We start from the raw sequence: 247,565 nt of genomic DNA, 5'->3' as shown, positions 1-247,565 counted from the left end.
AAGATGGCAATTTCCATGGCCACAATGATCCTAGGAGATGTTGATTTTTTTTTCAAGAGCCTATTACCAAATGAAATATGGAACTCAATTAGAACGAACACACAATTATGTAAGGGAAAACACGGGACTAATTCATTCAGTTAGACAAAGATAGACCAGCTGGTGGCAGCCCCTGAGTGCATGACGCCGGTAGAGCCTACCTCCAGCTTGTCGAGGCTCCCCTAAGGCGTGTTGGTTGTCTTCCACGACTGAGGGGCGGCCGGGCTTTGCTCCGCCGCTGAAGCGTTCCACCCTGCACTTCCGGCTGGCCGGGCTTGGCTCCGCCGGTCGGGTGCTCGCCAGACTACAGCCCCCAGCAGCCCTGTGGCCAGGTCACCTCCCACATCGTCAGCACGCAGCGCCAGGAGGTGCATAAGGCAGCAACTCCTCCCTCATCCCGCGAGGACGCCCGCGGGACGCGCCAGGCTAAGCCCGGGCAAAGGGCGGGCCCTCTGAGGCCCTCAGAGACCGCAAGAGACCGGGCCGGGCTACCCCCCTGACATCTGTTATTCCCCGCACAACCAAGGTAATTGACATCGCGGGTTCTGCAAGATAACTGTCTGTAACAGGCCTGATGGAGGTCAAAAATTAAAGTAGAGCGGTGGTCAGAAAAACACCTATGCATACACGCTCAACCACAAGGAAACAAACATTGGCGCCAACCCCTCTACCTACTCTAACTGCAATTGATAGAATGTTGCAACAAACAATTGGAGTTGTTGTTAACGCTATCGAAAATACAGAAAGGAGACTCTCTCTACCGGCGAGTATGTGTTTAATAAGTCAAACGCCACAAATTATTAATACACATGTTAGCGTTACAAATGAAACAACAATGTCACATGATTCACTTTTGTTGGAATCATTTGCCGGTCTGCCAAGGTATGACCTAACCCAACCTGATGTTCCACAACCTTTAGAACCTACTGCTTCTTGTACTAGGGAGAGTAGATTGTCTATAACACCTGACTTGTCAGCTAGCATACTGCCACAGCCCCTAACACAGAGTGATATGCCTGCAGACACTGGGGAATTGAATGGTTATGATACTAATGCTGTTACTACAACTGTACAAATTAGTGACATTAGTCTGTTAAGTAGTGAAACTGACTGTGAGCCTGTACCTTCTAAAAGGAAATCTACACAAAGTCGAAAAAGGTTAATAATTAATAAACAGGTTAAATCATATAGAAGAAAAAAGAAGAGGGCTATACAAATTTTAGAAACTAATGAAAGAGAGGGTGAGATACAGCAGAACAGTGGAGGGACGTACGTAAAGGACACACAATTGGTGGCACTTACAGCATGCCTCGAGAAAATGGTAAAAACTTATATTGCACCAATGATGGTATCCCTAGAAACTCTAAGTAAAAAAATAGAGAACCTAGAGAAATTGGGCATAGCCAATTTGGATGTCCTAGAACATCTGGGCACGCAAGCTAGATCCTACACAACTAATGCAGATCCTGGGAACCAGAGCAAAAACAAATTAAGAACAATAAACCGTATTCCAAGTGTGCCCACTGTGGCGGCAAACCCGGTACCCTCCACAAGTGGAATGCAGAGGCCAACAACTATCACTCCAAAGATAGTAGGTGGGCAAAAAGTAGTTGGGGGACAAAGAAACATCAGCGACCCCGTCTACAATAATAAGAGCCTACCTGTACCGAGGCGCCATATTAATAACTTCATTCCAGCCACTATTAATTTGCCACCTGATTGTAGACCATTTGTAGCGATACTCGCTAATGTCCCCAAGTTGTTGCCCACCCAATTCGAAAATCAAGAAACCCTAAAAAATAAAACCCTGCATTGGTTGGTGAAAAACTGTGGTTTCCCAATACGAGGGGCAGGAGAGATTATAACTACACAGAGGGTAGGTTGGGTGGGACCAAATAAAAAGGAGATAGATGGGGACTGTATAGTCATAAATTTTAGGACTACAGAATGGGAGAGAGATTCGATTCTACATGCACCTAAGCCATCGAACCATGAATACAACATCACGCTGTTCCCACTTGACTACTTTTATAGGAACCAGTCAAGAAGACAAATCACTACACATAACTTCCAGCATCCAAGAGCGGCCTTTATCAAGTATCCTAATGTTGTTCCCATCTGTCCCCCTTTACTCCCTAATGTATATGACAACTTTTTGGTCCCAACTTCTAATAGATTTCAGTTGTTCAACTCACTTGAGGAGAATGACTGACTGAATGCTTTATCCTTGACCCCGCATTCTGAAAGCATTGTAATAGGTGAGACACAAACTTTGGAAAAAGAGTTGGGTGACGAAAGCTGCGTAAAAGCAATAATTGAGCCACAGTTAACCTTGCTAAATAATGTGCTATGTACAGACAATGTTAAAGACAATGATACAGATATTAATATAACTGTAACAAATGTTAATGATAACGTTATTTCGATTGTAAGTCCAGAAGCTTCACTCTTGTCTAACCATCCTGAAAGTACAGGAACCAGTTATGCTGATTCCCTTATAATTTGTACCTGGAATATAGCGGGAATTGCTTCGAAATTGTGTATCCCGTTCTGGGATAATTTCATCACATGTGGTTATGATATTATATGTTTACAAGAGACATGGCATACTGAACAAATAGAAGTTGAAGGTTATACCTCCTATAGCGTGGCAGCAGTAGCTTCCAAAGCTGGTAGAGCTAAGGGAGGCCTATTGACTTTGGTTTCAACCAAATTAACGGAATTTAAAGTTGGGGGACATACAGTAGTATGCCAGCATGCGTCTGTATTGCGACTAGCACACAGTCATGGCAGGGACTTAATCATTGTAAACTTTTATAATAATATTGTGGGCCCTAAACGAGATAAGATTGTCCCCGATGTTGAATGTGCTATTGATGCTGCAATTGTCCATTCAAAGAACAATTTTGCAATATTGTGGACAGGCGATTTTAACATTCAAGCCTATAGACATGCTCGGAAGGGGATTTGTGGTCACCACGAAGATCATGTAGGGGGCGACAGCGTTTACGTTAATCATTTCCCGCATAGTAATTACGGCAGCGCACTGAATAACCTAATAGCCAAATTTAATCTGGAACTGCTTGAATGTACAAAAAACTAAAATAATGAATTGTGCCCAACATTTAGGGGGAGAGATGCCCATTCTAATATTGACCATATTTTGGTGTCTAATGGTTTGGTTTTCTCCAATGTTTGGGTAATAGAGCAGCCTGTGAGTGATCACAACAGTATTTCAGTGGAGTTAATGGGTTGGGGCCCAAAAACTGTTGTGCACGGTAGATCTGTCCACGGGATTACTGCTGTGAGACCAAATGGTACGAGAATTAAATGGACTAAAATTGACCCTAACAAAGTAACGAAGGATATTATTTGTAAATGTACCAGAGAGGTTGAATACTGCCTTGCACCTAATGTGATAGCGTCCGCCGTTCTCTCTAATTTTATGAAAATTACATGCACAGTTGAAAATTCTTTGTTAAAAAGAAATAGAAGGACTAAAAGAATTAAAACTGTGTGGTTTGACAAACATTGTGCCAAGACTCTGAAAAGGTTAAAAAGTGTACTTGATGTTAAACCCAGAGATAAAGAAAAAGTTAGAGAAGAACGTATTAATTATAAATTGGCCCTGTCAACTAGGAAAAGGGAGTTACAGAATGATGCCTGGAATAAACTTGATATGGCCGTTGCAAATAAAAACCATAAACTCTTTTGGGAAACTATAAATGGCCCATTCCTAAAGAATGATAATATTCCTGAGGTCAGTTCCCACATTAGCTGTCTTGCATGGATTGCACATTTCTCTGAGATTTTTAACTCTGATTATAACCCAGATGGGTCTACTTTATGTTTTAAATGGCAGAAAATGCAGTTGTTTTTAACTTTAAATGAAGTGACAGAGGCAATTAAAAACAGTAAGGGGGGTAAAGCACCTGGGCCCGATGGGGTACCCATGGACTTTTATAAACATGAAATATTACTATGGGCCCCAATTTTAACTCGTTATTTTAATGCAGCGGTGGAAGATAATTTACCACTGACATGGGGTCAATCAATCATTATACCCCTCTACAAAAAAGGATCCAGGTCAGAGGCACGGAATTACCGTCCAATCTCGCTTTTGGACTCGACAGTTAAAATCCTTAGTCGAGCCCTATTGGTGAGACTGGAAGCCTGGGCCGAGGAGAAAAACATCTTGTCGCCGGTGCAGTATGGGTTCCGTAGGGGAATAGGTACAATGGAGCAGTGCGTGAACCTGGAACTCATAGTCGGCAAGTATACTAAAGCTAAACCTGGTAATCTTTACCTGTGTTTTGCCGACTTGAGTTCCGCGTTTGATCTGGTGGAACACCACTACTCTGGCCCACATTACTGGCAATGGGTGCCCCCACTGAAATTATCCATCTGCTTGCCCGTTTGTATAATAACTTATCAAGCAAAGTAAGGTTTGGAACAGATGGTGAGTGCACCCTTTTTTTTAAAGTTAAGAGAGGCATCCGTCAAGGATGCGTACTCGCCCCCCTACTATTCTCTCTTTTTATTAATCATGTTGATACAACTTTAAGAAAGATTAATGCAGATGCACCAACTATAAACGGTAACCCTATCCCAGTCCTTTTATACGCGGACGACGCGGTCTTCCTTTCTAGGACCCACAATGGACTGCAACATTTAATTAATCAATTCCACGTATTTATTGAAAACAGGAAATTAAAAATTAATAAAGGGAAGACGGTTACCATGGTGTGTGGTAAGAAACCAAGAAAATATAAACCCTTTTTTTTAGAAGGGGGGAGATTAGAATCTGTTAACAGTTTCTGTTATCTAGGCATCACCTTCTCAGGAGATGGGAAATGGATAAATGAACAAAAAAGTGTTCTTTTTAAAATGGCCAGGAATACAAATTGTATTTTTAGATTTGCTGCTAAATTAGGGGATCGCAGAATTTATGAAATGCTAACCCTTTTTAACGCCAGATGAATTTCTTCAGCTATATATGGGGCCGGAGTTTGGAGGTACGATGCACAGAGTGCCAAATCTGTTCAGGGGAAGGAAAATGTGTTTTTAAAAAGATTAATCAGTGCCCCAGCTACGGCTTCAACGGAGTTAATACATAAGGAACTAGATTTGTATTATGTTAATGACCTAATTGCCCTCCGTCCCCTGTCTTTATGGCGTTCAATTTGGGCAAAGGAGGAGACAAAGTTTGCGCAGGACGTAATAACTGATTGTATTAAACTCGATCGCCGATCAAATATCCCTTGGCTGAACCATATACATCATTGGTATAAAACATTGTATGGTTTGGATATTTTTAATGATTTAATAATGGATCCCATACTATCAAAGCGGGAATTGAAGGTCTTGTTTTTGAACTATACAGCAGAGACTAGAATGGAAAAATATAATAAACAGTGCACATTCAATTTCTATCAACAATATAACATCAATGCAGGTTTCCACTTACCTTGTAACAGTTAGTATTCCCTCCCATCGATTTGTGTTAACCCGTCTCCGCCTAGGAATTGTGCATCACCTTGTGGCCTTTCCTGTGCCTAAAAAACCTGGAACTTGTTTGTGCTCATGTGATGGCAAATCAAAACAGAGCACGTGTCACTTTATGTTATCTTGTACTTTTTATACCTCTTTTAGGAAATATTATTTGAAACCCATCTTTTTAAAGTATAATACGCATCATTTACAAACAGCAATGAAACTAGTGTTTAATCTAGAGTCCCCAGATGCATGTTTTTATGTGGCCACTTATATTTTAAAATGCATTTCTGCAAGAAAATCAATTATTATATGAATTTTTCTAGCTGCTAAAGTTACTATGCACTTTAAAAACAAGATGTTGTTAACATCATGTATTTTATTATGCTATTTTGCACACATATGTTTGTCGGACTAATTGCTGCTACTGTATAATATTCACTGTTGGAATGGCTTAGCACTTGCACTTTGTTCCACTTATCATCATTCTCTGTGAATAGCTAGTCTAGGTGCTGCTAATTGCATGTTGCACTTTAGGAAGGATGCTGTCGAATTTTCCTCTTGAATTGCCAATTTGCACATATACTAATATAGAGACGATACTTAGCACTTTAACTGCATATTTGCACATAACTAAGGTCGTATAATTGTCAATATTACAGTTAAATGCATTTTTCGAATGGCCTAATGATTATGTTCTATAGATGCTGCTAAATGTATATTAAGATACAGAATTATCTGTATAGGGTTTTTCGTTTTAAGCCCTATTTTGCTACATTGTGTTTTATGGTAGCTTGCTTTAGTATTGTGTACATTTTTATGTCTGTTGCTATATGGTTGTATTTTCTTTACAAACCGAATAAAGCATCTTTGACTTGACTTGACTTGACCAGCTGGTGCAGATACTGCTTACTTACCAGAGCGTATTTTGACAACCTTACAGACCATCATACCTCCACAGACTATTAATTGAGATAAGTTAGCGATTTGTGAACAATAGCCCAATGAAGATGTGTCTGACTATTTTACCAGATTAGAAAACGCTTTCACTGACTTTAGTGGCCAAGACGTAGCGACAGAAGCTGGGAAACATCTGTTCATGGATAGGTTTGTTGGAGGCTTGTTAAAGGAGATACATGATAAAGTAGTTCAGTCGGAAAGTTCATCGGCCATTAAGACACCTGCAGAGATCCTGCATGTGGCCCAGTATTATGAGAGGTGGAAAAAGGATGAGATGAGAGAGCAGAGAAAAAGACAAAAGATCTGAAGACAAAGGTACTCTTGTAACAAGCATTTCCAGATAGGGGGCGCGGTATGGCAAGAGGCAGGGGAAGTGGGTGGGGCTATTCAGCCCCACCGACTGGTCGAACACTAGGACCTAACCAATGTGCCTACTGTAAACAGAAGGGCCATTGGAGGTCCGAGTGTCCTCAATTGGTCGAAGGAAAAGGTAGGTCAGTGCAGAGAGGAAGAGAGTGTGGTCAGCAGAGGTATTCAGGAAATATGGGTCTAGACAACAGAAATGCAAACATTTTTGACAATAAGCAATACTACCATGAGGACTAATTCGAAGACGATTACTGTTACGATTGCCACAGGAAGAGTACTGCTCAGATTAAAATACCTGTTGACCAGTTGGGACCATATCTAGATTAAAAAAAATTTTTTAAGAACTTTATTTTTCATTTTGCATATGAAAAGAACAAAAACAAAAACATGGCATGGGTACAGTGTATAAGGCATACCATCGGATCAACAGTGGTACATAGAACAGACAGCAGCATCCAGGAAGAAACGCATAACGGGAAACAAATGCCCTTCTAGACATAATTCAATGAATAAGGGGGCTGAGACATGTGCCCAACACACACAAGATATCCTAATGTTATTCGTCATCACTCCTTTGTGGAGGGAGAGGTTCCTCGTCCTCATCTGAGCTGCTCCCCCCGCTAGAACCCGTACGCTGCGAAAAGGTCTCCCCCTCCACCAACCCAGTAGTGCACAGTTCGCGCCAGGCTGTGAGGTCATCCTGCATCCCCTCATCCCTTCGGGCGAGTTTCATATGGGCTTCTTATGCTAGGGACCACTCTCTGACATCTTTAAGCCAGGTGCACACTTCTGGGCTTTGCTGGCCAATCCAAGTTATAGCTACCCTGCACCTAGCGAGCACTAGCATTAATTGTAGGAGTTTATACAGGAGCTTCTTTTTCCTGGGCTTCCAGACAGCTGCCAATAAGCAATACAAGGGCTCCAGCTGCAATCGAATGCCCGTGGCCGTGACAACCCTGCACACCACCTCCATCCAGAACTGTCTAACCATTGGGCAATTCCACGCCAGATGTATAAAGCCAGCCTTCTCCTCACTGCATCTGGGGCATCTATCAGCCCTGCCCCTGTCACTCGAAATGCGTTTAAGGGTTACCGGTGTTAGATAGGTGCAGTATAGGAAGTTGAAATGTGTTAATTTAAACCTGACATTGCAGTTGACCATACGTGTGAGGGAGCCTATGCATGCCCATTGTTTCTCCTCTAACTGGATAGCGAGATCTTTCTCCCAAGCCGGTCGTGCTGGCGGTACCGGAGGAGAGGAATCCTGTTTCATTGCTTTGTAGAGTAGAGAAATCAGTTTGCGGCCTGTGCCACATGTTAACAGGATATCTAAAGTGTGCGTAGGGGGTGGAATGTCTGGGTACTGTGGCCACATGACCTTTACCACATCCTGAATTCCCCGATAGTGTAGGAATTGGCCTTGTCCGAGGTTGAATGTCTCTTCCGCTTGTTCATACGTGATGAAGGTCTCGTTAGGAAATAGGTTGGCAAGAATTTCACACCCCCTCCCTCCAGGTTTAAAGGCATATATCTACCCATATCCCTAAAGGGGGCAAGTATCCAGATCGGCAGCTCCCTATGAAAGGGGGCCTTCTGCAAAACCTTCTCAACAAACCGCTGCCCTACACTGGCCGTGTTCCTCACTATGTAAGTGTACAATGTGTCCACCCCTCTGCCCTGCATCAGTGCTTCCTGGAGTTCCTGAGTATCTATCCTTTCAGCAAGAAAATGTTTCTCCCAGCTGTCCGCGTCCGTCTGCCAACGTGCCGCCGGTTGTAATTGGGCCGCATAGTAATACAAACCGAATCGTGGAGCTTCGATACCTTCCTCGTCATAGCTACGTACAACAGTATGCAGAGCTACCCTACTGTGTCGTCCCGCCCAGAGCAGGGAAGTGAGTAGCATGTTCACTGTTATAAAGACTCGTGAAGGGATCAGGCATATTGAGTTCTGGAGGACGTATAACGTCCTAGGTAGCATCACCATCTTTGAGATGGCCAGCCGACCCATCAGCGAGAGCGAAAATGTATTCCAAAACATTACCGACTGCCGCAAGGACGTAACTCTGCGGCCCACATTTTGGTCTAGTACCTGTGTGTCGTTAGATCCACCCGCATTCCGAGATAACGAAAACCCCCCTTCTCCCATCGCAGCCCCAGCTCTGGAAAATCCCCCAGTGGCACTGCCACCAGTCCCGCCAGTGGGAAGATCTGGGATTTAGTTTGGTTAAGACGTAACCCAGAGACCTCACCAAACCTCTCTAGCTGGTGGAGCAATAACGGCAGTGCATGCCGGGGAGAAGCTAAATAGAACAAAGAGAGAAATAAGTGGATTCGTATCCCCGAGTCTAATCCCCCACCGCTCCATTTTGGTACAAATTCGGACCGCAAAGGGCTCAATGGCCAGGGTGAACAATAAAGACGAAAGAGGACAACCTTGGCGAGTGCCCCTTCCCAGTTGCCAATCTTCCGACCGCGCACCCCCCAGTTTTACCCGATCTCGGAGTGCTGTGTATAGAATGCGAATCCAATGACAGAACTTAGGTCCCAGCCCCACAGAGCGCAAGACCTCGAGGAGATAGCCCCAATCTACCGTGTCAAACGCCTTGGCGAAGTCAATGGATACCAAGACCATCTGCTGATCCCGGTCACGTACCTCATGAATGACGTGATTAAGTCGGCACATGTTCATAGCTGTGTTTCGTCCTGGTATAAACCCACATTGGTCCTCATGGACCAAACGTGGCATGTATCGCGCCAAACGTGTGGCCAAAAGCTTGCACAGAATCTTTACATCTGTATTAAGCATAGTGATCGACCGATATGCCGAGGGGTCATGAGCATCCCCTCCGGGTTTCAGAAGCATGCATATTTCCCCCTGCGTCATGCTTGGTGGGAGAGTTCCGCGATCAAATGCCTCGAGATTAATCTGCATCAGGAGTCGGGGGAGAATACCCGCAAACGCTTGATAAAATTCTGGCGGGAACCCATCGCTACCCGGGGTCTTGGCTCGTGGTAAATGCTGTAGAGCGGATAGCGCCTCCCCGATTGTGAGAGGTTCATCGATCTCCCTCTGCACTGTTTCAGGGATGGAAGGTAGGGTCAGGTCCTGTAGATAGAGGAGATATGTTGCCTTACTAATCATGGGGTCTGCACTATAGACAGTCTGAAGATGGGACTTTAGGACCCGCAGTATCCCCACTTCGGAGTGATCCAAGCCACCTGCTGGCTCCCTAAAAGAAAAAATCGTGGGAGTTGCATATTCCCTCCGGAGAATTCAGGCCAAGAGATGGCTCGATTTATCCCCTTCCCGATGGAGGCATTGCCTATAATGTGTGAGGGTATATTTGCCAAGCCTGTCCCAAATGTCATGTATGCATTCTCTAATGCCATGTTCCCTATTGCTGCTCTCTATGTCTGGTGTTTCGCAAGATTGTGTTTCCAAGAGGTGTCGTTTCTCCTCCTGTAGCTCTCGCTGGAGCTGTTTCCGGACCCCACATGTCAGTCCCACACAGGCCCCTCTAACCACTGCCTTCATGGCCTCCCACTGCGTGGCCAGTGTCAATCCCGGTACGTCCCAGTTTAAGTCAATGTAGTCAGTCATGGCTACTTCTAATTGCTGTCTCCCTACCGGGTCTTCAAGTACCGCAGCCGAGAACCTCCAGGTCCGTGGACGACATCACAGGTCCCCCCATTCAACCGCACATGCCACTGGGGAGTGATCAGATTGGAATCTAGTTTGATGAGTCACCTCAAAGGACATATCCGAGTCTGGGTTAGCGATTAAGAGTCTATCTAAATAACTATAAGTGTTATGAGTGGGTGAGAAATAGGCATAAACTTTCTGAGTTGGGTGTCTCTGGCGCCATATGTCCTGGGCTCCTATATTCCCCATAACCTCTTTGAGTTTCATTGTCATCCTCGGTTTAGTACCAGTGCGGGCGGGAATCTGTCATGGTGGAGATCTAGGACACAGTTATAATCCCCCATCCAGAGCAGTGGTACTTCTAATTCCGATACCAACATCTCTTGGAGGGATTGGTAAAAGTCGGGGTTGTCGATGTTTGAGGCATACATGTTCATGATTGCTATATCCCTTCCGTCTATCTTTGCTCTTAGGAGCAAATATCTCCCCTGTATGTCAGCTTCTACATACTGAATGGCGATCAGTGTCCTCAGGGCCACCCATACCAGGACTCCCCTAGCATAGTTAGAGAAGGACGAGTGAAAAACCTGTCCACTCCATTTCTCTGTTAATTTCTGAGCCCCCTCGTCAGTAAGATGAGTTTCTTGCAGGCATGCTATGGAGACCCGATGTCTGCGGAGATAGGACAGGACCCTGTATCTCTTGGAGCATGTTCCCAACCCCCCCACATTCCTGCTTAACACTTTAAACCCCATAGATTGTTGAGGAACCGCTCTCCCTGTGTTCCACGCCCCACGCTGCTTCACTGATACCGTGGGTCTAATCCTGCACATGTCAAAAATAACAACAACCTTAAACAATCCCCACCCCCCTCCCACGATGCAGGAAAAAATCCTTTACAACACAACTTTTAAAACGCACTACCATTACGACGCAACTTTTACAACGCAAGTCATTACAACGAATTGCGCTGGAGGGCGCTCTAGGATAGAGAATAGTTTAATTACTGTCCAACACCTTCCCTACTATCCACAGGGACTGGAGTTGGAATAGTAAATTAAACTATTCACTATCCAGCGCCCCCCAACGGAAGTCGTTGTAACAACTTGCGTTGTAAAAGTTGCGTCGTAATGGCATGCGTTGTAAAAGCATGCGTTGAAACGTCATACAACCATATATGCAGGAATGCCCTTCCCATGCTGGTGCCAGGACGTGAACAGCTGTCCCATGGACCCAACGGGGGCCAGAACTACTCTAGAACAATAGGGAAAACCCCCCTAGGACTAGCTCCCAACTCAGTCCAGCCGCCTCAAAGCGTATATCACTGTCTCAAATTACCCAGGAGTATACACTCAGGGCATTGCATTGAGGATTGTTCACCCCCGACTTGGGACTTCAGCACAACTCCCCCTTTTGTTTTTTTCCGTTTGTTATTTGTGTTGATTTGACTACTCCGAGCCCCGCTGCAGGATAACAAACCCCAGCCCTTAAATGGCAGTCCCACCATACCACAGCAGTATGAATAAGGAAAAAAGAAGGATATCAGCCTCAAGGCAGGACCGAGGAGGTTGTAAGTGAGTCCATGACGGTTTCAGGAACCGTATTGGTGGTCGGCTAGAGAGTTTCCGGTACCAGTTCCTCGTCCGGAGTAGCTGTCACATAGAGTGTGGGGTGTCAACAGCCTCTAAAGACTCCATGTGGAGGGCGCCTTCATCCCCCATCGTGATTTGCTGTCTCTCCCCTGGGAGGCTCCGCTGATCGATTCCTGCACCTGTTACCTCGTCTCCTCGGCGGTCTGGACCCCCATGTACTCTGCCCCCCCCCCCCCCACGTTCACTCTGCGGGAGGGCATCTCCCCTAATTTCAAGCCACTCCCATACTTCCTCCAGGGTATCAAAGAAATGCGCCTTACCTTGGGATATGACCTTAAGTTTGGTGGGATACAGTAACATGTACTGCATGCTGAGTTCCCGGAGTTTCTGCTTGACGGCAAGAAAGGATTTCCTCGGCTCCTGCACCTGGCGGGTATAGTCCGGGTAGATAGATACTTTGGCATTGTCAAAGGCGAGGTTTGCCGCTTCTCTCGCCGCTTTCAGGATACAGGGCCAGATGTGGGTGCGTAAATTATACAGAATCATTAAATTTACCGATTCTGTAAATATACCGATTCTGTAAAATACAGAATCTGTAAATTTACTGATTCGGTAAATCTATATGTAGGTGGCACTGCAAACAGTGCCACAGGCCCCTAAGAATTCGTTATTTACCATGTAATACTATTGCATGGTAAATAACGAATTCCTGTGTGCATGCACATCTGTGCATGTACACCTGTGCCATGTGGCACACAGACATGCCCTAAGGGCATGTATGTGTGTCACATGGCACACAAGCCAGACACAGGGGTGCAACAGGGTGTCAAAGTGACACCCTGTCCCCCTTGGCAATTCGGTAATTTTACCGATTCTGTAATTACCGAATCGGTAAAAACCGAGTCCTACTGATTCGGTATTTGTTACCGAATAATTACCTACATCAGATTGGTAAAATTCGGTATTTATGAATCGGTAAATCTGATTTACCTACATCTAGCCCACAGTCTCTATCCCGATAATTCAGGATTTTAGCGATAAAGGCCCTCAGAGGAGCACCCGGCAGCACCAGCGGGACCAGCGGTCTGTGGGCTCTTTCTATCACGAAGACCTCTCACAGACCTGTGGGGCAGAGTTTTGTGCATATCCAGTTCTCCAAGAATCGTTCCGCATTACCCATTTCCGAGCGCTCTGGAATACCCAGGACCCTAATTTTGCTGCGGGGTGCCCTCCCTTCCGCCTCTTCAGCTCTGCACTTCAGCACTCCTGTTGTGGTGGTGAGCTGAGAGACTTGTTTCTTCAGGGAAGCTACTTCTCCCTGCAACTGGACGATATCCGCCTCCGCAGTAGAGACCTTATCCGCCACTTTCCTCAGAACTGCCCTCAACAGGTTTACATCAATGGAGACTGTCTGTATTTGCTGCTCCATGGCGGTGTGGGACCCCTGCAGGAGCTCTGCCCAAGAGGGCTTGTCGGGTGCATCGCCCTCCCATCCAGGGCCGTCTGAAGCGTGATTCGCTGTGAGTGGAGGCATTGTGTGGTATATTGCGTTATGGTGTTGGGTTGAGAGGCACGGAGCAGCCTGTCCTTACCCATCGTGTTGGCTTGTGAGGATCACTCCGGGGTCCGCAAGAGCTGGCCAGTTCAGAAGCATACCAGGGCCACTCCCCACAATACGTCCGCCCCGCTGGAGAACCAGAGGAAGCACTGCAGCAGTCCCACGCCCGAGCCCGACCACAGTTTGTCGCCTTCGCTCCCCTCCGTCCTCATTCCCTACAGTATAGGGGAGAACACATTCGCTGTGGGGCCTCCGCTGCAGGTCACAGTCTCCCAGGTACACGTGGTGTCGCTCCCACCAGGAAACCCCTGATCACAGACGCAGCCTTCTCTTGGGGACAGCATCGCAGACCCTCAGGTGCACCTCCACCGTGCACCGAGTGCCATGTAACAGTCCCTGGAGACTCAGGGCAAAGCAGAAGTCAGCAGGAGTCAGCACCCCTCAGGGAGACCCCCGATGACAGTGGGGGCCAGAGGCGTTGTAGACATTCAGCCCTCTGCGGGAGGCTCCCGATGACAGTGGGTACCTCCCCCGCAACAGCTAGGTGCCCAGCTCAGTCCGCCGGGTGTGCGGCGGCCTCGATCTGATACAGACTGTATCCCTGGTCTTGCACAGCTCCGGCCCACCAGTCTAATGGGCATGGAGTTGCGATGTCCGGTCCCAGGCCGCCGATCAAGCTCGCTCCCCGACAGAGTGTTCCCCCCGCTTGCAGGGACCAAGACACACTCACAGGTCAGGTCCGAGCATTTTAAAAAGGATTTTTGCAGGATTTATGCGGCTGGCTGGCCGGGAGCTGAAGGAGCTCACGTCCTGTTGGCCATGCTGCTTGGCCACAAGTAGATTTAGCAACATACGGACAGCCGTAGAAGTTCCTATTGGATACTGGGCCGCTAGAACGTCAGTAGCTCACCACTTGGTCCCGGGGGCTCCTCCTTCTGGGCATACAAATGTTTCTCTGGGATTCTATGGGGTTCCTGTAAAAAGCCAAATTTCTGCAGCCATTGGTCCCTTTACTGTAAATACTCCTTTTGTGTTAACCACAGATTGCGGTGACAATTTACTTGGATTAGACATCTTGAAAAGGTTACATGCTACTATCTATTGCACTCCAGATGAACTTTATATCACCATGGGTGTTACTGATTATACCAAATGTATGTTTTCAAAAACGGACTCCTTGCCTCCTGAATTACGTGCCATGAATACAGACCTCTAGGTAAAAGGTGGCAAATGGATATAGACCCTGTTCATATAAAAATAAAGGAAAATTTTAAATTACCATGTACACCTCAATATAAAATTTCCAAAGAAGGAGAGGAGGGCCTAAAACAGGTGGTGTCGGATTTAGTCAATGCAGGCATAGTTAAAGAAAAAACAAGTAGCCCCTGTAATAGTCCTATACTGCCTGTGCTTAAAAAAGGACAACTGGGAACAGTGGTGTAACGAAAGTTGAGGGGGCCCCCCTGCCACAGAGGGGCCCCTGCTCTGTATTTAATCCGGGGCCATTGGGCTTGTGTACTGTGCAGAGGGGGCCCCCTGCACCTCGGTGCGCACCTACACCGCGGGAGTTGCGCGGGCCTGTGTAACACCACTGACTGGGAAATAAGAATACATATCGCCTTGTAGTTGATTTGCAGGCCATTAATAAAATAGTTGTTCCCCAGTTCCCCGTTGTTCCAGACATGAACACTATATTCACCATGATCCCTCCCACTGAGCAGTATTTCACAGTTATTGATCTTAAGAATGCCTTCTTCAGTATTAATATTGCCAAAGAGATTATGGGCCCGATGTAGGTGAATCTACGTTTACCACTTCATAAATACCGAATCATACCGAATCGGTATTTATGAAGTGGTAAATTAGAGGGGGGAGATGTAGGTATTTCAGATTCGGTGGTCTTTGCACTTATGTGTTAAATAAACAACCCTCTTCTTTTGTAAATCTTAGGACTCCTAGTATTTACTATCAAATTGTCAGTATTGACTTTTCTGTATCACTCAAACTGATTTTAGTTCATTTTTTATAATAATGCTTGTGAGAAGTTGGCCTGATATATGATGTTCACTAGTTCTAGTGACCACCTTGTATCAGTCCAAACAACCCTTATGGTGTTTGGCTGTAAGTCAACCATATAGACCAGCTATCCTAGTTGTAGCGTGGAGAAAGCAGTCTTCGGCTAAACTCTTTTGGCATGTGAAGCCAGCTGTATTACCATATGTAACCCATTGAACACCAAGTGAAAGGACACCCCACAGGATATATATTCAAAATATATATGTATTTTATTACTACAAATAGTCCCCTGAACTCTTTATGAGCACAGAAGCAAAAACGTTAAAACAATACAATTGATAAGTATATAACAAGTTGCAGGACCAGGGTCAGCGGACTGATAATTCTCGCCTCGGTGCCCACTTTGGGCAGTGATCACACTCGGTAACTCTGGGCATTAAGCTTGCCTCATCTCTACAACGGCCCCCCACAGACGCCGGGGATGCCTGGCTTCACCTTGGAGATACCCAGCATGGGACCATCTCACAGGGAAAGCCAGGACGGGTTCCCCAGCGGTCATTCGCGCCAGGATACTCCGGTAGTAATTGAGCGCGCTACAAAACACCTTACATTTACATTTACATTTACATTTACAAATATGGATAGGCCCGGGTGGCCCCTAAAACCATATACTAAAGAAGTGGTATAAGTTCCACGAATCGAAAGGAAGGAAGGCCTAGGGACTTGGGAATCGCTCGGGCTATGCTGTACTAATGCAAGTTAGGAACTAGGAGGCCCACGGGATCTGGTTTGTAGTGCGCAAAGTTAGGAGCAGTTCACATTGGAATCAATGGATGCGTAAAAGTTAAAAAGGTAAAGGTAGGAAGTCTTCCGGTCAGTCTAGAACTTAACCCTTTGGAATCTGGACACTAGGAGAGTTAAACTACTCGGGGGCACCGGAGTGCCAGCGTTACCTCACCCACAGGAAGTGGGTGCAGTGGAGTCAAAGTGTGTCGGGATTCTGCGGGAGATCAGATGGAGCCTTGGAGTGTTGATGCTGCAGGCGACCTGATGTGAAGAGTTCCGGTGGATCCAAGGCTGGATATGAAGTGGTGAAGACCTTAAAGCAGAGGGGACAATGTTCACAGTCACTAGCCAGTGACCGGCGTGGAACCAGGAAGGAACCAGGCGTTGTCGGGTGCCAACAGAAGATGTCGTGAAGCTTGTCTCTTCAGCAGCGTGGACTAGGCGACCATGACGACAACCAGGAGTCACTCACGAGCTGTCCCACGTAGGCTCTAGTTGATGGCGGAGTCGGCTTCTTGATCGGAGCAAACAGGCCTTGGCTAATGCAAGCCACGCAGGAAACAGAGAAGGCTTCTCACTCTAACCAGCAAGGTCAGAGGGGTTGCTGCTTTTAGGAGCAGCAAGGGCCAGTCTGGAGCAACCAGACCAGCAGTGGAAAGTTGTCGTTTGGTCGCCAAATTGGCCACTAGCCAACGGACTAGTAACCGGGAAGGCGCGTCGAGTGGAACAAAGCAAAAGGGCCCCACGCAGATCTCATGAGAGCTGGAGGGCTGGTCCTTGGTGCAAATATAACTAGGTGGTGGGGCTTCTTAAGACCCCAAGCACAGCGATGAGGGTGCCTCAGGTGCTGCGCAGTCAGCTTCTCGTGGACTTTTCAAGAGGTCCGGTCCCACGTCTCAGGTCGCCTCCACTCGTCTCAGCTTTGTAGGGACTGTGGATCAGGCTGTTAGATGTCTCGGAGTCTGGTTCTTGTCAGGCTCTGGGCTCGGGCTCTGGCGGGAGGCGGCGGCAAAGCAGTCGTCGATTGATGGATGGTGCCTGTATTCACAGGGTGGCCACTCCTTGGCCACAAGGGTGATTCTATAGTCTTCTGAGCAGCAGAACGTCGAAGGTCCAGAGTTTCTTCTTATGTAGTCGAATTTCAGGGTAATCTGCAGTCATGGGACTCAGCTCCTACTTTTAAACTAATTCTAGGGGAGGGACTACCTACTAGGTCCCTCCTATGGGAGGGACCAGGAAGGGGGGTGGTTACACCCCCTTTCCTTTGTCCAGTTTCGCACCAGAGCTGGGGCTGGAGTGCCCTAGCACCGGTTTGAACTGGCCTATGCACGGGGATACCTTGTGTGCCCCGGGCATGTCTGAGTCCAAGCCTCCCTCGCTGGAAGGACTCCCAGCAGCAGGAGGTCAGACTTGTGTCTGTGGTGGCAGCATCCATTTTGTGATGCTGAGGCTCTGTTTAACTTTAACCGGGGTTCAGGTTCTGTACATGTCGTGTCCCTCTACAAGGGTGTAATGCTACCCCCGTCACCAGAATTGGTGAGGGGGTAGTATTCCAATTCGTATGACACCTTACTCGACATGTTTTGATAATGTCAAACCAGAGTTAGCATTTAACCGCAAGGTTCATAATGCACTTAAGAGTATATGGTATGACGCTATCAGAAAACAGCTAAAGGACATGGTTCCGAAAGCTGCAGACTGGATCAGCTCATGCTAGAGCACCATCTCACACATAACCAAGCACTCTGCCTCCAGGATTGATAAGGCCTGCCATAGGAGTGACTTATAGGTTACTGTGTGTCCTTGTATGTGTTAGAAATAGAGATACTATACCTAAAGCAAAGGGTGATTACACCACCTTGCCCCAGCCGAGTGTTCAGCCAGTTGTGTCAAATAGTAAGGCCAGGCCAGGGGTGGCACAATACGTGCTGCAGCCTCTGGTAGGCCTTGGATGCACCTATGCCCTGGGTACCTAGGGTACTCTGTACAGGGGCTCACAAGGTGATCCATGTTCCAATTGGTAAGGCACCTAAAGTGCCTTGGCATAAATTTAGAGAGAGAACCGCAGGCTGTGGGTCTGATTGGCAGGCCCACAGCCACATTAAGTCAAAAACCAGTGAAGCAAAAAGCAAAAATCTGGGGTGACCATAGGATAGCAGCCCTACTCTCCTACACAACCAGTTGTGTCTTCTTGTTCTAAGTGGAAGTACCTGGAGAGACCATCTACATTTCCATGGTCAGTCCCTGGGCGGTGCTCCACTGTAAAGTCCATCCCCCGTAGGGAAATAGACCACCTGAGCAGTTTGGGGTTTTCACCCTTCATCTGATTTAGCTACAAGAGGGGCTTATGGTCGGTCTGAATCTTGAAGTGAGTTCCAAACAAGTATGGTCTCAACTTCTTCAGGGCCCACACCACAGCAAATGCCTCCCTCTCAATGGCTGATCAACGTTTCTCTCTAGGGATCAGCCTTCTGCTAATGAAAGCAATGGGCTGGTCTTGACCATCTACATTAAGTTGTGAAAGCACAGCTCCCACCCCCAACTCAGAAGCATCTGTTTGGACAATGAACTCTGTGGAGTAGTCAGGACTCTTCAAGATAGGTGCAGAGCACATGGCCTACTTCAGGTCATCAAATGCCTTTTGACAGTTTCCTGTCCACTGAACCTTTTTGGGCATCTTCTTGGATGTCAAGTCATTAAGAGGAGTCATAATGGACCCATAGTTCTTAACAAGCTTTCTGTAGTACCCAGTCAGGCCCAAGAAAGCTCTGACCTGAGTCTAGGTAGTTGGAGGAGCCCAGTCCTTGATGGTCTGGATCTTACTCTCCAGTGGTTGAACCTGTCCTCCACCTACAAGGTGGCCCAGGTATACAACTTTACTCTGCCCTATCTGGTACTTAGTAGCCTTGATAGTGAGGCCTGCCTTTTGCAGAGCCTCAAGTACTTTCCTCAGGTGGATCAGGTGATCCTCCCAGGTGGAGCTAAAGACAGCAATATCATCTAGATATGCTGCACAAAAGTCATCCAACCCAGTAAGGACTTGGTTCACCAACCTTTGAAAAGTGACAGGTGGCGGGGGCGTGGCCAGGCGCCGTCGAAAATGGCCGCCTAAAGCCCGAGCTCCGCCGGGACCGTTGCTGTCCCCACCAAATCCGGCCTAATATCCTAGCTGGAAGGCACTGCCATCGACGCCCCAGCTCCCTCAGGCAAGGTGCTACATCGAGGCGCTGGAACGGAGCCCGGGGGACCACGGGGAGCGCCGCACCGAGATCGGAGTTCTCGGCGGCTGGCTGGGAGTCGAGACCCGGAGCTCCGGAGCCGCCAACCGCTCAACTCGAGGCCCAGGTCTGCGGCCTACAACGCCAACGAGGCCAGGGTGGCGCGAAGTCGGCGGAGGGCGTGGCCACACCCACAACGCTGTGAGAGGGCCGCGGCCTGGCTGCAGTAGTAGCGGTGCTAGCCACAGGCGCGGGAAGCAGCGGGGAGCCTGAAGACCCAATTGGAGGGCTGTGGTCCGACGCCGTCCCTGCGGGACTGATAGAGTTAGTGACTACTACCCCAAGCGACCTCCACGCTAGCGCGAAGGGAGGACGGGCCGCGCAGCGGCGTGCCCTGGGATGGAGCCTGCTGCAGCGGCCTGATATCGAACCCTTAGACGCCCAGCCCGGTAAACGGCACCCAGGCACGGCGGCGGTCAGAGACTCAGAGGACCTGCTGGTGGAGCGGGGCATGAACGGCTATAGTAAGTGGCGGTCGAGGGCCCAATACACTGCTACATATGGCTGGTCATCTACGGTGAGGAGTACGGGCGAGAGTACCGCAGGAATCCTTTGGCAGGCCTCGGCCTTGAGAGGTACCCTGGGAGAGGCAATTGGCGGCGACGGCTGCGGGCCGGACGTCAGGGTGGGGCCTGAGTCAGCGCGGACCCACAGACTGTCACAGATTCGTACGGGCGGCGCTACCTATGGACTCGGGAGCGCTCGATCGACCATGCGGCCCAAAGGGGGAACAGTGACCCAAACTAACAAACTGGACAACTACGCGGTGCCGAGAACGCAGCCGCAGCCTGGTGGGGCGGCAAAGGACGGCAAAGACCAAGTAGAACCCTCCCTGACCTCCATAATGATGGCGATTCAGACCCTCGGCACCAACCTTGAGACAAAAATTGACAAAATAATGATCAAGGTGAATCTGCTGCGCGCAGACCTGGGGAAAACCACAGAAAGATCCAAGACCAACTAAGTGGACATCAAAGCATTACAGGTCTCTGAAAAACGGCTGGAGGGCAGGGTAAACAAGCTAGTCCACCAACACCGGCAGATGGCCTTGAGGCTTGAGGACCAGGAAGGGAGGGCCCGGAGAAGCAACATACGCGTGGTAGGTGTATCAGAAGGACTGGAAGGGGATAGTATGGAGCTCTTCCTTGAAGATCTGATCCTCCTCCATCTAAAGCCGAAGAGACTATCCAAGATCTTCACCATTGAACGGGCTCACCGAGCTCCGATCCCGAAACCCAAACCAGGGGCCCCACCCAGAACAATTATCGTGCAAGTGCTCAACTATCGGGATCGGGATGCAATCCTCCAGGTCGCTAGACAGCAAGGTGATCTACAATATGAGGGGGCTACAGTTCGCTTTTTCCCGGACTTCACGCTTCTGGTCCAGCAGGAGAGACGTTCATTCCAAGGGGTTACGGCTGCGCTCCGAGAACGCGGAATAAAGTATATGATGTTTTTCCCAGCAAAACTGAAAATTATCTCTGGAGGTAAATCCCTCTTCTTCACTTCGCCAGCAGGGTAGGATTGGGCGACAGGCGGTCTGCTAGTTGGGGTGGTGGGTAGTTTGAGACCCACAGAGCAGGGAGCAGGGTGGGGGTCTTTTTCAACAGAGGGGGGGAGGGATGCGGCGCAAAGTTGAAGGGGGCAGAGGGGGGGCCACATGTTTGCGACAACGATAAACACTTGCATTGAATGTAACTGCTGGGTGGGGACCAGGGGCGGATGGGGAGTTGGGAAGTTTTTACAGTCAAGTAGAGCACGTAATCACAGAGTCGATAGTGGTTCCGGGGTGCAGAGACAGATAGCCTCACACAGCAACGGATATGGCTAAGAGATGGGAGAAAAGTCTAAAAGTTCTGAGTTGGAATGTTAACGGGTTAGGGGACAGACTCAAATGCACCATAGTCCTGCAGTTCATTAAACTGTACCAGCCGGACGTAGTACTGCTGCAAGAAACGCATCTTATGGGAAATGCATGCCAAGCCCTCAATAGATGGGACTACACTCTTGCAGCTCACTCCGGCTTCACCTCCGGCTCGAGGGGTGTGGGGATCCTGTTGCGTCGCTCACTGCCCCTACACATAGATCGTACTGAATCTGATCCGCAGGGCCGCTTTGCAGCAGTGTCCGGAAGATGGGAGGGTTACACACTGAACCTACTTACTGTATATATTCTGCCGGGCATCCAAAATCAGGCCTTCACAGACCTAGGCAAAATGTTACTCTCCCTTCCCGACGGTAAGTTGGTTATGGGAGGAGACTATAATGCTGTGTTGTCAGGGACCCTGGACAGACGACCCCCCAGAGATCTACCTCCGGGGCAGAAATGGCTGGCTGATCTCCTTGAGGCCTTCGGGCTCACAGACGTATGGCGCTTGCTTCACCCCACAGATAGCCACTTTACCTTTTTCTCTGGGCCACATCATTCATTCTCCCGCCTTGACTACATCCTCACCTTACTACAACACAACACTACAGTACAAGAAGCAACACACCTAACCCGTGGCATATCGGACCACTCACCGGTCTATACGCACATAACATTCGGGACCAGACGTGAGGGCTGCTTTGCGCCAATAAACGCCTGGCATTTAAAGAACGAGGACACTAGGAGGAAGATATCCAAGTCCAGTACCCAGTACTTCGACAATAACATTGGATCGGTGGACTCCCCTGCCACCTTATGGGAGGCCTTTAAGACAGTGATTAGGGGGGAGGCGCTATCGGTCATCTCAGGCAAGCGAAAAGAAAAACAAAAACAGGTCGCCTCAGTTGAGGCAGATCTCGAAGAACTGGAGAGGGAGGCACGAGATAACGGGGCCACTGGGGTACGACATAGACTGCAGCTTAAAACAGCAGAGTATAAAGACCTGGTTACTCAGGAAGCCCAAACGGTAGCGAGGCACAAGATGGGTAGGCTATACGATCAGGGCGACAAAGCCAGGAAACTTATAGCGTGGCTCGATAAAAAGCAGCAGGCCAGGAAGGTAGTGCCGAAATACACACGGCATCAGGGACTATAGTAACTGAGCCCCGAGAGATAGTGGAGGAATTTGCGAGACACTACAAACAGGTCTACAGTCGAGAGTCGGACCGTCCAGAGGAGGACTTGATAGCCCTCCTGACGGATATCCGAATGCCTTACCTAACGGATGAGGATCGGGAAGCCCTTGACAGCCTGCTTACTGACGCCGAAATCCAGCGTGCTATAGCAGACCTTCGACCGGGCAAAGCCCTAGGACCCAATGGCCTCCCAATAGAGCTCTACAAGCTCAAACCAGACGCCAACAGTAAACACCTTAAACTCATGTTCGAAAGAAGCAAGGAGGCTGGACAGTTGCCACGAGATCAACGCATAGCGACCATAGTGGCGATACCTAAAGAGGGAAAACCCAAAGAATTCTGCGCCTCATATAGACCAATTTCGCTGCTCAATGCGGAGCCAAAAATACTAGCCAAAACACTCGCTAATCGGCACCAATCGGTACTGACTACCCTAGTCCACCCGGACCAATCAGGGTTCATGCCCCATCGCAATACCGCACTTAACATTCGACGACTCAATAGAGTACTGGGGCAACGCCATAGGTTGCAGGAAGACGCTCGTGGTGGTCTCACTCAATGCCACCATGGCATTTGACACCTTAGAATGGCCCTATATGATAGCAGTCCTACGTAAATTGGGCTTAGGACCTCACTTTATATCTTGGGTCCGTCTCCTATACACTGAACCGTTGGCACAGGTACTGGTAAACAGCAAGGTCTCTGAGGTTTTCACCTTGGAGAGAGGGACCAGACAAGGCTGCCCCCTCTCTCCCCTTCTATTCGCGCTTTCCCTTGAACTGCTCGCTGCCTGGATACGACAGGATGTTTACCTGAAGGGGATAGCCTGGGCGGAAGGATGGGAAGACAAAATCTCCCTCTACGCCGACGACATACTTCTGTACCTCTCCAAGCGGCGAAGGTCAATAATGACGGCACTTGATATCTTCACAAGTTTCGGACGTAACTCCGGCTTTCGTATCAATTGGAGCAAATCACACCTCTACGTCCTCCATGGCGACCCCCCTAGGCTCCCCGACACGTGCCCCATAACAGTGGCAGAGGGCGGTTTCAAATACCTAGGAGTCTTCTGTACCACAGATAAGGCTCTGCTGTATGAAAGAAACCTAAAACCACCTCTCAGCCAGCTTCAACGCGAGGCCAAATCCTGGCAGCACCTTCCATTATCACTGCGGGGCCGAGCAGCCTTATTTAAAATGTTGGCATTGCCACGATTTCTTTATGCCTTACAGAATTATCCAGACCTGGTACCCAACACGTTCTTTGCAGCAATTGAGGCGGAGCAGCGCGACCTCCTCTGGGCCGGAGCGCCGAGAATCGCACTGCGAAAGCTCACACTGGGGTGGTATGACGGCGGAATAGCCCTCCCAGACATCCGCAAATACTATTGGGCAGCCCACCTCTCAGCAATCAACCAGGGGACGTACAGTGACGGAAATTATCCCGGTTACGGGATGGACAGATGGTTGCTCCCTGGGGGGAACTATGAGGTTGCACTCTCCTCTAAGCCAGGCACACACCGACTCACTGGACCAACACAACACTCGGTACATATATTATGCATATTGCACAGAAAAAACTCAGTTGGTTGGACGTCCTCGCAATGGCCACACCACTCTGGGCCTCTGAAAAATTGGGTAACTTGGGGCACACTAAGGGGTTCTGTAACTGGGACCTGATTGGAATCTCCCAGATCAAAGACATCTGGAGCCCTCAAGGGATCCACACGTTCGCCCACTTACATGACACATATGAATTGGCACAAACCGAATTCTTTAGATACATGCAAGTGCGACACTCCCTGCAGGCAAACATTCCACCTGAGACTAAATTACCACAAATCTCCCCACTCGAAGACAGATTACTTGATGGACACATGACAGAACACGACATCTCTCTCACTTACAAAAAATTAATTAGCAACCCCCCTGACATGCTCCTTCCCCTAAAAGAAAAATGGGTCGCTGACGGGTTGGAGATAGATGAAGAAGAATGGTCGTATGCTCTTGCCTCCCCATGGGAGGTGCGATTTCAGCCCGATTACGACTAATTCAACTGAAAATAGTGCACAGAATATATATTTCATGTACGAGATTGCAAATGATGGGGAGGGGAGGTGAAGGACTCTGCAGGAGGGGGGGTGGCGGAACGGGCACCTTTTTACATATACTATGGGACTGCCCAAAGGTGCAAAGGTACTGGAGACGGGTGGTGCAATGTATGCAGGAGGTGTGGGAGGTGGAGGTTCGTCCAGAGGCCAAGAGGTGTCTCCTGAACATCTGGGAGCTCACAGACCTGTCTCCAAAAGGGAAAATGTGGGTGACGCTTGGACAGATGGTGGCAAAAGGGAACATTGCCAGATTGTGGGGTAACCCTAATCCACCAAAATTGATAGACTGGCAAAGCGACATGGACTGGTGTATGTTGCAAGAAAAGACTGTGTACGAAGCAAGAGGGTGCCCTCGGAAATGGGTAGAAATATGGACACGCTGGAATGACTTTAGGGGAACATCTGCGAGCCCCCGCACACCCCACAGACTAGCTCAGAAGACATTGAATGAAGTCGACTACTCAATGGCTTTGTACGCAAGGAACACGCTGTACTGTCAATGTATCATTGGTGCTGCAACAGACTCGATTGTGATGTAACTTGATGACCGTGTTTGTGTTTTTTTTGGTTTTACTAATAAAGTGAAAAGATTTAGAAAAGGACGATACTGTTTAAAGTTATCAAATATAAAACCGGACCTACACTAATCTGCTTTCTAACACGAACCTCATACACACGCTGATTTACGACGACGACGTACCCCCGGGTTGACGGCACAGGGGTTGTGTACTCTAGTAACTACTGCATAACATGAAGAAGTGTTGCGGCCGGCCCGAGGGGTTGTAGGCTTAAAGCTGTGTAATGATTAATGGTATAATAAAGGTCTTGGGAAAAAAAAAAAAAGAAAAGTGACAGGTGCATTCTTCAGACCACAGGGCATCACTGGGGTTGAGAATGCTGTTTTGGCCTTAGAATCCTCAGCTAACCTGATTTGCCAATAGCCAGCTGTCAAATCAAATGTGCTCAAAAACTTATCAGAAGCCAGTCTATCAATGAGCTCATCTGCCCTTGGAATTGGGTGTGCATCTGTCCTGGTGACAACATTGAGTCCTCTGTAATCCACACAGAACCTCATCTCTCTCTTGCCATCTTGTGTGTGAGGTTTGGGGACCAGAACCACCAGGCTAGCCCAGGGGCTCTCTGAAGGCTCAATGACACCTAACTCCAGCATTTTCCTCACCTCAGTCTTTATACAGTCCCTGACGTGGTCAAGTTGCCTGTAAATCTTGCTTTTCACTGGAAGACTGTCACCAGTGTCCACCACATGGGTACACCAGTTAGTCTGACTGGGTGTCAATGAGAACATATGTCTGAATGACTATAAGACTTGTCTGCAGTCATTTTGCTTATGGTCAGTGAGGCTGCCACCTAGGGCCACACCATCAACTGACCCATCTTCAGGGTTCTGAGACAACAGGTCTGGGAGAGGGTCACTCTCTTCCTCCTGCCCCTCATCTGTAGCCATGAGCAAGCCCATGTCTGCCCTGTCGACATATGCCTTTAGTCTGTTGACATGGAGCACCCTGTGGGGGCTCCTGGGAGTGCCTAGGTCCACCAAGTAGGTAACCTCTCCCTTCTTTTTAACAATTGTGTGGGGTCCAGACCATTTGTCTTGGAGTGCTGCTGGGGCCACTGGCTCCAGCACCCACACCATCCGTCCTGGCTGATACTCAATCAAGACAGCCTTTTGGAGTTCCTGGCTAGCCTCAAGGTTTTTAGTGGACTTCTTCATGTACTCAGCCATCCTGGAGCGGAGACCAAGTACATAGTCCACTATATCTTGTTTAGTTTGTTTGAGAGGTAACTCCCATCCTTCCTTCACCAAACATAGTGGTCCCCTTACAGGATGCCCAAACAGAAGCTCAAAAGGGCTGTAGCCAACCCCCTTCTGTGGAACCTCTCTGTAAGCAAACAGAAGGCAGGGTAGAAGGATGTCCCATCTTCGCCTAAGCTTCTCAGGTAACCCTTTAATCATACCCTTCATGGTCTTGTTAAACCTTTCAACAAGGCCATTACATTGTGGATGATAGGGAGTGGTGAACTTGTAGTTAACACCACACTCCTTCCACATTGCTGTTAAGTATCCTGACATGAAGTTTGCATCCCTGTCAGATACTACCTCCTTTGGAAAGCCCACTCTTGAGAATACTCCCAGGAGGGCTCTTGCCACAACAGGTGCTGTTGTGGTCCTTAGGGGAATAGCCTCTGGATACCTGGTGGCATGATCCACTACCACCAGTATAAATCTGTACCCAGATGCTGTGGGAGGATCCATTGGTCCAACAATATCAATTCCCACTCTTTCAAAGGGTACCCCCACCACAGGTAGTGGTATCAGGAGAGCCTTTGTTGTGCCACCTGCTTTGCCACTGGCTTGGCAGGTCACACAGGAGCGACAAAACTCCTTGATATCTTCAGACATGTGATGCCAGTGAACGTGAGGGACAAGCCTGTCCCAAGTCTTGTTCTGGCCTAGGTGTCCTGCTAAAGGAATATAATGGGCCAAGGTTAGAAGGAAGCCCCTAAATGTCAGAGGTATCACCAACCTCCTGGCTGTACCAAGCTTGGGGTGTCTACCCTCTGAATAAAGGAGCCCATCATCCCAATATACTTTATGGGTACCTTGAGCATTCCCAGCAGCCTCGGCAGCAGCTTGCTGTCTGAGGGGTTCAAGAGAGGGGCAGTCTAACTGTGCCTGCCTCAAGTCTGCCCTTGAAGGTCCCCCTGCCCCAAGAAACTCAACCTGGTCCGGTTTAAACTCTTCTGGGACAGATCCTTCAGGGGTATCACAACCAGCTTCCTGTGAAGGCTGATCATCACTTGTAGGTAGGAGGGAAGGCACTGCCTTAACCCTACTGCTCTTTCTCTTGGTAGGTGCTTGGTCCATTGTTCCAGGATCCAAGACCTGAGGTTCAGTGAGGCACTTTTTGGCCTGTGACCTGGTCACAGCAAGGACATGTGATGAAATCCCTAACATCTCATCATGAGTCCTGTACTCCACTTCTGACCATAGTGAGGATTCTAGGTCATTGCCCAACAAACATTCAACTGGGAGGTCTGCACTTACCACAACCCTTTTTAGGCCAGTTACCCCTCCCCAGGAGAAATTAACAACAGCCACACTATGTGTAGTAGTGACATTGCTAGCGTTGTTCACTAGGTAATTATCACTTAGTACAATCTGTCCAGGGTCCACAAATGCAGGTGTCACCATGGTGACACTGGCACAGGTGTCCCTATAGGCTTGAGCAACTTTATCATTTATTAAAGGTATCTGCCTGTACTTGCCCAGGTTACTGGGACTCACAGTAGTGGTCATGGCTATGTCCACATCACAGATCAAGACAGCCTGTGTGGGGATCCTGACTAGGTCAGAACCCACCTCAGTACCCAGGGTTAACCCTACTACACCCTTGGCTTGGGAACTACCACTGCTTACTGTACTAAGGGGTGCAGGTGCCTTAGGGGCTGCAGTGGTAGGGGCTCCAGTGTTTCTACAGTCACTGGTCCAGTGACTAGTGTTCTTACATGTAGAACACCATGGTTTCCTTTGGCCATCATTCTTCTTCTTCTTTTTGGAAGTTTGGGACCCCCCCTCTGTGGTTTGTTGGGGCCCTGTAGAAGACTTCTGGTCTTTTGGTTTCTGCTCCCCAACCGTTCTGGTCTGCTTTCTTCTGATCACCCCCTTGGCCCTGGTTTTTCTGCTTAACCCTGGTTCTAACCCATTTGTCTGCCTTCTTTCCCAATTCTTGGGGAGAGGTCAGATCTGAGTCAATCAGGTGTTGATGCAACTGCTGGTTCTGACAATTATTTAGAATCTGTTCTCTCTCATCCTGTATAGTCAGTGACTTTACTTCCCAGAAACCAGCCCTCCAGAGTCTTAGGGGCACAATCAACAAAATCAGTCCAGTCCTGTGTCTTCTGGGTATCTCTGAACAACAACCTATATTGTTCAGTGGTTAAGCCAAACCCATAAATCAGTGCACTCTTCAGGACAGAGTACTTGTTAGCATCCCCATCACTAACTGTGAGGAGCTTATCTCTACCTTTTTCTGAAAAGGAGAACCAAAAGATTGCTGCCCACTGACTTTGGGGTACCTGCTGTAATTTGCAGGCCCCCTCCAAAGCAGTTATCCACTTGTGGTTGTCATCCCCTTCTTTGTAGGGGGCACAATCTTGCTTAGGTTTCTATTATCATAGGACCTATATTTATCCTTAGGGATATTGCTGCCACCAGTGGGTTCTAACCCACCCTCTCAATGCTCTCTAGCACGAGCAAGCTTCTCTTTGGCCAGAGCAACCTCAAGTTCCTGTCTTTGAATCATAAGAGCAGCTTCTTTAATTTTGACCTCGTGTTCTCTCCTCTGAGGGGAAGTCATCCCTCTCTAAGTAGGGACTCTAGGGCCATTAGAGGCATTGGGGTGCTGGGAGTCACTTGAGTGATTCCTGTTCCTCCTATGCCCCTGGTTAAGTCTACTTGGAGGCCTGAATGGGACTGGCCCATTCTCAGCTCCAAGGTGACTTAAGTTAGCCTGGCTAAGCCTCTTGACTGTGACCTGGCTATACCTTCCTCCATCAGACTCGTCCCCTACCTGATCTGAATCATTATTATCATCATCATGGTTACTACTGTCATCATCCTCAATGAGGACAAGGGGATCCCTAGCATCTTCTGTTGGAGTCAGGACCTCTTAATCATCCCCTGTAGGGGCTGGCTCAGAGGCTTTTAGAGACTCAGACTTTCCAAGAGCTCTAGGAGTTGCTGAGTGGTAGGGCTGGACCCTTGTTTCAGCTTCCTTGTTGAACACAAATTTCTCAACTCCTGAAAGGTGAGAAAAGCAAATATGGATGGTGCCTGGGGTTGGTCACCCTCCACAGTTGGAATCCCACTGGTTCCTTCGGTGCCAGCCATTTGCTCTAGTGAGGTAGATATGTTGCAATCTACCTTCTCTGTTTTCTCCTACTAAACCCTCTCTAGTAGTTGTAGTCAGGGTGTGCTAAGCCCTATCCTCTACAACACTAAGTTCAGTAGAACTTAAATATACTATCTTGTTTTTTATATGTACCTATAGGTACCTGTATGATCTTTCACAAGGTATTGCAAAGATTACAATGGTAAAACAACAGCAAGCTCAAATCCCAACCGCTGCCCACCAATGTGAGAAGTTGGCCTGATATATAATGTTCACTAGTTCTAGTGACCACCTTGTATCAGTCCAAACAACCCTTATGGTGATTGGTTGTAAGTCAACCTTATAGACCAGCTATCCTAGTGGTAGCATGGACAAAGCAGTCTTAGGCTAAACTCTTTTGGCATGTGAAGCCAGCTGTATTACCATATGTAACTCCTTGAACACCAAGTGAAAGGACACCACACAGGATATATATTCAAAATATATATGTATTTTATTACTACAAATAGTCCCATGAACTCTTTATGAGCGCAGAAGCAAACACGTTAAAACAATACAATTGATAAGTATATAAAAGTTGCACAAATATGGATAGGCCCGGGTGGCCCCTAAAACCATATACTAAAGAAGTGGTATAAGTTCCACGAATCGAAAGGAAGGAAGGCCTAGGGACTTGGGAATCGCTCGGGCTATGCTGTACTAATGCAAGTTAGGAACTAGGAGGCCCACGGGATCTGGTTTGTAGTGCGCAAAGTTAGGAGCAGTTCACATTGGAATCAATGGATGCGTAAAAGTTAAACAGGTAAAGGTAGGAAGTCTTCCGGTCAGTCTAGAACTTAACCCTTTGGAATCTGGACACTAGGAGAGTTAAACTACTCGGGGGCACCGGAGTGCCAGCGTTACCTCACCCACAGGAAGTGGGTGCAGTGGGGTCAAAGTGTGTCGGGATTCTGCGGGAGATCAGATGGAGCCTTGGAGTGTTGATGCTGCAGGCGACCTGATGTGAAGAGTTCCGGTGGATCCAAGGCTGGATCTGAAGTGGTGAAGACCTTAAAGCAGAGGGGACAATGTTCACAGTCACTAGCCAGTGACCGGCGTGGAACCAGGAAGGAACCAGGCGTTGTCGGGTGCCAACAGGAGATGTCGTGAAGCTTGTCTCTTCAGCAGCGTGGACTAGGCGACGATGACGACGACCAGGAGTCACTCACGAGCTGTCACACGCAGGCTCTAGTTCATGGCGGAGTCGGCTTCTTGATTGGAGCAAACAGGCCTTGGCTAATGCAAGCCACGCAGGAAACAGAGAAGGATTCTCACTCTAACCAGCAAGGTCAGAGGGTTGCAGCTTTTAGGAGCAGCAAGGGCCTGTCTGGAGCAACCAGACCAGCAGTGGAAAGTTGTTGTTTGGTCGCCAAAATGGCCACTAGCCAACGGACTAGTAACCGGGAAGGCGCGTCGAGTGGAACAAAGCAAAAGGGCCCCACGCAGATCTCGTGAGAGCTGGAGGGCTGGTCCTTGGTGCAAATGTAACTCGGTGGTGGGGCTTCTTAAGACCCCAAGCACAGCAATGAGGGTGCCTCAGATGCTGCGCAGTCAGCTTCTCGTGGACTTTTCAAGAGGTCTGGTCCCACGTCTCAGGTCGCCTCCACTCGTCTCAGCTTTGTAGGGACTGTGGATCGGGCTGTTAGATGTCTGGGAGTCTGGTTCTTGTCAGGCTCTGGGCTTGGGCTCCAGCGGGAGGCGGCAGCAAAGCAGTCGTTGATTGCTGGATGGTGCCTGTAGTCACATGGTGGCCACTCCTTGGCCACAAGGGTGATTCTTCAGTCTTCTGAGCAGCAGAACGTCGAAGGTCCAGAGTTTCTTCTTATGTAGTCGAATTTCAGGGTAATCTGCAGTCTTGGGACTCAGCTCCTACTTTTAAACTAATTCTAGGGGCTGGACTACCTACTAGGTCCCTCCTATGGGTGGGAGCAGGAAGGGGGGTGGTCACACCCCCTTTCCTTTGTCCAGTTTCGCGCCAGAGCTGGGGCTGGAGTGCCCCAGCACCGGTTTGAACTGGCCTATGCACGGGGACACCTTGTGTGCCCCGGGCATGTCTGATTCTATTCAGCCCTACCTAACCAGATACACAATATCCTGTCTGGGGTGGTGCTAGCACCTCCCAAGGCAGGAAACCCTTTGTCCAAGCCTCCCTCGCTGGAAGGACTCCCAGCAGCAGGAGGTCAGACTTGTGTCTGTGGTGGCAGCATCCATTTTGTGATGCTGAGGCTCTGTTTAACTTTAACAGGGGTTCAGGTTCTGTACATGTCGTGTCCCTCTACAAGGGTGTAATGCTACCCCCGTCGCCAGAATTGGCGAGGGGATAGTATTCCAATTCGTATGACACCTTACTCGACATGTTTTGATAATGTCAAACTAGAGTTAGCATTTAACCGCGAGGTTCATAATGCACTTAAGAGTATATGGTATGAAGCTATTATGAAACAGCTAAAGGATGTGGTTCCGAAAGCTGCAGACAGGCTCAGCTCATGCTAGAGCACCATCTCGCACATAACCAAGCACTCTGCCTCCAGGATTGATAAGCCCTGCCATAGGAGTGACTTATAGGTTACTGTGTGTCCTTGTATGTGTTAGATATAGAGATACTATACCTAAAGCAAAGGGTGATTACACCACCTTGCCCCAGCTGAGTGATCAGCCAGTTGTGTCAAATAGTAAGGCCAGGCCAGGGGTGGCACAATACGTGCTGCAGCCCCTGGTAGGCCTTGGATGCACCTATGCCCTGGTTACCTAGGGTACGCTGTACAGGGGCTCACAAGGTGATCCATGTTCCAATTGGTAAGGCACCTAAAGTGCCTTGGCATAAATTTAGAGAGAGAACAGCAGGCTGTGGGTCTGATTGACCGGCCCACAGCCACATTAAGTCAAAAACCAGTGAAGCAAAAGGGAAAAATCTGGGGTGACCATAGGATAGCAGACCCTACTCTCCTACAATGCTTGCCATTCAGAAACACTGGCCATATTGACTTACTCAACAATGATCTGGAAACCATTCTTTCGAAGAGGAATGGGTACAAAATTATACTCTGGGTGGGGGATTTTAACACTCAACTATGTAAACTGCCCTCAAAACGTATCTGTGGTAGGATTTCTAAAAAAAGAATGAGGACTCCACCCATTTTTTACATGCAAATTATGGCGGGAAGCTCAACACGCTTATTTTTAAATATGATCTATGCTTCAGCAACAAGTTTGGTAACAGTCAAACTGATGTATCCTGTACCTTTGACGGCATCATGGGCAAATGTGCTATAGATTTTCTACTCTTTCCGAATCGTTACTCAACTCTTATCACCAACCTTACATTACATGACTGTGCATTGAGTGACCACTAACCCCAGAGCTTAGTGTTAAATTCTGGGTCATTAAAATATCAGAGGGACCATCGCCACACCTTAGCCGTGAACAATTTAGAGATCTCTCGAATGAATGGGTACACCCTACATTGGTCCATGATCGACCCAACTGACTTTTTAGAGAAATGAATCCAGCAGCAAAAGAGTGCCTTCAATGTTTGCTTGGATACTTCAGAGGAGGCCTCTGCTATTGCACAGTCTTTCGGACAAATAACCAGTGCTATTAAAGTGCGGCTAACATTCAGGCAGAAGGCAGGAACAGCAAAGAGGTAATGTTGGTTTGACCATGCATGCAGTGAGACCCATTAAAAACGTATAGGAGCTCTGAAAAATAACCCAGAAACAATGAGGAGGTTCAGCACTGGAGGCGGGAATATAGGCTTACTTTAATAAATCATAAAAAACATTAAAAGAGGCGATTTGGGAGAAACTGTATGAGACTAGTCGAAGTAATGACACCACTGCATTTTGCAGTGTGGTCAACCCCCCTTTCCTGCGTGAAGATGACAAACCAAAAATAGAGGCTGAAGTGACTGAAGAGGATTGGGTAACACATGTCTCCACCTTATATTTGTTTACTGCAGACTGTGCTATTCACCATCCAGTTTTTATCCCTGCGGTAGCTCCCCTGGCACTTACTCCTGCACCTGACTGATCTGCCCTAAATTTTACTGTCTAAGAGAGCTCCCTTGCTATCAGCTCAAGTAAGGGAAATAAAGCACCTGGGCTAGACGGGGTCCCAATTAATTTATTTAAAGCAAACATCGACCTTTGGGGTCCCCGCCTCGCCCACGTTTTTAGATCCTACCAGAGCACGGGGTTCCTGACTTGGGCAGAGTCTCAAATTGTACATATATTTAGAAAAGGTGATCAAAACTATCCATCGCAATACAGACCTATTTTTCTACTAGATTCATTAGTAAAGGTGGTATGCCATATATTTCTAGCTAGATTACAAAGTTGGGCTGACTGCAACAACAAGATCTCTGACTTACAATATGGATTCTGTCAGGGAATTGGCACCACGGAGCAAGCTATCAACTTGAATCTACTACTGGGCAAATATGCACATATTAAAAGCGGCAACCTATGTACGGTATTTGTTGACTTATCGTCAGCTTTCGATTGTGTAATGATAAACTGTGGTCAGAGATGAGTTCAATGGTTATTGACTGTACAATTAATAGTTTTTTAAGACACTCGTATTCAAATAGCTACGGTTTGGTTACGTTTTGGTATAAAAGGAGAGTGCACCCGCCCCTTCAGAATAGAAAAAAGGGTTCGCCAGGGGTGCGTACTTGCCCTTTTTTTATTTTATTTATATTTTAATAACCTGGGTAACACACTGGCTAGTTCATGCGTGGATCTTCCACAAGCAAAGCATTGGTACTCGTGGCGCGCACTCCTTTGGACTTGCAACGCCTCCTTGATAGTTTTGCCCTATTTATGGATAATCTTGGGCTACGTATCAACATAAGCAAGACATTTGTTATGAAACTGGGCCGTAATGCTGCTAAGTGTGGTAACATTTACATAGGAAAAGAGATTTTACCTCAAACCTTGACTTTTTCATATTTGGGTATTTTATTTGATTGTGAAGGGACCTGGAAAACTCCAGAAGATTGCAGTTTGTAAGATCAATCACGGCCCTTCGCAATCTTTCCAGGAAATTCGGGACTATCCAATAAAAAGAAATGTTAACCATATATTATGCAAAATGCAGAATTATTGCAATGTATGGTTCTGAAATATGAGGATACGCAAATGTTGAATCCTTATAGGCAGTGGAAAATGCCTTTTTAAAAATCTTTTAGCACTTCCTTCCAGTTTTTCAAATCATGTATGTCACTCAGAATAGGGTAAACTATCTAATAGACATGGTTAGGATTCAACCACTGCTGCTCTTGCACAAAATTTGGACTTCAGAATACATAGACTTGAATCTTGTCATAGTTAAGGATTGTTGTGATTCAGAACTGGCCCTATAGATTCCTAGGTTAAAGTTTATTGAAGAATTTTATGTTAGATATTGGTCGCCTGGAATTTTACGACCAACCTCAGTCTCTGTCAAACATTTTAAGGAAAGCACTTAAATCAGAGTCCCTAAACCATCTGGAGGGCTCGAGATTATGTGTGGCACTGGCCAAACCAACTGTGCAATACAATCAAATGGTCATGACCATCTTTTAATGCAACTGTACATTTTTAATGTTCTTAACGCTCAACACAGATTTGTTTTAACATGTTTCAGGCTACATATATTCCACCGCCTGATAGGTTTTCCAACTCTCAACAACTGAGGAGACACCCTGCTTCTCAGGGCTGCAGCTACCATTATTGCTGCAGTTCCATTAGGACCCAGACTCAAAAACCCAAATTATGGGGCATTGTGTTTTTTGGTCAATTTCTGTTTTTGTGTGATATACTTGTACTTTTATTATTCTTACATTTAGTCTGGCTATGAGTTACAGAAACATATCCCTGAAATGATCTCATAAAATCTGTCTCCTGCACTCAAGCCTGCTCCTCCCCCATTTTGCTTTAGGGGTCTCAGCTCAAAAAAGTTTGAAGGCCTCTGCTTAAGAAGCTGTTTTTAAGTAGTCAAATAACTAATTCTCCTTTTTTTTATAACTCTTTTTATTGAAACTTTTCCATGATTAGCAAGACACATCAATTTCTCAAATTGTACAAATATGATCAACAGGCACCACATGTTTCTCAAGCAGGTACAGTAAATGCATCTTTCTCGTCGACTCAATACAGTATTACTATGGACACAGCCTTGGACTACAACTAGAGTCTACTCCCCTCCCATCTCGGGGCAACTGTACATCTGGACCTCTCCTCTCCAAGAGTGTCGCTACACTATTGCCCCCTCCTGTGTGTCTTGAAGTTCAAGCCCATAGTACCGAAGCCAGGGGTGCCAAATCTTACAGCGGACACTCTCTCATTTTGCGAGGGAGGTATGGGTCAGTTCTGCTTCTATCAGCGAGCTGTTCTCTGATGAGTGAGTCACAAGAAATCCCGCCGATGGTCTGTTGCAGCTGCCTTTACATCACAGCCAGTGGGGGTGTAGCCTGCAGGGAGAGCTGCCCAGGTGGATTGAATGAGGGCGGGCGGGTGGGCGCTCCTGGGACAGGTAGTCCTGCGCCTCCGCCTGCTCGCAGCCCTGCACGGATGATTTCCAGTTAACCCCTCCGGTTCCAAAGTGCTTTTGTGGTTGCTTCCCCCACGAAGCGGGACCCGCGCAGCGGGTACCGCGAGTTATTGGTGAAAAGCGAGGGAGGTATGGGTCAGTTCTGCTTCTATCAGCGAGCTGTTCTCTGATGAGTGAGTCACAAGAAATCCCCAGAATAGGGTAAACTATCTAATAGACATGGTTAGGATTCAACCACTGCTGCTCTTGCACAAAATATGGACTTCAGAATACATTTTAAGGAAAGCACTTAAATCAGAGTGCCTAAACCATCTGGAGGGCTCGAGATTATGTGTGGCACTGACTGGCCAAACCAACTGTGCAATACAATAAAATGGTCTTGACCACCTTTTAATGCAACTGTACCTTTTTAATGTTCTTAACGCTCAACACAGATTTGTTTTAACATGTTTCAGGCTACATATATTCCACCGCCTGATAAGTTTTCCAACTCTCAACAACTGAGGAGACACCCTGCTTCTCAGGGCTGCAGCTACCATTATTGCTGCAGTTCCATTAGGACCCAGACTCAAAAACCCAAATTATGGGGCATTGTGTTTTTTGGTCAATTTCTGTTTTTGTTTCATATACTTGCACTTTTATTATTCTCACATTTAGTGTGGCTATGAGTTACAGAAACATATCCCTGAAATGATCTCATAAAATCTGCTCCCTGCACTCAAGCCTGCTCCTCCCCCATTTTGCTTTAGGGGTCTCAGCGCAAAAAAGTTTGAAGGCCTCAGCTTAAGAAGCTGTTTTTAAGTAGTCAAATAACTAATTCTCCTTTTTTTTATAACTCTTTTTATTGAAACTTTTCCATGATTAGCAAGACACATCAATTTCTCAAATTGTACTAATATGATCAACAGGCACCACATGTTTCTCAAGCAGGTACAGGAAATGCATCTTTCTCGTTGACTCAATACAGTATTACTATGGACACAGCCTTGGACTACCACTAGAATCTACTCCCCTCCCTTCTCGGGGCAACTGTACATCGGGACCTCTCCTCTCCAAGAGTGTCGCTACACTATTGCCCCCTCCTGTGTATCTTGAAGTTCAAGCCCATAGTACCGAAGCCAGGGGTGCCTAATCTTACAGCGGATACCCTCTCATTTTGTAAGTCACCTGCTCCGCACCCATATACGTGTCGATCCCTGTTTTCCACTCACTAAGAGTCGGAATTTCTGGTGCTCCCCCTTTCTTGGCTATATTCCTTTTGGCCTCAATCATGCCTAGATTACACAGGCTAAGACTCCGTCTGGGTAAGTCTTAGTCGGAAGGTATCCCCAGCAGCACATATGTAGCATCCATTGGTAACTGAGCCCCTAGGACTTCACTTAGTTCCTTCACAATTACAGTCCAGTAACCTTGTATTCATGTGCATTTCCATAACGTGTGTATAAATGTGCCTCTCGCAGTCGGACAATGGAGACTCAATGGGGATTGAGCCATTCCCATTCTGTGTAGTCGGGACCTAGTTATATAGGTTCTGTGCAGTATTTTAAGTTGAATTAACCGCTACTGTGAGCTCCTTCCCTCTAGTGCTAGAGCCTTGATTTGATTTTAAACCTGCCCTTTGCTGTTTGTTTTATTTTTTGTGTGCTTGAGGGAATTTGGGGGGGAGCGCTTGAAAGGGAATTTGGGGGGGAGTGCCTGAATTTTGCTCTTATTTTCCTTTGCGGCTTTGTGAGGGCTATTATTGTATAGACTGTACTGCATTTATCTTTCACTGCTTGATTCTGCTCGGGGCTCGTCTCCCTTTTGCCTCGCACCACTCCGGACACCAATTCCGTCCGGGTAGCGGCCATCGTGGACCTGACTCGCGCTTTCTGCGGTCAGTGGTCCAGTAGTTGCTCGATTCTCCCGGCACTGGCCACTCCCTATTTTAATGTGCCTTGGCCGCACACGCAGCGGGCATGCGCAGCGGGCGCGCCTAAGGCAAACCCGTCTGCGCCTGTCAGCGCTAAGGCTGGTCTCAGGGCGAGCCATGCTGCCGGCTGGGGTTCCCATTCACCACATTGGTTTGCGTATCCGGTATTCCAGCTCGGTACTAAGGTCCCTGCGAGGCCCATGCTGCGCTACCTACCCCACGTTCACCGCGGACCCGGTGGGTGTGTTCTGGCTTGTCCTGACTGTGACTTCGTTCCTTCCACCCAGCTCCGGTCGGAGGCACGGTGCATCGACCCTCGCCTTCCGGCCAGTTTCAAAGCCTGCCTCATTAATTCCAGATCCCTCAAACGGCATCATGCTGATATTTTCGATTTGTTCCTGGATATTGACCTTGATCTCCTATTTGTTACGGAGACCTGGTTAGACGCATTCCCTAATCCTATAGTTACCCTGGCCACCCCCTCTGGGTACAAAATACATCGGCTTGACCGCCGAGAGGGGGGGTGTCGCCATATTGTATAGAGAATGTTGGGTCCTTCAGGGGGAAGCATCCAATAACTGGGTAGGTTGTGAGGCTTTGGACTTCAGCCTGCAACTGCCGCCCCATTTCACCTTGGGTGGCTCATTATTATACCGCCCTACGGGTCCTGCAGGGGTCTTTTTGGACACTTGCGGTGACATTATAGCGGAGAGAGCCCTAAGGTTTTCTAACTTCCTTCTGCTGGGCGACCTTAATTTACATCTAGACTCGGCAGAGTCGCCGGACGCCGCCAATTTCCGGGATAATCTCCAGTTAGCTATGCTCTCCCAATGGGTGAGTGATCCAACCCATAAGGGGGGCCACACTTTGGACCTCATTTGTTCCAATTTCCCGGTTTTGGTCCGAAAAGCCCTCCCGGTCACATGGTCAGACCAATTCCCAGTATTCTTTTCGTGGACGGCCCAGCGAGAACGCCAACCACCTCCCTGCCACCGCACCCCTAAGGCCAGGAAGATTGATGCTGCGCTTCTGAGTGCTAAGCTGGTGGCCTCGCGCCAGACCTTTGGGAGTACTTTAACGGACAATGTTACCACATTTTCGAGCTGGTTTAGTGATGCCGTCATGAGCCTTTCGGCCTCTGGCCCCTGTAAGTTGGGGAGAGAAACCCCCTCCAAGCCTTGGTTTACCGCAGAGTTGAGGGATCTCAAACACTCTTGCAAGGTTCTGGAGAGAATATGGAGGGCCAGCGGCTACTGCCATATGGCCAAACAGGCTCTTAGGGACAAACAGAAATTGTATTATACAGCCATCTCCTCGGCAAAAAGCACCCATTTTGCCGCGCGCATTGACAGGGCGAACAATAATGCGAAGGAAATCTTTGCCATTGTGCAGAGTTTTGTGGCACCTTGTGCACAGGAAGTAGTTGATACCCCCTCAGTCATCTGGGCGAACACCTTGTCCAACCACTTCAGGGAGAAAAACAGGGATATTCAAGATTCCTTCCCAAAAAACCTGATGCCTTCCCGGCCTCTGTGGGGGTTTAGTGCGGCGGAGGACCCAGATAATTCCTTCTCTGCTTTTAGCCCCATCGACCTTTTGGCCTCCCGCAAAATCCTTGGGGCGTTGAAATCTGGCTCCACCAACGATCCTTGCGCGGCTTGGTTGCTGGCTGATCTAGCCGACACGGTCAATCCGGAAGTTAATAATCTGATTAACCAGTCGCTTCGCGAGGCGCATGTTCCGCTCGCTTGGAAGCAGGCCCTCTTACTCCCCTTACTTAATTAAGAAGCCCACCCTCGACCCCTCACTTCCCGGGAACTATAGACCCATTTATCTCCTGCCTAGTTTGGCCAAGGTTTGCGAAAAGGCTGTCACTTCGCAGTTAACCAACTATGTGGCGAAGTCGGGCGCGCTACATCCTGCGCCATCGGGGTTCCGGGCCGCCCATAGCACAGAGTCGGCCCTGCTGGAGGTGGTTGAGGCTTTTAGGGACTGTTTGGATGCCGGCGGGAGAGCAGCTTTGGTGATGCTGGATCTCTCGGCGGCATTCGCTACGGTTCCCCACTCTCTCCTCCTCGAGTGACTTGCCGACATCGGCATTGCGGGCACAGCGTGGAGCTGGTTGCAATCCTTTTTGGAGGATAGGTCACAGCAAGTCTGGCAGCCCCCGTTTGCCTCGTCACCCTCCCCTCTCTCCACTGGTGTCTTGCAGGGCTCTTCCCTTAGCCCCCTTTTGTTTAACATCTTTGTGACTCCCCTGGTTTACCTGGCCGAGTCATTGGGGGCTAATGTGATGGCCTATGCGGACGACACGCAGTTAATGTTCACCTGGAGAAAGGGCGAGGACTTGATCAACACGGCTCAGCGCTGTCTTTCTGCTGTGTTTCGCTGGCTGGCCAATGCACAACTTAAGTGCAACGAGGAGAAATCGGAGGAGCTCCTGTTTGGAGCGTTTCCTGCGGGTTTTAGAGCCAGACTGTGGCCTCCAGACTTTCCGCCCCCTCAATCAGATAAGGGCCTTGCGAAAAATTTGGGGGGTTGGTTCAAGGAAAATTTGACTTTTGCGACGCATGTTTAAAAACTTACAGGGACTTGTTTTGGCATACTTAAAACCCTGCGAAAATTCCTCCCCCTTCTGCCTGTGGAGGCCAAAGAAACAGTAGTCCGGGCATTGATCCTTTCTCGGTTGGATTATTCCAACGCGCTTTTAGTTGGATGTCCAGGCTATCTGATAAAAAAGCTACAGGTAGTCCAAAACGCGGCTGCCCGGCTCCTTCTGGGTCTCTCTTCCAGGCAGAGTGTGCGGTTCCATCTCCGCCACCTTCATTGGCTCCCAGTTGAGGCCCGTTTGAAATTCAAAATGCTGGCTATTGTCCAAGGGGCCTTGTATGGATTGGGCCCACTCTATCTGCAGAAGCGCTTTGCTTTTTATATCCCTACTAGGATTCTGCGGTCTTCGAGCCAACTCCTCATCCAGAACCCACGCTTTTTGCGCCAGAGGTTAGGTGGCTGCTCCTTCACCCGTAAAGCAGGCCTTGCCTGGAATGAGCTTCCTCTTGCTCTCAGGAGGGTTTCTGATCCGGCTGTCTTCAAAAAGAACTTGAAAACACTATTGTTCTGAGCCCTTTCTTTTAGAGGCTCTTCCTGCTTAGCTGGCTGGTGGGGGTCTCAGGGTAGCAGCGTCGGGACACTCTGAGTAGCTGTGCGCTTTAGAAATGCAGTATAACATAGCATAACCTCAGTTTTATTGCCACCTCCCTAGGATGCATCAGGGCCGCCTTCCAGTCTATATCTTCCAACTCTCCCAGGACCTATTCCCAAGCCCCTCTCAAGGCCACTAAGTTTACTGGGACATTGTTGATGAGAGTCTTATAGGTCCAAGATATGGGTTTCTCTGATATCTTATCTTGCAGGAGTCTGCCCTCCAGCAGCGCAAATTCAAAGATGTCACCCACCTCTAGTCTCTCAGCTGCCCACGCGTGCTGCAGTTGTATATACTTGTACCTTTGTCTCTCACCCACCTGCTATTCCTGCTGCAGGGCTGCAAATGAAATCAGAGAGCCTTCTTTGATTAGATACCCTATTGTGGGGATTCCTATCAGCTCCCAATCCCTGAAGCCCTTGAATGTCCCCAATTCTGGTAGTCGCCCACCCTCCCATAGTGGGGTTTGCCTCGTAACTCTCTTGTGCCAACACATTTGTTTCTCTGTGACCTTCCAGCCTCCAGGGCCCTTTGGGTCGCTGGCAGCAGCTGTTTGACCCCTTTTCCCCCAAAAATGTAATGGAGATGGGATCGGACTGCAAACTGGTCCTGTTTCAGCGTGTAAGCTGGATGGGATCTCAACATATGACCCCACTCAATAACTGCTATCAAGTGTGTCGCCCTATAATAAAACCTGATATCGGGGAGGGCTATCCCTCCATTATATTGGTTACATTGTAGCATTGTGAGCGCAATCCGAGGCTGCCTCCAGTTCCACCAGAGAATACCGACCTCCCCATCGATGGTGTCTTCCGGAATCTTATGGTATGTGTTTTGCAGGCTGTACAATAGCTTAGGGAGTGTAACCATTTTGTACATTGCCGCTCTTCCCAGAAGTGTGAGGGGCAGCCTTCTCCATCTATCCACGTCAGTCTGAAAGTCAGTCAAAACTCTTTGATTGCTTTGCAAGTGGCTGTGTGTGCTGTCCATGGATATAAATATATATACCCAGGTGTTTAAACCCATCCGAAGTAACTTGAAGTTCTCTGGGAGATCCTGCGTGTCAAGTGGCTCGCTCACTGGGTAAAGGATCGACTTACCCCAATTGATCTTATAACCTGCATGTTTCCCAAATGCGTCCAGTTCTCGAAAAAGATCGGGATTGTAGATGGGGGATCAGTGACATACAAGAGGTCATCATCAGCATAAAGCGAGATGTGTTCATCCCTTCCACCTGTTCTGAATCCCTTTACTTGTGGGTGTGCTCTGATAAGACAGGCTAGCAGCTCCAGAGTCAATGCAAAAATGCATAGGGGACAACGGACAACGAAAAGCCCTGTCTCGTGTCTCTTGATATCTCAAATTCCTCTGACGTTGCCCCATTCACCCTCACCCTGGCAGTCGGGGACCAGTAAAGCAGCTGAATCCTATCTATAAATTTGGGGACAAACCCAAATTTCCTTAGTGTCTGCCACATAAAAGGCCAGTGGACCTCATCGAAGGCCTTTTCCGCTTCCAGTGATAGTAACATATGCAGCTTTGCTCTGCCTTGGATCGTACTCATCCAGTTCACTGATCATCTTAGATTAAATCGTGGCGCTCTCCCAGGCATGAATCCTAACTGATCAGCATGTACTGAGGAAGTGATCCCCCCGGCTAGTCTGTTTGCCAAGATAGAAGCTAGCAACTTGACTTCCACATTCAGGAGAAAAAATTATCGGTAGCACCCACAATCCATTAACTGCTTCCCAGGCTTGTGGATCACCACCACAGTGGCCCTCCACAAATCAGGTGGAAGTGCACCCTCCTCCCTAGCCGCTTTGAACATACCCAACAAGTGTGGTCCCAGTAATGTGGAGTTAGCCTTGAAAAACTCCGCAGGCAGGGCATTAGGACTTGGGAACTTCCCCGATTTTTATCCATTCGCGGCTCCCGTCACCTCCTCGAACGTCAACTCCTCCTCTAAAGCTCCTCGGTCCTCTGAAGACAGGGCCAGGTGATCTATACTCTCGAGATATTCCCGGATCTGTGCATCACCCACCACGGTCTGTTGTTTGTATAAGGCAGAGTAGTAGTCCACAAAGGCTTTCGCTATGTCCTGTACCCTGATAAGGACCTTTCCTTTACTCCCATCCATCTGGACGCTATCTCTTCTTACCCAACCAGGCTAAGAGTTTCCCAGCCCTGTCCCCGGTTTCGTATAGCCGATGCCTGAAAGCCAAGTATTGCTGTTTCACTTCCTTACGTGCAAGTGATTGGTATTCCGCTCGGGTGACTTCGAGTTGTCTAAGGACGGACGGACTCGGGCCCTCTCCCACTTGTCGTTCCAGATCCAAGAGTTTGCCCTACTGCTGCACCATCTCTTGCACCTCTTCCTTGTTCTTATGTGCAATAGCATCTTGGGCTCTACCGCGCAGCACTGCATTAAAGGCTTCCCAATGAACCACGGCGGAGGCCACTGACACCTTGTTGTCTTGGAAATAGAGCTCTGCTTCCACTCTTAGCTCTTTAGTTATCCCAGGATCCTTAAGATCCCAGGTGTTTAGCCTCCATTCGCCCATTCTGCCTCGGATCTCCCCTCCTACCTTGAGCCAAAGGAGGGAGTGATCCGACGAACCGACAATCCTCTTGCTAGGTAATCTACCGATAAGACCGTGCCTAGTTCTCCTGCTGGGACCAAGAAATAATCAAGCCTGGGGAATACTCGATATGCTCTCGAAAAATATAAGTACATCCGGTTGGTAGGGTGATGTCGTCTCCAGACATCTTGCAGACCCAGGGTGTGGGCAAAGTCAGCTAACTTTGTGGTGCCCCTAAGATTGCCTGCCTGCATTGACCTGTCAATGGCAGGGTCAATCACATCATTGAAATCCCCACCCACCAAGTGTATGGGGGAATCTGCCACCAGCAGAACATCTGCCACCGTCTGCCGCTGTAATCGGGAGCGTAAACACTGACTAGCATGATCTCTGTGTGTCCCCAGACACCTTGTACCGCCACATAGGTGCCACTGGGGTCAGCCCATGTCTTATTAATACAAAAGGGAGTAGCCTTCCGAGCCAGAATCGTCACTGCGAGAGCAAGAGGTGAATCCCGCGTGTACATGCCTCCTCCCAAAAAAGTGCAGTGTGACCCCCTATGATGGGTCTCCTGTAGGAGCACCATGTCAGGGTTCAGTCTTTTAAGGTATTTGGTTACAAGGCCCCTCTTAATTTGATGTCCCAGCCCGTTTACATTCCAGGTCATGACCGTGTAGCCCTTGTCAGTCATATCTTCTAAGAGTATCTCTGCCCTGCCTACCCCCGATGTGGAATCTTAAAATACTGCCTGTGTTCCGATGTGTAAGGTTGTGTGCCTCAAAGTCTTCATGGTAATTCAGAAACCTCCCTTTATGCCCCCCCTCTGACCTTCCCCCTCCAACTCCCCCCACCCAACTCTCTCCCACTTCCCCCACACTTGCCCCAATGTATCAACATGACAACTGTGTGGTAGGCACAGTTTGAGAGGTCTGTTTACCCCAACCCTATCCCAACAATAAGATTAGGTTAGCAAATGAGAGCCTAAGGCCCGTGGCACACCAAATCTAAGAATCACTTCAACCCCACCTGGGCTAAATTAGGTCTCGGTACACAACTAGTGCTTTCCTAATGTCCCCTAGGCATCTGACATGCCCAGGATCTTCATTCTTTCTCACTTTCCTCTGGCGTAGTTGTACATGGTGTCTCTTTCATTTACTTCAGTGACCTCGATTCTTCTAGTAGGTTGATGTTCTTTAGTAACGGGTGGTCACTATCAGAGTCCCTTGAGTGTACCTCTTCCTGGGGATCCGGTATCTCCTGCCTCCGAGGTCTACCTCCAGAGTGTGGTAGATCCGTTGGCATTCAGTTTGAGTCGTCCTCCAAGTCGCATTCTCGCCTTGTTCTTTCCGTCGTCAGTTTGCACCGCCTCGGGGTGCCACTGTGGGAGTCTGACCCGAGTCGTAGTTGTCATTTGATTTTGGCTCTCATGGTTGTGGGTCTCACCACTGTGTCTGACTCGCTGAGCCACCTTGCTCTGCATTTGGAGCTATGATGGCCCTCTCTTCTACCCATAATCATGCCTCTTCCGGAGTCTGGATGTGAACGTGGGGTGACGGCGGGCTGGAAAAGCAGGCAAGGAGGATGGATATGGTGGGCAATATCGGTTCTTTTATTGGAAGATAAAGTAGGTTTTCAGGGAAGCAGGTAAACAAAAGCGTGGCTCCAAGGTAAGACGTCTGGATCCTCTCGAGGTGGGGTTGGGTCTTGGGTCCTCGGGAAGTCGTTTGTCCGGATAAAGGGGAAGGTCCTCGGAGGTCAGGAAGAGAAAAGAAATAAGGAGCCGTTAGTCCTGCTGGGTTGTTATAATCACAACTGTTACCAACACCAGGGCTCTAGTGAGGGGCGCGGAAGAAGACCGTGAGGGTAGGGAGTTGGGGAGGAGGCTTTTAGGGAGATAGGAAGATTAGTGTCCGGTGGAAGGTCGTGAAGGAAAGGGAATATTGCTGTACAGGGTGCCGGGTGCTTTACAGGAAATTACAGTGTTCTCAGATCCGTGCTTACAAGAGGGGCACTAAATATATATACAGGGCACCTAATGTGATAACTATGTACAGAGCACCTAATGTGCTTCAAGAAGGGGGTGGTTTGTTGGTACTCACACGCTCCGCCGCAACTCTCCGATGAGTTGCGGCCGCTCTTCAGCCACCTCCTGGGGACTCCACCAGACTTCCGTCCACACGTCCGCTTCTTCGTTCACCTGTTCCTCCTCCGCTGTGGTCCGAGTCTCCTGCCACGAGATCGCTGCTCCGACAACATCTCTCTCTCCGCTTCCGTCTTTTCCCTGCTCTGGCGCTGTAGGCGAGGCGGGATTTCCGGGGTCAGCGTGATGTGCTTCCGGTACATGGCCTCCTCCGATTGGTTCCTGCAAAAAAGAGAGGGGGGGTTCTTGTTGTCAGGGTTGCTTCCAAGGACGCCTTGGGATATGTTTCTGAGAAGGGCAGTCGTCCGAGGGGAGGATGTCCTGTTGGGGTAAGTAGCGGGGTCGCATCACACTGGAAAATACGTCTTGTCCTCGAATATGACTTTAAGCTTTGCCAGGAAGAGGAGCATATATTGAATGCTGAGGTTTCTCAGCTTTTCCTTAATGGAGTCAAAGGGTCTCTGTTGATTCTGTACCTCCTAGAATAGTCCGGGAACACCATTTTTTTCATGGTATGCATCCAGACGTCTCCCAGGCGACGCATCTCTCTGAGGATTAGGTCCCTGTCTTGATAGTTAAGGAACCGGGCAATCACTGGTCTGGGTGGCGATCCTGGCTGCGGATCCTAGAGGAAGGCATCCTGTGCGCTCGCTCTATCACGAAACAAGAGGAGAATGAGGCAGCCATGAGGGTGCCTGTCAACCATTTGAGGAGGTATGCTCCCATGTCCATTGCCTCGATTCCCTCCAGAAAATCAACAAATCTCAAGTTGTTCCGCCTGGCCCTGTTTTCGGCATCGTCCACCTTCCACATCGTCTCTTTCAGGGCCGCTGTCAATTTGGTGATCTCCCCCTCAGGTTAGCTGTTACATCGTCTGTTCCAGAGATACGCTGCTCGTCATGCGTTACTCTTTTGGCTACTTTGCCGAGATTTTGACTCAACAGGGTCACATCGGTACGCACTTCAGCTATCCTGCCCTCCAACGCTTCTCTTGAGATTTGTATTGCTCGCAGGATTGTGGCAGTGTCTGGCGCTGAGCCGATGTCCACCATCATTTCAGGGTAGGGGTGGCACCACCTTCGCAAATTTATCCAGCTTCCCTGGCCACTGGGGCTTGGGCTCCCTGTCCTTGGCGATACTGCGTCCTTTTGTCCATAGCTACAGCAGAGTCTCGGAAAGCCCGCATCTTTTGGCCAATAGGGTACTGGCGCCAGCAGGGTACCCGCTACTCACGCCAAAGGCGGCCGAGCGTCTCAGTCAGGACAGGTCCCCTCAAGGCAGCACCAGTTAGGACCTCTGCACTCTCTGTCTGGTGTTCTATTGCTCTCTTCTGGTGCTGACACCACCTCAACAGTGCTGCCCAGGTGTCACTCCTCCAGGTTGCTACCAGCAGGGGAACCCAACCCCAGTGCAGGACCCCCAAACCCTGTCTCCAATAGCCGCTTCCTCTCTCAGCTGGTCTCCGCAATTGGCAGTAGCTTATGGGCTCATGATCAGGGTCAGCAGCCCCCATCTGTATTGCACAGCCAATGGCTTCTCACAAGGCTGGGGAGTCAGCAGTCTACGTTCAGACACGAAGAGTCCCAGCCTTCCCTCCCCCAGGGCCTCAGGGTCACAGTTGTCCCTCTCAGGTGGAATTCTTCACCTCCCAACACAGGCGTCACCCTCTGGATGCAGGACTAAAACCCGGTGTGGGGGGCTCCACTGCCTGGTCCCCAAACAGTCTGGATATCCCACCGTGTTCAGTGTGGTCCCCCGGCCCAGCCCCGGTCTGTCAGCAGGACCACAGTTCTCTTCCCTTCAGTGGGTCAGCCTCTGTCACGTTCACAGCACCCCGCCGGAGCCCTGTCTCACCGGCCCCAGCCGGCATCGCTTTAGACTGGTGTCTTCCTGTAGGCCTCCACTCTGGTGCAGCTTGCCATATTATCAGCTGCAAGCTTGGTGAGCCCCGCACCCACTCACCGTCCCGTTCCCTGCTGTGGTTTGTATTCCTTAAAGCCTCTGTAATGATCACCAGGCCTGTGCCCCAGCTTCACTGAAACCCACCAGGATATATTAGCAGCCTTGCTTGGTAAGCTTTGTCTGAACAGTGAGTGCCGAGGCCTTCAAAGTCATTTCAACACAGTGGTTGTTGTTCGGACTGATCAGCGCACGTTCTAGACATAATATATATGCAGCTGTGGCCACCTCTGTTTTTGGCGCGTTTAATAATGCACTGTGTAGGCATGATCACACACACTTGGAGAACATTTGCATGCAGAGAGCTGGTGCAGAAACTGATGTGATCCATTTCTGCTAGGACCAGAGGTATGGGGCCACTCTTGTAATCCCAAGAGACCTTCTGTAGATATAAAATACCCTACTAGCAAGGGAGGGTGAGATAGAGGTGTATTCTAACCTGTTTTCCATTTAGCATTGTAACATGCTTTCTCCCTTTGTATTTTATGGAATAGTAACTATGCTGATAATCTTCTTGATTATAATTAGGGCTCCCGGTTTCCCGTTTAAACTGATTTTTACATATAAATACAGACGGAAAACAAGTTTTCCTTTATCTGTATTTATATATAAAAACGGGAAAATACTAGTATATTTAGTCATTGACTTCAATAGAATCACTCCCCCAACCATCTGGTGTCTCCCCCTCCTTAGAGGGTTAAGTGGTGTCAGCACAGCTGAGACAGCTTCCGAGTGCGCACACGGCCGCACCCGAGTACTTCACAGGTCTTTGAAAGATCATTTACATGTTAATGAGGCTTTGCTGTTAACCCCTCAGTCCCTGTCTCTTCACTCTACCAATTGCTCCAGCACTCGTCTTTTTCCTCGCAGACTGGACAATGCAACAGTGCTTCTTGAGTCCGAGGCGGGGCTCGCTGCCGAGGTGGGTGGCGAGGGGTAAGAGCAGCCCTACGGAATGCAGTGACCAGGCCCTTGCCTGCACCCTTGATTATAAACTCACAGCAGTCAGGCAGTGCATAGTTGTAGGAGTGAATGCATTTAGAGGGACCTGCTGCTTTCCAAACCCACATTCATGGCCATGTAGAGTTTTTTTGCTGGACACATGGGGGTGCTGTAATCGGAGTGCCCGAGACAACGTGATGAGGGAGGGGACACCCCCTTGGAGGACAGTAGTACAGGACCTGGGCCGGCAAGGACCCAAATGACATATTACATTTCATGTATCCTTGATCTAAATGTGCTAGTAAATCACAGATAAGATTTATAAACTTGACTTAGTGTGTATGTGGAAGGAATCTAATTTAGAGTTCAAGAGCAACAGCAGAGAGATACCAATAAAGATAAGAATGCACTGTCCTGGACTAAAAACTAAATTTTCCTAGGCTAATCTTTATCTTCAAGGAATTACAAGGTCATCATAAGAGCTAAATATATTGTGAGCATGTCTTTAAGAAAGTAGTCCAAATGCTGGCATCGGTGAGTCACTGGCTACTGAAATCAAGACAGAAAATAAACGTTAGTAATGCTTTAGTCTCTGGTGCAAGAGGTGCCAAGTGAGTGATGATATGTTGTGACGAGCATTCTCTACAACACTACCATGGCACATGGACAATTGACTATATCAGTAGATACAGTGAAGATGAAGTTAATGAGTAAGTCTAAATAGTGAATTGTGCATTTAGTACTATATTTGGGATCATGTAGAACATGTTGTGAAGTTATTGCACTCTGAATGTATGGTTGGTGGAAAATTGTGACACTTATCGTTTTGTGCATGTTTTTTATTTTCCTTTCAGCTTGTTAATTGCACTTTGGCATAGTTGCAATTAAAGCAAAACTCTGTGATGAAGAACATTCTTCCATAATGCATAGGTGATTGGGGACTGAGTGAAAATAATTATATGAACACTGTTCAGAGAGTTTTCATTAAGAATGAGGGTACTTTTTTGCAACAGCTAGCGTTAACAGTCATAAATGCTCATATTTTCGAATAGTGTGCTGCCAGATAGCACGGCAGGTGGTTTAATGCTAACATTTATGTTTTGTCAGTAAATGTAATTTTCAGTATGTCATTTTCAGTATGGTTACTCTACATAATGTTGGAATAAAGAGTCATTGGTGACCTTGCAACTGAGCCTGCTCCTGTGTTGTCTTATTCTGTATAGTGATACAAAAGGGGATGATGGACGGAGCGTTTGAGCCAATCAAACACTCACCCCCAGTCAACTGATCTGGGTTTAATCCATCACCATTCTTTAGCTCACTCAGCCACCCCAGTTCAGACATGGCCATATGCAAATCAGTCTGACCCTGTGCCTCATGGGAACAGTCCAGCCCGAACTGCCAAGCCATGTCTTCCCTGGACCGGAAGCAAGCATCCTGGGAGCTGTTTCAGATTCATAATCCTCATCAACCAGGCTATCTTGAATCCAGTGGCCAAGTGAGCAAGGAACTCACGTCTGAGCATACCCTGCCAACTTAGGGCGAACAAAGCGATACAAAAGGGGATGATGGACGGAGCGTTTGAGCCAATCAAACACTCACCCCCAGTCAACTGATATGGGTTTAATCCATCACCATTCTTGTATAGTGTCATATAATGTCTGGCCATTGCAGATTAAACTAGTTTCTGATGGGTAAAGAATTCTTATCTTACATTTAGAATAGGCATTTGGATTGGCAGTAAAGTCACAGACAACACATACACTACATTTGAATTCACCCCTGTTGGTAGAAAATCCCTATTTGGTCCTAATCGAGCAGGGTTTGTTGAGAAATTAACTGGCTGTAGGAGAGTAGGGTCTGCTATCCTATGGTCACCCCAATTTTTGCTTTTTGCTTCACTGGTTTTCGACTTACTGAGGCTGTGGGCCTGCTAATCAGACCCCCAGCCTGCTGTTCTCTCTCTAAATTCACATACATGTACTATAGGTACATAACCCAATTGGAAATGGACTCCTTGTCAGCCCCTGTACCATGCACTATACGTGCTCAGGGCATAGGTGCCACCAAGGCCTACCAGGGGCTGAAGCATTGCTTTTGCCACCCCTGGCTGGTTCTTAAATTGACACAACTGGCTGATCACTCAGCTGGGGCAAGTGGATGTACTCACCCCTTGCTTAGATATAGTATACCTATACAGTGGCGGTGCGTCCATTGGGGGCGTTGGGGCGTTGCCCCACTCGCCATGGACGACCGCATTGCCTGCCAACACTGTCACATGCATTAAAAAAAAAACAAATCTGATGATTAAAAATCGGAGCGCACTGCGCGCTACCGGCTCCGGGAGAAGCCCGACGGTACCGGGCATCACATAGGAAGTGGGTCATGGGGGGCGGGGCTTCGGCAAAGAGTGGCAGCAGGCAGAGCAGAATAGCGGAGTACTGCACAATGCGCAGGTGGAATCCAGGAGTAGTCAACAATTTGACGGGCCCGCGCATGCGCACAGTGGGGTAGACATCCCCCCCCCTCCCTCCATAGCACTCAGAGAACAGGCAGAGACCCGGGGCCCCGGCCTCATAATGGGCAGAATAGTATCCGGCCTGGAGCCAATCCTGGCGCAGTGTTGCTGTTAACGCTGCGCCAGGATTGGCTGCTGCAGCAGGATGGTGCTGTGCGTGGGTGATGGCTGGCTGCTGAGGGATGGCCAATCACCATATGGCTATATCCAGCCATGTTGCGGTGATTGGCCATTTCCTAGGCTGTCGGGACGTCACCACGCATGGCGCACTGCTGGCACTGGGCACAACAAGTAAAGTGAAAGTGGAATTAGTAGTCAGAGAAAGGGAGAGTCACGAAGAGTAGACGTGTGGCCAGTTCGTCCTTGTGTGTGTCTTAAACCAAGATTCCGGAGTCAGTGATTCACGCAACTCATCCTAGCAGATGTACTCCTCACTCGGTGCCTCCCGGATTCAGTCTACCTGTAAGTAACTTAACTTTTCTGTACAGTCTTTGGAGGTGGCAAGTTATCCTGACAACACGTGGCTAAGCTAACCTGCATCCTTGGAACAGTTAGCAATGATGACATCACTGAGCTACCGGCAGATCCAATGAGCAAGCTAAATTGCAGGATTCATTTGTAGAAACTAAAAATGTGTCTTCTCCTTAGAGATTCATTAGATTTAAGTTCAAACAAGTTATATGTCATATTTTGTTTCAATAATTCACAGTTGTCTACCTCATGTATGCCAGTTCAGTCAGTCTTTGTTTTTTTTAACCCACAGCACTTTGCATTCTGGAACTTGACATTTTCTGCGAAAAGAATGACCTAAAGTCGAAGCATGGAAAGCGTTATTGTTTTAAAAGCCAGCACTCTTTCGGGGTGACATTTGTTTACTCCATGATGCGCGTTTTTTTAGAAGTGTATTTATTATTGGTGGCAAGAATGCAATGCTAATTGTAAATAACACAGCACATCACAACCGCCGGCTCCGGAAATGGCTTTGTGCGCAGAGCGCTGTGTTTTCTGAATGTGTTGGCTTGGTCAGCGCCAGAGGTGGGCTGTGTGGGCACACATAATGTGTTGCCTCCGTCTCACATTGTGTGCCTCATCTGTAACGCGATCAGAGCTTTATGTCTGCGGCTGTTATTACTTGCCGACTTTGGTACTGGGGAACCAGGTTGGATGGAGTTTTGGGCGTGGGCTCAACATTCTGTGATTCTGGGCAAATGACAATCTTCCCGTGCCTACCAAAAAATTACTTTATACCAATGTAACGTTACTAGTGCTTATTGAAAGCGCTTCAATGCCTTTGAGTCGAGCTTTTTGCTATATAAAACTGCAAAAAACAAATGGGACACTTTAAAGTAACACCTTCAGGAATTGCCCTTTTAGTGAAATGTAATTCGGAATCATCAATGTGCCCTTCCTTGCCAGTCTATCTCTGGTGGAGCAGTTCTAGTACAGGAACTGTATTTACAATGAGGACTTCCAGTGTTCGTCAGGAATATAGAAAAATTCACCTTCATGAATCTTCGGTTTGTAGGGCGAGCGCTTTAAAATAATGATCTACTTGGAAACATTTGTACAGAAGAGCTTCTGCTGCCCCTATAATGAACTAGCCTCTAAGTTATAGACTCTGGTGGCAGGAAGGGGATATCCCGCCTCCATTTCCTTATTTGCCTAAATGTGTGATCCTGAGTAAATGGCTTTGAACATCTCGTGGTTTTAATTCACAAATCTACTGTGGGTAACCTAGTCCCCTACAGTCCCTGCGGCGGACCCCATCAACATAAGCCCATATCTGTGAGATATCGGGAGACTCCGTGGGAGGGGGGATCGTCACATTCTGCAAGGACTCCCGCATCATTTTGTGTTACTCCACTGCATATCCACCAAAACTGTTAGCTAACTCAGAGTGGTTCTGGTCACAGTGTAATCTGTATAAAAATCGGCTGAGTTATTCAACAGGGGAATACAAATCGAGTTTCATATCAGCTAGGAGCAGCGCTGCGCACTCACACAAGGAAAGATGGTTTGCAGCTGAACCTGAAGGAAGGCCACTATGGTAACAAAAGCGAGGTAAGTGGGGTACTCCTGGCGACCGGTTATAGGACTCGCATTCTTTCTGCATTTAGTGGATTTCATTCCTCCATGGGTGTGAATCTTTATTTTAATCATTCCACACATCAGCGAACTCTGGCCTCAGAGAACAGCATGCTGCATTTTGGAGCAGGGGCTAATAATACAAAACCTTTTGATCGGACCGGGCGGGCATCATTGCAATATAAAATGCTCCTTGGGCCTGAAAGTCTACAAAGATTCATCGGTATACACAGAGTAAGAACCCGGCAAACAGCAACTGAATCGTCAAGAGCAGCATTATACAGGGCCACTGCTATCATGTAATTATGCGGCCGCGTGTTTTTTTCCGCTTAAGTATGCATTTGCCACATCTGCCACATAATCCATCGTCTTCTGCATAATCTTCTGATTGTAATAAAAAAAAGGTTCATTTCTATCTCAAAGGGTTCAAAAGTTACTAAAGACGCAGCAACACGTGCTGCCCCTCAGTGGAAGGCCCTCTGTAAAGCTTGATTGGTCACCATTCTGTTGCTTATTGCTATAGTTTTGTGTTAAACCGGGGCTAATGAGGGTCAAGCAATGCCCAGGAAGTGTTAACAAGTGCAAAGATGACAAAAACATGCAGTAATACGATCGTAAAATGTGCCACATTAAACCACATCATTTGCGTTTTCTTGCCGCAAAATGTGGTCCTTCCCTGCCGCATAATTCCAGTGGCCCTTATTATACATTGCATCACAGGCTTTTTAGGGGGACCATGGGCATAGCTGCCTTTGGTGTAGTGACAGGGGTGCCCATGGGCTTGAGCGGCCTATGCCCTGATAGTTCTTCACTTTTACTGCCCACTTGCAGCCAAATGGGTAGTTTCCCTTGCTTGCACCAGGACCATTGGCAGCATTACTGATGGCGTCATGCAGCTCGTCTCTATTTTTTAGACACCACATACATATTTGTTGCTGTCCTCTCCGCTGTCTTGACGGAGTAGGGTCCTCAGACATGCCCCCTCCTTGTGTGCTGCTTTTGCGTCCACGTAAGTTTTTCGCACTTAAGTTGCTTGCTTCTGGTTCCAAGCAGCTTCACCTAAAAGCGGCTTTGGAATTTGTAAGTGAACTTCCTGACTGTGAGTGCGTACAGAGGTGGATATTTAGGTTTAGCGTTGGGCCTGGGACCGGTTGGTTAACTGTTCTGCATTAAATGGTTCTAAAAATCGTAATGAGCTCTTGAAGGCAGTAAGGAATGGCATGGCCGAGGGGGCCGCCGTGTCTACAGTCTACGCACTTAGGGACAGAGGTGGGCTGATCTATTTCCAAATGCATCGTGCGTCACGTACATCGACTGGGCTATAGGCGTTTTGGGGCTGGCCCGAGTCCGAGTCAAGCATATATGTCAGGCATGACTCCCTACTTTGGTTTCCTATGCGGTCTGAGACTGAGGTCTGGGGACAGAAGTGAGTCCGAGGGTGGCACGGGGTCGGGGAGCACTAGAATGGATAGATTAGGTCCTGGGTGTGTCTGGCAGGTCGGTCGGCAGTCCGAGAATGGATTTGAGGCTGTGGTTACCATGGATGGACTGGAGGTCAGAGTTCAGATCCTCTCAGATCAGGGCAGGGGCAGGGCATATTTGAGAACATCACAGACATGCATTGCAGATTCTGGGAGCATCTCTCCCACACGGTGTTTTGGAAGACCTCGCCTGCAGGTAGTGGCCCGAATGTTCTCCTTTCGTATTCCACCAGTCCCACGTACATGGATGAGAACAGGTTATAATGTACGGCAGGTTCCTATGAAGCTCTGTTTGATAATGGCCTCCATTTATGTGCAACCCGGCTCTATTAAAGTTATTTTTAAACACACGTAAAGGGCGGAGCTCGGTGACCCGCAGCATCAACAAACATACATCATTGTGACGTTGACAGTTTTCCTAAATACACAGGAGAAAATAAAGGGCATTGCAGTTGAATTAAAACAGAAAGAAAATTATATACACCCCTACCCCCATTGTACAGTCTACCTACCATACAAGGGCTCTATTAAAGTTTGCCGTGATGAATTCTGTGGTGAGATGGTGGTGCTCTCCTTATTGGTCTTTTTGAGGGTCTCTTCGTTCACGAAGACTCTCACATGCCTGTTTCTTCGCTTTCTCAAAGGACATTTCACTCACTGGTGATACGTGCGGCTTCCAGTATCTACAGCTCTTTCATCTTCAACTCAACATGCGAACGTGGAAGTGGAAGTGGATGTGTTTGTCTTGGTTTTGAAATAGGGTTAGGGAGACTAGATTTCTCTGGTTGTTTGTGGGGGTGAGGGTGCTGGTTATCATTGAGTTCAAAGGATTTTTCCAATCTTAAAAAGGCAACTTGTAGCACTTGTAGGTAGCACTGGGCAATGTTGAGGTCTGCACTAAAACTGGTTTCACTTCAGGAAGACTGATTTTTACACTTAGAAGGTTGCAGATTTATCTGCCCAGCTCCTCCTTTTCCCCTTGCCCATCCTGGCTAGATTTAAGTCTGGAAGGGACTGTTAACGTGTTAATATGCAGAGTTGGTATTAAGATTTGTTTCTTTGCTTATCCGAGTCTTTAGAAATGTTTTTTGAACGGTTTACAAGAGCTCGCCTTTAATCTCTGTATCTTGTCCATCTATACTAGACGGGACAGGAAATCTTGCAAACAGTTTCGTTCCTGCGCTTTAGGTTGGGAATTTTCTGAGTAGTGTGCCTACTTGAAAACACTACCTATGTAATAGGGCTCCCGGTTTTGCGTTTTTACGGATTTTTACATATAAATACAGACGGAAAACAAGTTTTCCTTTATCTGTATTTATATGTAAAAAAACGGGAAAATACTAGTATATTTTGCTGTGCTGCCGTCTGGTGTCTCACCTTCCTTAGAGGCTTAAGAGGTGACAGCTTCCCCAGCTTCCCGTGTGCACACAGAGCTGCCAGCCGCACCCAAGTACTTCACAGGTCTTTGAAAGACCATTTATTTGTTAATGAGGCTGCTTGGTTATTTCACCCCTTTTAGAGCCCCTGCCAGAGTCAGATTAGGACGGACTTCATAGCTGCCAAGGTTTCAGATTGCTATGTAAATAAGAGTGACATTTCAACTACCATGACTGATACTTTCACAAGCAAAATAAAGCAACGCATAATAGGGAGACAGGATATAAGTATCAGAATTTACATCCATTTAAGCAACTAGAAAAAGAAGATTTTAAAATTGCAGCAGAGCACCAGAAATTGAAGGGCACTTCCCTTGTAACCTTACCGTACTGTTAAGGTCGGCGGGACGGCCCGGTTCCTCTAGAACACGGGTACTCATAGTACGGCCTGGCAAGCCTTCCCTGGCGGCCCGGGGACCTTCCAGTCATCGCACCAGTGTTTAAAAAAAAATAAATTAAAGACTGACATATGAATATGGAGTTAACTGCATTTGGGATTGGTTAAAAGGGATTGTTCTATATACAGCCATGCGTTGATTTCTCGAACAGAAGTTTTCAAATACATTTTCCACATTGCTTTGCAGAGACCTCTAACCTGTCCCCATAGCCATTGATCAACATCGACATCGCAGTTTCATAACGAGCCCACAAGAACTGTCTAACTGTGAAAACAGTTTATGAATTGCAACGTTTAGTCAACCATACACTGTCAGCTAAAATAATTCACCATCATCTTGTGCATAAGGCAACTTTATGTCTACCTTACACCTTACAAATAAGATCGGGTGTCACACAGAACATTTTGCCCTGTCAAAGGTTATTAATGGATTCTAACAATGTCAGGATGGAGCTGAACATTTTTTTTTAAAGACTGTCTGCAACCAGAGCGGAGCGCGACTCTGGGAGACTCTGCTGCTCTGTGGGGGCCAAAGAAGAGGTGTAATACAAAAGCCCCATTAACATGCAAATGGTCTTTTAAAGACCTGTGAAGTGCTCGGGCGGCTGTGTGTGCATGCTGGGAAGCAGCCTGGGCTGACACACAGGCAGGGTGAGATAACAGAGGGAGGTAGAGGGAGGGAGACAGAGGGAAAGGGAGTGAGGGGAGGGGAGTGAGGGAAGGGGAGTGAGGGAAGGAGTGAGGCAAGGTGAGGGAGGGAGTGAGAGAAGGGGAGTGACGGAGGGAGTGAGGGAAGGGGAGTGAGGGGAGGGGAGGGAGAGAAGGGGAGTGAGGGAGGGGAGTGAGTGAATGGGAGGAAGGGAAGCTTACAGAAGCTGGTACTTACTTGGGCCGGGGCCGGAAGCAGAGTCCCAACTTGTAGTGTGGCGAGGACGGCTCCATTAATTACTAAAGCAGCATCTCTCTGCAAGGCAGTGGCTGCAAGCTCATGAATTCAGCTGCGAGCCACCGTAGGCTACCATAATTCGGGGGTTTGTCAAGGCGTATCAGTGATAGGATCCCTCTAGGCTTGCGTCAGTCCAGTGAGTAGTCCCAGGCGCAGCACGGCCGTCCAGTGACACACAGACCCAGGGCTAATGAACGCGCGCTGGGTCTGCATCAATCTCAACGGACGCTGTGGTTATTCACTGAACTCAGCTCTGCACGTTTGTATCATGGGAATTCAAGCCAATAGGCTTAAATCTTTTAAACAGAAACAAAGAGTGGGGGTTAAGTTCTACCCAAAAGCAATCTTCCTTTCTCCCCAAGCAGGAATCTAATGACCCAACATGACCTGTGTTGTGCCTGCCTCCAGGCCTTCGACAGAGATCACAGATTGGGGTTTATTTACAAGCTCCTCGCGTTGCATTGTCAATTTAAATAAATGTGGAAAAATACTAGCTGTAGCGTCATCTTTTGCTTGTGGCAAAAATAAATGTGGATAAATACAGAAAAAATCGCCGAAAAATAAATATGGATAAATACAGACGGAAATGGCAAAAAAATAAATACCATAAAACCGGGAGCCCTACTATGTAACAACCTGCATGTCTGTTGCTTTTCGCTAGGCTACAAGTCTGCAGTGCATTGAGTGTTGGCTAGATATTTATTTGTGCCTATGCCAGTGCTGCCAACTGGGGATTCTCCTGAACCTTGGATGAATAATTAATAGTTAAAATATTTTGTTACTTTTTACTGCACAGCCTTTTAACTGCAGGGCATCGACAGGAAGGAAGGTTACCGTTAAACCTGTAGAAAAGCAATCAGCCTCATTAAGAGACCTGCATTGTATTCTCAGTTTCCCACTAACTGTTCAGGCAGTTGGTGCAAATTAACATTCTGCCACGAACTAGGAATAGTTCTCAACATCTATTGGCCCTTAGTTGCATTGCCCTGATCCCTTCAGAACAGCCCTGGTCTTGGGGTGTAGGGCGGGTTCATGCTGTCTCATATACTGTATGGGTTCATGCTGTCTCATATATATAGTCCCGGGGCAGGAGACATGCTCTCACATATTTCACCCATGCATTCGCACCCTCTTCTTGCCTGATGGTCCTTCTTCCTGAAGGACTGCGAGTGCGCACCCCCCTTCTCACGAGTGTGTCTCAAGCCCCGGGCCCGCACCCTCCCTGATTCGGTCACAGACCAGCGCCCCGGGATGTTTTTCTCCTAAGCGCTGCAGGAGTCTGTTATGAAGCTCTGTGGTTATACTGAATAAGCAGCTACCTATGTTATATGACAGCTCTTTAATAAATACCTGCACTTTCACAATTGCTTTATTAACCTTCCTGCTTTCTCAAATTTGCTTGAAAATGCTCCATTTTTCCACTATTTTTTCAAAATTTTCTCGGGGGGAAATCCCCCCGAACCCTCCTTAAGGGGTTCAGGCTCGCTCGCTACGCTCGCTCGCTACGGTGCAGTATGATTATCACTTTCCGCCCCACCACTTTCAAATGTCACCAGCCGCCACTGTACCTATATCTAAACCTATATCTGGACACATATAAACCTGTGAGCCACTCCTATGGAAGGCCTTATCAATCCTGGAGGCAGAGTGCGTGGTTTAATGTGAGATGGAGCTCTAGCATGAGCTGAGCCTGTCTGCAGCTGTCGGGAACAACTCCCTAAGCTGTTCCGGGATAATGCCATACCATACTATTAAGTGCATTATAATCCTCGCGGTTATATAGCAACTTTGGTTTGGCTTTATCAAAACATGTCGTGTAAGGTGTCATACGATTTGGAATACTATCCCCTCGACAGTTCTGTCGACGAGGATAGCATTCCACCCCTGTAGAGGGAGAAGACATGTTACTTTACTGAAACGCGGTTGATTTTTAAAAGAGCCTCAGATCCACGAAATGGATGCTTCTGCCACAGACACGAGTCTGACCTCCTGCTGCTGACCGAAACTCAGGAGAGGAGGCCTGGACAAAGGCTTTCCTGTCGCAGGGAGGTGTTACACCACCCGAGACAGGAGATAGTGGATTGTAGCAGGGAGGTTTGAAAGAAACCAGACACTGCCTGGGGCGCACAAGGCTGCCCCATGCATAATCCGGTCAAACCGGTTCTGGGGCACACTAGCCCCTGTCCCAGCGCGGCCTGGATCAAAGGGAAAGGGGTGCATCCACCCCCTTCCTGGGTCCCACCCATAGGAGGGGACCTAGCAGGTAATCCAGCCCCCTAGATTGGTATAAGAATGGGAGCAGTGCCAACGCACTCAGATTATCCTGATGAAACATTTGAAACGAAACTCTGGACCCTTCGACATCCTACTCAACGTAGAAGACTGAAGAATCTCCCTTGTGGTCAAGGAGTGACCACCCTGTGCAAACAGGCACCATCCAGCACCTCGACGTCTGCTTTGTTGCAGTTCCCGCCGGAACTCGAGCGACAGAGATCGGCGAGATCAAGCTTGTCTGCTTTCTTACAGCCCGATCCGCAGTCCCTGCAGAGCTGAGATCCGTGGAGGCGACCGGAAGCGTGGGGCACGCCATCTTGAAAAGACCACGAGGCGCTGACTGCGCAGCCCACGAGTGACCCTCAAAGCTGTACACCGGGGTTTGAGAAGCCCCAACCCTGAGCCACTCTTGCACCGAAGCTCACTCCTCTACACTCGACGAGAGCTGCGTGGGGCCCTTCTGCTTTCTTTGGCTCGACGCGTTGGCCCGGTCACTTGCCAGCTGCATTGTGGCCCTTGTGCCGGCGAAAACCTAAATACGATACGACTTGCGATTGTGGTTGCTCCAGACTTGCACCAGCTCCTCTGAAAAGGAGCACCCGCTCTGACCCTCCTGGTCCGAGTGAGAAGCAATCTCCCAGTCCTGCGTGGATTGCTCTTGCCAAGTGTTGTTTGCTCGGATCTTGAAGCCGACAGCCCCGACGGTGAGAGCCTGTGTGGGACAGCTCGTGACCCGCTCCTGGACGTCACAGATGCCTCAGAGCCCACGTGGCAGCGGAGAGAAGCTCCTCGACAACCACCTGATTGCGCCCGACATTGCCTGGTTCCGTCCTGGTTCCACCCTGGTCACTGCTCAGTGACCCAGACTCTGTCCCCTCTGCTTTCAGGTACTTTTCTACTCTGATCCACCCTTGGATCATACCGGACACTTCTCCTTCACATCGCCTGCAGCATCTTCAGCTTCAAGCACCAAGAACCTGCGTGACGAAACCCTACGCCACTTCGACCCTATGCACCCGCTTCCTGTGGGTGAGGTAACTCAGCAACGCCGGTGTTCCCACACTGGTACACACCTCTAGGGCCTGTGTCTAAAGGTTTGTCCTTCTAGGTTCAGCGGAAGTATCCTTAAACTCTATTTGTGTAACTTTTACGCACAATTGACTTAACATTGGTGCATGCGTGTGCTTTAAGCGCTGCACCCGAATCCCGCGGGCTTTTCCCGACTTCAGCATTGCGCGCCCCGACTTCTCCCAGCGATTCCCTAGGCCCTAGGCCTAACCACTGTTCGATTGGTATCTCTTATACCACTTTCTTAATATATGGTTTGAGTGGCCACCCGCCCTCATCCATAATTGTGCAACTTTCATATTTTATACTGTGCTTTTGATTTAACGCTTGTGCCCCTTTGCTCATAAAGAGTTCCTGGGGATTATTTTAGAAATAAACACATACATTTTTATAATATATACTTGTGTGGTGTCCTTTCATTTGATATTACAGGATTGTGATTGGTAAAACAGCTTGCTTAACACGACCTCTTGAGTTTAGCTTTTAAGGCTGCTTAGTCTATGCTACCATTAAGATAGCTTGTCTATAAGGTTGACTTACAACCAGACACCATAAGGGATTATTTGGACTGATACAAGGTGGTTCCAGAATTGTAAACATCATATATCAGGCTAACTTATCACACTGGCGTACACCAGTTTCTCTTCAATTTTTCTGCCTTGTTTGAAAGAAAATAATGCCCGCCCTGCTTAAGGTTGACAACCCATAGTATATCCCAGTGCCTCTTACTTATTCTCGCAATTGTATCTGCGTGTGGCAGTGATTCTGTTGTTGCATTGGTAACGTTTGGGCATCTGCAGTTCTTCCTTTGGGTAATACCAAGCTCTTTTCATGGACTGTCTTAACAATTTTGCAAGGTTTGCTTGTAGTTTCAAACTATTGAATAAATAAACCAACAAGGGACCCTATCTATTTTCTCACAATAAAGAGATTTATTTATCCAAAATATTAATAAAAAAAGGCAAACTCATGTTTGGCAACGTTTATTGCTTCATCAGAGCCATCTAGTGGATTGTACATGATTCACTTTTAGTTTTCAAGTAGGCAGGTGATTCTGTGATAAATCAAGCTGTGGTCCTTTGGCTCTAGAGTCGTAACTGGTGTAGTGTCTTTCCCACTTCTGTTTGCCATGCTCGTAGTTTGGCACATATCTCTTTATAGAAGGGACGGGTGCTGGTTGTGGACTGCTATATAAACCTGACTACTGGTGATGGGTGATGGCATGGGGTGCAGCGGCAGAGGTACGGGAGACCCACCTTTAGGCCAGACATTCTGTAAAGCACCCAAAACTGAACAGGTCCTCCCATGCACACATCGATAGGGAGCACTACCTGTGCCAATAACGGACTCATTGCTCTCAACATTACTCCAATTCTTCTGTGCTGCTCTCAATGGGCTGCAACGTCCGTCCGCAGAGCAACAATAATAATTTAGGTCACAACTCCACCTCTAGCCCTGAACTTTTGAATAGAGGCGCAGAGGGTACGTAGGCAAAGGGGAAGGGAGAGTTTCTCTACAAAACACCTAGGCATTGTATGTTCAGCGGCCAGTGCAAAGTGCCTAGTCACCAGACACCATTTGGGTTCATCTCAACTGTTACACTTTAATTTAAAGGTTAAATACTTCAAGGCATAAAAAAAGAAAGGGAGGTAGGATCTCGAATTTACCACCACATTAACAGATTCCTGCGGACAGGAATGGAGGAGTGCATAATTTGAATTGAATTGCTTCCAATTGGGTTGCAGCTGAAGGCAGTGTGAGTTTCTCTCAGTGGGGCAGTAAGGTGTTCAGTGGGGGAGAGGAATTGGCACTATTTTTTTTTAAACCATTTTTATTGCAGAACCAGATATACAGCATACATTCATAAAGACCCTGCACTGCCAACGCTAGTGCGTATTTCTTATTCAAATGATATTCGTACACGGCCTGTAAGCCCACAACCCGGAGGTCGTGCGGCGTCAAGCGATGGATCACCATTCTCAGCAACCTTTAAACATTAGCATTCTTCATGCAAGGATTTCTTCAGTCTGCTTTTACTTTTTTGTCCCCCAACCCGAACCCCATCACCCCCCCAACTTCTTAACTCCCTAACTCCCTCCCCCGCCCTCCCACAAGTGCCCCCACCTATGCCTGAGCTCGCTGTTAGTGTGCGTGTATGAGTACTATCAGGAGTAACTGATTAACTATGGAGAAAGTGCACCTGGTGGGTTTATGGGAGCTTCAGCCCCTAAGTCAGAGAGTCCCTCCTCCTCCTCCAACGTGCTGTTTTGCAAGGCCTGCACCAACGTCTCCCACGCCGTTGCCGCCTGCAGTGCCTTGTCGTTGGACTTGCGGCGAGCCAGCTGATACCGGAGTGTACTTTCACTTGTCGCACATTTAAGAAACGGATTAACCCACCGCCTGTGCGTGGGACCCTTCTTCGATTTCCAATTTCTTGTTATTTCCCTCTTGGCCAGGATCAGACCCATATCTATAAATTTACTTGTGATCCTATTCTTGGGTGTGTGCGGAAACCAGTGCAACACGCTAATAGCCTTGTTATACTGTAAACCCCTGTCCGTTACTTCGTTTAATGTCTCGCCAATCTCCCGCCAATAGTCACGTAGGTGTGAGCAGTCCCATAGCATATGACCCAGGTCCGCCCCTGCAGTATTACATCTGGGGCATGCCGCGTTCTCCGCTCCAAAATACTTCCTGATTTTCCCTGGTGTGAGTTAGGCTCTATGAAGGATATAAAAATGTACCAGTTGGAAACGTGCGTTTCGCGTGCTCTTCCTAGCTCGCCTCACTATTTGCGCCCAAGTGGTGTCAGGGATCACTATCTGGAGATCTAATTCCCATTTAGCTTTCAGTGCTGTTTAAGGTTGCAAAGTTTCATGCAGCATTCTAGAATAAAGGTAATAAAGGCATGTTACCGCTTTATAGGTACCAGCTGCCATCATAGTATATTGTCAAGCCATGGACGTAGCGGGCTCCAGGAGCCCTTCCCCCCAGTGCGCTTGCATAGATCTGGTCGCAGCAGCGTGCATCAGAAAGTCCCCCCTTGGGAGGTCAAATCGATCTTGCAAGGTTTGGTATGGGATTAACGCCCCATCTTCGTATAGGTCCCTTAGCATTTGCAGCCCCGCGTCCTCCCAAACCTGTAATCGCGACCAATCGCCGCCGTGGGGGAGCGCCGTCACCATACCCAGCGGTATCTCAGGTGCGTACATACGCCGCACCCCCGCTCGTCGTTGCGATCGATTCCAGCAGAGCCTAAACGTCTGCTCCTCTAGAGACAAATCTCTGAGGGCGAGCCTCTGCTGCAAGGTGATGTACGCCAGAACATGGCGGGGGGTGCCTCCGTCCCTCTCGTGCTCCGGCCCTCGATACACCCTCGCCACTTCCTGCGTGAAAATCTGCAACTGAGCCGCCAGATAATAGAGCTCAAAATCCGGGACCGCCAGGCCTCCCTCATCCTTCGGCCGGAGCAGCGTGGCTAAAGCTATCCTACGCCTGCCCGTGCCCCAAAGAAACGATATCAGTATCGATCTCAGCTGTTGAAAGACAGAACTAGGTATCCACACAGGCAGTGTGCGAAAGTAGTAAAGAAGGCGTGGCAAAGCTATCATTTTCACTAATGAAATGCGTCCCGTTACCGGAAGCGGGAGGATGGTCCAAAAGGACATGCTGCCCTTCAGTGCCCTGATACAGCGGCCCACATTGCCCTCCAGCATATCCGCAGCCTTGTGGTACACATGTAATCCCAAATATTTCAGGCAATTAGGCTCCCAATTGAGCAGCGGGCGGGTGGTAGGTCGCATCTCCCCCTGTCGCAGTGGAAATAAACAGGATTTAGACCAGTTGACTTTTAGACCAGACAGCCTACCAAAGAGTGCAAGAAGTCTCTCTGTGCCCTCCAGCGCATTGCTTGCGTCCTCTAGAAATAACAGGAGGTCGTCCGCGTACAGAGAAATAACCTGTGGGCTTCCCCTGTAGACCAGGCCATTGTAATAATGTCCCGTCCTGGCTTCCGCTGCAAAGGGCTCTATCGCTAATGCAAACAACAGGGGGGAGAGTGAGCACCCCTGCCTAGTGCCACGGCACACCCGATACTGGTGCGATATGAGAGAGCCCACCCGCACTCGTGCCATCGCTGATGCATACAACACTCTCGTCCAGCCTATGTAACCATCTCCAAGGCCAAAGCGCTTCATGACCCTGTACAGATATTCCCACTCTAAGCTATCAAACGCCTTTTCAATATCGATTGATAGTACTAAAGGCCTTCGCGCACTCGGCATTGGGTCTCCCAGCAGACGTATCAGTCGACGTATATTGATAGTAGTGTTTCGCGTGGGAATAAATCCGGATTGGTCACTATGGATCAGCCCCGACATGTGCTGTAACCGTCTGGTCGCCAATATGGTACTCAGGATTTTGTAGTCCATTGTTAGAATGGACAACGGCCGGTAGGATGCTGGTCTGCAGCTCTCCCTCCCTGGCTTCAGCAACGGGATCATCAGAGCTTCACACATGGACTGAGGTAACCTGCCTCTAACCTTGGCTTCATTATATACCGTTTGGAGCCGCAGAGCAAGTTGCCCCAGGTATTTACTGTAAAATTCTATGGGCAAACCGTCCAAGCCCGGGGTTTTATTACGAGCCATCCGCTTCACAGTACTCCCAATCTCCCCTAGTTCAATATCCCTGCCCAGGGTCTCTGCCTGCTCTTGGTCTAGCTGCGGTAATTGCAGCCCCTCCAGGAAGGTGTCAATTTCACATTCCTGTCCTTCCAACGCACTCTCATAAAGCGTTCCATAGTACGATTGGAAGCTGTCCAATATTCCCATTTGGGTGTTGTATATACGGCCTCCTTCCCCTCTATGGCCAAGATCGGGAGGCTAGCCGGGTCTGGTGGCTCAGTGGACTAATGCGTCTACTGCAGGGGCCTGTGTTCGACCTCATGGTCACAGGTTCAAATCCCGGCGGGTCCACTCAGCCTTTCATCCATTTGGGGTCGATAAAATGAGTACCATTGAGTTGGGTAACAACAAACATCTGTTATTTCAGCGCCAAGAGGCCCGTAGTGGTGAACGTGCGCTTTACAAATACTCATGTTATGTTGTTACGTCTAGTGGGGTTAGCCAACCAAGCGAGCAAGGTTCCAGCCTTGTCCCCCTCAACGTGTGCCCTCATCAAATAGGTCTTATGGTCGAAGCTACGAAGCCCTTCCATTTTGACCGCCACTGCTTCCTTGGCCTCACAGACAGCATCCTGCAGCTCAGGATGATTAGGTCGTGCCATCTCGGCCTCCCGCAGTGTCCTCTCTGCCTTATCTAAATCATCTAGTAAAGCCTTGCGCACTCCTGCATATTTCCCTATGCAATGGCCTCTGACAACAACCTTGAAGGCGTTCCACTCCATTGCTCTGGATGCCGTGATGCCGTTGTTTTCCTCAAAATAATGTGTAATCCTCTCTCCCAACGCCTCCCAAAACAGTCGGTCGTCCAGTGTGTCAGGCCGCAGCTGCCACGTCAGAACTCGCGAGGTCTCAGTCATCCAAGGGGTTATGATCGGACAGCGTGCGGGTTAAGTACTCAGTACTCGCCACAGCAGAGATCACGAGTGGGGAGCACAAAAAAGCGTCAAGGCGGACATGGAGGTCATGCAGGCTAGAATAACACGAGTAGTCCCTTACAGTTGGGTGTTGCGCTCGCCAAGCGTCCTCCAACTCCCATCTCTCTTGCCACTCAAGCCTACGCTTCGCCAGTCGGTGCACCGGGGATGTTCCTAGAGGTGGATGGGACCTATCCAGTGTAGTGCCACTGAATTAAAGTCTCCGCCCACAACGACGGGGCCCGCTAAGTAGCTCGCTAGCGGTCCAGAGAGCCTCATTAAGAAAGACGATTGGTCGACATTGGGTGCATACACGCTACAAAGAACTATATCCCGGTCCTTAAGTTTCCCCTCTACGGCCACAAACCTACCCTCTGGATCTATTGTATGCCTAACCACTTGAAAAGGAGTCCCCGCCCGTATCCAGATCAACGCGCCCCTTGCAAATGCAGAATATGTGGTGTTGAACAGTTGCCCTCTCCCCCTTCGCTGCAGCGCAACACCTTCTTGCTTTGTCAGATGTGTTTCCTGCAATAGCGCAATCTGAACCCCTCTACGAACTAAATAAGCGTGAACCTTATGCCTCCTTGCCATAGTATGTAGCCCCCTCACGTTCCAGGTTACACATTTCACTGTTCCAGAATTAGCCATAGTCCCATATTAACCGACATGAGGTAGCATAAGTCTGCATACAGGCGCAGGAGGTGGCACCCTCCCAAACCAACCCCAAAGCAACAGTTCCCCCCTCCCCATGTCCCCCGCCTCGAGCCCCCCCAACTACTCTCGGCTCCCTCCCCCCCCAGAACAGGACCTAACTTCGCAAAAGCAGCTCCCATCCAAACTTAGAAAGGGCAAGATAACCCCCCTCAACTACCCATCTATTCCGCAGTCTACACTTCGGTGGCCTTATGGGCCAATAGGGCGTAACTTGGCTCCGAAGGTGGTTACCACAGTCCCATCCCCCCCGCCCCGCAATCCCCCATAAACACTCACGAAAATCCAATCTGCTTTGTCATATGCTTGAGCATCGGTAAGCACAGCCCCCGCCAGGCATCATATACAGTTAGCATTGTTCGTCTCCTTCTTCAAGCTTCGAGCTTCGATAATTTCCTCCGATGTCTGCGGCATTACCACTGGGCCCTTGGTGCCATTAAGTTCCGATAGGTCCGTTTCCGAGCCCGTAGCATGGCCCTCTGAGTCCGAGCCCCTGCGTGAACGGGTTCTCACAGTCCCCGATAAATCCACCCCTGCTTGCAGCGCTGCTCTTCTCTCCTCCTCCGTTTGAGACTCCGTGGGTTTTCTAGATCTCTGCCGATGCCTCCGGAGCCTCTGCGATTTGCGCACCAGTTGTTGACACTGCTCCTCTTCGGCTCTGAATTTTGCCCCGTCCGTCCTGGCCTTGTAAGTGGCCCACCACGCCCAGGCATCCGCTGACGTAGGAAAGAAGAGCGTCTTGTTATCCACCACTACTCTGAGCTTGGCTGGGAATAGGAGCGAGTATTTTATGCCCTCTGCTCGCAGTTCCCGCTTGATTGATAAAAAGGAGGCACGCAGTTTCTGAGTTTCAAACTTGTAGTCAGGGAACAGTGTTACGTTGCTGTTGTCCACTTGGAATTGGCCCACGTCTCTGGCCCTTTGCAACAGCCAGTCTCTGTCTTTATAGTGCAACAGTTTTATCACCACTGGATGGGGTGGCTGGCCCGGCCTAGGAGGCCTAACTGGGACCCGGTGCGCTCGTTCTAACGTGAAGAAAGGTGAAAGGCCCTCCGGCGCCACTTCTGACCATAACCAATTGTCAAGGTATCCCACCATGTCATCACCTTCCTTTTTCTCCAGCAGACCCACCAAGCGCACATTGTTGCGCCAGCTGCGGTTTTCAGCGTTCTCCGCCCGCCTTTCCAGCGCCTGTATACGATCAAGAGCATCCACCAACCGCCCCTCCATGGATTTATACTCCGGTACTATCTCTTGCAGGGTATCTTCCGTGCTTTTGACCCTGTCTTTCAGTTTGTCGTGATCCGCTCGCAGAAGCCCCAACCCCGTTGCCACCTGAGCTATATCCTGCTGCAGAGCGTCTTTCGTGGCCGTAATGGCTTTCAGGATACGATCTTGCAGCTGCTGTAAATCCCGCAGCTCCCTCCACTCTCCCCTTGGGTTTCCCCATCTTGTCCTTTTCGCCAGCCGTCAGCACCCTCTCCGCAAATCCAGAGGGGGGTTCTCTCCGGTCCCCTCCAGGCAGTGGAATCTCAGCAGGCGCACACTCCGGGCCAACAGATTTGCTAGCCGGGGATCTCGAACCGTTTCTAACACACTTTGTACGTTAGTTCATAGGTGCCGGTCAGTGCCAATGTCCCAGCAGCTGCTCAATGTCTTGTCGTATCAGCTTCCAGCTCTGAGGGGTCGCTCCCGTGCCAGGCACACGCAGCTTTCCACTTCTGGGTCCGGCAGGCCCCGGTGCAACAATCAGCTCTCCAAACTTTTTCCAGGCAGGCACTCCACCAGGGTCCAGAGGATCCCCCAATATCGCGTACTCTCCGCTCACCTCACCTCATACGTGGATTCAGGCTATCACAGTGCCCTATCTCTCGTCACTGTCCCGTTCTTAGAGCCCGCTGCCTCCTGGGCGCTCAAGCGCTATCTCGGTCTGGGTCTCAGTGGCAATCAGCATTAGGCCACCCTGTTGCAGCCCCAAGGTCCTCCAGTAATCAATGCTGCCTCCGGTTTCGCTTGCTCAGGGTGGGTCCTCGCAGGGAGCGTTCTGCCTGCTAACCCCACCTCAGGCAGCACGGATGCCGTCAGAGCCGCCGGGGACAGGGCCCCAAATCAGTCTTGGCTCAGGCCCCTTTGCGGGGCTCTCCACGCCTCCAGGCCGGTCAGCGCGCTTAACTCCAATGCCCCCGGAAGCGTAGGCAGACTCAGTGCGGACCAAATCTTGTGCCCCCTCAATCCTGGTACGCCAGCGGGAGTTGCCTCTCATCCGACTATTGCCGGCAGCTTCCCATCCGCTCATAGCCTTGTCAGGCCCGTCTTACTCCGACCTCCGGTCGTCGGAAAATCCTCCCCCCATTGGGCGGGTGTGCCGTCTTTCCCGCAGTTAGGCCCAGGGTAGGGTTTCCGCCGTCCGCTGTGCTCCCGGCTCTTCTGCTCTGCCTCAACTCACGACGGCTCACTCAGCCGCCGATTCTCGGGGCGGCCGCCATCTTACCGGCCTTCTTGATGGTCGGCCAGCGGCCGAGTCTGCCCCCGCCCGCAGGGTCCGAAGTCATGGCCTCCGTCGCTGACGATGCTCGGGTGGACTCGAGTGGCGCCGCCTCCCTTCCCGGTTCGTCCGAGGAGGCCGCTGTGCACCATCGGTTCTCAGCTGCGCCGGCTCTGAGTGCCATCCGCCATTTTGGGCCAGATCGCCCCGATGTCCCTTTGTCCTTGCTAACGGAGCGTTTTACCGCCGAAGTGGCGTTGTGTCCGGTTCCTGGGTGTCCGCTGCCGTTCCGATGCCCTGTGCTGCCAGGATAGCTCTGTGCATGCCGGATTTTGTGCCGTTTTCAGGATATTATCGGGCGCGGAGCTCCAGGCTCACACTGCCAGTCCCCTCGGCATCCAAGCCACGCCCTCAGAGGAATTGGCACTATGCTGATGGCAGAAACTGCAAGGCTCTGAGACAAATGGCTTGTGATAGCACTTTTAAGCATATTTGGGACATTCTGCAAATGGCAACGTTTTCAGATGAATGTATAGTGTTGACCAATAACAACCGAGCGCATGTGTGCATTCACAATTTAAATAAATGTGGAAAAATACTAGCTGTAGCGTCGTCTTTTCCTTGTAACAAAAATAAATGTGGATAAATACAGAAAAAATACCCAAAAAATAAATATGGATAAATACAGACGGAAATGCAAAAAAATAAATACCATAAAACCGGGAGCCCTAATTATAATATGTCTGCTTGTATTAGCTAAAATACTGCGCATGAGAACACTGCATTAGAAATAAATATTTCAAACTTGCACGTGTCTCCATTTACTCCCTGTTTTGGACTGGTATTAGAGTATAACGAAAGAGTGTTCATGTGTTCCACATTGCCTGAGGTGTTCTAAGTTCCATGTTCTGGGTTGTCTAATCATGGGGTTATGGAAGAACCAATTAGACACTGATTGCTAGTCTGGTAGGCGATTTTGGCTACTAAGGTGAGTTTTGGCACACCCTAATTCACTGAGGTTACAAGTCTCTATGCACAGTTCTGTGTAGGAGCAGAATCCCTGCTACAACCTTTTTTGTGTACGGCCAGGTGGCCCACTTTGTACCAGGGGTTTCCCATTAGGTTGCTAGAAGGCGGTGTGACATTGTGGGGGGTCTGCCTATGTGCACAAGTGTGGTTTTGTGGCTATGTCTGGCTGTGCGGCAACAGGAGTTTGCCTGGCCACTACGGTACAGGAAGCACTCAGTGAATCCTGCGCACTGATGTTCTGTCCAACAGTTTAAGCAAAACATTTGCAAGCTTTGTTGCAGCACGGCTGCCAGAGAGCCTCCGAACCGTTGCTGTCTTGTAGTTCACATGCAGAACACATATTTGTGGGAAGATATTGTGTCTTGCCTGACTGTTCTTGGGGCAACATTGGGGGACAAGGGGCAGCTGTGTGCAGCCTGCGTGAGCTGCTGGCGGGTTGGGTGCAGGAGCTGCGCATGAAAGTCCGACCCTGTAAGAGGACATAGGCTAACCGCTGGTTGTAGACTGCTTTCCCTCCCGTGCTAGCGCCTGCAGCCCCGCAACTAACTAATGACAAACATCATTCATGTGGAGTGTGCATGAAGGTGCGGGAACATTCCAGAGAAAACAAGACTGCTGTACTTCCAATGTTTAATGTTCATTCTTAGGCACTTCGGTATTGAGAAATCCAGAACTAATACAGGAAATTTCCTTGGTAGTCTGGTTAGATTATTTATATGGCACTGCGAGATTTATGCAGTAGGGAACGGCTAAATTATCCGCTAGGTTTGAGTAAATTATACGGCAAGCAAAGCCAAATTATACGGCATAAGGCAATTACACAAGTTGAAAAAGTTCAGGAACACATAGGCTTCTACTAAATACATTGTTTCAACTTCCTGGCCACCTTTTTTTAGGCGTTAACATTAGCAGAAGTGAGGCAGGATACTGGCATACTTAAGGTTCATTCAGTTAAGCGCTGTAGCCCATGTCCGGTGTGACCATCTGTTCCTATACCTGGCATGTCACGCAGTTTGGTGCTTCCTTTCCCTCCATGTTAAAAGAATAGTATATGTTTCAGCACCCATGCTAATGTGCTGCATAGTTAAATACATATAAGATCCAAATGCCGAGACCGATTGGCACTGCCAATGCTTGTTAAAGAGTACTGTCAAATGTATTAAAACTTTTGTTGTAATCAGTGCTTTAAATGGGCCGGTACTCACAGGTACTGAGTACTGGCACTTCTTATTTTAATCCCTTCAAGTACCGGCACTTCTCCTCCCGCCAAGGAGAGTACCAGTACTATAGTCTGATGCATTGCTCATTGCTAATTCTGTTGAGGCAGGGTGGCGCCTGCCTCTGATATTCTGACAGCCAAAGTGCCCCTGTAGCCCTGTGCTGAGCCGCTGCGGAATCGAAACAGCAGCTCAGTTGCATCTTTGACTTGTAGGTGTCGATAATTTCACCTTCACGCTGAGCTTGGCAGAGCAGTGTCCATACCATTCAGACACTGCTCTGTCAATCACATTTACACTTTGATGTGCATTGTGCCCACCCTGGAATCCAGGTGACCCACTGAGAGCGGCAATTAAGGAAGCCACAGGAGGTGAGGAGGTAAAAGGGTCCTTTATCCTGTGAGCCTTTTGTGCGAGTATGTGACGGATTGTTAGTGTTTAACGGCATGTGTGTGCCTTCAGGTGTATTGGAAAGAGGGAGATTTAGAATCTGGTTAGTCCAAGGTGTTTTAAAGAATGTGTGTGGACTGCTTTGTACATGCATGTGTGCTCAGGCCTTTGTGAGTGTGTGCTCGGGCCTGTGTGAGTGTGTAAGCACACGAGAATGTGAGTACTAAGCACAATGCAAATAAATAATAATCAGACCCACTGTAATTATGCATCAGGTTTGATTCATTTATGCAGCAAGAAAAGGCAACTTATGCTGTGTAATGCAGAATAGTTCCTGATCATATTACATCATTGTGAGAAGTTGGCCTGATATGTAGTGTTTCCAATTCTGGAACCACTGGGTATCAGTCCAAACAAACCCCAAAGATGTCAGGTTGTAAGTCAACCTTGTAGACAAGCTATCCTAGTGGTAGCATGGACTAAGCAGCCTTAAAGGCTTAACTTAAGAGGTCGTGTTAAGCGAGCTGTTTTACCACATACAATCCTGTAATCAAATGAAAGGACACCACACAAGTATATATTATAAAAATATATGTATTTATTTCTAAATTACTCCCCAGTACTCTTTATGAGGAAAGGGGCACAAGCGTTAAATCAAAAGCACTGTTACACATATAAAGTTGCACGTTTATGGATGAGGGCGGGTGGCCACTCAGACCATATATCAAAAAAGTGGTATAAGTAACACTTATCGAACAATGGTTAGGCCTAGGGCCTAGAGATTCGCTGGGAGCAGTCAGGACTAACAATGATGAAGTCGGGAGTAGCCCACAGGAGACGGGTGCAGCACGGAAAGTGCGGCGCGCACCAATGCACTGTCAATGGTGCGTAAAAGTCAGTTAAAATGAATTAAAAGATACTTCCGCTGAACCTAGGAACACAAAACTTTAGACACAGACCCTAGAGGTGTGTACCAGTGTATGGACACCGGCGTTGCAAAGTTACCTCACCCACAGGCCGTGGGTGCACAGGGTCGAAGTGGCGTCGGGTTCTGTCACGCAGGTTCTTGGTGCTTGAAGCTGTTGCAGCTGCAGGCGCTGTGAAGCAGAAGTGTCCGGTGCGATCCAAGGGTGGATCGAAGTAGAAAAGTACCTGAAAGCAGAGGGGACAGAGTCTGGGTCACTCAGCAGTGACCAGGGTGGAACCAGGACGGAACCAGGCAATGTCGGGCGCAATCAGGCGGTTGTCGATAGGCTTCTCTCCGCTGTCACGTGGGCTCTGGGGCATCTGCGACGTCCAGGAGCAGGTCACGATCTGTCCCACGTAGGCTCTCGCCGTCAGCACCGTCGGCTTCAAGATTGCAGCAAACAGCACTTGGCAAAAGCAATCCACGCGGAACCGGGAGATTGCTTATCACTCGAACCAGGAGGGTCAGAGTGGGGGCTCCTTTTCACAGGAGCTGGTGCAGATCTGGAGCAACCAGAAAAGCGAGTCGTATTTCAAGTTTCGTCGGCACAGGGGCCACAAGCCAGCTGGCAAGTGACCGGGCCAACGCGTCGAGCGCACACAAGCAGAAGGGCCCCACGCAGCACTCGTCGAGTGTGGAGGGGTGAGCTTTGGTGCAAGTGGAGCTCGGGGCTGGGGCTTCTCAAACCCCGGTGTACAGCTTCGAGGGTCACTCGTGGGCTGCACGGTCAGCGTCTCGTGGCCTTTTCAAGATGGCGTGCCCCACGCTTCCGGTCGCCTCCACGGGTCTCAGCTCTGCAGGGACTGTGGATCGGGCAGGTAGAAGGCAGGCAAGCTTGATCTCGTCGATCTCTGTCGCTCGAGTTCCGGCGGGAACTGCAACAAAGCAAGGGTCGAGGGCTGGATGGTACCTGTTTGCACAGGGTGGTCACTCCTTGACCACAAGGGAGATTCTTCAGTCTTCTCACGTCGTGTAGAAAGTCGAAGGGTCCAGATTTCGTTTCTTATGTTTCTTCAGGATGATCTGAGGTCCGTTGGGACTGCTCCCCCTCTTATTCGAATCTGGGGGGTTGGACATCCTGCTAGGTCCCCTCCTATGGGTGGGACCCAGGAAGGGGGTGGTTACACCCCTCTCCTTTGATCCTGGCCGCGCTGGGACAGGGGCTGGGAGGCCCCAGAACCGGTTTGGCCGGATCCTGCAAGGGGCAGCCTTGTGCTCCCCAGGCAGTGTCTGGTTTCTTTGAAACCTCCCTACTCCAATCCACTATCTCCTGTCTGGGGTGGTTTGACACCGCCCTGTGACAGGAAACTCTTTGTCCAGGCCTCCTCTGCCGGGTTTCGGTCAGCAGCAGGAGGCCAGACCCGTGTCTGTGGCAGGGGCATCCATTTTGTGGATCTGAGGCTCATTTTAAATCAACCGCGTTTCAGTAGAGTAACATGTCTTCTCCCTCTAGAAGGGTGGAATGCTACCCCCGTCGCCAGAACTGGCGAGGGGGTAGTATTCCAATTCGTATGACACCTTACACGACATGTTTTGATAAAGCCAAACCAAAGTTGCTATATAACCGCGAGGATTATAAGGCGCTTAAGAGTATATGGTATGGCATTATCCCGGATCAGCTTAGGGAGTTGTTCCCGACAGCTGCAGACAGGCTCAGCTCATGCCAGAGCACCATCTCACATAAAACCACGCACTCTGCCTCCAGGATTGATGAGGCCTTCCATAGGAGTGGCTTACAGGCTATATATGTGTCCAGATATAGGTTTAGATATAGGTATACTATATCTAAGCAAGGGGCGATTACACCCACTTGCCCCAGCTGAGTGATCAGCCAGTTGTGTCAATTTAAGAACCAGCCTGGGGTGGCAAAAGCTATGCTTCAGCCCCTGGTAGGCCTTGGTGGCACCTATGCCCTGGGCACCTATAGTGCATGGTACAGGGGCTGACAAGGAGTCCATTTCCAATTGTGGTATGTACCTATAGCACATGTATTATAAATTTAGAGAGAGAACAGCAGGCTGGGGGTCTGATTAGCAGGCCCACAGCCTCAGTAAGTCGAAAACCAGTGAAGCAAAAAGCAAAAATTGGGGTGACCATAGGATAGCAGACCCTACTCTCCTACATAACCCCCCCCCAAACGCAGGGACATTAAACTTAACCTTGACCAGATAAGTCTTCATGTTCTAAGTGGAAGTACCTGGAGAGACCATCTGCATTACCATGGTCAGTCCCTGGGCGGTGCTCCACTGTAAAGTCCATCCCCTGTAGGGAAATGGACCACCTGAGCAGTTTGGGATTTTCACCCTTCATCTGATTTAGCCACAAGAGGGGCTTATGGTCTGTCTGAATTAGGAAGTGAGTACCAAACAAGTATGGCCTCAACTTCTTCAGGGCCCAAACCACAGCAAAGGCCTCCCTCTCAATAGCTGACCAACGTTTCTCCCTGGGGGTCAGCCTTCTGCTAATAAAAGCAATGGGCTGGTCTTGACCATCTTGATTAAGTTGTGAAAGCACAGCTCCCACCCCCAACTCAGAAGCATCTGTCTGTACAATGAACTGTTTGGAGTAGTCAGGACTCTTCAGGATAGGTGCAGAGCACATGGCCTTCTTCAGGTCATCAAATGCCTTTTGACAGCTAACTGTCCACTGAACCTTTTTGGGCATCTTCTTGGATGTCAAGTCATTCAATGGTGTCACAATGGACCCATAGTTCTTTACAAATTGTCTGTAATACCCAGTCAGGCCCAAGAAGGCTCTGACTTGTGTCTGGGTAGTTGGAGGAGCCCAGTCCTGTATGGTCTGGATCTTGCTCTCCAGTGGTTGAACTTGACCCCCACCTACTAGGTGGCCCAAGTACACAACCTTGCTCTGCCCTATCTGGCACTTAGTAGCCTTGATAGTCAGGCCTGCCTTTTGCAGGGCCTCCAGAACCTTCTTCAGGTGGATCAGGTGATCCTCCCAGGTGGAGCTAAAGACAGCAATATCATCTAGATATGCTGCACAAAAGTCATCCAGCCCAGCAAGGACTTGATTCACCAACCTTTGGAAGGTGGCAGGTGCATTCTTCAAACCAAAGGGCATCACCACAAACTGATAATGTCCACTAGGGGTAGAGAATGCTGTTTTGGCTTTTGACTCTTCAGCTAGTCTGATTTGCCAGTAGCCAGCTGTCAAATCAAATGTGCTCAGAAACTTGGCAGAAGCCAATTTATCAATGAGCTCATCTGCTCTTGGAATGGGATGAGCATCTGTCCTAGTGACAGCATTGAGACCTCTGTAGTCCACACAAAACCTCATTTCTCTCTTCCCATCTTTGGTATGAGGTTTTGGCACAAGGACCACTGGGCTAGCCCATGGGCTCTCTGATGGCTCAATCACTCCAAGCTCCAACATCTTTTGCACCTCAGCCTTTATACAATCCCTGACATGGTCAGGTTGCCTGTAGATCTTATTCTTCACAGGCAGATTGTCACCAGTATCCACCTCATGGGTGCACCAGTTAGTCTGACTGGGTGTGAGTGAAAACAAGTGTCTGTGGGCCTGCAACACCTGTCTGCAGTCCACCTGTTGCTGCTCAGTGAGGCTGCCTGCCAAGGCTACTCCATCAACTGAACCATCATCAGGGTTCTGGGAAAGCAGGTCTGGGAGAGGGTCACTCTCTTCCTCCTGTTCCCCATCTGTGGCCATGAGGAGACTCATGTCCTCCCTGTCAACAAATGTTTTCAAACGATTGACATGGAGCACCCTGTGGGGGCTCCTAGGGGTGCCAAAGTCAACCACATAGGTGACTTCTCCCTTTTTCTCAATGATAGGGTAGGGTCCAGTCCATTTGTCCTGGAGAGCTGCTGGCCCCACTGGGTCCAACACCCACACCTTCTGCCCTGGCTGGTACTCAACCAGAACAGCCTTTTGGTCATGCCAGGCTTTCTGTAATTCCTGACTTGCCTCAAGGTTTTTGGATGCTCTCTCCATGTATTCAGCCATCCTGGAGCGGAGACCAAGTACATAGTCCACAATGTCTAGTTTAGGCTTTTTGAGAGGTAACTCCCATCCTTCCTTCACTAAACTCAGTGGACCCCTTACAGGGTGGCCAAACAAAAGTTCAAAAGGGCTGTAGCCAACCCCCTTCTGTGGGACCTCTCTGTAAGCAAAGAGCAAGCAGGGTAAAAGGATGTCCCATTTCCGCCTAAGCTTCTCTGGTAAACCTTTTATCATTCCCTTTAGGGTCTTGTTGAACCTTTCCACAAGCCCATTGCACTGTGGATGGTAGGGTGTGGTAAACTTATAGTTTACTCCACACTCTTTCCACATTGCTTTTAAGTATCCAGACATAAAGTTGGCACCTCTGTCTGAAAGAACCTCCTTTGGAAAGCCCACTCTTGAGAAAACTGCAATGAGGGCTTTTGCCACCACAGGAGCTGTGGTGGTCCTCAGGGGAATTGCTTCTGGGTACCTGGTGGCATGATCCACTACCACCAGTATAAATCTGTGCCCAGATGCTGTTTGAGGATCCATGGGACCCACAATGTCTATTCCAACTCTTTCAAAGGGTACCCCCACCACAGGTAGTGGTATCAGGGGGGCCTTTGTTGTGCCACCTGACTTACCACTGGCTTGGCAAGTGACACAGGAGCGACAAAACTCCTTGACATTTTCTGACATGTGAGGCCAGTGAAAGTGTGGAACAAGCCTGTCCCAAGTCTTATTCTGGCCTAAGTGTCCTGCAAGGGGAATATCATGGGCCAAGGTAAGAAGGAAGCCCCTAAACTTCAAAGGTATAACCAACCTCCTGGTTGTGCCAGGCTTGGGGTCTCTAGCCTCTGAATAAAGGAGCCCTTCATCCCAATACACTTTATGGGTACCTTGAGCATTCCCTGCAGCCTCAGCAGCAGCTTGCTGTCTGAGGGGTTCAAGTGAAGGGCAATCTAATTGGGCCTGCCCCAAGTCTGCCCTTGAGGGTCCCCCTGTCCCCAGAAACTCAACCTGATCAGGTTCAAGCTCCTCAGAGACAGTCTCCTCTTGGACTGCAGAATCAGTTTCCTGTGAAACCTGATCCTCAACCTGGGGCAAGTGGGAAGGCACAGCCTTAACCCTCTTGCTCCTTCTCTTGGGTTGTGGTTGGTCTATTGTTTCAAGATCCACCACTGGTTCAGGAAGGCACTTCTTAGCCTGAGACCTTGTCACTGCAAGGACATGAGCTGAAATCCCTAGCATTTCTGCATGAGTCCTGTACTCCACTTCTGACCAAACTGAGCTTTCAAGATCATTGCCTAACAGACAGTCTACTGGGAGGTCTGCACTCACAACAACTTTCTTTAGGCCATCTACCCCTCCCCAGGAGAAGTTCACAACAGCCACACTATGGGAAGTAGTGGAGTTGCTTGCATTGGTCACTAGGTAACTTTCACCTAGTACAATCTGTCCAGGGTCCACAAAGCCAGGTGTCACCATTGTGACACTGGCACAAGTGTCCCTGTAGGCCTGAGCCAGTTTCTCATTAATTAAGGGAGTCTGCCTATATTTGCCCAGGTTACTGGGGCTTACTGCAGTGGGCAAAGATAAGTCCACATCATATAGGAGAACTGCCTGTGTGGGGATTCTGACTAGGCCAGATTCCACCTCAGTACCCAGGGTCAACCCTACTAAACCCTTTGGCTGTGTACCACCACTGCTGACTGTACTAGGGGGTGCAGTTGCTTTAGGAGCTGCAGTGGTGGGGACTGGATTTTTCTTAGTGCATTCACTGCCCCAGTGTGAAACTGATTTGCAGGTATTACACCAAGGTTTCTTTGGGCCATCATTCTTCTTTTTCTTGTTTCCATTTTGGGAACCCCCCTCCTTATTGCTAGTTTGGGGGCCTGAAGACTTCTGGTCCTTTTCTTTATCTTTCTGATTCCCACCCTTCTGGTCTGTTTTCTTCTGGTCACCTTGGTTCTGGTTTTTCTGCTTAATCCTTGTTCTGACCCATTTGTCTGCCTTCTTTCCCAATTCTTGGGGAGAGGTCAAATCAGAGTCAACAAGGTATTGATGCAACAGCTGGTTCTGACAGTTATTAAGGATCTGTTCTCTCATCATAAGATTGTACAATCCTGTATAGTCTGAAACTTTACTTCCCTGCAGCCAACCCTCCAGAGCCTTAGTGGCACAATCTACAAAATCAGTCCAGTCCTGAGTCTGTGCTTTTTGGGTGTCTCTGAACAACAACCTGTATTGCTCAGTGGTTAGGCCAAACCCTTCAATAAGAGCACTCTTCAGAACAGAGTAGTTTTTGGCATCCTCAGGTCTAACAGTGAGGAGCCTGTCCCTCCCTTTCTCAGAAAAGGAGTACCATAAAATTGCTGCCCACTGATCCTCAGGGACCTGCTGTACCATGCAGGCCCTCTCAAGAGCAGTCATCCATTTGTGGATATCATCCCCTTCCTTGTAGGGGGGCACAATTTTTGTCAGGTTTCTATTGTCATAGGCCCTGTCTTTCTCTTTAGGAACTTTGCTGCCACCAGTGGCATCTAAGCCACTTAATTTCTGTTCCCTAGCCAAGGTAAGTTTAGCTTGAGCCAAGGTCAGTTTAGCTTGAGCCAGAGCTACCTCCTCCCTCTCTATCTGGAGTTGGACAGCCCTCATTCTGGCCCTATGCTCTTTTCTCTGGGAGGAAGTCATTCCTCTTTGAGATTCTCTTGAGGCACTAGAAAGATGAGAATCCCCTGATAGAGATCTCACCCTCCTGTTACCTGGGAGAATGTGGTTATGAGATCTGGAGTGGTGCTGGCCCTCTCCATTCCCATGTAGGTCCAAGTTGGCCTGGTTAAGCCTGGCAACCTGTACCTGGTTTCCCCCCTGATCCTGATCTTCAGGCTCTTCTAAATCAGAGCCTTCCTCTGGGTCTTCCTCCTCCTCCTCTACTTCTTCTTGAAGATCCTCATTCTCAGGGGAGTTTATCCCTTCCTCTGTTTCTAAGGGAGTCTGACTCACCTTATCTAGGTCATCATTTTCTAGGAGAGCTACTAGGGAAGGAATGGTAGGGCCTCTGCCCTTTTTTTAGCCCCCTGGCTGTGCACAAGGCACTCAGGTCTTTGTGGCTAAGGTTGTCATATCTGGATGTTGTCCCTATAGGATCAACTATTACAGGAGAAGAGCCTGAAGCTCTACCTGTATCAGACATGACTGCTAGTGAGGTGTAAGTGGTGCACTTACCTACACTAAGTGGTTTCCTACTGTACCTTGCTAGTGAGTTGTAGTCAGGGTGTACTAATCCCTTTAATCTACAACTACTAAGTTCAGTAGAACTTAATATGCTAAGCTTTTGATTTATATGTACCTAGAGGTACTTGATGTGATCTTTCAATTTGATAAAGATTGCAATGGTAAAACAAACAGCAAGCTCAAATCCGCACCGCTGCACACCAATGTGAGAAGTTGGCCTGATATGTAGTGTTTCCAATTCTGGAACCACTGGGTATCAGTCCAAACAAACCCCAAAGATGTCAGGTTGTAAGTCAACCTTGTAGACAAGCTATCCTAGTGGTAGCATGGACTAAGCAGCCTTAAAGGCTTAACTTAAGAGGTCGTGTTAAGCGAGCTGTTTTACCACATACAATCCTGTAATCAAATGAAAGGACACCACACAAGTATATATTATAAAAATATATGTATTTATTTCTAAATTACTCCCCAGTACTCTTTATGAGGAAAGGGGCACAAGCGTTAAATCAAAAGCACTGTTACACATATAAAGTTGCACGTTTATGGATGAGGGCGGGTGGCCACTCAGACCATATATCAAAAAAGTGGTATAAGTAACACTTATCGAACAATGGTTAGGCCTAGGGCCTAGAGATTCGCTGGGAGCAGTCAGGACTAACAATGATGAAGTCGGGAGTAGCCCACAGGAGACGGGTGCAGCACGGAAAGTGCGGCGCGCACCAATGCACTGTCAATGGTGCGTAAAAGTCAGTTAAAATGAATTAAAAGATACTTCCGCTGAACCTAGGAACACAAAACTTTAGACACAGACCCTAGAGGTGTGTACCAGTGTATGGACACCGGCGTTGCAAAGTTACCTCACCCACAGGCCGTGGGTGCACAGGGTCGAAGTGGCGTCGGGTTCTGTCACGCAGGTTCTTGGTGCTTGAAGCTGTTGCAGCTGCAGGCGCTGTGAAGCAGAAGTGTCCGGTGCGATCCAAGGGTGGATCGAAGTAGAAAAGTACCTGAAAGCAGAGGGGACAGAGTCTGGGTCACTCAGCAGTGACCAGGGTGGAACCAGGACGGAACCAGGCAATGTCGGGCGCAATCAGGCGGTTGTCGATAGGCTTCTCTCCGCTGTCACGTGGGCTCTGGGGCATCTGCGACGTCCAGGAGCAGGTCACGATCTGTCCCACGTAGGCTCTCGCCGTCAGCACCGTCGGCTTCAAGATTGCAGCAAACAGCACTTGGCAAAAGCAATCCACGCGGAACCGGGAGATTGCTTATCACTCGAACCAGGAGGGTCAGAGTGGGGGCTCCTTTTCACAGGAGCTGGTGCAGATCTGGAGCAACCAGAAAAGCGAGTCGTATTTCAAGTTTCGTCGGCACAGGGGCCACAAGCCAGCTGGCAAGTGACCGGGCCAACGCGTCGAGCGCACACAAGCAGAAGGGCCCCACGCAGCACTCGTCGAGTGTGGAGGGGTGAGCTTTGGTGCAAGTGGAGCTCGGGGCTGGGGCTTCTCAAACCCCGGTGTACAGCTTCGAGGGTCACTCGTGGGCTGCACGGTCAGCGTCTCGTGGCCTTTTCAAGATGGCGTGCCCCACGCTTCCGGTCGCCTCCACGGGTCTCAGCTCTGCAGGGACTGTGGATCGGGCAGGTAGAAGGCAGGCAAGCTTGATCTCGTCGATCTCTGTCGCTCGAGTTCCGGCGGGAACTGCAACAAAGCAAGGTTCGAGGGCTGGATGGTACCTGTTTGCACAGGGTGGTCACTCCTTGACCACAAGGGAGATTCTTCAGTCTTCTCACGTCGTGTAGAAAGTCGAAGGGTCCAGATTTCGTTTCTTATGTTTCTTCAGGATGATCTGAGGTCCGTTGGGACTGCTCCCCCTCTTATTCGAATCTGGGGGGTTGGACATCCTGCTAGGTCCCCTCCTATGGGTGGGACCCAGGAAGGGGGTGGTTACACCCCTCTCCTTTGATACTGGCCGCGCTGGGACAGGGGCTGGGAGGCCCCAGAACCGGTTTGGCCGGATCCTGCAAGGGGCAGCCTTGTGCTCCCCAGGCAGTGTCTGGTTTCTTTGAAACCTCCCTACTCCAATCCACTATCTCCTGTCTGGGGTGGTTTGACACCGCCCTGTGACAGGAAACTCTTTGTCCAGGCCTCCTCTGCCGGGTTTCGGTCAGCAGCAGGAGGCCAGACCCGTGTCTGTGGCAGGGGCATCCATTTTGTGGATCTGACGCTCATTTTAAATCAACCGCGTTTCAGTAGAGTAACATGTCTTCTCCCTCTAGAAGGGTGGAATGCTACCCCCGTCGCCAGAACTGGCGAGGGGGTAGTATTCCAATTCGTATGACACCTTACACGACATGTTTTGATAAAGCCAAACCAAAGTTGCTATATAACCGCGAGGATTATAAGGCGCTTAAGAGTATATGGTATGGCATTATCCCGGATCAGCTTAGGGAGTTGTTCCCGACAGCTGCAGACAGGCTCAGCTCATGCCAGAGCACCATCTCACATAAAACCACGCACTCTGCCTCCATGATTGATGAGGCCTTCCATAGGAGTGGCTTACAGGCTATATATGTGTCCAGATATAGGTTTAGATATAGGTATACTATATCTAAGCAAGGGGCGATTACACCCACTTGCCCCAGCTGAGTGATCAGCCAGTTGTGTCAATTTAAGAACCAGCCAGGGGTGGCAAAAGCTATGCTTCAGCCCCTGGTAGGCCTTGGTGGCACCTATGCCCTGGGCACCTATAGTGCATGGTACAGGGGCTGACAAGGAGTCCATTTCCAATTGTGGTATGTACCTATAGCACATGTATTATAAATTTAGAGAGAGAACAGCAGGCTGGGGGTCTGATTAGCAGGCCCACAGCCTCAGTAAGTCGAAAACCAGTGAAGCAAAAAGCAAAAATTGGGGTGACCATAGGATAGCAGACCCTACTCTCCTACAATCATTATTTTGTAATTTGTATACTTGTTAACACTGTCTGGGCATAGGTTGCACTTCAGCCCCGCCCCGCCCCCTAGCCCCGCCCACTAGCCACACCCCTAACTCAATTTGATGAGTACCTGTACTTATTTTTTTCCATTTAAAGCACTGGTTGTAATTTTATCAGTTTAACCCCTATGAAATGCACAATTTCACAATAGGGAGCTTATTTACAAGCCTCTTACGCCACTTTTGCGTCATTTTTAACAGTGACCAAAGGGTGGCAGTGGCACAAGGGGCTTGTAAATAAGCCCCGATATGTGTATTTATTGTGTTGATTCTACCTATAGCTCCGCCCATTGAAGTGTTAGCTCCGCCTCCATTGGTGACGTTAGGCACACTACTATTACGTTCCCATTATTCACCAACGACTTTATTCCCTTTTAAAGTTACACCCCCACGCTTTCATTTTCCATCCAACCCCTCTGTCGCTTCCTCCCGAATGCCTTCATCTTCTCCTCTTCCCCGTTTCATACTTCCATTACCCCTATCATGTTTCTTCCTGCCCATGTTTCCATCCGTTTCCATTCTTTAGTGGGCGTGGCTTGTATAGGGCCTGTTTCTTTTGCTCGTTGTGCTGTTTCCAACAGGCTTCTGAAGTTGGTATTTTATCTATAACGGACTCCGCACTTACGGCTGCAAGTTGGGGGAGGCGGAAACACGTCACGGTACTATGCCGGTGCGCGTCCGCAGGAAGCAGTGGAGCCGGAGTTTGTAGCCCGGAGCCTGGGAGAGGCCGAGGCGGCTGCAGGTAGGGGAAAGCAGGAAGGTGGGAGAATGGTGGCAAGAGGAAATGGCCCCCCTAGTTGCCTTGGTTGTAAACACTGGCAGGGACTCCTGAGCTTTTAGTTTATTTTCACCCTGAATCTCCTACCTATAAAACACTTCTCTACTTCCTATTTGATCCCAACCCGTTCTGCCCGAATCACTCTCCAGGGCAGCTCCCCAACGAATACTCAGCGCTTCCTAGTTTACTCCCACGTTCACATGACAGCCAGATCCATTCATGTCTGACACCTTTGTGTAGCTTCTTAAGTCACAGCCTCAGACGGTACACCACCCATACTTCAGATATAAATTTCAGATGCTTCTTTATACTTTGCTTCGTTCAGCCGGATTTACACTTTTCACCTTCCAGAATACTTCTGACTTTAACCTTCCTAACTCCTACATAACTCGAACCGCGGGTGCTTCAGTCTCATCACTATTCGTGACAATTTTCAGATTGCGCCATACCGGACACCTCCCATGCTGGCTGCTCCGCACCTGACACCCGCAGGCTGCTCCGCACCTGACACCCGCAGGCTGCCCCGTACTTTCACCCCCAGGCTGCCCCGTACTTTCACCCCGTAGGCTGCTCCAGACTGCATCCCTCGCACCTAGGCTGCACCGGACCTGGTACCCCCAATGCTGCTTCAGAAGTGGCAACACCACAACTTCTCCAAACTTCACAAGACGACTTGGTAACCTTCCCTTCAGGCTGCTTCAGGCTTGGCCTCCTTCCCTCCGGGCTATTCCATACTAGGCACCCCCACCAGGCACCTTCGATTTGGTACCTCCAATCCCCTCGTTCTTAGTTGCTCCATGTTTGTACCCAATATATTCTGCTCCAGACTTGGCGCTACATCCCCCCGGCTGCGCCAGATTTGGCCCGTCACCCACAGGCTGTTGTATTGTTTTGTAATGCAGCATTCCGTTAGAACGCAAGTCTTTACAACAACTTGCCTTAGGGAAGCACTGGACTTTGAATAATATCGTTTACTATTCCAACTTCAGTCTGCGCAACATAGGGAAGGTGTTGTACTTAAACGTCAACCCCACACCACTAATGCGCTCCCCTAAAGCAAGTCGTTGTAACAACTTGCGTTCTAAAATAATGCATTGTAATGACACGTTTGGTCTATTGCCAGCCCTGTAAAGGCACTCCATGATTCCGGGTTCACTTTAAAGGATGTTCCCCGGGTAGCACCCTACACATTGTAGGATGTATGGTTGGAAGGATGTGGTCTTTGTTTTGATCTTATGTGGGAAGTGTTTCCATGTTGTGTGCGAGGACAACCAAGATGCGGTTATCATGTATTGGGATGCAGCGAGATAAATGAAGTGTGAGAGACAGATGCACATATTTAAGACTTTCAGTATGCAGGTAGCTTTGAACAGCTCTTCATGCCCCCTTTATATAATTTTTTAATGATATAGTCTGATTAGCTGGTTAGTGTACTGGTTAGTGCACCGAGTTGTCAAGTCAGAGTTTGTGTGTATTGTTGTGGTCCTGAGATGGCATGGTTAGAAGGAAAGAGAAGTGGAGAAATATGTTGGAATGGGCATTTTTATAACAATCTCTTATCAGAGTGCCTTTGTGAGATCTAAAGAAGGGGTCAGATTGTATAGGTACGTAGGGGCCTGCAGTGGTGGACTATATTAAAGACCTCCAAAGTGTCCAGCAATGTGTCAAAGATCTTTCAGTTGTTCAATGTCTGTTCATTTAGTGACTTTTTTGGGGGGGCTGTACCGTGCTGGTCATGGTCAACCCCCATTACAGATATGTTGACCGCAGCGTATGATTGTCTTCTTCTTATTTATTGTAAGCCATTCCTGTTATGTATGCAAGTACATAACTATATAATGCCATAGCTAACCATTGGGCAGCCCTTCTTAACTTACCTGCTTATTGAAAGCAGTATGCTAGTTGAGAATTCCCAATTTGTGGGTTGTAAGCTGAGAGTTGTGCTTGAGGATGCAACTGTTTTCTGGGCTCCGTTGCTGCGATCTGGGTGGTGCAGTTATCAAGTGAATAGTCTTGTTTTCAACAGGCTTTTTTAGTGTATATGCTCATGGGTGCTTCTAATGTTGGCTGGTAGTAAGTTCCAGAGATTGGTGGCTTGTACTGAGAAAGCAGTGCCTCCTACTGATTTCTCATGGTAAAATGGTATGATGTAAATGTAAATGTAGAGGTACTTGTATAGCGCACGACTACCCGGAGGCATCTCAGCGCTTGTACGAATACCGCTGTGGAACCCTTCCTGGCCTTTCCCTGTGAAGTGCCCACTCCTGGGCACCCCCAAGGTGAAGCCAGGCATCCTAGCGTTGTTGGGGCCGTTGTGGAGATTAAGCAAGCTATTGCCCAGAGTGCAGAGTGGGACCCATGATTGGAATAGGCACCGAGGCGAGAATTAACAGGTCCGAGGAAATTGAGCCCAAGACCTTCCGAGGCGGGAATTGAACCCTGGTCCCGGGCCAGACTTCTGCATCAGGGTCTTCCTCTCTAACCATTGAGCCACACTTTTCCATGATAAGTTTGGTTTGTATTACTAGAATTTAACTTGTGGGTATGGCGATCCTTTTCGTAGGAGGCTCTATGTACAGTGTAGAGTACCTAGAACATTGACCTTCTAGCTGTTCTAGACTTGACACGTTTCCCCTAAGCTGCTTCATACTTGGCACACCGTACCTTCCTCGACGCTGCTCCAGATTCGGAAACCCCCTGGCACCACCCCTCACACTGGCTGCTCAAGACTTGCATCTGAATAGGCTTGCCCACTTTGTGGGATCTCCCCTCCAAGCTGCTCCAAACGTGGCACTGCCTCTCCTGACTGCTTGACACCTCCCTTCCAAGCTGCCCCAAACATGGCAACTCCCCTCCAGACTACCCCAATCGTGGCACCTTCCCTCCAGGCAGCTCCACGTCAGACCCCCAACCCTGTGGATTCTCCACACCTGGTTATCCCTCCCCACCACCCTTTCCTCCAAACATGGCATTCTATATATGTATTTGAGCTTATATGTATTTGAGCTTATATGTATTTGAGCTTATATAGCGCACAGCTACCCGCAGTGGGTGTCCCGGCGCTTGCTTAGGGAACCCGTCCTGATATTCCCTTGTGTGATAGCCCCAGCAGGGTATCCACAAGGTGAAAGTCAGGCATCCCGCCGCGAGGGGCCGTTGTGGAGATTAAGCAAGCTATTGCCCAGAGTCGCAGAGTGTGAACCCGTGGGTCGAGAAGGCACCGGAGCGAGAATTATCGAGTCCGTGGAATTTTTAGCCCAAGACCCGCCGAGGTGGGGAATTGAACCCTGGTCCAGGACCGATCTCAGCTTCCGGGTCTGCCGCCTCTAACCCCTGAGCCACACTCTCCTGGCTGCACTTCCCCTCGAGGGTGTTCCAAACATTCCAGGTGGTTCCAAGTCAGACCCCTCAACCCCATGGCTCCTCAAAAGCTAATAATGCCCCCCACCACCAACCCCCTGTTCCTACAAACATGACATCCTCCTGGCTGCTCAAGGTATGGCACTTTCCAGACTGCTTCATATCTCTAATACCCTACAGTGATTCACATCTGCCATCATGCACGGACTCATGTCTAATACCACCATATTTCTTCATATGGATTAGCTTGCAGACAGCTACAGATATCTGCAGGCTCTAGACTGCTTTAGGTAACTACCCACCCCACTGACTCACGCTGACTGCTTAAGGTATAGTACATCAACTTTCCTGCTTCATATATGGAGAATGCCTACAACACCTTCATAATGCTTTAGATGCGAGACACTCCTCGACTTCGTCAAATAAGGAACTCTTCCCATTTACTTCAGCTGAGGGAAGCTTTTCCCAATCATAGTATACTATCATGTTTTACTGAACGTAACATTTTATCATCACTGTAGCTAAAGCAGAAAGAGATGTTAAATTGTATATACTTATACAAATATACTTGGCCAAATCGTTAACTAGTCACACTATTTGGCTCATATCCCTCTGCATGGAACTGGTCCAGGATATCTAAAAAAATCAATTGCACTTTGCTTTTCCTCTTGGACTTTATACTGCACCAGTGCCCATCTACTTCTGGTTTCTCGAATACGTCGCTGTGAAATCTGTCGATACTTATGCAGATAAACTTGGCCAAATGATTAATAGGTCACTCAGTCGCTCTGTCTGGCTTTTAGGTCCCTGCATGGGATTAGCCCAAGACATTTAAAGACATCCATTCTACTTTACTGCCCCTCTTGTATTTATACTCCACCAGTGCCCAACTGTTTGCCGTTACTGAAATACATGATGGAAGGGCTAGTGGCGTTATATTTATTTCCTTGTACTAAGAGGGTAGAAAGCTCTCCCAATTTCTATTAGATAAGAATCCTCATTAAAAGACAACCTAGGATCGCGCTGTTTGAATAGATTTTTTTTTTTTTTTTTTTTTTGGTTAGGTCGGTGTAATTTTACCCTTCAGCTCCAGGACACTATGATTAAGGGTATACATATCAACTTACAGAATGATTGATTTTTGAAATAGATAATCAGTATGCAGCAATATATATTTTTAAGACACCCAATCGAAACCAATAGTAATCACGGACACTCTATTAGGCAAAAATTTTTTTTTTAAAGTAGCTATCAATGCAAAATATTAAAATCATTGATGATTGTACTCTTTTAACAAGATTATGAGCAATTTTTCATTTTGACGTTCTTAAACTTTAAAGGCTGGCTGCCTGTCCTTTGCAGAAGCGGTCGCTCCCCTCACCGCCTCCTCACCCGGTATCGTAGCGTAGCGCTTTTACTCTACAAAGTGCTCCTTCTACCGCTAGCCTCTGTTGCTCATTTGCGCATTGTATTGCTAGCCTCTGTTGCTCATTTGCGCATTGTATTGCTCTGTGTATTATTGATTGCTTAGTGCAGCTGAGTGCATTTACATTTGCTGAGTGATCATTGACTGCTGACTGACTGATAGTGCTATGACTCTACCAAGCACCCTTCGTACCGCTAGCCTCTGTAGCTCATTTGCGCACTGCTGGGCTTCGCATTGCTTCGTAAAATATTGACTGTTAAGTGCATTTTATTCTATCTGCTGCCAAATTTCGTAGCGCTCCTTAGCTTACTATTGCGCTTTGAACCGCCTGCCACTGCTGCATTATTCTCCCCCCTAGCGCTCCATTGTTGATACTACTTTTGCCCTATCTCGCCCTGCAGCTTTTGTTATTGTTGCTGCCATTTTGTTTACGGGGCCGTCCCACACCGCCCCTCCACCTCGCTCCCGCCTCCCAGCTGCCCCTCCCACGCTCCGCCCCCTCCACTCTCCATTTAAGACATATATGGACCTACGCGCCGATGGTGCGCCGAAGGTAAGCCCGTCTACGCCCGTCCGCGCCTGGACAGCGCCCAGCGCCAGACCCCCTGCCCCCGCCGTACCCAGCCCACTAAATTCACATATGATGCCGCAACTCTCCTTGCCCTCAACCCCGGACGCACACCACAATGCTGCGAAGCCACCCCAGGACGGACCCACGGCCCATTCGCCTGTCACACCTGCAAGTTCACCTGCTCCAGGACCCTCACCAAATCCACTTCCTCCAAACATAGCTCTGACTCTAACCACCTGAAGTGCATCCTGCTAAACACCCGCTCGATCCACAGACACGCCACTGAACTCTGGGACCTACTCGACACTGCGTCACCGGACATCGCCTTCCTTACAGAAACTTGGATGAACACATCATCAGCACCCCACATCGCTATAGCCATACCGGACGCTTACAAGATCATCCGAAAAGACCGCACCAACCAAACAGGAGGAGGCATCGCCATCATCCACAGGAACACCATCAAAATCACGACCAGCATCGACGATAATCTTGCAACCGCCGATCATCTCCACTTCCAGATCCACACCGACCCTAGGACCACACTTAGAGGCACCCTCATCTACAGGCCTCCAGGAACCCGCACTCAATTCAGCGATGACATCACTGACTTCGTCAGCCCTCATGCCCTCGCCTCCGAGAACTACATTCTATTAGGAGACCTCAACTTCCACCTTGAAAACAAACACAACAGCAACACCAACTCCCTTCTGGACAACCTGGCCAATCTCGGACTCAAACAACTTGTGGACACACCCACCCATGTAGCCGGGCACACGCTCGACCCTATCTTCACCTCCAGCAAGCACATTTCCTTCGACCGCACCACAGCTCTCCATTGGACGGACCACAGCTGTGTTCACTTCAGCTACAAAACCACCTTGACCCACAACTGCCCACAACCTATTCCTCGTAGAAACTGGAACAAAATCACCTCCGATCAACTCCTCACATCACTCAACCAAAACCCTCCCACCCTCTCATTGGACCCAAACCAAGCGGCCACCAACCTCAAGCAATGTATCACCCACAGCGCTGACGAATTAGCACCCCTGAAAAAGCACCAGATCAATTAAGGCAGCAAAAAGGCCCCCTGGTTCAATGATGACCTTAAAAAATCCAAGAAGCTATGCCGCACCCTAGAGAAAACATGGAGAAAAAACCCAACCACCGACAACATGGCCACCCTCAAGGCGGCCACACGCAAACACCACCAACTGATTCGATCCACCAAGAAATCAGCTTTCAAGGATCGTCTCGACAACCACGCCCACAACAGCAAGGAACTTTTCAACATTGTCAAAGAATTCACCAACCCCGCCGCAGCATCGAAACGACATCACTCCCTCCCAAGACCTCTGCGATGCGTTATCCTCCTTCTTCTATAACAAAATAGCCGAAATTCACAACAGCTTCGAGAACACTCCCTGCCAACAACCCTCCCCACCCCCCTCAGATCCTACACCACTAACTAACAACCTTAGCGCCTGGAACCCAATCACCACCGAAGACACCATCCACCTAATGAACTCAATCCACTCTGGCTCGCCAACCGACCCCTGCTCCCACCACATCTTCAACAAAGCTCACTCCAAAGCTACTCTCTACCCCCTGCACTGCGCTCACAAAAATCTAAACTTTGTTTCAGAAAAGCACTGAAAACCTGGCTCTTTTCCTCTTATTAAGACTGGCTCACACTGCTCTCTAATCACTCAGCGCCAAGACGCCGCGGCATTCGAGCGCTTTACAAGTACTTCAGTCAGTCAGTCAGTCCATCATCGCACCCCATCTCCGTGATGTCATCAACTGCTCGTTCAACTCTGCCACCTTCCCAGAAAGCTGGAAACACGCCGAACTCAGCGCCCTCTTGAAGAAACCCACAGCAGACCCCTCTGAACTTAACCACATGGCTGCTCGGCGTTTTCCCGTCCTGCGCTAAAGAAACATAAAGTCCATAAATCATGACGAGCTGGCCTTGTCATCCGCGCACGGCAGGTAAGCGCCATGACGAGCCCAGCTCGTCATTAGCTTCGAAGGGGTTAAAAACTACCGACCCATATCCCTCCTCCCCTTCCCCCGCCAAAGTCATTGAGAAAGCCGTTAACAGCCAGCTCGCCGCCTTCCTTGAATCCAACAACTCCCTCGACCCCTCACAGTCCGGCTTCCGAGCCAAACACAGTTACAAAACCGCCCTCATCGCAGCTACAGACGACATCCGAACGCTACTGGACAACGGAGAAACAGTGGCCCTCATCCTACTTGACCTCTCCGCCGCCTTCGACACAGTCTGCCACAACACCCTTATACAACGCCTCAGCAACATCGGCATACAAGGAAAAGCCTTGGACTGGATCATCTCATTCCTCGCCGGGAGAACTCAAAGAGTCCGACTTCCCCCATTCAACTCAGAGGCCACTGAAGTCATCTGTGGAGTACCACAAGGATCATCACTCAGTCCCACTCTCTTCAACGTTTACATGAGTCCACTCGCCTCCATCGCGCGTCAACACAACCTTAACATCATCTCTTAAGCCGACGACACCCAGTTAATCCTTTCCCTCCCCAAAGACCCTAACACCGCCAAAACCAATCTTCACGAAGGCATGAAAGAAGTAGCCGAATGGATGAAACACAGCCGCCTAAAACTCAACTCAGACAAAACGGAGGTGCTCATCCTAGGATCCTCCCCCTCTGCCTGGGACGACTCTTGGTGGCCTTCCGCTCTGGGCACAGCACCCACACCCACAGACCACGCACGCAACCTGGGTTTCATCCTAGACTCCTCTCTCTCGATGTCCAGACAATTCAACGCAGTCTCATCCTCCTGCTTCAACGTACTTTGTATTTTCAAAAAGGTCTTCCGCTGGATCCCCCTCGAAACAAGAAAGGCTGTCACCCACGCACTGGTCACGAGTCGACTGGATTACGGTAACACACTATACGCCGGAATCACAGCAAAATTACAGAAAAAACTCCAACGCATCAGCGAGACTCATATTGGACATCCCTCGCCAAGATCACATCACCGGACACCTAAAAGACCTCCACTGGCTTCCCGTCAACAAGAAAATTACATTCCGTCTTCTCACCCACGCACACAAGGCCCTCTACAAACTAGGACCCGAATGCCTCAACACTCGACTGTCCTTCTACACACCCACCCGCCAACTTAGATCGTCCAATCAAGCCCTCTCAGCAGTCCCGCGCATCCGAAAATCCACCATGGGTGGCAGATCCTTCTCCTTCCTGGCTGCCAAGACCTGGAACTCACTCCCCACTCACCTCCGCCTTACCAAAAACCACATCTCCTTCAGAAAAGAACTTAAAACCTGGCTATTCGACAAAAATTGAACCCCCTTCCCCAAGCGCCTTGAGACCCTCTGGGTGAGTAGTGCGCTATATAAATCCCTGAACTTGAACTTGAGCTAGAAAACATTGCATTTTAGCTTAAATTTATCAATACCTGTGCAAAATAAACTCTAAGATGGGGGGAAACAGGAGCTTCTGTGTCTGGCACCAGTCGGGGCAGTCATATATTGCACTATGCACAGTTAACAGATAAACCTAGAAAATCATGCCATTACTTTAAAACAAGGTGATGGTTTCTTTTTTTTTTTTAAATGTTTATTAAAGAGTAGCAAGACATCACATTTCGGCATATAAACAGAAGATAAAACAGAACATATACAATACATAGTGCATTACATCTGTGTCATTGCTACCCATTTTTGTATTATACCCCAGAACCCCACCCTAACCCACCCACCCAGGGATCGCTACAAGGGGAGAGAATAAAGAAAAGTAAAGAAAAAGAAAATATGATAAACTCATATTATGAAACAGGTGGATCCCATTATGTTTCATTATATACAATGAAGAATTGTTTTTTTTTTTTTTCCTAGTTTAAATTATCCAGCCAATTAAATACCGGCTCCCAAACTGATTCGCCCTCTCTTCGAGCCCGTATGCCTCTCCTCTTGAAAACCAACAGCTCCCACTTCCCTACATTCAAAAACTTATTAAACCACTCATGTTCTGAGGGGGGGGAAGGATCTAACCACACTGTTGCTCGACATAATCTAAATGTAGCCATAGCTATATAAAATAGCTTCCGTTCTGGCAGCGTCATACTTATATCTGCCACCCCCAATATAATGGCTTGCGAAGACAGTTGTATCAAATAACCGAACACTTGCTCCAACCGTTGTTCTATTTTAATTATCAGTGGAGTTAAACTAGAGCAAGAAGAGAACATATGGATACTGTCAGCTGCTATCTCCCCATACCTAGGACAATTAACTCCCGTGATCCCGCCCCATTGTTGTATACGGCGTGGAGTTATATACAAATTAAACCATGTTTTAAAACATTGTACCTGGAGGTTAGCAGATATAGTGGCAGTATAACTAAAACATAAAGAATTTTCACAAACCTCCAGCCCAGCTTGTAAACTAATCTGCCATCGGTTAAAGTGTTTAGGTAGATCATCACTCCGCCTTTCATTCAACATTTTATAGATTATAGAGATATTAGAGTGCCCCCCTCTGATAGCCTCAACTAGTGGGATAGGGGTCCAACTAACATATTTCCGGGAGAGAAAGTCGCGAATCTGTAAGAACTTAAAGAAATGCTGGTTACTAATACCAAATTTATGTTTTATGTATTCAAATGTCCGCACCCCCTGAGCAGAGACCAAATCCCCCAACATTATAACTCCATGTATAGTCCATTCTCTGAAATACCCGTCTGCAAATATTTCAGGCAGGAGGGTATTACCCATTACCGGAGTATACACATGTATCCTTCCTATATTAAATAGTTTCCGCACAGGGGTCCAGACTTTAAAGGCTGCCAGTAAGACTTTAAACCTCACACGTTTGAAATACGCAAAATCGATATGCCTGAATAGTAACCCCTTGACCTCTTCCCCATAAATTAAACAATACGTAGAAAGCTCAGAGACCTCTAAGTCCACAGAGTCCATTAATACAGCAATGTGTCTTAATGTAATTGCCCAATAATAAAGCTGAAAGTTTGGTAAAGACCAACCCCCCCTCTCCCTGGGTAACGTCATATATTTATGGGCTCGTCTAGGTCTTTTACCTGCCCATACAAACCATGAGATTAGATGCTCTAGCTTCCTAAACCATACTTGCTCAAACAAAACAGGAATCGCCCTGAAAAGATACAATATTTTTGGTAGGAAAATCATTTTAACAACATTGCAGCGACCCATCAGTGTTAATTGAAGATTGTTAAACTTTCTAGTATCTTTTTCTATCTTTCCTATCAGTGGTTTGAGGTTGATCTCGACAATTTCCTCGGGATTAGAGCTTATTACAATTCCTAGGTATTTGGCCCTGCCAATAACCCGAGGATCCACCAACATGGTTTTATCATTGCATATAATAATAATAATAATAATAAAGCGTTTTATAAAGCGCATGGCTGCACAACTGTGTATCCCCGCGCTAATTGCTGAACAAAACTCCCTACAGCCTCCCGGAACAGAGTACAGAAAAGTATTAATGGGGGAAGAGATGGGTTTTTAGTTTAGCTCTAAAAAGGGTTTCTGACGGCTCCATTCTCAGATGAACTGGGAGGGCATTCCAGTGTTTTGCTCCAAGAAAACGAAAGGAGCGGCCACCCAGTTTTGCTCTATAGATCCGGGGAAGTTTAAATTGGGACATACCCGAGGATCTGAGGTTTCTGGTAGGACGATGGATAGTGAGAAGATTTCTTAAATAGGTAGGACTTTTGTTGTGTGCAATTTTATGGGCATAGCAAAGACTCTTGAATCTGATTCTTTCTCTCACTGGGAGCCAGTGCAGCTTAGACAAGGCCGCTATGGAGGATGTTCTTTTTGGTAAACCCAGTACCATGCGGGCGGCAGCATTTTGAATGCATTGAAGCTGGTGCAATAGTTTTTGGTTCACACCTAATAGGAGAACGTTGCCGTAATCCAGGTGAGGTGTTATTAGTGCGTGCACCAGAGTTTTCCTTGCTTCAATGGGAATAAGATCAATAGTTTTTCTCAGGATTTTTAGCGTGCCCATACATTTGCCTATTGTTTTATTGACTTGTGATTTTCCCGACAAATCTGAGTCAATCATGATTCCTAGGTTTTTGACTTTTTCGACTGGGCGGGGGCACTCACCCAGTGTAGTAGGCCACCAAGCCTGGGACCAGATAGAGGTTTTGTTCCCTACCACTAGCACCTCCGTTTTGTCGCCATTTAAACGGAGGCAGTTATTATCCATCCAGGTGGCGACCGCAGCCATGCAGCTAGAGAAATTGATGGCAAATTTCTCGCTATCTGGAGTGAGCTTGAACATGAGCTGGGTGTCGTCAGCATAGCTGACAATCCCCACCCCAAAGTTCTCTACGACTCGAGCCAGGGGTTCCATATAGATGTTGAACAAAGTAGGGCTCAAGCTCGAGCCCTGTGGAACCCCATAGCTGACGTCGCGAGAAGATGACTTGAAGGGTGGGCAATATATCTGGAATGATCTTTTGGAGAGGAAAGATTTAAACCAAGCAAGAGCATGATCCCTCACTCCGATGTCCGAGAGTCGGGTCAGCAGAGTGTCATGTAGCACAGTATCGAAAGCTGCACTTAAGTCTAGCATGACAAGTGCAGCTGTCTCCCCCTCATCTACCATCTTGCGAATACACTCTGTGGAGTAAAGAACCGCAGACTCCGTGGAGTAACCACGTCTGAAACCTGATTGTGTGGAATGAAGTATGTTTCCTTCTTCTAAAAAAGCCATTAGTTGTTTGTTGACTATTTTTTCTATAATTTTAGCGCATTGCGGCAAGAGGGAGATGGGTCTAAGATTTTGATATTGGGTCACCGGAATATTAGGTTTTTTTTTTGAGAGGGATAACTTGTGCTGTCTTCCAAGCCTCAGGAACATAGCATTCTTGGAAGGACAGAGTGATCAAGTGTCTAATTTGATCAATAAGAACATTGTTCATGATGTCTTTACATTTAGCTAAAGGGCACACATCATTAGGGGATCCTGAGTGGATACTTTTGATAATGCTGAGCAAATTTTCTTTGTCAGGAGTAGTAAAGCAGGTAAGAATGCTCTTTTGGGTAAGGGGAGGTTTATTTCCTTCTGAAACAGATTTTGGAAAAGTGGCGTGTATTCTCTCAACTTTATTGACAAAGAAATCCGCTATCTGTTCGCATATGTCATTAGAATATGTGTCCTGCATATCTAAAGTGGTGGTATCTGTTAGTTCCTTGTAAATGCTGAACAGTTCTTTCGTAGGGTTGGTTGCCTCTTCAATTCTTGTCTGATAGAAGGAGCTTTTTTCCTCTCTAACCATTTTCTGGTATGATTTTAACTCCAGTTTGTATAATTCCTTAAGTTCAGGAGAATAGTTTTTCCTCCACTTGCGTTCTGTCGCTTTACAGTGTGTTTTTGCAAGTTTTAATTTTTCCGTGTACCAAGGTTCAGATTTAGTTCTTCTGACTGGGGGCTTGGAGGTCCACGGTGCAATTGTATCTAGTGCCTTACTCAGCCATGTTTCATATTTATTCCAAGTAATTTGAGTCTTGCAATTATTTAAATGGTATCCAGACAACTTGCCAAACTGTGAAGTTAAGTTTGAGATCTCTGACAGTGCTGCCTGAGGAGTGTCTGTCAGAATGGCTAGATCGTCTGCATACCCCAGTCTTTTCGTGTTACCACCCCTGGATCTCACTGGACAAATCAAATCATTCAAAAGACTTTTTTTAATAAGTGGGTCTATATAAATTGCAAATAATAAAGGGGAGCAGGGGCAACCCTGGCGTGTACCTCTTAAAATATTAATTGAACCCGTCTGGATCCCCATAACTGAAATATGGGCCGTCGGCTGTTTGTACATGCTCTGGATAGCCCTTATGATTCCTTCTCCTAGGCCATAATATCTCAATACGGCCCATAAAAAAGGCCAGAAGACCCTATCAAAGGCCTTCTCTGCATCTAACAGAATTAGGGCCATAGGGTCTCCTGAAACCTTAGTAAAATCAAACAGCGAAATAACACGGTGTATATGGTCTATAGTTTCTCGCCCGGGCACAAAACCATGTTGTTGGACAGAAACAAGTTTCTTAATTACCCCAGAAATTCTATTGGCAAATATCTTGGCATAAATTTTAATATCACTATTGATGAGCGTGATAGGGCGGTATGATCCCAATTCTGATGGATCTTTATCCTTTTTTTAAAAAGTTATAATTCGGGCACCTCGCCAGGACTCCGGAGGAGCCTCCCCACCCTGAACTCTACGAAATAGTTCTAACATGACCGGGGTGAGCTGAGGTCGAAATATCTTATAAAATTCTCCCGGCAGAAAGTCTGGGCCAACAGCTTTGCCCCTCGGGAGAGAATCTATAGCCTGCCAAAGCTCCTCAATACTAATTTCTGCGTCTAGTGATTCTCGTTCTTCTGAGGTTAGTGGATCCACCCCGATCCCCTTTAGATATTCCTGAATTTCCACCTGAAGGGCATCGTTATCACAAATATCATCATAATATAATTTTTGATAAAACTTCTGAAATGCAAGAGCAATGGTTTTCTCCTCAGACACAGGCCCCAAATCAGGATCCTGAATCGTCTTGATACGTGTAGTTGCTTCTCTGTCTTTAGTTCTTGCGACTAACAAATGCCCTGCTCTCTCACTACTCTCAAACATTTTAGATCTCCAAGCAATAAATTTGCTAGCAGCTTTCGCCTGTGAACGTTCTGTAATTGCAGATTTTGCTATAGCAATCCGTGTTAGGGCTAAATCGCTATCCCCACCTGTCTGTATCGAGCGAGACAGATTCACTTCTGCTTTTTCCAATTCTTTATACAGCCTCTGTAAATTAGCCTTCTCTTTTTTTTGAGCATCCCAGCCATATCTTGTAGTTTCACCCCTGATCGCAGCCTTAAGAGTATCCCAAATATTCTGAATACCTGTGCTACCCTTATTTTCCTCTAAAAACTGTAAAATCCAGGGGGACATAGTATCCACAAATTCCTTTTCACTAAGCAGGCCACGATTAAACGTCCAGACATCACTTTTGCTCTTACATGCCTGTATATTCATCACCAGTACGAGCGGATTATGATCCGACATCACTTGAGGATATCTAATGATACTAGAGCCTTGACTAAGAGCTGGTGATATAAAAAAATATTATAACAACAATTTGTACCTAGGAGTCATACAGAGTCAGTCAATCAAATGGATCACAAAACCAATACTACGCAGACAACACCCGTGAGAACACCGTGCATGCTGGTTTATGCAGGCCAAGTCAAGGCTCAAGAGCATATGGAGAATATAGTTCCCATCAGAAGCCACACTGTACCGCCCTCTTTCTCATCATTTGGGTTCTCCTTACCCAGGAGACAAAACGGCCGGTCTGATGTTACCGTGACCGATAAATGTGACAAGTGGGTAGTATGTATTATACAAAAATTAAACTGGCTACTGAAAAAAGCAGTGTATAGTGGTAGGAGTGAAAAAGTGAGGGGTTTTAATAAAATTAGGTGAATCGGGTAGAAAAACAAATTTTATTAGTATCTCCCAATCCCTAAGGTTAAAAAGCAAGTGCGGGTTTGAAATAATAACCGTACTTGATGGTGGTCAACATGTTTCTGCATCATTAGAACAAATTTTCAAATGCATTCTTCAGGACCTTGTTATACAACACTACTGCTTAAAATAAATGAAAAAATATCACCTGAGAGTCCCAGGTTGTGTACTCAACCGTATACCATGTCTGACCGCCCCCCCCAGACAGTTCGGATGACTGCCAGGAGACACCGACGGACAGAGCGGTGCTCCTCATACCTGAGCCGCAGCCAGGTGGGGTGAAGCCTCTCAACCATCACACATGGTATACGGTTGAGTACACAACCTGGGACTCTCAGGTGATATTTTTTCATTTATTTTAAGCAGTAGTGTTGTATAACAAGGTCCTGAAGAATGCATTTGAAAATTTGTTCTAATGATGCAGAAACATGTTGACCACCATCAAGTACGGTTATTATTTCAAACCCGCACTTGCTTTTTAACCTTAGGGATTGGGAGATACTAATAAAATTTGTTTTACTACCCGATTCACCTAATTTTATTAAAACCCCTCACTTTTTCACTCCTACCACTATACACTGCTTTTTTCAGTAGCCACTTTAATTTTTGTATAATACATACTACCTACTTGTCACATTTATCGGTCACGGTAACATCAGACCGGACGTTTTGTCTCCTGGGTAAGGAGAACCCAAATGATGAGAAAGAGGGCGGTACAGTGTGGCTTCTGATGGGAACTATTTTCTCCATATGCTCTTGAGCCTTGACTTGGCCTGCATAAACCAGCATGCACGGTGTTCTCACGGGTGTTGTCTGCGTAGTATTGGTTTTGTGATCCATTTGATTGACTGACTCTGTATGACTCCCAGGTACAAATTGTTGTTATAATATTGTGTTTGGGGCATGTACCTGGTCGGTCGTGAAACCTGCCCTCAGACCCTCCTCTCATTGCTTGTTGTGTATGTGATATAAAAAAATAATCAAGCCTGGAACAGATTTTATGTGGTGCTGAAAAAAAAGTGAAACCCGGATCACCCCGATTAAAAAACGCCCAAGCATCAATTAGCCCATGAATCTCTATCAGATAGCGTAGAGCCTTATATACTTTAGGTTTTCTCCCAGTGTATGCGCTCTCTGGTTGATTCAATAATCCACAGTCCATATTGATATTTAGGTCCCCACAAATTATAAGAGGGGATGGCCATCCTATCAGCTCCAGGCTAAGCCATTTATACAATTCTGGGTCGTCCAAAACTGGGCCATATAAAACACAGAGCGTGATATTTTTGCCCTGAAAATCACCATATACAATTACCCAGCGACCCAAACTATCTGCCAGAGATCGAGTTATATTCACCTTCCCTCGTCTTACTAGGATTGCAACTCCATTAGTCTTAGCCTCAAGTTTAGTCCAAGATACTAATCGAAATCCCTCAAATTCCAGCAATTTATGACGACTAGCTTCTATATGCGTTTCCTGCAGGCAGAGAACATCTGCCTGCAAGAATCGCAGATCTTCCCTCACTCTTCGCCGTTTGATTGGATTATTAAGCCCACATATATTTATGGATACAATTCTAATATTAGCCATCTCTTAAAAAAGATATTCCAGAAAACATGTATAACCAGCACTTCATTCGCCGTTTGATTGGATTATTAAGCCCACATATATTTATGGATACAATTCTAATATTAGCCATCTCTTAAAAAAGATATTCCAGAAAACATGTATAACCAGCACTTCATAATAATATTCAATATGGAGAGTTTATCAAAAGACAACGTTTCAAATCCTACCATTTGTGCCCCTCGTCGCAGATCCCCCTCCCCCTACCCCCCCCACCCCCCTTGACCCCTCCCCTCCAAACACAGGCAAAATAGGTCCTCAGACCCGTGTGATGCCTCCCACTTCCCGAGTGTGCCCTGGTCACTCCCTGTCTATATACATACAAAAGTGAGCGAACATTCCCAAATAGAATAGAATTGAATCCCATGTAGATCTACCCAGGGGAAAATCAATCAAATCAAGAGATCAAAAACCACTGCATGTTAAATCTACAAATATACTGATAGACTTAGTCATTTAGCCCACAGGTATTTCTTTTAAATAGTCCCCGGCCTGTATCTCAGAAGTGAAAACCCGGATTTTGCCACGAAAAATAACTTTAAGCCGTGCGGGGTTCATTAAGAACACCTCGCACCCTTTCTTTTGGAAAGGGGTGATCAATGAACGGAGCCGCCACCTCCGTTCCACTGTTGCGTGGCAAAAATCCGGACGCACAAAGAAAGTATGACCTTCAGCAGTTCTTTTGGTATCAGGACGTGCTTTTTCAAAAATGGCTTGCCTTAGTAAAAAATTACCAAAAAAAATTAGGATGGCCCTAGGTTTTGCTCCTGGATCAGGATCCTTTTTTTGCGCAAGGGGAAATCGATGGGCTCTTTGAATCTCAGTGTCCCATGACCAATGAGAGAGCTCCGGAAAAGCAGCTTGAAACAATTTTATCACGAAACCTCTAATATCTTGACCCTCTTTTTTCTCTTCAATTCCTAGAAGTCTGAGGTTATTCCTTCGCAGCCTATTTTCGGAGTCTTCCAACTTCCACATTATATCTGTCAGTCTATCGTTATTGGCCGTTGTTTGAGTCTCGGTCTTCTGTAGCCCTGTCTCTAGCTCCACAATCCTTTCCTCGAGTGCAGCCGTCCTAGCAATAACTTCAGAACATGCTTTGGTGTTTTTCCGGATAGCACCCTGAATCTTCATTGTAGCCAGCTGAGCCCTCTTGTGTTCCTGGCGTGCTTCGCTTTGTATCGATTTTAACATTGCATAGATCAGAGTATTGGATGGAGGGGAGTTAGTTTCATCACAATCTTTTTCTTTCTCATGGGCCTTAGACCCCCCTAATCCTGTAAGACTAGTGGTAGCCGGGGCGTAGTCCCATTAGAGGTTGTGGCTCATTTCGGACCCTTCACTATCTACCTCCTCTGAAACCTGGATGGGTGTGAGCTTTGTCTTACTGTGACGAGGTGTGGCCCTTTTGAGTGTGTCCGCTGTATTTGGTGGACTAGCACTGTCCTCGTCTGATGACAGATCCCTACTTACGGAACCCCCAGTGGACTCCCCCTCAGACTCCTCAGCCACTGAGAAGAAGCTATCCGCAAACAAGGTGATGGTTTCATGTAAAGGTAGGAGAAAGAATACTCCCTTGTCGGCTCCTGACATCACCAAAGCAGTCAGCAGCTGAAAAGTGTTTTACTCTTACTAAGGCCCCTTTAGTTGACAAACAACCTCAAATTGTTTTACGGCTTTCATCGACGACTTGGGGAAGTTGATACTTTTTTTCTGGTAAACATTTAATTTTCTTCTGCTGTTGAAGTTTGCAACTAGTGGTAATATGAGTGGACAGAACAATGTGAGCCTCTGATATTCACATGAAATGTAATACCTCTAGGTGCCCTTGCAACTGGATCGTGCAAGCTGAAGATATTTGAGATGGGCCTGTTGAGTTTTTCATTTACAGCTGCAAATGCTCTTTTTTTCAATTGGTGCAAAGTTAACAAATGAATTATAAACTGGGTGCTCTGGAGTGTATTGAAGGGGTTTGGCGTAAACATTGTCCTCTGTAGAAAAAGCTATTTGTCTTGTATGGACTGTTGTTACATTTGAACCAGTGTTTTAGCACCAGCCTCATGTTTTTTGAAAATTCACAATAAAAATATACATTCAAAGTGGGGCTTTCAGTCAGCTCTCTTCATCTGGTCATTTAATGCTGCCTGTCACGGCATAAAGCATGAGGCAGTTTGTCAATCATTGCACTTCGGGTGATGCCATTTTGCCTGATCACTGCTGATCATGTGTTTATATCTGCATAAAAGGATAAAAAAAATGCTGGCATTCGCACCAAGAATTTTCTATTCTATAAGAGACATGGAGGCGACGATTATGCTTTCTCTACTGTAAAAATTCGACAGCCATTGAAAACGTTCAATACACACACAAAAAAGACATTTCTTAGAATGCCATGGTGCATATCCACCAATCAGTGTCTCTGTCCCCATAAGTAGGACCTTCCTTATGATCACATCCTCTTTCTTTGTCTCAAACGAGTATTGTCTTTAACATCCGCAACCGTCCAATGCCGGCAGCAGGGCATAAAAAACTCCAAACTGACTTTAACAGAAGTCTCAATAGAAACCAAGACATGCATTGCCAACTGGAATCCCCAATAAAGTGCAGAATCACTCCCATTTCTGTTTTGCTCCTGAAACAGAACATTAATCCGTAATAACTGTGGAAGATACCTCAAATCAGAGTGGGTAATAAATTACAATAATATTGGTAGTGATACCTTGGACGGGATAATCCTCGCCGTTGTGTCCTTAATAGAATTGAAAATTCTTGCGGCGAATGCTAGCAATTGTTTGCCTATTACAGGATTAATGCTTCGGATTATGCTAGTTTAACGCTTCTCAAGGACCACCGAAGAAATACCCACAGGTTTGTAGTAAAACTGTTTAAATGTAGAAGCAGAAGAACAATCAGCTGATTTCATTATGTCCTGCACGCTTGAACCTAACATATACGATTTTGATGACCTAGCACCCCTCACTGAATGAGCGCCAAACAGCTGCTTATCAATGCCAGTCACTGTCATAACATATCTAAGCCATCTTGCAATAGTAGCAGGGGTAACTGGTTTGAAAGGCTTTTGTAACGCTATTAAGTCTTGACCAACTCTCGGGCCGTAGTGGTCGGGTACATTCTTCATATACATTTAGGCACTTACCACACACAATTTTTCATTGGAAGGAAATGCATTATATTCAATGGAACGTGAAAGCGTCTTTTTTCTAGCAGAAATCGCAGAGGAAACCCCCTCAGAGGAGACTACTCAACCTGTTGGGTCAAGAACTCTAATGTCAGAGACTCGTCAACAAGCAGATAAACAAGTATAGGAAGTTTGGTAGATAACTGTTTTCTAGACAATTATACATGTTCTGGCCAACTTTTGAACACGTTTAACACTGTTCAAATATCCCATAAAACAGAGTACTTAGCCTTAGGCGGCTTTTCCACCCGTATTCCTTTGAGCAGTTTGCACATCAAGGAATGCATACCTACCAGTCTACTGTCTATTTGAGCATGCCCCGCCGAAATGGCAGATCGGAAGTTGTTTACCGATCTGTAAGATACATTTTCTTTCGCAAAAGGCCTCAGAAAGGTTATCACTTGAGGAAGTTCTGCCTCCACGGGATCCATGTGTTTCTCCAAGCACCAACCTAACCATCCATGCCAATCTAGAGAATATCACTTCCTTGTGGAAGGTGCCCAGGCCTGCTGGATGAAGACTGAAGCTGTTTCTGAAATTCCTGGGAATATCCATTGTTGCCAGAAAGTCTCCTGGCCATCATGGACAACTGCTTTGAAAACACTAGTGGATGCAGTTCCCCCTGAGAACCCTGGAGCATTGTCTGAGGCCATGGAAGGAAGAGAGGGCAATCGCACACCAACTCCAGAAGCATGGGGAGCCATGGTCTGGCTTTCCAAAGCAGAGTGACCATCAGAATCTCAGCCTTCTGTCGAGAGATGTGGCTTGCCACCCTGTGAATAAGCACGATTGGGGGGAAAAGCATAATATGTCACCGGGTGGTGTGTTCGGTACAACGGGCCTGCTTCTCACATTGGATTAGCATGGGGGGAATATAGGGAAAGGCTATTGAGCAGTATTATGTGGGCATTCCTTACAGAAGGCCATAAACATGCGACTCAAGGAAAACTGTGGACTCTGAGGGGCCTTTCTGGAATGGCCACGTCAGGGTGGAATTGGCACCTGCATTCCAAGGGGAATGGTCTTGTCCCCACTAAAGATTGTGATCAAACATCCTGGGGTAAGATGGAAGACTGAACACATTTTAGAGAGGGCGTGTACATTTCATAGGTGGCCTTTTGAACTGATTATATCTTCAAAAGCCATTGTTTGTGTAACTGTTGGGAATCTGGGCTCAACAGCTAGAGACTCTTTTGGATTTGGAACCATACTATGCTGTTGGGCACTGCGACATCAACACAAGGCTTCATTAGGACAGAAGGGACTGCAACTGGACTATCTGCAGACTTGTGGGGGGCTGGAGCTTATTGTGCTCCAGGAAGGGGACTGTCACTTGGTGGATTTTACCTGGACGTTGCTCTCCAGCAGCTAAGTGCCAACTGTCGTGGCCTGGGTCCTGAAGTACTCTCCAAGGGCAGGTGAGCTGGCCTCCTGTATACGAGATCACAGACACACAAAGGATCTCACTGTCTCCACAAGATAGTAAGGACTGCACTGGGTGCAGCTGAGACAGGTGGAAGTGATCGTGGTTGGGATAAGGACTGTCCTGAGATACACTATCATCATGTTGTGCAAAGGAGTGCACACGTAAAGATCAGAAGCCCTCTGCAGTGCCTGGACGTGAGAAGTCTGGGGGAAGCTTGCATAGTCTGTGGGACCCATGCTTTCAACCAGAAGAACTGCGCAATCCAGAGCGCGTGATGTCAGAGGGGTGTTGGGGCAGACTGAGACTGTTTTCGGCCTCCAGACTGTGAGAACAGTGTAATACAAAGACAACTGTTTTATGCATATGTTGTGGATTCTGTGTGGTGTAAGCATTGTGTTGCTAGGGTAGTGTTGCACTAATATTTAACACTCGAGCCCTGAGGATAAGCCTGACTGCTTGGTGTCAAGCTACCAGAGGGTGAGCACACGTTATCAGACAAGTGAATCATGGGGGCGTGGCTTAGCACGCGAAGTGAATGGCCGCCTGTGGGTGAAGCTCCGTGCCGAGCTCCCCTTCCCGGCGCTTTTATCCGGGACTATCCTCGGCGAAGCCAGCCGAAAACCACAGGTCGGCTGCTCCGGTGGTCCCGACGCGGCGCCTGTCCGACTTTGGCGCAGATCGGACCCACAACACTGCACCGGGAAACACTGGCCGCCCGCGGCCGGGAACGCTGCCTTTGGACCCGGCGTGAGCCCAGGAAACACCGGGGATCCGGACGAGGCGGAGGGCCCGAAAACGCGGCCCACCTTCAACACATGCGGCCTGCATATCGGCGCACCGGAGGTCGCCCACCACCTAGGCCAGGACAGCACTGGGGCTAGACGACCACATCAGCCCAGCCGGAATCCTCCTGCGATATCGGAAGAGTGCTGACGGGCGAACCCCGGAGTTGGAGGCAGCAGCCAGGACTGGACACGACCTTCCCGCGACGGCCATCGCACGCATCCGCCATACAGCGGAACACAGAGGTGAGCGGTCCGGCCTTGGATCCCTGGGGGTGACGCACAGCGCGGCGACCACAGGCAGGAGGCGGCGGACGAGCAGGCTGCAAAGCACCACATGCGCAACCCTGGTGTGGACCCTGCTTCTCTTCACCTGGTCAACAGCAATGCCAACACAGAGCCGCACACCCGCAACCAAACGCAGATCCCCACCTCCCCGCGGCGCTACAACCCCCAGCTCACAGGCGGCAATAACACCGGAAACCTGCAGAAGGAGCGGCGGACTCCAGACACATAGGCCCGGACCGAGAGAACCGGCGGCGGTCGCCGCCCACAGCCACGAGCGGTGCCCCCAGCCCCGGCGTGAACGCAGGGAGCGCCGGAGATCTGGACGGGTCGGTGGGCCCAAAAGCGCGGCCCGCAACAGCCTCGCAGAACCCACGCGCCAGTGCACCAGAGATCGCCCGCACCGCGCGCCGGAGGGACATCAAGGAGACTCGACTGCAACGACGCGGCCGGAAATCCCACGCACTCACCGGAGCTGATCGCAGGACGCGCTCCGTGGCTGGGAGCGACCGCTTGGCCTGAACGCAACTCCCCAGCAACGGACATCGTGCAGACCCACAACGCACGGAGGAGAGGAAAAGGGTGCGACTGGACTCTCAGCACCTTGGGAACAGATGGGTAGCGGCGGCTGGGTCACACACTAAGACAACTACCAGCCGACAGCAGTGGACATTCAGGCTGCACCACGCCGGCGCAACACACGGCCCATATGGATGCACACAGAGCCTTAGCCCCTTGCCACAAACAAGCTAGTGACTAACCGGGGGCACAACGTGGAACCACGCCGTAAGCTCAGCGACGCCCAGACACACCGCGCTGTACCGGGGAGAACGGCGCCCAATAATTGCCTACTCCTCCAGGAGTGAACAAGTGCCACGCAATCACCACACAAGCAGAATCTACCGACATCAGTTGCCAAGCCCCCACCGGAAGCCGACGACCCACAACCACCCACCCGCCATTGGCCAGGCTGGACAGGACCAAGCCGTGACAAGAAAAGCGGACTCCCCATCGGACACCGATGTCTGGCGGGACCAGGGCGCGGACCGGCACTGGGGGCGCGAAATCTAAAGGCAAAATGGACAAAACCAGCAAAACCGCAGATCAGGACCAAACGGCAGCGAAACTCGATACCATGCTAGCAGCCATGGAGCGACTGGAAGAATCAATTCAACTCACGCGCACCTCCCTGGCCACTAAGATCGGCAGTGTAGCCATAGACCTCACGCACCTCCGCGCAGACCACAAAAAACTTGCTGACCGCACCTCGACGCTGGAGGGGACTGTGAAGGAGCTCCAACCCCAAGCCCGTCAGACACACACCCACATACAGGACTTGCTGAACCGAGTGGAGTTCCTAGAAGACCGGGCCGAGGATGCAGAAGGCAGGGCGCGAAGGAATAATGTACGCTTAGTCGGCGTTCCGGAGAAATGGGAAGGGAGAAAGCCGGAGGAACACATGGAAAGATGGCTGGCAACCATCCTGCCTGAGGGCTCACTCTCGCCTCAATTCGTGGTGGAGCGCGCCCATAGAGTCCCGACCACACCCCTGGCGACAGGCTCTAACCCAAGACCCATGCTTCTCCGTATCCTGAATTACAGAGACAGGGACTCCATACTGAGAGAAGCGCGCAAACTTGATGAGGTGAGAATCGAAAACACCAAGGTAATGTTCTTCCCGGACTACACCATACAAGTACAGAGGCAGAGACAATCCTTCCTAGCGGCGAAAAAACGTCTGCGCCAGCAGGGCCTACAGTTCTCCTTGCTATTCCCCGCGAAACTCAGAGTGATAGCCGGAGAGAGAACCTATTTCTTTACAGACCCAGATGAAGTGGAGGCATGGCTGGACAGCGGCACAGACACAGCCCCCAGGACTCCGGCAGACCGCACAAATGGACGCCAACCTGGCGGGAATAGGAGACGACGCCGCCCGAAGCAACGGGCGCAGGGGCACGTGAGCGGGCCACGGAAGATGCCTCCCCCTGCGGACGCTGCGCAGCAAGAAAAGGAAGAAGCCCTCCGACTTGTGCGGGAAGTCAGCCACTCCCCAGTGCCCAGCGAACCAACTGGCAGCGGCACACAAGACCTCCCAAGCGACGACGAAGCAATATACGGAATGTCGGACTCTCCTGTGACGGATCCTGGACCAGATGTCACCCCCCAAACATCAGACTACATCGGCTAACTGACTCCCAGAACATATCCACCGGGATTCTCACACGAGCACTCGGAAGACCATCCGCGAGGAGATCGCAGACTCAGACTGATTAAACCTGGCTCGACGAGACCCCTGGAAAGCTGTGAGCTACGATTTGCCCTGATGATGCCCCAACGGACACTGAACGGCCGGCCCCCTACTCCTGCGGCCAGCCATCCTGCTGCACGCTAATCAAGACACGTAATGTATGGCATTAAATGTTTGCTTTGTACCTATAACTCTTAAGATTGTGGCTGGCTTAGGCTTCCATACACCCCCCGGGAAGGGGAGCAACCCCTATACGATGACTCTACAAACACTTAACCAGCTGCTACTGCTAGCACTGCACAGCCGCCCCCAGAACTGAACTAAACTTTGTTACTCTCCTTGAGAGCATGGACGGGAGCACGTTTGCCCACCGACCTTTTGGTATTTCGCATGTTTGCGATGTTCATTGGCTAACTGTTTTATTGGCCATGTTAACTGCCTGTTTTCCCCCTTCACAATACTGCAATGGCGTGCGGGACAGACAATACTCCTTACGAACAGCGGGCGGGCGGGAGATGGGGCGGGGAGGCCACTCTGGGGAGACCGTTAATATAATGCAATGTCTGTGATCAATATATGCACATGGAATGTGAGAGGGATGCACACACCGTCCAGACGGTATCAAATATTCTCATACCTCAAACGCCACAACGTGCAGATTGCTCTCCTACAAGAGACGCACCTCTGTGCAACGGAAGTCACCACCTTACGCCGCAGATGGCGTGGCCACCTATATGCCACACACCACTCTTCCTATGCTAAGGGGGCACTGGTGTGGATACGCCCGGGCACCCCATGGATAGTGCAGGACACCTTGGTGGACCCCGGGGGGAGACATGTAGCAGTCAAGGGCAGGATAGACGGGAACCCGATAGTGTTAGCCTCGATCTATGCACCCAACACAGGGACACAGGATTTCTTAACACAACTATCCAACATCCTGGCGCCATGGCATGGCATACAGTGGGTACTGGGCGGGGACTACAACTGTACACTGGACCCTTCCCTGGACCGCTCCCGTCCTCCACTCCCTAATTCCCCAGCTCATCACGCAGCGCGAGCCCTCCTAGACTGGTCCGTGCAATGGGACCTACAAGACGCATGGCGCAGCCACAACCCAGACACCAGGGCCTACTCCTTCCACTCAGGGGCACACAACCTGCATGTGCGCCTAGATAGGTACATGGTATCTAGAGACCTACTGCCGGCGATCAGAAACACACAATACATGGGCCGCACACATTCGGATCATAATCCACACCTCCTGACACTCGCCTGGGAACAGCCGAGACCGCCAATCCCCACCTGGAGACTACAACCAGACCTCTTACTTGACGGCGCATTCAGAACCTCGATAGGGGCACAAACAGCACAGTACTTCGAAGATAACAACAATACTGCCTCCACACCCCAGCTAGAGTGGGACGCGTTCAAAGTGGTCCTGAGAGGGCTATGCCTAGGCACCCAGGCACACACCCGCCGACAGCTGGAAGCAGACCTGAAACAGCTGGAAAGGGATTTGCTACAAAAAGAACAAGAGGCGACAGGAGGGGACGGTACAGAGCTGCTTGAGGCTAAGGCGGAACATGACAGACTGATAGGCAGACTGAAACAGGTCAACTTCACTGCACACTCGGCACGCACACACCGTTACGGCGACAAGCCAGGCAAATTACTGGCCTGGCTGATAAGGCGAGAAGACCGCTCCGCCCCAGTAACGGCCATAAGCCCTACCGCGGACACCGTGGTGTACACCCAGGCGGGCATACATGCTGCCTTCGTGGCACATTACAAGACATTATACCGGTCACAAATGGGCAATCCGCAACCAGACATCCAGGCATACCTGGAGGAACTCACACTTCCCGCCCCAACTGACAACCAACGAGATGATCTCGGAGCGCCGTTGGTAGCAGAGGAACTACGCGAGGCCATATTTGCCCTCTCTAACGGGAAGACCCCTGGCCCGGACGGACTGCCTGCAGAATATTACAAAGCATATTCAGACATCCTCATTCCTGAACTGCTCAGAACATATTCGGCAGCCCTAGACGACTCATCCTTACCAGCATCCATGAACGAAGCAATATTGGTATCGCTTCTCAAACCAAACCGGGAGGAGACGCTCCTTGGGTCATATAGGCCGTTAGCCCTGCTCAATACGGACTACAAAATCCTGGCATCAACATTGGCCCGTAGACTAGCGGCCCTAGTACCGGCCCTGGTACACAAAGACCAAAATGGGTTCGTCCCAACAAGATGCACATCCCAGAATATTCGGAGGCTGTTCCGGGTGCAGGAGTATGCAGTCCAGACGTGGCCAAGATCGGGTTGCCTGGTGCTGGACCTGGAGAAGGCGTTCGACTCTGTCGAATGGCCCTATTTATCGGCAGTGCTGCGTGAGTTCGACCTGGGTGAGGACTTTATAGAACTGGTGGGCCTGCTGTATGGGAAACCTGAGGTGAGAGTACGCACTGGGAAACTGATCTCAGAGTCCATCAATGTCAGAAGAGGCACCAGGCAAGGTTGCCCACTTTCCCCATTATTATTTTCCCTGGCGATCGAACCCCTGGCTGAACGGCTGCGCGCCAGCGGAGCACGATGGGGCATCCCGCTAGCCGACGGCATACATGTCGTGTCACTATACGCAGACGATTTACTATTGTATATCAAAGACCTTGATAATGTGCCGCCGGAACTGTCAGACATATTCCGCACGTTCGAATTAATGTCAGGCCTCAAAGTCAACTGGGCCAAATCGGGGGCATATTCGTTCACCCCTGACGCCCCGGACCCTGTACTCCACATCAATAATGAAAGACTGCCATGGTATCAAACCACGTTCAAGTACCTGGGCATTCATATATATAGGACCCCCCCAGACATTCTAGACGGCAACCTGACACGGGCCATAACGTCTGTTCGAACACAGGTCGCCTTCTGGAAAACTCTTCCCATCAATGTGCCGAGCAGGGTGACCTTAACGAAAATGATAATACTCCCCAGGCTCCTGTACTATTTTGCCAACCTCCCGCTCTATATCCCTGTCTGTATATTCAGGGAGCTGGAGTCCATGCTCAGAGACCTGATCTGGAACACAGGCAGGCCAAGAGTAGCACTGACGAAACTCTACAACCCGGTCACTGAAGGCGGCATGGCGGTCCCGAACCTGGAGCTCTATTATCTATCTAGCAGGCGGTGGCCTGGATTTCAGGCAGGAACCTCGAGGACACGGCTACGACCACAGACATCCTCTCCCCACTGCAGATACACACCCTATTCCACCCACTGACGAGCCCTAGGAAACACCCGCAATTACATGTAGCTGTAGCCATGAAATGTTATGACAGATGCTTACGTCTCACTAGAACCACCATACCATACGCGCCAGCGTTGCCACTCCTGGGTACCCCCAAGGCCACGTCAGTCGTGACAGAGGCGGCACTGGAACAGTGGACACGCGCAGGCATAGAAACAATGACAGATTTGTACGCGGATGGCGCTCTGCTTTCCTTCGAGACACTGACTGCTGATACGGGACTGCCCGCGGGACAATTCCTGCAACATGCCTCAATACTGCGGACACTCACGCAGAAGTGGGGGAACATTGCTGACGAACCGCCCACACACCAGCTAGTTCAGTGCATGCACGTGATGGGCAACGGGACGCATGTGGTGCACTGGCTAACACAGGCGCTGCTCTCGCACACTCAAAACACATTGCAACCTCTCCAGGACAAATGGGCGGTGGACAGAGGGAAGGCATGGACGGACAAGGAGTGGGCGGTGATACTCTCAGGCCCCCGCAACATTCCCCGTAATGCACGCTTCAAACAGATCCAATTTTATGTCCTACACCGCGCATATCTATCCCCGGACAAGAAACTCCTATTTCCCGGGCACGGGAGCCACATGCCCGAGATGTGACACGGAGGGAGCAGACCTCCTCCACATGCTGTGGCGATGTCCCCGACTTCAGGCATACTGGCAATCGATACTAACGCTGTTGAAGCGCTGCACGGCGATGCCGATCCCATTCTCGTGGGAGGCATGCCTGCTGGGCCTCTTCCATAGGACCAAACTAAACAGGGTGCCTTCCCGCTTCTGGGATCTTGGCCTCATCACGGCCAAAAGACTCATCACAAAGCACTGGACACGGGCGGCACCACCAGCGATGGAACACTGGCACGCTTCGCTAGATAACTGGGCGAAAGCGGAGAGTATATCTTTACATAATGGCGGGATTGCGTAAATACCCCATAGCGGCACTCTGGGACGACATGATCCGCTCCTTCCACAATGGACCCCAGACACCAGAGACTCCAGAGAGACAGACGCCCCCAGACGGGGAACACAGAGATGGCCACCACACTCCAGGCGCCGCAGACAACAGCCGTAACGCCCACACTCCAGACCCCTAGACACCCCCTCTTCCCCCCCCCCCCCACCCCCCCGGCCCCGTTGACACACCAAGATTGCTGCCACCCTCCCGCATCGCCAACATAGCTCCCGAACTTGCAAGAACAGACACGAATCGACTGAAACATTACTACCGGACCCTCCCCTCTCTCTCCTTGACCCCCCCCCCTTCCGCAGATCCCGCCAACTGTTACACCACACGCCGCAGGACCCCAAGTTTGATATCCTTTTCCCGTTACGCTTTTATTGAATTTGCTCCATTAACAAGATACAATAACAGAGACGGCATGATCACGCAATGTTTGAACGTTAACTTTCTCAGCGAACTGTTGTAATATACTTTGCGATCCACTCCATGATCTATGTATTCATTTCTTTAACTACTGAATCCTCATACATCAAGACTCTGTATGGCATATGCTTGTTTTGTTTTTCTCCTTTGCACCGAATAAAAGATATATTTAAAAAAAAAAAAAAAATCCGACAAGTGAATCATACTCCTCCTTTTTGGAACAGTGGATACTGACTGGCTACGATTCGTCCCTGCCAGCTCGAAATCGCTGGATATAACAGTAATGTCTTCTTTTCTTTGCCAGTTTGGAAAGTGTGTCAAATTGACTTTTGGAATTGGTTTCCTTAAGTCGCTAAGAGATATGTAGTGATTCTCACAACATAATGTTCCTGACTAGCTGTATGCTAAGAAGAATGTGGCTGCAGCTTGTGAAATACACCAAACATCACAGTTTAAACAGCAGCTCTGTAATCCACATGAAGGTCCTCGTTTTGGAGGAAACACACCCTATCATTCTAGAAATAGGACCACATTGATACAAGGTACCTGTGACCAAACCAGGAGCAAACGGGGCCGACGTAGAGCAACCATTGAGTGCGTAGCTATTTCATATAACACAGTCAGAATCATTCTCAAAAAGTGTTATTTCTTGCAAAGCCATCTTTTTAATTTAACTCTGGTGGTGGTTTATAGTGTAAATGTAAATGTAAATGTATTGGGATTTATATAGCGCACTACTTACCCGTAGGGTCCCAAGGCGCTTCGACCGCTGCGAAACCCTTCCTGGCTTCCCTGAGAGATGGTCCCTTAATGGGTATCTCCAGGGTGAGACCAGGCATCCCCGGCGGTCTGGTGGGGCCGTTAGTGAAGATGAGGCAAGCTAATGCCCAGAGTTGCCGAGTGTGATCGCTGATCAGAGTGGGCACCGAGGCGAGAGAATTATCGAGTCCGCTGACCCTGGTCCAGAAACCTGCCGCTCCGGGAATCGAACCCTGGTCCCGGGCCGTCCTCTGCTCTCGGGTCTGCCACCTCTAACCAGTGAGCCACACTACTTCACTTAGTAAACCATAGCAGTAATTCAAACTGTTGGAATTGTTAAAATTGCAGCATCGGGCTCTTGCGCAAAAGCTGTCACTTGGTGTAAAGCCGGGGACCTAGTTCCTGGATTTGGGCTCAAGATTTCAATGTGGCTGTTCTCCTTTATGGGTAGTTCTTCAGAATACGGAAAGGCTGTAAGGTCTACTCTGAAGGTGCTTCGTGGTTAAGGAGAGTCTGCTGAACAGAATTTGATGCATAATGCTCTATAATTGATGGGCAGCTTCCTGTTTTCTCTAAACCAGGCAACGGAGGCAGGATTACACTCTGTGTGCCTTCTACCACAAGAACTGGATGGAATGGGTGTTCTTTAAGATGGTCAAAATACTTGTTTATCTTGAATCATTTCTTGAATCAACTAGTCAAATTTTGAGAGCCACGTGTCTGCAGCTTATGAACATTATCTTCACTGGTTGGCGGAGTCTGAATGCTTCAAATTAGTTAGCTTGTCTCTGGCTTTTTTGATTCTCTGCAAAATATTCGAATGTTGGCCCAGATCAAACTCTTTATTTTAGTTTTTGTTGTGTCACCTTTCTAAAAGTGTCTAGATCGGGCACATATATAGAAGAGCATCTCATGTGCAGTGTCACTGCCTAATACTCTTCTTAGTAATTGATTAAACATGTTGTCCCCTTGATTACGCCATCTGATATGTCTGTTTCAGACAGTGGCCAAAAAATTGATCTGACCATACAGCTAGCAGATGGTGAACTGCACTGGAGCTGGAACACTTTTAGGAGTAAGCCTACCTTTTCTCAAGTCTCCGGTCTATCCTGACATGGGTAAGAACTTCTCCTTAATTCCATTATGGCTGTATAATCTGGCTAATTTGTACATGGCTCAGTACCCTCATATTCTGACTGGGGCATGGACTTCATGGTTGATTTTACTGTCTGTGTGTAAGTAAACTGAGATCTAAAGTTTCCTTATCTGCCTTCAGGTGTAACTTGAAAAACATGTATGCTTTGGTGCCGGGGCCTCGGCATACCTTTGATTAGGACTGCAGCTCTTACCTGACAGTCATTTATTTTAACTAATTTCCTTCATTCGTGTCCACTGGAACCAAAGGAAATGAATGAGGAGTGTAACATGTTAGGAGGAAAAGAATGGTTGGAAAAAAGTCAACATTTCCATAGGGAAGCAATCACCCCATCCATATGTCTTCATCAGTGCTTTATCTTCCAATGTTATTCTTTGGATACAAGCCTTTCTGGTACTTTCATAGTCTGTCTTCCCTTCTGAAATTCCTGGTAGTAACCTGCCCCTAAAAGTATTTGTTCGAGCAAGACTGGCTGTGTCTTCCCCCCCCTTTCAAGCACCTGGCATAAATGTAGTTACCTAAGGCCACACAAATAAATACATTCTCTTTCCAATCAACACCAGAAGAGCACAGCACACAGATTTTGCTATTTCGTAGAAAATAAAGTGGAATTCCTATTTTTTCTTTTTTTTTTAATAATCAATTTTATTGATTTTTAAATGAGATAACCAGAAAATACCAGCTATAGTCAAGTGCAGTGTACTACAGCAGTCATAAGACATCTCCAGATCACATGTACAAGGGGGATGAATTTGCAATATGTGATCCCATAGAAACCCACATAGTGCACACAGTTCCTAAAACTAGAAGCATTTATTCTATCTGCCCCAGCCATTTCCCCCAAACCCTGCGGTGTTTAGCAGGATACCCTCTGGCCTCAAACATTGGTTTTTCTTGTGCTGCGCACCAGTCCACACCTCTGTGCCATTTCGCTATACCAGGAGGTACAGGGTTTATCCAACTAGCAACAATGTCTCTTTTGGCCACCATCATGGCAGTATTAAGGAATTTTGTCAGCCTGGAATCCATCTAAACCATGTGTAATTTCCAAGAGCATGTTTAATGGGCTGTGTGGAACCTCCCAGCCCAGGACCTCCGTGAGCTCTTTTTCTATGGAGTCCCAATATCGTGCAATGACAGGACAGGCCCATACCATGTGAAAGAAGTCTGCTTGGTCGTGATCGCAGTGTGTGCATGTTGCAGTAGATTTCAGACCTGCGCTATAAATTAGCTTGGGTGTTGGGTAGGCAGTATGCAGGTAGTACATTTGGACCAGACGGAGTCCGGCTGAGGTGGTTATTGTTTTGGGTGCCATCAATGCGCCTCTCCAATCTATTGCTTCCATTGACTTCTTAACCGGTCTAATGTGTTTGGAGTGTTGTTGGTAATTAAGCGGTAGATACGAGAGATTCCTCCCTTTCCCAGATTGCCTTTCGTAGTTTGTGTCTCAGGGGGACTGCATTCTGGTGCGATATGGCATGAATCCACACTGGTCAGGGTGGACCAGTTTGGTGAGATAAGGCCTCAGTTGGTAGGCTAGAAACGAGGCAAATATTTTAACCTCCGTGTTTATGAGGGAAATTGGGCGATATTCCGTGCAGTTTACTGAGGGAGGTTGTGTTTAGGGGATCACCACAATGGTGGCAGCATCCGTTTGAGGTGGAAACAAGCCGTTTTCGACCGCTTCGGAGTATACGTCCATTAGGTGCAGAGCAAGTATCTCTCGGTATGCAGCATAGTATTCCTGCGGGAGACCATTGGGGCATTGGGTTTTCCTTGTGCGATGCGTGGTATGACGTCATTGATTTCTTCCTGGATGATAGGATGATCAAGATCTGCAGTTTCAGTTTGACTAAGAATGAGGAGATGGAGGTGTTCCTGGCTGATTAGGTTTGAGTGGGAGACTTCGGGGCTTTGTTTTGAATTGAGTTTAGAATATTAATCGGCGAAGGTCTGGGCCATCACAGAGGGTTGCGATGGATGGTATCCTCCGGGTCTGTAATCCCCTGGATTATACGGTTAGCCATCAGGTATGTGGCCAAACGGTGTAGGAGTTTCCCATTCTTGTCTCCCCACCCATGGCTACAGAGGATCTCCACAGTAGCTTAGCGGCTTTCAAGGAGATTTGCCTGATTTCATCACACAGATGCACGATTTGCCTCCTTTGTATTTCTTCCAGTTGTTCAGCTGTTCGGTTCTCAAGGAGAGTCGCTTGGGCCTCCAAGAGGGTGATTTGAGTGTCCTGGGGCAGGCGCTTGATTTTGATTCGACTCTTGGCGAAGTCGCGAATCGTGGCTTTGGCTGCTTCTCATAAGATGCCCGGGAGGTGACCGAGTCAAGGTTGGCAAGAAAGTATTGTTGAAGCTCCGCTCACACCGCTTTCTTTTTTTAAAATATTTCTTTTTATTAAAACAAGGCATCAATAAAAACACAGGTGCATAGTACAGAGGCGGATCGGTCCCATATTTCAATATATCATACAATAAATATTAGCGAGGGGGGGGGGGGGAGCATAGAGGCCAAACATTTCCACCTGTACGGGTGATGGGGAAAGTGGAACATCAAAGGCAACAGTTGTAGGTGGTACACAGATATTCCCTCTGTAGTGAATCCATGGACCACAGACATTATTCCACTTCCGAGGACGACCCCTTGCCAGATAAGTAGTTTTTTCACAGAACATGCACCAATCCATACTTTCTTTCCATTCCTCCATCGTAGGTGGCCTCTCCGACACCCACTGCTGTGCTATATTTCGCTCTACTATCATGGCCCCTAGAGTGACCCATTGAGTTTGTGCAGTGTTCAAATCTGTATCTCCCAAATATTTAGTAGACATATCCTAGTCTCTGGCAAGAGAGCCACACCCAGTACTTCCTGCGTAACATCATGTACAGCGCCCCAGTAGTCCACCACATATCGACACTCCCACAGGATATGAAGAAACGTCCCCAATTGACCACACCCACGCTTACACAGACCTTCCTCCGTTAGACCCATCCTAATCAGGCGTCGACGCGTGACATATACCCTATGCATTATTTTCAACTGGACAAGCCTCAGTCTTGCCGGAATCGCAACTTCCTTAGGGGAAGATATCGCAGACTGCCAATCTTCGTCGTCTATCTCAATACCCTCTCTTGTCCACTTGTCCCTTAGATCTGCTAAAAGATCCACTCTATGGTTTATCAGTTTTTTGTAAATGAGAGAAATGGTGCTATCAGGCAGATGCCCATCTAGTATTCTGTCTTCCAGTGGGGATGCCTCCGGTATCTCTTCCCTTCAGGGAATACCGACCTCCGTGCATGACTCACTTGCTCATAGCGAAAGTACGCCGTCCCATTTAGATCGTATTCAATTTGTAGTTCGGCAAACAACTTAATCCTCCCCTTTGCGCAGATATCGCCCACAGTGGTTATCCCTATCCAGTCCCATTTGTCGAAACCCTTCGTATTCCAAAGCCTGCCCAGCCTATCCGATCCAAATAGTGGGTTAGCCAAGGTCAGACGGTTCTTCCACCACAATGAACTAGTAACATCGTGCCATATCCGTACCGCAACTCTGGTAGGACCCGTCAAACTTTTCTCTACAGACCTGGTATACAAGGCTCTATTATAATTACCACCAGGGAGCAGCCACCTGTCCATTGCGTATCCCGGATCAGTGCTGGACCCGTAGGTACCATGGTTTATAGCTCTCAACTGCGAGGCCCAATAGTATCTCTTGATATCAGGGAGGGGTATACCTCCGTCGTACCATGCAAGTGTTAACATAGCTAATGCTATACCTGGCCTGCCTTCCCATAGTAGACTACGCTGCATTTCTTCCACTTCCCGAAAGTAGCCAGCTGGTACCACATCTAACGTATTCTGGAGGGCGTAAAGAAAACGGGGGAGGGACATCATTTTAAAAAGGGACGCCCGTCCCAACAGTGAAAGCGGAAGTTTCTTCCAGCCGGCAACATCGCTTTTAAACCGAGCCAGCAGAGGGAGAAGGTTTTTATCATATCTAACTGTGGGATCCATTGAAATATAAATCCCGAGATATTTGAACCCTTCCTTAGCGATCTGAATACGACAATTCCGAGGCGGGATGGGGGCGTCGCCACATAGGACGTAAAGATAAGATTTCGCCCAGTTTATTATCAGTCCAGAGTTTCTACCGTAAGAAGCCAACTCATCACAGACTACAATAAGGGATTTCCTGGGTGAGGTCAAATAAAGTAAGATATCGTCGGCATATAAAGAGATCCGATCCTCAAACTGTGGAGACCAACGAATACCCCGAATCGAGGGCTCCCAACGAATCCAGGCAGCCAGAGGCTCGAGAGCCAGCGAAAACAAAAGGGGAGAGAGTGGGCAACCCTGCCTAGTGCCCCGCCCAAGACAAAATGGCGCTGAGACACGATTGTTCACAACAACCTGCGCAAGAGACTCTGTATACAAAAGACGCACCCAGCTAATGAATTTCGGACCAAAACCGAATTTAGCCAAGACAGCCCATAGATATGGCCATACCACCGTGTCGAAGGCCATCATTGCGTCTAATGACGCTATTATGGCCGGCTCTCGCAAGGTATGTACTCTAGCCAAAACTCCATGCAGCCTCCGTAAGTTCAAAGCCGTATTCCTGTGCAGAATAAATCCATATTGGTCGGGATGTATCAGCTCACTAATGACCTTGATTAACCTATTTGACAACAATTTAGCCAATATCTTAGGTTCCGCATTTAACAATGAGATCGGCCTGTACGAAGCACAGTTGGATCTCGGCTTCCCCTCCTTATGCATCACCACTATCGAGGCCACTCTCTGATCATAGGGCAATACCCCACGCTCTCGGGCTTCCAAATATATTTATAACAACAAGGGGCCCCTATTGAGTCAACAAGGGACCTCGGGGAACTTGAATCTTTCAAACAGCGGTCCAATGCATTCAAAAAATAAAAGAAAAAGCAATAAATATAGAGAGAATCCATTCTATATTTTGAGTGACATGTCCAGCCGGACAGCGGTCTATAATTTTACTTAAATACACAATTCAAATCCAACAAAATACCTTCTACTGATCACCTGTGTGGTACACAAGCCTGTGCCCAACACTAACAGGTATTAATGCAGAAGGTAGGTTCACAAACAGGGAAAGGCTTTTAAGGCAAACAAACGTTTTCTGTGTAGTAATTGCAGTTATACAGAAAAATCAGAGGAACACCATTACATCACATAACAATCACGTTTTGTATAGAGTGTCACAGGAGTCGACGGCGTTTCGGTCCCCCTGTTAGTTATAGGGACCATCATCAGGACATTGGAATAATGCCTTAATTTTGTTAGCCTCTAATTACCCGGGCAATCGAATTGTGCCGGCAAGGAGGTACCCGGATAAAGGTACCGCAACCCGGATGAGTTGCTCTGCGCGTTGCGGTAATTTACCAATATCAACGGCGCCAGGATACTGCCGGATGAGTCGGAGTACAGGATCTGCCTTTCCACAGGAGAAGTGTGGCTCAGGGGTTAGAGGCGGCAGACCCGGAAGCTGAGATCGGCCCTGGACCAGGGTTCAATTCCCCACCTCGACGGGGGTTGGGCTCAATAATTCCACGGACTTGATAATTCTCACTCCGGTGCCTACTCGACTCATGGGTTCACACTCTGCGACTCTGGGCAATAGCTTGCTTAATCTCCACAACGGCCCCTCGCGGCGGGATGCCTGGCTTTCACCTTGTGGATACCCTGCCGGGGTATCTCACAGGGGAATACCAGGACGGGTTCCCTAAGCAAGCGCATAGATGCCTGCGATGTGGGCGATTTGCGCTATATAAATACATGTACATTTACATTTACATTTACAGTAAAGAAATTTCCAAGGCCCTTTGGTTGTAGATGGTTGGTTATGAGGTCCTCCACGAAGAGATCCGCCGCTTGCCCTTCTGCCCTTTCCGGTACTCCGATAATGCGTACGTTATTCCTTCGGGCCCTACCTTCAAAATCGTCCAGCTTACGGCTGACCAGTTCGTTCGTGGCCTGTATGGTCCGAACTTCTATTTGCAACTGCGACACATCGTCTGTGAGACTGGCCGTCTTAATATCCAGGGATTTTACCTTCTCGCTGGTTTTTGTGAGGTCTGCTCGGATCAAGTTGACCTCGATAGAGACAGTTTCCAGTTTATGGGCCAAAGTTTCCATCTTTTGACTGAGGGAGGTCTGCACTCCGTCAATGGCAGCCATTACATCCTGCAACGTCGGCTCAGTCTCCAAGGCCTCCGTTGCCGCCTCTCACAATTTTCCTGCGCCACCAGGTGATCCCTTGGATTGCGCATATCGATCCATGTTATTAAATTGAGTATATCTTGTCCCCCTGGCGTTTTTAGATTGTCGCTTCTCCCCCTCAGGCCTGGTCGCCATCTTGGGATTTGCTAATGAACAGGATACCCGTTCCCCGTATCAAGCGGAATAGTTAGTCTATATATAACCGGGGAGTTGCGAGGCCACTCAAACTTGTCTCTCAGCGGGTACACCATTCACATTCTGTAGTTGCGTTGTGCCCGATCCCGGGCAAGACACAGACCCGAGCTCCTCAACCTGCTCGACCGCAAGACAGTAGCATTCGACTCCCCCAGCCAGGCCTTCAATTCTTTGCCAGATCTTCGCAAGGTTACCCGTTGGTCACTCTAGGAACCTAATTTCTGTTGCGATCTGATGCACACCCTGGCATAGTCATGAGGGTTTACTTTGCTCACTCAGGAACAAAACAAAGTCCAGACGCAAAGTCAAGCCGGCAGCTTCCGGTCTGCAAACCCCGTTGTTGTTGCACTACTGCCCGGGTACGGTGCCAACTCAAGTTCCCTGGCATCAAGTCTGTGTAGGCCGCAAGTTTCCCGACTCCCTAACTTCGAAGTCCGGGGCTTGATCAGAATACGAGTTGGAGCATCCGATACTCCTTCGATTCCACGACGATAATCTCGGTATTGTAAACAGGATAAACGGCAGGATATATCCGGGGGCTACGGGGATCTTGGGAGCCTTAAGCTCATGCGGCCATCTTGGACGTGCACGAAGCTCCTCCCTCCCACCGCTTTCTTGAATTCTTTATTCTGGAGGAACCATGCATTCCTCCTCAATATTGGACGAAGTATATCGGGCGGAGGGGGTGGGGGGTCTCCCACCCTCAGGACTATGGGTGAGTGATCGGATATGCCTCTAGGAAGGATGGCAATGTGTCTGATTTTCTGGCAATCTAGTGCATGCATAAAGATGTGGTTGATTCACGCATGCGTGTAGTGTGCTGCAGAGGTGTGGGTGTACGGTTTGTTCTGGGGGTGCCAGATTTTCCACGCGTCGCAGATAGCAAGTGTGCTTGCCCAGTTAGTGAGGAGTCTAGCCTGGGTGGATCTCGTGCTGGATGGAGGGCTTGTGGTGTTGAAGTCCAGGCGCATGACGGCGATAAAGTCTCCACCAATTACTGTCAGTCCTGAGGGTAATGAGGCGATAAGGTATGTGGTGTGCTTTAGCGTCGAAGTGAGCAGTGATTGGGGGGGGGAGGTAGATGGAGAGTAGGTTGAGGGCGTTTCCTCCTATAGACCCTCTAAGGTCTCTGAAGCATCCCTGGGATCATTAGTAGCTGATGTGAGTATAAAGGGGAGTTTTTCTTCGCATGAGAATTGCCACACCCCGTAAACCCTGGGTGAACCCTGAGTGCCAGGCCCTATCGTAGCCATAGCGTGCCATAAAGGGGCAATTATTGCCCATGAGGTGAGTTTCTTGAAATAATATTATGTCTGCTGCCTGGCGTTGAGCATAATGTAGGAGTACTGTTGGTTTAATTCGGTCTAGCAACCCGTTGACATTCCATGACAGTATGCAGAGTGTATCTCCGCCATTACATCTGCTTGTCATGGTGGGTAGGGGTGTAGCTGGAGGTCTGTAAGGCATGCGCTGGGCATGGAGCCTTCTATGCTGTGTGCAAATGGCGGAATCTTGAGTACCTTCACCAGTGAGTGAGATTGACCTGCTGCTGAGTGGAGCTGCTGGTATGGTGAGCATAAAGCAGTAACTGAAGTTTGGGACAATGGTCCCCCTCCCCAACCCTATCCCTTCCCCCGCCCTATACTTCGAGAAAAGAAGCATCTGTTGTCCCAAATAAACAAAAGAGAGAAACGAAACTAGAATACTTGGATGAGGAGTTGCATGGAGGACCCCTCCTTACATAAGGATATTTATCGATGCAATGTGTGATGACTATAGTTTGCGATCAGAAACATCTATCTGAAGATATCCCATGTATAGTGTCGCCAGGGGGCCCGCACTCTGCCGAGTTGTTTAAACCAGGAGCGCCGGGCTTCAAAAAAGGTCTGAATCACCCGAGTCCAGGGGGGGAGTTTTGGGCGAGGCGTTGCCAGGTTCTGTTCGGCTCGCTGAACCGGATCTCGGTGGAGAGTGGGAGCGGTTCAATGGTGCATAGTCCTTGAGATGCAGTTCAGAGCTTGCAGGTAAGTCTGATCTGGCTTGGCACGATACCCGTTCCCTTCGGGAACGTGGGTGTCTTCACTTGGTTTGAGAGATCCCACCTGGGTGCCCCTGGCCTGGACCCCAGTGGATGGAGCCAGAGCATTCGCTATTAGAGGCCATTCCTCAGTCAGCCAAAGAAAAGGGTTTTGCTTTGGAACACCACAAGAAGGCGAGCCGAAAAAGCAGCCGGTATTGTAGGTCCAGTGCATGCAGTTTCTGTTTTACCTCAACGAACGACCACCTCAGTCTGAACTTCCTGTGTATAATCTGGGAAAATCATTAATGGTTGCCCTTGGTATGGTTGCGTGCTTCATTAAGGATCGAGTCCCTATCTTTAAAATTGAGGATCCTGGCGATGATGGGCCTGTGCGGTGCTCCTGGTGGGGGTCTCGGAGCCAGAGACCGCTGGGCCCGTTCGATCACAAACCAAGTGGAGAAGGAGTCTTTAGGCATCCAGGCTTTTATCCAACGTTCGATAAAATTGCTCATCTGGCCTTTCTCTGATACCTCCGGAAATCCTACTAGGCGGAGATTATTCCGTCTCTATTTTCAGCATCTTCTGCTATCTTGTGCAGTTCCTTTGTGTGCGTCTGCAGACGTGTGACCTGTTCCTTTATCATCCTCGTATATGGAGATGCGCGATTAAGTCTCCTTAAAGCCGAGCTGTCGTGTTGCGGAGTTCTTGCCGGATGAGAGCCATATCAACCCAGACTTCGCCAATTTTGTTTTCTACGGAGGTTTGTGAAGCGCTGATTGCTTGTAGGATTGTTTGTCTGTGGCTCTGGACAGCGGGAGAGGAGAGTGTCAGGTGAGTCCGCCAGGAGGCCGTCTCGCTGCGTTTCGTTGTTAGCTGTGCAAGATAAGGTGGTATATGAGCTGCGGGGTCCCCAGCAGTCTTCTAGTTGCCTGCTTGACTGACCACGTTGTCACTGGACTCTGGGGAATGGTGGAACTCTGTTCAGCACGGGGTCTTGCTCCACCGAGGGCCTCCCAGACCCACCTCTGTTCAGTCGGGCCACTGGGTTAGGTACCGCGCATTGGTGGCACAGGGTCAGCGAGGGCAGAGTGTCGAGACTGAGTCCACAGTGGCGACCTATGTGGGCGTGTAGTAAGGCGTCTAGTCAGTATTCCTGAACCGTAACTGTCCACTGCGGCTGCTCCTCCAACTGCTAGACCTCCCAGTAGAGAGCAATCAACGGGAAGGGGGGCCCCACAGGCGGCGTCCTCAGCCCCATTGGTCTGGAAAAGTTCAGAAGATGCGTTTTTGCAAAGCCTCACAGGTGAGCAGTCGGGCCGATGAGAACCACGGGAGGGGGAAGGTTGCTATTCTCCCTGGGGACCAACCCTCACCCGACAGTTTACCAGATTATTGAGGGGATGAAGGGAGATAAGTCACTAACTGCCGGACGCCACCACAGCCACTTCTCTTGGTTGGCCCTCATTTCTTCAGTCTCTCCCAGCCTTCAATAGGCCCGCTGCAGTCTTCCTCTGGGCCTCCTGTTTATGTACTTTCTGACAGAGCTTTCAGAACCAACCGAAGCGTCACAGGATGCATCCCTCCCCCCTCCCTTCCCCGGCCGTCGCAGCCCGTTGTACCTTTCTGTTCTTATCTTGGATAAAGCGATTTCTGCGGGGCGCCCCGGAGCATCCCACGCCGCCTGCTGCAAGTCGGGCCCCTGCCTGTAATCAAAGTTCCTTTGGCTGCCGATGTGGCTTATGCGCCTTCATGAAGCAAGCAGCAGGTCCCGTCAGGTCGCCAGTAGCAGTTTCGATCTCTCGCGCCTCAGGGTTCGGGACGACTTCCTGTCTGCCTCGTACACTCTTCAGTGCTGCGCCTCGACGCGCAGTAGGGTAGTCTCGGTGGGCAGCAGTACTTCGCATAGGCTGTGCCAGGCCAGGATCCGTCCCCGTGTCCAGGACACCTCTGCATGGGTCCTCAGGTTCTGGCTGCCACTGCAGGGAGGTTGCCACGGATTCAGCGGCTCCAGCTCCGTCGCAGTCAGCCACTTTCCTTCTGCTGGCCAGTCTTCAGGACTTCAGTCCGAGGGCCTCCCGGCCATCTTGTACAGGCAGCCGTCCCAAGTCCCGGTAAGCGGCTCCCTCGTTCTCACAGCGGTCCCGTAGCTCGTCGGGTCACCCGGTGCCGGTTCAGGAGGCCGTTCTCCGGCTCGCAGAATTCGCATTGAACGGTTAAGGATGGCTGGGCGGATCTACAATTTTTTTCAAACCTATTTTTAAATGTTTTTTTATGTGGAAAAAGTTTGTTTTTGGTTTTACGATCAAAGTAACATTTCAACCAACCTCCCCACAAACAATGCATTGGACTACATTTTGTGTTTCTATACAGATAAAGGCCAAATTCGTTACTATAGACATAAATGGATTTTGGGCATTTTAGCATCACCTCACAAAGTTCGCAAATCACTTTCTGCTTCCTTAGTGAGTGGTAGAAGTGTCCCTTTTTATGTGGGTTGCCAATGTTTGCTTTTAGGTGGTTTATGTGCTTTGGCAATTTAGGCTACCCTCTGCTCTTCCCTTTAGAGGTATAGTATGATGTGGCGTTAGGCATTAATGGCCCCTGTGGTGTATCAAGGACTCTGGTCTTGAGAGTGGACTCTGGCATGTCTGGCATTAGCAGGTAGTATCGCATTGGGTCCTCTATGTCCCTGGGTCTGCTATTTGTAAATAATCTACTCGACCAAACTTTAACGTACTTGACCCATGAACTGGTCTCAAATTGAGTGACCCTAGGAAAATATTTTGTCTTATGGGGCCGCATTTTTTCTTCATTATCACATGAGTGCTTTCAAATATGCATGTTCACTATTTCTGCTGTACAAAAACTCCTTTTATTTACTAGACTAAACGTTTGCTCAATGTAGAATGAGATTCGAGCCCACATATAGGGTACACATAATTCCAGGCTTGCCTTAGGTCACTAATAGCATTGTCATCTGCACAGGAATATTTCCCAGCTAAAGTTTTTTATTCTAGCTTTTCATAAATATATCACTAAAGTACGATGTGGTAGTGCACTGTCATTAACAGATAGCACATTGTCCATTGATATGGCCACAGAACTTTCCCACTAATGTAGTTTTACTGATAAAACGATCTAGCCCATAACAATGTCTGGAAATTGGGTTTGGGCAAAAATATTTAAAATTTGCATATAACCAAGTAAGTGTTATGATTTGTCTTGATACTATAAAATAATTTTTTCACCACAGAATTGCAAAAATGTGTCCTCATAACTAGTGAAATATATTGGAAATGTTTGAAAAAATCACTTATTAGCTATTTTCTTTATTTTGTTGGGGAAAAACCCTGAAATCTTACAGCCTTTCGTTTCACATGCTTTGCACAGCACGATTGTCGCACACCTCACTTTACAAAATCCTCTAACTTTAGTCACCAAAAGAAAAGTAAATGTAGAAAACCAAACTGACTTTTGACCTCTTTCTGAAAGCCAAGCAAATGTAATAAGATAACTAGATGGCATCTTTATTGCTCATTCACTTTGTGAGCAAGCAGAACACCTGTTGTCAGCTTGCCAGAATGGGCTAGAAAGTGCTAAAAAATAGCTTTTTCTGATTAAATCTGGCTCGCCATAGCGAGTGGGTGAGTGGATTTCTTAAGCCTGCTACACACCTCGCATGGTATGGATGTTGCACCATCAGGAACAGTTTTATGGGGTTGACAGTACTGTTAGGTCAATCACTTCAGATATGATCTCAAATCTTTGGGTCGAATAGCCAGATAGTTGCAGATACAACCTTCCAACATGTATTAAGTACATATTGAGTGCACAGCAATGGCACATCGAGAGTCCTCCCTAAGCTTCCAAATATAGAGCATGAGAGCATATGTGGTGTAGAAACTTAAAATGTATAAGATAAAGACTGCCATTGGAAGCAGTGGCTTTATTTGGAGTACAACAGTATGTCCATTCCTTGTCAGTCACCATATCTCCTATTTCTGACTCCCTATCCCTACCGGACTATTGGGGCCTCAGACTGCATCACAGTGTATAATCTGGTAACCAGTTGTTTGCCAGAATGTGCAGTTAGAAATGTGTCAGTGTTTTGCATTCATGGGGTTCCTTCGGGAAGAATTTGCAATGTTCTTTGCAGAGTGCTCACACACATAAATATAGGTAATTATCAAGGACGCAGGCCCCCCTTCCTTTAGCCACCTGTGCAGTTTCTTAGAAGTAATCATTTGAATGGAGGTCGCCCACTGCTTCTACTCCCCTTGCTTTCAGACTTGGCAGGGTCTTTAACCCACATATGATTAGAGATGGGGTTAGTGTGGGAGGGCTGGTGTCGTAAATATAGAATGATGCTGCTGTGGCTTTTTCTCAATTCCTCCCATGCCGTCAGTATACTCGCCACTGTGTTGACCTCGGCTCTTCTACATGTTGGTGTCTACCCTATCATGACTTTAAGGGAAGGTGGGTGAGCGACGTATTCTGAGGCCCGGTGCGCCATATGTGATGGAGGAGGCAACCAGTAAAAAGCAAATTGGGCCGTGGCGCAGTTTCAGTGGAGCTTGAAGTCTGGTGCTGTCTGTACTCTCACTCATACAGTAAAGTGTGAGCCTCCCAATTGACGCGGAATTGCTTGCATGTCCATGCCAGAGTGATTATTAGGGACTTGAGTGTGTTGAAGAAAGCAGCGGTAGAGAGATCGGTATAGTGTAGAATAGATAGAATGGTTTCAGCTGGAGGACCATCTTCAGTAGAACTATTCTGTTGTGCAAAGATAGAGAGTTTGACCCATTTTGCAATCCGGCCTTCGATCTTCACTATCGCAATGTCCTCATTTTCTGTGGTTGAATTCAGATACCAAGGCATTTAACCTATATATGGCACCATGGCCGCTAAAAGTCAAGTTGTTGGATTGTTGTTGCTGTGTGAGATGAAAAATAGTGGTGTTATAATTTATCGTTATGCCTGAGAGTTCATTGAACAGTGTGAATTGGTGTATGACCAGAGTGAGAGTCCGGCTGGGGTAGCGTGACATGGTCCTCCTAAAGGGACACTATTCATTTGCGGTGGAGGGTGTGATGCCCCTATGACCATGCAGTTGCCGGATGGTGCATGCCAGAGGTATGAAGTCCTGGTAGTCGGGCAGTACCAAGTTGGGGAGAAGCAATAGGATCCAGTTTGTCAGTATGTTGGTGAAGAACTTCGAAATCTGTGTTTGAATGAAAGCTGTCTGTATTAGTCAGTGTTCTGTGGCTGTTTACCAAGTTTTATCAGAGCAATCAAGATTGCCTCTTGGAAGGAGTGGGGAAGAGTGTCCTTCTCCAGCTACATCAAATCGTTTCTCAAGCCTGGGTACTAGTATGAGGAGATATTCTTCATAAAATTAAGCCAGAAACCTATCACTGACAGGCGTTTTTGCATTGTGAAAGGCTAGTGATAGCAGCAGTAATCTAATCAGGCATGTTGGGCGACTCCAATATTTGGCAGCTGATTTGTATAGGGTGGTGGCGTGCTCTACCATCAGTTGTGGATTGTAGCCATCCTCCGACTCTAGAGCACCTATAGTGCTAGGGCTGAGCTCAGTCAGTCAGTCTTGCCATACACTGTAGCCGTGATGAACCTGTGCATATGTTTCACTTCCCAGTCTGCCTTTTCTTTAAACTTGTTTAATTTGGTCTGTATATTTACCAGTATATTGGTGAAGGGCTCAGTTTGTTACTGCTGCCCCAGAACTTGGAGCTCACGCTCCAGTGCGTTGAGCCTGTCCTGAATTGCTCTGCATACCTCCTGTTGCTTCACGATACATATGTCCCCTATATACACCTTAAATGTGTCCCGCAGTAAGCTAGGGGATGCAACTGATACTTTGTTGTCCTTGATAAAGGTTAATACTTCTGTGTTTATCTCTTCTACAAACTCTGTGTCTGTGATGGCCAGTGGGGAAAGCCGAATTTTAAATGTGCAATATTTGGAGACTTGTATGTTAATGATCAATTTAACAGAAGAGTGATCTGAGTGTGCGTATGGACGGGGCTCGATGCGTGTTATCCAATCACAGATATCTCTTGAGCCCACACAGTAGTCCAGTTGGGCTCAGAAATCATGGGCAGTTGACACATAAATGCCCTCCAACTTGCCTGAATATCTATGTCTCCATATGTCAGTAAGGTCCTGCATTTCTAGGAGTTTTTTTAAGGGCCTAGTCTGTGGCTTTGTGCGTGTGGGTCTCTGCGTTGGAACTGTCCAGGTGTAGGTTTTGTACCCAATTAATGTCAAGCACACAGCACTGTGTCGGACACCAGGGTTGCACATCACCTCCACTACTAGAGATTAAAATTGGAGTCGTCCGTATTGGGGCAGTATGTGTTAATGAATGTAAGATTCTGTCCAGCTATGTGAGTCTGTATAAGATTGTACAGTTCTTTCAGATCATTTTCCTCATGTGTAAGAGTAAAAGACAGTCTATGGTGAACCAAGATGGCCGTCCTCCTACATAAGAAGAGCAGTTGGCTAGCCCTCTATGACCGCACCACCTTGCTGCACATGTGGGAAAATTTTGTTTGCCTATGTGTGTCTCTATTAAGATTACTATGTCTCAATTGTGTCGGTCTATGTTGGCAAGTATTAGCTCAAAGGGGGTTGTTTAGGCAACGAACATTCAACATTATTAAGCTATTAGGTGCTCCAGGCACGTGGTGTGATGTGTGTATGCCTTTCACATGTTTTATAGCTGACGAATGACTTGTACTACTGATAATCATATAAGGAGTCCCGTATCCAAAACTGCATTATACTTTGTTTAGCGTGCGATTGCATGTGTCCCCCCAACCACACTAGCTTTCCCATCCTGCCAGGGAAGTTGACCCTCCCCAAAAATTTCAATAATATATCCGTGTTAATTGTCATATCCATTTAACTATTATCTAAGGTTTATCCTTTGGAAGAGTCCAGAGTGCTGACGTTCAGCACCTCCTCTACAAAGAGGTGCCTGCTGAGCATATAGTCTAGAGTTTATAGTTTTCACTGGTCTCGCCGTCCGGAACGCAGCTTCCTCTTTCGGATTCTATTACAGGACGGGAGGCTTCAGATTATGCTTCTCAATCTTTACTGCAATAAACACAGCAGCCAATGAAAATGGATATTTTCATAAATAACAGTTAAACAAACTACATTTCCCATGAGTACACATGAGTATAGTCACGCCCCCATAGTCCATAAGAACCCCTTGCGTGCTCCCATCATCCTCTTTCTTTGCTGCTCACAGCAAGAGTTTAGTGTACCTATTTACTAGTCCCCTCACTCTGCTGTAGCAGGGGGTAATTTATGATGGAATGTTATGATGTGATTCTGCGCTTTATTGCCTGATTAACTGATTATTTGTAATAGTAGCGCTGTTTGTAGCTTACTTTGTGAGATTAAATTGTTCAGTTGTGGCACTCTCACGGAGCCTGTGATCACTCTCCGAAACGATCAAGAACTTCATTCATATTCGCTGGCCTTTTCGCCGGTTTTTCAACACTGTTCCCACTCGCGCTGCTTGCGCGTCTATTCACGGTCTCTGACCGGCAGGGAGCCGGTCGCATTTAATAGAAGAGCCCGTTCTCCGGTAGCGCTTCGGCGCGAGTTGGGCATCCCTAATACGCCCTTCACGTTGTGACCGGGAGGCTCACGGTCGACGCACGTGCCCAAAACACGACCGAATTGGGCTGGTTTTTGGTCTCGTTTGGGCTGCGCTCCTCAGCACAATCCCCAGGCAGACTAGAAACGCATTTGCTTAGCGTTTACACACCAGCAGGCTCTCTGTGTGATCGCCTTTCATCACACGAGTGTAGAGGTCGTAAAATACGAGGCCACTGAGTGTGCACACGCTCCTGAGATAATTTGGCCAAGGTCTCTGACAATATTGACTACAGCTTTGCTGAGGGGGTTTGGGTAACGTTAGCAGGATTATGTGCTGTGGGCTGACTTCCCCCCTCCCCCTCCGCCCCATCCCCTCACCCCCCTCTTACCCCTCCTTTTTGTGGACAGTAGGGGACTGTCCCAGTGTATCTATACTCCATGCTTTATCACTATGGAAGAGTGGGCCCAGGACCCTGAGGAGTATTATGGAGGAGAGGAGGAAGTTGGAGATGGACAGCAGGAGGCTGTGTTAGAGGACAACATTGTTAAGGCTATAGATGCTTCAGTCCAGGCTTCGGTGAACAAAGCCATGGAGTCTAAGGTTCCTCAAACTGTGCAGCAGGCACTAGCTGTGGCCCTCCGCCCTATTAGAAAGCAACTTGAAGGGTTTGCTAAACGTCATGGGTATGACAAACCGAAGAAACAGAAGGAGTAGGCCCCTTCCCCCACCACTACCTCAAACTCTCAAGATCAGTGGCTGCATTTTCAAACACTTGCATCTCTGCCAGCGTCAAGTACAGCGGAACACGCTTACGCAGGAGGGAAGGCGAAAGCTAAGCGCCCGGCTCGGGTAGATACAGACACTACTACCACCAATACAGACACAGACACGGATACTTCGGAGGAGCCTCCTCCCACGAAAAAGGCCAAAGTGGCCCCTAAGGCTGCGGCGGACAAGGTCAACACTCCCTTCACCTTTGACCCATCAGACATTATGCATCCCCGGTCCTCGGACTGGATCCCGCCAGCGGCGGTGTCTGAATATCTTCATGATAACCTGCGGAAGAGCTTCTCTAGAGAAGTCCGCAATCGTTTGAAATCAGAGTGTACTCGTCCGGAACTGCCTGACAACGTGGCAGAAACTCCAGAGATTGATGCCAGCATGCTGACCTTCCTGAAAAAGTTCTCGAGGGACCCCAAACGTGGACTCGACCGGGCTTGGCGGGGTTGCCAAGATAAGATGCTCGACGTCGTGCGCCCCCTAGCAAAAAAACTAGAGATGGCTCTCGTGGCCAAAGAAGGCGCAACACCAGTTGATCCGGACATTTTGGCAGGCTGGACTCAGCGTGCGATATGCCTCATAGGCAATGCTAACTTGCGATCTCCGTGGAGAGACGCAAGTCATTGCTCCTTAGAATGGACAGCAACCCGGCAGAACTGGCGGAGGCGGAACCAGGCCCCCTGGCTGATGGTCACTTGTTCGGAGATCGTTTTGTCAAGGATGTGTCCAAATATGTGGGGACATTCACTGCTTTGGACAAAGCTCAGAGCGGTATTGAACGAGCCCTTACCCAGGGTGTTTTCAACAGGGCTGGGGCCGCTCGTCAGGCCGGGGCTATCAACAAGGCTCCAAGAGAGGAGACTATGGCCGCGGAAGAGGAGCGTGGGATTCCACCCACGGTGGTACCTTTTACCCTTCCCGCAGAGGCTTCAAGAGGGGCCGTTTCCAATCGGGAAACAACAGGGCGAATTTCAAGTCCCAGCAAAAGACAGGTGAGTGCAATAGATCTCTCTCTGCTTCCACTGGGGGGTCGCACACGTCACGGTCTCCCACAGTGGCAGACATTAACACAGGACGCTTGGGTCCTTCAGACTGTACAAGGTTTTCAGTTGGAATTTTATTCTCATCAGACACAAGTGTCCCCTCCCCCATCTCTCCATTTTTCCCAACAAGATCGCAGTTTCATAGGGGAGGAAATTGCAGACTTGCTGCAGAAGCACATGATTTGTACAATGCCAAGGCGGACCTCGCGGTTTCTGCAGCAACGTCTTTATTGTTCAGAAGAAAGGAGGTGGCAACAGGTTTGTGCTCAACCTCAGGGATTTCAACTAGTACCTAACTTACAACCATTTCAAAATGGAAGGTATTCACCTGTTGGCGAATCTGTTACAGGAAAGGGATTGGTTGGCCCGGCTGGACCTCAAGGACGCTTATCTGTCCATACCAATTTTCCCACCACACCGCAGGTTTCTGCAGTTTCTCTGGAACGGCCAGTACTACGAATATTCGGTTCTTCCTTTCGGGCTCTCCTCAGCTCCTTGGTGCTTCACCAAGGTGTTGAAGCCATTGGTAGCTCACCTCAGGGAGAGAGGAGTCAGGCTCATAATTTATCTAGACGACATACTGATTCTGGCACAAAGCCAGTCCACGCTCAAGCAGCAATTGGCCCTAACGATGTCGCTGCTTCAGAGCTTAGGGTTTGTTATCAATCAGAAGTCAGTGATAGTACCGACTCAGGTAATAGACTTCCTAGGGTTCACAATAGATTCCCAGGCGGCACAGCTGTGTCTCCCTCAGGCAAAATTGAGGGACTTGAAGAAGGAAATTCTGAAGTTGCTGGACAGCCATACGGTTACACTCAGGGCGATTGCCAAAGTAGTGAGGATATTGGCCTCATCCATTCAAGCAATATTCCCGGGTCCCCTTCATTACAGGGCACTTCAGCGCCTGAAGATCAAACATCTTCAGAGAGGTCTATCGTACACGGACTCCATTCCATTGTCGGAGGAGGTCCGTACCGAGTTGCAGTGGTGGCTAGGTCATGTAGAGGCCTGGAACGGCAGGGCTATCTTCGGATCACAACCAGAGGTGGTGATAGTCAGACGCCAGCAGATGGGGTTGGGGCGCGCGTTGCGGAGATATCTCCATAGGAGGCAGATAGTCAACGCAAGAACTCTCACTACACATACATTGCTTAGAACTGCTCGCAGTGTCGTTTGCGATTCGCACATTATCCCCGAGGCAGACATCTTGTTGTATCCTTCTGCGGTTGGACAATGTGTCCGCAGTGAGGTATATCAACAAATTGGGCGGCACAAGGTCGTCACTTCCCCAGGTTTTCCAGTGGTTACAGACAATTTGGGGCCCGTTTTAGACGGACCTATTTGCCTCCAGGCTGACCTATCAGATTCCCATGTTTTTCAGCTGGAGGACGGATCCAATGGCGAATGCGACCGATGCCTTCCTTCAAGATTGGTCGCAGGGGATTCAGTATGCCTTTCCCCCGTTCTTGCTGATCCCCAGGGTAATGACTCAGGTGATCAGACAACGGGCGGAAGTGGTCATGGTGACACCGTGGTGGACGTCACAAGCTTGGTTTCCCAAGTTGTTACAGTGGAGCTGCGATCGGCTTCTGCCGGACTCGGAGTGGCTGTTGCAGGGCCCTCGTCAGGAGCAGCATCCGTTATTACTAGAGGGCATGCTAACGCTGATGGCATGGAGGCTTTCAGGGAACAGTGGCAGCTGCCAGGAGTTTCGAGCCAGACTTCCGAATTTATCAAACAAGCATGGGCTCCATCCACCAGGAAGCGATATTCCGCAGCCTGGAAGAACTGGATGGATTGGTGTGTGGGAAGACAACTGGATCCCGTGGGGGCAGAGTTACCCCACGTGTTCAACTTTTTGGCGGATAAGGCGGGTGGTGGCCTGGCTTATCGCTCGGTAAACAATTTCCGTTCAGCCATTTCTGCGGGGCATGCTCAGATAGACGGGAAACCGGTAGGCATGCACCCGATGGTTTGTAAACTGCTGAAGGGGATTAGGGTAGCTAATCCTCCCAAACCCAAATATACGGGTTTGTGGGACGTTTCGCTAGTCATCTTTGTTCAACAGATGGCCGTACAATGCACTCTTGTCTAGGAAGCAATTATCGGCAAAATTATCCATGTTACTTTGCCTATCAGCATGCAGACGGTCTTCGGATGTAAGAACACTCGACGTTACAGGTAGAGTGTTTACCCCGGAAGGGGTTTCTTTTACTATTACAGGTCGTACCAAAACTATGTCAATACACATAGATTATAATGCATTTCCAGACAATGAAAAAGTATGTGTAGTCAAATGTTTAAAAGCATATGAGGAATGTACTAAGGCCTTGAGGCCTCAAGGTTGTTCACAGCTATTGATTGCTTTGCAAAAGCAGTTTAAACCTGTGGTGGCTGCCACAATTGCCAGATGGCTTCGCTTCATAATGAAGGAAGCAGGTATTATTATTATGTTTCTTATATAGCGCCTGAATCGACCCCCAAAGGGTTATCTCCGCGCTTGCCTTGGGAACCCGTCCTGGCTTTTCCCTTTGAGATAGCCCCTACAGGGCATCCCCAAGGTGAAAGCCAGGCATCCCGCCGCGGGGGGGCCGTTGTGGAGATTAAGCAAGCTTAATGCCCAGAGTTGTAGAGTGTGAACCCATGATTAGGTCAGGCACCGAAGCGAGAATTATCGAGTCCATGGACATTTGAGCTCACGACCCTGCCGCGTCGGGAATTGAACCCTGGTCCCGGGTCTGACCTCTGCTTCAGGGTCTGCCTGCTCTAACCAGTGAGCCACACTTCTCCAGACCGCAGCTCTTTGGTGCTCATTCAGTGAGCGGCGTTATGACGTCAAAGTCTTATGGTTTTGGATCTAGTGTCCAAGACATTATGCGATGTGCAGATTGGTCTTCAGAATCAACGTATAAGGCGGTGGGAGATATTACTTCTGTGGTTTTTAATGAGTGTTAAACTAGCATAATCTGAAGCTTCCGGTCCTGTAATAGAATCAAAAATTTGCTAGCATTCGCGCCAAGAATTTTCAATTCTATTAAGGACACGGAGGCGAGGATTATCCCACCCGGCTTAATTTACAGTAAATAAGCTTGCGCACCCAATTATGCAGTGATTACGGTGGTGTTGTTTCCTTTCTTTCAGTATCAGATAAGAAGTCTGATTGATCGACGACAGGATGTTTGGCCTGAAACCTTGTTTCTTCCATGTTGGAGGAGTTATTCATTTTTCAAGTTATTGTTGGATTTGGTTCGCCTCAAAGAAAGAGGATGATGGGAGCACGCAAGGGGTTCTTATGGACCATGGGGGCGTGCCTATACTCATGTGTACTCATGGGAAATGTAGTTTGTTTTACTGTTATTTATGAAAATATCCATTTTCATTAGCTGCTGTGTTTATAGCAGTAAAGATTGAGTAGCATAATCCTCGCCTCCGTGTCCTTAATAGAATTGAAAATTCTTGGCGCGAATGCTAGCAAATTTTTGATTCGGTCTCTCGTCTCTTCGCGATGCTTCAGCGGACACACAGCGTCTTCCTAGGTCTGACGTTTCAAGTCCTAGAGCCTGGTTCGTCCGCTTCGCCCGATGGCTCCAGAGGAGTGACGTAGGGTCCCGGGGTGGGGCCTTCGGGAGAGGGCTCGAGTTAAAGGCGTATCATTGTCAGAAAGGAGTATGGAGGGAACGAGTGCAATATTGAATTCCAGGCCAATCCGAAGGCTCCTCCTGTTGTGAAAAAAGGAGAGGGCCTTCTTCGTGAGGTACATGCCACCACTTAGTCATACTGTCTGTACCCTCCTCGGGCCCAGGGATATCATGATACCATGTTTTCTGTTGTCATGTTCATCTCTTGTGCCACTGTTGTGAAACACACAACGTGGCAGAGGGATGCAGTTGTAGAATACATTTCAACTTTGTGTAATCTATTTGTCTGGTTTTTCCATTGGTCCACGTCATTTCTGTCAGATATGAATACGTTGCTCGAGTTGTGGAGAATAGTCTGCATGAAAGGTGTTGTATTATTAGCCCTGAGTTTACCAGTAGGTCTTGGTCAAGACTACATCCCTCCAATAACCATTCAACTAGAAATAACATCTGAGAAGCTAGTTGTTGTCTGGTACCTGCAACACCCATTCATCTTTTATCAGTTGCAGCATGTTCAGCGCTACTGTGCTTCTCTCACTGCCCCGTATTAGTATGAAAATGATTATTTTCAATTCTTTCAGTAGGTTTCTAGGGATTATATACATACTTCAGTGAAACTAGTATAATCATATCCGTAGCATTACCATGTTTAACAATATGAGCCTAGCCACCAAAGGTAGTGGGAAGTTTTCCATAAGCCGACAGTCGGTAGGAGTCCTTTGGAAACATACATACAGCCACAATTAATTAATAGGTGAATAATTGGCATTAGAAAGATGCAGGCTTCATGCCTAATTAATTTTTAGTACCTCTCCAAAGGAAATCCCATTCGAGGTTGACAAAGGAGTGCAGTGTAATCCCTGTTGATTAGATCCACGCCCTTTCTGTGAATGAATTCTCATCGATGTAAGACTTTCTTCTCCATACCCCTCTTTTGAAAGTCTCAATTAATTGAGTAATCGTCACTCTGTGGAATTGTTTCACCCCGTTCATTATTCCACTTTCTACAAAAAGGTTTTATTTATTATGCACACTCAGAATTCAAGACCTTCCTCTAATTGGAAGAAACAAAACGTCCAAATCCTCATTCCATTGTGTAACAAGTCAGACATCAACAGAGAGAGGAAAAGCCCAGTGATGCTATAGAATAAGAAAGAAATAGGATGCAGATGAAGATGAGGGAGCTCCATGTAATGTAGTAAATAATCGGGACATAGCGGGCTAATGAGTCATTTATTTGCCGCACCAGGTGGCAGCCTCCTATAGCAGATGTACCGAAAGCTGGGTCCAGACAGAAAGCTACCAAAGGGCACTGTGCAGCAGGGGGTGTGTCTTTTCCAATATTACAGTCCAACTAGTATAGACAAAGTGTGTCCTCAACTGCAGGACTTTAAAGCATAATCGGTCGATAATCATTCTATGTTTTGCTAATCCTAATTTCTCAATTATGCAGTGCTTAAAGCTGCTCCTGCATGCACATTGTCTGCTATTTAGAACTGGTGACCTAACTCCTCCCGGACTTGTCTTATACATCTTGGAGAGTGGCCAAGTGAAAACAGTAATCAGAAAACAAATGCTCACCAATATTTAAAATCACATAGAATTTATATTCCCCAGTCTTCTGGATAATTACAGTTCCACTTTATCCCCTCTTTCTAAACCCTTGCGGATTTAGCCCGATTCCCTGGTCGCATCATTGTCCTTCTCTTGATGCGTATATAAAGGCACTTCACGACTTCACCTTGCGTTACAAGAAATGCCATAGGAGACTCCTCAATTGTTTTTGTTTTTCCAGGAAGTGACACCTGATGACATGATCCATGGAGCAGGCACTGCAGTAGTAACCAACAAAGATCAAGACATGCAGCATTCAAAGTAAGTTTATTGTAATTGCCTTCTGTGTGTTACCTGTATATTTAGTTGTAAGGTCCTGAATTGCGTTTTGTTGTATAATGTTCATTTTGAAAGATACCAAGTAAGATGTACGGTTTGATACTACAAATATTAGGAGAGCTTTGTGCGCCCACATATCTTGCCCCAGTCAGAAAGATACACAAAGGATTTCCTTTCCGAAGGTGGACAAGAGATAGATAGATGACAAGAACAGGTCACCTGTTAGAGTCCAAGATTTTCCTGGCACATATGCTGTTGGGTGGGAAACAGCACACAAAAGGCAATACATACACTAATTTATCCGACAAACTTTGATTTCACATGTTCCAGTTGATTCTGAGTAAACAACTGAATAGTACAGTTATGCAGCACACAGTAAATACTGCATCATGCACTATCTTCAATTAGCTGTGTGGTATTGATGCGCCTCAACTCACGAGGCTTTAGCTACAATCTTTAACAGCGGTGTATTGGACATAAATCTACATTTGCCAAAGCTTCTACGTGACTCTGAGTTCACTTTCTGCTGAGTGACGACCTTGGTAAACCTGGAACTGTCCATTTGGATTATTTATTTTAAGGCAGAAGTACTGATTTGCCTTCAGTGTGAAATGCACCATTTGTCTAAAACAACAAGCATTGCGTTGCAATAGGTCTTTCATTAGGGAAACCTTTAGCTATTGACGTTGCAAATGATAATGTTAGATTTTTATTTTGTTGACAAAAAATATCCCAGCAGTAGCATAAGGAATAAAAGAAAATACACAAATCAAGGAAAGCGTACAGTACCAAAGGCTGTTACTAGGTGTCTCTGTGGAGTTGTAAAGGGACCCCTATTAGCCATATAGGGTAATGCACCCTTAATGCAATTATAAACTGAAAGATTGCAACTGAGCAGCTCATAAAGCTGGCATAGGCACCTATTTTTGCAGGCAATCTCTAGAACCTGCTCGCCAGGCATGATCCAGTTATCTCCTTATCCAATGTGTCTGGCACCTTCAACGCCAATGTCGTTGCCATCTACCACATTCTTTGAGATGTTTGGTACATGGGAGAACAGACAAAGATTGACTGCTTCTGGCTTTGTGCCTCGCTCGCAGCGAGGTGCAAGTTATTGGGAGAAAATGGTACACCTTCTGCTCATGCAGGAAAAGAGATCAACATAGCCTTCCAAACACAAGCAGATGTATGGAGACTGTGCCAAAGCAACTCACCATTCTTGGTTTGTCTTATAAGAACGTCAACTAGCGAACTTCTTCATGGATAAAGTGGAAGGTATCTATCAAGCTATCATCTCACAGGACACGGAGGCCCCAAGGCCAAAGGTCATTGCATCCGATGGTATGCAGAATTCCAATCGAGGAAAGATCAAGCATGAACTAAAAGATTGGCCCCTATTAACTACGAATACTGTTGAAGACCTATTAAATTCAATCAAATCTGGATCACCAAGAGACCCTATTCCAGCCAACATTCTCAAGCAGTTAAATCTATCTGTGATACCCACTATAACGCAGGTACTTAACATGTCAATTAAAGAGGCCACAGTTCCCTCCCTTTGGAAGCATGCCATGATTCACCCCTTACTGAAAAAACCTAACGCGGATGCAACGGATACGAAAAACTACCGTCCCATTTCTTTACTCCCAATCTTATCAAAAATTTTAGAAAAACATATCCATTTTCAGTTGACACAATATGTAAACACTCACCAACTTCTTCATCAGTCACAGTCCGGATTTAGGGCGGGTTTTTCAACGGAAACCACACTCCTGGGCGTGACAGAGACAATCCGCCAAAAATTGGATAGAGAAGAAACAGTAGCACTCATCCTATTGGATTTGAGCGCTGCTTTCAATACCATCTCACACAAGGTGCTCTTAAACACTCTGAGCAACATAGGAATTAGTGGGGATGCTCTGAAACGGACTCAGGATTTTCTCTCCAACATGACATTTCAAGTCTTCTCTCAAAATGCATGCTCCGAAACTCATTCTTTCAGTCATGGCGTACCACAGGGATCCACCTGAGTCCTCTTCTCTTCAACCTATATGTTAAGCCTTTGGCTGAGTTAGTTGAAGAGTCGGGACTCGCGATCTATTCCTATGCAGATGATTCGCAAATAATTTTTTCATTGGAGGCTCAAAACGTAAATGACATCTTGTGAGGCCTTGGCGGTCTTTTTTCTTGAGAAGGTCCAAGCCATTTATCGAGCCTTCCCCACTGCCTTGCCGTATGCTGGAGTTTCGCGTAGTTCCCAAGAGCACGATGTATTGCATACTTTTCCCTGTCTGCTGCCCGAGAGCTTTAATAAATTGGCTCTGCAAATTAAGTCTGGTTCTCCGGCTGATCCGTTAAGACCAGCTGTGTTTAGGGACCCGTCATCCTTCGGTCTCCTACCGGTGTGTTCTCTGATCAATCTTTCGCTTGCCTCAGATATAGTCCCCGCCAAGTGGAAACAGGCGGTGGTTACGCCCATCCTGAAGAAGCCTTCTTTAGATCCTCTTAAACCTGAGAAATACCGACTGATATCGCTTCTTCCGTGGCCCGCGAAAGTAGCAGAGGCCCATGTGAATCTGGCCCTCTCAGACCATCTCTCGCGGGCTAACATTTTGGATCCGACGCAGAACGGTTTCCGGGCTGGTCACAGCACGGAGACAGCCTTACTCTCCATGGTGGAACACCTGCGCACGGTGCTAGATTCGAGTCAAACGGCGGCGCTTAATTTATTAGATCTTAGCGCCGCCTTTGACACCGCCTCGCACATGATTCTTCTTCAGGGCTTGGAGGAAGCTGGCATTGTAGGGCCGGCTCTCCAGTGGTTCCGCTCTTTCCTTGCCGATCGATCCTTCTGCGTGGCCATTCCGCCCCATCAGTCCAAATTCCACCCTCTGGGCCTTGGGGTTCCCCAGGGATCCTCGCTGAGCCCCACGTTGTTCAACCTCTACGTGAGGCAGCTGGCTGATGTCGTCAAGCAGTGGGGCATGACCATGGTCTCATATGCTGACGACACTCAGTTAGCGGTCACGCTCAGATGGGACTCGTGTCTGGATGACCCAAGGTTCCAGAATGGACTTCGGGCGGTCGCCAGCTGGATGAATTCCAACTATCTCCAGCTGAAGGCAAAAAAACCTGAGATTATGATTATCGGCAAGCAGGCGGAGCCCTGGGGCGACATGTGGTGGCCACCGGAACTTGGGACCACCCCGACTCCGGTAACGGAGTTAAAAAATCTCGGGTGTGGTTAGATCCTGCCCTTAGCTTCGTCTGCCACACTAAAAAAACTGCTGCATGCTGTTTTGGCATTTTGCGTGGGCTAAAACCAGTCTTAAAATTCTTCGATGTCTCGACTAGGCAGCTAGTGGTGCAGGCGACGGTGATCTCGCGGCTTGACTACGCCAGTTCCCTCTTCGTAGTTTTTAATCAGGCTGAAATCATCCATCTGCAACGGGTTCAGAACGCGGCAGCCAGAGCAGTGGTGGGGCTGCCTAGGTTGTTCCGTTACCAATACTTTGCACTCCCTTCATTGGCTGCCGGTTAAGCAGAGGATTCAGTTCAAGGTGGTTTGCTTGTCCTATAAAATCCTCAAGGGCTCTTCTGCCCAAATCCTTATGAACCTTCTGTCTCTGTATGTTCCTGCCCGCTCTTTACGATCTTTGGGTCAGGAACTTGCAGTGGTTCCCCGGTTCAAGCTTAGCCGAGTGGGCGGCCGCTCATTCCGAGTGCAAGCTGCGGCTCTGTGGAACTCCCTTCCTTTAAAGATTCGTGCACTGTATGATCTTCTTTCATTTCGTAGGGCCATTGAGACCTTCTTATTTCCTTAGCTCGTTGGTCTTCTTTTAGTTTCCTGCATTTCAGTTGTGTTATGTTGTTTACCTTGTCAAGCACCAGGACGCCCCTTCGCTGGAGCAGCTGTGCGCGATATAAGCGTCCATAACATTACAACATAACATAACATCTCCACGCTCAAAACTGGAATGAACAACATCGCAACCTGGATGAAGGAATTTTTTTTAAAACTTAACGGAGAAAAACAAGAGGTTGTCATTTTAGGGAAACAGAAACCTCTATGGAGCCATCAACATTGGCCAGAGAAAATGGGCAACCTCCCAAACCCAGTTCCGCAAGTACGTAACCTAGGGGTACTCCTAGATGATACCTTGAGCATGCATGCACAATCATACATGCTCCCTGAGTCAACCAAAAAAACGGTGGTGAACGCCTTAATAACATCCCGCTTAGATTACGGAAATGTCCTTTACCTAGGATCAAATAAGGCTAACCTCCACCGTCTACAGATGGCACAAAACGTGGCAGTCAGATTATTATGTAGGGTACCTAAAAGGGAATCAGTTTCTGCATTCCAACGTAAACTTCATTGGCTTAATATTGAGAAGCGAGTGAAATTTGAAGCACTCACTTATATGTATAAAATAAAAGCCAGTACAGCTCCGAAGTACCTCTGCTCACTGGTAAATACTTATACCCCGTCCAGGAACCTCCGATCAGCCACCCAGGGCCGTTTTAGGATCCCTAAATTTAAGCGCGCTCACATAGGAGGAAAATCCTTTGCCTACTTAGGCCCGTCCCACTGGAACTCTCTCCCCATTTCATTGAGGAATGATCCTAACTACTCCAGTTTCCGAAAGTTGCTAAAAACTTGGGTATTTGATAAATAAGACTCTTTTTCCATCTGTAACAGCAAAGATGCGCCGGGAAACCCTTTTTGGGTAGGCGATGCGCAGTATAAGTGCAAAAAATAAATAAATTAATAAAATAAAAGACAACTTTGTGTTGGTTTTTGAGTCAACTTATTTTCTTGTATGTGGGCTAATTCATGTACATAAGGAGATATGTGTAAGTTTCACGTTAATATGAGACTTTCAGAGGATCATGTGAAAACAGTTTTTCATGCATTGGGAGAACATTGCATGCTCGAATAAAGGCAATATGATACTACTCTGGCACATTTCATGCAGATATTGTCACACCAACGGTTATATAAGGGTATGGGGTCGTGGCTCAAGTGTTGGGGGGGGGGGGGGGGGCATTTCAGCAAGTAGTTAGTGGCTCTGTGAAACATTTGCACAACTTTTCAACTAAAACCTGCTGTGAGCATGCACCAAGTTTCTTGTTTTGTGGAACTACTGTGTAGGATGTTCTCTTTCTATTTTTTTTCAATTACAGCTTCAGATAAGGATGGAGCAGGAAGTGTTTCAAAAGTGCACTTTGTTTGTGGATTTTCAAGCACACCTTTAAAAAAAATTCATTTGATGAAGCCAATTGGGCTGACATGTGCAATGTGAGTCTGTTGCTTTGGGCAAGCAGCAAAAACAAAACATCCCCCACACCTTGATCACACTTAGTGCCTCAGAAATGTTGCGTTTAAATGGTTAAAGGGCTACCTAAAAAGGTGCATTTAAATACGTTTATAAAACAATAAAAGGTTCTCTCTTGCAAAGTATTTTATAGACGCAGTTCAGTCAATACATATTGAAAAGAGCTAAATTAATAACTTTGTCATTTACAATGTCAATAGTTTTAACTTTCGCAAATATGACACCTATAGCATTTGTAATGCAATATGTGTTGTATTTACGTGACTCGGATGTATTGTTATTACAAATAATAATGGCTTTAAAAAAAAAAAATGTATCTGAAAGAAACAGGGTAGTATTAGATTCCTTACCTTGGAATATCCCCAGATGTGTCCAGGTGTCCAGCGTGGGATCACTACGTATGCTAGGTCCTGATTGGCTATGCGTCCATAATTCATGTGGCATCTGACTTTATGGTGTTTTTCGAATCGCGCATACCCCCTCAGGTCATGTGCTTCATTGGGGGCAATCTCCCATGACCATTTTGATGTCGCTACGCCTATCTGTGGGATTGATCAAGGGTTTCTGGCCCATGTGACCTATCAATTCGCGATTCCAGGCCTAGGTTGCAGGGCCTGCCTGACTACATACTTGCGTGTAGAGGTAGATGTTGAGTTCGGCATTTGGGATTCTATTATTAAGGGCAGTAGTTCATTTTTTTGACAAACGCATCAATATCCATATTCACAACTGAGTACCACAATTAATATTTAAGTTTTAAGGACATCTAGGTAAAAGTTATAATTTAAGAGACACATGAAGTTTCACAAACAATTTTAAAAAAAGCACACATGTTAATACTTGCCTGTAGGGGAGGCAGTCTGATTATATCCACTTTAATTAAAAGAATTCTATTAAAGGCTAGAAACTTGTTTCCTAATGATGCAAGAAGGTTACCTGTTAAACTGTGGAATCACAGAACTCTGCTTACAAATGGGTAATTATTCACATGTGCAAACTTACTTACAAAGCAAAAGCTGGAGAATACAGAGGTACACGTTTGCATGTTTTTATTTATTTTTATTGAATAAAAGTGGCACAGGCTCAGATGTACTGCAGTACAATAGGAGAAGGCAAGTCTTGAGTGAGCCACAGTTGTATAATGATTTGTACACCACGTCATTGTCTGACTCCACAAGGAATTCAACAAACTATTGACTTCAAAGTTAATGCTCTGACCTTTTAGGCTTGACTTGACAGAGCATTTTATTTTAACAACTGCATGTGAGCAACATAAAGATAGCTTTAAGTGGCTCTACTAAGTGAGGGGGGGGGGGGTTCTGCGTATATTGCTCAGCTGATGCTCAATATAGTAGGTTTGTGTTGGTTATGGTGACAAGCCAGTGGTCAAGGCAATAGGGCTATTTGGGAAAAGTTATGTTATTATTTTGTAACACTATCTACCATAGTCAACAGTGGTTTTGGTGCTGGTTAGCCCTGCTGATCCGCTCTGGGAGTAGATTATTTGTGCTGTGACAATCCTTTTTAGGCTACCCTAGGTGCAGTTCTACAGTGTTATACCAAAAATAATGTTGTACATATGTGTAATTTTATGTCTGTGCTTGATGGCTGCCTTGTTGGAAAGCTTATGCTCCATGCAGTAGGCTTGAAATACTTATGGTGACAAGCTAGTGATGTAGGCTGTCTGCCTAATTGGTCAAACAGGAACAATTATGCCTGATGACAAGTCTAATCTGTTTGTTATGAGAAGATATGACGAAGGCAGAACAGCTAACTAACTTCCAGTGAAAAGCATATTTTAATATCTGTGGGCCTTTGGGGTAGATGGATTGTTATTACAGTGTGATGAAACCTGCAAAGATATGTTGAATGTAAGTATTTTGTTGTTGGTTCTGACAATTTCTGAGGGTAGACGATTTGCCCTAGATAATCCTTCTTAGATCCTCCTGTTGAGGTTGTGTATTGTTTAGCCTACTGTAAGTTTTGTACTTGGTTGTAATGTCATATGTAGATATGTATGCATTAAAATACTTTTTAGGTCTGGCCCAGCAGCTTTAGATATTCTGCTAGGCTCTTGTAATGAAACACCTCTGTAAACAACTATTGGCATATCCAATAGGTCTTCTGTTGGATGAAAACTATGTACATTTGCCAGTTTTTGCTTTATTTTCTTGCAGAACCATGACAAATATTGGCTTAAAGCAAAATGTAGTAATGGTTTTGTTATTGTAATGTTATTCCAGCATTCGAATGTAGAGTATGGAATTAGATGTTGTAAGTAGGAACGCTTATTTACAGTGTGGCATACATGACGGAGTTGAGATTTGCCTGAGACTGTAGACATCCTTGTACGTGCAGACCTACATTTGAATAAAGCACCACAATCTACTTCACTATGTTGAGTTACTACATATGTTTGGCGATGAGCTGGTGTTTTAAAGAACGACTGCAGATCCGCCGGTATGAAATTCGACCACAGGAGGACCTACAGGCAATTTTCAGGGCTATTCACTGTAGTTGTGGCCAGCGCTTTTGTGAATTCTCCGTGGATGTGTACAGGTACTGTGAATTAGTATTTTTGCCATATTTCAACTTTAAAACTGCACTTACCAGGCAAGTGAACCCACAGCTGCATGGTCCTAACAGCTAACAATTGCAAGTCGAGGTGGTATGCACGGCGCTGTTTACTGTGGTGGTGGCGGCATTCACATGTGCAAAAGTGTAGGATTCCTTCAAGACGCCACATTTGAAAGACGCTATCTCGCTCTCTGCACTGAATGAAAACGCAGTGGAAGACCAACGTCCTCATTGGAGGTACAGACCAATGGGAATGAACGATAGGGTCACGTACATTGTAAACTGATGCAGCGGTCACATACTTGCGGCCATCTTGGTGCAGTTTCCCTTATGTCGGGTATCGCCGATCAGAAATTTCTGCACAATGTAACTACAAGAATTTAATGGTGACGTTTATTTTTCTTTAGTTATCTGCAAGGATGTTACTGCCTGAAAGTTCTATTGTTTACCTTACACTGTACAAGTGTAATTATTCTTAACTTTTATACGTTTTTTGCCTTGTCTTCAAATGAAAACAGTGGAGTGACTGGAAATAGTAACATGTCACCTGTGCACTTAAACTCCCCATAGGAGTTTTTAACAAATTCTAGCGAACTAGCCGTACAATGGAATGACTGGAAGGAATACTTTCTTGATTATACAGCTACTTTGAAAGACATTAGAGGTGTATCAATCATGGAAAGGAAGAAAAGAGTCCTTATGTACTGTTTAGGACCTGAAGGTTTATGCATATGCAATGAATTACAAAAACCTGATCGATCTGGTGGCAATATTGATGTATTCAAGGCAGCGATTTTTGGATCTTGATGATAATTTTTCTCCTTTGGTGTGCATCGCTGTTTTTTTTTATCAGAGAATACAAGAGAAACATGAAAGTATTGAAGAGCATGTGTCCTCATTAAAAATAAATTGGTAGTTAAATGCAGATTTAGATGCCTACATGATGAGCTGATGTGTGACCAAATTGCTAGGTACACAAAGAAAAAAACTATTCAGGAAAAACTTGGGTTGACGGGGAAGGCAATCTTAAAGAGATCATTGCCATGGCAAAGAAAGCGGAACTATCAGAACGTTGTGTGAAAGCCACATTGTCACAGGAGAAGAAGGAAATTGATTCAGTGGGAAAAATGTCTGACATAAACAAGGAAGTGTATAACAAAGTGGGCGGTATGGCGAGTACAGAGGAGATAAAAAGAAAGGAGAGAGTTCTGAACTGAGAAAGAACTTGAACATTGTGTATTATCGTTGTGGCAGTGTGTCACATTCAGCTAGGTATGACAAATGGCCGGCTAAGCTGGCAAAGTGTTTAGAATCTGTTATCGTGGGGCATTACGTCGGAGTATTCAAAAAGAAGCCTAAAAAAACACTTCTATGGTTGCGTGTGTAAGAGATAGTAAGGAGGAAGACTCCTCAAATGAGTGAAGAGGATGCAAATGTGAATCACAACTATAGGAAAGTCGTTTTAAACATTGTAAAAGAGGGCTCCAGCAAACCTCTGTGTTGGGTTTTGCTGGGAGGAGTTTCATTACAAGTTGCAACAGACTCTGGCTCTCCTTTTACTATTGTTCAGAGAATATGTGGGAAAAGCATTTTATCAAGAAGATTAGTGGTCATTTGAAACCACCAGATATCTCACCTGAAAAGTAACACTGGTGAGAGAATAAGTATTTTAGGTTTCAGACAATTGGTGTTTAGATTCAAGGATAGGCATGCTTTATGTAAACTGTTCATAGCGAAGGATGGGCCATTTGTTTTAGGATGGAGAGACCAGAAAAGTCTAAGTATGACAGTAGATCCCAACAGTGTGGAACAAGTATTGGTCGCATGTGAAAGTGAGGACACTAGGAAATGGGTCTTACAGGAGATTCCTACAGTATTCTGGGGAAAGATTGGAAGAGTTAAGGCGTTCACATACCAAATTCGGATAAAAAAGGAGCCACACCCAGAGTACACAAGACTTGTAATATACCCTTCATTGTTTGAGATTAGGTAAAAAAAAATAATTGGAAAACTTATTAACACCATTGAACTTGTGGAAGCTTCGAATGGGGTTCTCCATTGGTCGTAGCCCAAAAGTCCAATGGCATGGTGCAGCTTTGTGTGGGTTTGAGATGGTGGAACACAACATTGTGGTAGATACATTCCCTGTTCCCATAATAGATGAAATGCTATCTATGACAAGACACGCAAAGTCGTTTTGTATGCAGCACACCACAAGGTAGTCTTGGAAACCAAAAGCAGACATCTTGCAGCATTCTGCACAGCATAAGGTTGTTAATAATTCAAGCGAATATCCCTGAAGTCATGTTTTTTTCAGTTATGACATTCTAATTATGGGGACAGACAGGAAACATCATGATGTCATCCTTAGGGATGTACTTAGTATCCTTAGAGGTAGAGGACTGTCTGCAGAGGAGAGAAAGTGAAAGTTTGCTGAGAAAGTAGTAACTAACTTGGACCATAAAATCAGTGTCATAGGTATAAGGCCAAAAATGTTGGTTTAAGCCATTGTGAATGCCCCATCTCCTAAGTCCATGGATGAACTCGGATCATTTCTTGGCTTAGCTGTATTCTAAATTTGTAAAAAAAAAAAAAAAACTAAAAACTAAAAAAAATCAATTCCACAGAGGACCCATGAGATGAGACTTTTAATGAAGAACCAAGCAAAATTACTTTGTAATGAAACACTTTAAAGGGCTTTTGTGGAAATAAAAAATGCCATTAGTAATGTGCCCAAATTGCAGGGATTTGATCCCTCACCTGAAATGTATGGCACCACTGATGCTAGAGATACAGGGCTGGGAGGTATTTTATCTGAAAAGTTAGAACAAGGTAATAAAGTGGTGATTGCTTTTGCCTCTCGCTCTTTATCACCTACGGAATACATATTTTGGGCTAGAACAAGAGACACTAACGTGTTTGGGCGATGGAACACTTCTGTAAGTTCATTTGGTTAGTAAATTCACTCTACAATTGGGTCACAAGCCATTAACAAAATTACTAAACCCAGAGGGATTATCAAGATCCTCAACAAGGATCGCGAGAATATCTGTGTGACTTCAGAATTTTGTGTATGAAGTACAGTATGTACAATGATACCATTGATCAGAATGGTACTTGCCTCCTCATCCTTATCAACCTCTCATCAGCCTTTTATACGGTCAAACACGAGAACTTACTCGATCTGTTGAATCTCAGAATGGGTCTATCAGGGACAGTACTCAACTGGTTTACCTCCTTTCTTCATAACCGGACTCAGAAACCCAAGATTAAAATACTATGTCCACACCTGTTCCAGTAACACTAGGTGTCCCACAAGGAGCCTCCCTATCCCCAACATTGTTCAATCTAGTCATGGAACCACTCACAGCACTGCTTCAAGCATCTAATGTGCAATTTCACATGTATGCAGATGATAGCAAACTCAAAATACAAACCCCTGAAGACATCAAACTACTCAACACAACGCTTAGGAACACACAGACATGGCTGGCTAAGAATCATCTCAAACTTAACGCTCTAAAAACGGAATTCCTCCTAATAGCACCTCCCCCCAAAGTCCCCATCACTCAGGCTTGGCTTAAACATCTCACTGCAGTCCACGTTCAACCTACCATCGTGGACTGCGCGAAATCTTTAGGCATAACCCTCAACTACAATCTCAATATGCAGCATCATATCAGCAATGCAACGAAGGGAGCTAATTTCCAAATCAATACATTGAGGAAGCTGAAACCCTTCCTCCCAGCCAATGACTTCAGGACTGCAGTCCAAGCCCTAATTATCCCTCGAGTAGATTATGGAAGTGTCTCCCTCTGTGGCCTCCCCATATCGACAACCGCACCCCTAAGAGCCTCTATGAATGCTACAGCGAAACTCCTCACTGGCTCAAAAAAACGCTCACACGTCTCTCCTGACTTAAAATCCTTGAATTGGCTACCATACGAAGATAGAATACACCTGAAAATCGCATGCATGACACACAAGGCTTTATACACCACAACTCGCTCAGTTACCTCGCTCAGAAATTGAAAATCTCGGGTGGCTCAAGAGCCGCAAGAAGTGCAGAAAATCTTCTTTTGAAACCAAAAAGATTCCACACAAAAAAATATATAAACGCTCCTTCTCAGGGATGGCGCCCAGGATCTGGAATGCCCTCCCTCCAGAAACCAGACTTATCTCATCCACTGCATCCTTCAAAAAAGAAGTAAAATCGATCCACTTGGCTAAATTCACACAAATATAGGCTAAGGAAATCTCGAGACTCATTATTTTTTCTTTTATGACAATGACTGGCCAGACCACCTATGCACCTTTGCTACCTTGTCTTGACTCTATGGATAACAATTTGCTCTTCTTTGCATAACATGCCTTGTTAATTATTCTTTTGTCTTTATATCCCATATGTGTGTAAAGCGCTCTGATATCCATGAGGATCTTGTTCACGCTCTATAAAACTTTCAAAATAAATGAAGGGAATGATGAAGGTGGTGAGCTGGGTATCCAAGTAATGAGAAGTGAAAGAGAAATGCTTGGTTTTGAAGAAGGAATGGTCGGTCATAAAGTCGATGGAACTGGCAAAACCACCATTCCTTATTTGATCTATTTATTCATTTGATTATAATTGATCATTTGCACTACTGTGATTACAGCTGTTAATGCTCCAAATATTGTAATGATTTTTATGAATCAAAGATTTTACATAACGTAGGTGTTGAAGAGTTATCAGGATAACCAAAGGTCTGGATAATTTTGTGTGCAAATCTCATGATTTATACAAGTGATTGAATTTTACACTTTGTTAGTAGATGGCGTTTCCTTTAAAGTTTTTTTCTCTCTATGTTTTTATTCGTTTCATTTGTGGAAAGGGGGATGTGTAGAAATGGGTTTGTATTTGTAATGTTATTCCAGCATTAGAATGCAGTCTATGGAATTAGATGTTGTAAGCAGGAATGCCTTTTTAGGTCGAGGACCGGAAATGCTGGCTTGCCAGCTTCCGGGAGGAGATCTTATGTTTCTTAGTAGGGCTGAAGAACCCGCCTCCCTGCTCTGTCTCTCCTCCATTGGCTGGCTTCCTAAACGGAGACCATCCATTGGAGGAGAGAGCCGTCACTCCAAAGAAGCTCCGTCTTTTTCGGATTTGGGGGCGTAAGTTTTGCTGTTCTTTAGACAGTGACGTTGTCCGTCACTCAGCACAGCAAAACACGCCCCCAAATCCAAAAAATGTCGTAAGCTTTGTGGCCGACATTGTTGCCCAGCCGGTGCAGAGTTCAGTGATGCAGCGCCCATGCTCCGGCACAAACCCAGCGCCTCGGAGCCCAGCTGCAGTATTTTCCGCCCACACGCGATGCAAGGAGAAGCTCTCCTCCACAGGCTCTGAAGAGCGTCCCCCAAGTCCCGCCCGCCTACTTTGTAGCCTTGTCCAGCCCTGGGTTGGTGGAGCTCTGTGCTCTGTCCTGTTCCGCCTACAGCTGGTGGAGAGTGATCACTGCCCAGAAACCTGCCCTGGTCAACTGCCGCCTGGTGGAGAGTAATCTCCGCTCCTGCTCTGTATCCGGCAGGAGAGTGAGCTCTGCCCGTGTCCTGTCCTGCTCCGCCTGCAGTTTGGTAGAGAGTGATCCCAGCCACTGTCCCGCTGCGCACCCGGCGGAGAGTGCTCTCGGGTCCCGCTGCTGTGCCCTCAGCCCTCCCGTCTGCCCACAGCCTGGAGAGGACTCCGCGCTGCCCTCCCCCACCCTCTCCCCCGTGAGAGCAAGAGCTGCGCTGCCCACTGCAGCCCCTAGGGCCATGCCGCCCGCCCCTGCCCCTCAGCAGCTGGGGTGACCAGGGCCAGCAGCCACCCTGGCAGGGAGGAGCCCCCAGGGGGTCTCCCTTGATCCACGGGGGTCTCCAGCTCCAACGCTGAGATCACTCCAGAGTATTTCAAAACAAGATTCGACAATCCTAGTAGATTAGTCTTTTCGGCGATCAGTGGTGATGCCAGCGAAGCGTAATTAAGGAGCATTGATGGAGTGTGGGGGCAGCTATTGGTCCACAAAGTGTGTGCGCCGCGATTCGAACACAGCAGGCACAGACAGAAGCAAAGTGAGCCATCAGCTGAACTACATGCCTGCACAAGAAAGCTCAGCGAGGCATCAGCTGAACTAAATGCCTACAAATAAACAGTCAGTGAGCCACCAACCGAACCAATTGCCTAAAGAACAGGAGGCCGGTAGGGCTGGTAGCCTGGGACATGGTTGACATAATATGTACGTTAAAAAAATAATAACCCTTATCCCATTGTTGTTTTCTTGGATAATAAAACAGTTTGGACAGGGGGTTTTCTCTGCGTCCTGGGATTTGTAGTCCTCGTCATCTAAATTTTAATCAGGACTACAGGTCACAGAATGCAAAGAACAAACCCTGGAATAGATGGGCTACTCGCCGTGCACCTGGGAAACGCGAGAGATCGGAAGTTACGAGGGACGCTTTCCTCTATTTTGTGAATGACAGTTGAAGAGGTCGTTGTTACGAAAGGTGTGGGTTGTTGTACTAGAGTCTTGGTGCCTCACCAGAGAAAAATCGAGTTTTCTTTATTGAATTGTGAAATTCCCGATAATCGACATGGCATCTCTTAAACTGATCTTAATCGGTGATTCCCCTTTCTCAGTAGGGTGGAAATATTCATATTCGACGCCCCTCATTAGAGGATGCATGTTTCCTGGGAGACACCTCTTATTAGAATGAATATTTTCCTATTGAGTCAGGAGATACGGATTGAATTATAGTGGAGTCACCCTGCTGGTGATAAGCAGTTCTCTTCCAAGCGCACGTAATAGGCGCCCCTTGATAGAGCGTGCATATTTCAACGGATGACACGCCCCTCTCCTTAGTGTGTTTGTGTTCTTGTCAGCGGGAGGCGCCTATTGTTAGGGCGCATGTGCTCGTTTCAGAGCGTAGACTATATGCTTTTCTTCAAATGAGTGACTGCAGCTCTCACTAGGGAGTATGTATATGTTCTTTCAAGTGACACACCTCTCTTGAGATTGCACGTGCTTCCACCAGCAGCAGACACCGTAGTGTGTCTATGCTACTGGCAGCTACGGGTACCTCAAATCAGAGTCTATGCTTTCCTTTCAGTGACAGGAACCTCTGGGAGTTGGTGTGTTCCTGGAAGTGACTGGCACCTTTCATGAGTGTGTGTGTCACTGTTCCCGGCAGTGGCAGCCTCGCCTCTCATGCTGAGTGTTAGGGGCTGCCTATTATAGTCAAGTGCATGCCCCCCCGCCCCCCATCCGCGCAAGCATTGTGAGGCGCGACTGGGTCTGTGGGGGTACTGGGTGGACTCGTACAACGCCATGGAAGGGGTTCTCTGTGGTTTCGTGGGGGGAGGGGGGAGCGCTATGTCTATCTCTAAAACTTTATTTAGTTTTGTGTTCACAACTGCCAATCATCCTTCCAGGGTCGATAAAACAAGGAGCACTGGTCACAGCTGAGCGCCGATGCAGCGTACTAGCTATGCAAAAATGCATATTCCTGACCCTGTTGTAGTACAGGGTTCGCGAGGACTAACGTACGGGCTACGCAGTGGGGGGTGAAAACCTGGGATTTTACGTTCCTGCGACCAGCCTGCCACTTAATTGTCCGACACGTGTGTTTCTGTTTATGCATCTTTGGGTATGCAACGCCACGTGACTACTTGCCCAGCTGGGTTTGTGTCACTGTTACCTGCTTCTGTGTATGTTGTGCAACAGTGATTTTGTATGCGTGTGTGTTTTTGATTACATTTGCGTGTACCCTTGTGTGTGTATACCTGTAATTCTGTTTTGTATTGATCTTGGCGAACATTTAATTTTGCCTTACCTTGCTGGTTTGTTTGTGCTTGCATAGAAGAACATTCATTTGTGACTGTGTGTTCCTGTGTGTAAGTATGTTAATATTTGTGTCTATGTGTTTGTGTGGTTGTATGTGTGGCTATACCCATATATGCCTATATATATATATATATATATATATATATATATATATATAATATCTGTCTCTATGTGTGGGTGGCTCTATGTGTGGGTGGCTCTGTGTAGGTTGCTCTGTGTGTGGGTGGCTCTATGTGAATGACTCTGCATGTGTGGCTCTGTGTGGGTGTAAATGCAATAGGCCTTGCATATCCAAGCGATTAAGCTATTGGCATTGTAAATGACAATGCCATTTATTTAACGATTAAGCAATTGGCATTGTAAATAACAATGCTATTTATTTATGATTTAAAAATTAAAAAAAATGTCATGAGCAATGCCAATAGCTCTACCTTTAATAATGCAGAGACCATTGCATTGTAAATGCTTGTTTTAGTGTGGTATGGAACGTACAGGACTCAGTCAAGATTGTGCCTGAGGCTGTAGTGCTGCTTGAATGTGCAGACCTACATTTGAATAAAGTACCGCAATCTACGTTCGTGTGCTGAGTTACTACACAAAACTACCCAAACCCCTGCCCAAAAACCACACATTGACTTAGTAGTCCATGGCATTTAAGGGAACTACTTTGTGTGAAAGTTAGCCAATTTCTGAAGTGGACTGGCCCAGTGCCCCAGGCTTTCTTTTTTAGTCGTTGGAAGAGCAATGGGAAGTGCACAATAACAGTCATGAATGGGAGATGGGTGCGGGGAGACAGGAATTACGTTCTGGTTTGAGAGGCATAGCCGATATTAGAAGTGTGTTAGAATGTGAATTGGATCCAAATAAGACTGCAATATTGCTATTTGTGTATATATGTGGAACACTATGTTGGACTAATATTTAAAATGGCAATAAAGATTGTTAAAAAAAAAGTCATTAATTGAACTGTCTGATTAAAAAAAAAGTCATTAATTGAACTGTCTGAATTCCCCTACGAGTTAGTAAAATCAAAAGGTCCTTGCTAATGTCAGGCGTGAGACTTAAAAATACATGCATAACTATACAGTGGATTTGGGCCAGCCATCTTCAGTCATTGGTGTGTTTACGTGCCATCTGCATTCTGCTTCCGACCATGAAATCATATAGTATATGTGATGGGTAAGCTCACTTCAACCATTGCCCTTGAAATTGCGTTGTTCTTGGTTTCATGTGAAAATTCTTCTAAAATGGAGTGTATTTCAGTGCCATATCTTTTGGGCTGCTCCCTTAGTCTTCCTTATTCTCCTTGTACAAGTTTCTCTTAGTCTCTCAAGTCTTCTGCTTCTAAACCTGGTGGCTATCTTGGAAGGTTATTGTCCGTGCTGGTTTTTTTTTTTAACCATTCCAAGAATTCCAGCTTATCGCTTCCAAATGTGCCAGCCATGTTGGAACTTCAGACCAATGTTCCACTGCATAGTACCATTTGAAGATGCTCACCAATTTTTATTGCAAGAGTATGGCGGCCATGTGAAGATTATAGCCTTTTTTTCTATTTTCTGCTTTTGTATTTGTAATTTATTGGTTATGCTTGTACAGTTTCTGTTTGGGTTTTATTATGGATGACATTGAGTGAATACAGGAGTGAGGCAGTGGGTGGATGAATCAAAGAATGCGACAGTGACATGTATGATGACTCGTCGAGTGCTTAAACCGCGCTAGTAAGTAAAGATGCACTTCCATTTATAAGCCAGACTGTTTTACTTTTCTAGAGCTTTTTTTCAAGCACAAAACATACACAGGACAATTGAAGGAATTTGGTTTCCTCGGCAATCCTTGTTCCGACTGCATTCGAAATACATGATTCGGGAATTAAAGCGGGGAAAGGGCAATGCATAGAACTTAGCAAGAACACCAAATTGTTAGCAAAGAATCCAGCGCACTCTTCAAATAGGTTCGAAAACCATGTAGATGCCATCTAGCATAGAACAACCATATTGTGTACAGGGCATGTAAGTGAGCCAGAACGTATCCACTTCAAATCGTTTGACTGCTACATCCTGTGCACACGACCTGCTGACCTACTCAAATCAAAGCTATACTTAAACGGTATGAAAGAAACGCAACTTGCACCACTCTTTTCCACTCAGGTAATATCTCTGCAGTACACAATGCTTAAATGCATTGTTGAATGTTAGTACACACCTGGATTCAGATTGGGTCCATCTATCTTATAAGCAGAGGAATCGGCAGAGGTGACATTATTACTACATTTCCAGGATTTGCATTATGTCATTACAAACATTACATTAGATTGTGCTTTTTTGTGTTTATAATCTATATGTATTCTCTGGAAAATAACAAAGGCTAAAGAGACGTTCTAGATGGGTATGGTCGTAAGACCTTATCTTATTTTTACAAAATCAGTGGGAAAAACAAAGATTGTTATTGGCAGGTGTTAAAATGAGACCACAACTAATGTTTAAAAACAAAAAAAAACGTACAAATTCAAAGTTGTATTTTACTGAGCAAACTTTAACTTGCGCCTCTGCCAAGCATGGTTTGTGACTTAACATATTACAATATTCATAACCTATTAAATAACATTATTGAGGACCTCACTCATGAGTCCTGATGTCTCAAATGACCTAATTTACGACATCACTGATAACACAATAGTCATATACAGCTTAGAGTTACTGTGTGTACACATTTGTGTTTGTGGCATGCCAGTAGCGTAGTCCCTGCAGGCAAGTGTGATTATGCATGTTGAATGTTTTATGATACATTGTTTACCAATCCCTAAAGTTTGGGGTGCAAGTAGTACTCCATACTAAGCATATTGAGCACACCTGATGTGCGGTGCAGAGGTATGTTTTGAAGCTGGGTGTGGCAAAAAGCCAAAACCTTTTGCAAAAAAATCTTTAAAAAAGGCCACAGATGTTTCAAGCTCCACTTTATTATTGCAGGTGTGTACCAGAGAGACTAACTGTACCTTAATGTATCCCCCAAATTCCAGGCTTGGTGTTATTTTAACCCCTACCTGCTGCCCAGGCTTCTGCTCCTAAAACATTCATTCAGAGTTTTCTCTCCGCAGGGCTTGTCGAATCAGAATTTTCCTGTATTCTCTAGTACAGGATTCAGACAGTCTGCAAACAGTGCTTTCGCGTCTGATGCTGCCACAGGGGAGATTCCTAGTAAAAGCTCTCCTCCCACGAATCATTGGGCGTAGTTCCAGCTGAGCTGCTGGCTCCACTGGTTTGGCATACGAAGACCGCTCTAAATAATGTTGTGGACAAACGGAGAAAACAGTAATCAAAGACTGTCTTTGCTGCTCACCCTAGCTTGATCCATGTGCTTAGATAATGCACAAGTAGTTTCAGTTGTGGAGATTCAGGCTTTTTACATGCACTATCCTCTCGGCGTCAGACGACTGACTCTAGCTTGATACCATGTCCCCCACTTGCTTACATATTGAGCAAGTAGTTGCAGTTGTGAAGATTCGGTCTTCTTACATGGACCATCCTCCCAGCGTTCCTAGACTGACTATAGCTCTCGTCTAGGTTACTGCTCCCGCCGCCATAGTGCTTTCTCTACCAAAATAAAAGTTCGATTAGAGCTATACGCCTAGCAAGCCCTGTTTCCGCCTCCACCCTGACCCCCAGTCCAGCTACCATAAGAAAGAATAGAAACTCGCTATGGCCATCGGGGATCAAAGACATAAAATTCAATGTAAAGCATAGAGTAAGGACTCCAGTCCCCCTTCGAGATGCAACAGAGAATCTTCATAAAGAGTAGAGACACACAAAAAACATCCTCTTTGAGCTCTTTTTTTAAGATAATTGAGCAAAAAAAAGAAAACACAAAATGGGCTCTGTGGCACAAAGTGATACTCCGCTCGCTGAGAACAGAAATAAACAGCAAGCAGAAGAACCAACAGGATTTATAGAAAGGTCAACTGCAAATATTCCTACTACGAATAAGTTTGATTTGTTGAAGACACTTCAAAACGAGGACATAACAAAACAAGCATTTACAATACAATGGTTTCGCCTTTGGAAAAGTTAGAGCTATTGGCATTGTAAATGACAAAATTTGTATTTGTGTTGGTTTTGTCATTTACATTGCCATTAGCGTAATCTCTCGCAATGTGAGACCTATTGTACCCCTACGGACAAGCTCAGCAGACTAGGATAACACAATTGGTCAAACGGGGAAGCCAGGATTGATCACAGGTTTAGATTGGGATCTATTTCTCCCGCCTGTTTTAAATCAAAAGGTTAATGCTTGTCTTCAATAATTTGTGCATGGGTCTAAAGTGTGGGTTGCAGGCAGAAAGAAGCCACTTGAAAGCTGGGCTCGTTTTGGGCTCAAGGGCTCAAGAGTACCTCCAGCTGAGCCATCTGTCTCGAGTCTTCCATATTTATGTCGGATGGCATTATGACAGGGATATAGTGGCACCACTCGTTTAAGGGAAGCATCCTCAAGTCTATAGGTAAGCACTTTGCCCACTCAAGCACTTTACCCACTAAGCCACGAGACTGGGGGGCCTAGATTGCCCACTAGTGGCACCGCAGAGCCCGCTCGTGGTCTTCTGGGCAGTAGCAGGAAAACCAATGCGAACCCCATAGTTGCTTAATGAATTGCGCGCCTGTCTCATGCCTCTGTGGGTTTGAAATGGATGTCAAGGAGGCAGATCAAGCATTGAGACAGAGGGTGAGGCGGGGTGGGTGGCGCGTCGCGAGGGGCTGGCTGGAGGTGAATGGCAGACAAGAGCTGACAACAGGGTGCAAGACGAAGAGGGTTTGACAGGGATGCATTCAGCGAGAGGCACAAAGAGGGCAGGCACGTGTGGGACAGTGCAAGGACAAAGATGGCAAGGGGGAGAGGAGCACTGAGAGAAAGAGGCAGGGGTCTGGAGAGGGGAGTAGTGAAGCCAGGTCGTGAGAGAGAAATGGGGAAAGAGTAATTGAGGAAGAGGCGCACATTTGTCGACTCCAGGGATAGAATTAAATGTAGGGGTGGGAAATTACCGTTTTGCGATTCTGGGAGAAGGAGACATGAACTATCATCCGGGCAATCCTCCGACTCAATGACGTCACCCCAGGTGATGCCCTCTATCAGCCTGTGACTCTGTTTCTGTACCTGCCACCATTGGCAGCGTCTTTAACAGGTGCATCTCTGCTATTAAGAGCAATATCTAGGCATTCCAATAAACAGAAGGAAACAGGAAATACTCTAAGCAAATGATCTTTCGCATTTTATTGACGCTTAATAATCATCTAATGAGAATCACGGGCATTTGAAGTCTCTGTTGAGCTGGCCTCCGTTTTTATTGTCGTTCCGTTCGTGGATTTTAACTATGTTGGCAAACTTGACTCCACAAATGAAGGCACAAAACAGAACAAGGACCAGCTGATAGTTGAAACATTCCAGCACTGCACTGGCTCATCCTAGAAACGTAAAGGTTTTGTGGTGTGAAACACGAAGGTCCGTTAAAAGTAGGTTAAAGGTCAGGTCGCAGCAGTTTCCACAGATTTCAAACGTGGCTCAGAAGAGGGGAAAGGCCAGTGCTGGCGACCTCCTGCATAATGACCTCTGTCAGTGAAACCAGACAAAAGAGTCTGTACCCACACTGAATGCACATTGACTGAAGGTGCTGTGCCAAAATAAAAACGCAATTCAAGCACAGTATATGACTGCCTGCACTTTTAAAAATACTGGGCGTTTATGCAGTGCAGTACCCGCCACAGCTGAATTGTGTGCATTTGCTTATTAAACACAGCTGGTATTGCTCAACACTACTTTCTCTGTAGGCCTCAAAATGATGAATTAAATGTGGTGATGTTAAGTTTCCCAACCAGTGAGCTGCAGGGTGTGCAGCGCCCTCTGCAGTAATCATCCTGCCCACCGAGTTATCCCGAGAGTTAGCAATAAACTTGCACCAAGTATTCAAAATCAGGGGCGTAACGCGGGCCCCTATGACTGCGCGTGGGAGGGGCATTCAGTCTAAGTACTAGTATCTGTCTGTGAGATGTGCAAGACTTGGGTTGCCAACGAATTATAGGGGGCCCTGATCAAACTGTGTTAAGCCACTGTTTAGAACCGGTGGGACGTCATCCAGCTACGAAACCTCGAATAGTAAGTGTGTTTTGTAAATAGCTGAAACTAATTGGATGGAAAACAGATTTTGACCAATTCAGCTTCTCTTGTACCACGAGGGATGAACACTTTATCCGCCCTGGGCCAGAGGACCACCAGCACTGAGAGGGGCTCCCCGCCTGTCGCCGGCAGTGCCACCGGATGCTGGGCCCGCTCAGCCTCTGTCAACATGTATCTGTCACCCCTCTGACAGATGCACGCAGAAGAGACGGCCCCCAAGGCATGTCCCCCTCATTCAGAGCGGCGGCCTATCCTGCTGCACACACGCCACCGGAGCAAGGCGGGAAGGGGCTGTGAGCACACGGCACAGGAGCACACGGCCAAGGAGCACACGGCACAGAAGCACACGGCTCAGGAGCACACGTGTTCTCCATGGTTCGATGCCCACACACTGTACATACCATTCTGTATTTCCAAAACACTACCCCGCAGACATTCCGTTCATGGACCAAGTGCCCAAACTACGCACCGAGCAGAGTCCAACATGACGAAATGATTTGGTCACAACGAGCTGTCATCACCTGTCTGTCGATGTACTATAATGCACTTTACGCACAAACTCACCCAATGAACCATAACAACAAGCGGTGACACAATGTCGACAATCGTTAGAGCATCCTTCATCGACCAGGATTCGGAAACAAAGTTGCCACATTTTAGAAAGACCTGGGACTATCCAAATGTAAACCGTAAATAATATCCGCCTTTGCAGGAGCATCCCTGACTAGAGTCCAGAGCCTCATCACACCCCAACCCTCATTTCAAACCACACGCTGCGATGCAGATCTAATGTGACAACTTGCAGGCCTTAGTGTTTGCACGGAGATCACAGCGTGGTCCCCACACAGGGAGAGGACACAACTCAGAACGCTTGGCATAGAACTTTGCAAGCCCCTTCGCAGCCCTGCTCACGCCTGCTCCAAGGGCACCACTCTCTCACCTGTGCGACCTCGTAGAGCAGCTTGTAGTGTTCCTCCCTCTTCTGAAAAGTACACAGGTTGCAGCCCATTGTAGCATGCGGCGGGAGATCTGGGTTCCCCTCTCCCCAGCACAGGATGGCAGGCGCACTTACAGGGAATCACTCTCCGGACGCGCCTACAGTTTATCATCAGTCACTCCCGCGTGGAGACCCCAGCAGCCACTGTGAGATGCAGGCATGCACCGAGGCGATGAGCGGCGCGTGGGAGCAGCGGAGGCGGCAGCAGCATGCCCGTCCAAGTATCTCGCATCTTCGCATCCACACACGCCGAGTTATGGCTCAGTTCATGACAACACCCCCCATCCCCCCGTCTCAGCACCAGCGCACATGACTACACAGTTTCAGCTCATGAATATTAATGTCGCCTCATTGATTATTTATGACACAACATGTTAGCGGGAGGGGTGTCATAACTGCTGCCGATAACAAACTGGGCAGTAAAAGCCATAACTGGAGTGACACTCTTCGGCTCCCGGTGCCAATACACCGCTGCACTGAAGCTCGCCGCCCCTTTCCTTCACACGTCGATGTTAATGTTTTGAAATCCGCAGGTGCCCTCTGCGAGCGAAACAACCCTCGTTATCAGTGAGAGGCTTTTTTCGGATTTGTAACATCACTATTGTGGTCGTGGTGCTGGGATGTGACGGTTGAGATCACAAGATGTCACTCGGGTTAGCAGGGCAGCGTGGAATAGGCAGATTTCCAAAGAGTAAACAAACACTGCTTTGTCCTCACCTGCTCCACGTAAGAGCATCAGCTACATCAGAAACTAACGGGAGCCGAAGGAGGTGTGCCCTCCACAGACTGACACGGAGGTGTCCCGGGCCGTCAGCCAATCACAGAGCGGCCCGGGAATGACGTTACGGGGGTGTCCCGGCCCGGGACACACGGCAACAAGGGGCGGGACTTAAAAAAAGAGTCAGAAACGCCCCCGATTCGCGTTCTGACCGGGAAAAAGTGACTGGCAACGATGTCTTCCATTGGCTAGCCTCCATTTATGGAGCTAGCCAATGGAAGAAGGGGCGGATTCAAGTCCCCCATACTGTAAACAAAAGTTTTCGCCTGGGCGGAGCACTGCTTCGCAGTGCTACGGCCAGGTCGAAATCTAAAAAGAGGCTGCTTGCTAGCCAGAGCCCTGTTGAATTGATAAACATGGGCTCCGTAAAGGAGATCAGACTTAGACCTAATCAGGCTTGTTTCAAACAAATAAGATGAAAACGAAATAATATCAATGATTGTAACCTCAGAATCAAACCAAAGGGAGATTCATTGATGTTTCCACATATTGGAAAACTAGTTATTTGAAGAGGACATGGAGAGGGTAAGCCTTGTTGTGCAAAACAGTAACCAAAAATTAAGAAGTTAAAACAAAACCCCGTAGGTTAGCTTGGAAAAGTGTTAGGAGTGTTGCTTTCATTTAGTAGATTTAAGATATGAAGGAACCCTGGAGTAAACTCGGGCAGGAGTGGATTTAAAGCAACCTTGCAACACCGAACCTTGCAATACACCAAAGGGCCCAACAGTATTGGTTTGAAGTTTCCACCCAGGATCAGATGGGGAGAGGGTGTAACCTTACGGCTAGAACGGTCGATATTGAAGCTGGGCAACCGGGTTTTTAGAGACTGCAACTACGCTCAAAATCCTGTGATTCTGGGCAAATCACTTGCTTTCCCCGTGCGTAAAAAAATAAATACAAAAAAAAAAGAATGTGTCTTTGGGTAACGAAACTGGTGCTATGTAAAGCGCTCTGATAACCAATATCTTCGGGTCTAGTTTGCGCTATATAAAACTAAAAAAAATAAAAAATCAAGGTTAAGTGATCCCAGCAAGAAACCAAAGCCCCAACAGTGGTGGCTTGTGGAGTCTTCCTAGGAGCCTATCATACACACCATTGGATAGAAAGGTCCCTAAAGTGTAATAGCTGTGGGAGTTTCTCCCATCTGCCATTATAGACATGGGTAGAGTCTATGCAATCGAGCGACAGTTGGGTTAACGCCTTGAAATGAGGGTTTGCATATCACTTTTGAGCCAGGAGGGAATTGGATAATTTGCATATGCTCTTAGCTATAGATAGACCTTTTCTTTTTTACCTATCAGTGTTTGGTCAGGCCAAGTTATCCTCTGTTTTATATTAGTGTATTCGTTTTTAGGTCTCGGCTAAGCGCGCGGAAGCGCGTCCTCGCCAAGAAAATTTTGTCGCCGTGTCTGCTTTCCAGGAGACAATCCTGGCCGCGCGCATGGCCTTGGAGGCAATTTGAAACTGTCACGCGCACAAGTACGAGCGCTCAATTGACTTTGTTGCAACACCACACACGCGCATGCACACACACGAGTGCCCATGCACGCACATACATACAGAGACAGACCCCCGGCACACATACACACACACGTACGCACACACACACACGAGTGCACCGAGCCCCCCCGCCCTCTGGCGCCGCCACCGACACACACACACACACACACACACACACACACACACACACACCCACACCCACACCCACACCCACCCCCAGCCCCCCCCCAAGCCCTTTTGAACTTACCGGGCCAATCTCGGGGGACTCCGCTCTCAGCCCGGGGCAGGCACCGGGCATGTGTCTCGTGCCCCCTCCGCGGAGGTCACGCTGCGGCTCTTGCCAGCTCCTTTCCCGGGGCTCACCTTCTGCTGGCGCTCCACCGCTCACAGAAGCACCGGGCTGCGAGATGCATTGACTCCGCCTGCCTCCTCTTCCGGTCTGGACGCGGCCCCGTCACAGGCGACATTGCCTGACTTCCGGTGCGGCCGCAGCGGGATTCCAGGGGCATTTATTCTAACTGGTCTAATCTGCCGAAATGTAATGAAGGGATGTAATCTGTATCACACTTGGTATTTACCGGATGCGATAAAGGCAGCACCATTAATAATTGCAGTCCCTGGTAAACAGGTGTTTGTGCAGGCATGGCAGTTTCATGGGCCACTTGTAAACGGGCTCAAAGAAGTACATATTTCCTGATATACTTGTCTTTAATGACCACCTCTATCGCTGCTATGAAAAGGTCAATGTGGCAGTTGGTCCTAAATCAGCTGAAGAATGTCCTCATGAGCAGGCTCAGTAAAAGTTTCACGTACGCCTTCCTATGGAAGATGTGTCCCTCCTATCCCAGGAATAGATAGTATGAGTTTGCCATTGGGATCCAAGGTATATTTCTCTGGCTATGCTTTTGGTGGTCTTTGTAATGTGAATGCTGCTTGTTTTGCTAGGCACATCTCAAGATCCACCTTTGTTTAGGATCTATCACAGCTGCTACCTTGCAGGTTATCATTGCCACCTCAGGCCTCAAAATTCTTCTATGGCAGGAGATTACTAAGTTTGCAGTACGAGTGGCGTACATCACTAATGTCTAGTAGCGGTACAGCCACCCCTCACCCTTTCTGATTAAAGCACGAGGCTCCCGCATCTCTCCAGTGCCCCATTATGCTCCAAAGCGTGAGTCTGTAATTCCCTGTGAGCAGCCTTTGTTCATTGAAGCCTCTCTCACCCCCACCGCTACTCCTGTGATTTCCCTTTATTAGTGAGGAGCACAGAATTGGTAAAAAAGAAAGGGATGCAAGACCCATTGAGGGAAAGTGGGGAGTGAAACAAATCCTAAGTGTGAGAGTGACATGAGACGACAACGGAGAGGACCATGCATCAAAGACACTGCCTACAGCGCTCCGTAATGCTGCCGTTAAATATATAGCCTGTAGAGACGAGAACAGATGATCTCGGCTATAACATTTGTAAGTGTGAAAAGCTTACACAGATCACACTGCACTTTTGAAGCATCTCATTGAAAATGTAACCCTAGAGCCAACTCTGTCCGTTTGTTTTTTGTTCGTTATTTAATTGCCCTCACGAAGGCAGAAATCCTCTTCTAAAATAGTCTGTTTGTAAGACCAGGAAAGCCCAGGTTAACATTATAATTAGAGCTTCTACCTTTCTTTAGTCTTAACTTTTATAATTCGAAGTTGATTTAAAGTGCACTACTATATCTATTGTACGCAATTGACTAACCTAGCTCATGATAGAATTTAACAAAGCATTATTCATCAGTGCTAAACACAAAACACAAGCATATAACCCTGTAGTGCCTGAATTGTACAATATATAACTAAGAAACCTAGGCATAAATACCTTCATCCCCCGTTTGATCTAATTATAATATATATTGGGCTAATCACTTTACTTCGATGTATCTTATTTTCCTTGACCGTTTTATTTGTGTACACCTTGAAGTAATTCAGTTCAGGATGTGTACTTCACTAAAAACTCCTTCACAAATGGCTTAATAGAAAATGATGTAATGCTTCACATTTAACAACATTGACGCTCATTTTACCCTAATGTTGGATGCACATTAGTGTCTTAATAATGATGTATTACTTTAAAACACTGTATATTGTATATAATGGGTAATAATTGCCTAAGGGGCTTGTTTACAGTTTGGTGAGGCTGATACGCCATCAAAACATGATGAATATCCTGTCTATCCTTTTAGAATGCACTTGCAGTAAGGCGGGCATGACTTTTGCCACGTATGTGACAGAGTATCCCATCTGCCAAATACTGAATAAGGTCCAAATGGCCTCATATACAAAGTGTTTTAACTTTCACAAATCTTCATATTTGGTAAATCTGAGGGTTTGTGTTCATTAAAACACTTTCTGAAATGTACTAAACCCAATCAATGTTTTGAGAAAAAAATTCCGACTTGTTGAATGAGTTAAGCCAACGATAAGGAATTGGATTTTGGAAGGGGCATGTTTAGGGAGTCCCTTACAAATGCAGATTCATTATGGTGTGTATTAATGTTTTTCGACTGAAATCCGGCGTCTAACCTACATACTTAAGGATGTGGTCTAAGTATGAAAAATGTGATTGGTGGGCTTTAATATCCTTTATTCAATGCTTCAGACCCTCATTAGGTCTCGCCCATATTGTCCCTTCTCGCCATGCTATGCACCACCAAGCCCAGGTGTTCATTTATACACCAATTCAAAGTTTGAAAAAAAACTGATGCAACGCATTGTCATACACAATTCCAATAACTCAAACTTTAATGCTGCAAGACCTATTGCTTGTTATTTGAGGAACTGTGGGAACAGCACGTAGAGTCCTTCGAGGGTGATTAGCAGCACTATACAAATCTGATTATTTTCGTTATTATTATTCATTATAGACTTCAGTTTTTGTACTCCTTTTTATCCATTTTTAAAGGTTCTAACGGAATGAAAGTGTTTTACTTGCTTATGGTTCTAGCAGTCCTGGTTTCTCTTGATGTATTCCTGTCAATCTATCTGCCGCCATAGACACTTTGGCTGATTTCCTTTTTTTTTGTTTTTTTTGTTTTGTTTTTGAAAACCTTTATTGTGTAAAAGGACAGTTACAGACCCACAACCACGGAGGCTGGTCAGTCGAACATAATAACATCAACATCAAGTTACACAGCTCATCAGCCGACAACCCGGGGGTACGGCAGCGATACTTCATGAGTATAGTCAAGCCTGTGGTATAGCCAGGATCAGTGAAAGGTTTCACATTTTATATTTTATTTAAATAAAACCACAAACAAAAACACAGAAAAGAAAAAGCGAGGCATGGCTATGTATAAACTGGCAGTTCTGGCAGTAGGTGACGGGTGAGAAAACGCGTGTCAATAAGAATGAGGAGAAATGTTGGGGAGGGCAGGGGGGAAACCTGGTAGCGACCAATACAATGCAGTCAACTAGAACTGAGTACAGGGAACTCACGATCAAGGAAGGAGAGGATCCGGAAGGTCGGTGAATGGAGGGGTACAAATCTCACCACGGTATGCATTCCATTGTGCCCATATCCTACCCCATTTCTTGGGCCTGCCGCGGGAAACATACACGACTTTCTCCTTGAACATGGACCAGTCCATATTTTCCTTCCAGCGCAGGAGCGTCGGTGGCCTTGGGGAACCCCATAACTGGGCTATGTCACGCTTAGCAACCATATTACCCAATGTGACCCATTGAGTCTGAGCAACAGTACAGTCATTCGGTTCCCAAACATTCAACAGACAACGCCTGGCCTCAGGCAACAACACTACTCCCGTAACTTCACCCTTAACCCCATGCACTCGACGCCAAAATGCCGCATTCCCAGAGGATATGCAAAAAGGTAGCTAGCATACCACATCCGTGCCTACACAACCCATCCACAGAATAACCCATATGTATCAATCGTGGGCCCGTGACATACACCCGATGCAATATTTTAAGTTGCACCAGTCTAAGACGCGCCGGAATCGCAACCTCCTTAGGAGAGGAAATCGCCGCCTGCCAATCTTTGTCATCCAGTTCTAATCCATCACCGGTCCAAACAGTCCGTGATTGTAAAAGGAGATCCGAGCGGTCGTTAATCAATTTCTTGTAGATGAGAGATATAGTGCTATCGGGGGCGTACCCATCAAGCACACTATCCTCAAGAGGGGAGGCCTCAGGAACAGAAGCGTCAGCCGGAAAAACCGAATGAATCGCATGACGGACCTGGAGGTACCGGAAATACTCCCTGTCACTCAATTTATATACACACGCTGTAGTGCTTCGAAGGTCTTGACTGCACCCTTGGCCCAGAGGTCACCCACCCTGCTGATACCAATGAGGTCCCAGCTGTCGAAACCCTTTGATTTCCACAGACCACCTAGCGCTTCAGAGGCATACAATGGAGTAGATTTCGTCACCCTATCCGTCCAGCCCGTGGCGGCGGTCGTGCTTCCCCGAACTCACACAGCCACTGCCGTAGGGCCCGTGAGATGTTTGCGGTCTGCCCTGGAATAGAGTGCCCGATTGCAGTCCCCCCCCCCCCCCCCCCCCCCCCAGGGAGTTGCCATCTATCCATCTCAAACGCGGGATTGGGGACAGGGCCATACATGGCATGGTTCACGGCACTTAACTGGGAAGCCCAATAGTAGCGCCTGATGTCGGGCAGCGCAATACTCCATCATACCAGGGCAAAGTCAATTTTGCCAGTGCAATGCGTGGTCGTCCACCCCATACCAACCGCCTATGCAAGCCCTCGATCTCTCGGAAGTAGCTAGCAGGTACCAAATCAAGTGCGTTTTGAATGGCATATAAAGAAAGCGGGGAAGAGACATCATTTTGAACAGGGCCGCCCTTCCCAAAGGGGATAGTGGTAGGCCACACCACGCCACAACATCGGAACGAAGCCGGAAAAGCGGAGGCAGCAAATTCCGTTCATAATGGGTCCTGGGGTCCAACGAAATGTAGATCCCCAAGTATTTGAAACCGTCCCTAGAGACCGGTATCGGACAATGGCGAGGAAGAAGGAGCTCATCATCCGTGAGTGGATAGATACAAGACTTAGCCCAATTAATAACCAGACCTGAATTCCTCCCGAAGGAACGCAGCACGTCGAACAAAACGCCCAATGATTTACGAGGGGAGGTAAGGTACAGCAATATATCATCTGCGTAGAGTGATATACGGTCCTCGAAATCAGCCGACCAGCGGATGCCCTTAAGCGATGGTTCCCACCGCAGCCATGCAGCCAGGGGCTCAAGGGCAAGCGCGAAGAGGAGCGGCGACAAAGGGCATCCCTGTCTCGTTCCCCGTCCAAGGTTAAAGGGCTCGGAAGCCCTGCCGTTAACCACCACCTGCGCCAGCGGCTGCTCATACAAGAGCCGAACCCATCCAATAAATTTGGGGCCGAATCCGAACTTGGCGAGAACAGCCCACAAATACGGCCATTCAACCGTGTCGAAGGCCATTGAAGCATCAAGGGAAACCAAAATGGCCGGTTCCCAAAGAGACCCCGCCCTCGCCAGGACGCCATGGAGGCGACGTAGGTTGAGCGCGGTGTTTCGGTGGGGTATAAAACCAGATTGGTCCGGGTGGATCAAATCTGATATCACCGTAACCAACTGATTCGCCAGAAGCTTAGCAAGAATCTTGGGCTCGACGTTTAAAAGTGGGATCGGCCGATATGATGCGCACTGATCACGGGGCTTGCCGTCTTTATGAATGACAACAATGGACGCCAGTCTCTGATCACGAGGAAGAGGACCAAAATCTCGCGATGACAAAAACCTCTTACGGAGATACGGCGCCATTTTGTCTGGGCAGAGTTTATACAATTCCACCGGTATACCGTTGGGGCCCGAGGCCTTCCCGGACCGTAGTGAACGGATAGCGAGCGCTACTTCATCAGTGGAAAAATCCGCCTCCATAAGCTCCATATCAGAGTCCGACAGGCCAGGCAGAGCGATATCTCGGAGCAAAAGATGCGAATCCTCTTCCGGCAAATCCGAGACCGGCGCATAAACCGCCTGGAAATGACGGGCAAATGTTCGGACTATGTCAGACGGGTCCACTACTCGAACACCATCCACACTCTCAACAACAGGCACCACTCTGTTCAGTCTATCCCTTTAATGATGATTTCCTTTTTCAGCATCATCAGTCTGTGGATTTGGTGTGAAATTGCGTGAATTCTCTTTAATTAGTCATTAGTGAGTACGCTTCCTTCTCTTTCTCATCATTATATTTATGACTGTCCTTCTTTTCCTTTTCTACTATCATGCCGACGTACATGTGTGTCACATGAAATGAGTGAATACTGTGTACAACCAGCAATCTTGACCGATGTCACTCAATTTGTCCTGCTTTTAAAGTCCAAAAGAGTCTCAGATGGGTAACAGAAGCACGTACTGCAGATCAGCAAAATAGTTCAAGTGCTGGACCAAACAAAATAGACAAGCCCTAGTACTTTACCATTGCATTCTAGGCTACCAGACAGGCCATTCTACACAGCCATGAAAGTGTCATACATTATTGGCAGATTAATTTAAACACATGTGTAGAGTGCTGCAGAGTTTCTGAGATTCACTAGTTAAATGTTCAATCCATGGTGCACATTAAAATGTTGTGCTTCACCTTTAAAGGCCTTTCTGACAGTTACCTTGGCAACTATGCGCTCATCCAGCTGCTGCATTATTCCGTGACAAATCTTTTAGACTGGCAGTCTGATCGATCATTATGGTCTTTTAAAGTCTCATATGTAAATTTGAGAATATAGTCACTGCCATTTGTTTGGTGTATGATGCATCACTCCCTTGAAGGATTTAAAGGCCTAATAACCTGTTTATTCTTCCTACCCCACAATATGTAGGTTATCAAATAGTGTCTCTACTGGCATTTAACTTCATATATTAGTTTCATGCACAAGAACACAGTTTTGGTGTTGCTCGTGAACAAAGCTTGCACTTCATTTCTTAAAACTGCATTTTAGGCAAAGTTTCTGTAATCCATTATATATTTCATGTATTGAATGATATTGATGTAATTCTAAGACACGAAATAAACGTGCCCACGGTGTTCCTGCCATAGCTACATGTTAATCACATTTACCAAAATCCGATCAGTTGACTAATGTTGAATTTATATTTTTAGTTATTTTGATAATGTTTGGTATATGAAAGGTGGCACGTTGTACGTAATCCACTCTCCTTACTTGTCTTAATATTTTCCCTAGCCAAGAGAAATCTTCCGGATCCCTGGAGCGCCAGGAATCTGTGGCTACCACAGAGGCCAGGTTAAGAATGGAAGGCGTGGAGCTTAAGGAGGAGTGGCAAGATGAGGATTTCCCCCGGTAAGCAATATTTTTAACTAAATCTCTTAAAGTTGTACCTTGCTTTAAACATTGGTTTGACAGTTTTTACCCTTCAAATAGTATGAATAAAGTACTATTTATTGTTTACAACCAAACCATTTAGTATTGCAGTTTTATAGTTATGTGAAAGTACTTTCTAAGTAATAAATCATGTATGGGATGCCACACAAAAGAAGGCAAGCTAGCAACCTGATACAACAGCCAGGCATTATTAAAGATGTCATTGAGCACTGTAAATCTGTTGCTAAGGTCCAGCCTAAGCATTTGGCTTAACCTGTGCAAGGGAGGGGCTACAAATTTGATTCATTCTTATTGTTGATTGCTCTCAAAATATTGAGGCAACATCAAAACATCAAAATTACCTATCATAAACCAACCTGGTTTTGCAAGGGGGGTCCCATCAGTTTTTGGCCCCAGGCTCGGCAGCAATCTAGGAAACCTACCAAACCCACACATTTCTGAAAACTATACAACCAGGGGAGTCCAGCGAGGTATGGCTTTAGTGGGTCCCCCAACATTCTCCTACCCAGACCTCCCCTGCAAACCTCAAATTTAGCTGAAAAAAATAACTTTTTTTCTCAAATGTCCGTGTGGGAAAGTTCTGGAATCTGCGTAGATCCACAAATTTCGGCCATCTTGGGAAACTACCAAACCCAAACATTTCTGAAAACTAGATACCCGGAAGAGTCCAATCAGGTATGGCTTGCATGGATGCCCCAACGTTTTCCTACCTAGAATGCCCTGCAAACCTCAAATTTAGCTGAAAACCCCACATTTTCCACATATTTTTGTGTGGAATCACTGTACCGGCACAAATGTCTTACCCCACAGCGTTCCCCTGAGTATCCCAAGTAAAATGATACCTCACTTGTGTGGGTGGGGCAAGGGCCTGTAACTAAGAAGAGTCCAAAACATAGGGATTAAGGGTATAGCACCAAGAATTCTAAGCGCTACATTTAGCCAATTCTGCATTGGCCACCCACACACTTGGGGTGCCATTTTACTCTGTTCTTTTGGGAAACCTTTACGGTTAGAGCAGATTGTGCCACAAGCAACAGTGTCAACTTTGGCTTATTCCCTGAACAACCACACACCAGTGTAGAAGTTATCTACATATAAATGGTGACCTTTGTTAAAAAGGCCTCTACCAAGTTCCCACACAACTTTCTCAGTCACTCCAAAAGTGGACGGACAACCAGGGGGGTTAATCCTGGATTCCTTACTGGTGTACACCCTGAAATTAGAGACATATCTAGTCCTATTGTCACACAGCATATACAGCTAAATTCCATAGCTTGCCCTCTTACTAGGAATGTTTGCCTAAAAACTAAGCAGCATTTGAACAAGACCAAAGACTCATCCACTGCTATTTCTTTCCCTGGAGCATGGATCTCAGAAAATCGATCTACAAAGTGGTCAATGACAGGCCGAATCTTAAAAAGATGGTCACAATCAGGGAGATCTCGTGGCAACGCTAAACCATTATTGACCAAATGCAGCATCCGAAGCAGAAGCAAATAACTGCCGGAGATATAGCCGTTGCCATCAAGGGACTCGTAGACCAATATGAAGACATTGATATATTTTATATGTATATATGCATGTATATTTATATATGTATGTACATATAGGTAGATGGGTATAGATAGATGTATACAGATTTTTTAGACCAGTATTGTTATATGTATAATCAAGACAGGTAGGTGGGTGACTGTTTGATTAAAGTATTCTGGACTCCCCACATGTAGTGGGAAACTATTACAACATTTATGACTTCAGTGAAGATGCCTACAGTGCAGAACCAGGACTGTAAGTGGGCAACCATTTTAGCTTTGTGGCAGAGGGCTATCTGCTGATAGTACCGTGCATTGTCCGTTTCTACTCCGCGTAACCCTGCATTTCCTGCTTTAATCACACTGTTGTTGGCTGGCAGGTACCTTTCCAAGATATGTTTGTGTGCCATTTAACATGACCGAACATAAGTTTAATAAAAACTACCAATGTGCTGTTTTATTTACCTATGCGCGTTTGTTTATGTATAGGCCATTGCCAGAGGATGACCAGATAGAGGAAGATTTTCTAGCTGCATCTGGAATAGAAAGCCATTCTGGTAAGAATTTTTTTGAGGGATTTAATATTTTATCAAAGAGTGTGGGTTGTTATTTCATGGCCAAACTTGAAATACATGGGTCCCACCTATATTAAAAGCATGTTCTCATGGTATGTTCCGGGCTGGACCCTTCATTCATCTCATGTCTTCCGCCTTCGGAAACTTAGGATCTCAGTTGTGAAACTGTCTCCTGTTATTTTTTTTGCATAGTTTGCAAAATCTGCTGCGTTTCAGGAAAGCACAGAAGGTCTGGATATGTGTCTAATCAGTTGCTTCCACTGCCTTAGTGTTGCCTTGTTTGCAGTGCATTGACTCCTGTATAGGTGGAAGTGTGCTTAATAAAATCAATAACAAAACATATAAACCAACACATGGCTGCTCTAAAGGAATCCTCAAGTGTTACTTTTTTCAGATTTGAATAATGAAATCAAATTCATATGTATATGAGATTGTAAGTATATACATGTGTAGGTGTTTATATGCAAGTATGTTTATTTTGTACATACTGATTGATTTCCCACCATCCATCTGCACAGGAAGTGTCATCACTGCATTTCCCATCATCCATCTGCACAGGAAGTGATATCACTGGTTTCCTGCTATGACCCTCTCTAAGAGAAAAAGCCAAGCAAGAGGACTTCTTTATCCATCATCCATCTCTCACCACCCACCACCCCGGCACTCCTCCCCCTTCCAAGACCTACTTAATGGTGGTCACAATGCAGACACTCCGCCTGGCGCACCAAAGGTGATCGTCTCCATGCCTGGCACATGCCCAGCGCCAGGAAACCTGCTCCTCCGCCTATATTCAGTTCTCTTCTGTTCTCTCAGCCACAGGAGCATTCACATTCATCTCCACCAATTTCTCATGTACTTTCCCACACCCTACACCCACAAGCACTTCGCCAACAGCACCCCATTCGCTTACACAATCCAGCCGCACGCTTTGTTTGCCACCTTGGAGCAACAGAAAATACTTCGGCTAAACCAGCAGATTTTGGGAAACAAGGCAATGCCCTTTCAATCCGCATCTTTGATACGCCTTTCCTCAATTTCCCCTGATGCCCAGGGTACTGAGGAGGGTGAAGACGGATCACTGTACCCTGCTCCTCATTGCTCTGGCTTAGCCACGCCAGTACTGGTTCGACAAACCTCTGCAACTATCTGAACTTCTTGTGATATCATGAAAATTTACTCCAGACTCCTCTCCAAACAGAGAGATACTCCATCACAACTGTAAGTCACTCAACCTGACAGTAAATGATACCTGAATACTTTGAGTTCAGTCACTTACATTTGCCGATAGGATGTAGAAATATCTTGGCGCTGGCATGAGCACCAGCTACCACGAGGGCATGTAGTGCCAAGTAAAAGTGTTTTGTCTCTGGTTCAAAACCAAAGGTTTATACTCACACATTCTACATACTCACAAAATATTGCCATATTTGTTGGACCTAGCAAAGAGTTATCGGAAATACTAATCAGTCCGAATCCATCTATCGGCAATATCAAGATTTCGATGAACAGTAGACTCCTGATTCGCTCTTTTCCCTCATATAATCATAAAACAGTTTACAAAAGGACTATTTCCACCAGGATCATAGGAACTTAACACTGTCCTGGATCAGCTGATGTTGATTCCTTTAATGCTCATCCATAAGGTACACCTAAAGTTCACTTGTGGGAAAACAGTGCTTCTAGTGCTTACATCTGCAAGGTGGGTAGGTGAGATGCAGGCATTTGCTGTCAAAGACCCCATTTCTCAATTCACTAGGGACAAAATCATCTTGCGAACCAACCCAAAATTCATATAAATGACCCTTTCATTCTACCTTCATTCTTCCTGATTTCAACAAAGTTAACAGAGAGAGTGGCAGTAGTCCTCCTTGATCTTAGTGCGGCATTTGACACGGTCAGTCATAACACCTTACTGAGCCGTATAGCAAACGTTGGCATTGTGGATAAGGCCTGGCTCTGGATAAAATCCTTCCTAAGCAACAGGTCGTTCCAGGTGTTTGATGGACAAGCCGTCTCCTCCAGCATACCTATGAAGTGTGGAGTCCCCCAGGGCTCCTCTCTAAGCCCTGCGCTTTTTAATATCTATATGAGGCCACTGGCTGAGGTAGTTCGTCCGTATGGAGTTAAGATCATTTCCTATGCGGACGACACACAGCTGGTGGTCTCCTTAGCGCAGGAAGCCCAACATTCTCCATCGGGGGGCCTAACCAAATGTCTGGAGGAGGTGAAGTCCTGGATGACGCTGTCCTCACTAAAGCTGAATGGGGACAAAACGGAGCTCATGCTGCTAGGCCCGGCCGATCCGACCCTCTTAAAGTCATTATGGCCCACCTGTCTAGGCCCCCCCCCCGGTTCCGAAAGATAACATCAAAAGCCTGGGGGTATGGCTGGACAGGAATCTTACCTTTAACACCCAGGCCACAAAGCTCTCCGCCACCTGCTTTGGACTTCTCCGGACATTGAAGAAGGTCCTCCCCTTGCTCCCAATGGAGGCTAAACAAACAGCTATTCAGGGCATAATTCAATCACGCCTGGACTCAAATAACGTCCTTTATCTGGGAGCCCCAGAGTACACATTAAATAGATTGCAACTGGTGCAGAACTGTGCGGCCCGCACCCTACTGCAAATTCCACGAAGAACCCCAGTCAGAGAGGCACTGACCAGCCTTCACTGGCTGCCAGTACGAAAAAGAGTCACCTTTAAAGCAATGTGCATCGCCCATCAGGCCTTCTGGGACTCGGGCCCAAAAATCATGCGTAGCCTAGTCAGCCAATACCACCCAGGTCGTGAATTACGTTCTAGTCAGGCTTTTATGGCAACAGTCCCCAGAATCAAAAGGTCTAGAGCAGGCGGAAGAATGTTCACCTTCAACGCCTCAAAAATCTGGAACTCTCTTCCCCTTCACCTGAGATCTAATCCCAACCTTGCCTCCTTCCGCAAGCATCTTAAAACCCATCTATTCAAATCTCCGTAATCATATCAGCCCCTTCCCCCTCCTCCTAGTCTCTGCCAGTCTCATTACATCCCCCTCTGGTTCCTTAGCGCTTGGACGCCCCAGGGCAGCAATCGCGCTGTAGAAATGTATTTTCATTCATTTTCATTCATCATTGCACTGTTTGGATGTGCACAAATGCATTAAGTTCTATATAGAACATACCAAGAACATCCATTCTTCAGACCAGCTGTTTCTTTCAGTCGATCAGGAACCCGTCGAGACATGTCCGAACAGAAAATTGCACATTGGCTCTCAGCTTGCATCATCTTTTGCTACAGCAAAGCCAAGCCATCCATAACCGAGGAGAGTGAGGGCACATTCTAAAAGAAGTGTGCCTATGACTGCTACACTACACGTGTGTGTATGTTCAAGACCTCTGCTGTGTAGCTACCGGGCGGAGCAAGGCACATGCTCAAGAAGCACTACTGCCTGCCAGAAGCCAGCCCAGCAGGGGGACAGCCAGTCCTCCAAAATCTATTTCAGTAAAGGTGAGCATGCTACCCACTTTCTTGTAGTTATGATGTACCGCTTGCTATTCTGATTCAAGCATGTGAATATCTGAAAGATTCAATGCTGGAGAAGACAATAGTTACATACTTATAACTTCAGTTTTCCAACATTTGTATCTGTCATGCATTCACATCTGCCCTCCCTCCTCCCAGGGCTGAGGGTGATTTATTATTAAGTCTTCTCTCACTTTGTGCTATGAAATCTGAGCTATGGTGGATTTAAGGGGGATTAGGAGACCTAGAAATTCAATCTCACTGAAATTTGGGCTGCTTTAAATTAGATCAATTTGCTACTAAATAAAAACACTTGCTGCTGAACTACGGCCATTTTAACACTGTTTATTGATACTTAAGATTACTAGGGATTCCCAGCCCCACAACAGGAAAAGAAGCATGTGAATATATGAAAGATACAAACGCTGGAAAGCTAGAGTGACAGGTAAGTAATCAACCATATAGAAGGAGCGCAATGTAATTACAAATAACAATCAAATATTGAAGTCCATAAATAATCCAGTTCCACTACAAGCTTCCTTTTTTCTAGATCCAGTCTTTTATTGGTATACGTTGTTTTTACTTTTTCATCTCCTTTTAATTCACAATTAGTTCTTCAAGAAAACATTCACAGAATGTGTTATTAAACTTGCATTCCACAGCCTACGCGTTTCGTCCCTCATGGGACATCATCAGGGCTTCAAAAATTGACTAGTCCTTGGATGGATGGAAAATATATATTTAGTATCTGTTAGTGTATCCTTCTGGACCTGATTCCTATTCCTGGTCTTATATCCAAATGTGCCACCATCTTGGGTCCTTAATATGATTGATTTTTATTATAAGCTTCCTCCTTCAGTGTTGCCCCACCTAATCAAAAAGGCTTATCTTGGTGCTCCGCCACTCATATTCAGACATATGAATATGAATGTTGGAGCATCAAGATTAGCCTTTTTTTGGGCACCAGGGAAAGATTGATTAATTGTCAATTAAAAGGAGATGAAAAAGTAAAAACAACGTATACCAATAAAAGACTGGATCTAGAAAAAAGGAAGCTTGCTGTGGAACTGGATTATTTATGGACTTCAATATTTGATTGTTGATAGTTGTAATTACATTGCGCTCCTTCTATATGATTGCTTGTATTGCATTTTCAGTGGCTTAACGGTGGGCCACGAAGTTGAGCGCAGGAAGGCGAAAGTACAGGTAGAATTAGAATTAACTCACTAGTGCGCATGTGTTTTTCCCTCATCATTAAAGAGGTATTGAGTGACAGGTAAGTAACTAATTCATTTAAATTTTTTGCTATTAATGATTAATACTAATTCAATCTATGAATTTAGTCCTTCAGATAATATAATTTACAAGTAAGTTAATCATCCGTTGAGGAAGTAACTTGTTCTTTGACTCTTACTATACTCTCCCTCCACTTGTTAATTTTGGGCTCGGTGAAATAGTTGCTCTACTAGTCATTCATAGCATTCAATCCTAACATTATTTCACACTCCACCAACACAAATATTTTTCCTGACAGTTAATTTTGAGTCTGAAGTGATTATTTGGATGGTTGTATTAAAAGCGTCAGAGACATGACATATTATGGCATCTTTTCACCTTTTTTCAAGATCCAAACTCTTTGGAAGTACATGGAAATAAGGCGAAAAAGAAATTGTCCGCACCAAATATAAGTTTAACACTGGATCGCAGTGATGGCTCCATTCTCTCAGAGGACTTGGAGGAGAGTGGAGAACTCGATTTAGATGACATGGATACTCCTTCAGAGAACAGTAACGAGTTTGAATGGGAAGGTGAGTATTTCATATTTTTAATATATGCTATTAATTGCAAAATTGTATTTCTCACTGAGTCCTTGCGAAAAAAAGTATTTAAGAAGTTTTCTATGTTGCCGCTATTATTGCTCCCTGAAAACTTCACAGCATTTTTCTGTACATGCATTTGAATGAAGTGTTTATTTGTGAGGAATTATGACATCACATGGCTTATGACTGATGTATACTTTCAGCATAGTCCCATTGTCAATTATTAACTTGGAAAGGAAAAATGAGGATAGGAGTGGGGTGCTCATGTTAAGTGTTAATACATTGTGGGATGTATTTAATTGTAGTTTAACTGTCTGGTATTTGTCACTGGCTGCACATAAATGTTTTTAACCTTGGCACCTTTTAAAGCAATCTTTCAATGGTTTGTTGAACATTAGGTTGTTGGGCTGCACTCTTACAGTTAAAGTTATTCCTTATTGTGAAGTCTTGTAGCCACATGGCTCTTCCTACTTGTCTCTTTCGTTATAGCTTTTTCATCTAGACAATTGGTGTGTGAAGTGATACAAATGCTCCTTGATTTATAGGAGTCGAAGACTTACAGCACATGCGTTGTATATTCCGATGATATTCACTGTCTTGCAATCTACTGCTAGTTTATGAATATTATGTCGTCTGTGAAACTCATAAAGTAAAGGCACACAGAGAGTGCATCAGATGTATTTAATTCAGATTTAGAATGGCTTGCAAGTGTTCTTGCAAAGAAACAAAAAAGTGGTAGGTGGTTTGTTTGAATTAACGTGGCCACTAGTGACTTCTATTGACTGCAATCCAGTCCTTTTGACCCACCATTCCACCTCAAACAGGAACCAGCCGTATGCAAATCCATCTTAGTTCTGCTCCAATACAAACCGGAACCAGCCCAAACTACTAGGCCACGTCCCTCAAAGTTCAACCCCAAGCCATTATCAACCTATTTTGTCTTTAGTAGGGTGCAGCTTTAGTCCTGTGGCATATTAAGCACCAGACCCATCTCTGGGTGTACCAGTCACACTTAGTCCATCACACTAGGCAGAACAAAAATGTGATGTGTGGATTACTTGAATAACAGTTACTAGTTATTACTCTGGGCTAAATTCCAGTTCACTGTTCTTTTTTCCCCACCATGCCACCTCAGACAGGAATGCAAAGCAGTCTTTGTCCTGTCCTGCTCAGCTTCGAACAGTCCAGCATGAACTGCGAGGCCAGGTCCCTCTGAGCGGAGCACAAACAACCCCGGACCGTTGTCAGCCTATTTGGTCCTCTTTCGTATGGTGCAGCTTGCAACTAGTGGCACAAGACCACCAAAACTACGCGCCCTGGGAAAAGTTTGCATCAAAGGGTGACAAAACCGTTAGGACACCAGATCGGTTGGAGACGCAGACCCAACTTTCAGACATATATTCACAGTTTGTTGCCATGATCTTTAAGCTGCAGCAGTCCAGTCGTTTAGAAAGGACTCGAGGGATGGAGAGAAGACAGGTTGTTAGTTATGTCATATACTAACTTTTAAATTCTGTCCTTTCTCTGAGTTTAGCTAGCCCTGGAAAGACGTCCAGGAGGCCTGCGACCTCTGCTTGCCCTTGGACTGAGGCAAAACGTAGTGGAAATAAAGCCTTTTGTGTAAGAAAACCATGTTTCTAAAGGAGATGTGAAGTGCATTCCGGTGTTTTCACCCGACAGTCCGAGTCTCCTTAGTGACACTTTCAAGGAAGAATTTGAAGAGCACGCTTAAAGGGGTTAGGAAGAACTATATAGGGAGTTGCCCATTATAAATTGACATGAGTGAGGCGACCAGAGTTAAAACCAGTTTCTAAACAAAGGACGAAATCAACAGTTCTTCAGCATTTTCAGTTATGGAAATCCTACAGCTAGTAATCTGTAGGTCCAAGACCACTATGAAGGTTCTTAAACAAAAGATGATCGACTCTGTTGGAAAATCTACCTGACAAGGAGGTTCAGCCTCCATATAGAATCGGCCTCCAAAAGATGGTCAATCTCTGCATAAAAATAAACTGCAAATCCAAGGTTTGCACTCCACGAGAGAATCAACATTAAAGATGTACATAGTATACAGTATGATTAACCTCAAAGTGCATGCATGATTTACTTTTAAAAATGACATTGTAAAATGGATCTAAAAAATGGATATTGATTTATCAGCAGTAATAAATTGGTGTATTTAAGCATATATTTTGAATTATTTCTTTTTTTTCTTGAGAAGGAGGTAGAACCGTAAAACATTTGACTGGGAAACAGTTGTGTACTTATGTGTACTGATTTTGAACTCCAAAACCAATTTGAAGAAAGCATTGAAAGATGCCTAAACATTTTTTTTGCTATATTGTACATAAAAGTGAATGTATGATGGAATCACGCATTCCAATGTAACGCATGCCATAACCACGCGCTTGTTACAACGCAAATGCCATTACCACACATAACCTTTACTACGCATAGCCATAACCACGCATAGCCTTTACCAGCCATTTCATTGTAAAAGCACGAGTGGTAAAGTTTTACAACCAATTATAAGTATTTTACTATGTATAGATAAAGAGTTTATATTTTACTGTAAAATACTTACATTTTTGTGATAAAAGCATGCTTGGTGAAGGCATATGCTTGCTAAAAGGGACAACACTACTTTTTTCTTTTTTGTGTGCATGTGTATATATATATATATATATGTGTGTGTGTGTGTGTGTGTGTGTGTGTGTATACGTGTGTGTGTATGTATATATATATATATATATATATATATATATATCTATCACAACGAAGATACTCCTTCCGGACTCTCAGGGACCCACGGAGAGTGGCGCGCACGCCGGCGAAGTAAACTGGCTGTTTCAATACCTTTTCGTAACTTTTGCACTTCGCGCGCTGTCAGGGACGACAGACCCAGCGTCTCATCAAAGTAACTGATGTTTATTTTTTCTAACTATATTGCGAGTTTGCTTGAGTGCTATTAACATGATTCACAACATAAGGGAACTGTTTAGAAATGTACGGAACGAATTACTATTCCACTACAAGATGTCGGCCGCTTTCAGATGTGTATGTCCTTTATCACTGTTCATTACCTCTCGCAGTATTTGTTTGCCGACCATGGTGGGTTCCTTACACGTGATCAAGCTTGGTGATAGGTGAAACGCATTGTGTGAATAAACAGCAGTTACTTTGATGAGACGCTGGGTCTGTCGTTCCTGAGAGCGTGCGAAGTGCAAAAGTTACGAGAAAATATATATGGGTGTGTGTATGTTGGAGATATATAATATCTCCAACATCAGCCCCACATATCATGAAGAAAAACAACGCCATGTGGTGAAGTAATTCAAAGTTTAATGTCGCTCTTCAACGCGTTTCGCCTGTCCCAGCAGGCTTGTTGGTGAACAAGCCTGCTGGGACAGGCAAAACGCGCTGAAGAGCGACATTAAACTTTGAATTACTTCACCACATGGCGTTGTTTTTCCTCATGATATGTGGGGCTGATGTTGGAGATTTTGACCGTGTCCTGCTTGGGTGACCGGCTACAACGACGCGCCCTCCGTTCTGGTGGTGGCTGCTGTAACATAAGCAACAGGAGGTGATATATATATAGTTAGGAATTAGCATTTAAAAAACCTTTGAAATTCACTGAAAAAAACCATAGGTTTTAGGGGTGTTATAGTTAGGAATGAAAAATTTCCTAGCTAACGTAACGGAAAGTTTCAATTCTATTAAGGACTCTGAGGCGAGGATTATGCCTTCTTTCTTCACTTTATTCCATTAGCAGCAAGAAGGTAAACAAAGACTACGTTTCCCATGAACCATAGGGAAAAAGTAGGCAAGACAACAACCAATCAAGACAGTCCATGTCCAATCAGGGGCAACCAGCCCGATATAGTACTCTGTCAGTAACCATTCCTTCTCTTTCTGAGCGCGACAACAGCTGTCCCACACTCTTCAGACATCTTGTTTCTGAGCATCCGAACCTGAAATGGCAGGGATGCATTACACTTTGCACCGGACATTAATGCAGAACAGCAAGCGAGATACATCATGCCATCAATACATCAAGAACATGAAAATGAACTACTTACTCCAATACGGGGAGGGGTCTCCTCCAGGGGCAATGGGCGGGATAATCCTCGCCTCCGAGTCCTTAATAGAATTGAAACTTTCTGTTACGTTAGCTAGGACATTTTTCATTCTATGTCCGGACTGGAGGCCAGGATTATGCTTGTTTAAAGCTTGCCCACAACCAGTTGAGCCATATTAAGAACTGGTTTGAAATAGAACCTCTTAAAGGTAGAGTTCGAAGACCAATCTGCCACATTAAGGATATCCTCCAGGCGGGCACCGAAACCAAAGGCTTTCGACCCATTGCCCCCGGGCAGAATGAGCGCCAAACTGTCACAAACTGATACCAGCCTCTTGCATTACCCACCGAACCCACCTGGCAATGGTGGGCGAGGAAACCGCTTTAAAGGGCTTCCGTAGTGAAATCAGTAGCCGACGTTCTCCAGGAGGACGGAAGTCTTCCGTCATCTCCTCATATGCTTTAAGGCATAGGACCACGCACAACTTAGGAGTCAGGAAAAGCCGGGTACGAAATAACCCTGGTATGGCAGTTAGTGCGTCGCTGAAGAGTAAAGGTAAAACCCTCAGGCGAGAAAATCCTTCCCGAAATGTCCAAAGCCCGGACATCCGAGATACGTCTGCATGACACCAGACAAGCAGCATAGCTAACTTCGCAGACAACTCTTTCCGTGACAGGAACCGGTTAGGTTGCCAAAAAAGAAAAAGGTTCAGGACCTGATTAACGTCCCAGATAACGAGGCTCCGGGGGCAAAGACAATCTTATGCCACGTAGCAGCTTACAGACCAGGGGATGTTCCCCTACCGGAGTGCCATTCACAGGGACGTGACCAGATGAAATCGCTGATCGAAAGGAATTTATAGAGCGGTAAGCTAGGCCATCAGAGGCCAGTTGCGCCAAGAAATTCACCACGGCAACCACGTCGGCGACCAGGGGATTGTAACCCAGTCGCATATACCAACGGGACCATCTGCCCCATGCGGACCGGTATCGCTTAACCGTACTGTCCGCCCAAGCCTTGGAGATGAGGACCTCAGCCTCTCTCGAAAGGCCCGGGGTTTCCCATCTACCCCTGAAATCCGCCACGCCATGAGAAACAGAGACCCCGCCAATAGCAGCGGATGAGAATTCCCCTCGGGACTCGTGAGAGGAGCGGGAAACTGGGGGAGTAGGATTGGAAAATCCCAGGAAAGTTCCAGTAGAACTGGAAACCACACTTGCAACCTCCATAGAGGGGAGATCAGGACTACATCTGCCTCCTGCCTGCAGATCTGAGCAGAGGAGCGTGTGATCATTGCGAAGGGAGGAAATGCATTACCCCGTTCCAGGCTCTAATCCTGGAGGAACGCATCCGTGGCCGCCGCCAGGGGATCCTGTCTCCAACTGAAAAACTGAGGAACCTGGTGGTCCAGACGGGAGGCAAAGAGATCCACCGAGAACGGGCCTCAGTGGTCGTTCAGGGCGGAGAAAATGGCTCGATCCAGCTTCCACAGGCTGGAATCCCAGAAATGACTAGACTGAAAGTCTACCTCCAAATTCTCCCAGCCCGGGAGGTACTCGGCAGTGACTAAGATCTGGCTGTCCAGGCAATATTGCCAGAAGCTCGCTGCCAGGTCCGAGAGGGCCTGCGACCTGGTCCCGCCCAGGTGATTCACATACCGAACCGCCGAGATGTTGTCCATCTTCAGGAGTATGCAAGACTGGACAGAGTCTCTCGTCCAACACCGTACGGCGAACGAACCTGCTAAAAGCTCCAAACAGTTTATGTGTAACTTCTGTTCTGCTGGAGACCACAATCCTCCTGTGGACAAATCCCCGCAGCGGGCGCCCCAGCCAAGTCTGCTGGCGTCTGACTCGATCACTAAATCCGGGGTAGAACCAAAGATCGCTCGCCCGTTCCAGGCTTCCATGTGGTCCAACCACCACCGAATCTCGTCCGTCACCTTGGGTGTCAGATTCACCTTGTGGGAATAGGGGAACCCCTTCCGTAGGAAATACGCCTTTAGGCGCTGCAGGGCCCTGTAGTGAAGAGGGCCCAGAAAGATGGCTTGGATGGAGGCCGACAAGAGACCCACCACCTGCCCTATCTGACGGAGAGACACGTGGCTCTTGGCCAGCACGCGGTGCAACTCGTGGCGGATCTTTGAGTTCTTCTTTGCCAGAATGCTGAGAGTGGAAGACGTTGAGTCGATGACAAACCCCAAAAAGGTAAGGGACTGGGTCGGCTGTAAGAGAGACTTCTCGTTGTTGATCACAAACCCAAGATCTTGGAGGAGAGCCACTGCCATCTGGAGTTGCGCCCCCAGGTGTTGCGGACAGGAGGCAATGAACAGGATGTCATCCAGATAAACGATCATCCTGACCCCCCTGGCTCTCAGAAACTCTACCGCTGGCTTGAGGACCTTGGTAAAACACCATGATGCCGACGAGAGGCCGAACGCAAGGGAGGAGAACTCGTAAACACGGCCTCTCCACAGAAACTTTAGGAACTTCCGGTGCGGAGGAAAGACTGGGATCACCTGATAAGCATCCTTGAGGTCCAAACGGACCATCCAATCGCAGGGACGAAGGACATCCCGCAGGAGATGAATCACCTCCATTTTGAAATGGCGATACACCAGCCATTCGTTGAAGGCGCTTAAATTTATGATGGTCCGTTTGCCGCCATCCGTCTTGTCCGCTAAGAAGATATTGCTTAAAAACCCCTCCGGGTGACGGATGGACCGGGAAATGGCGCCTTTGCACAAGAGAGAGGCAACCTCTTCGTCTACCAGAGCGGCGTCTGAATCTGAAAAATGGAGAGGATGAGGGGGAGAAAGCTGCCTCGGGGACCCCAAGAACTCTATGTGGAACCCGTGCACAGTCTGGAGAACCCACGCATCGTGTGTGAGGGACTCCCAAACCTGAACACAACCTGTCAACTGCCCTCCAAGCCTTGACGGGAAAAGAAGGTGAACACTCACCGGAGTTGGAACTGATGGAACCTCCACGGTATCCTCTTCCTTTCCTCTGCGTCCTCTCGTAGGGTAGAGATTTCCAAACCAGGACCTGTCTTGTTGTTGACTGGGGCCTCTCTGGTTACCCTGCTGGTGACCGCGACCAGCAGAGCGGCCCCTGCCTCTGCCGGCCCCACGAAAAACACAGGGAAACACCTTGCGAATCGTGGACTGGGCCCTGTCCAGGGACGTGAAGGTGTTCACGAACTTGCCGAGATCTCGAACAAAAGGCTCGCCAAATAGGCCCCCCCTGGGCCACCGCTGCGGCCTTGGAGTCTGCTAGGTCGCCTCATTTTGGGTCGACTTTGATAAGGAGTGACCTACGACGCTCAGTAGAGAGCGCGCAATTGGCATTGCCCAAGACGACAATAACCCGCTGAGCCCAGTTGGATAAATCGTCCGGAGAAAACGAAGAGCCTGATTCCTTGGCTTCTTCGGCCATGTCCTAGATTTTCGTAGCCGGGCCAAGGACATCCAAGAGCTTGTCCTGGCAAGCTCGCCAGGACCTGTCAATCCCCTTCTTAGGGTCGCAAATGAATTTCTGCAGGAAGGTATGCATCCCGGGATCGATCTCAGGTGTGAGGGAAACCTTGCCCTCCAAGGAAGGGCGGGGGCACTCTGCCCTCAGGCAATTCCGGGCCTCCTTTTCCAAAGGACGACGGATGTGCTCCACCACGTAAGCAGGCACTTTGTTTCCCGGAGCCCACTCCGACGAACGGGGGTGAACGATATTGTTCAGGTTCAACATGTCTGAAAGGACCGAAGGTGGAGCCGAGGAAGGCCCCAGAATGGAGGCGCTCGGATCAGTGTTGGGGGCTACTTGTGGGAAAACCCGCAGCGGGTTGAGGCAACGGAGGTGGAGGAGCAGGAAGCGCAGCCGGCTGGCCAGCTCGGCTATCCAAGAAAGCTTGGCGTAGGCGCTCGAAAGCGTCTGCATCTACTCCCGGAGTCCGGGGGCGCTTGGCTGGAGGGGATGTCCCTGGAACTGGAGCCGGGGAAGTCACGGGAGCGGAGGGCCCAATGCGCTGTTTCAAGCCTGAAAACGCATCAGCAATCTGACGGGAAAGTTTGTCTTCTAGGGGGGACATAGCCTGGCTGGCAGCTTGATAAATGGAAGAATCCACAGCATCGTAAAATGCGTCCCCCCCCCAGGGCATCCCTGCAAGGGGGTCCTCTTCCTCGGGGTATTCGTCGTAATACTCCATGACTCAGCGCCAACTGACGGTGAAACAGGCTCTGCCTCTGGTGAGGACAGTAATTGCAAGCAGCAGGTAGTGCTGACACTCTGCGTGGCACCCCACAGGCCTCTGTTGAGGCCCTATGAAATAGCGAGCTGGGTGGCAGCTGTAGGTAGGGGCGGCAAATATACCGCAATCGGGGAAAGGCTGGCAATTTAATATACAACACACCCCTGTGCCAGAGGGGCGCTCACCGGTCTGGGCCTGTCCCCTTTTTGTAGCCTAGTATAGGACCTCTTGTTCTCCGGTAAGCCATGAGGCGTCGGTATCAGTATTTCAGACCCCGCCACCGTTTAACTGTATTCCCTGGTGGCAGAGCGTTCAGACAAGTAACGCGGTGAGAGCGGTAAATGGCCCGATTCCCGCTGCTACAGACCAACAGTGTCTGCCTCAGACCAGTGCCTCAGCACCAGGACGCGCGGCGCGACGTTTGAAACCACAGAAGGACAAACGTCGCGCCGCGCACCAGACGACCTCCACGCCCTCTAGCGGCGGGAGGTCCGCCGAAGCCAAGCCACAATTCGCGCCGCGTTGGGTTGAGGAAAACAACCCCGCGGTAGCACCCAAACACGCAAAAAAAATTCGGAACAAACCCCTGCAGGGGGGGAGGGGACAAACAGTCACCCGAGATGCCTAAAAAACAGCGATCGTGACCTAAAGTAACAGAAACACAGCGCAAACGCTGCCCAGAACTGCGCGCCACACAGCGCTAGCACAGAGCAACAAGTGCAGCACAGCGCTACCACCTAGCAAGAAAATAAGAGCAATCAAATTAATAGAAAGCACTAGACAGTATAAGGAACTGAAGAGTACTTATTTTTGCTGCGGAGCAGCAAAGAAAGAGGAGGAATGGTTACTGACAGAGGACTATATCGGGCTGGTTGCCCCTGATTGGACAAGAACTCTGTTTTGATTGGTTGTTGTTCTTGCCTACTTTTTCCCTATGGTTCATGGGAAACGTAGTCTTTGTTTACCTTCTTGCTGCTAATGGAATAAAGTGAAGAAGGCATAATCCTCGCCTCCAGTCCTGACCTAGAATTAGCATTTAAAAAACCTTTGAAATTCACTGAACAAACCATAGGTTTTAGGGGTGTTACAGTTAGCTGGACATTTCACTCGTACAAAACCATTGAAATTTCTCCGATATAGTTAGTTGTACTAACTATAACTCGCGCACCCGCAATCCAATGCTGATGTCACATATTACATCATTCCTGACATGGTCAGTGACATCACTGATGACATCTCAAATGACATCACTGATGACATCATCCAGTGAATGTGGTTTGGTTTGATATTCAAATAAGTCTTCTATATATATAGCAATGTGTATTGAAGACTGAGTGGATGTATAAGTGGCTGGATGGAGGGTTTAGTTCCACTGTGATTGACTGTCTAAGTGACTAATTTAAAGTGTTTCACTAAATATATGGGATAGTGATTAAACAGTGTGAATATCTATATCACACTATCTCTTGTTGCATAAACTACTACATAAGTTGGTTGCCAGCTATTTGAAAGTCTATATTACTTATTAATTAGTTAAGTGAGTATGTGTATGGGAAAGTGAATGTGTGTGTAGTTGGGTGGGAGGTGTGTGACTGTCCAAAGATGTGTAAATAATTGATTTAGTAGGTATATGAGGTTAAGACTGTATGTGGAAATAGTTGTTTGGATGAGTGAAAGTCTTTATGGGTGTGGTGATGAGTAAATGTATTTCTCAATGATACATGTCCAATAAACTAGAAATATAAAAGGCAGTGTACGTGACAGTTGTATATATATAAGTATACATAAGACTCAGTGATTGTTTGAGTGACTGTATCAAACTTTATACATGCAATAGTGATTTTATAAAACACTAAGTTTGAGTTACTATCTGAGTTACTATATGAATAATTAAAGTGGTGTTTGTATAAGTGTGTAGCTGAGTAAATGTAAGCATGATCTGTTGCGTGCTTATCTAGGTTCCTGATCGATACTGTGACCTTATGCCCCTATTCGGCTATAAATCCATTTATTCCCTATATTGGCATAACCGTTCAAGTGCGATTTTCTGAAAAGTCATCTCTGGCCTCACACGAACAGAGCCACATTCCAGCATGACTCTCTGCTACTTCCTTTGCGACCAATTAGTGCAATGACAGAGCAGCAGTCACTATCTGATATTCCTAGATAACACTCCGAGTTCTTCAACAAGATAAAAACTTAGCAAACCTGGAAATCCCCGCTTGCTATGTTTTGATTAGTAATGGAACTCTAATGAGCAACTGATAACTGTCACTTCCTAGTGACATCTTTAATTGACGTCTTATGTCCAGCAAACTTGCGTCAAACCCGGCACCTGTCAGGTATAAATATTACCAACGTTGCCTTAAGCAATGTGAATTCGTTGCCTGTTGCTGATGCCAGCTGCCTGCATGACCCTGTGTTGGTAAAAACTAGCACTCTGTCGCTGCAGCCTGCTATCCTGTGGTGGTGAAGCTGCTGATTACCATTATCGCCGCTACAGCGCGAACTATGGTGCAGTACGCTTAAGGAGCTGAGCAGCCGTCCTCTGCGAAGACATCCAGCCGATTCCAGCTGCCCGCGGACGCTGTCACCCCTCCTTCCTCGACGCGCTGAAGAGAAGCCGCTGCCTTTCTCGTGCAGAGAAATCCAGTCCCGGCGCTTCCGGTTTACCCTCGCGGGTGACTGGGATATCGAGAGAGACCCCTGAAGGAGATACCAATCCTCCATCATTCTATTCAGAGGTATGGTGTTGACTAAACCCTTAGATGAGAATTCTTGAAACAAACCTTGGCAAAACCAACTTAACTTAAAGCTACTTACTTGCTCCCCTTTTCACGTGTTAGGCTTAGGTCAGGCACACTGGGGTAGGCTTAGTTAGAAGCACCAGTTGAGTATGTTAGCCTAATGTATATATGACTGTATATATGTTTTATTACTTTTAAACCATTGTATGGCTAAGAAACCATATCAATGCTTTTACAGTTCTATTTCGCAATACTTATCTTACTGTACGTACTTTTTATAATAACAATTATTGCAATTGTGGCAATACATTTCTCTTGTACGAGAAGAAAGACTGTTCAATAAATGTTAACCCTTTATTGATAAACGCCCGTCTCTCTATTCTCTACATACCGTGAAAGTAAACTGCACTAGACTGACTGAGTGAAATCTGTGTCTATTGTTTCACACGACCCTAGAGATCGACTCTTGATCTGAGGAGCAAAGTTGTCATGTTGCACGGTTGTTGGAAAACTGAATCCCTTCTTGTCTGTGCCAAGGAAGCTGATCACTTCCCATGCAGAGAAGAAAGTTTCCAGTGACCTCTGAGCTAGTTGGTAACACAACCCAATTAAGTTTAGCATAGTCAGTGGAGGCCTGGAATATAAGCAGTTCCACGTCGATACTACTGTTTATGTTATTCCAATGTGCAGGGCCTAGTGGGAAACTAGGAACTACACTACATGGCGCCCTAACGTTTGGTAAGGCGATAAACCAACGCAAGACTTGTAGAGTAACTCAGTCGTGCATATTTCACACCCCTTTCTCCCGTAAATACTCCAATAGACGTCTGGAGTGGGTGAAAGGTTAAAATCCGCCCGACCTTAGTAGGAAGAGATTCCTATGTAAAGCTCTGGTTTATTCAACGTTGAAGGATACAGTGTTCCAAAATATTGTGCACCTAATCTTTGTCTCCTTGGAGACCTACTCTGCAAAAACTGCATTTATACAATGTCAGTAGAAAACAACGGCACCACTGGGGCTGCAGCAGATGCGACTCAGCAAGGTCCCGAATACACAGACCCGGGTGCTATTATCATCCCGGTCCAGTTAAGAAGATCTATAACTTTAAAACTTATAGAAAACGGACTGACACCTCAAGGTGGTACAGTAATTTTCGTGATAGAGGCTGACAGAGGTATTCTATTCATGGATAAACTTTCCAGCGGTAAACGCTATAACACAAGAGTTTCACTATTACAAAATAGAGAAACCTCCGGAAGAGTACGCTCCTTTCGAGGAGATTGAAATTCCACTTAAATTTCAAGAGCACCTGCTCTGGTTTAATGGCGCCCTAAAACACAAGGATCACATAACCAGGCTCGGTCCACTAGGTAGACCAGGAGCCACGTGGCCGGTTCTAGCCAGCTACACACAACATCCTGACAATGCAAAAATGTCTAAGGAAGAGCTGTTAGCACAGCTAAACACATTAATAAAAATACATAGGCAATTAGTCCAATATGTAATGCGGACTGCAACAGTCCAGCCAGCTGTTAATTCACACCAGCTGACCCCTCACCAGGGGAACACAAATAAAATTACACCACAGAACATAGTCATGTCTTGGTAAAACACCCGTAAAACGGGAACAAATTCCTTTCTGGTTAGCACAGAAAATCACTCAAATAGAGGCAGTATTTCCTGATACTACCCCTATTGAGAAACACAGAATCTTGACCATCTGCCTTCCTATGGGAATCGCACCACACGTGGAGGACTGTGACACTTGGGGTACAGTCTTTGCTTCCATTTACACAAAAACTCACGGTGTTCCGTCTATGGCGGTAATACCAGAAGTGCTAAAACAGATTCAAAATGAATTCGGTCCAGAGCCCGCTTTAAATCTATGTATGAAATTACTGAAAGATTTCAAGCAGGTCACAGCTATATTATTAGCCAACATAAAGGGAGAAGCAGCATCTGTGGCGATCCGCCAGAAGTTAAGGGAAACGGATATAAAAGATCCTGTTGAGCTTGCAAAAATCATAGAAAAATGCTATGAAGAATTAGGTAGAGACAGCTTGGGTGGGAAACCAGTTAAGCCCCAACTGCTCGAAAATCCTGAAAAATTATTTATTAAAAATAATTCAAACACTCCTAAAAAGAGCTGGGATGGAAATAAACAATCCACTCCCAAGGAAAAAGTTTTCCAGTCCAGAGGAAGGTCTCCTCGACGGAGGGAAAGAACTCCGACTCGAGAACGACAGTCTCCCCAACGGGAGCCCTCTGAGAAAAGATATAACCTTAGAAATAGGGATAATATAAAAAAACCTGATAGATATCAAAGTATTGATACACGTCCCTCTCGATCTCTTCCACAGAATTCGGAAAGAAGAGGACGGTCAGACCCAGGAGAGCACACCAAGTCCAAAGACAAGGAACCTGCTCAAAATAAGAAATCTCAATTTCCTAAAAAGAAGGTAGCCAGTATTAGAGTATCAACCATGCCGAGAATACTGAGGACACAGTTGAAAAACGGGGAGTGGGCATTGACAATGTTGGACAGTGCAGCAGAAATCAGTATAGCGCGCAAGATCTTGATGAGTCATCTGGAGACAGTGGACACGAATGAATACATTCAGGTTGAAACTGCCGACGCCAGGCTTAGCGAGCCCCATAAAATATACGAAATAACATTGCGTATAGAGGGTGATAAGACTAGGAAAATTAAGGGTCTATTTTGGGATAAGCTCTCAAAAGGCTATGATATTCTGTTAGCTGAAAAAGATTGGCCCCCAGAGTTTGTCAGGGAGTGCCCTCGTGGCGAAGAAGTGATTATGCCTGCCTTCTCGAATCACATTCCGATTCACAAAAAATATACATATGCAAGGAAATGGGCAGTGGCCCAGGCACCTGCATTATATAAAAATCATGTAGGATGGGATGAGGATTCACCGCCTCACAAAATCCAATTAAAAAGTGAACCAACTGCCCAACGGCAGTATCCCATAAAGCAAGAAGCTAAAAAACAGGTCAGGGAGATCTTAGATCAACTTGAGTACCAGGGGGTGATTGAAACATGCACCTCTCAAATGAACAATCCTTTGTTTCCTGTCTCCAAGCCAGACAATTCATATCGTCTAGTTTTGGACTACAGACATCTTAATACATGTTGCAAAACCTTTGCAGTACAAAACTCGCATAGTGCAGCCCTAATGAATAACATAGTTAGGAAAAAATACAAAACGACATTAGACATTTCTAATGGTTTCTTTTGTCAAAACAAGAAGGCCAGATGGGGGAGCAAAGCTTTTTCTATACTGGCACCTCAGATGTGGAATTCACTCCCCCTGGAAATCAAACTACTGCCTTCCCTCGACCTCTTTAGGAAGTCACTGAAAACTTGGCTTTTCATTAATGCATACCAGTAGGCTCTGTTTCTGTCTGCTAACAGCCTGTTATTTGATTTAGGCGCCTTGACGCCCACTGGGCATAGCTGCGCATTATAAATGATGTTTCATTCATTCATTCATTGCACCAGAAAGCAGATATTTGACCGCTTTCTCAGCATTTGGGTCACAGAAAAAAATTCTGCCGACTCCCACAGGGGTTCAAGAACAGCCCAGGACTATTCTCAGCTAGGGTAACAGAGTTACTACAAATCTATGATGATGAAGCATTATCTTACGTAGATGATATTTATCTCACAGACGACGACTTGGATACTCACTTGAAAACAGTGAACACCATTATACTTGGGTTCGCAGCAGAGGGTTACAAATTCAACTTTAAAAAGTCCCGAAATGCCCATCTGACAGTACTATTTTTAGGGTACGAATTATCAAGTGAAGGGAAAAGCCTAGCGGACAACTTCTTAGAGAAGTGCGCTGTACTCCAAGCTCCAAAAACGCTGAAGAATTTACAATCAATACTAGGTTTTCTGAATTTCGGAAGAACTTACATCCTAAATTACGCAGAGAGGGTTAAACCTCTCTACGAACTAATAAAACCTGATTTAAAACAAATCAATTGGACTCAAAAACACACAGAAATTTTGAGATCACTGCAAACAGACATGTTAGCAAAAACTAAATTAGATACGCGTGACAACACGATCGATCTTGTAATCCGAGTCATCCCAGGAAGATGCGGATTCACGTACCTAACCTCTAATGAGGGAGAAAAGGTACCAATTTCAATTAAATCTCACTTGTACACACAAGCAGAAAAAACATTCAGTCACACAGAAAGAACTGTGAACGCAGTGCAAATCGCATTAGCAAATGAAAGAGAACTAGCACACGGCAAACGGATTAATATCCTTACAGCGGAATCCGCCTTCGAGGCGCTATTCAGCCCAGTAAACCTGCCTACAGTGTCACTGGATCCGAAATGGATACAGTGCATAGATTCTCTAGGAGCGGAAGACGTGAAATACTATTTTGCTCCGCAATTTGAAGAACTGAATGATTTAGAATATGAAGAAGAATATCCTCTGCCAATCGAAATCCTGCCTCTCCCACAATACGCCTGTATAATCTATACAGATAGCTTTGTACAGCATTTCAACGTAGAGAGAAAATCCTACGATGCAGCATGTGCGATCATTAAAGGTTGTTGGCTGTGCGGTAAATTCAGACCGAAAATAACAAAAACCGAATCAGTAAAGTACTGTTCGGCTCAAAGAACTGAAATCAGATCTTTAAAGATGGCGCTCGAAAATGCAGAACGCGAATTCCCCACACTTATAGTGTGCGATTCTCATTTTTGCGTCAATTCTTACAATAACAAACTGCAGAGTTGGATCGAAAACGACTACAAAGATGACACAGGTGCCACAATAAAGCATAAAAAGCTCTGGAACGAGGTAGCTCTTTTACACAAAGAACTACAAAAGACTCACGTGATTCACGCACAGAGTCTTCAACGTGATGGCGTTCACGTTGCAGGGAATTCATTGGCTAATACAGCCATAGCGGAAGTAACTAAACCGGCTTCCGTAGCCACAAAAAAGCGTACAGATAAGTACATAGACGGGGAAACCATGCTAGCAGTAAAAACGACCGTAAAAGGCGACTGTGCAGCACTACCCGTAAACTATCCACTCAATTATGCATACATAATCGATGCAAACTCCGTTCCTTTTGCTCGAATCCCTGGAGTGGGGGACAGAGTAATTCCAAACAGGAGCAGGAGAGGCTTCCTCTTACTGGAAGCACACATGGGGTTGGGTCTGAGACACCAAACAATCAAAGCCTCTCTGAAAGAATTACAATCAGAGTACTGGTGGCCAGGAATGAGTATAGATATTCAATGTTTTGCTAAGAACTGTCCGGACTGCAACAGAAATCGCAGTGATGAACCGGCAAGTATAGTTTCAGAAATCCTGATAGACTACATAACGCGGTCTATCTGCGCAAACAAAGAAGAGTAGCGCGTCCCAGTGTACACCATTAAGACGAAAAGCACTTACAAAATGTGGCCCCAGCGCTCGGCTGACGCTAGAACGGTTATAAAAGATTTGCGAGTCTTTATCGGCACATACGCAATTGCCACGTTCCATTCTGACCAGGTTCCTGCTTTCAGCTCTCGAGCCTATAAGGAAGGAGGCCATGGCCAGCATGGGAATTGGGTTGCGGTATTCTTGTCCGTCGCACCCCGAAGGGAATAGTGTGGTAGAAAGAAAAAACCGGGACATAAAGCAATCTATAACAGCGAAGGTATTAGGTTCAGGCGCTGGGTGGGTCAAACATTTAATAAGTGTCCAGACTAGTCTTAACAACATGCCAAGAAATTCTCTAAAAGGTTTCAGCCCATACAAACTATTGTTCGGAATTAGAATGAACGTTCAGGACCTCGATAGTCAGATGTCAGTGGTACAAGAAGAAACAACGCAGTTTGATGTAAAAGACCGTTTGGCTGTTTTACAGGAACTGAATGAAACAAGAAAATCATTAAGCAACATAAAGTTAAAGCAACAGCCAGGTACCACTGACGAGGCACCACCCGCAACAGCCCCAGCAAGGCCTGTCTGGATTCCAAAGATTGGGGATCTAGTCAGAGAAAAGATCGCGGTTAAGAAGGAATTTGGGCCTTCTTACAGAAAAGCAGTACCTGTCTTGGCAGTCACCGGAACAAGATCAGTTGTGCTACCGCCCCTTGCTGGTAAAAAGGAGAACAGAGTCGTGGCTATCGATCTGGTAAAACCACAAGCATGTGGCCTATAATCCACAGTAGGCCCAGTGGACTCCCAAGAAACAACAGAATACCCAAACTTGCAACAATCCAAGAGGTTCAAACTGAAAGACTCATCACATTCGATCAGCCTGCAGTGCACAATGAAGGACTATGCCATAATGCCATGGAACTCGTGCCTCTTGAAACACAGATTGAAACAGTTTGTCAAGAAACAACACCAGTCTACAATGATGTGGCATCAGAAAGTGCTACCGATAGACAGATTGAAAGAACAATCCCATCAATTGACAGAACTGCCTCTGGTTATTTCATCAACTTCGACAACTTCTCTGAAGATTTTAACGACCCCGAAGTGATGCCAGAAACAAAAAAGTCTTTTAAAGAAAAAGCAACGGAACTCTTTCATCAACTGAAGGAAATCTACCTTATTTCCCCTTGGCTAGAGTTCTGGTTCGGTCTAGGTGTATTTTTCCTCCTGCTTTGGCTCATCATGGTACTTTGTTTGGGAAAATTCATTGAAGGGAAATATATTACAATGGACACAGCAAGTCAGAACATCAACCTAGTCCTGAAACCACACAGATCATCCCACGTGAAGAAAAGAGAACTGTCAACAGTAAATGTCACAGCAATTCCAATACCTGGTGGGGTAGTATGGGAGAAAACAGACTATGAGATATATGGTCCGGTCGAAATCCTGAAGTATCCTCATCAACTAAAGGTTTCCTTAAGTGACTTTGTGACACCAAGTACATTCTCTGATGATTGGGACTTTAACAGTATTAATGACATGATGTCTGATTTAGTAATGTCAGCTAGATTCACAGATCATGATTATGTACAAGGTTCATCTAGTTATGAGCAGTTATTCTGTTACACCCATTATGGGGATCATTACTTGCATAAATCTGCACAGCCTAGAAATGTTTTTATGTATAATCAATGGGAACATTGTGCTACACCACCTAAAAGCAGTTCTAAAGCATTTTTTGAGAAATTCAAATACTTCTCAGGGTTTAACACCAGTGATGCAGAAACGTTTTATTACAAACTGTTAGATAAAACAGGAATGAAAACAATGCTGACAAATTCTAAATTGATATATTCAGAAGCATTTTATGACAAAATGATGACATTTGGTTTTGATTATTGGAAAAATAATATTGAAACGAAAACAATTTGGGGTACAAAAGATTGGCAGGTGCAAGGCATAGAAGCACTATTTAGAACCTGCATGATACCAGAACAAATGTTGTTTTTAAATGACACAATACACCAAACATCTTGTCTTGGCCTAGCTAAGATCAAAGACCTTAAAACACCGTCTATTCCAAAGCCAATACCAGAAAATGCAACAGCTGATATTGAGTTAGACGTGTCACAAATTTTAAATTTCAACAGAACACATCCTGATTGGAAAAAGTGGTTAATCTGGCCTACAGACACAAATAGCTGTCAAGATAGATTCCTGAATAAAACACAGGGTTTAAAAATGACCAGATTAGACTCAAGATATTCCCAGAGACAACATCCAGGGATTATAACAACATACAGTGTAGGGAAGCTCTGCCTTGAATGGCTAACTTCGTCCACACTGGCTGAAATTAAGCAACACTTGTCTTTATTAAAAGATGGTGCTGATTTGCACGATTTCATTCTTGGACCACGCAAACAGCGTCAAAAGCGTTTCATAGCGACCAGTATCTATGCTGCTTACAACGAGGCTTGGAAAGTAAAGCAAATTGAAACTGCTGAAAAAATACGAGAAATTGATCGTATTAATTTGGAGAAATCACTTTCTGTGGTAGACAATGGGTTAATGACTCTGTCTTCCAGAATATATTCTTTGGACAATATTGTATCCTCTGCCTTTGATGTGATAGACAGAGATTTGCTAATGTTACAACATGGCCAGTCTCAAATACGCTCTATTATAGAATTAGGCTGGACGCTGCAAAATCTTCGTTCAGGCTATGTGCCTTGGCGTTTAATCAACACAACGTCATTATTTTCCAGTTTTAACCTTACTGATAAACAGATCAGTTTGGCACAGAAAGGAGCAGACTATACAATCCTGAGCATCGAAAAACTCGAGAGATTACCATTGACAATGTCAGAGAGTCCTGTCATTGAATGGATAATACACGGAATTATCAAAATTCCGATAACAACTTTCCGATTTAAAAAGTGCCTTGAATACATACCTGCTGGCCAGTATGAACAATTGGGTAAAGGATATGTTCAATCCGAATGGAAATTACCATACACTCATTCTTGCTATAGTGACAGTGACAAAAATGTATTTCTTAGTGGTAACAACTGTAAACACTCACTAAGCGGTATACTTTTGTGTCAGGGTATTAATTTACACGGAGCATGTGATGGAAATTCAAACAACCTTTCATGCCACCAGCTAGTCACACCTGCAACTCAGATAGAGCCCTTCTTTATGCAACTCGCAAACGGGAGTTACATTCTTAGAACGGATCAAAGATGTTGTGGCCTCGCGCCAGGGAAAAGTTATCTAGTACAAGTTACGTCCATGGTCAAATGTTGTATGCAAGCATTGTTCCCGAGCGGGCCTCCAGACATAGTGACTCCCATCTGGCCTCGTCTGAATCTCTATTCTATACGAATTGATACATTAAGCAAAATGAAATCTGTGCTTTTACAGACAACCGTGCCTATAACGTCATCTAAAGAGACGTATGATCTTCTAGTCGCAAGGACGGCTACTGAGGTTCATGACCTTTTATCAACAAATTGCCCCGTGCATTTCGTAGAAATGTTCAGCCAACTCCTTAACATGTCTAGTGCAACAAGCATCCCAGGCATATTTAAGACAGTCTTTACAGGACTGCTAACACCCTTCCAGGCAATTTTGGGAATCTTTCCTAATTTTGTGCACTCCATTTTTGGCGGCATACCACTATTTTTGTGACTCGTTGCAGGGATTCTATTTTTGACCCTCCTGCTACGTTATGGCAAGCCTCGGCTCAGACATAGCTCCCATGGGAATGGAAGAGACAATCCTAGCAATGCGCTACAGGGACAGGATAACTAACGTCCTTGGATTGGCCAGGCTGAGAGATCTAAACATGACCTGGTTCCTTTCATTCAGACCGATATGGCAAAATTGCATTTTACCTGTGCTACGGTGTATGCTTTGCGGCGATGAATGCGTGTTGGACATCTGTCTTTCACTTCCATCAGCAGTACCAATGGACGTCGATACTTTGCTCAGTCCAATAACGGCTCACGCATTGTGTTGTCCCCAGCGGCTACCAATCCTGATGACGGCATTTGTGGAGACTCCTGTACTACAGCCAAGTGGTAACAGTGGAGCGAGTGACAAAAGCAACATCATCCAGGTACAACGTTCTGTGAGCATTGCTGGTCCTGCCTTCGATGACAGCAATCATTCTCACACCTGCCAAGTTACAGCGCTATCTAATTTGGTTGAACTATCACCTGATTTTGTAGACCAATTCTTTGAGAGCTTGTCTGATACGATGTTCTCACCCATAGAGAAACAATAACTTTTGAGAAGCTTTCCGACACACAGCGTTCCCATGAACTCTGAATTCGGCCTTCAGTTTTGATCAACAAAAACTGCCAAGTGCTTTGGAAATCTATTTTTCTTTGAATTGGACAATTTTTTAAATATTGACCCTCTCTTTTTGGCACGAATAATTCTTTGCTTAACGTAAAAACTATTCTTAGAGAACAGAAGCTTCACACTTCTATTTCTAAGCACATCTAGAGACATAACATCATAACACCGGCCTCTAGCACACATGTTATTACAATGCATTTTTATGTGATGATTTATCTCGCCTTTCTTCTGTCAGAGATACTTCATGTGTAATTCCTTTTGCATAATCGTTCATTGATTTCATATGCAATAATTTTTTGAATGATTACTATGCTTTAAAAAAAAAAAAAACGTACAGTACCTAAATTCCATGTATTACAAGTACGCCTATTTCGAATGCATTTATGTATTTTGGGGTGGGCAATGTTACACATGCATCTTATTGCTTAGTTTTAGTAATTTTGATGGACATGAAAACGTGGAGTGGGTGTTGCGTGCTTATCTAGGTTCCTGATCGATACTGTGACCTTATGCCCCTATTCGGCTATAAATCCATTTATTCCCTATATTGGCATAACCGTTCAAGTGCGATTTTCTGAAAAGTCATCTCTGGCCTCACACGAACAGAGCCACATTCCAGCATGACTCTCTGCTACTTCCTTTGCGACCAGTTAGTGCAATGACAGAGCAGCAGTCACTATCTGATATTCCTAGATAACACTCCGAGTTCTTCAACAAGATAAAAACTTAGCAAACCTGGAAATCCCCGCTTGCTATGTTTTGATTAGTAATGGAACTCTAATGAGCAACTGATAACTGTCACTTCCTAGTGACATCTTTAATTGACGTCTTATGTCCAGCAAACTTGCGTCAAACCCGGCACCTGTCAGGTATAAATATTACCAACGTTGCCTTAAGCAATGTGAGTTCGTTGCCTGTTGCTGATGCCAGCTACCTGCATGACCCTGTGTTGGTAAAAACTAGCACTCTGTCGCTGCAGCCTGCTATCCTGTGGTGGTGAAGCTGCTGATTACCATTATCGCCGCTACAGCGCGAACTATGGTGCAGTACGCTTAAGGAGCTGAGCAGCCGTCCTCTGCGAAGACATCCAGCCGATTCCAGCTGCCCGCGGACGCTGTCACCCCTCCTTCCTCGACGCGCTGAAGAGAAGCCGCTGCCTTTCTCGTGCAGAGAAATCCAGTCCCGGCGCTTCCGGTTTACCCTCGCGGGTGACTGGGATATCGAGAGAGACCCCTGAAGGAGATACCAATCCTCCATCATTCTATTCAGAGGTATGGTGTTGACTAAACCCTTAGATGAGAATTCTTGAAACAAACCTTGGCAAAACCAACTTAACTTAAAGCTACTTACTTGCTCCCCTTTTCACGTGTTAGGCTTAGGTCGGGCACACTGGGGTAGGCTTAGTTAGAAGCACCAGTTGAGTATGTTAGCCTAATGTATATATGACTGTATATATGTTTTATTACTTTTAAACCATTGTATGGCTAAGAAACCATATCAATGCTTTTACAGTTCTATTTCGCAATACTTATCTTACTGTACGTACTTTTTATAATAACAATTATTGCAATTGTGGCAATACATTTCTCTTGTACGAGAAGAAAGACTGTTCAATAAATGTTAACCCTTTATTGATAAACGCCCGTCTCTCTATTCTCTACATACCGTGAAAGTAAACTGCACTAGACTGACTGAGTGAAATCTGTGTCTATTGTTTCACACGACCCTAGAGATCGACTCTTGATCTGAGGAGCAAAGTTGTCATGTTGCACGGTTGTTGGAAAACTGAATCCCTTCTTGTCTGTGCCAAGGAAGCTGATCACTTCCCATGCAGAGAAGAAAGTTTCCAGTGACCTCTGAGCTAGTTGGTAACACAACCCAATTAAGTTTAGCATAGTCAGTGGAGGCCTGGAATATAAGCAGTTCCACGTCGATACTACTGTTTGTTATTCCAATGCGCAGGGCCTAGTGGGAAACTAGGAACTACACTACAGATCAATTATTTGCATAAGTGAGTATGATGACTGCATAAGTCAATATGATGTGTGCTGGTGTGTAATGTTGATGTAGGTGTATAAGTATATTTAATAGTGTTCTATTGATTTTTGTTAGCATGTATGTGTGAATCTGTAGGTAAGTGTTTAGATGTGTGTGTGTGTAGATGTAGTAATCACTGAGTGGGTTTTTAGAAACTTGTATTGGTGCGACAATGGTTTCAAATATGGTACTCAATATTTTGAGTGTTGAAAGGTTATACTAGTGTATGATGAGATATATCAGATTGTCACGTGAATGATGTCATCAGTGATGTCATTTGAGAGGTCACTGACCATGTCATGAATGATGTAATATGTGACATCATCAGCAGTGGATTGCGGGCGCGCGAGTTATAGTTAGTACAACTAACTATATTGGAGGAATTTCAATGGTTTTGTAAGAGTGAAATGTCCAGCTAACTATAACACCCCTAAAACCTATGTTTTTTCAGTGAATTTCAAAGGTTTTTTAAATGCTAATTCCTAACTATAACATGTCTGAAACCTATGGTTTTTTTCTGTGAATTTCAAAGGTTTTGTAAATGACTAATTTTAAATGTATTAATTGATGTATTTATTTTTTTATACTGATTTACTAAATGTTTTTACTTTTTATTGTTTAGATATTTTATTTTTTAAATTACTTTATAATTACATTATACATTACATTACAAAATATACCTTCTCAGCATGAATTACTTTAGTTTAAATACTTTGGAAATAGGACATAGACTTTTACGTACAATACTTACAGTTGTTGCAATGGGCAACACAGTTTCAAATACAATGCAACATTGAGCTCAATGTGAATTTCTAGTTAAATGCAATTAGTTACTTTATGGATTACTTTTCTAACCACAGGACTGGATCCTGGATTCAGTCCTTGGACATCTCCTGTAAAAAGTTGAGTAAAAGCTTTTTGGTTACAGTAGTGATTTTTAAGGAATATTAATGTATTTTAAAAGTTGACACTTCGAAACGTTTTCAGATAGAATCACCAATGTAATCCTATGGGAGGAAATTCACTTATCAGGTAAGTAGTGTTATCGTTACTTTTTCTTACTCAGTGGTGGATCCTGGATCCAGCACTGATGCATCTCCTGTAAACAGTTGAAAGAATGCGTTTGTCATACAAGTGATTTTTAAAGAATATTTTTAGTTTGTGAAAATATACACAAACTTTTCTGGTGAAAACCAGACAATAGATTCCTATGGAAGGAAATACAAATTACAGGTAAGTACGGTTAGAATTACTTTTCAGGATCAGTACTGGGCTCAAAGAAGCAGCACTGAGGTCACTCCTGATAACAGGTGAGTAAATCGGAATTCGCACTTCTGCTGATTTTATAGGAATTTTATAAAGTTCAAAAACTATACACTTGGAAGAATTTCCAAGTGAAACCAGTCAATTTTAGCCTATGGAAGGAAATTCAAGTTACTGGTAAGTATGGTTAGAATTACTTTTCAGGATCAGTACTGGGCTCAAAAATGCAGCACTGAGGTCTCTCCTGATAACAGGTGGGTAAATCGGAATTCATACTTCCGCTGAGTTTAGGGTAATATTTTAAAGTTCCAAAACTCCACACTTAGCAGGTAAGTAGTGTTTTCGTTACTTTTTCTTACTCAGTGGTGGATCCTGGATCCAGAGCTGGTGCATCTCCTGTAAACAGTTGAAAGAATGCATTTTAGTCATACAGGCGAATTTTTTTTTTTTTTTTTTTTTTTTTTTTTTTAGGAATATATTTAGTTTCTGAAAATAGACACTTCGAAACTTTTCTGGGGAAAACCAAACAATGGATTCCTATGGAAGGAAATACAAGTTACTGGTAAGGACTGTTAGAATTACTTTTCAGAGTCCGTGCTGGGCTAAAAGATGCAGCACTGGGTTCTCTCCTGATAACAGGTGAGTAAATCGGAATTCGTTGTTCGGATGATTTTAGGTCAATATTTAAAAGTTCCAAAACTCCACACTTAAAAGAATTTCCACGTGAAGCCAGTCAATGTTAGCCTATGGAAGGAAATTCAAGTTACTGGTAAGTATGGTAAGAATTACTTTTCAGGATCAGTACTTGGCTCAAAGATGCAGCACTGAGGTCTCTTCGGATAACAGATGTTTAAATCGGAATTCGTAGTACATCCAGTAAGCGCCACATAGCTGCGTAGCAGAGAGATGTAAAAAAGGACACGGCCTGCACCACCTCTCTGCAACGCAGTGCAGTGGCGCTTCCTGGAAGCAACTGGTGGGCTACTTGGCCCCCATGGTCCCTCAAGTTTGAAGTGGATTTTTTTCCCCAACTTAAAACGCGCCGCAGGGCGTGTTTGCACACATCACGTCAGGCCCCGTCCCCTCCCTTCACCACTGTGTAAACGCTCCCTGTCACCGTTCTAAGTTGAGAGATTAAGTCCCCTTCAATCCTAAGGGTCCCTAGGGTCAAATTAGCCCACTACGTACCTCCAGTAAGCGCCACAGAGCTGTGTTGCAGAGAGGTGTAAAAAAGGTGCGTGGCCTCTGAACACCTGTCTGCAACGCAGCTCCCTGGCACATACTGAATATATCTGTTGGGCTATTTGGCCCACAGGGACCCTCAGTATTGAAAGAGAATTAATTCCCCAACTGAAAACAACGCGCCATGGGGCGCGTTTGCACAGTAGTGAATGAAGGGGGCGTGGCCTAAGGTGACATGTCTGCAAACATGCCCTGTGGCGCGTTTTAAGTTCGAGAATTCAATCAATCAATCAAAGCATTTATATAGCGCACTACTCACCCGGAGGGTCTCAAGGCGCTTGGGAAGGGGGGTCCGCTACTGCTCGAACAGCCAGATCTTGAGCTGCTGCCTGAAGGCGAGGTGGTCTTGGGTCAGGCGGAGGTGGGTCGGTAGGGAGTTCCAGTCTTGGCGGCCAGGTAGGAGAAGGACCTTCCTCCTGTGGTGGCTCTTTGGATGCGGGGGACGGCGGCGAGGGCGTGGCTGGTCGATCGAAGCTGGTGTGTGGGAGTGTAGAAGTTAAGGAGGCTGTTGAGAATTAATTCCTCCACAATCCTGTGGGTCCCTGGGGGCCAACTAGCCCACCAGATGCCTCCAGTATGAGTCAGGGGGCTGCGTTCCAGAGAGGTGTTCAGAGCCCACGCCCCTTTTTACAACGCACTGCAACGCAGCTCTGTGGTGCTTACTGGAGGTACCTGGTGGGCTGGTTGGTCCCAGGGACTCTCAGGATTGAAGAGGAATTCATTCCCCAACTTAAACCGCGCCACGGAGTGTGTTTGCACACATGTAAACTCGGGCCCCACACCCTCCCTTCACCACTGTGCAAACGCGCCCCGTGGCGCGTTTTAAGTTGGGGGATTAGCTCCCCTTGAATACTGAGGGTCCCTGGAGTTCAACTAGCCCACCAGCTACCTCCAGTAAGCGCCACAGAGCTGCGTTGCAGAGAGGTGTAATGGGGCGTGGCCTCATAACACCTCTCTGCAACACAGCCCCCTGGCGCATACTTGAGGTTCCTGGTGGGCTTGTTGGCCCCCAGGGACCCCCAGTATTCTAGGGGAATTTGTTCCCCCTCAGCAAACGCGCCAGGGGGCGCGTTTGCAGAGTGATGCTGGTAGGGGGCGTGACCTCCGGCGCAATGCGTCTTTTTTGTTTTGTGTGCCCCCCCCTTATTGTCCTAATATTTTGGCCCTGGGGACCCCATCCCCCACGGCCTACCCCCTATTTTATTTTTTAATTAAAAATTCTGGAAGGGGGCCGCGTGGCCCCCCTCCAGAGGCCATAATCTGCTCCGGGTACCCCATCCCGTGGGGCCGGCCTTCTTTTATTTTATTTTTTTAAATTACGTTTTGGGGAGGGAGCGCGTGGCCCCCCTCTTGGGCCATTACTAGCCCCGGGGACCCCATCCCCGGAGCTGGCCCTCTTTGTTGGGGACCGTGGGGGGGTCCCCAATCACCCCACAGTCCCAGCCGGGATCCGGCATTGCTTTTCCACAAAGGGAGCAGCTAACATGCTGCTCCCCATGTGGAAAAGCAAAGCAGTTTGCTATGACAGGGTAGGAGCCGTGAGGTTCCCGCCCTGCCATAGCTAACTACAGTGTCCCAGGGTGGACACCCCGGGACACTGCAGGAGCCGGCCCTGGGGGTTGGCGGGCCCCAGGGCCATCACAAGGCTCCAGGAGGGGGGCTGCGTGCCCCACTCCCATCTGGTCCGCGGGGCTGGGAGGTCGGTCACGGACACCCCTAATTTAAATATTTAGTCCCTGGGGCATGTGGGGCGGCTTGAGCCCCCCCCCCCCCCCCCCCCCCCAACCCCACCCCACAGGTTACAATTTTTTTTCAAAAGCCCCGGTGAAGACTTTCAGGATAGGAGCGGACCAGAGCTCATAATTTATTTTGAAAATTTCGCTAAGATTCGTCAACCGGTGTCAAATTTATTCCAAATAGAATGTTGCGGATTTCCTATGGAAAATAGGTCCTAACTTTATCTACCTACTGGCGACCGCCAGTAGGTATTGTGTGTGTGCGGAAGAAACTGCTAGTGGTTCGCACACGGAAGTGGTAACAGATGCTGAAATTAACAGTGACTCTAACTCCACAAGCAGCAGTTTGAGCAGTGTCTATTCAGATGATGAGGCCTTAACAGCAGGCAATGGAGATGAAGGACCCTCAATGGTTCTGGATCTGGGGGAAGAGGTGGATTTTTTAGTGAATGCGCAGTTGCAAACCCTGCGCCCGCAAAATCAGCAAAATCATCAGAAAAAAGGGCCAGACTCCACCGCCGTCGAAAAGAGCGCCGCCAAAAACACAAGCACAAACGACAGCAAAAAAAAGAAAAATCATTGGCGCAATAACAGAAATTAAGTGACAAGACAGTCATTAATTTATCTTCCACCACCCTTACCACTGCAGAAAATCAACTGCTAAGTCTTGGCCTCACCTTTTGCCCAGTAACGGACTTCAATTACACAGCCACTAGAGTGGACGTGTTTCGGTTCATACGAAAATTGAAGCTTCGAAAATTCTTTAATATCAAGGAGGGTTCAAACATTGCAGAAACAGGTGATATGAATCCTGCCACTCCAGTGCTTCAAGCCCGCGATATCAGAGGGATGCTCACACTTCACCAATTGAGTGATGAAGGCAATGATCCCAGTACCATCTCATCTACACAGGAGGAACTTAGAGAAGCCGAAATCTCTCAAATCGGAGCAGGTTCAAGCCCATTCAAACCGACGTCAACTTTCACACCCACTATGCCTAAGGATGCAATAGATGCATTCCATTATGTAGTGACAGCAGACTTGAAAAAACTGTACCATCAGGTCAAACACCGTAGGAGAACCAAGCGAGAGCACGAAAAACAGTATTGGGAGCTTATGAATAAACTAAAAAATGATCAATGCAATATAGTTTGTGGTTCTGACAAAGGGGGAAATGTAGTTATATGGCCCCAAGAACAATACATAGCAGAAGCTATCAAACAATTGTCGGACCCCACTTGCTACCTGAAAACAAACTTGAAAGAATATGATCTAGCTAGGGAGAAATTACGAAAAATGCTCTTCATGTACAGAAGGGAGGGCTTAATCTCTATGCAAGAGTTCAAGTTTCTGCACACTGAGCTGCCAATCATGCCCAGATTCTATCTATCCCCAAAGTGCACAAGGGGATGACTCCAGTCCCGGGACGACCGATTATTTCGGCAATAGATAGCATTGATGAACATCTCGCACAATATACAGATTACTTCCTACAACCTTTGGTCTCCAGTCTGCCAACATACATTAAGGATACAGGACACTTCCTACAGAAAATCAAGAATACCCCATGGACAGAGAACTCTTTACTAATAACATTGGACATCGAAGCTCTATACACGAGCATAGAGCACTCCACTGGTCTAAAAGCTTTGGAATATTTTTTAAGCATGAGACCAGCCAACTGCTGTAACCACAACAAGATGTTAGTAGATTTGGTCAGTGGAGCCTACATCATAATTTCTTTATGTTTGGTAGGGATGTCTTTTTACAAAAGAGGGGGGTGGCCATGGGGGCCTGCTTTTCCCCTAGCTACGCGTGCTTGCACGTAGGCTATTGGGAAAAGCAGGTCCTCATGGGGGACTACTTGAATATCTTTTCTGAACATGTGGAACAGTGGGTCAGATTTATTGACGACGTGTTTTTAATCTGGAGGGGTGATGAAGCCAGAGCGTTAGATTTTATCAAGATGTTGAATATTAATGATTACAATTTGAAATTTACGCACCACATCAGTAAAAAATCAGTTAATTTTTTGGATGTGAAGGTTTACCCAAAAAATAACTTGTTGGCAACCACCCTTTACAGAAAAGAAACTGCGGGCAACTCAACGTTGCACGCAAGCGGTGCCCACCCGCGACACACCATCGATAACATCCCTTATGGGGAGTTACTCCGAATCAAGAGAATCTGTAGTGACTCAGAGGAGAGAGACAGATGTATAAAAGAATCCATCATTAGGTTCAAGGCCAGGGAATACAATGACAAAACCCTTAACAGAGCGGCCACGAAAATCCAACAAATAAATAGGGAATCCCTACTGTCACAAGATAAAGACATCATGAATAAGAAGGAAGGCAATGAAAACTCAGAAATTAGGTTCCTCACAGCCTTCAGTTGTCAGGACAGAAAAATAAGGTCCATTCTGACTAGGAGCTGGCCCATTTTGCAAACAGATGGGGTCTTAGCAGGAGATCTTCCAGCTAATCCAATAATCACGTTTAGGAGGGGACCCTCCTTACGTAGTCATGTCTCTAACCCTTTTCCAGAACTCACCACACAGCTAACCCGGTTACCCCCTAGAAATGGGTTTTTTAAGTGTAACAGCTGTCGGGCATGCAAATTTGGGGTAAATACCTGCTCATATACCACCCCATTTAGTCCCATTCCCTTACATATTAAAGGAAACTACAACTGCAGGACTGAATATGCAGTATACGTCCTGACGTGTACTTGCGGCCTGAGATATGTCGGGAGCACTCGGCCAGCAGTACACGCCAGGATATTACAACACCTCCGTGCCATTGTCAACAACGGCAGTGCATATCCTGTCGCCAGGCACTTCAGAAAAGTACATAATAAAAACTTGGAGTGCCTGAATTATTTTGTGTTGACTTCAGTTGCCCAACCAAGAAGAGGGGGAGACAGGGTTAAGCTTCTGCGTCAAATGGAGTCGAAAATGATATTAGAGCTTGATACTAAGGCACCGAATGGGCTTAATATCACGGAAGATCTTTATCATTTTCTCTAAGTTGGTTTGGATAATTATCATTTGATGGATCCGTATTTCAATATTGATATTTTTGTCTTCTTTCGCTCTGTATATTTCCCTGTGTAGTTCTCCGCCCATCCCCATTGTTGATTCCAGTCATTTTTCCTTTCCCTTTTTATAATTTTTGCACTGGAGGCTACTCAATTGAGAATGGAATGTTTTATTTTCCATTTTGAGTTTAACACGTGGTATTATGGTGTTATTAGCACATTCAGGATCATAGCACAGAGATCTACCAGACGGGGTGTGAATCGATGAGAATAACAGGGTTGCCATCCCCATTAGATGTCCCTCATAGTTTGGTTAGGAATGACAGGGTTGCCATCAATTAGAGATGTCCCTGCAGGATTGTAAATAGTGTTTATCTGGTCTTCACAGTATCTGTATTTATATTGCACGATTTGCACAGAGTGTAAAAGTTTACAAATGTTGCATTTTTTAACATGTGTATATGGTAATTTTTTAGATATAATACATTTTGTATTGGAAGTTTTAAAGTATTTATACTTTTATAACTGAAATTGCCTATTTGCACAAAGTGAAATGTTTACAACTTGCGTTATTTTGCACTTCAAACTTTGCACTGTTAATATCAGACTGTTTAGACCGTACTTTTGCATTTATGCAGATACAATCTTGTTTCCAACCATTGAATTTATTCAGAAAAAAGCATATTTATTTTCATATGCTAACATAAAATGAGGATTATGAAAATATCAGCCCTGTACTCAGAGACGCACAGACCGTAATAGTATTTCTTTTATGCTTACTGATGTCAAATGGTGTGCACAAGCAATGTAAAAAAACCAGCCATTTTGGGTAATGTGTGACTGTGAACAAGGGCAACCGCCCGAAACGCGTCAGTCTCGTTTGCTGCCTTTTGCCTAATAAAGAAGAACTTGCCCAGATCTTGGGATTCGTGTTGCCTTCTGTTTCTGGGGCTCCAGATTGCAGTTGTTGCGCTTTGCTTATATATATATATATATATATATATATATATATATATATATATATATATATATATATATATATATAATCTCCAATTACCGCTCACGAATCAGTTTACACTGCTGGTTGCAATGACTTTATTTCATTACAAAATAGTGCGAGATGTCGGGCAAGATGACGCGTTTCGGCTAGCGTGTAGCCTTGCTCACAATATTATATGATGTGTGTGTGTTCGAGACGTGTGCTGTTGATAACATGCTTTGCATACTCCTGCCATCTAGTGTTGGGTCCAGAGGTTTGAATGTTGTTTTTCTTCGAAGAAGTCTTTCCAGTCACGAGGTAAGGTGACTCATCCTTTTGGTGAAAATGTATATGGGCACTGACTCCATTGTTAGATTATTTTGTTTCCCCCATCAGGTTCGGACATAGAGCCTGCTATGCAGCCAAGTGGAAAAGATTTGTAATATACTGTACCAATAACACAATCAATCCTCTAGATGCATCTGTTCAACACATCATGTCTTACCTATTACATCTTCAAAGATGTAATCTAGCATACACATCAATCAGATTACATCACGCTGCCATAGCAGCCTATCTGCAAAATAGACCACATCTATCAATATTCAATTCAGGGTACCTGCCATTAAAGCATTTATGGAAGGCCTCAAAAGAATAATTCCTCCCAGAGTACCACCCTCACCAGTCTGGAATCTAAACATCGTCTTCACTAGGCCAATGGGTCTTCCATTTGAACCTCTGCATAAATGTGAGCTACAATTTCTTACATGAGAAGTCGCTTTCCTTGTTGTTATCACCTCTCTCAGGAGAGTCAGTGAGCCACAGGTACGAACTATTCAAGAACCATTTTTACAACTCCATCATAACAAAGTTGTTCTCAGAACAAATCCCAAATTCTTTCCAAAAGTTATTACTCCCTTACATCTCAACCAGTCTGTAGAGTTGCCAGCATTCTTCTAGCAACCACAAACAGTTGCAGAAAGAGCTCTTTATACAGTACACGTAAAAAGAGCACTTCTATACTACATTGATAGAACAAAACCTTTTTGCAAAACAAAACAACTTTTTGTATCCTTCTCACCACCACATAAAGGCAATCCCATATCAAAGTCTGGAATTGCAAGGTGGATCGTCAAATGTATACAAATTTGCTATCACAAGAGCTTTCTATTCCCCCCTAAAGCTCATTCCACTCGCAAAATAGGGGCTTCCATGGCTTTTTTAGGAAACATTCCCTTAGATGATATCTGCGAAGCAGCTACATGGTCTACACCGCACACATTCACAAAAATACTATTGTGTAGATGTGCAAGCAAAACAAGAAGCTAGTGTGGCCCAGGCTGTACTAAAAACACTATTTCAGACTACTGCAACAGATGCTGGTGGTCGCCGCTAAAAGGGACAGTACTGCTATGCAATCTATGCATAGTGTGTGATCTGCAGCTCATATGCCTCGAACGGAAAATGCTACTTACCAGTATGCATCTGTTCTTGGCATGTAAAGCTGCAGATTCACACACGCCCACCCATCTCCCCGGCTACCTTTATCTGTACCAATATTATTTTAATTAGATATAACATACATGGACATCTTTCTGTTCTCACAAAACTCCATCATTTCCCTTCTTGGCGGAAAAAACAATCTGAAGATGGAGTCGATGCCCATGCGCACTATTGTCCAAAGGAGTAGTCCCCTATCTCCTGACATTCTTGTTCCAAGACAATAACAAACTGCAAACATCTGGGCCCAACACCAGATGGCGATCTATGCATAGTGTGTGAATCTGCAGCTCTACATGCCAAGAACAGATGCTTACTGGTAAGTAGTATTTTCCATCTGTTGTGCCTTAATATTGAATTGCATAGAAATTGAAGTATTCATCTTCCCCTTTTTTCTTCAGTTATTTATTGAAAAGTTGAAACGTGATATGTGTATTCATGGATATATAATGATCAGTCTTTAAAAAAAAAACAGTGATCACAAACCTTGAAGCTGTGTAAAAGGCAATAAGAGCATATACAATAATGCTGCCCTCAAATAAAGGTGGAAAAGCTTGTGAGAGAGGAGAAAAGCTAATGTGTAACATGTTGAGGATCAATATGGCAAATTAGGCAATTCATCCAAGAAAGAGGATCTTAGTTGATTCCAAATTTATGAACTGGGTCGCCGCTGCCCGTGAAAATGAGAAACTTCTTTGTCATAAAGACCAGTCTCCATATAAAGAGTTAAAATGCCAAATCTCAGGAAGAGACTGTTGATATCTCTAGCCTCTAATTTGTTAACACCTTTCGCTTATTGCTATCATGACATTTAGGTTAAAGGATATAAAGAGTTCTTAATGTGTGGTCAGTTGATGCCTTAATTTGACATCCAGGGCACATGTGGTGCATCAGATTCCCCACCCCAGATTTCAGAGTATAACCATGTTATCTGTACATAAACTACTGGCTTTTCATTTCAAGTTCAGTTTTACCTCTTTGCGGTTTCATTTTCAATCAACGATTACTCATAGTATCAAGCTCACATGAACTCCGCTTCACTGATGTGTAGGGAGAAGTTGATATATAATATTCTGGGGAAGACGTCCAAGAGGGCTTTTCCAGATTTGTATGATTGATGAATTGTCTGTTTTTATTGAGGGTTTTCATTATTTATCAGTTCAAGCATCCAGTGGAAGATACATAATCCTCTTTTTGTGGTATGGGAGAGTAGAGGGTTTGGTACAGGTCGCAGGAAATGTTAAAACGTTTAATCGCTGTAGTTATAGGAAGTGGAAGAGTCTCTGTGCTGTGCCTGAGATCAATTTTGGAAATAGACTGTGGCAGAGGGATTGCAGCTGTGATGAACAAGCAATGCCAAATCACAAAGTTTTGGCGTTGTATTGTTAAATGTTTTTGTGTACTAATAACAATATATCTTATATTTAAAATGGGGTATGAAACAAATATGTGACGCCAGAAAGATGTACTATTTGTAGAGGTATTACATTAAGTGAAATGATAAACTAGGTAAACAAAATATTGAAGGGGAGTATGTATGAGTTGAGGGATTTTATTCTGTTATTTTACAATAGAACTTAAAAGGCTCACGTTCACCAAAAGGTTTCATGGTGTTGAAAATCAAGAAGCAGGGAGAATATGCAGTTATTCGTGGACTTGTCTAAAGAGCCAGGCTTTTAGAAACGTTTGTAGAAGGTTGATGCTCTCATGTTGTCAGGAAGAGAGTTCTGTCACGGAGAGAGTTCAAAACCCCTGGAGCGATCGGAACAAACCTGGTTCCCCCCAATCCTTTCTTGTTAAATTTGGGAACCTTTGAAGATTGTGATGTGCTGATCTGAGATTTCACTTAGGGAGGTAGTGATGAATTCTGGAGGAGAAAAAGGTGAGGATTTTACCATTGCAGATTGAAAAAATGGTACAACCCATTTTGAACAGGGATCTCTGGGTGACTGGGTGCCAGTGCAGTTTCTTTATTAGGGGTTTAGTATGGCAGTGTCTAGTTTGACGACAAACCAATCTGGCTGCTTGGTTTTGAACAAGCTGCAGTCTTTGACCAAATCTTTTAGGAAGACTTGGGTAAAGAGCTTTGGGGACCAGTGCAATTATGATCTGGATGAGGGCCTTGACAAAAAAGAACTTCCTGATTATTTTATTGTAGCGAAGCTGAAAAAAGCAGCAAGCGGCCACTGCTCTAGTCTGTGGCGTCATTGAAAGATCCTCGTTAACAAGTATGCCAAGGCACTTGAGCTCTGTTTTTGGAATGTGAGGGAGACCCAACTTCAGAGGCCAAAAGGAAGGACTTCGGATATGTGATTTGTTTTTGACCATCACTACCTCGTTTTTTCGAAGTTCAGTTACAGTTGATGGCAATTAATCCAGTCACGGATAAAGATCGTAGTGTTCTGGAAGAACTCTGTAGATTCTAGAGAATTATTGAGATTGAACATTAGCTGCATGTCATCAGCGTAATTGTATATTTCTACTTTTTGCTTTGAGAATGTACCAGCGGGCGAATTTAAAGATTGATCAGGATGTGGGATAAAGAAGTAACTTCAAGGATGAGAGTGCATATGGATGGATGGATGGGATGGGTGGGTATTTATGTGAATGGATAGGTGAAAGATTGTTTAACATGCATGTGAATTATTGGTCAGCTCGTTGGAGTTTGTGGATGTATATGGCTGGATGGGTGGAAGTGTCTGTTTATATTTGGGTATGTGAATGTGTTGATGGTGCGGAGGAAGGGTGTATGTGTTGATGGGTGAATAGATGTGTGTGCAGATTAATTTGGGGTTTGAACTATGGTCATCACCCCTAGTATTGCGAGCTAACAACACACAATGTACCTACCAACTCATTAGCATGGTGTTTTGAATAGGTATCTCTGTGCTAAGATAAACCAATGGGAAATATGCTTTGGTAGTGCCTGACCTCATTGTTTTGTCCTGTGACCAGTATGATGTCCGCGCTGGCAGTGCTTGGCATCAGTTTGCAGTGCTGAGAGTTGCTAGATGGTATTTATTTTTTCTTCTTGGGCAGTGGTTAAAAGTGGACATTGCGGTCTCTCAGGGATGTAGGTAATGATGCGTGCCTGGTCCTCACCTGTATGGCAGGCACTGTGTACCCCCTTCAGAGTCAGCCGGCGAGGGTAGATCAGCCGATGACCGTGCTCACAGGACACTGAATCAACTTGGCGTGCCACCACGATTCACTCGAGGAGTCATTATTGAAACATAAATAGGGTTATTATCAAGAATTTAAAAAAACCCAGAGAGGTATGTATGATTGAGAGTGTATAGAGGAACTCACTTACTGAAACTCCAATCACTATGTAGATTAGGTTACACTGGTCCTGAAGAATAGCTGCTAGATCATTTGTATGACTAATTGAAGCTTGAAACATGTCGACCCAACAGATCTCTCAAATATTTAGTTCTAGTAGATAGCGCCACTATTTTTAATATAGGCAGGATGATTCAGTCGTTAAAAATAGGACAGGGAGTGTTCCCCAGAACTAATTTTAACATTATACACACACCTATACAATTACTACACCAATCTACACTTCGACGCTCATACACCTATCCTTCACAGACGGCTTATTAAAAGACCTCCAGTAAAGAGCATCCATTGAGGGTGCCCATTGGGCATTGCAGCGCTGGCCCTTCTTGGAGCAAAAGCCCAATGACGAAGCAGGACACCTATCTAAGTGTGTGAGGGCATTTGTTCCTAAAGATTTGCTCTCCCTGCTGACTCTTTGGAACATGTCTGACCTAAGTAGAATTACACATCCTAATGCGAACTGCATACCCCTCTTATCTTTGACTATTGATCTGGAGCATGCATGCTGGACCTTAATGTAGTCCGAGTCACTTCATTTTGATTAAAAACTGTGCACTCACTGTCCGGTGACTAAACCCCAATTCCTGAAGTGGGTAGAGCTGCCCAAGTTAGTTTCCAGAACCATTACTATGCACATAGATTTCATAACGGTTTGAGGAAGCCTGTGTGCAAGGATTAACTAACTGTGTCACTGGTAAGTAACACTTTTGTTTTAACTCTAAAAATAAACTTCATCGTAGTGCTCAAATATCAGAGCAATACTGAACTAACTGCATGTTATCATTTGGATAATTGTTAAATTGAGACAGATTTAATACATTTATGGAATTTAATATTTTGGATTCCTAATATGTGGATGTTCTAGTCCATAAAATACCTAGTTACAGGTTTTCTTTGTAATACCATCCTAGGAATGTAGTGGAAAGGTCATATTCGTACTTTTGAGAGAAAATAATTGAACATTGGTATAGAAATGTTTGTGCAAGGTATCGATAATCAAGTAGCATCTGATAAAGCTTCTAGCTTAACCCAGGTATTCAGATGATACTTTTCTGAAGTGAAGTATTTTTGTGAAGTTGCTATAAAAATTTTGTTTTTCTCTTTTTTTGGTTTGTTAATGCTGCTGTCTTCGTTATCCCAGAAGAATAGCACCCCTTTAACAGCTTTGTCTTGGAAACAGACAACTAACATGCTGTAGGTTTCCCCTCACGTTCCCATTATGTGGTAAGAACCATGCTACTAAAATACCAGCAATCATGGCTTCATGTGGGGAAAATCAACATAATTGGGCTTCAGGAGTAGAGCGCTCCTCCATCTTTCAACATTTATGGCATAATCATAATTTGATGCATGCTGATTTTGCTTCCATTGTCTGCCTGGCTTATCTGCATGTCTTCAATCAAATACCGTTTGTCCAGTGCTGTACCATTACATACTTTTATAGTGACTAGTCATTGAGCAGAAATTTGCTTGGCAGTTCAATGCACCCCTTTAAATGATTTTAAGATTTGTTTACCGATTACAGCAGTTTAAAAATACTAAAATGCTTTAGTATCCTTTACAATCGCCTGGATCAGTTCGCATGCAAATTGAATATATTTTCACTAATGTTTGTCACATTACAGTAAGCTCCATTAATAAATTGAGCTTTGAATAGCACATGGCTCATTGCTGTTTTGCTTTTAGTGACTGCTGTTTCTTTATGGTGTCTTCAGTGATATTTCTGGACACTAGACTTTTTTTGCGGATCTGCCTGGCCAAAACAGATTTTCTGTTTTTTAATATTTGCTTTTTAGCATAGCCAATTAAAGCATTAAACTAACAATGCTTATGTCTGTATGTCTGTGCCTTTAACATTTCCCAATGTTGGCGGCAGCAGGCCCAGCTTTTGGTGTGTGCTCATGTTAACGTACGCGCACACACGCTTTCAGATAAACCCCTATTAGACATTGGCATCTGAGATTCAGATGAATTTGGGGCATTGTTAATCGGTGTTGGTATCTGGCCACTCTATTTCGCACATGTGAATTACTTAAAGAAAATACTTCTCACATTGCCATTTTGAATACACAGGCCCAAGCGCTTGTTATTGTTAAATACTCGCTTTCCTGCTAGTATGTTGTGCTCCTTAGCATGCTTATTGTATGGCTCCTGTCTGTGTGCAGGCAATAAATAGACTAAGAAGTGCAGGAGTGACCAGCCAAGTGTTTAAAGGCCTTCCACAAGTTGGCAATCTGCACCAATACATGAGTAACCTTCATATGAACACTAAGACGCACTGCTTATAGCAGCAGTAGAAGGGCTGTTTATTATTACATTTCAGAGATTCATCACTGCATTGCTTATTGTGTGTGTACTGCAGCCTGATTGGGATTTCCATCTCTCTCCCCCTTCCCAGCATTGGTGCTAGAGGCGGATAGTGGGGCCATTTGCAATTCCATTCACTTTACTCTCCTCACTATGCTTTTGTCTCTAGTGAATTACTTTACCTAGGTTTGTCGGCCCTGCAGGATACTTCCTCACGCCACTTTCCTCTTCTCTACCCGGGGCTCCTCAGGCTTACTAGTGTGTACTCATGGTATTTGTCAACTGTGATTACCTGACTGGGCCTGTGGCATTGGCCCTGGGTTGCATAAGAGGAGGTGGGGGTGGAGAATGTTGCCAAGCTGTTGAAATACATTATACCTCACCCCTAAGACACAAACATATTTACAGGATCTGATCAGCACTGGAGTGCTAGCCAGAAGATCAAGAAGTCAATCTCAAATGTATTTATGGCTGCAATACATTCATTTATAGAAGGAGTATGGGCATATTTTGGGAAATCTGGAACAAACCAATCCCTGTATGCTACGAGTGTGCCACTATAGGCATGATGGGCATTACTAATAGCCTACCCATAGCTTTTTCTCTAATCTATCATGGTCCATAGGCAACAGACCATAGAACGAAGGCAAGGCGTATTAATGAGTGAAATGAAAGTTGGCTGACAGCACTGAGCACAAGTGAAATGCCTTTTTTCGGTCTTTGCCGTGTCTTTACTTAACTAGTACCAATATATAATTGAAAACTGTCTAAAGTTAGAATTGATCTCAAACTTTGAATTGCCATTGAATTGATAATAAATTTCCATCAATTTTTTTTTGTTGCATCAAAAAACTCCATTTTGCATATTAGTGTCCCGAAGATCATTAGAGTAATTACTTGCTTCCTTGCCTAATGCTTCCACCTGTGAATAAAAGATGTGAACACCAATTGCAAGCGATCCCACACTCAAATGTTCTAGAAATAACCTGTTCATCCAAAAATGGTAAATCCAATTAAAATAGTTTGAGGTGGAAGAAAAATAATTTTCCCACAGGCATATCTGGCCCACCATCAAAACAAAATGTGCCAAGTACGTCTTCCTCAGCTACCTTTAAAATAGCAGATGTCACCGTGATTTACTTAGTCTGTAATAACTAGATAAGTTTGAGACGTAGGTAACTCCAAACCTGTGACAGAACATAAAACTTTGGAAGGTATACTTACTAGCTCTTTGAAGACAATGGTGCCCAATGCGCCCACCTGAGCCTCTACCCCAGTCCCTCATTAGCACATTCTTCCTCTGCAAATGACTATACTGTTTCGGGTATTCTTATTTTCTTAAGAACTAGGTCTTGTATTAACAAGACCACACCGAGTTTGGACTCTGGCCATAAATTAAAAGAATTCTTTAGGTATGAAAATACAGAGTTTATTCAGTGTGTTCCTGTAAATGACTTTGAAGCAATACTTACTTACCTTCATAGCTAACAAATAGTCAACAATACCTACAAAACTTCACGAAAACAAGAAACAATATGTACGACCTAGAATCCAATATCAGTGATAACTAATGATTCACATCCTTGATTCAGATGTCCTGAATCTTAATACGAATGCAGTGAATATTTGTTAGAACCTAAAAATTGCACTTCTTGTATTCCATGTGAAGGTTACTATCCTTTTGACTAGAGAAAACTGCTTCTTGAGTTCGATACAGGTTTTCAAACTCCATTTAAAATATTTGTGCTCCTCATAAAACAATGTGCAGATGTGTTTTGATCTCAAGTGCTTGACAAGATTTGAGCGAAGTCCTCTTCAGGGCAATACCATATGATTGTGCAGGACAAGAAGCCCAATAGTAATAAGTTTAATAGCACTGCTGAGTCAACGTAAAGCCACCAAATATCTTCTCTCTCACTTTTGCGCCCTCAAACCTATGTGATCTTCAGGGGCAAGCCCTAACACCCTCCTTCCTAAGGACAGTTACACAACTAACAAACCTATGTGTTTCAAAAATCACAATAGCATGACAACTCCTAATACTTGTCCAAAGGGCATAATGTCACTGTTGATTTCTCAGTAAGGGCGAACTCTTAACGACATGGTCCATAACCAAACACAAAACTATAGCTTCCTGCAAGCGCCACCTCTAATCCTCTTCAAGTAACTCACTGTTAAGTAGGTTTTGCACTGGACTCCCAAGATATGTCCTATCCACATCTTCTTTTAGGTAAGTTGTACTATACACCCAAAAAATATAAAAATATTGTCTGTAATGTTTTTCTTCTCTAGAACGTACACTTGTTTGTCTATGAACTTGCCTTACCCCAAGGCACCCAAACACATCCACCAATCAATCAATCAATCAATCAGTGACACTTATAGAGCGCGCTACATACCCGTAGGGTCTCAAGGCGCTGGGGGGGGGTGCCGCTACTGCTCGAACAGCCAGGTCTTCAGCTTCTTCCTGAAGGAGAGGTGGTCTTGGGTCAGGCGCAGGTCGGTCGGGAGGGAGTTCCAGGTCTTGGCGGCCAGGTAGGAGAAGGACCTTCCTCCTGTAGTCGCTCTTCGGATGCGGGGGACGGCGGCGAGGGCGTGGTTGGCTGATCGGAGGTGGCGTTTGGGAGCGTAGAAGTTGATCCGGCTGTTGAGGTAGCTCGGGCCTTGGTCGTGTAGGGCTTTGTGTGCGTGGGTGAGGAGGCGGAAGGTGATTCTTTTGTTGACGGGGAGCCAGTGAAGGTCTCTCAGGTGTCCGGTGATGTGGCTGGTTCGTGGGATGTCGAGGATGAGTCTGGCTGAGGCGTTCTGGATCCGCTGGAGTCTCTTCTGGAGCTTGGCGGTGGTACCGGCGTAGAGGGCGTTGCCGTAGTCCAGTCGGCTGGTGACGAGGGCCTGGGTGACGGTCTTCCTGGTCTCGGTGGGGATCCACCGGAAGATCTTCCGTAGCATGCGTAGGATGTTGAAGCACGCCGAGGAGACGTTGTTGACTTGCCTGGTCATGGAGAGGGAGGAGTCCAGGATGAAGCCCAGGTTGCGTGCATGGTCTGTCGGTTTGGGTGCGGTGCCCAGGGCGGGAGGCCACCAGGAGTCGTCCCAGGCGGAGGGGGAAGAGCCCAGGATGAGGACCTCCGTCTTGTCAGAGTTCAGTTTCAGGCGGCTGGTCGTCATCCACTCGGCTACCTCTTTCATCCCTTCGTGCAGGTTGGCTCTGGCTGAGGCGGGGTCGTTGGTCAGGGAGAGGATCAGCTGGGTGTCGGCGTAGGAGATTATGCTGAGGTTGTGTTTGCGTACGATGGCCGCGAGGGGGCTCATGTAGACGTTGAAGAGGGTGGGGCTCAGAGATGATCCTTGAGGGACGCCGCAGATGACTTCGGAGGCTTCTGATTTGTACGGTGGTAGGCGGACTCTCTGTGTCCTTCCGTCGAGGAAGGAGATGATCCATTCCAGCGCCTTGTCCTGGATTCCGATGTTGCTGAGGCGCTGTACTAGGGTGCGGTGGCAGACCGTGTCGAATGCCGCGGAGAGGTCTAGGAGGATGAGGGCCGCTGTTTCTCCATTGTCCATCAGGGCTCGGATGTCATCGGTGGCGGCGATGAGGGCGGTCTCGGTGCTGTGATTGGCTCGGAAGCCGGACTGTGAGGGGTCGAGGGATCCGTTCGTCTCGAGGAAGGCAGCCATCTGCTTGTTGACGGTCTTCTCGATGACTTTGGCTGGAAACGGGAGGAGCGAGATGGGGCGGTAGTTCTTGAGTTTGGTGGGGTCCGCTGTTGGTTTCTTGAGTAAGGCGCTGAGTTCGGCGTGTTTCCAGCTCTCAGGGAAGGTGGCGGTGTCGAATGATGTGTTGATGATGTCTCGCAGGTGGGGTGCGATGACAGCGTCGGCCTTGTTGAAGACGTGGTGAGGGCAGGGGTCGGTCGGTGATCCGGAGTGGATCACCGAGGGCTTGCGGTCAGTATGCAGATATCTGTGGGCAGTGTCAGACCACACTCTTTTAAGCTCTGTGAGGCAGCAATCAGTTTAACTATATCTTCACACACATCCTTTCCATAAACTGATATATTTTTTGGGAAATCGGTTGTACTCGGGCCACTAGAATCATGCGATTGTGTGGCAGCAGCGTTTTTCGCATAGTTATTGATTTGCCACACAATCCATCTTCCGTTGCATAATTTGCATATTTTAACAAAACCTAATGTTGTCACTAGCTGAAATGGTTGAAAAGTTACTAAAAAAGCATGCTCATGTGTAGCTGTGCAGTGGAAGGCCCTTCCTAGCCTATGCTACTGCTTATCACTATATTTGGGTGTTAGAGTGGTACTCAAAAGGTGCAACCAATGCCCAGACAGAGCTTAAATATATATATATATATATATATATATATATATATATATATATATATATATATGTATATGTAATACTATCACAAAATGTGCTGTATTATGCAGTATAGTTTGGCATTTCCTGACACATAATTGATTAAACACTGCCGCGTAATTTGGCCATCTCCTCATGCATAATTCCATTGGCCCTGGTTATACTGTTTGAATGTTAAACTTCTTCATCTAACACAGAGGAGAGGCCAGTTCAAAGGCCACATGTAGATCCTAACAGGCCACCTTCAGGTGTTACAAATGACAGTCATTTTAAAATGCAAAGGATTTCTTATTCTTCACTGTAATAAACACATGCAAGTGCAGGAGATAACATTGACAAACACTACATTTGACCAAAACCTGTAAAGAACACAACTTTTAGTGTTTATCTTTCAACAGATGATCTTCCCAAACCCAAAACTACTGAAATACTTCAGAAAGATTCTATCCCAGAATACACTGCAGCTGAAGAGAAGGAAGAAGGTCGACGTTGGCGCCTCTTTCGTATTGGAGATCAGGATCACAGAGTGGATATGACAGCAATAGAACCATATAAAAAGGTTATAAGTCATGGAGGTAAGTTGGAGATCTAAACCGATTTTAGTTATGCCCAAACAACGTCTTGGTTTTATAGTTTGACGTTCATGCCGGTGTAATTCCAGACAGTAATTCTTTTATTTCTTTCAACAAATGTTTGGCAGATGCTTCTTTACTCCAATGTCCCCGTTAAGATAAAAAGAACCAAAAACAATGATAAGAGTCTTGCAACCCATATCTTGTGCTACTACTTCATGAGAGCTGATAGCAGAACAGATTTTCACAGAAGGCCTAGTACTTCAGTTTGGATAAGAATATCCGTGCATGGTAAATAAGTTTGTACGCCTGTCCTGAGCGACCTGACTGCATGTCTTTTCATGGCTTTTTGATGGCCAGGCTAATAATCTGGTGTGTGTGCTGAGAAGTCTGTGACGATTCAGAGGTCCAAATCCCTTTCTATGATCGTAGAGGGGAGCACATAGCTTGCCGTTATTCTGACATGGGACTGTCCATGTGCTGGGTTGTTGACATGAAGCGGTGGTTGCAGCTTACATTTTCTTTTCAGTTATGGTACTGAACAGATCGTTTTCCTGGTTAAGATGAAGCGTGTTGCCAACCATCCGCACATAGCCTAGTAAAGATGGCCACTCACTAGGCTGTTGGTGGACTGATAGTTGGCAGTACTAGTTTACCATTTTTGTTATAGGCTTTTTTAGCTGCACCCTTGGGAGAGAGGGCAACCAACTACCAGTCTGAAACTTGGTTCAGTTCTTTTGTAGATTAACTCAAATTGAGCCCAGTGTGGTATTTTCAGAACATTTTTAAATATGTTGGTCCACAAAATTCCAAATTGGAGTGGGTTGTAAAATGACCTACAGTAGCAATACTCATGAGGTAGGTCCCAAGTTGCAACTCACTACTGTTGGTGGCCATCACTATTGGTGGTCTTCACAAGGTGGTCATCACAGGGTTGATGGTTTGCTGGGGTCAGCAGACCTCTGTCTGTTATCACTTTTTGCATTTTTTTAAAAATACAGCCAGGACAACTGTATAACTCAGTTGTATTGTCAAAGCTTAGCCAGGTTTATGCAAAGATGACTTGGGGTTCTCACAGTGCATTTACCATATAAACTCAATTTAGACGAGCAGTTCTAGCTTGCGAGCAAAGGCAGAGCTGGAGATCTAGAAGAATATATGGGTTGCCCTGGTGGATCAGTGGTGTCCACACTTGGGGCAACCTGGGAAAGTTAATTATCCCGCAGTGTATTGCTGTAATCATACTGTGAGAGCAAAGTCAGAACTGAAGGATGAAAGGATTGTCTAAGGTCAAATATGATTACCCAGGAGCATCTACGTAAAGAGCTGCCAGATAAAATTTGTGAATGAGAGTAGGTAATGCAGAAGACCATTTTACTGTAAGAGCAAAATCTGAGCTAAAGACTAAATATAATCTATGGTATGTTGTCAAGAGCTCAGCATCATTATCACACTGTGAAGCTCTGGGACATTACAGACCATATGCAATACAAACTCATCTCTGAGGAGTAATTATAGCTTCAGAGCAAAAACAGAGTGCTTGATTCACAAACCTGTTTACACTTGAAAGTTCTTGAGTGCAAATGGCTGGACATGTAACTGCTGGGCAAGAAAAAGGCGAGCAAGCAATCATTACTGCATTTATGCCCACATAATATTATTCCACAGCAGTGTCCTTTTACATAGGAAATAAATCCTATGAGTGTTCTCCCCACCCCCCTCCCTAAAAGGACTAGTTTTATGCCTTATATGGACTATCACAAGCAAATATCTGTGACAGATCCCCATCAGATGTACCTGTGGTGTCTGTGTGAGCAATTAATCAATCAATGTGATTGCTTATGAAGCGCAGCTACTCACCCGTAAGGTTCTCAAGGCGCTGAGGGGATTGGGTGTGGTGGCGGGGGGGGAATTTTCCAAGCCGTTTAACGCAATCAGCTGATATTACGAAAAGCACTGACGAAGTTCCCGTGGCACTGGGAAATGAAATGCGTTGGCTGTGTGCCAGTCCTCTTTTCAACAAGAATTTAATAAAAGGAGAACATTTTAAAAATATGTACTTTTTGTATTGACTTCAATTTAATGCACCTTCCTTTGTTTCTCTCCAATTGTATCTAGACATTTCTCAGCAGCATTTGTCGGTCGTGGTTGCACATGTCCATAAAATTTTGAAACTTTGAGTGTAGGTGCTTGACCTTGGTCTGCTGCTGTGTTCATACTAATTCCAAGTCGTGCCCCGACTGCCAGGCCATGCTGCTGAAAAATTGGCGGGAGCAGTCCTGAAAGTTGCTGTAAGTCCGGCAAATGGCTCCGCGCGTTCAAGATCCTGGTACCGTTGTTGCGTGTTTATCTAGGTTCCTGATCGATACTGTGACCTTATGCCCCTATTCGGCTATAAATCCATTTATTCCCTATATTGGCATAACCGTTCAAGTGCGATTTTCTGAAAAGTCATCTCTGGCCTCACACGAACAGAGCCACATTCCAGCATAGTTCTCTCTGCCACTTCCTTTGCGACCAATTAGTGCAATGACAGAGCAGTAGTCACTATCTGATATTCCTAGATAACACTCAGAGTTCTTCAACAAGATAAAAATTGAGCAAACCTGGAAATCCCCGCTTGCTGTGTTTTGATTAGTAATGGAACTCTAATGAGCAACTGATAACTATCACTTCCTAGTGACATCTTTAATTGACGTCTTATGTCCAGCAAACTTGCGTCAAACCCGGCACCTGTCAGGTATAAATATTACCAACGTTGCCTTAAGCAATGCGAGCTACTGTTGCTGATGCCAGCCGCCTGCAAGACCCCGTGTTGGTAAATCTAGCACTCTGTCGCTGCAGCCTGCTGTCCCTGTGGTGGTGAAGCTGCTGATACCATTATCGCTGCCAAAGTGCGAACGATGGTACAGTACGCTTAGGAGCTGAACAGCCGTCCCTCTGCGAAGACATCTAGCAGATTCCAGCTGCCCGCGGACGCTGTCCCCCCTCCTTCCTCGACGCGCTGAAGAAAAGCTGCTGCCTTTCTCGTGCAGAGAAATCCAGCTCCGGCGTTTCCGGTCTACCCTCGCGGGTGACTGGGATATCGAGAGTGACCCCTGAAGGAGATACCAATCCTCCATCATTCTATTCAGAGGTATGGTGTTGACTAAACCCTTAGGCGAGAATTCTTGAAACAAACCTTGGCAAAACCAATTTAACTTAAAGCTACTTACTTGCTCCCCTTCCACGTGTTAGGCTTAGGTCAGGCACACTGGGGTAGGCTTAGTTAGAAGCACCAGTTGAGTATGTTAGCCTAATGTATATATGACTGTATATATGTTTTATTACTTTTAACCCATTGTATGGCTAAGAAACCATATCAATGCTTTTACAGTTCTATTTCTCAATACTTATCTTACTGTACGTACTTTTTATAATAACAATTATTGCAATTGTGGCAATACATTTCTCTTGTACGAGAAGAAAGACTGTTCAATAAATGTTAACCCTTTATTGACAAACGCCCGTCTCTCTATTCTCTACATCTCGTGAAAGTAAACTGCACTAGACTGACTGAGTGAAATACATGTCTATTGTTTCACACGACCCTAGAGATTGACTCTTGATCTGAGGAGCAAAGTTGTCATGTTGCACGGTTGTTGGACAGCTGAATCCCTTCTTGTCTGTGCCAAGGAAGCTGATCACTTCCTATGCAGAGAAGAAAGTTTCCAGTGACCTCTGAGCTAGTTGGTAACACAACCCAATTAAGTTTAGCATAGTCAGTGGAGGCCTGGAATATCCGCAGTTCCACGTCGATACTACTGTTTGTTATTCCAATGCGCAGGGCCTAGTGGGAAACTAGGAACTACACTACACCGTGGGAGGTCCAGGGACCGGTCGCGGAGCAATCACCATCGTTCTTCTGGATCTAAGTCTACGCACTCTGGGTCAGGTAAGTCTAAGCATTCCAAAAAGAAGTCGAAGAAGCGTTGTCGCTCTTCGACTTCACCTCACCCGTCGCGGCTGAGGGTGCAGGTGGTGCCACCCACGCTGCTCCGGCGGAGCCTGCGATGTCGCCGCCGGCCTGCCCGCCCTTTCTGAGTCCGTCGGCGATGCCTGCTCAGGTGCAAGAGTCTCTTGCTTCCATTGACCGACTCTTTGGGCCGTCTGGCCCCGTTGGAGCACCTACGGGCCCCGCAGGCCCAACTGGGGGTTTTGCCGGTCCATCGCTGGTGGCTCTCCTGCCGTAGGCTTCGGCCCGACGCTGCAGGCCCCCCTCTGCTTCCGTGCTCTGGGCCCAGGTGTAACACCTCCACTGGTGTCGAAAGCCCCGCACCCCGCCCTCCTCCGGCACCACCTCTGACGTCGTCCGGTGGTACCGCCGACGTCGACCCCAGTTTCTGCCCGGACACGGCGTCCGATCAGCGTCGCTCGACACCGATGGGGCATTTTTACCCCGATGTCAGTCCTCCTTATTTTCAGCCTGTTTTGCAGACTTCGGAGGAAAGGGAGGACTGGGAGGGTTTCGAGGACCCTCTTACACAACAATGTGACTGTGATCCGGATTGGGTAGAGGACTTGGGGGATGCCAACGGTCTTGATACCTCACCTGACCTTGGCATGCTGTCTCCTCCTACCGTGACTACGAAGGAGGGAGCTAGTTGCACAGTGGCGTTGCGTATGGTGGCCGAGGCCCTCCACCTCGAACTCCCTACAGTGGCTGTCAGGACTAACCTGACAGAAGTGCTTCAGCCTGCGGCAACCTCTTTGAAGCCCTTGCTGCCTTTCGGACGTTCTTTTGGGCACTTGGTTCAGGCCCAACACAGGGGCTCCTGTGGACAGGAGCGTGGGCCAACACCACCACCCGGCTCTGGACGACCCCATCTTTCTCTCCCAACATCCCATTCCTGAGAGACTGGTTGTCCAGGCCTCTGTTTCCCAGAGTGCGTTCCCTGCCGCGCCTCCGCATATTGAATCCAAGAAGCTGGAGCAGCTTGACAATAAGCTGTTTTCATCTGCCAGCTTAGGGATGCGGTCGTTGAACACTGCATACCTCTTGGGCCGTTATTCCCACTCTGTGTGGGACACGGTGGCCCAGGTGCTGCCTACTGTCTGGAGGAGTCCCGGACAGTACTTTCCCAGGCTATTGCAGCTCGGAGAGATGCAGCCAAGTTCCCCATTCGTTGTGGGCTTGATACCGCCAACTTGCTGGGCAGGGCGATTTCCACGATGGTGGCGCTTTGGCGCCACGCCTGGCTGAGGACAGCTGGCTTCCCGGGGAATGCCCAGAACACTCTGATGGACATGCCCTTTGATGGCATTCGCCTTTTTGGCTATAAGGCAGATAGTGCGTTGGAGCTCTTTAAGGACTCGAGGGCTATAGCCAAGTCCTTGGGCCTGTCGGCCACTTGCCCTCCTCTGCTTTCTGCCTTTCATTCCTTTCGTGACCACGGAAGGGGTGCCCCAACACGTTCATTCCAGAGCCACAGGCCTGCGCAACAACAACCTCATCGCGGACGTGGGAACCGTCGAGGCGGTTCTGGGGGCCAACGGGTGGGTCAGTCCACCTCCACCCCCGCAGCATCCATCTCCAAGCCTTCCTAGTCTGAACTTTCAGGCCTATCAAATGCCAGTGGGTGGCGGGATTCGCCATCATCACCCCCACTGGTGCAACATCACCTCGGACAGGTGGGTGCTGCAAATAATCCGAATGGGCTACTCCCTCCCCTTCACTACTCTTCTAGCCATGCCACCTCAATACCACCGCATGTCGGGGGACCATCTTTCACTTCTTCAGCTGGAAGTCATGGCCCTCTTGGTCAAGGTGGCCATCGTAGCGCATTCCAGGGTCAGAAGTAGGTCTTGGTTGTTATTCCCACTACTTTCTGGTCCCCAAGAAGGACAAGGGCCTGCGTCCTATTTTGGACCTCAGGAACGTCAACAGCTTCCTCCAGAAGGAGAAGTTCAAGATGTTAATGCTAGCTCAGGTCTGGTCTCCCCTCAATCCTGGAGACTGGATAGTAGCGTTGGACTTGCAGGACGCATATTTCCACATCCCCGACCTGCCGGCCTACCGGTGTTACCTGCGGTTCACGGTAGGCCACAAGCACTTTCAGTTTACTGCACTCTCCTTCGGCCTTACGAGCACCCCTCGGGTGTTCACGAAAGTGATGGCGGTGGTCGCAGCTCATCTGCACAGATCAGGGGTTACAGTCTTCCCCCTGTCTCGACGACTGGTTGTTGAAGGCAGGCTCGCCCCAGGGAGTCGTCTCCCACCTCCAGACTACGGCTGACCTGCATTTGCTGGGGTTCTCCATCAATGTGCCGAAGTTGCACTGGATTCCCTCTCCGAAGCGCCTCCTCAGCGGAGCGGTTCTGGACTTAGGGCAGTTTCGGTTTTATCCTCCTGAGCAGAGAGTCTGGTTTATTTAGGCTATCATTCCGATCTTTTAGCCTCTATCCCGGGTTTCGGTCATGATGACCCTCCAGCTCCTGGGCCTGATGGCCTCCTGCATCCTGCTAGTGGATTGTGCCAGATGGCATATGTCTGCTCTGCAGTGGGACCTGAAGTTCCAGTGGGCACATCATCAGGGCAACCTGTCCGATCACGTTCAGATCTTGGAAGGCACTGCACGACAATTTCAGTGGTGGCTCACGAATCTCGATTGGGTCAATTGCAGATCCCTCTCCCATCCGTAGCACACAGTTGTGACGGACACGTCCTTCTTGGGATGGGGCGGCCACATGTGTGAGGCGGAGATCAGAGGCACCTGGTCTCCGGCGGAGTCCGGGCTCCACATCAACCTTCTGTAGCTTTGGGCGATCCACTTCCTCTGAAGGTATCCCTTCCCTCTGTCCGGGGAAGAGTGGTGCAGGTGTTCACGGAAAACACCACCACCATGTGGTACTGCAACAAACAGGTCGGGTGGGATCGTGGACCCTATGTCAGGAGGCTCAGCGCCTCTGGACTTGGCTGGAACACCAGGGCATTTCCCTAGTGGCTCAACTCCTGGCAGGTTCTCTGAACACCAGGGCGTACGAACTCAGCCGCCGGTGCATGATGGATCACAAATGGCGTCTTAACTCTGACTTGGCGCAAGGTCACTTTCAGCAGTGGGGTGAGCTTTGGTTAGATCTGTTCGCCACTGAAGAGAACAAGCAATGTCATCAGTTCTGCGTGTTGGAATTTCCAAGGCGGCACTTGTTAGGCGACTCTTTTCGTCGCAAATGAGTACGGTCTACTATACGCCTTTGGACCTATACCACTTCTACCCAGAGTGCTGAAGAAGATCAAGTGCGACCAGGCCCAAGTCATTCTTGTGGCTCCGGACTGGGCGCAAAGAGTATGGTATCCTGGCCATCGATCCCCCAATCAGACTGCCTCTTCGGGCGGATCTTTTGGCACAGCACCAGGAGACGGTCCTCCACCCGAACCTGTCCAGCCTCCCCCTCCTTGCGTGGAGATTGAGCAAAGGCAGTTTGCAGTTTTTACCTGCCTCTCGAAGTTTGTAATGTAATCTTGGCGGCCAGGCGGCCCTCCACTTAGACTGTATACGCCTGCAGGTGGAATAAGTTTGTAGCGTGGTGCATAGCAAAGGCTGTGGATCCCCTTTCTGCTCCTCTTTGAGAGGTCCTTCTATTCCTACTTTCTTTGGCCCAGCAGGGCTCTGCTCTGGGCACTATCAAAGGCTCTCTCCTGGCCATTTCAGCCTTTTTACGGATCCAGATCAGCTTTCCGTTTTCAAGTCCCCTGTTGTAAGTAGAGTCTTAAAAGGCATTACTCCTCTTTTCCCTCCTGTTCCTTTCATAATGCCTCAGTGGGACTTGAACCTGGTTCTGACATATCTGATGTGTGCTCCCTTTGAGCCACTTCACAACTGTCCTCTTCTTCTTCTCACTTTAAGGACTACTTTCCTGGTTGCCATCACCTCTGCCAGAAGAGTGAGTGAGCTCCAGGCTCTTTCTTCTAAACCTCCTTTTCTCTCTGTTCATCCGGACAAAGCTGTTCTAAGGACTCGCCCATCTTTTCTGCCAAAGGTTGTTACTGCCTTTCACATCGGGGAGACCATCACTTTGCCCACTTTCTTTCCGCCTCCGCATCACTCGAAAGAGGAAGAGAGGCTCCACCGTCTGGATCCAAAACGTGCGTTCTCATTTTACCCGAACCACACTCAACCAGCTCTTTGTTGGCTACGTGGGCGCCAAGAAAGGTCGGGCCATGCACTAACGGACCATCTCTCGGTGGGTCGTTCTGTGCATAAAGGCTTGTTATTCTTTGGCTGAAAAGGAGCCTCCGGTGGGGCTATGCGCCCATTCTACCAGGCTGACGGCAGCCACTACTGCTTTGGGACGGGGAGTTCCCTTGCATGATATCTGTCAGGCAGCTACGTGGGCCTCGCTGCAAACGTTTACCAAGCATTACTGCCTGGACTGCCAGTTCCGGAGAAACGACTTCTATGGCTGTTCTGTTCTCCAGGACTTTCTGGTGTGATCTAGGTTCGCAGACCCACCACCGGGGTTTGTATTGCTGAGGTATCTCTTCTAAGGTAAGGAATCTGTCACTACATGTTTCTTTCACATGAACAAGTTACTTCTCTTTGGTAACGATATATCTGTAAGAAACCTAAGTAGTGATAGATTCCTTACCGCCCACCCCATCCTCCGCGTTCGGCGAACTGATTTCTAGGGTTAAGGTCATCCCTTTTAGGACCCTAGTTTCATGGCACCAGTGGTCAGAATATTACAAGGCTCTGCGCTCCTGGCGCGGAAAGTCGTGTACAGAACTGATGTCAGCGCTCGAGGCCGGCATCTAAGTAGCTGTCACAACGTCATCTTGGCGACTACTACGCCAACGACTGACAAAGAGCCGCACAACGCCACCTTCCACCTTTCTTTTTCGATGTACATGTACACCTTCAGTTGCCTCTAAATATGCTTCAAAAGTTTCCTTCCTCTGTTGCCAGTTTAATGGAGGAGTGCCAGGTACTAAAAGAATTGGAGCTAATATTCTTTCCATGAGGTGACAATATGTGGGTGAGTTGCTGCCACATTATTATAATTATTAATTAAATTTAGCTGTGCCCGTCACTGATTGGTATTGCGCTCTTCAGGTGTGCAGGTTTGGTATTAAGTGTGCTCAGTGATACTAGCTATTTAAACATTCCACAATACACAGGTGTGCCTGTTACCGTAAATTATTGCAAATATTTTAACAGTATCACAAATACCGGCGTGCCTGTCCACGAAGAACAGTGCAGGCTTTTAAACATTGTAAATCCCATCAAAAACAATTATTTTCTTCCCACCTCAAAATGGCTGCCTCGTTGCACACTAGATGTGTGTGTTTCTGTAGGCAGTAGTGCACACTTTAGGAAGTTCGCAAACACCCAACATGTCCGCCAAGCATGTGTGTTACAGTTTGTGGTGATGGAGCTTGCCCGATATTATCCACATGTGCCAAGTAGTGTACAATGCTGGTTTCAGTGGGTGTTTTGGCCCAATCAATTCTGCTATGGTGGCTGCTGATGCATGCAATGGCGTTAGTCGTTAGAGGCTGCTGCGCACAGTAGTGAGTTAATACAGTTGGCTGGCAAATGCAGAATCTCATTGTAGCGTTTCACTCGCCGGGTATCCATCCACCTGTCTGGCCAACAAACCACCCCTAGACACACCTCCAGTGAACAGGTCAAATGCTCCAGGATCCGAGTTCTGAAAAATAGATGAGTCTGCTGGACCAATATCTGCAGTGAGTAAAGGGCATCACACAGGGAATGTTGCAGCTGACAGCAAATTGTTACCAATAAAAGGAAGCTCAACGGGCAGTGATAAGAGCAAGTAAGTTCATTCCCTTGTCAGCACAACGTCCCAGCAGCCAACAGAAAGAAACCACTCCAGGTTCCAAGTAGGGAACTCAGAACCCTAGAACCTCCAACTTTTCAACCATACAGATTGCAATGAGCCTCCATCTCTTGTCTATTGCTGCTGCCTGACTCCATGCTTCATACACCAGAGTGCTCTCTGATTATCCCCCCCTCCCTGCCCCCCAACTGATTACTTGCTGCAGCGCCCATTCAGCAAACAGACCGGTTAGAATGCTCAGACGAGCTCCCAAGGATGGTAGCTATCTTGGTCTATTCCCCCCTCCCCACAGCCTCCATAGTATAATTATTATTTCAGAATAAGACAGTTGTTGCACTTGAAAGTACCATGTTGTAAGGATGAGGACGAATACATATGTTTTAAGGAAAAGTATAATGACATTTGTGGGTTGCGTCTGTCCTTGAATGATAGATCGTTGCCAGTTCAAGAGAAAAGTTGGGGATATGATGGCAGTGTGAAATTGGAGACATGACCAAGAGGAATAATGATAGTTAAAGGTATTCATGTGATCAAGATGAGTTATATGATGGGTTGTTAATCATCTTGAGTAAAGCGAGATTGGTGCGGGATAGGAGTTTAATGCTAGGATTATTGTCGGAGGCTCATCATTGGTGGAATGCTACAATAAAAGACTAACATAATCATATCAGTGGCCAAAGTTGGATTCAATGAATTGGTAGTGAGGTATTGTGTGTGGAGAAAGTTGTAGTTTCTAAATTAAGGGTGATTGCCTCAGTGGAATGTCCAGGCACACCCTGTGAGAAGTTAGCTCCATATATTATAGGTTCATTTTATTTACTGAGTGATGATGTACATTGATAATTGAATAATATTTTAACTGGCTGAAAATGCATTTTTTCAAGGTGGTATTCATGATGAAAGGGATGGAATTCTTGCAGATGGTTTTTGACTAAAGATTACCCTACATAATCTGCAATACATAGCTACATTCGGTAACGTTCTAATGAAATTGAACATTTTGTATCCTAGAGGACCATCATTTGCACACGTATTACCCTGTAGAATCCAAAGCAAATGGTCTAATGTAGAAAATGAATTAATTGGTCACAGAAATCTTTGAAGTTGGCATTCATGACTGGCTTGCAGTAGATTGTAATTTAGCATTGATATATTGCTTCATAGCCCTATTGTATGTGATGGCAACACAGGAAGGAGCAGCATTGGCCCAACCCAACCCATGGGTTCTATGTGAAGCAACCACAGAGGTATTATATGGGGTCCATCCAGGAGCAGAAGAGCAAACCGTTTTCAGCTAGCCATTGTATACATTCTGAAGGCCCCACAGTCGTGAAACCCATAACAAAGTACATAATATGTTGGCCTGTGTTATATGAGCTTTTAGCAATTTACTGGAGAACAAATTAACTAGAGCCAGCACCCTAATTAACACTAACAATTCTAATTCTGTTCTTGTCGATAGGAGGGTAGAGCCCCAGTACAGATTTTGATTACAACTTTTTCTGAGGCAGACTGTTCCCAAGAGTGGTCATCAAACCCGAGTACAAGCCCATAGGTTTTTGCTAGCGTGCACATACTTCTTAAGGATAAGGTTATTCAAGCCACCATTGGTACTAAATTGGGCTCTTTCAGACCCTGATTTAGGGGGAAGGGCATAATGCAGACCGGATCTACTGGGTACTGGCAGTGGATGCTGAGTTTTTTTTTCTTTGGCTCTAAGGAAGGTGGCGTGGGGGAATGAACTTGGAATAGTCCGACATGATAACTTTAATATCAAGCATATTAATCCTCTTTTAGAAAAAATACATTATTTTTATCCAGTATTAGGGTATCTTTCATAGATTCACATGCCTGAATCATTCCCCGTCGTCGGGATGGGAGTCCCTGGTACATAAATAAAGTAATGTGCCATTAGAAATAGGCCAAAGGCCTCACATTGGTAACATATCCATATCCTTTTGTAAAAATGACCAAACTCTAGAGAAGAGACAATCAGCTATCACCTCCCTCTAGAACCCTCGAAAGGAGCTCCTGTCCCTCAGATTTTCTACCGCACGTTGTGCTGAGGGAGTCTTCTCTGAGCTCTGCTCAGTTTACTTCTCTTCTGGATTTCCAGTGTTTTCTTGCTTCATATTTTCATCTTCTGACTGAAGTTCTTTGGTTCTTCATGGCAGAGACACCTAAGAAAGGCCTTTTTAGGCCCTGTGGTTCCGGTGGAAAAAAGAGACTTTATGTAGATGACCAGCATAAAGATAGTCTCTACTGCCTTTACACAAACCACTCTTCTAAAGACTGCAAGGTATGTCGTACCTTTTCCATTAAAACCCTCAAAGATCGGGAGGGACGCCTCTTTATTTGGCTGCAGAGGCTTAAAGATAAAGACCAACTGGAGTCTTCTGAGGAGAGTGAGGGCTCTTAAATATTCTCTAAATCCTCTCATAAAAGACCAAGGGTAGCTTCTCCAGGCCCTTTGTCGCAGCCTCCTCAGAAGAAGACACATAAAAAGTCTTCAGAGGTACATTCTAAGGCTCTACCATCGAAGATGACCTCTCAGGAAGTTGTTCACACCTTTAAAAAGCCTTCTTCCTCTTCGTCGACGACAATATCGACGGTGGCTTCAGCGACGAGAAGATCTGTGTCTACACCTTATGTGTGACATAGACGACGACTGTCTCCACGCCTGTGGCGGCGTCTTAATTATCCACGTCGACGGCCGGTAAGACTGTGTTGTCGATTAATAAAGATAACGAAAACATCGTCGACGTCCAAGCAACCGTCGATGCTACAATCGCGACGACTGGGTCATAGAGCTTGATGACGAAGACTGTCCTGTCGAAGTCCACTCCACCGTCGACGAAGACTCAGTCGACGAAGACAACACCGTCGACGAAATCTCCATCGTCGACGGCAGCGATGTAGACGACGGATTCAAATTTAAAAAGTACATATGTAAATCTAAAAATCACAAAGCATATGTTGACTCCGGCCCTGACTTCTCCAAGTAGGGTCCCACCACTGCCTGCAGCATGTCTTCTGGAAGAGGAGGATTCTGATGAGGGCAGTATGTTTCAAACAGCGACAAGCCCCTCTGAACTTAATGTAAAGTGCCAAGATGGTTATGAGGAGGGCCAAGATCAGGCGGATCAGACCGCTTATAGGGAAAAATATCAGCAGCCTCCTCCGCCTATGGTTTGCCTACCAGAATTCTTGGTTTCAGACTTACAGTACCTCATTACAGACCATAAACAGAGGTGTTCGAGGCATGAGGGCTGCTGAATTCATATCTGTGCATAGATCGCCGCCTAGTGTTGGGTCCGGATGATTGCACATTGTTGTCCTGGAAGAGTCTTCGAAGTATCACGAGATAGGTGGCTCCTCCCCTGGACTACAGTGCGCATGGGCATCCTCTCCATCCCCAGATTGTTTTTTTCCGCCATTGGGTTCGGATGTCTAATCTCAACTCCAGTTAAATTACTTGTACTTTTTCTATTCCTAAGGCAAAAGGCCTTCATAGCGTCGGTATTGTATCGTTCGGTGCCTGGCCCTTTCGGTTCTTCGATCGGCGTTGAAAGAAGATTCTCTCGACAACTCAGGCCCAGACTACATCGACGATGGAACGGACCCCGTTTAAGCGGTGCCCCGTTTGTAATTCAAAATATTCGAACTTAGATGTGCAATACCTGTTTGTCCCCCGACCACGACGAGTCAAAATGTTTCGCCTGCTCAAGGTTCCGCTCGAAGAAGACTATTAAACTTCGACGCGCGGCGAGGCAGTCAGCCCAGCAGTCGGCTCCAGCACCTGCAAACATCTTCGATGCCGGGGACGAGGAACTCTTCCAGGATGAGGAAGAGGTGGAAGAAGACGTTCCCGAAGAAATGTCGGAACCGGCGTCGGAGCAGGACCCCAATTTCGAGGTGGACGAGCCAGATGAGGAGTTCGTCCACGACCAAGACGTCGTCGAGGTAGGGGACAACGATCAGGCCCTTGCGGCCGTTGATGACGACTCCGGTGGAGAACAGAGTCCGCCCGCAGTTCCGGGGCCTATCATTAACATTCAGCCCTCTCCGGCTCCGGTTGAGGCATCGCCGAATGGCCTTAGCCAAGATCCATCCTCTCGGTCTACAGCCCCGCGACATAGCCAGGCTAAGACCCTTTCCAAGGAGCCATCGGTCGATTCAGCGAAATCGAAACCGACACAGACGGAGCCGAAATCGAAACCGAAACTACTCAAGATGGTGGTCGGTTCGACGTCGACGACCACCTCGAAGGGTGTCGACGATCCTTCGACGCCGAAGATACCCGTCGGCGCCAAGACTGGGACTTCGAAGCAGGGCTCGGCCACCAAGAACATCGCCTCGAAGGCCTCGGCGTCAGTGCCGGCGTCGACGACCAAACATGGCGAGAAGGGCAAAGGACTTCCGTTGGGAAAAGGTCTCCAGCCACCCCTCTCAGGTCTCAAGACTGGGCTGGCGAAGAGGGTCGAAGCCACGGCCAAGGACGCCCCGAAATTATCGTCGACGTCCAAGGATGGAGACGCACCGCGCTGGGAGCTCGATTCGACGCGGTCAAGCGAGCGGCCTACACAGGCGTCGAAGAAACACGAAACAGGCGCTTCAGGTTCGAAGCATACGGAATCGACGCCACTTAAGTTTGGCCTTCCGCCCACGGCCCGGCCAAAGCATCTCGAGGCTTCCAAGATGGCGACAGTGTCCTCACATGCACAGGTCGTCTATCATGAGCCTTCTTACGACAACCAAACAAAACTGTTTATTGACTCGGAGTCGGGTAGGCTTACCGTCCACAAGCGGAAGATCGCGCCTGAACATCCTTTGGAAGGTTACAGGATTCCCCTCAAAAAGAAGATGGTCTCCACCACCTCTCCGGTTCTTGTTGAACATCTTCAGGACTACTCGCACCATACTGTTCATTCTCCAACACAGAGTGAGGAGGACTTGAATGCGGACTATGGCCAAATGGCCTTCTCTTACAATACTGACACTGATCAGGATGTCTCAAATCAATGGTCAGGAGCAGGAGATCAAGGCGATGACCCTGATGACGCCCATATCGCTCCAGACTCTCAGTCCTACATTGTGAAACCATCTCCAACTGAGGACACTACAGCATTCAATGCATTAATAGAGCGGGCAGCCCTCAACCATGACGTCGAAATGCATGCTGAGCCAGTGGATGAAGATTTCTTATTTGACACCTTCTCCACATCTGAACTCTCCACCAAGACTCTGCCCATGCTTAAGGGGGTCCTCAAGCATGCCACAGCCATTTTCAAGGAGCCAACCAAAGCCAGGGTTATCAATCCCCGGATTGACAAGAAATACAGGCCTGCCCCAGTGGACCCCACCTACATCAAAGGCCAGCTCCCCTTGGACTCCCTCGTGGTGGCTAATGCACGCAAAAGGGCTAACTCTCAATCAACTGGTGACGCTCCACCCTCCGGACAAAGAGTCCAAAATCTTTGAAGCGTCTGGAAAGCGTGTGGCAGCGCAAGCCGCTAACATTTGGAGAATAGCCAATACACAGGCCCTGTTGGCTAGGTACGACAGGGCGCACTACGACACCCTAGAACAATTAATGCAGCACATGCCTGATATGTACAGAGAGGCAGCGGAAATGGTTATACAAGAGGGAAAACTGGTCTCCAATGCGTCAATCAAATGCGCACTGGATGCAGCAGACACTGCAGCGAGGGCAGTCAATACTAGCGTGATGCTGCGACGACATGCATGGCTGCGCATCTCAGGGTTTAAATCCGAGATCCAAACTACTCTTCTCAATCAGCCGGTTAATCCGGACTTCCTGTTTGGACCCGAAGTTGACACAACACTTGAGAAAATGAAAAAAGACACTGACAGCGAAATCCATGGGGGCTCTCCAGTCACAGCAGTTTCGGGGCAGTTCCTTTCGTTGCTCCGGTAACAGGGGAGCAACAAGAGGACAGGTTCAACAGCATTCCCAGTACGCCAAGGGCAACACGCAATCTGCCTACACTAAAAACACCAGAGGTGGATACCGTAGGAACAGCGCCAAAGGGAGAGGCTGCGGCAATAACAACGCCAGGTCCTCCACTCCCAACCAACAGTGACTTCTTGTCACTGCCCCCCGACCATCTAACACCTGTCGGGGGGAGACTCCAGCAGTTCGTGCCACTCTGGGAAAACATCACAACAGACAGGTGGGTGAGACAACTTATCCGTTACGGCTATTGTCTAGAACTAACCTCCACCCCCCCAACATACCCCCAAGAAACCGTCCTATGTCCGCAGAGCACTCGCTCTTATTGCAGCAAGAAGTACTCTCCATGCTGCAAAAAGGAGCCATAGAACTCGTGCCTGCAGAAGAAAGGGGTGCAGGGGTGTACTCCCTGTACTTCGTGATTCCAAAGAAGGACGGGTCCTTGCGGCCCATTCTAGACCTCAGACCCCTCAACCAATACATCCTTTCTGAGCACTTTCACATGCTAACCTTACAACAAGTCCTGCCGCTGCTCCGTCAGGGCGACTTCCTAGCCACCCTGGACCTCAAGGATGCGTATTTCCACATTCCCATTCACCCGAGTCACAAAAAATATCTCCGGTTCACAATCAACAGTCAGCATTACCAATTCAAGGTTCTGCCGTTCGGGGTCACTACTGCTCCCAGAGTTTTCACCAAGTGCTTGGCGACTGTGGCAGCGCACCTTCGCAGGGAAGGTGTTCGCGTGTATCCCTACCTGGACGACTGGCTCGTGCAGGCCAAATCTGCAATGCAGTGCGGCCGCGACATGTGGCGGACCATTCACCTCCTTCACAGTCTGGGGTTCTCTCTCAACTACGCAAAGTCTCACCTGCAGCCAGCCCATGTGCAACAGTACCTGGGGGCCACACTAAACACCCAGTCGGCCACGGCGCAGCCGAACCCAGCCAGGGTCAACAGCATGCAAACGCTCATCCGGAGGTTCCAACCTCAGCGATCCCTCCCAGCGCAGGTTTTCATGCAACTGATCGGCATGATGGCATCCTGCATATTCATTGTCCCGCACGTGAGGCTGCACATGCGACCCCATCAAAAATGCTTAGCCCGTCAGTGGAACCAGGCTCATGGCCATCTCAAAGACCTAGTGTTGGTGACCGGTCGTGCTTACAACTCTCTGCATTGGTGGAACCCACAAAACCTTTGCAGGGGACGACCGTTCCAAGAGCCTGTCCCACAGATAGTGCTAACGAGGGACGCATCTCTCCAGGGTCGGGTAGCGCATGTCCTCCACTACACAGTGCAGGGACTATGGACAGCACAACAGCAGAGGATGCATATCAATGTGTTGGAACTGATGGCGTTCTTCATGGCACTGAAGGCATTCAAGTTGCACCTGTGCAACAAGGTCGTGTTAGTCCGGAAGGACAACATGACCGCCATGTATTACATCCATAAGCAGGGAGGCACGCACTCCCCGCAGCTGTCTCACCTAGCCCAGAGCATGTGGAAGTGGGCCATTCAGAGGAACATCTTCCTCATGGCGGTGCATCTCCCGGGTGTCGACAACCAAATGGCGGACCTGCTCAGCAGGCACAGTCATCAGATGCACGAGTGGCAGATCCACCCGTCGGTTCTCCATCCGTACTTCCAACAGTGGGGTCATCCAGACATCGACCTCTTCGTCACAAGCGAGAACGCAAAATGCCCAAACTTCGCCGCCAGGTTCCCACACCCACAGTCTCTGGGCAATGCGATATGGATGAACTGGTCCGGCAGATTTGCGTACGCTTTTCCGCCAGCCCCCCTCATACCTCTGGTGGCGCGCAAACTGCGACAGCACTCCATGACACTCATCCTGGTTGCTCCAACGTGGGCACAGCAAGCTTAGTACACCACGTTCCTGGAACTTTCAGTGGTGCCTCACCGACGGCTGCGCCTCACTCCCAGCCTCCTCACTCAGAGCCATGGCGACATTCAGCACCCAGATCCCCAACAGTTGAACCTGGCGATTTGGCTCCTGAGGTCATAGAGTTTGGATACCTGAACTTGCCTCCTGAGTGCATGAACATCATCAAGGAGGGAAGACTGCCGACTACCAGGGCCTGCTATGCAGCCAAATGGAAGCGGTTTGTTATTTACTGCTCCAACAATAACATTAATCCGTTGGACGCATCTACGCAAAATATCATGTTACTTATTGCATCTGTACCAATGCAACCTGGCATACAGTTCCATCAGGATCCATCTGGCGGCCATAACCGGCAGCACCTTTCCGTTTTCAGGGTACCTGCCATTAAAGCCTTTTTAGAAGGACTTAAGAGAGTAATCCCTCCCAGTCACCCCCCTTCGCCAGTCTGGAACTTAAATATCGTTCTCACCAGACTCATGGGGCCGCCCTTTGAGCCACTCCATTCCTGTGAAATGCAGTTCCTCACCTGGAAGGTGGCCTTCCTAATAGCTATTACATCGCTGTGGAGGGTCAGTGAACTGCAAGCCCTCACAATTCAGGAACCCTACCTGCAAATCCATGCAAATAGAGTGGTGCTTCGCACCAACCCTAAATTCATGCCAAAGGTAGTTTCGCAGTTCCACCTTAACCAGAATATTGAACTGCCAGTTTTCTTTCCTAACCCAGATTCAGTGGCAGACAGAGCACTGCACACCTTGGATGTCAAAAGAGCTCTCCTGTATTACATCGACAGGACAAAAGACTTTCGAAAGACTAAACAGCTGTTCGTTGCATTCTCTCCACAACATAAAAGCAACCCGATCTCCAAGTCGGGTATAGCCAGGTGGATTGTTAAATGTATCCAGATCTGTTATCAGAAAGCTAAGTGCACATTAACAGTTCCCCCTAGAGCGCATTCCACACGCAAGTTGGGGGCCTCCATGGCTTTCCTGGGTAATATTCCTCTAGAGGACATATGTAGAGCAGCCACATGGACCACCATACATACATTTACCAAACACTACTGCCTAGATGTACATTCCAAGCAGCAGGCTGCTGTAGGACAGGCTGTTCTCAGAACTCTCTTTCAGACTGCTGCAGCTGGCACGGGCACCCGCCGGTAAGGAGGAAACTGCTATTTATTCTATGCACAGATATGAATTCAGCAGCCCTCATGCCTCGAACGGAATATGCTACTTACCAGTATGCATCTGTTCTTGGCATGAAGGGCTGCTGACATTCATATCGCCCGCCCTCCTCCCCGGTGCCTGTCGCAGCTGCAGCTCTCAGAATCATTTTCAGGCATGGTCATCACTTTCAGTATTACACTCCATCTCTGCCACAATGGTGAAAAACAATCTGGGGATGGAGAGGATGCCCATGCGCACTGTAGTCCAGGGAAGGAGCCACCTATCTCGTGATACTTTGAAGACTCTTCCAGGACAACAATGTGCAATCATCCGGACCCAACATTAGGCGGCGATCTATGCACAGATATGAAAGTCAGCAGCCCTTCATGCCAAGAACAGATGCATACTGGTAAGTAGCATATTCCTTCCTACATCTCCTAAACCTCAACTCACAACGGTGTCTCCACCGCCAAGACCATGGCCTCCACCTTTGAACTTACAGCCAGAGCCTGTCATTTTGCCGCATCCTCCATCTACTGATGATGAGAAGGAGGATCCGCATGAAGAGGGGGAACTCCATAATTCCCAGTCTACCCATGATGAATGGGACGACTGTCATTCCCTGTCCTGCTTCTCCGGTGCCTGCGCAGGCTGACTCACCACCAGAGGACATCGGGGGATTCCGTAACATAGTTGAGAGAGCGGCTTTTTTCAAATACCCACAACTTCACACCAACAAGAATGCTTCTTGTATGATTTTAAGGAGCCTTTTGAGAAGTCTGTCAGATCTATACCCATGATAGAATACTTATGGGGTCAGGGTTTGAAGATTATGCATAACCCTTCCTCAATGCCCCCAGTATTGCCTCGCCTGGATAAAAAATACAGAGCGCCTGATACTGCTCCAGCTTGCTTGATAGGACATCCCAAACCAGACTCTGTCAAAACGCAGGCCGCTCAAAGAAAATCAAAGAATCCTTCTGCCCCGCTAACCGCTCCTCCGGATAAGGAATGCCGAAAGCTTGATAACATCGGAAAGCGTTTTTCTTCAATGTCCGCGCTGACAGTACGAGCGTCCAATGCCTTGGCACTGTAAGGACGTTATAATAGACAGTGATGGACAGGCATAGCTCCGTGTCTGGCAGCCTTGCCAGAAGAATCAAAAGAAGAAGCAAAAAAGATCTTGCTTGAAGGTGAACGCTCGGCATCGGAGATAATAGATTGCGTGATGGACATCGCATCTACTGGGTTTCGACAGCTGGCTGGCGCAGCAGTGTTAAGACGCCAAGGTTGGTTGAAAGCAACTTCATTTCGAACTGAAATGCAAACATAAATCTTGGATATGCTTCTTTTCTGGCCGCATATTGATGAAGCTCTCCAAGGTATAAAAAAGGATACCGACACGGCCAGAACTTTGGGTACCCTCCAATTCAAAAATACTTCCTTTTGTGAATCAATAGGGAGAGGGCAGTCCTCTTCTAGAGATGATTTCCAGAATCGTCCGTCCTACTTTTCTGGTCAACAATATCGACCACAGTACCATCATCGTCAGCAGCAGCAATCGTCCTGTACTAAATCCTCCTTTTGTGGCAAGGGTCAACAGAAAGGCGCTGCTCGACGACAATGACCCTTCACTTCAGCCAGTTTCCATTTCATCTCCGCCCTCAAAAGTTGGAGGAAGAATTTCCCATTTTCAGAAAAATTGGAAACAAATTACAACAGACCGTTAGGTTCTGCAATTGGTTCAATTCGGTCATTCACTGGAGTTTATTCAAATTCCTCCTCGAATCCCTCCCCGACCTATGCTTCACAAAAATCTACGTGTTCTTCTCCGGGTGATTTCACTTATGCTCCAGAAGGGAGCTATAGAAAGAGTTCCTCTTTCTCAAAGGGGGAGAGGATTTTACTCCTGTTTTTTCCTGATACAGAAAAAGGAGAAAAAATGGAGACCAATTTTAGACCTAAGATCCCTCAACAGATTCTTGAGAAAGCAGTCGTTTCGTATGGTGACAATTCAGGAAGTTCTACAACTTCTAGATGCGGAAGACTACATGGTGTCTCTGGATCTTCAGGATTCTTATTTTCACATCCCTATTCACCGGAATCACAAGAAGTTCTTGAGGTTTGCAGTAGCGGGCAGACACTTTCAGTTCCGTGTCCTCCCGTACGGGCTCAAATCTGCACCACGCATTTTTACAAAATGCCTATCTCCAGTGGCTGCATATTTCAGGCAACAACACCCTCAAGTTTTTCCATATATGGACGACTGGCTAATCAAGGCACCATCCCTAGAAGACGCGTCCAGGTCTTCCAACGCTTGTCTACAGCCAGAGAAAGGCGTTTCCATCACAAGAAAGAAAGGACAGGCTTATTTCATTGGCTATTCTCATGAGTTCCAAGAGGTCCTTAACAGTTCGCCTTTTCAAGTCCTTGCTCGGAATGATGTCATCATGCATTTTACTGATTCCACACTGTCGTCTCCGCATGCACCCTCTTCAAGAGGAGCTCTCAGCTCAATGGGTCCAATGCACAGGTTCATTCGACAACGTCATACGAATGACCCCTCAAATGGTCAAGGCTCTGCGGCGGTGGATTTGTCCTCAGAACCTTTCTCAAAGCTTGCCTTTCTTGCTTCCAGCTTCGCCACATATCATCACAACAGACGCATCACTGGAAGGTTGGGGAGCTTTTCTCCAAGAACTGCCGATAAGTGGGAAGTGGTCCCCCTTCGAGAATAAATTTCATATAAATCTCCTCGCCCTTCAAGCTTTCCTACCGAGAATCAGGAATTCTCTAGTGCTTGTGCGTACGGACAATACCACGACAATGCACTATCTCAATAAACAGGACGAGACGAATCTGGAACTGGTTGATCCTGCACAATATTTTCCTTTGGGCAGAGTATGTCCCAGGAACAGACAACGTTCTGGCCGATTCTGGCCGATTCTCTGAGCAGGCAACAGACAAAGTGTCACGAGTGGGAATTGGACCAGTGGACCCTCGACCAAATATTCTCACAGTGGGGTGCTCCTCTCATAGATCTATTCGCTTAAAAGCAGAACGCCAAATGCCAACACTTCGCAAGCTGGCATCCCCAGAAGCGATCTCTGGGGAATGCATTTTCGATCACATTGTGCAACGTCTTTGCATACGCTTTTCCACCATTTCCAATGATTCCCAGAGTTCTCAGGAAATTGAATCTGAGCCATGCATACTCATTCTGAAAGCCCCAGCTTGGCCACGACCGAATTGGTTCACAGAGCTTCACACTCACCTTCTCTCCCTGGAACCACCAATCCGGTTGAAACCGTTCCCTTCTCTCCTCACCATGAACCATCAGCAAGTCCAGCATCCGGATCCGGCATCTCTCGGGTTATCTGCTTGGCTCCTGAGTTCAAGGAATTTCAGAATCTAGACATTCCACTGGATTGTAGAGCTGTTCTGGCTCGTGCTCGAGCGGGCAGTACTAGCAAGACATACTCTTTAAAGTGGAAAAGGTTCTGCATTTGGTGTAAGTCACAGAAAATACGCCCTTTTTCTTCTCCTGTACAAATATTTCCTTACCTTCTCCATTTGGCGAACTCAGGTCTTGCTCACGCTTCCATCAGGATTCAGTTGGCGGCAATATCCCGTTAAGGAAGATCTTCTGCTGGCCCTTTTCTCTGCTCTAACAGATTGATCAAGCAGTTTCTTAAAGGCCTGTTCAGGACTTTTCCTCCTGTGAAGACTTTACCTCCTGCTTGGCAACTCAACACAGTTCTTGCTCAGCTCATGAAACATCCCTTTGAGCTGATACACAGAGCTGATCTTAAGTATCTCTCTTGGAAAACGGCGCTCCTTCTCGCCCTTACCTCAACGAGACGAGTAAGTGAGCTCCAGGCTTTTTCAAGTCAAGATCCCTTCTTTCAATTCAAATAAGACGGCATGATATTACGAACAAATCCAAAATTTGTGGCAAAAGTCCCATTGGACTTCCATCTCAACGAGCCTGTAGTCTTACGCTCTTTATTTCCAAATAATTCCTAATTCTCTCAGTAGTACGCCTACTTAGCACGGTGCTTACGAAGATTTGAGGGACGGGAGCTCCTTCCAGGAGGGTTTTAGAGGGAGATGAAAGCTGATTGGTTCTTCTCTAGAGTTTGGTCCTTTTTACAAAAGGACATGGATATGTTACTAATGTGAGGCCTTTGGGACATTACTTAATTTATGTACCGGGGACTACCATCCAGACGACGGGGAATGATTCAGGCAAGTGAATCTATGAAAGATACCAATACTGGATAACTGCAGTTACAGGTAAGTAACACATTTCTTCCTCTCACAGCAGCATTCATTACTACACAATTCAATGCAGTGCATTGGGCAGTGATCCATGTTGTTTTACACTCGCTGATCCCCTTTGTTATCTTCTTGATGAGCTTCCACTTCCAACAGTTGATATAAGAAGCATGAATCAGGCTCCGGTGCAGATTCTGGTGCCTCATAAATTAACCCCTCCCATGCTCATGACGGAACCGTTCCATCACGAGCCTCGGGTGGGCTGTGCTGGTGACGGAACGGTTCAGTCACGGCCCCCGCGCCGCGCCTGCGCGGCGCGAATTGCGCACCTGCGCTAACGTTCTCTAGCGCGGGCGGAGCCGTGACGGAACCGTTCCATCACAAGCACAGCTCACCCGCGTGCCGTGACGGAGCGGTTCCGTCACGAGCATGGGACCGCCGCGAGGCCCCCCCACCCCCTATCACTGCGGCGGAATAGCTGCCGCAGTGAAGGGGTTAATTGTGCAGTCAGTTTATGCTTTTTTACATGTTCTGAACCCTGGTGGTGAAGTGGCTAGGAAGTTAACCTGGATCTAGCAACTCACCCCCACCTCCCGTTTCCACTCTGCTGCTGGGTGAGTGGTCTTGAAAGCTGCTGAGGAGGAGGGGCACAGTCTGCATCTCTTCTCACTTTGTTTCCTCGGTTCAGTCCTGCATGGTATGGAGGCCCAGGCTTGCACACAGGTCTGGATCCAGCTGCTGTAGCCCCGACTGGTCAGTGAGATGGATGAAGCCTGGCTTGAGCTGTTGGCTTAAGTCAAAGCAGGTAAGAGAGCCCGCAAGATCGATATGACCACTAGGGTAGCCTCAGCACTGACTGGGCTTTGACATTTACAAAGGAAGTTGCCAACACAATCAGCAAATCAGTTGCAGCTCCACTTGGCAGATACAATCCCCACAGCAGTGGTAGCAGTCGCAATCCTGACTGGGCCTGTATCTTCACAAAAGCAATTACTGACACAGTCCCCAAGGTAGTTGTAAACCTGTGACACAATCACTACAGTAGTTACTGCCTTGACTGGGGTGACATGATCACCAAGGCAGCTGCGGCCCTTCTGTGATCATATTACTAAGACTAGATTAGTTTCTGTTTTCTATTATATTTGCTTATTAATTACGCTATTGAGGTCGCCACTGTCTGCATAAGGTTCAGTAAGTGAATAAATATCTTTGGCATACGTAGATTTTTAAATTTGTTGTAGAACTAGGACTAGAAGCAATGTTTTACTTTGAATACAGATTGTTTGTACAATTTTATTTGTGGCAGTTTTGTGTAAATTGCCTTCGACTGTAACATCTCTGGCTTGCTTTGACTGATGGTATTTATTTTGATTTTAGGATATTATGGTGATGGATTGAATGCCATTATTGTGTTTGCGGTTTGTTTTATGCCCGACAGTGGGCAGCCTAACTATCGATACCTCATGGAAAATCTTTTTAAGTAAGTAGCCTTACCAAGTATGGTTATTGAAATGAATCGCTGATAGACAAGTGCATACATTGCTCATGTATCCCCTTTGCTCATATATGCATCTGCTAACAAATATTCACACACACTTTCTGCACTCCTGCTGCCCCTTCAGCTCCTGCACCATTACAGCTTGCTTTCATGGTACTGCATGTCCACTGTAAGTCTCTGCGTTTTAAACTTCATTGAATGGCTAGTTTCCACCACAAATACATGTATGTTCGGAGTAAAGTTGTAGTGTCATGCTGAGTTTGGTATAATTCTATTTAAGTGGTTTGTGTTGCAGTGGAAAGCCAATATTTCGATGC

At 46.9% G+C, this 247,565-nt stretch overlaps 1 protein-coding gene across 1 annotated transcript; it reads left to right on the top strand.

The window, feature by feature from the left end:
- Positions 1 to 84,501: 84,501 nt before the first annotated feature.
- LOC147671279 (BCL2/adenovirus E1B 19 kDa protein-interacting protein 2-like) lies at positions 84,502 to 247,234 on the top strand. The gene is made up of 7 exons (XM_086948103.1): positions 84,502 to 84,663; positions 139,199 to 139,278; positions 171,740 to 171,856; positions 173,920 to 173,987; positions 179,130 to 179,312; positions 222,407 to 222,583; positions 247,128 to 247,234. Exons 2-7 carry the CDS (start codon positions 139,217 to 139,219, stop codon positions 247,232 to 247,234), a joined length of 714 nt encoding a protein of 237 aa, XP_086804229.1. The 5' UTR covers positions 84,502 to 84,663; positions 139,199 to 139,216.
- Positions 247,235 to 247,565: the final 331 nt, after the last annotated feature.

This window comes from Lissotriton vulgaris, unplaced genomic scaffold (genome assembly GCF_964263255.1).
Source record: "Lissotriton vulgaris unplaced genomic scaffold, aLisVul1.2 SCAFFOLD_3271, whole genome shotgun sequence".
NCBI lineage: Eukaryota > Metazoa > Chordata > Amphibia > Caudata > Salamandridae > Lissotriton > Lissotriton vulgaris.
The sequence above is the reverse complement of the archived record's forward strand: the minus strand, read 5'-3'. Positions and strand labels throughout refer to the sequence as shown.

Bases quoted from the DNA above. Each gene is read 5' to 3' on its own strand.
- LOC147671279 (XM_086948103.1), top strand. From the start codon at position 139,217: ATGATCCATGGAGCAGGCACTGCAGTAGTAACCAACAAAGATCAAGAC. The intron at 171,857-173,919 runs GTAAGCAATATT...GTTTATGTATAG, and splicing joins CAAGATGAGGATTTCCCCCG to GCCATTGCCAGAGGATGACC. The intron at 222,584-247,127 runs GTAAGTTGGAGA...TTTTGATTTTAG, and splicing joins AAAGGTTATAAGTCATGGAG to GATATTATGGTGATGGATTG.